Here is a 271,785-nt window from a genome sequence, read left to right as displayed (position 1 = left end):
AAGGCCGCGTAGCTTCGGCGCAAAGCCCCTGCTTTGCTTAACTATGCAGTTGAGCAGCGGAACTCCCTCCCACAGGAGGCGGCGATGGCCGCCAACTTAGAGGGTTAAAGAAATTCGTGGAGGAGGGGGCTGTCGAGGAATGCGTCTAAATACCAGTAGCTGGGAAACACAGGAAGGGAGAGTTGCTCTTGCCCTCATGACCTCTTTCCCTGGTTTCTCCCTCGTCCTGGTCTTTTTCCACAATAGCACACTGACTCCCTTTAAGATTCGTTGAGTTTCAGGCTCAATCAGTTCAATTCATTGAGTTTCAGGCTTCATCCCAGGAAACTGCTAAACCAGATGAGGGTCTCAAACTCTCAGTGAGTTAGGGACTTATCCTGCATGTGAAGACAGGCTCCAGTGGATGAGGCCAACAGTGGGGCCCAGGGTCAAGAAGGCTGTTTCTGCACATGCTGTAGGGAGAAGTGATGGGCAGATGGGGCTTGTCAACCTGGGAAGGTAGCCCATACAGGAGAAGGAAAACTCTGATCCTAAACTTCTGCTGCCTTGCGGGATGTCTTTGGGAGAAGAAAATTCTAAGGAGTAAACGCTACGCAAATCCAGAGTGGAGTCCCTAACACGGTTGGATGGCAGCTTCCGGCAACTCCTGTAGCCAAGCTGATGGCAAACGTATTGCGCTGCCTTCTTTTGGACTACACCAGAGAGTCCCAGAGTGGGGTCTGGGCAGCCCAGGACCTCCATACAAACAGCCCAGGCTTGTGCCCCAGGGAGGTCACTTCAGTGCTGTTAACGCAGCCGTTTAACTTCACTCCCCACCCAGAGGCACACTCCATTGTCTCTCAGGATAGATGCAAACAACAGCAGCAAGCGAGTCCCACCAAAAATGTCTACAATCAAACCTCGGTTGTCAAACAATTCCGTTCAGGAAGACAGTTTGACTTCCAAAACATTCAACAACTGAGACACAGCTTCCGATTGGTTGCAAGAGCTTCTTGCACTCAAGCAGAAGCCGCGTCAGACATTCAGGGTCAAAAAAACGGTTAAAAACCCGGAGCATTTACTTCCAGGTTTTCGGCATCCGGGAGCCGAAACTTTCAAAAATGGAGCTGTTTGAGAACTGAGGTTTGACTGTATTTGTTCAGCAAATGCATTAGCTCAGTTCCAAGTGAATTATTTGTAATTATTAAATTTATGTCCCCCCCCCCTCATCAAGAGCCCACGGGGCAGTTCACAGCATAAAACACAAAACACATAATAAGTGCCTTTTTTTAGGGGGTACTCAAGGGTACGCAGTACTGGCACCTCTTTTTGTTGTTATAATGTGGCACTTACTGTAACAACTTCATGATGTCTACTGGCACCTATCTTTGTAAACTTTCCAGAGGGTGATGCATTTCCCCCTTTTATCTTTCCGCCAAACCTATTCAAAGCAATAGACTTATCTGGAAATTCTTGCAGGGAATTGTGGCACAAAATTCTAGTGCTGATTACCACTTTCCTTGGCATGAAACATTTGAACAGAAGCAGCACCATCCTAGCCACAAATGCAAACAAGTGTTTGTAATGTAATTTCCCAGCTCAACAGAGAGAGAGAGAGATGATACTTCCACCTGCCATGTCCTTGGTGCCTGCCTGCCTGTCTACCTCAAGTAGCCGCATCTTCTAACAGTGCTCCAACTCTTTGTATTGCAAAGTTCGGTTCCAGCATTTGCCTAAGCAAATCAGAAACAAAAGAGAGGCTAAAAGGCCAGAACCTACAATGCTCTTTGCCTGTCTGTAGGCAATGTCCAAGCATCCAGCCTGTGTTTGATGTTTTGTGTAGGAAAAGGGCAAAAGTGGAGACTAAGAATAGCAACTGGTACAGAATTGTAGCCCAGTAGCCAGTAGAAAGGGCAAAAGGAAAGAAGGCGCAGGATACATCTGACACCTACTGGCTGTTGGCATTTCGTAACAGGAATTCAATCGAATTGCTGGGAATTTAGGGTTTTCTCGCTCATCCCAAGCTGCATCTATAGGAAACCTGTATGTCAAAGGTTTTAGAGCAGGGTGGGAAAGCTGTGGCTTTTCAGACACGGGGTGGACCACAGCTCCTGCCACCATCCCTGACCACTGGGGCAGGTGGGTTGGAGTCCAACAACACCTAGAGAGCTACAGGTTAGCCACCCCTGTTTTAGAGCATCTGAGGTTCAGGTGTTGCATAACCTGCTGTGGGTGGGCTCACATCAGATAAGGCACTACAGACAAAACCTGATAGGCGGGAAATGAACTAAAACCCACCGGAATCGGGGGCGGTGTGTCCCGTTTTGCCACTTGAGGTGAAACAGGAAGTGCTGCCTTATTGTTGCCCCCCACCTGCCCTCCCACCTCTACTGCCTGAGAAGAAGTGACACCAGCATCAGCGCTGATTTTGAGTGAGGCTGCATCAAGTTCTGAGGTTTTCTTCTCTAGACCACACCTACCTTTTAACTGGAAAAACTCTGGCATTTCCATAAGGACACAGTGCCCTCTAGTGGGTATATCGAGTTAATCAGTCAAGAAGCTGAAGGAATCTGTAGATTTCTGCTCACTATCAACCCCACTTGCAAGATCTTTAAAACAGGAAGGTGTCCATTCCGAGATTTTACTGTATCCAAGCCAAGCGGTTGAAGAACCACAGTAATGAATGGTCATGGTTGTGATATGTGAAAACTAAGGATGGGCATATCTGTCCATTCTGGTTTCTCTCAGTTTTCCAATATTAAATTTGGTTCTCCACATTTCTAAATCCATTTGCATTTTTTTAAAAAAAGTCTTCATGAAAATTCATCAACAGTTTCTCCCTAACATACATGTTCAAACACAATTTTGCCTAATATACACAATTTTGCAAAGCCAAAATGCATTGTCACCAATATATGCATTTTCATGCACACTTTACCCTAATCATATTCATTTCCGTACAACTTGCTTGGCTGGAGAACTGCACTGCAAAATGCAGAGAACTGAATTTCTTCCCTATTCGTCCTGAAAACTAAGAAGGTGTGGAATTCTACACACGTGCAGGAAAAGTGTAAAAGGTGATACTAGGTACAGAATCCAGCTTCCTGGCGATCTCTGTTTTTATTTTCATTTTTAAAATGCCCTGCAAGTTTCTAGTCCTTATGTTTGTGACAGCAATCATCAAACAGGGTTCTTCCTGGTGAAGTCTCCAAAGTCAGAAGGTTGGCTGAAGGTGCAGTCCCGTCCCCACATCTGCACCGCTTTCTTCCATGCAAGCAAAATAAGTATCAGTGAAATAAATAAAGCAAAAGCAAACAAGAGTCCACAATACATATTGCAGGATCCAGTTTTTCTTAATCAGTATTCATCTTGATGGAAGATGGTGGTATTTTCAGTGCCAAACAAGCATAGCCCAGACTCAGCCTTGCCACAGGTGAACTTTGGGATTTCTTGCAAGATGGTCCCATCAATCAGGCCAAGGCAAAGATCCTGGTTCTCCAAGTGAGAGTTCTACTCTTTTGTAAGCTGTTGCTTACATTTGGCAAACCCTCACCATGACCAACTCCCACCCAGAAACCTATGTCCCCACTGTGGAAGGACGTGTGGATCCTGACTTGGCCTCCACAGTCACTTACGGACTCACTGTTAATACCGTGCTCATGGAAGACAATTTTACTCGGCTACGAGTGGTCGCCAAAGAAGCAGAGGAAGCAGAAGCTGCTCATTTCTGGCCACGAGGATGAAGTATAATCATGCAGCTTCTGTTTCTCTTCAGAAGTTGCAGTACCTATGTGCTAGCCCAGAATCCTGCTCAGTTTCCTTCTTTTCCTTGGCCAGCAGCAAAACCATGCCTGGCAGGAGTCAGATTCCCTCCCTGCTGGTTAATCAAAAGAAGGCAAAATGCAGCCGTGGCTCTTCCTTCCTCAGCTTTTGTTCAACATCGCTGGGTATCTGATTGTGCCACAGACTAGAAAAGACAAAGAGAGAGAAAGTATGGAACTCCCTGACCATTGACAGGAGGCAGGCACCTTTGCTGGAATGCTGTTGGCACCTGATAAAAGCTTTTTTGTTTCAGCAAGCTGCCCTACCAACATGTAATTTTAGCATTTCCACTTAATTTTTTTTAAATGTAGTTGGTTTTTTAATGTTTGTTTTTATTTGTATTTTTAACAAATATTTTAGTGTTGTAAACTGCTTAGCGGTCTTTCTCTCCATAACACATAGATAGTAAAGGTAAAGGGACCCCTGACCATTAGGTCCAGTCGTGGCTGACTCTGGGGTTGCAGCGCTCATCTTGCTTTACTGGCCGAGGGAGCTTCCGGGTCATGTGGCCAGCATGACTAAGCTGCTTCTGGCGAACCAGAGCAGTGCATGGAAATGCCGTTTACCTTCCTGCCGGAGCAGTACCTATTTATCTACTTGCAATTTGGCGTGCTTTCGAACTGCTAGGTTGGCAGGAGCAGGGACCGAGCAACGGGAGCTCGCCAACCTTCTGATCGGCAAGCCCTAGGCTCTGTGGTTTAACCCACACCCACACGTAGATAAATCCTGTTAAATAAAAACGTTACTTAATAAAAAGTTGGACACTTCTCCAATTTCCAGCAGCTTTCCAGTGAGATAAATCATTGTCAGCTGCCCTAACACTAGTAATAATCTTAGAATCATAGAATCATAGAGTTGGAAGAGACCACAAGGGCCATCGAGTCCAACCCCCTGCCAAGCAGGAAACACCATCAGAGCACTCCTGACATATGGTTGTCAAGCCTTTGCTTAAAGACCTCCAAAGAAGGAGACTCCACCACACTCCTTAGCAGCAAATTCCACTGTCGAACAGCTCTTACTGTCAGGAAGTTCTTCCTAATGTTTAGGTGGAATCTTCTTTCTTGTAGTTTGGGTCCATTGCTCCGCGTCCGCTTCTCTGCTTCAATCTTGTTTGGACTAAAGGTGGGTCTCCAGTTCCAACTTTGGGCTTTAAGCAATTAACCCAGGGAGCCTACTAATCTGCTCACTATAAATAAATATGGCACCTCCTAGTGGTTAGGAAGCTGATGTAACTTTTGCAGAGGACTCACCGTATTATCTGGATTCCTCGACACTGTGCAAGTGCCTTTGTGAGCCTTCTGGCACCACAAGCAGTGATGTAGTTGTTGTCCAGACTGTTTAAAAGAAGCCAAAGAAAGGCAAAGATATAACTAGGCTAAGTATCATGGAAACTGATCGCTGCCTCTCCTCTCTTCAACAGAGCAAAAAAGTCAGAAATTATTTAGTGTTGCTTAAGGGCAGGGATGGAGAACCCCTCTGGCTCCAATGCCTGTATCCCTTCTTAGCCAGATATGGGGAACCTTTGGCTCTCCAGACATTGTTAGACTCCGCCAGCATTCCCAGCGGTCAGGGATGGTGGGAGCTGGAATCCAACAACATCCTGAGCACCACAGGTTAACCATTCTTACTCTTGGCCAATTCCTGGGATGGCCGAGACCAAAGTGGGCGTGATCAAAGTGGGTGTGCCACCCACTCAGAACCCCACACATGCTCACTCTCTCCATCTCCAGCAATTGGCTTGGAAAAAACATTCAAGCCATTGTCCTATACAAAGCACATACCTCAAGACGCATCCCCATCTTTCAGGACCAAAAGGGTGCTCTTTCTCTTTCCTCCTCCTCCTCCATAGGAAGAGGCCTGTAGCTGGATCAGGCCAAAAGTCCATCTGGTCCAGCACTCAGGTCAACCAGGTGCCCATTCTCAGAGCTTTATGAATCTGACAATGTTGGATTTTTGAGTGTTAACTATGAACCCTGGTAATACCCCAAAATCCAACATGTTAGATTTGTAAGTATCGATCACTCGAGGTTACAAAATGGAGGGTTTGCAGTACAAAATGGCACAAAATGAGTACAAAACTTTGACACCAGTTTGGAGAGGAGAGGATCCCAAATTTGGGGGTTGGTGGTTAATAAAGCTCATTCTCAGCTTACCAAGAAAACAGCAGGTCACTCTCATAGGGCGGAGTGAGGCAGCTGCACCAGGAAATAGATTTGGGGTGTCATGAAAAGGCAGCCAAGTGTGAGTTGTTTCATTTATTATTGTAGTATTTTTACTGCCAGGGAAGAGGACAAGTTTTTTTTAGGGGGGTGGGGGGTTGTGCCTTAGGTATCAAAGTATCTGGAATGTGCTTAGGCACTAAGTGGTGGAGGATTGGGCACCATTTATTTCCTTATTTAGCAATATTTATATACTGCTCAATTGAAAGAATCTCTGAGTGGTTTACAGAAAATATTCAATTTTTAAAAATAAAAAGCAATAAAAGTATTTCAAATGGCAGGCAATAAAAATGATCAGAATGTAGATAAAATCCACGAATTTTAAAAACAAATGCACATAATAAAAGAACACATCTGGATAGACCTGCACATACAAAAACATTTCCAGCAAATGTCAAAAACTATCCAAAGAACTATCAAGGGGCAGGGAGTTCCAGAGATTATTTACTGCTATGCTAAAAGATTTCTTGCATGTGCTGTTCTGCCTCTGGCAGGTAAGAGCAGAGCAACTGAGTTAAAGAAAAGCTTTTCAAAAGAAAGAAATAAAAATACTGCTGCTCTCCTGGAAACTGCTGCCACACCCAATATTTTCTTCCTGCCCCCTGGGAAAATCTCCCCTCCTAAATTTTCATCCCACTATCAACACCCCCCCCCCCAAAAAAAAGAAAGCTCAGCTAGGCTCTAATTGGTTTTTGGTGAAGGACTCTGGGTTGATGATTCCTTGTACTCACTCCAGTACTTTCAACTTTGCCATCCGAGGGAGAACCTTGGCCAGCTCCAAAGCACTTTCATCACCAAGTTTGTTCCAGGACAGGCTAAAGATGGGGAAAATGATTAATGGCTGAAAACCTAACTAGGAATGAATTCAATAGGTGCTTGAGTCAGTGGGGACCTGAAGATCAAGAACACAGAAGATGCTGCAGCAGCACATGAGCATACTGCAAGAGAAATAAAGTAAACACCGGCTCTCTGTGAGTCCACCGAATCACAGAGTTGCCTGCTGCTTCTCTGCATGATTCACTGCTCTGATCTTGCCTTCTTTCAGTCAGCTCCTGCTAGAAGTGGGTCATTCTGCCATGTGTCTGAATTGGGTGTGGCCAGATCATTCTACCACTCCCAAAGCATAGGAGAATAATCTACCCACATAGGTAGCTGCCTGTTTGTCTCTGCATGAGCCACTGCTCTGCCTGTGCCTCCTATCAATTTCTGATCCATTTCTAAATTGAAACATGTAATTTTAATCATTTGGTTGAATATTTTCTTCCCTAGACAAGGGCTGAATCAAGCATGTTTGTTTAATAAATTCTCTTATTGTTTTGGCAAGACTGTCAAACAAATGTTTTCTTTGTGATATTCCTGGTGAATATCAATTAGGCAATTAGGGGGCACAAAGAGAAGCAGTGAATGAAGTCCTCTGGAGGTGGATCTGTTTGGGTTTAATTCAGGCATGGCCTGGGGTTCTTCACGCCTGATCTAAATGCTACTGAACATGGAAAGGAGCATCCATGTCAGCAATGGGCAGATTAGCTCTGGGCCACGAGCCACAGCCACAAGTCTATTTATCTTTCTATATACAAAAAAATGTAAGGCTGTTGTCACACTGCAGTTTGCATGGTTGCAGATAGGTGGCCACAACAACTCCAGTATAACGACACTGTGGCAGATGGCCCACGTGAGCTGAGATGGAAGAGGGGAGATGCTAAATATCTTTTTAATGTGGCTGCAGGGAGATTTAACAAAGGGGGAGGCACTTCAGAAAACCATTATCTGAAGCACCTCCCCCCTCTTTTAAAAAGGGGGTGGTTGTGGCAAGCTGCAAGGGATGAAGAGGAGCTTGGGACAACCTGGGAGGGGATAGGCAAACAGGGTGAGGTGCAAAGGGAGGAGGGCTTGGCCAGGTGTGGGGGAAAGAGGGCTGGAAAAGGGATTGGAGGGCAGGAGTGGCTTGTAAGTGGAGGAAGCAGGGGCAGCAGCCCCTAGTACTCACATAATCTCTTCCAGAAGGGGGCACTGGCTGACACCAAGGATGAGACTCTTAGAAGTGCAGTCGATGAGGCCGCAGACCTTCAGTCTAGAAAGAACACATTGCAAAATGGAAACCAGTTCCCACACTAATTTTAGAGTTGTGGCTTTCCCAAGTGAAATGCTCAAAAGAGCAGATTTGTGAGAGGGGAAAACTTCTCTTAGGGTCCACCCTTATTATTTTAAAACAGATCAGCTTTGCTCCTCAGTTTGTATTCATGAACTTTGTTAACCGGGGCGGGGGGACCAGATCTTTGAGGGGAGTCAAACTGAAAAGTACTTTTGATGGTGCCCTCTCATAACTTTTGTGATCCACCTGCCTCTCAGAAATCTATGCGGCTGGATACGATCCCCAAGCATTGTTGGTTGCCGGCCTGAAAACTATAAACGCTGAGGCAAAAACAGCACATTAAACTTTGACAGTGCTACTAATTTTTATTTTGAGTCTCTAAAACGATGTCCAACTCTCTTCCTTTTGTTGTAATGCCAGAGTTTGTGGGGAGACGCCCAGTCTACATTTTGATTTGGCTTGGTGGAGTATGAGTGTTCTGATTGGTTTTTATATTTTATTTTTTGTATACTCGGCAACAAAAGTCAATAAAGATTTAGAAAGAAAGAAAAAACAGGACATATTAAAGATGGATTTGAAACCTGGATAGGAAACGGGACACTCTGGTTCAATCCCTGGTCTCTGGTTCAATCCCTGGCAGGATCTCCAATTAAAAGGCTTGGATGAGGGGCTTCTTAGAATATATACTACTCGGCTAGATGGATAAATGGCCTAACCTGATATGAAGTCAGCTTCCTTCACTATGGTGCTATTTATTTATCTGTTGCTTTTCAGCCAAAGACTCACAAAACTATAGTGTACAAAAAGCTTACACACACACACACACACACACACACAAACACGATGCAGATGACTTAGTTAGATTTAAGCCAAATGAAAACAGGTGTGGACCTACTCAATCTTCCTGAGTTGTGAGGAGGGCTGTGGCAGGTGTTCTGCGAGTGCCATGGCACCCTTGTGCCCAATGCTGTTTTCGGACAAACTGCAAGGTAAAAAACAGGAAAGGTGATCAGAATGAACTATTTTGTTATTTTTATTTTAAAATCATGCTGTTTGTTTTAAGAACATAATACTTGGAGGATAACATTCACAATTGCTTTTTGACTGGCAGATGACTTCCAAAACATGTCACGTGGGAGACAAAGCAAGCTTGTTTTCTGCTGCTTTGGAGGGCAGGATCCGAACCAATGGAGTCAAACGACAAAGAAGGAGATCCCAACCAAAAATTAGGACATGTTTTGTGATGGTAAGAGCTGTTTGACAGTGGAATGGACTCCCTTGGAAGGGAGTGGGCTCTCCATCGTTGGAAGTTTTTAAAACAGATGTTGGACAGCCATCTGTCAGGGATCCTTTAGCTCTGAGTCCTGCATTGGAGGAGGGTTGGACTAGACGATTCTTGGGAATCCCTTCCAATTCTATAGTTCAATGATTCCATGTCAAGAGCCCATGTGTTACTGGTTTCTCCTTCCTGTTTTCATTTCCTTCCCTACGAGCTGCACTCACCTGATCTCCTCTATTTGTGGACAATGGAAGAGGACTCTGGCCAAACAAACCACTCCCTCCGAGTCAAAGCCACAGGATGCCAGGCTGAGGAAAGAAGAGGATGGTTAAGTGGAGAGGGCCCTTGCCTAGCGTTTGTGCGAAAAGGGTGAACACATGTTGATTTGTACAGCTCAACTATTTGTGTACACAGGCTCACAGGTTGTACATTTGCTGAATGATGAGTGTGGAGAACATCCTGAATGGAGCAGACCAAATGAGGGAAGGCAGGAAAAAACTCCCCAAACTCTGACACAGGTGAAAATTGGACCGATCTGTCCATCCTGAACCAGGATACTTACTGAAGGACCTTCAGGCAATGCAAGTTGGGCAGAACCGGAGCCAGTTTTTCCAGCGTCTCGTTTCCAATATTGTTCCCAGATAGTCTGAAAGGAAGTGCAATGTGAAACATTACTGAGAAAACATTTTTTATATAAAAAAAAATTAGTTGTATAATGTATATGAAACAGAGAGAACAATGATAACAATGAGCAATGATATTAAAATTAAAAGTTGAAAAACTGAAACTGAACTATAAAATAGCCACGTAGCATGAGCAACAGTTGCACATGGATTTTTTTTAAAAAAACCCAAGTCCAATTAAAGAATATCAGCATTATCAGATTATCAAATTGAGGATTATCAGATTATCAGACTGAGGAAACATTTTGATATTGCGTTTCCTGGTCCTGCAGGCCCTTCTGCGCACCATCGCTGGGGTTCAGGCACTCTGGCCCAGAGGAAGACAGCACACATGAGCTGGGGATGTGTGGGAGGAGGAGGAGGGAGCCCACTGAGGGCTCCTTGCCCAAATCCATCCCACAAACCTGGAGCTGGCACCAGCTGCATTCGTAGGAGAAAGGAATGTGCCATTTCACAGAATATTCATGGGTGTGGACATGGATTCTTCAACAGCCAGCCCCCCATATGAACAGCCCGGGGAAACGCTTTTCTGAGGAACCTGGTTATTTTGAAAGGGAATTGATGAAAACCCCAGGAGAAGGTATGAGCTTACTTGAGCATCTCCAGGTTCTCGCTGTGCTTCAGAGCCTCCACGAAACACTGTCCACCGGCAGAGCCAATGCTGTTGCTAGACAGGCTGAAAGAGGAACAACAACAGAGGAAGCTGCTTCATATCACAGAACTGTAGCTAATCTGTGATAGCTGGATTTAGTGGGGTGGGCAGAGGACCAGGAATTCCTCCTCCACCCAGACTACAATCTGTAGTCCCTCACTGGGTTGATACAGACACAAGAAACTCACTCAATTTGCTTCACGCTCTGCATTTCTGGAATGGCCATAGCGATTTCTTTTATGCCAGCATCATCAATCTTGTTGTGGCTCAAACTTTGAAAGAAACCCGACAACTCATAAGATTAAAGAAAACATCCGCCGTGTTCATGACATTGTGTTCTGGCTCATGTATGTCGAGCTTCAGAGAACATTTCACTGTTTCAAAACCCAATTAAATCTATTTAGTATAGCTAATGCAACAAAGCTGAGTAACTTGATCTAGTGATACCTGCTTTTCAACATCGGATAGTCACTTACACCTCCAGTGCCCCATTGCCACCCCCTTGCCCCTTACAGCTGCCTAGGTAATCCCAGTGCCCCTCTACCACCCACTGCTTTGGAAAAAAGAGAGAAAATTAATTAAGACATGTTCTCCTTTCGTTATTAACTCTGACAATGAAGCTAGATGTTGGGAGGGGATGTGTTAAAGTGGCAGACATGAGTGGAAAGCATGAACTTACTCAATTTTTTCCATGTGAATGGCATTCTTCAAAACTTGTGCAAGGTGTGAACAGGACTCACCACCAAGACGGTTTTTATTCAAACTGGAAAACAGTCATAAAATATGAAACATGAGTCAATTATTCTGAATGGTCCCAGAAGGCGAAAGCTTCTCAGAACCCTTGTTTTATGCTGGGTAACAGTGGCCTTCCTAGCGGGAATGGACGGGTGCACATCAATGTCCTATCCACATCAATTTCTTCTGTGTTCATTCCTTAGCCCAACCCCATGCCTTCCAAAATTATTATTTTTTAATCTAAATAAATTCTAAAGCACCCTAAGAATGAGGCCGGTAAACAGAAGCCCATTTCACAGGGGAAGAAAACTTTTGAAAAATTGGACGATGGATTCTGGCCCAGCACTCGCTCCAACTTCAGGTAAGACGCTACCCGATTCCTTGGTCTGGGCAAATTAAAGTTCTCTTGCATATTGCCAGCCACTGAAACTGGCAGGTCTGAACAAAATAAATATCTTTTGTTGTTGCATCAAACCTCTACCCATAGACATACTTACATGAGTCTTTTCAGGAAAGGCATTGCTGAGAGTCTGGAGGTCAGATTGAGGATATCTGCATCGCTGAGATTCAGAGAGCCAAGGCTAAGAGGTAAATAAGAATATCATTGCCAGAACATTAGAACAGCCCCCTGAATCAGCCCAATGGCCCGTCTAGTTCAGCATCTAGTTCTCCCAGTGGCCAGCCAGGTACCTCTGCAAGGCCCACAAGCAGGACAGAAGTGCAACAGAACTCTGCCCACCTAAAGTTCCCAGCAACTGATATTGAATAATGCATCCGACTATGGAGGTGGAACATAGCCTTTGTGGCCAGTCCCTGTTGATACAAATGATGCAAATTATTTATTTGTATGCCACCTTTTCATAGTCAAACCATGCTCAAAAAACTTACATAATTACAAAAACTCTAGAAGTTACAAACAAGAAATGAAAACATCTCAATAAGCATACAATAAAAGAACCTCCACATAATTCCTAATAAAAATGCAAAAGCATAATACCACCAGCAGAAAAAACCGAGCATATCCACAGTTAAATCTTGACTGCAATATAAACTCCTAAACAAAGCCCCAGCCCAAGAGTCTCTAGGCATCCTGAGCAGAGGTCCTGCAAGGACCCACATCTAAGGTGACTTCTGGACCCTCTGGCAGCAGCTCTTGTGGCTACAGTCAGTCAGATCCTTGGATCCTCAATGCCAAGAAAAATCCATTGGCAGCAGAAAAGGAGTACTGGCTCTTTAACTGGTGCAGCACTCAGAGGGCAGAGATTCCATCTTGACTACCCACCCCAGGCTACAAAGTTGCTCCAAAGCACTGCTGTGAGATTTTCTGCCTCACCTGTGGGACCACTGTCCGTGGTCCTGAATCTACACCCTGGTCTTTGTTCAAGGTCCAGAACTTGCCTTCTATTCCAGTTTATGCCTGGACCTTTTACTCCATGAACATTAAGAATATAAGACGAGCCTGCTGGATCAGGCCAATGGCCCACATATTCCACAGTGGCAGAACAGGTGCCTCTGGGAAACCGGGAAGCAGGATTTGAGCACGAGAGCACTCTCCTTTCCCGTGGTTCCCAGCAACTGATCTTCAGAAGCATTACTGCCTCCAACCATGCAGGCAGAGTATAGCCATCATGGTTAGTAGCCATGGACAGCCCTCTCCTCCCTGAATTTGTCTAATCCTCTTTTAAAGTCATCAAGGTTGGTGGCCATCCTGCGGGAGTGAGTTCCATAATTTAACTCTCTACTGTGTGAAGAAGAACTTTCTTTTATCTGGCCTGATTCTTCCAATATTCAGCTTCACTGAATGTCCATGAGTTCCAGGTGTTATAAGAGAGGGAGAAAAACTTTTCTCTATCCACGTGGCATTATGCCGCACTGTAACTCACATGCAAGTAGGATACCCCAATGAAGTGGAGAATGTCCCACAGTCCCACCTGGGCAGCCTTCTGAGAGCCATGTGCAACTGGTGGGCTGAGCTATAGGCAAAAGTAGGCAAAGCCATTTTACCTTGGTAGAACAGGCTAGTTATACACACACCCCTCTCTATCCTTCAACCACAGTTCAAGAGCCCACTCCAGCTATGCAAAACTACTGAAGGTGGCTGGGTCTGGGAAGAGCTTCAGATCCCCAGAGAATACAGGATCGCATTACACATCACTTCTAGTCCTAACCGAAGGCCAACTGAAAGGCCACTTACTTTATGCTCTTCAGGTGAAGTTTTCCCTCCAGAGCGTTCATCAGAGCACTGATATCCATGCCAAGTTCACTTTTGGAAAAGCTAGAAAGGAGCAGATTTACATATTCAGTTTGTAGCTAACTGTGCAGGAGGGAGAGGAAATGGCAACCCAAAGTAATGCAATAAGAGCCTAGGGCCCAGATACCGGTCTTCTGGTGGGTCAATGGCTTCTGTAGAGGCCATTCTCCAAGCCCCTTTAGAAGCAGGGGCAGGTTAGTTTAGGCACCAAGGTGAGGGCCTTTTCTATGGTGGTGCCCTGACTTTGGCATGGTCTCTTTTAAGGAGCTGCATCTGACACTGACATTGCCATCTTTTTGGTATCAGGTTAAGATTTCCATGGTTGCCCAGGTGTTAGCCAAAACTGATTTTGTACCTTCATTTTATGGGTGTGGATGTGTTAGCCTGCTTGTTGACCTCTCTGCTGCCATCTTTCCAGAGACAGTTTTCAGAAGCCCTGTGATTTATTTTACCCAGGGGTAAAAAGAGATGCCCGTCACAGTCACTCACATACTGGATATCAAACTTACTCAATGTCTTCAATCGTGTGGCACTGATGCAATGCTTCAGCCAGGTGCTCCATTCCGGGGGGAAGGAAACTGCAACAGGTTAACCTGGAAATTCAAAACCATTGCAGGTTTAGGGTAGTCAGCAGCTTTCTGTCCACTGAAGGTAACCTGGCCCAGTCATTTGCAACCACAGGATAGCAAATGAGACATAAATGTAAGATGTCACCATGTGGCTATAAAATGTCAAGAGGCCATGGCATAAACAAACATAAACACTCAATCTTAATGCAGAGTACAGGCGGTGACCATTTTGTGCACGTCCAACTGACGTGTGGTCGCCAATGCATGGGTCGCTTTCGACCTGGAAGAGGGCGGAACAGGGGTGGGGCAGGGTGGGCTTATGCATGCTCTGTTGGCATGTGCAGGTGCGAGGAATGCAACCCCTGCACAAACTTGAGAGCTGTGTTTTGGTTCACATTATGTTTCAAGAAGTACAATTTTGACTGGTTTACATTAAAATACAATCTGAACAGATTTCTCTCCCCCATGCTTCTGAGTTGTAAGTTCCCAGCCCCCTCCTATATACTATTAGAAACTCATTCATTCTCTGAGCCTGGATTACACCAGTTTTATATCAGTTTAACTATCATGGCTTCACCAAAAGAATATTGGGAAATGTAGTTTGATGAGGGTGCTGATAAATCTGCTAAACTTTAAGATATGCTGCAAAGGTTAGCATGTGCATAGTAAATTACACCCACAGTTTTGGATTTGTGTCATTCCCCTCCCTTAGAGACACTGAACCATTTTTCATAAATAGGTTTCTCTTTAAATATATTATTTAGTGCCTACATGATAGTTTTAAAGTCACGATAATACATAACTCCACCCGTTTTAAATTGCCAAGCTGGAGAGACTTTGCAAAAATTACACTACTGGTATTTAACTCTAAAAACCTGTATTCAAGAGTTTCTGGATCACAGAAGAGAGTTGTGCATGAGAAGCCCAGCATGGAAAATGAAACCATTTCACAATAAAGAGGAGATGTGTGTGACGCTAGAGAGGTTCAAATCATGGAAGGTGCCACTCAGAGACACACAACAGGTACACAATCCAGAGCATGCAGCGATTCATACCTACCCAAGTTTCTTCAGTGATGGAAAATGTGGCAGTGTGTCAGAGATGGTTTCTGCTTCGGCATCAGTGAACTGTACCTGAGACCAGCTGTAATGACAAAAGGACAGGTGTGATACATTCACAAGTAGTCGCTGGGGAAAGCAGAAAGCTATATATCAATAAGGCAGCCTTGTTACATAAAGGCATGTGCCATTGGGGACCTATGTAAAACAAGATTTTTAAAGTGGGAAGCCATATAAAGGGAAGCCATACAACATCAAAATGGTCTCGTTTTGTCACCCCTTTAAAGCTCTCCTGTGAGGGGTTAGGTGCTAAGGCAAGGCCATGCCTCACACCCTCCCATGCCACCCATCCCTAGAGAGACCCCATGGAGATGTCCAGTGTCTGGTGATTTCATGCTTGGCTGCAGCCAGCAGCACAGCCAGCAGCTCTCTGTGATCAAAACAAAAAGCAAACAAACCCCACTGTGGGAGAGACACCCCCTCCCCTCCACGCACTCACTTTAACGCCCAGAGTTGTCTACATTTCTCAATGAGCTTGGGTAGAAAGCAGACTCCTTTGGCTTCCAGTTCACACTGATGCAACCTGCAGGCCTCACACACACATAACACACAAAGAGAACACAGAAGGGCAGCTTAAGCAGAAGTTGCCTATGCATGGACAAAGGGCGTGGAAACCGGGAGGACCCCTGATTTTCAAATTAAGCTGGAAATTGATTTCCACCACCGCCACCCTCGTGTAGGGTTTCTTTGTGGTCCTTTGGCCACTTTAGTGCATTGGAATGAATGAAAGTTTAACTATGTCATGAGCGCTGGGATCATGGTATAGTACAATGGACAACCATCACACCAGCCAAAGAACAATGACTTCCTCACCGGCTGACCACGGACTCCACTTTCTCCTCCTGACGAGGAAATTCCTGTTCCACTACGAAGAGGGCCTGGTCTCTCCTTAGCCTAGTCAAAAATGGAAGGAAAAATCAAGAAAGCTGAAACAAGTTTGCCCTGCCTTGTAGAGGCTGCCTAACAGAAACTGAAGAACAAAGTGCTATTCGTGCTTTACTTGTGGGTAGGGCAGAAGAAAGTGGAAATGTGTGGAGAAAGTGGAATGGGGCCTTTCACCCCACCTCCAACGTTGGATACCTAGGTTGCCCCTCCCTCTGACATCTTTGCATTGTGTGGGCTTGAATGCAAGGAATCATAGAACTGTATAGTTGGAAGGGGCTCCAAGGGCCATCTAGTAGAACCCCCTGCAATCCAGGAATCACTGGCAAAGACTGGAGGTAAGACAAGACGTATGACCCAGCTCCATCTTCTCCAGGGAGATCTTTTCAACACACTGTGTGGCCTTTTGATCTGGATTCATTTCCCACAGGACAGCCAGGCATCTCCAGAAGTTTTGAACTATAGAGCCCAGCCAGCACAACCACAACCACAACCACAGAAGAGCGTAGGCCACAGTGGCTGCACCTAGCAAAGTAACGGGGAGCCTGAGGACCCTCCAGATGTTGTTGGACTCTCGTCAGCCCCAGCTGACAAGTTTCCCACCTCAGCCTAACCTGTTTTGGGCCACAGCTCCCATCAGCCTCAGTCAACATGATCAGTGCTCAGGGATGCTGGGTGTTAAGAGTCCAGCCAGATCTGGGGAGCCACATGTTCCCCATCCCTGATCCAGACTTTGCTCTGAGATCCATGGCCAGCTCTGTTGAAATACAGAAATATGTTCTTAGGGAGAAAATTATCTCCCTTTAAGGCTTTCACAGAATTTGTTCACCATCTTTTTCTGCCAGCCATGTATTTTATTCCTAAAAGAACAACTCAAGAAGGCAGGCACACAGAGGAACTAATTACGTGATGGCTGTGATGTTTCCCTGGACTTCGGCAGCCAACTTCAGAAGGATAATGATGCTTTCATCTTTCACCCAAGGCTCTTCGATGCTGCAATGCAAAGGACACACATATGTTGCTTTGTTAGAAGATTGGCCCATGTGAGGCCTCACATGGTTTTGTTTGCTTGTTTTTTGTTTAAATACAGTGCAAAGTTCTATGAGAGCCAGTGTGGTGTAGTGGTTAAGAGCGGTAGTCTCGTAATCTGGGGAACCGGGTTCGCGTCTCCGCTCCTCCACATGCAGCTGCTGGGTGACCTTGGGCCAGTCACACTTCTCTGAAGTCTCTCAGCCCCACTCACCTCACAGAGTGTTTGTTGTGGGGGAGGAAGGGAAAGGAGAATGTTAGCCGCTTTGAGGCTCCTTCGGGTAGTGATAAAGCGGGATATCAAATCCAAACTCTTCTTCCAAACTCTTCTATGTACACTCACTCAGAAGTGAATCCTGGTGAGTTTGGTGGGGCTTATTCCCAAGCAGGGATGCCAGAGGGTTTTGTTTTATATGCATTTAGAAGCAAAACCAACTAGGTTTGCACTACCCAGACTAATAAATGGACCCAAAACAGCTTTCCTTCCATTTTCTGAATTTTGCAATATAGTTATTGGCCCCCAAAATGTACAACAATGCATATAAAATGGCATAATTAGGTTAAAATGCATATAAAAGTGTGTGTTTTGTGGGAAATATTCATACAAAAATAAGGTGAACGTTGAAGGCTGGAAAGAGATTGGCCTGACTATTCTTATTCCCAGGTAAGTACTGGGAAGTTTAGTCACAGATGTGACAATAGATGTGGAGAAAGGCAAAAGCTATCGGGTTTTGGTGGGTGCTTCATCCCCACCCATAATGTGGAATTTGGCCCCCAGCTAAGATTTGAGTTAGGTCTCCAAGACCCAGAGAAACACAAGATGCAATGACACCCACCAGCTTGGTGGCTTTAAAAGTGCATTAGAGAAATCCATGGAAGGAAAAAAAGCTATCAATGGCTACCAATGACTACAGCTACATTCCGTCTCCCTGCCAAAGGCAGTAGTGGTTCTAAATACCAGGTGGGCAGAATGCTGTTGTGCTCAGGCTTCCATTCATGGACTTCCTGGTTGGTCACTGTGAGAACAAGATGCTGGACCAGATGGGCCCTTGGCCTGATCCAGCAGGTTCTTCTGGTGTCCTTACAGTTGCATGGGAGCAAATCCCCCTGAATGGGAATTCTTTTAAGAATGCATGCAGAAGAATGGACTATGTCTGCTGATCTGCAGAGGAGAACCTGTGTTGGCTGAATTATGGGATGTAGCAGGACATTTTTGATGTTTTTATGACCCACATTTGCAAGAGCAACTTCCAAATACAACATCTTAGATCATGTTTTCAAGAGGTCACTAGGGAGACAAGGGGCTGCAGCGGCTGTGCACCCCATGTAACTGTTAGATACACCCTAAGCAAAAGACTAGAAGCAGAGTGGAATCTCTGACAGCTTGAATTCAACTGGATGACAGAAGAGAAATGCTTACCCTATTCTTAGCATCCCCTCCGATTTCCTCAAGGCTCTGAGTAGATCTTCTGCACTGCTGAGCATCATGCCATTATTAGCTGACCTAAGAGCAAAGAGAGCAAATCTTTTGAGGGTGTCTTATTATTACTCTGTTCTTAAAGGACCCAGAGTAGTGTTTCACGTCAATCAGAATGGGACTAGCGTTTATGACAGAAGTAGCAAAACTCACGTGAAGTCGCTCAGAGCAAGGCACTTGCCCAGAGAAGAGGACAGCACCGCCAGATGTTTTGCTTGGAAACAGCACTGCTTCATGCTGGAAGAAAAGAGGAATCATGTCAAGTGAGCTCCTTTGGGGTAGGTCAAGAACTTACAGTGATTTCTAAAGGCAGTCCATCTTTAGAAACACAATGTTTCTAAAGAGATCCTCTAGATGACTTGGAAGGAGGGCCAAAGCTCACTAAGAGTATCTGCTTTGCATACAGAAGGTCCTAGGCATGGGAAGGGGTGAAATCCAACTCACAGTTAAAAGCAAATTGATCTAATTTGCACTTTCTAAAACAATGTGAGAAGCAAAACACTGCCATGGTTGAAAATTTGCACTCGGCCTAATTTTGCTATGCACTTCTCCAATCAAACAATGTTTGCAAAAATGCATGGATCGGTGTGTGTGTGTGTGCATAAAAATGAATATATCGGTGGAAATATACAGATATGAACTTTATTGGGAGAAATTGCTTTGAGAAGTTGCATACAAAAAGGTGATTACAGTGGTACCTCTAGTAAGAAACTTAATTCGTTCCGGAGGTCCGTTCTTAACCTGAAACTGTTCTTAACTAGAGGTGTGCTTTCGCTAATGGGGCCTCTTGCTGCTGCTGCGCCGCCAGCACACGATTTCCATTCTCATCCTGGGGCAAAGTTCTCAACTAGAGGTAACTCTTCCAGGTTAGCGGAGTTTGTAACCTGAAGTGTTTATAACCTGAGGCGTTTGTAACTTGAAGTACCTCTGTATTAGGAAAAATTGCCCATAAATGCTGAAGAATTTTCATGATTTAAAATAATAATAATAATTTGCAGATTGCTTCATAAATTTGAAGAACTGAATTTAAGATTGGAAAAATGAGAAACAGAGAGAACCAAAATAGGCAGGTCCTCCCACCCTTAGTTCCAGGTTCTATATCTAGCATTAGCTAGCCCTTTCCCTTCTATGGTAGATTCTTTACTTCATAGCACAGCGCACCTGACAGGTGAGGGCAGCATTTATAAATAAAAATAAAATTGGATTCATGCTCTGTTATTATGTGTGTAAGAGTTAGCATGGTCTGCCTTCAGAGAAGCCTCCCCCACCCTTGTTTTTGCTGGTTTGTCTGTCAGTCATGTTTCTTTTCTGAGCACGACTGCTGCTAGTAAGGCAGAAAGCTGAGAGAAGCAACTCACAGAGGGTGGCAACAGGCAACCTCATCTGAGTTAACCTCCACTGTGTGTCTGCATCAGAAGTGACTGGGTTATTGAAAGACATCTGATGCAAGGATACAGTCAATTACTCAACCAAAGCAGAACTTCATTGGTAGGAAGGAAGGCAAAACAAGCAAACCACGCAGAGAAGCAGCATGCTCCCTCTTCCATGGATGCTTTGGGCTTACGGGAGTTCATTAACTTACTTTTCACTGCAGGCTAGCAGTTCAGTCATGCCTCTGGCCCCTGACCGCCACTGACATGTGGCCCCTGAAAAGCTCTCCATAGAATGTAGACTTTGGGCTGAGAAAGATTCTCCACACCCTTGCTGTAAAGACTGTCCTGCTCCATTTCGCAAGGGGAGTAGAATAATGTTCAAATAATTACCTCAGGATCTTTTGAGGTTTATCTTCTCTCACTAGGGTGATCAGCAGTGTTGCCTCAGAGAACAAACTGCAAAGAGAAAGACACACATTTTTAGAAAAACAAAAACAGGTGGGAGGCAGCTTTAAACGTTGTTCCACCAGTGTTTACTCTCTGGTATTTCAACATCCTTTTGAAACAATCTTACTCCCCTCTCTATTATTCCAACACTTCCCTTTCTGAAATACCTCTGAGTAGCTTTCCACACCAGTCTTTCTTGAGTCTTTCCTCCCATCAGATGTCAAAGAAATAAACAACTATCTGACGTTTAGAAGACATCTGAAGGCAGCCCTGCTTAGGGAAGTTTTTTATGACTGATGTTTTAATCTCTGACACTATTTACTGTAACCATGTTCATGCAGAACAGCAGAGGCATTTGCAACATAAATGTGCACTGGGACAACTATCGATAGTAAAGCTGACTGAATAAAATAGTACCTTAGACTGCATATTAGAAAACACATTTGAAGCCTACCCATTGCTTTTGATTAGAGAAAGGTGTGAGGCCACAGTCACACAATACATTTAAAACACTATGGCACCACTTTAAACAGTCATGGCTTCTTTCCCCAAAAGAATTCTGGGAACTGTAGTCTGTTATGAGTGCTGAGAGCTATCAGGAGGCCATCAGATTCCCATCACAGAACTACAATTCCCAGGGTTCCCTGAGAAGAGGGACTGGCCGTTAAACCACACTGGGAATTGTAGCTCTGTGAAGGGAATGGGGGTCTCCTAGCAAATCCCAGCACCCTTCACCAACTACATCTCCTTTAATTCTTTGAGGTGAGCCATGATTGCTTTAGGCGGTATCACAATGCTTTAAATGCATGGTATGAATGTGGCCTTTGAAGGGAGGAGCTTATGGTGGGAGCCCCAGCCCTCAAAGAGCCCAGTCTCTTCATTCCACACATGCACAGCAGTCAATCAAGCCACTCCCTCTATCTCCCACCCATTTCTTTATGCTTTCTGCTATGCTCCCATTAGGTGCAATTGTAAACTTTGCCTCTATATCTGAAAGTTCAGCCCTTTCTGAATCCACATTAAAAACCCTTTCGTATTAAGTTATCCCCCAACCATATATATGAGGTCCAGCGCCGAAGCCCTTCTGGCAGTTCCCTCACTGCGAGAAGCAAAGCTACAGGGAACCAGGCAGAGGGCCTTCTTGGTAGTGGCGCCCGCCCTGTGGAACACCCTCCCATCAGATGTCAGAGAGATAAACAACTACCTGACATTTAGAAGACATCTGAAGGCAGCCCTGTTCCGGGAAGTTTTTAATGTGTGACATTTTAATGTATTTTTAATCTTTGTTGGAAGCCGCCCAGAGTGGCTGGGGAAACCCAGCCAGATGGGTGGGGTAAAAATAAGAAATTATTTATATACTCCAGTTTAGTTCCAAGGGACAAGCTGTATGTGTTGGGCTTGGAGGAGAGAAATTACAAGCAATTATACCTCACGTGAACTTCAGCCACATTTTGGCACGTGGTAAAGACATGAGCGAGATGGAGAATGCCATCTTGTGAGACCCCGTTGTGGTTGATTCTATGCAGAAGGGGGAAGAGGAAAATGTTTCAGATTATTTTTCAGTGTGGTCTACAACAGTGTGTGCAGTTTTTTTCCATTCCATTCCCAAGACTGGTCAGATACCTGCTCAACAGCCTGGACCTCCCACCCAAGGCAAAAGCTGCTTTGTACATTGTCCATTGTAAAGCAGATCAAGAGGGATACCAGAAGGAAAGGGGGACAAGGTAGCAGAATGTAAACGGTCTTTCCATAACCTTTCTGGGATTATATCCACCATCCTAACCCCTGATCAGGCAATGGTCCTGTGACTCCTGGGTGCCAGTCATTAACCTAATGGTATTCAGGTACTCAGTCTTGACAGGAAGATGGAGGGTCTTTAATATACTTAGACCCTCTTCCTCACTGACACACAAACGCTGCTTATTTTCACCTTGCAAACAGTCAGTAAGTGTTCCAGGCTCTTGAACACACTGATTCCTCCTTAGGTTGTTTTGGGGGTTCCCTTGGGTTAGGGCTCCCCCTTAAATATTTCATATGCTTCTGAGAACCTTGTTATTCCTTCAAGCCTGCAGACACCTCCCCCTAAATGGCACAGCCATTTTGGCTGCATATGGAACGGCACTCACAGCCTGAACATTGGAATAATGTTCCACCGGGGATAGGATACCAGAAAATTGGGGTGTGGCTGACACATAGGAGGCGACTACATGTTACAGGGCAAGCCTTCACCTCACAGGCTGGATGTTCCTTAGAGATACAAACCTATGGAAAACAAGCGCAAAGCCTTCCAAGTACTGTGTTCTCTCTTGAAGGTGTTTCCCAAGATTTGTTAGCTCAAAGTTTGTTCCAGATGATGGAAAGCACTTTATGGGATGATTTGAGAATGTCAGTAGCTGTTATTGTGTATGTGCAAGTTAAAGAGCCAGAAGTGGGCTTAGGGCACCTCCCACCCCCAATCCCATAGCTATCTCTCTTGCACCCACTTACTTACTTCATCAGGCAGGGGATGTGGGTCCTGGGCAAATGTTCTAAGAGGCAACTTAGTCCTTCATTGCCAAGATGGTTTCCAGAAAGACTGAAAAGGAAATAAGCAGACAGAGCTCTCCTGGATTTGTATACAGAAGCCACGACAACAGTCCATTATACATTTCTATGGTGAGTCAAAGTTAGTGTCCCAGCAATGCCCGAATAACAGAATCATTGAATTGTAGAGTTGGAATGGACCCCAAGGGTTAACTAGTCCAACCTCTTGCAATACAGGAATCGCAGCTAAAGAATTCCTGACAGATGGCCACCCAACCTTGGTTCAAAAGCCTCCAGCAAAGGTGTGGCATGATCCTGGCTCATAATGGTTGATGCATTCATAGTCGCAATGGAGATGACACTTACTCCAGTTCTGCAAGACGGTCACACTTCTCAAAGATGGGGCACAGCTCTACGATCTCGCACTTGCCAAGGTCACAATCAGTTAGTCTGTTAGAGGGCAGACAAGTAAGAAAGTTAGAGGTTAGTCTTTTAAAAATTAATAATGATGATGATGATGATGATGATGATGATGATGATGATGAAAGATGTGATGGAAATGTAAAAGGAAAACAATAAAGGCTGGTGAAGTTTATCCCATCCTTCAAGAGCATGAGCATTTCTAAATTTATTTAGGTGGACTGAGAACAACATGCTCAAAGCCAACGATCCAAGAGGATTTCCAAAGGGCCAGGAGGGAAAACTCAGCATGTTTGAAAGAAGCAAAATTGTCATGAAATAAGGATTATCGGTTTGCACATACCTGCAGCATATTTCTTGGCTTTCTTTACTTTTCACAAAATGCAGAAAAGCATTTTCACTTGATCTATAAACACACAAGGAAATACCTTGACTAGGAACTGAGGCAGCCTTCAACCAGACGTTATTGCACTACAACCCACATCCTCCCAGATGACTGGCTATTGTGGCTGAGGCTAATTGGATTAAAGTTAAGGTTATTCCAGATCCCTGCCTCCCCCATCTCTGATTTCCACCCACTTCACTTTTGGGGGGGGGGCTAAAAAAGGAGGATGCACATCCAATTGCCCATCCCAAAGAAAGCACAGGAGAACATCTGCCGTTTTGTGTATTCTAGTCAACTCCACTGAATTTCTGCAGCTGTTGGGTGCAATGAAAAGGAAAACTGTAGAAATAAAGGGATGGAATTAAGAACATGATAACTTAAGAAGAGTCCTGCTGGAGGAGGCCAATGGCCTGTCTAGTTTAGCATCTTGTTCTCACAGTGGCCAATGAGATGTGTATGGGAAGCCTGGACCTGAGCACGACAGCAGTGCTCTCCTCTCTAGTATTCAGAGGCAGGCTGCTGCCGACACTGGAGGCAGAACATAGCCATTGTGGCTGGTAGCCATGGATGGTTTCACTGATCTAAGGATTAATATTATGGAGCTTCTTCACCTAGAATTGCAGCAGGAGTGAAGGCTCTGTTCTTTTGACTCTTGGGGATCAAGTTGGAAGGGGAGAGGAGGTCAGAAGTTCTCCATGTCCTGATATTCCTGGAGTCTTGACCCTCTTACCTGACTTCCACTCTGCAGATTCTCTTACACTGGTTAACTGAGTTGGCCAGCAAGCAAACACAATGTGATGAAAACTTGCTCTCTGTGATGCTGTAGGAGAGAGGTGGGAAGAAGCAGAAATGTCCAAATGCTGAGTTGAAAATCAGTCTGTGGATCCCAACTGTCAATAGATCAACTGTGCATATGGAGCCATTGCAAATATGGCAGTTAATCAGCAAGGTCAGTAATTCATTATTTCTATTACTATTTGTTACATTTATTTATTACTTACTACAAATAGGTCTCAAAGTGACTTATAATTCTGAAAGCATGCATGATACCAAATTCAAATTAAAAACATATTTACTTCTTGGTGTGTTTTGTGAGTGTGTCAAGAAGACACACCAAGGTGGCATCTCAACATCTTCAAGAAGCTTTTTTCAAATGTTGGCTGAGTTGCAGTGATTCTTTCTCAAAGAACTGAACACTCACTGAACGAGACAGTGTACCAAAAAAGGGGGTCAACATGTTAGGGTTGACCACGGAAAATTCCATGTAAAAATGGTTTGAGTGAATCAGCCCATACTTAAGTGTTTCCCAGTATTGAGAATATAATGTAGCAAACCTGGGCAATCTTGACCAATGTGGTGTCCTCCAAGTGGACTACAATTGGACCACAATTCCCATCAGTCCCAACCAAGTAGGGGTGGGTGAATCTGTCAACTTCAGTTTCCCTCAGTTTCTCATTGCCCCAATTCTCCCCCACCCCTCATTCCAAGGCACAGGTCCTCATGATATTTACCTAACATCCTTCCCCTAACCCACCATCTTAAAAGATAGAAGGGCCGGCCCTATCATTTGACAAAGTGCAGTGGCCTCCTCAGAAGCAAGCTGCATTTGCGTGTCGTGAAAGAGCAATGAATTGTGAATCTTCTCATGTATTTTTATTACCGATTTTATTTTTATTGCCAGGGAATAGGAAAGATGTTTGTGGGTTTATTTGCCTCTGGCAGCCTTGGACTGTGAGAGAGGGAAACAGAAATAATCATATTTGGGTCATCCCTGGGGATCTGGCACGTGAAGCTTCCTTGGGCTGAGTGAGACTGCTGGGCCACCTAGCAGTCCACTCTGACTGGTAGCAGTTCTCCAGCAGAGGCTCCCAGACTCACCTTAAGAGCTCCACACTGTTGAAGTAGGGCAGGAATTTCAGAAGTCGTTCAACACTTTGATCATTCAGCGAGTTGCCAGACAAGCTACACAGCCAGGGTGGAAAATTCAAAACATTATTATTACCAAAACATTTATATCCACCTTTCCTTTGCATAACGCATTGTGGAGTACATGGTTTTCCCCTTCTCCATTTGATCCTCACAACAACCATGTGAGGTAGGCCAGGCTGAGAGACTACAACTGACCAAATGTCCCTCAGTCAGCTACATGGGCTGAGTAGAGACTTGAGCCCTGGTCTCCCAGGTCCTATGCCAACACTCTAACCACTACGCCACATGTTCTACAAACTTGTTGGAAGAAGGAAGTCTACTATGAACAAGTATGATGGGGGAAAGCCATGCCCAACAGCTTCATAAAAGGGGCTAGGTGGGCCTTCCTAGGGAGGGAATTCAAAACTTTGGGTGCAGCCTTTGTGAAGGCCCTGCCTCATGTGCCTCCCAAATGAGCCTTAGAATTGACAGAGCTGCGAGAAGGACCTCTCCAGAAAATCTGAGGACTTAGGCAGGCTCATTCTATATTCACTTGCATTATTTTTTCCTACCAAAGAGCAGCCTATTCCCAAATTGCATTATGGGAGGATTATGCATTAAAACACTGGATACCAATAGGAATTTAGTTTTGCGTTCTTATTGTATTAATCTGGCTACATAAACTGAGCAGGTCTATAGGCTTTAAATGAATAAGATTGGTTCACTCACACAATGCCTACTTGACCTTGATCACTTACTTGATCTTGGTCAGTCCAGAACATGTACTTAGACGTTTAAACAATCGGTCAACATCCTTTAGGTCCATCATACTTTCCTTGAGACTGAAACACAGAGCCTGATTAGCACTTCGAATATTTAAATCAAAGTTTAGCACAGCTTTAGTTCTATTTGATGGGTCTATTGGAGAAAGAGATGAGTTAAACTGAGGGATTGTGCATGTCCTTTATTCAGGAACCTATAACATCAGTAAAATGTAATTATATTTTGTGGGGGGGGGAATGTTGAAACAAATTAATAATTATTGTTATTATTAGTAGTAGTAACAAAATGTTGAAGCAATATAAAATACTTATAATAAAGTAAAAATTAAAAAAAATGCTGAAACAATATCATTTTCACTAAGATCCAGGCTAACTTCTGAAGTCCAAGCATCATTTTTTTATTTTTGTTAAAAACACAAAAAGGTATTTTCTGTAAGTCTGTGCAGGATTCCAACAATGGAAGAAAAGGAATATTGTTTGTTTGCTTTATTTAGATGCTACTGCATCTAAATATTTATTTAGATGCTACTGCATCTAAATGATATTACAGTAATTGCAGTGTTGTGTTGTTGTTTTTTAAATGCTACTGTGATTATTGTGAGGCACTTTGAGCTCAGCATTTGTTCTTGAAAAAAGCAGAACACAAATATCAATATTTTTGAAAGTATAAAAGAACATTTGGGAGATCCTGTTATGGCCGCTAGCTGACTATTCCTTTGTCAGGTTCCTGGCAAGTAGTCCAGTGGGAACCAATGAGAACCAGTGGTTAGGAGATGGTCTTCTTGTAGCTGGGACTCCCCCTGTGTTTCCAAATGAGATATCCAGTTGAGCTTGGGGGAGGTGGCACCTTTACTGCTAATGTGCACCATGTTAACAGTTTTGCAATAGAGAAGGAAGAAGGGGAGGCAGCTGGCTAAATGCTGATTGCTGCAGAAGGGATATCTGGGGATCTGATCTGCTGCCTTGCAAGGATGCTCATTTGCACCCTTGAGCCCCTCCATCCAATGCTCAGGTTGTGTATATATGTAAATAAAGCCCTATATCCTAAAAATACTTCATTCCAAGGAAACAGAAGCCAGGATAAGCACTCGGATCCCCTGGAGTATCTCGCCTCTCAAAGATGGCATGCAATAGAAGTAATCCACTTTACCATCAAGCAGACACTACATTGCTGCTTTACTCCTAACACAGGGGCAGGGAGAGAGAGACACACAGACACACACACACACACACACACACAGAAGCACCTTACCAAAAGCAACGGTCATAGATTGAGTTAGGTACCGAATCCAGCAGCTCCCTCCTATGCTCACCAGTCACACGGAGCATTTGGGGACTGAAAAGAAAATCTACCAAGTTAGTCAACTTGAAGGGACATTTAGATTATGCTTCCAATATTTTCTTCACTTGGATTTCTACCCTGGGGAAGACTGGAAATCTGAGCGCCCTGGGCCTTTTTTTCTGGAGTGAAAAACCAGTGCATTATGAATCCTTCATTCTTCTCCATCGCTCCATTTTCAATCACTGTTTTTTGTAGAATATAATCTACCCGCAGAAAGTTCTTCCTAATGTTGATTAGGAATCTCATTCCTTGTAGTTTGAATTAATTTGGTGGGGTCCTGCTCTCTGGGGGAGCAGAAAACAAGCTTGCTCCATCTTCCATGTGACAGCCCTTCAGATATTTGAAAAATAACTCCCATATCACCAGGCTACACACCAGGCCCAGCTTCCTCAACTTTTCCTCGTAAGGCTTGGTTTCTAGACGCTTTATCATCTTGGTCATCCTCCTCTGCCCATGTTCCAGCTTGTCAATATCCTTCTTAAATTGTGGTGCCCAGAACTGAATGCAGGACTCCAAGTGGGGTCTGGCCAAAGCAAAATAGAGCAGTGCTATCTCTTCCCTTGATCAGGACACTATGCTTTCATTGATGCAGCCTAGAATACCATTAGCTTTTTTTGCTGCTGCATCACACTGTAGACTCACATTAAGTTCGTAGTCTGCTTAGTCCTTTGGATCATTTTCACAGGTATAGCTGCCAAGCCATGTGCCCCCCCCCAATCCTATATTTGTATACCTGATTATTCCTGCCTAAGTGCAGAACCTTTCATTTGTCCCAACTGAAATTCATTTTGTTAGTTTTGCCCCAGTTCTCCAATCTGTTAAGGTCATCTTGAATCCTGATTCCATCTTCTATGGTGTTAGCTACCCTTCCCAGTTTGGAGTCATCTGCAAATGTGATGAGCAGCCCCTCTATTCCTTCCTTCATCCAGATTATTTATAAAGATGGTGGACAGCGTTAGGCCCAGGACAGAATCCTGCGGCACCACACTGGTCAATGGTCTTCCACCCCAAAGTATACCAACAGGAAATACCTTTACCTTATTCTTTCCCCAAATGTTAAGTGAACTTTCTGGGTGCTTCCCAAACTGCAACGAGAAAGAGATTAGAATATCAATTTGAAATTCATGAATTTGATTGAATCTGTTTTAACTACATGCGTTAGAGTACCTTGGTAAATTAGATATACAGTTGCTGTTGTTTTTAATAAGTTACCTTTCCCCCAATATCTTTGCAAACAATATTTCCCTAGGAACCCCTGTATTGTAGTCTTCTTTTTTTAAGATGGATTCCATTTTACTGTTTTGTACCACAGATATAGTCATTTTTCATTTTAGTCAACAATTAGGTATATCCGATAGTGCCTTTTCCTAAAATGATATATAAATGTTTTAATGTTACTGGAGAGATTTCATAAGCTGTTGAGAAGATATGAAGGAAAAACGGGTACCGAGGGGAGGGGTAGTCCTACAATTGCTATGGTTGTTATTGCTTACGGTTCTTGCTTGTTCTGCTTATCTGCATTTGTATTTTTTACTACAAATTTAATAAAAATATTCTTTTTTTAAAAAAAGAAGGAGGGTCAAATGAGCAAAACTGTGACCAAATGCAGGAATGTTATTATTTTTCAGACTGCTCTGTCAGGAGAAACAGCTGCTGGACCCACCATAGCTCCATGGACGTCATATGTTCCAAGTCAGCGAAGCATTGCACCAAGTGAAAGGCCCCGTCCATAGACATGTTGTTATGGTCCAGCCTAGAAAGCATGAAGGAGACCCAAGTCTGCAGCAGAAGAAAATGGCTATATAGAAAGTTCTCAGATCAGAGGTTGGTAGTACTGCGACCCAAATGTTGTTACAAGGCCCCTGGTCTAGGCTAGCTGAGTTCTCCACAAAAGCACTCCTGTTAGTGGCTGGAGATTCACTCGGTGGTGGCATGTTCCCATTAGGACCAGCAGGGATGATGGGAGTGATAGTCCAAAAACATCTGGGGACCCATTAAGGTTGAGAAAGGTTGTTCTAAGGGATGCATTTCCAAAATGAGCTCCGGTTTCTCGTTTTCTTGGGATTGTTAAAGCAGGGTGCTGTTGGTTTTGTTACATAAGCTGTAGCTTGGATAAAGGCGGGGATTTATTTGATAAGCTCTTGCTTTCCCCAATAGGGATTTTGCGAGTATAAATGCAACATGTAAGCCACCTTGAGCTTCATGGAGAAAAAGATGGGATATAAATGCAAGAAACTAACTAACTAACTAACTTACTTTGCCCCGGCTACAACCCCAATCATAATCCCCCTATGCCTGCAATTCACAACAAGTGATGTCCAATTAATCATACTCAGCGCTCTAGAGCTATTCAGAGTGTGGCAAACCTGGGATATCACCCAATGGTAGGAGAGTTCCCATAGCCATCCTTATGAAAATCCTGCATGTACCCCTGGAGTCCTGATTCTCACTGAGGTGGCAATAATTTGGGCTATCCCACTTCAGCCTGGACGTTTGGGTTGCACACGACTGAAAGATCCTCCATACCAAATAAATAAATAAATAATACCCCACAGGGAGAAAAGTAGCAGTTCAGAGAGAAGGCTCACAGCCTTGCCTTCTCCCCTTGAAATGCTTCATTTCTATGTGCAGGGAGTTCTATGGGCACACACTGCCTCCACCAACCATTATGTCAGTAACAATACAGTAATATAATACAGTCCATCAAATATAAAATGTCAAAGAAAACAGACAGGCTCAGCAGATGAGACAGAATCATGAGACAGTAACATTATGTACTCAGAACAAAAGCCTACCAGGACTTTTTAAAAAGTCTTCACCATCTGCTGAAAAATAGCAAGAATGAGGGCCAGCTGAGCTTCCTGAGGACTCCTCCACAAAAGCTCTCCCCATCTGTGGGACGCTCTCCCCAGGAATACACCCTTGGCACCAGCTGGACTATAATTTCAGCACCAGGTAATAATGGCTTTATTATCCCAGAGATATGGGCAGCGTTGATTGAATGGTTACAGCTACTCAATCTAGACTTGACTGAAGGTCCTTTTACAAGTGTTATTGTACTGAAGTTGTGTGTTGTTTAATAAGTTGTTACTATTTAGTATTTTTATTGTCTTATAAACATTGGAAACTGATATCAGACTTCTTTTAGTATAAAGCAATATATGAATCTAATAAATCAGATCAAGGAGTTCCACAGTTTGGGGGCAGCCACCAAAAAGGCCCTTTTCCTCTTGCATCAATTTGTCTCCTGTCAGTCAATTAAATACAGAGAACCTGGACTTTCACTTACGTTAAAGAACGTAATGCGTTCAGATGAGGAAGGAGCTCAGCCACCTTCAAGACACCTGCGTCGCCCAGAGAATTACTGGACAAACTACAATTGAAAGGAAGGCAAAATTACTTTTCCACTTTGTATTTATACATTATCATATAGCTTTTCTGGCAGAATGAATTATATTAGGTACAATTTATTTTCATTTCGATTCTTCCTCATGGAAGATGGAATGATACACAGCAAGGGGAACATCAACGAACCCCAAAAGTAGGGGTGCCTGTACACCCTTTTCAGACATTCATGACATTTACATGGAATTGTTTGTGTTGGCGTGTGAATGTCAACGTTCACCAAAGCCTGGTTATTCAGTGCTAGGCATAAGTATGAAAATAAAAAAGGAACTTACTCTAACTCAGTTACACCAGTGCATCTCCTCAAGGCCAAGCACAAGTTCTTCAGATCTCCATCCTGAAAATTATTGTCCGTCAAGCTGGAAGAGAAGGCAAATCATTCTCCAGGTGCTCTAAAACCAGGTGTGTTTTCACCAGGGACACAGAAAGCTGCTCTAGACTCAGAGTCAGAGTATTTGGTCCTCCAGCTTAGTATTGTTGACACTGACCAGCAGCTGCTCTCCAGGATTTCAGGCAGGGGACATTCCCTGCCTAACTTGGTTTCCCTCCACAGGTTGTTAGAGATCAGCTCCCACCACACCTTAACTACTGGCCCTGCTTAGGGATGTGGGTGAAAAATGATTCCATTTAAAGCCAAACCTATCAAATTTACACTTTCCAAATCTCTACAAAGACCAAAACACAGCCTTCTTTCCAAATTCACAATTATCCACATTTTGCAATGCAGCTCTCCAACCAACCAGTGTTTACAAAAATGCAGGTATTATGAGGAAAGGGTGCATAGAAGCAAATAAGTTAGTGAAAAGCAACATACAAAATGCATTATATTAAGAGAAACTACTTGGAAAAATGTGTGCATAAGTCAAAACCATACACAAAAATATCCTCATTGGGAGAATTTCACACTAAATGCTGAATAATTTTCAAAGTTGGCTCTAGGCCTGGGGACAGAATCCCACAGATGTTCTGATGTATTAAGATAGGCTGTAAACAACAATTATTTGGAGAGGTAAAGTGGCACTGAAATTATTTAAATAAAAGAAATAAAGAAAAGAAACATGTGGACTTTAATATTGATTTTTTAAAAATTGCACATTAATGCAGAAATGAAACAGACCTACAAGTGAACACATGCAATATGGACATGGACCCAGAAATAACCTGATCTCTCCATCCCTACCGACAGACCAGCAGGCAGAGATGGGCAGTCTCAGGTGTTCTGTGCCTGAATTACCGAGGAGTTGGGTCACAGCCAAGAGTTTTATAAGGCCAGGTAAAACCACCATGGCCCTTTGCACCACCTGGCCTCTACTGAACCGAGAACTGCAAAACCACCTTCTGGCCATCCTCAGTGGTGGTGCTGAAGTCAGGAAAAGCTACCATGCTGAGGCAGAGGAAAAAGGCTTCTGGATCCCTCTGCCAGTGTCCCTGATATAAGACCCCCAGAGCCTGCCTTGCAACCATGTTAACATGCAGTGAGCCATTATACAACTAAGAGAAAAAAACTGTAAGCAGAAGTAACTGAGGTCACCGTACCATATTTTCCTCGCTGTTGCCGCCAAGAGATGTCCACCTGTGCTTGATAGGTCAGTGTTAAATGAGGAACTCCTGCAGCAAGGACAATATGGGAAAGCATTACTAAAGGGGGATAGGGAAGGGGAAGGAAGGAAATATATAGGTTTGTGATGGGTCATAACTGTTTAGCAGTAGCAATATGAAATGCACAACTGACCAAGTTTGCAAGTGTGGCTAAGCCAAACCTTGGTTTATTGCAAATGAGAGAGCAAGAGAAGAGATAATCAAGGCTTTGCCCTTCCTCCAGACCTTTTCCTGCTTTGCTGTGTGCAAAGCCTTGGCTTGGCTTACTGGACTACCTGAACTTGGGCTTGTGATCCTTCTCACTCTAGAAAAGCTACAAGCAAGGTTTATGATGACGTACCTGGGCTGAGCACCGCCAGCAATGTCTTTGCCAACGAGGGTTAAGATTGCAGCTTGGTGATGAACACTAAAGATAGGAAAGAGAGAGATTTCCATAATGCCACACCTGGTTTAATTGTCCACAAACCCAAAATCTGCTTGCTGAACAGGAGGCTGAAAAGACTGTAAAACCAGAGCTGTTGTTTCCTTTCCTAGCCCTGGGCAAAGTTTGGATCAGGGTGGGACGTCTGCATGGAATATAGTTTGGGATCATGCCTGCTGCTGCCCCTGTTCCCTTCAACAAGGGCAAGTCCCATGCTTTTATAGTGACATATGATTCTAGGATTAATTAATGTTGCAGTCCTAACGTCACTCATCTGGAAGTTTAACCCCATCAAATTCCATGAGAGTTACTTCTGAGGAGACATGGTAATGACTGCACTGTAATATATCAAATAACTAAAATGGATAAAATCAATCAGGATTGCTTTAAACTGAATGACAGCCCTAATTTCAACCATGTGGAAATGTCCCAATATCGTTCAGAATGAGCAGAGGGTATGGCCAGTGGATGTTGGTGGAAGGTGAGGGGCCAAACACAAACTCTGCCCCCCCTTCAAGCATTCCCTGTGTTTTCTTCTTAAGCAAACCAAGAATCCCTGGTCTTGGCAAGACTGTTAGGTAATTCCCCATCTCCCTAAAGATCTCTCCACCCCAGCAGTCAACTAGCCAGTAGGAGAGCCAGTGTGATGTAGTGGTTTATGCAAGGTTAAAGGCGACTATCTGTTTAAGGAGAAGGGCACTTTCCTTCCAGGCAAAAGTACACTCAGTGTGTGGGCCTGATCTTTAAATGGACAGACCCAGGCTGGCAGAATTTTACATATCATGTAGTGGAAAAGAGAGAAATGAAGAGAGCTGTTACACCCTGCCTCCTAAAAGTTCCTTCTACATGCCATGGAATATCACAGTGACTTGGTGCAGGGAAGAGGGAGAGAGATTGTGTTGTCAATAAGAGATGGGCACCTTTTCTTGATCGAATGTATGCTTACCTGGCGTTAAGCTTCACTATATTTGGACAAAGACTCATTGACTCCAGGAGACAGAAGATGCTGTTCAGAGACAGCTGGTTGTTGTTTAAACTGCAGGAAATAAAATCACCAAAAAAACAAACCAAAACAAAAAACCAGACACATTAGCTTCAGCAAAGTCCTGCAGCAATAAATACATTACTGGAGGTTTTAATAACATAAAGGTAGAATATGCTATATGTTCTTAGATTAAATCTCTTGAATTTCTACTTTAAAATAATTGCATGCAGCAGAGCTGCTGCTGCTGCTTCCTTTTTAAAGGACCTGGTGACCCTGGAAAGTTTCTCTCAATTGGAGTGGAAGACAGACCAATGGTTTGAGCCAATACAATGCAGCTTCATCTGCTCCAGGGAGTCTCCATAGCTTAGAGGCAGAGCACATGCTTTGAATGCAGAAGGTCTCAGTTGTGGTGAGTCCTGTGAAAACATCTTAGCAGGGCTGGTTAGAGGGAGAGCAGGATTGGGATAAGAATGTGGAACTGGAGGAATTGGATTCCAGGGAGGGGCCTAGTAGGCTGGGAGGGGCCAGAGGAGGCACTGAGTGGACTGTCAGAGGAATCCTCTCTCTCTCTCATATATAATTTTTATTAAATTTTCTGTTTTACAATTTAAAATACTCATTTTTACATCCTTAAAATACCAAGGACTTCCCTTCCTCTCTTTCCATGGTTCATTTTACATATAATAAATCCCTGCATATTTTACAAAAACTATACCATTCAGTATTCCATTATTGCATCCATCAAAACTTATTGACACTGTTGAATTTATCTTAATGCTGCCAGAATTTTCAGCTGTACACAATTATATCCCATATATTCAATAAACATTTTCCAATCTTCTCTAAACGCATGTTCTTCTTGTTCTCTTATTCTGTAAGTTAAGTCTGCAAGTTGTGCACATTCTGTCAACTTATGTTGCCATTCTTCTTTGGCTGGGACCTCACTTGTTTTCCATTTCTGGGCTAACAAAACATGGGCCACAAAAATAGCATGCATAAGTAACCTTTTTTGACACCTTGGAATTTCAGTCTGAATTATCCCCAACAGAAAGGACTCTGGGTTTTTTTTGGAAAAGTAATTTTAAACATTTTTTTCAATTCATTATAGATCATTTCCCAATACTCTTTTACCCTTTTACAAGTCCACCACATATGAAAGACCGTTCCCTCCACCTCTTTGCGTCTCCAGCACTTCTCTGAGCAGATATGAGGAATCCTCTCTTTCTCTGGGGGGGGGGGGTACCAGGGGGTAGACCAGACAATGGGCCAGTCATGTCACTTCCCTCACCAAGGACACAGAGATGGCATTCTTAGTGCAAGCAGACACAAGAGACCCAGCCTACTTGAAGGGTTAGAGGCAAACAATCTTACCTGCTTTAAGGCCGTTTGCTACATTCAATATTTCTCACAGGACACACACTTTGTATGCCGAAGGCAACCTTTCCCAACCTGGTGCAAGCAAACTCTCAGGAAACACTTACTTCAGAGGGCCAGAAATGCACATTCTGGGCACCATCTTCATCAGCTTCCTGCATCCTTCGTCACCAAGTCGGTTACCTGACAAACTGACATTTGTTTTCCACAGTTTAATAACATGGCTGATCCAAAGGTCTCACTCAGTTAGCAGGCAGTTGGGAGGAAGAGGGAACTTACTCAATTTCGGAAAGGTGGGAACACCTCTGGAGAACCTCAGCCAGCTCCTCTACCCACTGGGAATCGAACTGGCAATCCTGCAATCTGTATATATGGATATAAGACTTCCATTAAGATGGGTATGGGGTACCTTTGGCCCTCCAGACATTGCTGAACTCCCAAATCACATTGGCTGATGGGAGTTGTAGGGACTGCACCTGAAGACCACTTCTCCCCATATGAAATGAATGAGACCTTGCAGTCATTGTCTGAAGCCTTTCTTCGTGTGCCTCCTCCATGAGAGGTCCAGAGGGCAGCAACAGGAAAATGAGACTTTTCTGTGGTGGCTTCCCACTTGTTGGAATGCTCTCCCCAGGCCCCTTCGTTACATATTTGTAGGCGCCAGGCAAAAACATTCCTTTTCTCCCAAGCCTTCAGCTAATTAAGCAATCTATGGCTTTTTAAACTGGGGCGGAGTGTTGTTGTTTTCATTTGCTATTATGTCATGTATTGTTGTGTTTTTGTATTGCAAACGGCCCTGTGATCTTCGGATGAAGGGCAGAATAGAAATTTAATAAATAACAATAACAATAATTCAGCAACATCTGGAGGGCCACAGGCTCCCTTCCTCTACTTTGCAATGTATATTAGTTGCTCCTCACAAGCTTAAATTTATTTATTTACTTACTTACTTACCGTAATATTAAAGTACTAGGCTTAGGCACATCTTCCTCTTCTTTTATTCCCTCTTTTTTCAACCTGAAATTGAGAACACGTTTATAAATTTGTTTCCCTGGTCTTTCATGCACCAGAATGTCAAGGCAACAATGGTGGTGATTGATACAAGGTGGACTTGCCTTATCTGCCATCTTGAATTAGGTGAGCTGCACTGCTGGAAACCCCCCCCAGTGGTGTCAATTGGTTACTCCACGCCCCCCTCCAACCCCAACCCAAAGCAAATACCATCTTCAGAGGAACTATTTTTCATGAGGACCACAGCAGAGGAAGGAAGGGTTAAATCAGGCTTCCTCAACCTCGGCCCTTCATATGTTTTTTGGCCTACAACTTCCATGATCCCTAGCTAGCAGGGCCAGTGGTCAGGGATGATGGGAGTCTCAAAACATCTGGAGGGCCAAGGTTGAGGAAGCCTGGGTTAACTTCAAAGCATGTCTCTTTTTATGTTCTTGAGTTTCCCTGTGCCCCACATCTGCTCTGATCCCCATTAGTTGCCCCCCTCCCCCCGTGATGTGATTTGCATTGCAAAAAACCCAGAACTTTATGCAAAGGCATATTTAATGTCGTTTGGACTTTTCTGGGTCGTTTGCAACTTCTTTCAACCCGGTTTCAGTACTTTCTCTTCTTCCTTCTTCTGAGATTCCTGCCACTGACCCCACCCCACCTTGTTCCAGTCTCCAGAGCAACCCACACAGCAGTTCTTGTCTCCTCTTCATTTGTGCCTTTGCAATGTTCATTCCAGCCAAACTTTCCCTAAAACAAATTCCACTGCATGATTCAGAATGTTCTGGGAACACCTGAAAAGCCACTTCTCTCACCTCTGTCTTTTACTGGATTGGCCGGTGAAGGAGACTATCAAAACATCCTTCCTGTAAACAAATAAATGGAAAATTAATGCTTGAAACTCCCTCAAATAAAATAGATGAAAGCAGTAACGTTGTTATAGGGTTGGAGGAGAAAATCAGTTCAAAGCCAAACTATCAAATTCAGAATTTCTGGAAAAAAATATGCAAACCGAAATGGAGCCATCCTTTGAAATTTGCACTTATCTGAATTTTGTGATGCAGCTCTGAGGCCAAACAATGTTCACAAAAATGTATGTGTTAGGGGAAAGTGTGAATAAAATGGAAGGTATGACTGAAAATAACATACAGTAATATATTGGGAGAAATAGCTTGCAAAAATGTGCACATTAGTCAAGACTGCATAAGAAAACGTACTTGTTAAAGGTAACTTCACAATAAAACGCTGATGAATTTTCATGAGGACTTTAAAAAACAACCAACTGCTCCAAAATGTGGAGAGCTGAATTTAAAGCTGATAAAATGAGAAGCCAGGAAAACTGAAATGGACAGAGCCTTCCATCCCTAGTTAATACTGAGTTGACCACAATGCCAAAATGTGCAGTTTCTCTGCCAGTGACTCAAGCTCCCCTACAGCATCCTTCCCCAGTAGAACACAGCTCTGGACTGTGCAAGTTCTGACTGCAATCTTTGCTTTCATCAACTCCCTCCCCCTCTCCATCCCCTGAAAATATAGCCCCTGTGCCAAATCACTTGTCATTCTGGAGGAGCTTCTAACGCTCAGGAGTAGCAATGGGTGATTCTGTCAGTTTCAGTTCCTCACAGTTTCTCATTTTTACTGCTGTAACTGACTGCAAAGACCTCATGAAAAGTCATCAGTGTTTTAGTGGGAGTTTCTCCTAATATGACCATTTTTACAAAGCACATTTCCCCTAATATTTATATTTTCTGTCTGCTTTAGAATGCATATCAATTAGTTCTCACAAACCTACATTTTTTTCCAGTAATATATACATTTTTTCCAGTAATATATACATTTTTATGCACATTTTACCATCTACATTAGATTTAGTTGGATACAGATTTAGTTGGATGCAGAACTGCTTTGGAAAATTTGGAGAAATGTGAATTTTGAAGGATGGCTGTGTTTCAATCTTCATAATGTTTTGAAAAGTGCAAAACAGAATGCTATTCTAGGCTGCATCAACAGAAGTACAGTGTCCAGATCAAGAGAAGTAATAGTACCACTCTGTTCTGCCTAGTCAAACCACACTTGGAATACTGTGTCCAATTCTGAGCACCACAATATAAGGAGGATGTTGAAAGCTGGAACAGAGGAGGGCAACCAAAATGATCAAGGGTCTGGAAACTAAGCCTTATGACAGCGGTTCTCAACCTGTGTCCCCCCAGATGTTGTTGGACTACAAATCCCATCATCCCCGAGTTCGGGACTTGCTACCTAGGGATGATGGGAGTTGCAGTCCAACAACATCTGAGGAACCACAGGTTGAGAACCACTGCCTTATGAGGAGTGCTTGAAGGAGCTGGGTATGTTAACCTGGAAAAAAGGAGACTGAGAGGAGATACAATAGCCATCTTCAAATATCTTAAGGGCTGTCACATGGAGGAGGGAGAATGCTTGTTTTCTCCTGCTCTGGAGGGTAGAACTAGAACCAATGGCTTCAAGTTGCAAGAAAGGAGATTCCGATTAAACATTCGGAAAAAACTCTTTGACAGTAAGAGCTGTTCAGCAGTGGAAGAGGTGGTGGACTCTCCTTCCTTGGAGTTTTTTAAACAGAGGTTGGACGGCCACCTGTCATGGATGCTTTAGAAATTCCTGCATTGCAGGGGGTTGGACTAGATGACCCTTGGGGTCCCTTCCAACTCTAAGATTTTATGATTCTGTGAAATGCAAACTGAATTAGTCTTCCACCATTCCTACTGAGGAGCAGATTTGGGTGGCATGTGGAAGGAGGCGAGAGCAGGAAAAAATGGAAAGTAATATGATGGTTTATACTCCCCAATGCTTTCATGAGGTGGAAACCAGTTAGCATTTTAAATGCTACATGCTGAAAAATATTGCCAATATCTTTGTATTATACATTCTCTTCTCAGAAGTTGGTTCATGTGTTAGGTAGGAATGGAATCACCATTTCACTATGTCCCTCGTTCCCGCAACCCACTATACTGCTCCAGGAGAATACCCTAATCAGTGGTGTCCAAAATTGCTGAGACTAAGAGAAAACAGGAGGGTCACACTCTCCCTTCTCTCTCCCAAGTCCATCAACCAAGTCAGCTAAGTCTCTTGGGGGTCAAAACTGGACCTGAAGCCAGACTGAAACGGGCCCAGGTTATTCAGTTCTTAGTCATAGGTTCTACGGATTACAGCAGAGTATTAACAGATTAGCTTCAATGTTGCAGAAGTGAAAAGGAGCAACTGAAAAGGTGGAAATGAGAAAAATCTCTTCTGTAGCGCTTGGCAGCCAGTACCTGATATGGAGCTTTGTCACATTTGGACAAATGGCAGCAGCTCTGGAAAAAGCGAGGACGGTGCTCACCGAAAGCTCGTTGTAGCTTAAGCTGTTTGAGAGAAAACAAAATGTTGTTGTTGCTATGCCTCAGCAAGGTCTTTTATGCAGACATACAGGTTTCCTACTCTTCCTCCCTCCCTCCATCCCTGCCACAGAGATTAAAACCCAGATGGTCTGCAATGGGTGTGATGATTTTTCACATCCACTAAGCCTCTTACAGCATCAGTCTTTTAGACTGGCAGCTCCTGTGCTCTGGAACTCCCTGCCTATTGACATATGGCAGTTGTCTTCACTGTACTGGTTGGGATGCCCAGCCAGACGTGTAATTTTATGAGGTCTACTTGTTTTCTAGTTCTGTTGATCTAATCTGTTATCAGTATTACTATTACTTGAAACTTCCTTTTTAGAATCATTTCCCCCCTTTCCTTTTTTATTATATACTTACTCAAGCTTTTTGAGCTTATCCACAGTGGAAAAAATTTCTGTAGTTTTGATCATTTCCTGCCTCTTCAGTCTGTTGTCCTGCAAGCTAAAATGCAGCAACTGGTTAATATGCCTCCCAAATGCTCATTTGATTAATAAAACAGGCCACCAGGCCACCTTTCTTCTTGACAAAACAGGTGAAATTACTTTATGTCTTCCAGCTGATGGCAGTTTGGAAAAGCTCGCATCAGATCTTCAAGTCCTGGGGTTGAAATATTTCCACCGGCTAACCTGAAAAACCAAATGTGACATCACTATAGTAATGTCAACAAACAGTTTGAGAGATACCTAACAGAGCGCCTCCCCCAGTATCAACCCCCTCAGGCCCCATTATTGGAAGGGGAGGTCCTGTCATTGGTGGTCCCACCCAGGTACTGCCCAGTTGGCACTGAGCCATGACAAGGCCTTTTCAGTGGTGGTTCCCCATTTGTGGAGCACTCTCGCTAGTGAGGTACATCAATCTCCCTCACTTTGACTTTCATGAGAAATTTAGAAAGATTCCTGTTTGATGGCTGATAGGAATTGGCTGTGGCAACCAAGAAATTAACAACTGTGAGGGTGCATGAGTCCATTTAAATTTATTTATTTATTTACTTACTTACTTACTTACTTACTTACTTACTTACTTACTTACTGCATTTGTATTTCACCTCCCCCACCAGCCAAGGAACTTAAGGTGGCCTACACGGTTCCCCCCTCCCTCCTCAATTTAATCCCTACAACTTTGTGAGGTAGGTCCCGCTGAGAGCCTGTTACTGGCTTGCAAGGTCACGTAGCAGGGATGCCAACTCCTGGGGGCTGAACCCTTTCCCCCCCCCTTATTTGTTTGAAGGTGGCAGTCTTCCCCCCCCCCCCCATGTTAAACATGTCATGTCAAATCAGAGGAGTCAGGAATGCGGCAACAGTGTGGTTTCAATGACTAGTGTCTCCTTCTCTTCCTACCATAGAGGGGAAGGGGGGGAGCAGCCCCCAGTCGGTGGCAATATCACCCCCCCCATCTCCCTCACAAATGGGCGTCTGTCACCCAGTGAGCTTCATGGCTCAGCTGGGATTTGAACCCAGGTCTCCTAGGTCCTAGTCTGAAAACTTCATCATCCCTGGCTGTTCAAAATATTTTTATATGGTTTTTTAAATAGTTAAAGAAAAAAGTGCTGTTTTCATTGTGCTGCTTAAACATTTTCAAGTGCCCCTCTGAGAGGAATAATAATAATAATAATAATAATAATAATAATAATAATAATAATAATAGCTCTTCTGTGGGGAAGGAGCATAGGAAAAAATCAGAAATAGCCACCCCCTCTCATTTACAATTAGCTAATATGAAGATTCCTTGAGGAGCAACCATTTTTAGAGTCTATGCTGGCTTATGCAGGCTGGGGCTCTTTAAAATGGAGAGGCTCCTCCCACCAAAGGCGGAGCTGGCAACTGAAAGGAAGCTGTCACTCCTATATAAAGCTCAATCTAGAGCTGGCTGTTGCTGAAACAACACATGTTGGATGAGCCAATCTAAAGCTTACGGAGGGCCACTCAAGTTTCACTTCTACATTGCAGACGTTATTGCTCAAAATGTAGATGGTTTGAATTAAAAACTGCACTAAAAGATTCAAAACAGGGTATGTGACATTGGGGCAATGCTTACTGGAAAGTTGTCAGGCATTTGATCTTCGGCAGGGTCTTGGACAGGACAGCGGCAAACTCATTCCCACATCTCCTGCTCCTAAAGCTAAGAATAAAAGCAAAAAGCAACTGTGGTTAGTAAAACAGCAACCAGTCTTCCCTCCCAGCCTAGCTGGATAAGGAGCTCAGCACCTGATTCTTGCAGCAGGCGGCTAGCATCTTTCCCCATGGTTGCTCCATATTAATGACTCGCTTCAAATGACTTAACGAGTTGTATCCATAAGAACGTAAGAAGAGCCTGTTGGATCAGCCCAATGGCTCACCTTGTCCAGCATCCTGTTCAATCAGTGGCTGACCAGATGCACCAATGGGAAACCTGCTAGCAGGACATGAGTGCAAGAACACTTCGTCCTATTAAATTGTTTTTAACTGATTTTTAGCATTGCGTTTTTACACTGTTAAAACATAACTCACTCTGGGAGCTCGTGTTGGTGGGTGGGGAAGAAATCTTTGCTGTCTATTTTGTTTCTTCAGGCTGTAAACCACCATGTGTATAGTAATAGAGAAAGACAGTATACAAAGTAAAAGTGAGGTGAAGAAGAAGAAGAAGAAGGACTAGTGTGCACCTATTCATCTGTGCAAGGATGGAGAATCTGTTGGCCTCCGGATGCTGGACTTCAACTCCCAACAGCCCCAGCCAACGTGGCTGATGGTCAGGGATGCTGGGAACTGCCGTCCAGCAATATTTGGAGGGGCCCTGATCCCTCACCCTCTTTTGAGCCTGACGTGTCAGGGTGGCCTGTGCTTCTTACCTCAGGCTCTTTATATTTTCACAGCTGCCAAAGACATCCAGATAGTCCACTTCCATGGGGCATCCCACAAAGTCCAGGCATACCAAGTGAGGGTGGCTGCTGCTGATGACAAAAGCCAGGGCAGCCATGTCCAGCGGCATCAGCCGGAAGTTTCTGAACTGATACCTGAAGTTTAGCTGCTTCCCGACATGCCGGGCCAGTTCCTGGTCTTGTGTCTCGTGCACACAGTGGCACAGCTCTGCTATCCTAGGCCCTGTGAGAGAAGCATCCCCCAGTTTCTTCAGCATCTGCACAATGATGGCTTGACGTTCCTGGACCTGGGCATCGCACTGCCCGGCTAAAGAGCTGAGGAACTTCTGGCACCCGCGAGACAAGAGGCCAGACAGGAAGACGTGGCAGTTCTCTGTGAAGGGCACCCTTGCTTCCCTCTTCATCATCCACTTAGACCTCAGGAAGAAGTTCTGCTTCAGGAAGTTGCCATCAACTGCTTTGCTTGTCAGCAGGAAGAGGGCCGCAAAGAACTCTTGCAGGCTGAAGTGGACAAAAGTGTAGCCAGCCTGTGTGTGTCCATTGCTGGTCTTTACCTCAAAGGACACCAGGAGCCCATATAGGCAAGCAAAATCCTTCACGTCTTCTGGGACCTCATCAGCATAAAACAACATCTTATTTCCTTCCAGGCCCTTGAAGGCCAACTCAGAGAGGCCTGCGAGAGTCGCTTTGTGTTGACTCAAGTCAACTTCTTCGCTCAAAGCCCTTAGCTTCTGATCCTTTCCTATGAAGGTGAGGAGCATCTTCACGTAGAACTGGGTCATTGTTTGAGGGAGCTGGACTCTTCCTGCATCGTGGAGGAGCAGATACTCCAGGCAAATGCAGACAATGTTACACAAGGCGGGGATATAACACATGCTCAGGAGTTTGCAATTGCTTTTCAGGTGAGCGATGGCTTTCTCCTTGAGGGAATGCTGGTGGAAAAAATAGCCAACGTATTCCTCCACCTTTTCACGGTCAAAGCCCCAGATTTCTGCCAGAAGGGTGTCCGTTTTCAATAAAGCATCTGGGACTATCTTTGGACGGGTCGTGACCAGCACGGTCGAGCCTGGCAAGAATTGCCCAAGGCAAAGACTTGCAAAAAGGTCTGATATGGAGAGAGGGTTGAGAGGATCTGGGAAGATAGTGTGAGGAGGACCTGTGAGCTGGACGTTCTCCACAAACTCGTCCAGCCCATCAAATATAACCAGCGTGCGCTGGGCGTCTTCTAGGATGTGTTCAAACACAGCATCAGGACAATCTTCTGGCCTGAGGAAGAAGTCGAAGAGAAGTTCTTGGAGAGAAAGTTTTCTGCTGATCAGGTTCAGCTGTCGGAACTCAAAGAAGAATATCAGTTGGAATTGTGGGAGGCCTCCCTCTGCCCACTGCTGGCAGATCTGGTGCATGAGCCTTGTCTTCCCCATCCCTGGTTTTCCCAGGAGAAGGACAACCTTGGTGGTCCCCATGTGGACACTTTCAAAAAGCTCAGACAGTCTCAGGGTGGTGTTCCTGTGCTCCTCTCTATCGTGCAGAGCTATCTCCCCCCTTTCCCTCATCCGACCACCTTTGCTCTGACGAATCACCAGGTTGACGAAGGTTTGGCTGAAAGGCGACAGCTGAGCTTTGGGTTCAGTTGCTTCTGCTGATCTGCTCATTCCGTATCTCTGAAGCATCGAGGTGGTGATGAGCTGTCGATATCTTTCAGCAGAATCTGATAAAACATGGAGGAGGGAGAAAAGGAGCAAATATAGATCCACACTACATGAAAACTAATTTTGTTGCTATGGCTTCTGCCAAATAATGCTGGGAATTAGAACAAAACCCGCAAAGAGTTAAGGGTGGGCTGAGCAGCCAATTCCATCCTGTTTAAGCCTTGCTGGCATTCTGTCAAGAGTTCTGTTCTACCCCATTCTGCCTAAGAGTACACATTTTGTGCATACTTCTTTCATAAAATGCACAGTTCTTAATGCTTTCTTTCCATACCCCTCCCCTTTTAAAGTATGCATGTGGAGGGTTGGTTTGGTTGGTTGGGGTTTTTGTGTAAGTCACTTTGGGTTGCCCTAGCAAGAAAAAGTGACTTATAAATTTATTAAATAATGATGATGATGATGATGATGATGATGATGATGATAAATAACAACTTGCCTAGCCGCTGCTGTTTGGACTGTTTGCTGTTGTTGTTGTTGGCAGGGCTGCTCCATGGACGGCGTCTTTCAAGTCCTGTAGGGCAACAAAGGCAACAGTGACATTACGGCGGCATCACCTCTTTGCAGATGGCAGGGGCCCGAGACCAGCTCCCTTTCATAGGAATTGGGCTTCAGCAAGAAACTTTCTCTCTGGCTCATGCCCCCGATCACAATTTTAGCAAAACACATTGACATCATCATTGTGCAAAGGGACAGCACATGTATCCACAGCACACATTTAAAGCACACACACCCTCCCACAAAGAATCCTGGGAACTCTACTTTGTAAGAGTGTTGGGAATTATAGTGCTATAAATAAACTATAGTTCCCAGGATTCTTGGGGGTAGGGTGTGTATGCAGCCTTAGAAGCCAGATTGATTTGTAACTAAGTAATCATTGGGCATCCACACACACAATTTATTTATATTCTGCATTTTTCGTAGACCATAACTCAATGTGACTTACAGATAAAATAGAAACAGCTAAAAACATAGAAAAGACAATAATTTAAAAGCAATTAAACACACACACAAAAGATCTATTAAGAATACAGATAATTACAATAAAAACATCAGAGCACCAGTCCTTTCCTTAAAAACTGTCAGTTCCCAAAAGCCTTTTGGAACAGGGAAGTCTTTACCTGCTGGCCGAAGGACACAAAGGGAAGCCAGTCTAACTTCTCTAGGAAGGGAGTTTCAAAGTCTTGGATCAGCCCCTGAGAAGGCCCCTGTTTTCCCAAATTAATTACTGTCTCTGTCTCATTCCCTAATCTGTAGCAGGGGAGAAACCCTCAGTTGAGGGTTCCCCCCTCCATCAATGGAATAAATAAAATAAAATAAAATACACTGGGGTGCATTGTGTGGTTGTTTCTTGACCAGGAACAGTTGCTTTTCTCAAGGAACACAAAAATGAAAGGGTCCTTAGCAGGAGTCCAACACTGCCAGAGGAATGAAGTGGGCCTGGAGCCTCAATGGAAATTGAGTCAAAGCATTCTGCTCCAAGGTTGACTTGGGCCCTTCCCAAGATAGCTCTCCTAGCTCAAGCCACCAATTGCATTTCACCAAGAGCAATCTTACTTGTTGATGTCGACGGGAAGCAAGCTGAAGTTCCTTTCAAATCCTCTCGTCCTTGACCTGGAATCATCAATTTAAATCAGCGCAAGAGGAAGTATTTCATAACAAAGTGCATTCTATATATTTGTGCACATGTGTCTGTATGCATTAGTACCAGATTTATGTAGAGGCTGGCTCATTAGGGCAAAGGAAACGCTGCCCAACCAACCTCAGTCCTGCCCAATTATCTGCCCATCACTGGCTCTGACGCCACCTATGGTTGGGCTCCATGCCTTCCGCCCTGCCAGCACCAATGAACACCAGACACCGCTGGAGTCACCATACCAGCCCAACACCTGATGATGGATTGCTTATATAAAGGGTAGTCATTCCTTGTCTGGCACAGCTGGACTCTACCATGAGCCCAATGACCAGCATGAATTCTCTTTCAGTTGCAATTAAAAACAGCATATAGAAGTATAAGCATTTTGAGAGCTGATCGAAGGGACATGGGAGGTCTTCCAGCCAACTCTCTGCTCAGTGTAGGGCATGAACTAAAAGGCTTTTTCACTACTGTAGTACTTTTCAAGATCTGGGAACCCTGTGGTATTTTTAACTGAGAAAAGCACCTTGAGCAAGATCTACTATTTTTGGTGCAGGTCCCAGAGACAATGATTTGGAGCGCTTCAATATCTTGTGGCAGTTTTACTTATCGTATTTTTCGCTCCATAAGATGCACCTGACCATAAGACGCACCCAGTTTTTAGAGGAGGAAAACAAGAAAAAAAATATTCTGAATGAAACGGTGGGTGTATGATTTTTGTGGTTCATGCTGTAGCCACAGCCATGTGATCTGATGGTGAATTTGGGGTGACCCAATGCAAAAATCCTGAGGATCCATGTGGATCCGTGCTTTGTAACCACATTTTTGCACCATTGCAGCCCCAGGAAACAGTGGATGCGTGATTTTTTTGGTGCAGGCTGTAGCCATGGATGTGCTATGTGATCTGATGGTGAGTTTTAGGTGACCCAATGTAAAAATTCTGAGGATCCATGGGCTTTTACCTCCCCCTTCCCAGGCAGCCTCCACTAGTGTCCCTTATCTCTCTCCCAATCCCACCGATCAGCTGCTTCCTTTCAACACTCCCTTCCCTCTTGTTTGCCTTAGTGTCTTTTCCTTAGCTGGAGCAGTTTTTTTGCTCCTCCTTTTCTTCTAATTTCTCTCCTTATTGCTTTAGTCTTCCTTTACAAGTTTGCTGTCTTTACCTCCCCTCTCCCAGGCAGCCTGCTTTATCTCTAGCGTTCCTTATCTCTCTCCCCGATCGGCAAACGATCAGTGGCTTTGTTTCAACAACAACAAAAAGCATGATCTGCTTTTTGCCCCTGGGCAATTCAGCTCCAGGGACCACGCATTCGCTCCATAAGATGCACATACATTTCCCATACTTTTTAGGAAGAAAAAAGTGAGTCTTATGGAGCAAAAAATACAGTAACCTGCGTTTTCCATGAATTTGCATTGGATGTAACAGAACTTGCACCCCACTGACTTGAAACTGAAGCTCCTTGTGTCTTCCATGTCCCTAAATGCTTTGTTTTCCAGCATACAGGGGCTAAAAAGCTCCCCTTCTACACTGACTGGGTGGCACCAGGAAGCTGGAGACATAAACCTTGATGCAAAAAAAGTAATGGGGATTTGACTCTCCATGATCCCAGACCACTACCCCACTGGCCCAGACTTCTTCTCAGCTGCTTTAAATTTAAACTAAAAGCTGGGAGGAGAAACTCTGCACATCTCCTGCATCACATCTCATGTGGGGTGTGTGCACTGGCTTTAAAAACATATGGAAAAGAAACTGAATGAATGGGAATTCAGACACATTGGTTCTGAACGAAAATTCATTTGTTTTTCATTCATTTGTTTTTATGGGGATAAAAAAATGTCTGATTTGTTGGGTCTAATGCCCAGGGATAAAGTTTGAAAAGCTTGACCTGAAGGCACATGAGGCCACCAGGAATTGAACCCGGGGCTTACTGTAATACAAAGCATGCAAAGCATCACTGAGACACAACCCCTCCTCTGACCTTCTCCTGACACACTCATGAAGACTATTTCCAGATGCATGGGGAGGTTGCATTCCATGCAGACACTCTGTACGAAGGCTTTGAAGATGGGAGCATCAACATCTGCAGCCTTCAGAAACATGTCCAGGACCAGTGAGACCTTCTCATGGGAACTAGCTGTCCCCTCAATCTCATTCAAGGCCACCCCTGGGAGAAGCTGCTTGGCTTTTCTCAGGACCCACTCTGGATGGTGACTGAGGAAGTGCACCAGCTGCGGCCAAGCATTCCTGATGGCCTTCTGGACGTCTGCATCGTCCATCCAGAATGGAGGCTGGAAGGAAAAGAGAAGAAAGATGAAATGGTTGCAAATGGCTGAAGCAAATATTAGTACATAAGCCCTGCCAGGATTTTAAGGCCCAAAATGAAAGGCTTGTTCACACATTACACTGAACACAAGCTATCTCTACACAGAAATGAGTTGAGTGAAAGATTTGTGTGAAAACCACTTCTTGATTTGCACAGATCAACTAGTCTGAGTGTACACAGACTGTTCACTCACTGAATGTCAGAGAGCAGGCTGGGGCATATAGTTTTAGACTTGCTGAAGGCACCCTTCTCTGTTTTTGGTCAATGACTCAGCCATTCCTTATTATCTTTTAATAATCTTTTAATGGCTCCTCTGTCAGACGGTTTGCTGGAGAGGGAAGGCTGAGTCCAGCTATTTAAAGTCTAACTTTCAGTTTAACCCTCCAAGCACTGATTAATTCTAACTTTTATTAGACCCAGAAATTTATGAGGATCAGGGCCCCCACAAACTCATAACACCATAAATGTCAATCCCACCCTTCCTTCAAATGCACCCCAAGGCAATAAACAAAAGTGTTTGCTTTAACAAATAAAAATAAAATTGAAAGAACCTCTAGTTTATAAAAAAAAAACCTCTTGTGGAAATATATCACTTGTTAACACTGTGAATGTAGGTTTGAATAACTGTAATTAAATAATTGGATTTATGCTCATCTAAGGCAGCTAACAATTCATGCAAATACGTATATCAGAAAACTGATCTGACAGTAAGAGCTGTTTGGCCATGGAATGAACTCCCTCAGAGGGTGGTGGACTCTCCCTCACTGGAGGTTTTGAAGCAGAGGTTGGGTGGCCATCTGTCAGGGATTCTTCAGCTGTGATTCCTCCATTGCAGAGGGTTGGGCTAGATGGCCCCTGAGAACCCCTTCCAACTCTACAATTCTATGGTTCTATGAAGGGAATTTCAAAAATGCCCTTGTGGCCGCTTTTACACCTTCTTCCATTCTCTGTGATTCTCTTAACTACCACCCCTAAGAAGATCGCAGCAAGCTTGTCAGTGTTTGAAAAAGAAAAGGTTCTGACCTCCTTTTTACTCCTTTGCCTAGTCCTCAGACCTTAGCTGGCACAAAAAAGTCTTTGAGAAAGAGTATTCTTGCAGAGTATTGCTGCTTTTATTCTTAAAAAGTCTTCTTCTCCAAGCATGACCGACAGCTTTTACACACACCAAATTCAACCAGTTTTCTACCATGCAACCAACCCATACCAAACACTAACATTGACCACTCTATATACAGTCATACCTTGGGATAAATACGCTTCGGGTTGAGCGCGTTCAAGTTGCGCTCTGCGGCAACCCAGAAGTAACGGAGTGCGTTACTTCTGGGTTTCGCCGCTCGCGCATGCGCAGATGCTCAAAGTGACGTCACACGCATGCGCAGAAGCGGCAAAACGCGACCCATGCACACACAGACGCGCCATCGCGTATTACGTTGCGTTCAGGATGCGAACGGGGCTCCAGAACAAATCCCGTTCGCATCCTGAGGTACCATTGTATACAGGTACAATTTGGTGAAAGGTTGCATGAGTCATTGTAGGCCGCTGACTCATGTTGACTTAGTTCTTTTAGCATTAAAAGAACTGGCCCCTCCTACCGTCGTCATTCTGCAAAAGCGACTCTGTTGGAGTGGTCCTGCTTATTCCGGGCTCAGGGGGAATGTTACATCGTGGGCTTCATATTATCTGTGTCAGAGAGTGATGTTTGCCATTTGCAGAGAGATGTTTTGCCAGCTGAAACCTCCTGGGGATGAAAAGGAAGAGAGTCAGTTCCAAAAGACAAGAGGGAGATGGTTTGATACTTACTGGGTGCAGCCTGTATATCTATTGCTCATTACAGGGGGTGGGTAGGAATTGATTGCCAACATTAGATGACTGGCTGGTTAAAGTATTTGCTTGCATGTCCTCCCAAAAGTGGAGGATATACACACAGAATTGGGGAAAATGTTTAAAATATCTTTTAATAGGAAACCGGAAGCTTTCCTTTTGGGAATCACAGACTCAGATATTCCTAAAAATGCTAAAGAGATCTTCTTACACGATACGGTCACAGCAAGAGTTCTCATTGCGGCAAATTGGAAAAGCGATAAAGTCCTGTCAAGATTAGAATGGATTCAAAAGATGGCTGAATACGCGGAATTAGATAGCATGTCAGAAAAGATAAAAAAATAAACCAAAACAGGTATTTATCTCAAAATGGGAAGTTTTTAAAATATACATGAAAAATAATAATAGTAGTTTAAGGTCATACATAGTGTTCGAATAATTTCAGTAGCAGTGTTTAAAATGTGGTAAAACCAATGAACGGATTAAGGGATATTGAAATTGAACAAAACTCATTATGTAATGGCAGCGAACAATTAATACAGTCTGTAATAAGGAATAGATGGCAAGTATGGCGCATAGAAAAAGACCACTTTTATTTTATGTATTTTATGTTTTGAAGGTTATTAAAAGGTAAAGGGACCCCTGACCATTAGGTCCAGTCTCTGGGGTTGCGGCGCTCATCTCACTTTATTGGCCGAGGGAGTCGGCGTACAGCCACCATGACTAAGCCGCTTCTGGTGAACCAGAGCAGCGCCTTCCCACCAGAGCGGTACCTATTTATCTACTTGCACTTTGATGTGCTTTCGAACTGCTAGGTTGGCAGGAGCAAGGACCGAGTAACTGGAGCTCACCCCGTCATGGGGATTCGAACCACCGACCTTCTGATCGGCAAGTCCTAGGCTCTGTGGTTTAACCCACAGCGCCACCCGGGTCCCTGCTTTTGAAGGTTATTAGTTGATGTATTAATTCTCTTATTTTCTTTGGTGGTGATGGAATTTATTTTCTTTTTCTGTATGGTATGTTAATGTGAACGGTAACAATAATAATAATAATAATAAAACCTCTGCCTTAGTCCATAAAAAAAAAGTATTTGCATGTATGGGCAAACTGACCAATAGGATTTGAGTAAGAGATGATAGGCGGGATTATGATCAAACTGTTTAAAAATGGATCTTTTTTGTTGTGCACTAAGTGCAACACAATGCATGAAAATATAAATCCACATGCCTTGTTGGGACTACTCTTGGTCGCCACCCTCCACTCCAAAGTTTTGGGGATACTACCCAGCGCTTTTCTTCTCCGGGGACACAGTGGTATGCATACCCCTAAACATTTTGTGAATCTTTGTACTTTTGTCCATTTACTGTATTTATTTTTCCCGATTTGATATTCGTGAGTCAAAATGAGAGTATCCCTAAACAGTTCTTTTAGGGGGGGAAAGCACTGATATTACCTATTATTTAGTTTAATGTATAATGCATTCACCTCTGTAAATGATATAGTTCAGGGTGGTGCAATCCGCAGCCCACAGACCACATGTGGCCCATAAGGTCTTTTTTGGCAGCCCTCAGCAGCATTCAAGAAAAAACATCATAAACCCTTAAACAATTATTTTTTACATCATGCGTTGTTAACAAAAGTGCATTCATCTGTGCATTAAATTTGTTGAATAATTAAATATATTAAATCTATTAATTGTTTATTTAATTATACATACCTAATTAAATATATTAATTGAGCATTTTAAATAATATTAAATATATAGTGAGCACTTTAATTTGCGATATGGAAATTTTATTCAGTGTGTGGCATGTGGGTTCTGCATTGAAGTACTCTTGCAGCCCAGTCAGTATGAAAAGTTGGACTGCCTTGTTATAGTGGTTGTCGCTGAACATGCATCATAAACATTTTAAAACATATTTGGCAAGAAAAACAGCCTACAAGAGGGGAGACCCACCCAAAACACCCAATGAGGAAATTATATTATATCATATATATATATATATATATATATATATATATATATATATATATTTGTCCAGCAGCACCTTAGAGACCAACTAAGTTTGTTCTTGGCATAAGCTTTCGTGTGCATGCACACTGAAGGTATCTGAAGAAGTGTGCATGCACATGAAAGCTTATACCAAGAACAAACTGAGTCGGTCTCTAAGGTGCTACTGGACAATTTTTTTATATATTTCGACTTCGTCAGACCAACATGGCTACCTACCTGAATCTAGACCCAATGAGGACTGAGCGTGCTCAGTGGCTACACAATAGTGAGTGTCTCTTGTGGCTGGGTAGACAGAAAACCGGGGGCAGGTGGGGGGAGGCAGTTGAATGGAATATCCCAGAAGAAAACGTGACTGGCTGAGATCCTGAACAGGGGCACTGAACATTGCAACATGCCAGTGCTGCAGTTATGTAAAACCAGTAGAGCAGGGAAGTGATCAAAAGACTACAGTGGTACCTCGGGTTAAGAACTTAATTCGTTCTGGAGGTCCGTTCTTAACCTGAAACTGTTCTTAACCTGAGGTACCACTTTAGCTAATGGGGCCTCCCGCTGCCACCGCACTGCTGCCAAGCATTTCTGTTCTCATCCTGAAGCAAAGTTCTTAACCTGAGGTACTATTTCTGGGTTAGTGGAGTCTGTAACCTGAAGCGTCTGTAACCTGAGGTACCACTGTACTACAAAGGTCCAACTGGCAAAATTTCACTCATGTTCCTGCTGAGACGTATAGTGGAAGATTTCTGCTTTGTCATGTAGGACATAAAACCTTGTTAAACAAAGACAGCCAAAGAAACAAAGAACTGGGTACCTACCAGAAATCTGCAGACATTAAAGAGCAAAACCACGGAAACAAGAGGAAACGAGAGAAGGAGAGCTGATTCTTGCCTCTTTCATCTTTTTCTGTTTGAAGCTTCTGAAACATGGCAATGAAATGTTCCCCATGCCTGCCTGTGCCAAGGGACTGGCACTAAGTGAAAGTAAAAGTGCCCGGAATTCCCCAAACTCTACGGCACAAAGTTAGCAACTTTATCGGACTGAAATGGGTAACTGATGGGAGATTAAATAAAACTTTGTCCTGCTGCATTGCACCACAGCTAACTTGGCAATTTTAGGTAATTTCTAACCAGGGGAGCAATTTTTTTCAGCCAGGCAGTGTGTTAACTCCTTCCCCCCCACAGGAACACAAACGCCACATCCGATCTCATTACAGAAAGTTGTGCAAAGACCAACCGCCACAAACTGCAGGGAGACTAAAGCAATCGGGCAAAATGAGCTCACGAAGAAGCAGGCAATGCAAGGGTCAGTGCCAGCGATGCCCCAGGAACCTCTGAAGCCACCACCATCTTTGCCCAGGGGCATCATTTCGCCTTAAAATCCCACAACACAGAGCAATGGCCTCAGCTTTAAATGTGCTGAAAAGTTCAACACCTGTGTTACAGATCCAGCTACAATTCAAACCCTCTCCCTCCTGGGAGGGAGATTCCGGTTCCCCATCAAGGAAACAAACATCTTGCAAGATCAGATTAATGCAACTGATTGACTAACACAGAAGCTTCTTCAAATGCAGTTCAAGACTGATCCTTCCACCCTCCATTTTATCTCTTTGCTGAACAATATTCAAACATGTGCCCTTTTCGGCCCCTGCGAAAAACGTTCCTGTTTAGACAAGCCTACCCAGATTCTTAGAAAGCTGAGGTAATTTCAATCTAGTTTAGCATTTTTAATGTTTGTATGTTTTAGAGTAGGGTTGTAAATTTTCCCTGGTTTTATTGCTCCAGCTTTTATAAACTTGAGGGTATTTTTTTTAACAAAAAAGTGGTGTATAACATTCGTGAAACAAACAAACACATACCCTTCAGTACGTTCAAGGAGAGACCAGCTCCTGTCACCTTGAGTCCCATCTGACTGAAAACAATGCAAATGTCCTTTCTCCTTCCTCTTTTCCTATCACTGTTAACCCATATTTTGAAACTGGGCATGTTCCAGTATTGAAACTCTATACATTCAAATGTAAGGATGGCCCAATCTGTCAATTTTGGTTTCTCTCGGTTTCTCATTTTTCCAATGGATTCAGCTCTTCCCATTTCTATATCAGTTTTTGATTTATTTTTAAAGTCCTCGTGAAAACTCATCAGTGAATTTCTTCTAACATACAAGTTTTTGCATGCAAGCTTGCCAAATTTACACATTTTTGCAAAGCAGTTTTGTCTAATGTAATATAATGCATTCAGCATCTTATTTTCCTTAACATATATTGCATTTCTATGCACATCCCAGAACATGCATTTTAAAAGTGTGGCTGTGCTTCAAGTTGCGTATTGTTATGGAAAGTGTGGACTTGGTGGGATCGCCTTTAAATGTGAACTGAATTGAATTTCCCCCATCCCCATTCCAATGCATGCTACTCTCATTTTGATAGTATAGTAAGAAATATCCCATACTCGCAAATCTGAGGAATAATAAAACACTAAAGCCGGCTCTTCCTGAGACAGGTAGTTTTGTTCAACTCTTAATTAACCAAAACTGTCACTTTCATACATGTGCGTTCATGGGGCCTTTGCAATTGGTGAATTTATTTATGTTATTTAAGATAATTGTTAACTCAATAGTCAAAGAGATACTTTATGTTGCATTACATTTCTATTTATCCATTTGCTGCTTTTCAGCTAAACCCTCAAAGCAATGCAGAAAGGTTAAAAATCCCCCAAACACCCCCCCAAAATACAAAACAAAGCAATCTTGGAGGCTAGACTCTACAACTGGACTTTGTTTCCTACCTTTCAGGGAGAAAACCATATCACTGGTAAAGAAATCTGTGTCTTGCATTTGTACACTAGACTATATTCCAGTCACAGAGAAGTCCAAGGTTTCTATGCACCTTCTCATCACATCATGCACATATCTTCCTCTCCTCCATCCAGGCAGGCTGGAGGCATCAGAAGAGTTCTGGGACACATTCCAGCCAAAGGAAAGCATTGGAGGAGGGCGCACCAAAGAGCAGGTGACAGGTGTGACCTTAGTGAGAATCCTGAGGCCACGTAGAGAGATCTGGAAGGCCACCTCCCTCTCCGGGTTAAACCAGTTCGGACACACACTCCACTCCGTTTGACTACAAGATCACGATGCTGGGCAGGCCTAGCACTGATTCCAGCATTTTGAAAACAGTCTTATGACTTGCCCCAAGAATAGTTGTATGTGTTTAAGGAAGTTTTTAATGTCTGATGTTTTATTGTGTTTTTAATATTCTGTTGGGAGTTGCCCAGAGCGTCTGGAGAAACCCAGCCAGATGGGTGGGGTATAAATAAATTATTATTATTATTAATATTGTTATTAAGTACAGCAGAGAACTCTGATGGTTACGTTCCAAGGCATGTGCAAAGTGCTATAACAGCAGGGAGTCCCTGTGAGAGTGATGCAGCAGGTGCAGTAACCAAGGCACTGAGGCATCAGTTTTACTGAGGATGTCTGCCTTTGTTTGGAGACTATGTCACCTCAGACAGTGGTGGGTGTCTGTCACTTCCTGTCTAGTGTTCATACCAAGAGGGAAAAAATCCCTTCACCTAGAAAATAAAGAGAACTAGCTCGCTTTAGAGGATGACAGCCTATCATTGAATAGAATCATCTAGTCCAGCCCCCTGCAATGCAGGAAGCACCCATGGCAGATGGCAATCCAACCTCTGCTTAAAAACCTCCAAGGAAGGGAAGTCCACAGCCTCCTGAGGGAGCCCGTTCCACTGTCGAACAGCTCTTAGCTTTTGGAGCACACACAGTGGCTAAAAGCTCCTCTTCCCTGCTTCTTGGGTGGCCCTAGGACTGGAAAGCGAGAGACCTTGCAGGCAGCAGAAAAAGTAAGGGGCCTTCGTGCGCCCCCGCCATGGCTCCCGACCACCCCATCGCTGTTCTCCTCAGTCCCAGGCAGCACAGCTGTGCTTCCATCACCATCAGCCCTAGCAGGATACTGTACTTGGAAACACCTGGATGTTTGGGAAAGGCGATTTCAATAGCGTGTGCAGACCGCGTGCACGCTTCCCTCAGTACAAGACTTGCATAGCTAGGATTAGAGGTTTCAAGATTTCAAGGCACGCAACCACCTTTTGCTCTTTCTACAAATTAAAATCCTCATGCGTCGGTAGGACTTCCCAGTAAGTAGCCTTTGCACCGCTGCATTTCTCGCATTAAACTCCTCAGACAGGACTTTTCAGGTTTGAGCCCGCGCGCCTCCTTTCCTTTGCCATTTTCCAATACACTCTGAGGAGAAAAGGCAAAGCCGCCAGGGATCCCTGCGAGTGGAAATCAGGCAAAAGCGCCATCTCGTGGCCAGAGAAATCCCACCACTGCAGGAAAACCAGAAACTCAGTCCGCTTGTTTCGCTCTCTCCGAGGCTCCTACATACCTTCGGCAGTAAGAAGACAGTCATTCTCCTTCGGAGCGGCCAGCAACCCACTTTCTCTCCCCAGTCTACTCCATGCCTCGGCGCGGCAAGTGCAACGCAGCTGCCAAGCAGCCAGCCCCAGCAGCATGTCAGCCTGGCAGCAAGAGCAGCATTGAATCCGAAAGTGAAACTTCACTGGGGCTACTGTTGAAAGGCCTAGCCAGAAATAGGCAAGGCATTGCTAGGAAATCATGTGTTTGTAAGGCAGACCAGGCTGCCTGCAGCTCAGCATCTCTGAATGATTTAAGGCAAGCCCAGCCAATGCGCACCAACTTTGCCCAGCTGGATCAGTGCAGGCTTATCCAGGCATGCATCAGCACACCTTCCTGAGGTTGGGCATATATAACTTTTTTAAAAAGAAAAGATACAGGTTAAAGGAAACATGCAAAGGGTGAATATTAACATGACAGGCTTAAGACAGCATGGTATCTCTACTTACTGATAATCTTAACACTTTCTTTCTGCTTCAAATTTTCTTTTTGATATTTGTAGATGAAGAGAGAAAATAGCTAAAAAGTTCCATAATCAAGAGTTACATTGAGGCAGAAGGCAGACATCATCCTTTATACTTGTGTAAGCAATGAGCGCCTTCCATATTTTCTTGAATGGCTCCATTATCTTTTGCCCTTGGTTACCTCTTAGTATTTGTGTGGATTTCTCTAAAAGATCACATTGCCAAATCTTTTGGTACCTCTGGTCGATATTTATGTTCTGAAGCAACTTCCACTTCTGAGCTGCACCTGCTCATACAGTCAGAAGGAAATGACTCTGTTGAGACTCAATGTGGAGACTTAGATCTTTAGGAATGATATTTATATTTCTATCTAGAAACGTATTAAATAACACTAGTTCGGGTTTCTCAAATTGTAGGGGGATCTAGAAGTATTCCCTGGAGCAGGACCTTTTTAAGACCAAGGACTGAGGTATTTTTGATTTGTGGAGGAGAAATGTGAAAAAGGAAAGCTGATGATCTTTCTTTTCTGAAGCAGGATATATTGGTAGGGAAAGTCAGAACCACACAGGGTAGCGGGGTGCTTTTGTTTTGTTTTTGCAGTTAGCTTTCTCCTCTTGTATCTACAACCAGTTCCCATAAAAAAACTCCAAAGCTCTCCAAAACTGTAATTCCCTCTGCTGACCCTGCCCTCACCAAGATGAGTCAGGTAACCTCATAGAATCGCAGAACTGTAGAGTTGCAAGGGACCCAAAAGTTCACCTAGTCAACCCCCCCTGAAAATCAGGACTTTACTAACAGCCCTTTAGGCCTTTGGAGGTACCTAAATTTCCCTAGTAAGTATGACGGATTACAGAAGGTTTTAAGTATACAAGTAGGTTTAGACAACAACAGGCACAGCAATGCAGTAAAACAGAAAACCAGGTTTATTTTTAGGAAACGAAAGAAGCACATGGCATTCAAATGAAAAAAGAAATAAAGTTTTCCAGAATTTGGTGGAAAGGTGTCCTTTCTCTGACCCAGAGTGGTCTGAGAAGGCAAGACACTCAGGTGCATAGTGACAAGATTATCGAGGCCATTTCCTAAAGCTTGCTGTCATTGTGGCAGTTAAGCAATGCACATAAACTGACTCCCAAATGGGGTTTGGGGGCGTCATGAAAATGGAAGCCAGCAAGCCAGGCTCATGCTTTCCCCCTGTGGGAGCTGTTGTCCTGGTTGGAGTAAGCTGATCAAAGCCATCACACATCCAATATAGATGGGCTCAACACTGTAGGGAGGGTGTTGATCCCTTTTTGAAGCACTGTGCTCCAGCTGTGGAGACTCAGCTTCTTGTCACACTAAGAGCCAGGGATTCCCAGAGCTTTTCCAAGAGAGTTTATCCTGCAGGAGACAGTCAAGGAGAAAACTTGCAGACAGAGCCTCAGTCCTGGCAGGAAATCCATCTGGGATCACAGGGAAGGAGATGGATGTAAATGGATCACCAGCTCTCTTGGGCATCCAGATTGCTCATACACCTGGATCACCTTTATTTTTCTTTCTCCTCTTCCTTCTACAAAGTAGTCTTCAGAAACTCTGCAAGCAAATGGTGTGGGAAGCCAAAGTCCATCTGGAGAATTAAGTGTCCCTGGATGGGGGAAAAAGTGCAGCATGAAGTGGGTAAACTGAATTGCAATGGAAAATGCACAGGATGGTAGGACACACCTTTGCCTGCAGACAGGACAACAACTGATAGAGCAACAACAGACACATCCAGCCCAGTTTTTGGGCAGGGAATGCTGTGGAAGCTGTGGACATCAAAAGTGCAAGAGTGTCAAACTCAGTGTAGTGCAGAAGCACCAAAGAAACATTTCTAAACCAGTTGGCCAGGGCCAGCCACCCCATGAGGCAAGGTGAGGCAGCCCCCCCAGGGGGGCAGGCTTTGGATGGCTGGGAGGGGCAGCAGATCCGGTCTCCAAGAAGTGTGCTGCTTATCATCTGCTGTGCTTATCAGCCTCCTCCTCTTTCCTGTGCTGTGGGCCTGGCGGCATGTGTGCAAACAACAGTGGGTGTGGGGCAGCTGGGCACATGGCAATGGGTGTACAGCGGAGGAGGCAGGGGCAGCAATGTTTGTTCTGCCTCTAATGGCAAAACATCCAGGGCCAGCCTAGGGTTGACACACACAGCCTGGGACTAATAATAATAATAATAAATCATTTATACCCCATCCATCTGGCTGGGTTTCCCCAGCCACTCTGGGCAACTCCCAACAGAATATTAAACACATAAGAAAACATCAAACATTAAAAACTTCCCTAAACAGGGCTGTCTTCAGATGTCTTTTAAAAGTCAGATAGTTGTTTATTTCCTTGACATCTGATGGGAGGGTGTTCCACAAGGCAGGTCCCACTACCAAGAAGGCCCTCTGTCTGGTTCCCTGTAACCCCACTTCTCGCAGTGAGGGAACCGCCAGAAGGCCCTCGGAGCTGGACCTCAGTGTCCAGGCTGAACGATGGAGGTGGAGACGCTCCTTCAGGTATACTGGGCCAATGCACTTTTGACACACTTCAACTATGAATCTGGTACAGCCAGTGTGCTTGGTTCTGCACCCCGCTGTACTATTGGCTCAGGAATCTGTCTTCCAAATGAAATCAACCCTTTTATGGGTGCCCTGGATTTTCCACTGCTATGGAAGGGCCAAGCACAAAATATTTTTGCTGTTTCGTCACTGACATAGTGCTGGGTGATATATAAGCCCCAATACATCAAACTGTACTTGCCTTTTTGGTTACTATCTCAGGATCAATGATGTCGAAATGGTTGAGTCCTTTGCTGCTCAACAGGGAACTTATGTTCCTCTCAAATCCTGTGAAACCAAATTGAACCAGATTTGTCTGATGTCACAGTAATAACCGTGGTTTGCAGCAATGGGTAAGTAGTGGTGGTTGTTTTGGGCGGGGAAGTTTTCTGGGACTGATGCTAACATTTATTACATTGCACCTGCCTCCCATGAAGCCTGTGCAACATAATGAGGCAAAAAGTCATGCTCTGCTGAGATGTATATAATTTAGGCCCCACCCTGTCTTTTTATTGCAATTTGTTATAAAATAAATTAATTTTAAGATTGTATTTTTAAATTGCTGCCGTAGGATCTCATGGTGAAAGGTGGGCAAGAAATGGAATTACCACCACCATTTAGTTTTACTGAAGCAGGGTCCCTCTTGGGGAAGGCTGTAGCTCAGAGGTAGAGCCTCTGCTTGGCATGCAGAAGGCTCCGGGTTCAATCCCTGGCATCTCCTGGTAGGGCTGGGAAAGACTCTGTTCCTGAAACTGTGGAGAGCTGCTGCAAGTCATTGTGGACAGTTCTGAGCTAGATGGGCCAGTTGATCTGACACTGTATAAGGAAGCTTCGTCTGTTTTCGGGGTCATAACTGAGTGGAAGGCAGGGATCTACTATGAAACTAAGTAAACTTAATCTTCAGGGGCCCTAATCCTGGAGGGGCCCCAGAAGTGACTTTAGACCACATTGCTATATGGACGAGATGGTTGGACAGTGTTCTCGAAGCTACCAGCATGAGTTTGACCAAACTGCGGGAGGCAGTGGAAGACAGAAGTGCCTGGCGTGCTCTGGTCCATGGGGTCACGAAGAGTCGGACATGACTAAACGGCTAAACAACAAATAAAAAAATGGGTCTAGAAGACACAATTTGAGTCACATGACTCAAATGGATTGTTTTTGTTGTTGTATATATTTCAACAATCCCAAAGTTTGAGAGTCAGTAGCACAGATGTTGAAGAGGTTGTGGTAAACAACCCTACCAAAGAAGAGAAGAATAGTTTCCTAGACCTCACTGCTGGTAACAGCTCAAGCTTCAGGGACCCACAAATGTAGGTCTGTCACTGGGGGAAGGGCACATACCAGTACTTTGTGTGCACAAGGTTCTAGATTCAGTCCCTGACATCACCAGATAGGTCGTGAGAAGAGCCTGCCCCTCTTTCCCAGGGAAAACCTGCTCTTTAGTGTTAAATCAGAGCAAACATCCATCTGGAGAAAACCCGAATTTGCTCTGATTGAGCGCTAAAGAGCAGTTTCCCCCAGGGGAAAGCAGCAAGACAAGAAGTGTGGGGAAGCCATCTGTGTTCACTCAGGAGATCTCAGAAACCCAGCAACAGGGGTATGTTGTTGGCTGCAACTTGGGTTTTTTAAAAAGAGCCCTGGGAAGTCATTTCTGAGCCAAACTCCACTGAAGTGAATTTCCTCACCAACACACTTGTTTTGCCTTCCTGCCACTCAAGACTCAGAGCTACTACACTGACACTTAGCAAATAAACTCACTTGATACCACTTCTGGGATCCCGGCAACTGAGACGATTTTCTCCAAAATGTGCATTAGAGTTTCATCATTCTGAAATTAAAACATTGCAAGCAAAGTCATTAATTGCAGAAGTCTTTATTGTTATTACTAGTTCATTATTTCTACCCCTGCCGTTGATGTATGTGGCATTTTACAACATGCTGCCTGGGGCTGATAGAAGCTGTACCCCAAAATATTTGGGGTATAGACTGGGGAAGGGCGGACCAACAATTGATTGTAGATAGTGGACAGTGCAACCCTATGCTTTAAAAAATATAGGTATAAGCATATCCTTAATGAAGTTTTCTGTTAATTATACAAACAAAACATAATACAGTAACTGAAACAAAATATGATTTGTGCTTCTGCAAAAGGCTTTGTGTTATGGGGGATGCAAAAACCTCCCAATGCTTCAATCCCTGGACAAATTTGATTGTTAAAGCAGAAGACTGTTTTATGGTGCCAAGCTGGGCTTATCTTGAGTGAACCCCTGTCCAATTTTCCCAGCAGCACAAGGCAGAAGAATTGTGACACTTGGCATGTGCTTTGCTTTGAAATGCTAAAACCCTTCCCATATATTCATTCAGCGATTCTCACAACAACCCTGCCAGGTTGGACAGTGCTCTTTCGGTATTTATCTTAGTACTGATGCTACTGCAACATCTTTGGTTGATAGATTCACTGGTACATCCAGAGAATATTTGAGAGAGGAGGGAGATTAGTTTCAGCTCAACACTTTAAGCACAGAAGCATGAATGCTGGATACTCACCACAGCTATATGCGCGGCACGTTTAAGCTTTTTGATCTCTATCCTGTAGGGAAATAAGAAGCCAAGTGTGTAAGCAAGTGTGAGCAGGCACCTTTCCCAGCCCTTTTTGCATACCCAGGAACTCTAGTGACAAAGCCACACCCATTCATTTAAAGCACATGACTTTCCCAAAGAATCCAGAGAACTACAGTAGCCCTGGACCCACCGTTCCCAGTACCCTTAACAAACCACAGTTCGCAGGATTGGGGGGGGGGCGTCGCATGTTTTAAATGTGCATTGGGTATACTTGAAATGCATGGTGTGGATCTCCCTTAGATGCTTCCAGGTGGCTTGTTTATTCAGCTTTCTTTATTGTGAGGAAGTTATGCATCCTTATGCCAAGCAATTGTTATTCCAGGCTTCCCAGGGCATTTCCCTGGCACTTCTCTCATCACAAGAGGTCTGCTTTTGAGGGTGCCAAAACCAACTTTAATTGTGGCACCTGAGGTTGCCAGTATGTGATTGAATCCCACCTCAAAACAGTGACCACCTGGAAGCCCCAATCCTCTCTCTGCACAATGGAAGCGCGATACATACATGGCCTCGGAGTGATGTAGGTATAGGTTTTTTTGCATATACGAAGCTTGGACTGTGACGGTGACTTCCTGCAGGGAGGGAAAGGCGGAACGGAAAGGTTTGTGAGTGCATTTAAAGAAACATAGAATGCATTAGAAATCATGACTTTATTAGTTACTTTGGTTACATTAAAGAATTTTATAAGAGGACAGAGAAATGATGGTAAATTTTTAAATAGCTGCTCTTATGTTTATTAATAAGAACTGTGTGTGGGACAGGAAATAAATCACGTCTCTTGATGAATGAATGATTACAGATTTACAGGGGATATTTAAAAACTGACCTATTAAGTTAGAACACGTCAGACAATCCAAAAGCTGATTTATTGAAGAATTTAGGGTTTTTAATTACATGCTGGAGTAATAAAAGTTGAAAGCAGCTGAGAAATCAATGAGAATTCACAGGGACACCTTTCCCATTGTCCCTCTCCCAGGTGAGATGTTCTCTTTATGGCAGAGCTCCTGAGCTGACTGATCCAGCAGTGCTCTCTTCCTGATTCTCTGAGCCCACCTGCATCCTAACAGAATTGTAAGGCCATAGCTCCATGCAAGAGCATCTGCTTTGCACCCAGAAAGTCCCGGGTTCAATTTACAGCACCTCCAAGTAAGACTGAAGGAGATTTTTCCAGAAACCCCAAAGAGCCCCAGCTAACCAGTGTGGACAATACTGAGCTGGATAGACCAAGGCTTTGGATCTGGATAAGACAGTTTCCTATATTCCATGACGCCCGCTTTGTTCCACATCACATGCGCTTGCAAATGGTGGCTGATTTGTGACCAGTGGGCCTTTGGCTCCTGTCTCCAAAATGCAAACTGCAAATTCACTTACCTTTTCGAAATACAAAGCTACAGAGGGGGGACCTTCGCCTTGCAGAGGAACACTGAGTTCCACAGCCACAGATGACTTCACAATGGTTCCTTCGGGCTGGAGGATAATCTGAGGAGGGTCAAGGCTCCACACCTTAGCCAGGGAGTCGTTGTAGGAGGCACCCCGAAAAATCTGGGGGGCATAAAGACAGACATAGTGTGGCTGCTGATGCCAAGCAACAGAACTTGATTTTAAGAAGAAGAAGAATCAGACTTGAAAATAGTTCAGGCAACATCCAGGCAATACCATGTGCTACCTACTCGTCAAATGATAGGTTGGGATTTGGCCAAAAGTTACCTTTTGCACAATCTCCTGCTGAGTTTTCAGCTCTTCAATTTCAAACATTTCCTTTAAAAAAAGACACAAAAGATGAAGAAGTAAAATGTACTTGTATTTCCTAGCATCATAGAACTGTAGGGTTGGGAAGGGTGCAAAGGGCAATCTAGTTCAAGCCCTGCAGTGTGGGAATCACAGCAGTTCTGATGTACTAAGTTCTACTTCTAAGCATGGAATCATCATCATCACCACCACCACCAGGGTAGGTTACAGCAATGTATAAATATACAAGATTAAAATCAATATGCAATCACGAATTGGGTGGGTGTACACACACACGCATATGGAAAACTCAAGTGAAGAGGTGAATCTTCCATCATATAACAAAAACAATGAATGTATCCAATGCACATCCCTAAAAAAGGGAAATTCACAGCTTATGTGTCCCAAGCACAAGAAGAAATTGTATGTTGTCTTACACACGTGGAATATATAGAAGGTGGGGTGGGAAAAACATTTGTTTGTTTCCTTTGCCCTCCTTAAAAGGGAGCCCCTTTTGAGCACTTTTAAGTATCTTGATTTGAGCTGGCAAAAGGGACTAAATCAGCAACTTGGGTGATTAGAGGCTGCAACTGACCCCAAGCACCACCACCTGACCAAGAGGGGAACTACAGGGTGGTCATCCACACTAGCAAGAGAGACCCTGATAGGCCACAGTGGGTGAGGTGAGGTGCTGTGCCCTGAATCCCAACCCCCGCCCCCCTATAAGAAGCTCCCTGGCCCAACCAACTGGGTGAAACTGGTGCTTCTTGCTAGCAGGAGATGACCACGCCTTGCCATCCAAACCCCACAAGTGAAGCCAAGTCAAATGGCCACCTGCAAAAATTACCTTTAATTTTTCCCCTGCGAGTGTTAACTCCAGGCGCTTATCTAGAAAAGCTGCCAAGGCCACAGAATTGAGGACTTGGTCTGAAAACCAGAAATAGACCATTTTGGAATCAGTCAGCAGAGACGGTGTGAAGGCAGAGTCATGGAAGATGCCTGAATGGTTCTGGTACACGACGAGGCCCTTTCAAGAGAAGAAAATGTGAGTGGGCTTTATGAACTGAAAACCAACTACAGATGTTCCTTGTGTACCTCTGAGGATAGGGGGCTGCTTCTTGCAGAGAAGCAGGGCTCCTCCAGACTGGAGGTTCTCTGCAACATTTCACTGACACAACAGTAGTGCATTAGCAGTGGATTCATTCTGGACCCTCCACACATCATTTTGCTGTATTCGGTCTTCTGTGATACTTCCCCAGTGTAACAGCATCGTTGACATCTGGAGGGGTGACTCCAGTGCTATAGAGCAACAAAAATGGGACACACACACACAACCCACAACATTTGCAGTACGAAAAGTTTTGTGATTTCAGCAGAAAGTGATGGGACAGGCACTGAATTGGTATTCCCCCAAAAAACATTTGTAAGTGCGAAAGGGTTATTGAAATGTGGGAGTCACACATAAACACCTCAATGTCTAGAGGGACCGACAATCTCCTTGTAGGAAAATGCATCCAACACATTTGCTTGTGTTTAAAATTTTTTAAACAAGACACTTCAATACCACGCAAGAACAAAAATATAAAGAAAAACAGCAGAAGTAAACGCAAACTGAAATTAAGCATACAAAAAGTACAAACCCTCCCTTTCATCACAGCCTGTGGGCAATCTTGGCAACAACTGTTCCCTCTTCACCTGGTATTTAATTTAGAAAAATCACATAGCATGATCGCTAATCACCTCATTAACATCCCATGTAGTTAGAGGCCCCAGGGATGATGCCTCATGCAAGTGATGAAGTAGCAGACAATAGTCCGGAAAAGCTTGTGTCATAATAAGTATGTTTGTTTTAAAGAAACTTTGCTGTTGTTGTCATATTGGTTGGTGGCAGGACCAGCCCAATATATTTTGGCACCTGAGGCAAACCACAAAATGGTCTTCCCCCTGGCCAGGGAAGAAGGGGTGAGTTGAGTTGAGTATCAACACCAGGAACAAGAGGGAAAGAAATATCTAGATCAGGATCTGCTGCCCCTATGGACCCTGCCACCCGAGGCAATTGACTCACCTGGTCCCATGAGTGGGCCAGCCCTGGTTGGTAGAAACACCAAGACTTCTGCTGAATGGGACATTGTGCACAGAAGGGCACTGGGAGAATGATGAGTTCAGAATCGTAGGATGGAATCATCCACCTTCCACAGGAATTGCATGGAACTCCTGTATTTTTGTGACTGAGAAGAAGGCTATAGGCATATTAGACCACGGGTGGGTATCACAGTCCTAGAGGACAAATGTGGCCCTCTAGGCTTCTCTGTCTGGCCTGGTGGGGAGGTCTCTGCTAAGCCACACCCTCACTGGCTCTCCTCCAGGACTTCTGCCTCGCCAGGATGTGCCTTTCCGCTGCAATCCTCCCTCTTGCTTGCCTCGATGGAGGGCTGAGAGGTGTATGTGTAGAAACCTCTGATATACAGTGGTACCTCGGGTTAAGTGCTTAATTCGTTCCAGAGGTCTGTTCTTAACCTGAAACTGTTCTTAACCTGAAGCACCACTTTAGCTAATGGGGCCTCCTGCTGCTGCTGCTGCGCCACCGCTGCACAATTTCTGTTCTCATCCTAAAGCAAAGTTCTTAATCCGAGGTACTACTTCTGGGTTAGCGGAGTCTGTAACCTGAAGTGTATGTAACCTGAAGCGTTTGTAACCTGAGGTACCACTGTACATTGCTTCACCTACTTTTATGGGAACTGTCATTTTATCCCTCAGAACTACACTTCCCAGCACTCTTAACTACTGTTCTCGGGGTTCTGGAGGGAAGCCATTGTGTGGAGGTGATCTGGCTCTCACCTGCAGCAACTATAAAGAGGCAGGGTTTGCGTCATCAACAATTGTCCTTTCCTTCACACACGGAAGTTTATTTTGTGGGAATTGTCTTACCTTGTGGTACGATTCTATGTAATTTGCTTTGATTGCCAGAGATGCGGTCACAGAAATATCTACTCCGATATCCCCATCTTTAAGGAAGTTGGCTACCAGAAAATTAAAGAGTGTGCTTTTAGAACATGTTGAGGAGCCTACTAAGTTAGAGCCATGGCCCTTCTAGTCCAGCGTCCTGTTCTCACAGTGGCCAACCAGATGCCTGTTGGAAACCCGCAAGCAGGTCCCAAGCACAAGAGCCCTCTCCACTCCTCCTGTGGTTTCCAGCAACTGAAATCTGAAAGCTGTGGAGGCAGAGCACAGCCATCTTAACTAGAAGCCATTGATAGCCTCTTCCTCCATGAATTTATCTAATCCTCTTTTAAAGTCATCCAAGTTGGTTGCCATCACTGCCTCCTGAAGGAGCAAATTCCACAGTTTAACTATGCTGAGCTGCATGAAGAAGTCTTCCTTTTATCTGTCCTGAATCAGCTTCATTTGATGCCCCCAAATTCCAGTGTTAATGAGATAGGGAGAAAAACTTTTCCCTAGCCACTTTTCCCATGTCATACATAATTTCATAAACTTCTATCATGTTGCCTCTTCTCTAAATTAAAAAGTCCCAAATGCTGCAACATTCCTTCCTAGGGAAGTTGCTCCATCCCCTGGTCATTTTGACCTAAACGTCATGCTTTTGGCCATGTTTTGGAGCCATGGGGTTGTTTTTGGTGAGGGCATTTCCTCGTGTTCAAGCAAAGCATGACCCAAATGCATCTTATCCCCTGCAGGATACTCCCACAAGTCTTTTAGAATATAATACTCCATTCCTCACATGGCCAGTGGGCCTTAAAATTAGGACTCCAGGGAGATTCAGCAGGCAGCAGGATCTGTCCCAGCCAACCCTGCTACTTTACTTTTTTCTAGTTTCTAGCTAAGGACATTTGAAATCCAGTTGGGTGCAGATGCAAAGTGTGTGGACTGAAGTGTAGCCCTGAAGACTATAGCAGCAGACTATACATACCATGTGAGACTGTTATATAAATGGAGGAGTAAGAGCTTTTAATAATAACTTTTAGAAATGGAACAGCAACAAAAGTGAACAGAGATTTACCTGATGTCTCATGCACATAATCTGCCAGTAGCTGAGAAATATAGTTAATTTCTTTACACACCTGTAAAAGAGGAAAAGAGATGTTCATGTTTGGGGAAAGGCTGTAGCTCATTATTGGAGCAGCAAGCAGATGATCCCAGGTACAGTCTCTGGCATCTCTTGCTAGGGCTGGGAGAGACCCCTAGCTGAAATCCTGGAGAGCTGCTGCCAGTCAGTGTAAGCAGTACTAAGCTAGATACTAAACTAGATGGTCTAGCTCAGTATAAGGCAGTTTCCTAGATGACTCACAGATGGATGTGTGAAGCAGCACCATTGAATAGCATTGTGTGAATTGAGACAGAGGAGGAATTAAATTCAGTTCACATCTAAACACTAATTTATGAATTCACACTTTCCAAAAAAACATGCAAAATGAAACACAAACAGCCTCCAAAATTCACACTTCTCAAGACTTTGCAATGCAGTTCTCCAATCAATGTGTACAAAAAATGCAATGCTAGGGTAAAATGCATATTTTTGTAAAAATCATCTGGAAATACGTCCCTAGTTTAAAAGGAGATTGAGGCAGAGACTGCAGTCTGCAAGGAAACAGCACCTCTTTTGTTGTTTCCCAAGGACTTGAAAGCTAAATCCTGAGTCACTTTTTAAAAGGAAAGCCAGATAAAAGATTGTTTCATTAAGATCATGTAAATTAGGTCTTTCCATATCTTCATTTGCCATAGTGCAGCCTGATTAATCAATTGCCCAGCATGCATGACATTTAACAGACATCAGCCCTGTGTCAATTACCTTTCCATGTCTCTTACCTGGTTTTTGAGAACGAGCTTCAAGGTAAACGAGATGAAGTTTGTAAAAAGCTGTTTTAGCCATCCTGGGCTGCATGGAGAAAGACTGGATGTGAGCTCAAGAAGTTCATTATTACAACACATTTGGATTTGGATTTTTTTATCCTACACTATCTAATGGGCTATAAGTGAGCTACAACATAAAAAGAAAATCTAAACATAAAATCCAAATGCAAAGATGATCAAAGTCTAATTCACCCTGGAGATTGGAAGTCAGGGCAAGCAAGTAAGCCTTGCAGAGCACTGCCTGCTCTACCATTAGGCAAAGTGAGGCGCCTGCCTCAGATAACAGAAGCTGTGGGGCTGGGGTGGCAGACTCTTGACTGTTTCTCATAAGCCACCTCCCAACCATTCCGCTGCCCATCAGTCACAACCTGGCCTGCCCCACTTAACTAGCCTGCTGCCTCAGGTGTGGTGGTGAATGCGGACCCATCAGTAGTGTTGAGGTCAGATTCAGCTGTCAGTCTAGTGGACTTCTGGGTGTGGGATTGGGAGGGGCTGCCATCTTGTACTTTGCTCTGGGCAGAAAAATGTATTGGGCTGTCCTTCTTAATAAGGTTTATCTTAAAAGACGCTCAAGGCCAGACTTGAGGTACTGCTAAACACAAAAAATTAAGAATGTCTCTCTGTTTTAGTTTTCAAGCAGCAAATGTGGAACCCTCAATTCTGAGGCAGAATTTCAGTCAGGACCAGCCTGTAAGTGTGAAACCTCCCCTTCCCATGCAACAGGATCATGAAGAAAATGCCCTTCTTGTGGGATGTGGCATCACTGTAGCAGTCAAATACAACCTTTCCTGTTTGCCCAGAGATGACACACAGGGGGATGTTACTCCAGCCAGGAGGACTTCCTGTCACACCTGTCTGGAGCATTCCCCCCCCCCCCGTGTGTGACCAGGTACCCGGTAGATGGTCGTGACCCTGTAAAAGGGCCAGTCACGCAGCCACCTTCCTCTTTTGCTGCTCTCTTCTGCTACTGATGCTATTTTGCTCTGTGCTGGCTCTCAGCCAGCAGCGCATGGGTTCATTCCCATATGGGATGAACTCAAACTCTCTTCTGTAACTTCAAGCTAAAGTCTGCTTTCAGGGAACCTACTGTGAACTGAATGTAAGTAAACTTCTTATCATTACTTTTAAGAAAGGAGTGTTGTGTCTTTATTCTTTTTAAGTGGGAACAAAGGGGATTTACCAGGAATAAACCCAATCTGGACAAGCCAGACTGGACTGCTTAAGTAAAGAGATTCAAACGAATCTACCAACTAGCTTCCTGCAATATACAGAGGAATGTACTCTGCTACTGACTCACTAGCGTGAGTGAGAAAGGATAATATTTAATCAATATATCCTCTCCTACTGTCCACAACATCCCCACGCCTCTGCACAGGTTATTAATTGAAACTAACTGCCAATGGTGTGCTTAACCTTATGGGAAGTTTGGCTTTTAGGCTTCTGATTTCATGGTCAGCAAAATGGGAGGTTGATAGTGGCAAAGCAGCTACATAAGACTACACAAGGAAAGACTGTAGCTTGCTGATAGAGCACACCAGAAGGTCCCAGATTCAGTCCCCAGGGTAGGGCTGGGAGAGAACTCTGCTTGGAACCCTTGAGAGCTGCTGGTCAATGTGGACAGCACTGAGCTTGATGGACCAATGTTCTGGCTCAGTATAAGACAGTTTCTTATGTTTCTAGCCTGATGAATATGGGAGTCCTTCAAGTGAAAATCAGGCACTACTAAAACCTGGTGTGGATTTCAAATAATTAAGCATACTCTTTGTCTCCTTGTAGATGCAGGGTCAGCTTGTGGAAAGTCAGGTAACAGTCCGAGGTGTCCACTATCACACGCCCATCATCCGACACTGTCCAATAGAGAAGCAAATGCCTCAAGTTATTAGGAACCAGGAGTCAGTTGCGTACTCCCTTCCAATAGTTTCCCCCAGTTTTCCAGGAAGGGGGTAATAAACCAGAGATAATAAACCAGACTTTACATCACAGGAGAAACTGGCTTTCCTTAACCCCTCCCTCTGAATCTCATCTCAAGGAGACACCCACCTGCTGCCTCTTGCGTATATTAAGCCCTTGTTCTAACCAGTCTCAATAGCCCAGGATATTCCGCAACTACTTACACAATTTAACGTTTATCTGCAGATCAATGGATGACTCAATTTCGAAGTCAATAGAATGGATGAGCTTCACCCTGTGACAATATTTTTAACAATGATAATTACCAAACAACAACATCTGTTGCAGAGGTGCTCTCAGATAGAATGTCAGTGTGATATTTTGCGAACATGTGGAACACAGGTAGAATTAACCAGGCAGGATGGCGTTTTTGGAGCAGAGCACATGCGCTGCTGCACACATGTGCTGTTTGGATGTGATGCAGTCGGGGGTTGTGTGGTAAATGCAAAGCTGATGTTTCCATTTTCACACCTGCATCACCTCCCCTCCCCAAAGGACCAAACTGGCAGATGCGGACTTCTCTGGAAATACTCACAGCCAGCCACCCACGTAGCCATAGCTGAGGGTTCCTTGGAAGGAAGCAGAAACATTCTGAATTCCGATGTTGATGGCGTCGTCCTCCTTGAGGTCAACTGTGGTGTTTTCTATGGTCAGTTCTCCAATATGGATGCTGCAGAAGGGAAGCAAAGAATGGCTGGCTTAGTACAATTGAAGCAGGATGGGCTCTTTTGCTGGAAGAGGCACATAGACACCCCCAGGTCCCCTTGGAATGCACTCACAGACCACATCCAAGCCCTCCCATTGCTAGTGTAATCCTGCATGGTAGCTTTAGCTGTGGGTCACGCACAACAAATCATATACAGAAGTGACACAGTCGTGGTCTAGAGTCCTGCACATCTTATTATAGCCTTTGGCATCAGCTTTCCCTGAGCTTCCAGATGTTTTCGACTGCAGCTCCCATCAGCCCCAGCTGCATTTGGTGAGCTTTCTCTTCCCTAGAGGCAAACCCCCCCCCCATGTCACTCTTCCAGGACAGGCTGCTCTGCTCAATCCAGAAATTAATAATCAAATAAGTCAAAATGTGGATAGGTGGGGCTGAAGCTATTGCACCTTCTCTTCCCGCAAAGCAACCAGCTCACACTTGGCACATTTCTTTTCTCTCTCCCTTTTTAAAAAAAAAATATGTGTTGCATTGAATTTCAGTAAATATATATTAAAGGCAAACAAAATGTAGAGTACCATCCTTCAACCACATAATAGACGTATTTTCAGTATGCTGTACCAAAATAGATTAAGAGACAAAATCTCTCCATATGAGTAGTTGTCTTGCAGGTGGTTTAATTGGGAATGCAGATTTATTGGCATAGGAAATGAACAGAAACCAGGCAGTACCAAAGGGTTTTTGATTTGTTTTGTTGTAGCTTGATCTCTTACCACTATGCCATGCTGTGTTAAACATTCGGTTAAAGCTACCTCCCAAATCATAGCAAGCCAATTTTGTAAAGGCAGACCTGAACAGTTTTCCATTTGGCAGCAATTCCCATCCTTCAGCAGCTAGTAAAATGCTACCAAGTATCTGTGCATGAAGGAGATTGGGGACCCACTTCTTTCTCTTTTTTTACTATCCATTTGTATGAGGTGCTGCTGCTGTTGTGATTCAAACCATGGGCTCAAACCTAGTAGCTGAAGACCAACAAGGAGCAGATGGGATAGGCCTCTGCTTGAGGAACTGGAGGGCTGCTGCCAGTTGGAATATACAGCACTGTTATCTGGCAAATAGACTTTTTAAGAGCCCTATTTTAAGGCAAGGTAAAGAGAAATTTGACCTAGTTCATATTTAAAGGCAAATCTACCAAATGTGCACTTTCTGAAACAAGATGCAAACCAAAACCAGACCCATCCTTCAGAATTTGCAGTTTTACGAATTTTGCAATACAGTTCTCCAAACAGTGAAAGCAAAAATGCAAACACAAACACACACAATTAGCACATGTTAGTGAAAATAACGTACAAAAATGCATTTTAATATAAAAGTGCATGATAAAATGCATAAGAGCTGATTTCTGATTTTAACATTTTAAATGGTGTTCATGGTATTATTTTACATATACAGTGGTACCTCGGGTTACATACGCTTCAGGTTACATATGCTTCAGGTTACAGACTCCACTAACCGAGAAATATTACCTTGGGTTAAGAACTTTGCTTCAGGATGAGAACAGAAATCGTGCTCTGGCGGCACAGCAGCAGCGGGAGGCCCCATTAGCTAAAGTGGTGCTTCAGGTTAAGAACAGTTTCAGGTTAAGAACAGACCTCCAGAACGAATTAAGTACTTAACCTGAGGTACCACTGTAATTGCTATAAATAGCTCTGTCCCCACCCCCAAAATAGTGGTATCCTGTCTTGGTCACACCACACCTGGAGTACTGCGTTCCCATCTTGGCACCACAATTTAAGAAGGATATTAGAAGCTGGAACATGTGCAGAGGAGGTGACCAAGATGATGATGGGTCTGGAAACTTAGCCTCATGAGGAATGGTTGAGGGAGCTGGGCATGTTTAGCCTGAGAAAGAGGAGACTCAGAGGAGAAATGATAGCCATCTTCAAATACCTTAAGAGCTGTCACATGGAAGATGGAACAAGCTTGTTTTCGCCTGTTCTTGAAGGCAGGACACAAACCAATGGATTCAAGTCACAAGAAAAGTGATACTGACTAAACATCAGGAAGAACTTTTTGACAGTAAGAGCTGTTCGACAGTGGAACAGACTCTGATGAGAGATGGTGGACTCTTCTTCCTTGGATGTTTCTAAGCAGAGGCTGGGTAGCCATCTATATTGTATGATCTAGTTAAGATCCCTGCATTGCAGGGGGTTGGACTAGATGACCCCGGGGTCCCTTCCAACTCTACAATTCTATGGTTCTATTATTTAAATCATTTCTATAAATAAATTATATTTGGAAAAAATATTTGTAAAATATATATGCTAGGCAAAAGTGCGTATAAAATGTTTGTTTTAAAAGAATCCCACTAAAATGTTGACAAATAATCATAAGGACTTTTTTTGTTTAATGGCATACATATGCAGCTATGTGGAGAACCGAACTTGAGACTAGGAATATGAGAAACACAGCAAAACAGAGCTAAACAGGTTTGCGATGGGAGAGATATAAATAAGGGAGCTTAAGTAGAGCCACACTTACTTTTTCAATCCATAGGCAATCTTCCCAAGAAACCGGACAGACTTCTCCCCCTTGATGTCTGGGTAGTCTGCATGCTGGAAGGCTGTCTGTACGACATGAGCAGTTTTCTCATTGACTGCCAAGAGAGAATGTGATCACAGCTGTGAGGGACAACGGTGCTATCGGCAGAACTGAATTCACCCTACAATTCAGCGTCAGCATGCCAACACGGTGCCTCCAGAGATGGCTGGGGCCAGTGAGAGTCATCGGTCAAAACATCTGGACGGCACCAGATTGGGGACAGCAAGAGCAAAGGTAACTGATATTATAAACACACACGGGGAGAGAGTGAGAGAGCTGTGACGACTTACGCACTAGTACAGCTGGCTTCGTCATTCGGAAGACAACACTCGTGTCGCTGTAGGATGATGGCTCAGCACTGCAAACCAATGAGCTGCTGAGCAGACTCACTAACATAATCAGGATCCTTGCCATCCTTTTCTGATACTTGCCAAAGGCAGAATGCCCTCAAGCTGCAAATCCCGGGAGCAACCGCCTTCCACTGTCCCCACCAGAAAGGTAGCTGCCTCCCTTGTACTCCCCATGGCTCTCTACTCCTCCTCAGGCAGGACATGACCCACTTCCTTGCTTAAGACCAGCCTCTTTGTTTTCCTCACGTTCTTGCAGCCCACTTAACCCCTGCAGAACCATGACTTTGCCTGTCCAGGGACATCTGGAGCTGAATAGGAATTAACTAAAATCTGTGCACATCCAACACACACTGAGAGCATGTGACTTCCCCCAAAGAATCCTGGCAAGGTAGTTTGTTAAGGGTGCTAGGAATGATAGCTCTGTAGGAGGGAACTACAGCTCCCAGGATTCTTTGTACTTAAGTATTGTACTTAAATGGCGCGATATGGATCTTCTCCAAGTCTCTACAGCAGGCTCCAGATGTTTTGGATGTCAACTCCCCTCCGCCCAACATGCTGGCTGCTGCTGCTGCTGGGAGTTATAGTCCCAAACATCTGGAGAGTATCATGTTGGGGAAGCCAAACACTCTGTTCTTTCAGTGGCCAACCAGATCTCTCAATGGGAAGCCCCTAAAACAGGAACAAAGGTTGTCAATTTCCTTCTTAAATTGTGGTTCATGTAACATCCGTTTGTGCATGTTATGCTATGGTTTATTTATTTACTGCTTTCTGGTCCAAAGGCCCACAAAGTCATGGACAACATATTAAAACAAAAGTAAAATACACAAAAGTTCAATGTATAGAATAAATGAATCAAAATAACAAACAATGACAAAATCAGCAGATACCCAGCAATCATATTTCGTGAGCTGCAACTATGCTTTCATCATGAACACAGCTCTCCAAAAATTCACATCCCAATTCAACGTCAGGTGAATTGACTTTCCCACTCAGACAGTTTTTCCAGGTCATGTGGCCAGCATGACTAAGCCGCTTCTGGTGCAGCTGAACACCAAAACCAAAGCAGCGCACAGAAACGCCATTTACCTTCCCGCCGGAGTGGTACCTATTTATCTACTTGGACTTTTTTTGGTGGAACAGGACCTTCTCTGTGGCAGCACCCCAGTTGTGGGATTCCCTTGACTACAACACTAATGTTTATAATACTAACAGGCTTCCCTCAAAGGGTGAAGGCTCACCTGTTTCTCAAGTGTTGGAGGCAAAACCTAGTTCAGTTTCACCCTTCTTTACACCCTTATACAGATTGTTATTGTTTTCTTACTATTTTTAATTGCATTTTATGTATTTTGTTGGTGGTGTTTTATTGTTGTATGCAAACTGCTTTGGGGTCACTTCTGATGGAAAGCAGCACACTAAATAAATGACACACCATGTGGATTGTCTAGCATTTCTTTCTTGGAAAAAATCCAATTGGGAACTTCCAGGAATTTCAGCAACGTGATTTGAAAAAAGCACTTTCAGTTCCAGCAGAAAAAGGCCTGCACAAGAATAGCCTTATCTCTCTTCCTGCCATCAATGGCTTCTTGACTGCTAAATTGACTGAAAGTTTTAGATTGTCCCTGCTTGGTGTTTATAAATCTGCCACTATCTTCCTGCAAAGCCTTTCCATTGTCCGTGGAGTCCAGGCTGTACGAGCTCTCCATGCAGATCCAGCTCCAATTGTTGCTGTGTTCTGCTAAGATATCCTGAGCCAAAAGAGGTGAATGACTCCTGGCAACCTTTTACTGGAGAAACTGGCTCCCTCAGGCTTAGCAAAGGGTGGAGGAAAAGATGCCCAGAGCCTGGACTGAAATGGTAATATAACCTGGCCCTGAAAGTATCTGAATGAAATTGAAGTACAGTACAGTGAAACCTCAGGTTACATACCGTCCTTACCAATGCTTCGGGTTACAAGCTCCACTAACCCGGAAGTAGATGCTCCTGGTTGCGAACTTTGCCCCAGGATGCGAGCGAAGGTCGCGCGCCAGCAGCACGGTGGCAGCAGGAGACCCCATTAACGAAAGCGTACCTCATGTTAAGAACAGTTTTGGGTTAAGAACGGACCTCCGGAATGAATTAAGTTCATAACCCGAGGTACCACTGTATTTAACTGAATGATATCTCACTGTAGATATGCAGGTCTTTCCTGGGACAGAGTTTGGGGACTGATGCACTAATCCATGCTAACAAGCTAACCCTTGGGTCCAAGTCAAAGAAAAGTTAGGGCTCATCCACACTTGTTCTGGTTGTTCTGTGCTTTCTAGCTTTTTCATTTGTCCCGTCGCTTCCCCTCGGGAAACCTGAAATTTACCACTGAATCAGAACAAAGTCCATCGAGTTTTTGCAGATTGACATTTATTCCGATTCAGCGGTAAACAGTAAGTTTGCCTGGGGAAAGCGACAGGACAGAAGAGAAACCTCTCTGACCTATGCCGAGAAAGCATGGGACAAGGGCAATGAAACACGGACCAAATGGAAGTGTGGATGAGCCATCAGAGACACAACTAAAGGCACCTCGGACTCAATATTGACTTTTTGCAGTTAGAAAAGTTACAGGAACGTCACCAAAAAGTGTGTAATGAGTGAATGATTACTGAGAAGTCTCATAATCCCATCCCAATGCAAATTGGCATAAATCTGGGATGAGCACTCATTGCTGGACAAACTCTTTGCAAACAAATCTAAATGAATGCTCCATAAAGAGGAGGTTTCATCTAAACACCACATAAGCTTTGGGCAATGAAATCAGGATGAGTGCTCAGTAAAAAGACCATATAGAGGAAGCCAAAGTTTGGTTATGATAGACTTCTAAGTAAACATGCATAGGATTTTGCTACAGGTTCTGTAGAAGATGGTTGTAAGATGGTCACAGCAAGTGACTTCTCCCATTGATGTATCTTCACCTTGAGTAACTTTAGCTGGAATCCAGCCACTGGCTATAAAGTTTGCAGCTTTAAAAATAGCAATAATGCTTTCCAGCATTATCCTTTTTGTTCTGCTTCTGGAAGCAGACATCCTGAGTTGAAAGAGTGAACGGCCTCAGATACCCTTTTCAAGGGTTACTGCCGGACATTCACATCACTAAAGTAGGGACCTGATCTTTCACTGAATTTGGAGGTTTGAAGAACAGGGTTTACACATGGTTCTTATAATCCCAGGGCAGTTTATTTTATTCAATGCAGCAAATACTGTTACGGATTACATTTATTTCATACACACACACACACACACACACACACACACACATGTATATGTATATGCATAGTTACAGAAGAAAGGGCTGGAGGGTAAGATTTCTCATATTGTACACCCACATAGCCAAACATTTGGAGGTCCACTGATTTCAGTGGGCGACAAGCTACCCAACAATTGTGTGGGGTGAGTAACCACACCACGGGTTTTTTAATATAAATTAATATACTAGGTGCATCGGGAGGGTGACTGATTTTCATCAGGCCCACAAGGAGATGCTTCAGCCTGCCTTCTGCAGCTGTGCGCATTAGTACAGTGGCAAATTCTTAAGTGCAAGGTCCCTTCATGATCGTCACAACCGCACCCCCATCTAAGTTTATGAAACCTACTAATATTACTGTATGATCTTATAATTAAACATACTAATAACTGGGGATGCATTGCAACAATCAGTGCAGTTCCCCATGTGTTCCCTTTCAGGCAACACATACTAGTTTGCTGTGTACATACATGGGTGAATGATCTGGAGTGTGCCAATATCTCCTTTCAGAGTGACTTAAGTTGTGCTTTCCTTGTTGCACACCGTTCTCTTGAAATGAAAGCCTCTTGTGTTTCTAGCATTACCAAAAGCTTAGCTTTGGAGCATAGAGCAAATCCTCCTCCGTGGTTTCCCCACACATCTTCTCCAGAGTGACCCTAGGAGCCCAACGTCAGCAGCTGACTGTTTGATTGGCTTTAATCTGCATGAAGGGTAAGAAAGCATCTCAGTGCCTTCATGCTGACTGGGTGGCACTAGGACCCTGGTGCAAAAACAGTAGCAGGTTTTCAACTCCCTGTGACCCCAGACCACTATGCCTCTGCCCCTGCAACAATGACCCTTAGGAGAGGGGGAAATATCCCATTGGCTTAAATATCTCCTTTCAAAACCGTTGGGATTTCATATAGGGATAAGGGTGATGCTTTGGTTTGCTTTCTGATGCAAGTCCACCTAATTTGCACTTCCAAAAAACCTTACACAAACCAAAGCACAGCTATCATTCAGAATCTGCTTTTCTCCAAATTTTGCAATGCAGCTGTATAACCAAAACATGCATTCAAAAAATACATATAGTAGGGGAAAGTTTAGATAAAGGTGCCTATATTATTGAAAATGCCATACAAAGGTGCATCATCTCAGAGAAAACTCCTCGCAAGAATGTTTATACTGGGAATGCTGACAAATATTAATGAGTATTGACTTTAGATGGCTTGTGCCCTTTGGTACAAGTTGTAACAGGTACAACTTGTTCCACTATGTCAGGATGACTAGACACGGGTCACACAGACCTCCTTGTAGGTCCCCAACTGGGAGTTATCAATCCCTGGGTTTGTTTTTCTGCTCAAAGGCCAGCCATGCAGTTCCCCTCAATGACAATAAAAGCTTCTCCCTGTCCATTAATCTAAATCACTGGAAGTTAGACCAATAAGTCATTGTTGCTGAGCATCTGTTTCCTGAGATAGATTTTTTATTTATTTCCAGGTACTGCAGAATAAGCTCTATTGTATTTTGCAGTGGTACAAGAGGGAACACACAAATCAGGGCCAGCCCTGAGACACTTTGCCACACCAAATGACCCCAAAAGGTGCAGGCCAGGATCCCCGACCACATCTCAAAGGGTGCTGAGAAAGCCTTCCTCATGCATGTCACAATCCACTGCACTGTTGAAGGGATTTGAGGTACATACCCTCATTATGGCATCGCTTTATACAGCATATCCCAATGCCAGCTTCCTTGGGTTCCTACTTCAGTGAGCCCAGCGATGCCATACAACTACCCCGAATCTCAGAAGCCAGAACAGCAAGAGGGATTGCTACGCAGTGAAAGCAGCAACCCCTCTTGCTGTTCTGGCTTCTGTGATAGCTGCGCAGCCTGCATTCGCTCCATAAGACGCACACACATTTCCCCTTACTTTTTAGGAGGGAAAAAGTGAGTCTTATAGAGCAAAAAATACGGTATTTATTTCTGCCTCTCACTCCTATTTAGACTTCACCCTTCTACCATGAGCTCAGGGTAGTTTGCTTGTGGAGTGTTGTTTCGCACACTTTTATGCTCCCCACAATCCTGTGAGGTAGACTTCACACACACACACACACAGAGAGAGAGAGAGAGAGAGAGAGAGAGAGAGAGAGAGAGAGAGAGACTTTCTATTACATAGAAGAAAAATCAAAATCAAAGTAGCAGCAAAAAATGAAACATCTTGGGCTGGGATCCAGAAGACTGGTGGGAATGTAAGGAAGAGACCCATTGCAGAGGTGCTACAGGAGACCAGAGTGCCTGGGAGTAGGAAAATAGACTTCTTACCTTTTTCAATTGTGGTATAAGAGGTGACCATCTGGCCTTCCACCACCCCTCACCTCTGTTCATCAAATCTTTATGGAAAATAAATTGTTTCCATTATTAGTCCTTCTAGTAATCAATGTAGTAGCAAGAAATTACACATCCTGGGCTGGGATCCAGAAGGCCAGTGCTCATAGAAGCAAGGGAAGCAACCACCCTTGGGTGGTGATGCAGGAAGCCACTGGGCCTAAAAGTAAGTGAAGAAGCCTCCTGAGTAGGTGTGCAGAAGGCCATCCGGCTGGAAGCAAGAGAAGCAAGTCCCCTTGAGTGGGAATGTGGAAGCCGCATTGATATCTGTCCAAGATTTGGAGAGCCATGCCAGCAGGCCCAAAGGATGGCACATAAAATAAAGTCCTTTTATCCGAAGAAGGAAAGTGCCCTCTCTCTTCATGTGGCCTCCATCTGCCTTTCAGCCACCCCAACCACCATCCATGAACCCTTTTCTGAAAGTAAATTCAGACTGCAAAATGCCCCTGTCAAGCCCTCCCAGGGAGGTTCACTGTGCAACCTGATGAAGAGCTCGGAAGAACTCGAAAACGTGCTCACTGCTTGATGACTTTCTGGTTGGGCCCAATAGAGGAACTGCCCTATTTTTGGCATTTTTTTCTTATAAGCCAACACTTTTGCCCAGGTCCCCTAATCAGCTCCACGTGGAGGGCTTTGGGACAAGAGTAATTCCCTATTACCCAAACTATGTAATATCCTAACTGCTCACGGGGTAGGACCACAGCTCACCGGTAGAGTATCCAACTTTGCATGCAGAGGGTCTTGAGTTTAAGCGCTGGTGTCTCCTGCTAAGACTGGCTAAGAAGCCTGCCTGAACCCCTGGAGAGCCACTGTCAGTGTGGACAATACTGAGCTAAGTGGCCCAGTGTCTGAGGCCACATAAGGGAGCTTCCTTCATCCACAAAGCTCCCTTGGCAAGGCTGGTTGGAGAGGTCTCAACAAGGAGGTAAGTTTCAAACACTGGAACCAATTCCTTCAGAGGATGCTGGCAGCAGGAAGATCAAGGGTCTAACATATTCTATGCTTAAGACCAGGGGTCAGCAAACTTTTTCAGCAGGGGGCCAGTCCACTGTCCCTCAGACCTTGTGGGGGCCCGGACTATATTTTGAAAATAAAAATAAAAATGAACGAATTCTTATGCCCCACAAATAACCCAGAGATGCATTTTAAATAAAAGCACACATTCTACTCATGTAAAAACACTCTGTTTCTCAGACCGTCCATGGGCTGGATTTAGGTGATTGGGATGCATGGGGGCACTTAACCCTTTCTCTACCTGCTTGCTCCCACCAACACCATGGCTTTTCAGTTGCTGTGTGTTCCCTCTCACATTTTATTTCCCCATGGCTTTACTCTAAAATAGGTTTTTTTGGGGGGGGCAGGGTACCCATTACATACATTTTTTGGGTCCCTGGAAGGCCAAGCATGGTACAGTGATTAGATTTCTGGCATTGGGACAGGGAGACCTAGGAAATGCCAGTCCCTGCCCTGCCCTTAAAGCTCATTATTACGCCACTCAGCAGTTTCATGTAGCTGTTGAACAACATGGGGGAGGGGGATTAAACTCTGCACACTGCAGGCTTCACACGGCTGAGCAATGCACCCACCCCTGAGAACAATCATCCAAGTAGGACTGGAACCCCCTGCAGTGCTGTGCCACCCATCCCCAACTTGGACAGCCACTCCAGCAGAAGAGCATGGTCAATGGTATTGGAAGCTGCAGTGAAGTTCAAGAATTAATAAGGACATGCTTCCACTTTCTTTCTCCCAACAGAGCTCATCATAACAGTGCAACCAAGGCAGTTTCAGTGCCTAAACCCAGATGGAAAGGGATCCAGGAAATCAAGTTTTATCCAAGAGCCTGAATCTGGCCATGAGCACCCGTTCAAAGACCTTGCCCCAAAAGGGGAGGTAAAATGGTGAAACTTATCACAACCCTAAATTACTTGAAGGCAAGGAGAGCAGCAACTCAGCAAGGCTGCTTTCAGGTCTTTACTCAATCTGCCACCTTGTGGTCAGTCAATCACGAGTTTGAGAAGTTTTCAGAATAAATACCTGTGCTTTTGACTCAGACACAGCTACCCTGCCCAAGCTCCTTGCAGCCTGGAGTGTAATGAGCAAAGGCATCACCTCAACCAACCAAGTCCAGCTGCTAGGGTTGCCAAGGCTGGCCAAGTTATATTTATACCTGAGCAGAAAATCCCCACAAGAAATACACCAACAAAATTCAGGCCACCCCAAAAATCAGCAGCTGCCTTTTCATTTTGATAGTTTTCTTCAATTGCAAACTCAGGCTCTGTTTTGAAAATGAAATGCTCCATTATAATTATTTGTATATGTTTATTTCACAATTTTGATGCAAAACACTTTTGTTGCAAAGGGTCACCATCTGTTTACTGTGAGCAGCCCAGAAAGCAGCTGAAAACCCACCCCCTGCAGATTCCACCCTCCAGGGGCCTTCAGCTGCATATGCACCTACAGCTGCATAGACCGTACCAACTTGGGGAGGGGCAAAGGAGGAACAGTGGAAGATTTTGCCACATAGCTACTTGCCTGCATCTGCTACCTTCCCAAGGCAAGTAGCGAATTTCATGGCTGCATCCCACAAAATATCTCCAGCAGTTTGCCACTACTGATTGATGGTTTGTTTGTATATTCGACATGCACTTTATTTCCTCAATTGTTTCCCAGAGACTGGTGTTTTCTCTATCCTTACAAGTGAAGGACGGGAGCTTTTGTCGTCTTAGCAGCACAGTTCTCAACAGCCTTGCCGGCAGCACTGCCCAGAAAGTAATGCTAGAGTGTGATCCAGCAGGGCTCTTCTTGTCTTATTCATCTTATGATGAAGTACTGATTATATCCTTCAGCATTGCAGACCTGGAGTAAAGTTGGAAGAGACTGCCAGATAATGAGAAGTACAGGGAAAGGAGTTCAGATTCTCAGCCACTCAGTTATACCATTTGTCCTTAATGCCTGACTGGAGAGTGTTTCTTGTACAGTTTTACCTGTGCAGTGACCGACGAATGAATGGCTAGACAGCAATATCTAAGTTTAATAAAATTAAGTCATTGCGTGTTAAACTTTGTTCAACAGATATTATACAAGAGAAAGTGGTCAGCTGTACAGATGAAGTTGATATGAACTGAAGGCTTACAATCTGCAATAGTGAAAATATAAATTCAGCATCATTTGATATTCACAATGTATACGCAGGACAATGGCCCTGTGCGTTAAGATAATCTAAGAAAAATTATCCCTGAGCTGAAAAGATTCTCAATGCAAATTCATTAAGTTCTAGGAGATGCAAGCCAAAGATTAACAGAAATGGAGGTATCAGGAATGCCTCCTAAAGTATAAGGAGCAAAGGAAAAACATCTCCAGATCCCAAAGGCACAAAATATACTGCTCTTAAGCAATTTACCCTTTAAAAGCACAAGCTTTAAAATGTGAATATGACATTTTCAATACCTATTTCCCTTCCCAGGTCTTCTTCATACTTGCATAGTTGCATGCTTATTTTAAAATACAAACCACTAGAAATTAAGCTAGTAACATAATGCATGTTTTAGAGAACTTCTTCTGGAAGATTTTTTTTAAAAAACCCATTTAATACAATGCACAAAAAACAGAATGCAGAGAAATATTCCGCTGCTGAAATTCAGGAACAGACAGATGGGCCATCGTCTTTCTAAGCCTTGCTTGCAAAAGACTCTAGTTTGCAGATATCTTGAGTTTGTAAGGTGGTGGCAAAAAGAGCTGACAATATTTTTGATTAGATGCGTATCAGAAGTCCTAACAGAAAGCAGCCTGGAAGATTTTATCAAGGGAAAGAATCCTTGGATCTACATGATCACTCCAACTGATAAAACTGGGTGATAGTTCTTGACATGAACCTGTACATGTGGGTTTGGTTGCTCTTGCTATACTGTTTAGTATAAACGGCTCAACTGAATCTTCAGTAGGAAGCTATTTATGCAAACAGCTCTCTACATTTATTGAGCGCAAGCACAGCTTTTAATTATTTTGGCATAAATTTTCCCTGTAAAACTCTTATAATACATATCTAGCAATTCACTGGTTGCGCAAGATACTACACTCAGTGTAATTAAAGCATGAGATACATTCCAACAGGAATCAAGTTACACCAGCAGAAACAATGTGCTTCTCTCGCTCTTGGTCCATCAACAGCCTTACTTGCATTCAGTACAGAATTGCACACTGCTGTAGGCCTTCACTCAATTTTCCCATACAATTCACTGGCACTCTGTACTTTGGTCTTATGGCTGCTGCAATCTCTGTCTTTCGCTTCTGAAAGCAGAGTAATTCCTTTTCGTCCATTGGTACCAGGCCACTTCCAGCATTCAAACTGGTGTCCAGTCCAGTCCTTGCTCAGCCAAAGGTCTCACAGCAAACAGACAGCTGCAGTTTACTGGCTATTTGTGTGGCTAAGCAGCCAGCTAGTTGGCCACAGCTGGGGGTCCCTCAGGCAGGAGGGATGCAAAGAAAGTCTTGAAGAAAAGCCAGGCAGTGCTCATGAACGAAGACGGTGCTGGTTGACTCTCTGGTGTGGTGTCAGGTGCCTCCATTTCACCCTGACCCCCCGCATTTTCCTCCTGCTAAACCAAGGAAAGAGAAAGATGTAATAATTCCCTGACAGGATCATCAACTGACCTTCTCCTGCAGTGCTACGGCTTTCTTCCTGGGTAGCTTTAGATTCGACACTGGCAAATATTACCAGTTGTAGGTTTACTTTGTCATAAGTCACATAAACTAGATATATTTGGCTAGGCAGACTCTGTGAAGGGAGAGCACTTCATGCAAGGACCTCATTAGAAGCTGGGAGCAACCTGCTCTCCAAGCATGTATTAACAACATGCAGGATCCAAAAACCATTTCTGAGATAGCACACAGTTGCTGCATTAATTCAACACATTACACCTCATTTAACGTTAGCAGTGACATCTAGGGCCTGGGAGATGGACATTTTCCATCATCAGGTCTCCAAAGCCTTCAGTCAACAGGAAGAGCCAGGAGCTGGAGATGGTTTGGCTGCCTGAAAAAAGGAATACCCACCCCAGAAGGACCAAAACATTTGGTGCTGCCCAGCGCTGGGTCTCACATACAAAGCACAGGGCACATTATAGAACCAGCACCACCAAATCAGGAAAATGCCCAACAAATGATTCAACATCTTGATTCATCTCAAGTTCTACAACATAATTTTAGCACGTCGATTGTGCTAAGTGGAAGCCAATACCGAATGCACACTTTGCATCCTAAATTATTTTGTCGCACAGAACAATTTACAGTACATAAGCGCCAAGCCACTTAAGATATGTGGACAGAATATACAGAGGTGTTTTAGAAACAGTACTGAGGCAATGCTGAAACCCTAAACAAGCTTAATTATCCAGGAAGCAAGTCCCTATGAACGAGTGGCATTCATTCTGAGCTGCTTAGGTTTGGGCTGGAAAGTTCATCAGACCATTCAAAATTGTGCTTATGAATGAAATTATATCCTGTTAGGAACTTACCTGTAAATTATTGTTTTGGTCTTGGTTAACAGCTGCTTGGAGAGGAATATTGTTCTCAGCAGGCTGAGCTGGCCTCCGCCTGAAAGGAAACCATCCAACCTGGTGCCTGAGAAGACAAAACCAGTGAGGTATAAGACAGAATGCCAAAGGGAAGTCTGAAAAAACCCCCTGTCAGGATAACCCATCTGGCATGGGAGAGAGCCTCCATTCAATATTCAAGGACAGGAGGAGAGCAATTGACTTAGCTCCTGCTGTACAAGCCTTTCCAGTTATTTCATAAAAGACAGCTCAGAGTTCTGTGCACTGCATGACATCCGTAATGTAACTTTCAAGGTGGGAAATGTTATTTGCTGAATCACCCTACCCCATATATGCCCACTCAACTGCTTCCATCTGCATAACTGGCACAGGTGTTTTTAACGTTTGGATGGGAGCAGCCCAGAGTGGCTGAGGAAACCCAGCCAGATGGGTGGGGTATAAATAATAAATTATTATATTATTATGATAATGCTTGTGGCCACACTAAGATACCAATTCCGTACAAGTACACTTTGGAACTCCCTGCCTATTGATATCAGACCTATCCAGACATGTGGGAGTTACCAGTTTCATTTCTTTTTAGCATCTGATTGCAATCATCTTTTGAAAATGTTTAATAGGTTTTAATTGTTTTATCAGTAATTTTATTACTTTTTTATATTTTTGTAAACTGCTTAAGAGATTTTCCTTTTTTTTAAACAATCAAGCAGTTTATAAATTTTGCTAAATAAAAAAGACCAAAGACAGTTATTTTGTCCATTTAAAGGGCTGCCGACATAAACTGAATGGCTGTCTACCCAAGTTTACTAACAAACTGCAAAAGCTGAGGAGCTTTTACTGTTGCTAATGTATAAAAATTGCATTCAGTATAGTAAAGAGCTGTCTGTGCTACAGTCCCCCAGGTGGGAAATGGATACAAAGGAGAGGATAGTTTACTAGGACAAGTTCAGACGTCAGTGTGTAGCGTGCAGTTCTTGTATGTGCAACAGTGAAAATGAGCGACAGGTTGCAAAACAAGTTATTTTTGTTAGGAGAGGCTCAGAACTTACAGGGTTAAGAGTTCTGAGTGATGACGCCTCACATTCTGAGGGCGGGCTTAGAACACTGAAGGGAGTGGTTTACTGTGTTCTTTCAGTGTGCGTGTTAGCTCCGTTGAGAGAGCAAGCAACATGGGCGAACTGTCGCCAGGAGATTTATAGCTGTTGTGTTTTGCTAAGGAATAAAGACTTTAAGCTAAGGAGACTGCTGCGTTTCAGCCTGAGTTATTGCCTTCACACGAAGAACGTTCAAGCTTCTGTTCCGCTGTTTTACGCTCTGCTAAGTCAAAGGTCCCAGGGGGGAAGACCAGAGCTGCGCAAGAGAAGTGTGCCGGACCCCTGGACGTCATTGACCCCAACAGGTTATGGAGGTCAGCAATAAAGATAAGCAACGTTCGTGCGTGTGAGAGGCCAGCAGCCAAAGGCCAGCTAAGGAGTAGCTGGTGCCAGCCAGGAGTTCGCTGGGAAGGATCTGCCGGACTGGGAGGCGCTGCTGCTACCTGTAAGTAGGCCGGGCCCCGGGGGAGAGATGGCAGACAGCCAGAGGTCGTCAATCCCTCTTGATAAGGTTGACGGGAGCAAGCCCTGGGCCGGGAGAAGGCAGGCACTGAAGAAGACAGTGGGAGCCAGGCCAGAGGGGGCTGAGAATTGCTCTGAGGAGGCACCAAGCCCAGAGGGGGCTGGAAGTCCAGGAGGGGCTGAGGGACGCCCAGAAGGCCCAGAGGGGGCTGGGACTGTGTTGGAGGGCTGCCGGAATGCCCCAATACGTGAGCTGCGTGCTGGAGAACAGCTGAGAGAAGAGAAGAGCTTTGCACCAGAGAATGGGGGTGCAGGCCATTCCAAGGGTCTTGAGAGTGCCCAGGCTGTTTGGCAGGAGCTGGAGGGGGTTTGCAGAGAAACCACAGCAGAAGCCAAAAGCCATTTTCCCAACAGCAGAAAAGCCTCAAGGAGGAGTGCTGCTGGAAAGGTTGGGGGGGCAGAGAAGACCAAAGGCACGTTTGCAAAGTTTTCCACTAGGCGATGTTTTGTTTGTGCCTCGGCTGAACACCTGCGTCGCAACTGCCCACAGAGAGCAAGGGAGCCAGGGCAGGATGTTTCCAAGGTCGTTTCCCATGGGAACCAGCCGGGTTTCCATGGCAACAGAGGGAGCAGGCGTGGGAAGGCTTATCAGCTGACTGCTTCGATGGCTGTTTTGGACAACACCACCTGCAGCGAGAGCCCCAAGGTCGGGGGCAGCAGGATGTCAGTTGCTAAGGCAACAAAGAAGGACAACTCCGGAGGGGGGAGAGTCCTACGTTGGGTTGTTGACTCGGCTGCGAATGCCCATTTGGTAACAGCGCCACCTGATGGACAAATGTGGAACTGCAAGGCTGTTTCAACTGAGAAAACAGTTCAATTTGCTACAGGTTCACAGGGACGTATAACCCATGTTGGTAACATGTTTGTCTCTTTTTTACAGGCTGAACTGAAGGTTTATGTTCTCCCTGAGATAAAACATTGCCTGCTATCTGTACCGTGCCTTTTACAGGAGGGATATTCAGTGAGTTTTGAAAACAATGTCTGTACAATTTCCAGAGGGGGGAAGCAACTGGCACGTGTTGAGAAAAATCAGAACAACCTCTTTGTTCTGGAAACTCCACTGGAGGAAAAGGGAGTGGGGAACACTCATGTTTCATGTGCTTGCGTGTGGCACAAGAGAATGTCACATGGGTCCTGTGAGGACGTTCAGATGTTATCAGAATGCACCAAAGGGTGCAAGGTAAGAGAATGTGGTGCAACCCTAAATTGCAGGGCTTGTAGAAAAGCCAAGAGCAAGGGATGCAGTTATCCCAGAGTGGAGAGGGTAACCACAAAGCCTTTTGAGCTTGTGCACGCAGATCTGTTTGGGCCTATGCCTCAGCCAAGTCTGGGCAAAGCCAGGCATCTGCTGATTTTGATCGATGATTTTACTAGGAACTCCTGGGCTTTTGCTCTGACAACGCAGGAGGAAGCAACGCAACTGATCAAAGATTGGGTTGCGGCGGTGGAACAGAGGTTCTCCACCAAGGTGCAAGGTTTCCAGTTTGACCGTAGTTCTGAGGTCACTGGGTCTGCTCTAAAGAGTTTCTTTCGCCAGAGGGGGATACGTCACAAGGTGACTTCTCCTCAGGAGAGTGGCGTGGCAGAGCTTAGGAGTAAAGCTCTGGTTCGAGCATCCGAGATTCTACTGGATGACTCTGGTTTGCCTCAAAGTTTCTGGGGGGAGGCAGTAAAAACGGCCAATTTCACGATGAACAGGTGCTACAACGCAGTGGTAGGTGACACCCCGTATTTCCTGCTTCATCGGCAGAAGCCGCTTGTGCATTTCTTTCGCACTTTTGGTAGCAGAGCCATGGTGCCTGTACCAAAGTTTCTGCAGCAGGAGGGTGGCCCAAGGTACCAGGAAATGATCTTCTGTGGATATGAGCCTGCGACAAAAGGGTGGAGATTCGCATATCCAGAAGGTGATCAGACCAAGCTTCTGGTCAGTAAACAGGCTGAGTTCTTTGAGCAGGATGGTTGGGCAAGGCGCAAAGTGCGCTCTGATGTTCACTCAGATTGTCTGTCTGACTCTGAGGAGGAAGGAGAGCCAGAGCCTGAACCTGCTGGTGGAGACCAGGTCCCTGAACAGAGTAGGGCGTCTCCACAGGTTGTTAAGGGAATGTCCAAGAGTGAGCCCTCATCTCCTGTGCGCATAATGGAGAGAGCTCACAGACGTGTCAAGTCAGAGGGGGAGTCTTCTGATGAGGAAGACGCACATGCTGGCCCCAGTGGGTCAAAAGGAGCACCCCAGTTTGTGCCCAGGCGGTCTTCGCGGGCTACAAAGGGAATTCCACCTGAGAGGTTTCAGGTCACAAATGCGTGGGTTGGTTTCGCACAGTGCGAACCTGAGGTTTGTGAGGTTCAACAGGTGCCTAACAACGATGCCAGGAAGGGGCGGAAGGCAATGGGGAAGGTGTTGAACACTCAGAGGTCCTCTCAGAACGTGATTCGAGAGGGGGTGTTAGGAGAGGCTCAGAACTTACAGGGTTAAGAGTTCTGAGTGATGACGCCTCACATTCTGAGGGCGGGCTTAGAACACTGAAGGGAGTGGTTTACTGTGTTCTTTCAGTGTGCGTGTTAGCTCCGTTGAGAGAGCAAGCAACATGGGCGAACTGTCGCCAGGAGATTTATAGCTGTTGTGTTTTGCTAAGGAATAAAGACTTTAAGCTAAGGAGACTGCTGCGTTTCAGCCTGAGTTATTGCCTTCACACGAAGAACGTTCAAGCTTCTGTTCCGCTGTGTTTTACGCTCTGCTGAGTCAAAGGTCCCAGGGGGGAAGACCAGAGCTGCGCAAGAGAAGTGTGCCGGACCCCTGGACGTCATTGACCCCAACAATTTTTACCTGTGGTGCATGTTTCCTCTTAAGCCCTCACAAGTGGTATTTTAGTAGATGTAAATGTTTGAAGCACTAGCCTCCTTACAACTACTTAAAGGGAGCTGCAGAAATATGTCCAGCAGAGTTTGTGGGCCAGCTCAGATAAAACAGGAAACCACAGTTTAGCTTTATATACAGAGGCCCGCTCACATATGCTCCCTGCCAGCCATAATAGGAAATTTTCACTTCTTGTTGTAAACCACGGTTTTCTGTACCAAAGCCTACCAAGAAATAAGCTTAGTTGAGCAAATTAAATTGTGGTTTATGATCCCAACACGTTAACAAGTTGTGGTTAAAACTAAGCTGCCCTGCCCTCCACTTTGGATGTTAATGATATTTTGTCAACCAGCCATAGGTTGGAGGCTGTTGTAGGTCCCCAATGGCATCTCCTGGTAGGGCAGGCTTTCAGCCCTGCCTGAAATACTGGCAAATGACTGCCAGCCAAGGTAAGACAATACTGAGCTAGACCGACAGGGTCTGGCTCATATATAAGGCAGCTTCCTATGTTCTTAGGTGGTACGTTCTCACTATCTTCTCATGGCCTGGCTGAGTGACTGTGCAACCCCGAAGCCTTGATCACAGTTTGACAATATCCACACTTGGCCACTAGTCTCCCCCAGCAGACACTTATTTTAAAATAATGTGCACCAAGATTAGTGGTAAAAAGTGAGAGAGATAAGATGAGGCCGCAGAAACTTACAGGTACATCAGCAGGGTGCCCACCATCACCATGAGAAGCCTGCTCATACTGGAGTAGAAATACACAATGTTGATGAAGACGTAAAAGAGGGTTGCTGAGTAGAGCCAGTCCAGCCAATCCCGATTGCCGCCTTCTTCTTCTTCTTCCATCAAAGCCCCTCCCTGGGCATTCATGCGAAGGTTCTGGTTCACCCCTGGGTTTACCTGAGGGGGAACGTTTTGATTTCTGGCCTGGTTTTCAGCAGGAAAAGGACCAGAAAGAGGAGCTGGGGCCGCAACCGGGGCTGCAACTGGGATCTCCTGTGTACTTCGTGTAGAGGATACGTCACCAGAAACAGCACTGGCAGCCATGCTAGATGCAAGATAAAAGTCATGAGCTCAGTTAGAAAGCTGGTGAGAGCTTGCTCAACTACGATGTGCATGAAACAAATTGGCAGCCTCAAAATAGCAAGCCAACAACAGGTGCACTTCAAGGGTGTATTTGATTCAGTGAATCACCAAGGACCACCGTAGCTTATTTGTGCCAGGGGTTTGATATAAGCTAACACTGAATACATACAGGCGAGAGCCCTAGCTTTTCAGCCACATCACACCAGTATGCAAATTTGTCAAAATGCTTGGGATTTAGCTCCTTGTAGAAATAGATCACAACGAAGACAGCAACTTACTATTGCATGTAGTATTGTCTTGCATAAAACTGATGGAACCAGAACTGCAGCATGCGGTATGTTGTATAGGATGAATAGCCTTGAAAGCAGTGCTGCGCCGGTGCAGATCTGATGTAGAGGAGAAGAAAATATGCTTAATCAGGACAGGCATACTATTTTTTCTCCCTTGCCCTCACTGAAAATTATATGGCAAGGATTTTGTAATGCTGTACCCTCCAGGCCAAGGATGTTTTATCAGCATTTAATCTTCAGGCTATTGAACTGGAAAAGAGAATGGACTGGCAGGGTTTCTGCATCTCTGCTCTGGTAAAAGACTAACTATTTGTGGCTCCTCTCTCTAAGCTCTTTTCATTCCAGCTGTTGGTTACATAGTCCTTACAACAAGGAACTCGTCCCTGGGTGTCCTTCCTCGCCCTCCCTTCTTCCCCAATCCTTGTGTGTCAGGCCTTTTAGATTGTAACATTTTAAATGCATCACCAACGAATCAGAAGGAAGAATTAAACTGTGCTGCAGTCAAAGTTCCATTGGGGAAAACATGCTGACGTACTGGGCCTCATGTTGCTGAACCACAACTAGCATCACCCTCAAGAAGAATGACCAATGATCAGGGATGCATGAGCTGTAGTCCAACTTCTGGAGAGCCCCAAGTTGACTATCCCTATACTAGGGGCTCAGGAGTCTTTGGTTTGGCTTGCTAGCCAGCTGCTAGTTATGCTCACCACCAACTCTCTCTCTCTCCTCCCCAAGGCCTCTCACATGCCAAGCAGGCTTGCAAGGAGAAGGGAGGCATTTACTTATTTGTGCTGGGTGCTGGAGAAGGTCAAAGCCAAAGGCTTGAAGGAGAGACAGGTATTCTCTCATTTGCACAGTTGTTCTTTGCTTTCCCCAAAGTGGTACCTCACACGTGGAGTTAAGGTGCACTGCTAGGCACCCATTCCAGTAGCAGGCCAGGGGCACCAGCTGCTGCCAAGAGGATAAATAGATGCCATCTCAAGGGTACACAGATTCAAGAGCAAGTTGTCTGAACAAGCAGGCAACAGGCAGGTACCCAACAGGCAGAACCGAGTCACTCACACCACACTTACCTATTGCCAGCATTCTCTGCTGCAAGGGGCTGGTTGCCGAGGATGTCCGTCTGACTCAAAGAATGAACTGAAGGAAGCAAAGGCGGGTCTTGGCTAAAGGCTGCTGGCTGATGCTTGGCTTCAACAACCTGAGGAAAACATTGATCAGCTGAAACTTAAGAATGTGTCTGCATGGGAGCTTCTCCCTCCCTTTTGAGAGGATTTTCAGACAAATTGCGAGGAAGGGGAGGTATAACTTGTTCCCCCCATGGTTTCAACCCTGTTCCTTCCTCCCCCAAACACCACCACACAACCGCTCTTGGCTTGCCTTCACCTCATTTCTCCCTCCCCACACCACCTTCTGTGACAAGACTTTAGTAATTTACCTCACAATTTTTCAATAACAACTCTTTTTCTGGAAAAGTTCTGCTTGAATCTCTATTGCTCCCACCAAAGCACCTTATGAGGGCACTCTGCTACCTAAAGTTACTAAGTGCTACGCATAAGTTGCTCCTGTTTCGTTTGGTAAGTGTGCTGGTTTCTGGGACAGTTCTACCAGACTGACAACAGAATAGCAGAATACAGCTGGGGAGAAGTCCCCCTGGCATCCAAATGAAATCCCCTCGTCAGTCACGTTCCCAGAGGGCCTATTCCCCAAACAGAAAGAAGAAGGTTTCAGGTGTGCAAACACAAATGTGCATAGCAAGTATGGTAACAACTATTCAAGTAGAATCAACTGAGGGGTGCAATATACCACACATACGCACAGAGCTTATGTTTACACCCCAGCAACAGCTTTACTTCAACATTATGATAAATATAACCATCACACGGATAAAAGTGAAACCAGCAAGTTGAAATCATCACCCTTCTCTGTCCTTCCTATAAAGTTTATATCCAGAGCTAACCCATATCCCACTGGTTCTCTCCATTCCGCCAGGTAAGGGAGAAAACCATTACAGCTTAATTCTGAAGGCCAAAAGTTTCAGAGATGGCTACTAATTTAGATGGTTTTCAAACTGAAGCTCCAAAGTCTTTGAGGATGGGCGTGTCAATAGCATGACAGCTAAAAACAAAGCTGCACCAAAGGCACCAAACCTCTGGGAGTGGTTACCTCTCTTGTGGCCTAATAGTGAGCTTCCCAGGACTCTAACAGATGCAAGTGGTGGACCTGCTATGGTTTACAGAGCAATGCAATATTCATGCTCTTACAAGGCTGTAGTAACAGCTCCAAGGGGAACTATACCTAAATTGTGGATAAAGGTAAGGTAGGAATCTGAACAACTTATCAGTTTATAAATACCTTCACGTCTGTTTCTTGCAGTTTTGAGTTGCACACCAGGTGGAGAGCATGCACCATATCCTGCTGAAATATAAACCAAAATAAGTTTCAAACAAGAGTTCAGTTTATTGCATTTACTTGCTCATCCACTAGAGTTAACAAAAGCAATACTAGCAGCATGCAGCATCCAAGTACCTTGGCAAGCACATCTCGCAGGTAAAGATGGTCCTGTAACAACTTCCCAGAATAAATCAGTCTCTGAACGTCTTCAGGCTTTAAGAGGAAGAGAACACAATGGTCAGGACCCATTCTGTTGAATTATGCAGAACAGCCATGCAGAACTTAACATGTGCAATATTTATTGATTTATTCAACTTCCATCTTAACAAAGTACCTTTGCAAACAATGCAAAAACAAAAACACACAACTGTCTGATTTGGAGTATTTACATCCCATCCTTCTTGTAGCAAACTTATTTGTAATACAAAGCTACTGCATGAACAAGTTATGCATTTCAGAATTTCTGAGATCCTCAATTATAGTTATGCTTGGAAACTACTTTGGATTTGCTTGCTGGACTTCTAGGAGGCAGAACAGATGCATGCTGTCAGGTCAGAGAAGACCTTTTTGGGACACATATTACCAAAAAAAAGGGAAGATGTAGTTTCAGACGTACCTACATCTAAGAACTCCACACCTGCTTCATCAACCTGGTGACTGAGTGAGAGTGTAAAATAAGACTGCACTTACATTATGGGGCACAAAGTACAACCCTCTAATATAAGCCAAGATACTGATGTTGACAGACAAGGTGCCCTTTAATTCATTTTTTAGACCTAGCTTAGTGTTGTTGCTGTTGCTGTTGCTATTGCTGCTGCTAAGAAGTGGTTCCAGAGCCCAGATAATAATATCAGTTTCTGTTTATATCAGGCAGTTGTAGAAATTTCATCAACAAAACTCTGAATCCTTATTTTGTGTTTTTGACAAGTGCAATGGTCAGCCACTTGCAAAATGTCCACTTTGACCAAAGTTCTACCTCCAGTTAACTATGAGCAACCTTGGCCAAGTTGACAGAAGCCAGTATCAATCACTATCTCCAGTTAGGAACCTTTTTATAACTCTTTCTCTAATTGCAAATAGGGTTTCTGTAGGACTATTTCAATCTCAGAATTACCGGTAACCCCCTATTTTGCTCTTAAGTGAAATTAACTGTGCCACACTTCTTTGAAATTGCAGTTCTTGTGAAGAAGTCATCTGACACCGCAGCATTACTGGAAATTTCAAACTGGCCTGACTTAAGTGTTATGAGACAAATTTACTTGCTGGAGGGTCGAGTATGAATTCCACAGTAGGAACCCCCACCCCTGCAACCATGCTAGCAGAGGGAATGGATGTGAAGACAAATCCCTTTTCATTGTTAGAAAATAATAATTTAAGTTTTACTTATCTATAAGATAGAGGGGGGGCATCTTCTGGGGGTGGGTACTCAATGCACAGGAGCCTTTAATTTAATTTTGAGGTATGCTAGCATGTCCCAGTACCTAATCTAGGAATTAGCATATTTAAATTTTTATTTTAACATACCATATTTTAACTGCTGTGCCAAAATGTATCAGTCATGTTCAGTGTTAGAAACAGATATGAAAGCTACGAGCTAAATGGCACCTTAAACCTAGGCTATGGGCACAACAACGGAAAGTCTAGGCATACTTTTTTAATATAACAATACAAAGCTGAAAATGAATGAACTGCAGCTAAAGTCTTATGTTCATTTTTCATGGTCTAGTCCTCATCTGAAGACTGCAAAAAACAAAGCCATGCTTCCCCTAACATTCTTAAGAGGGTCTCTTCTCCAGTCTTCAGAGAGTGGCTGGAAGTGGGGAGACAGAAAAAGGTTCTCCTTTCCTTCCACTCTGTAGTTTTAATCTGAAATCTTAGGCGCAGTACCGCGTCCAGAAACTGCTCATGCTAATGAAATTCTTGTCGCAAAATGCGCCTAGCACAATGGGAGGATCAAACGCTGGTCATGTCATTCTTGTAAACTGAATGAAGAATAAAATAAACTAGACTTACTAGCTGGATCCATCTTTTCTTGTTGCTAACAAACTAAAACATTGTGAAGTAGTGTCAGTATGAGACCAAAAGGGAAGAGTTAGTTTCATAACGTTTACGTGGCTGCCCCAATCTGTTTTGAATTCAAGCACAGCATTTGCTAGTAGTTGTACTAGAGAAAAGCAGCACTTATAACCCTTTTTTGGTTTTTCAAACCATCCTTGCCAAAATAGCAAACTGGTCTACCAGCTGGGTCATTTGCATTGCAAAGAAAGTGACAAAGTACTGCTGCTTCTTAATTTGAAAAATAGAATGGAACAAAAATAACCCCATATGTTCATAAGGGGATTTTTGCTGCTTTAAGCTTCTTCAGACAGAGGATCTCTGATCATTTATTGTAAGCCACAAAATGATGAAGTCATTTGCCTTGGCCATGAATTCGGCAATTTCAGCATTTGACATCCAAATGTAATAAATCAAGAGCAACAAGTGAGTAAGACCTAAGCCCTATTGCACCATCTGTTTGGCAGAAGAGTGAAAAAAAAACCCTGTTCAAAGAAGCTTAAGCTCCCAGAACAGAATGACCAGCTGCCAAGAGGTGCCCAGACTGTTTGGTTATGTAACACTGCTTGATGATGTGGAGGGAGCCTTTTGCTCTGGGCATGGGTGATGAAAAAAAATCACATTTGGCAAAAGCAATACATCACCCCAGTAATAAGTGTATAAACAGCAAGGGGGGGGGGAAACAAAGGCCAAGATGATCACAATGATGACTTTAATCAAAATCACCACATTGCACTTGCAGGCATTCTATGCTCCAAAGTCTGTTAAAACACTACTGGCAGCTTCCTAGTCCTTGGTGAGAAATGTTAACATTCCAACTGCTGCTATATAAAGGCCTGTTTAGAGAGTAAGTACAGGCCAAGATGCCTGGAGAGAATATGAACAGGAAGAAGGCTGCAGAAACCGGAGATACCAGCCTAAGCAGAAAGAACAACTATGAAAGGAGGGGGAAAGTGGATGAGGAAAAAGAAATAAGGTGAGAGGTAGAACTGGGGGAAGAACAGCCAATGCAGCGAACGAACCCTGGACCACGGAGACAAACCTCTCCTTGGCCATGAAGGTCATAGAGGCACCTTGAGCCATTCTCCACCACACAACCTAACCTACCTGCAGGTAGAAAGAGCAGATATCACCATGTACTCAGATCACTGGAGAAAAGCCAAGGTACATAATGGATACATAAAAAAGCAAACAGAAAACAGAAAAAGGCCTTTGCGCGTAAGAGAGATAAAGGCTTCAAAAATCAGTGACTGGGGGAAGAGTTGAAAGAAAGGAACTATGGTGAATATGGTGGCAGGTACCATGCAAACCACTTTGAAGCGTTCTCCCGCAATCAAGTGTTGTATAAATTTCATGAAATAAATAAAAATGAGTAATACAAGAGCAAGCTTAATCTTTTCATAGTGTTAAGAGTGCTGCTACATCAGATTGAAGGCCCTTCAAGTCCACTCTCTTCTGACAGTAACCAGCCAGATGCCTATGGGAAATCTTTAAGTGGAATAAAAGCGCAACTCCATAAGTCTCCCCAGCAACTAATATTCCATGACAGAGGGAAGATCTTAGACAACAACCAGGTTTATCACCAGCCACTCCACAGCAACATAGAACCTCCAGGTGCAGAGGCAGTATGCCACTGAATACCAGTCTCAGGAGAGCAACTGCAGGAAAAAACTTCTGCCTTCATGCCCTCCATGAAACAACTTGTTGGCCACTGTAGGTGGCGGAAAGCTGGGGAAGAAGGGCCACAGATGTGATCCACGGAGGCTGTCATTCAAGGCCATATTTGGTTTCAGAGTCCTAAATTTTCAAAAAGGAGGGTTGTGGGAAGAGATTAAAAATCAATCTCCTGCTCTGCTTAATACAGTGTAGTGAACAGAGTGGGGCCTGGGAGTTCAGGGTTCAAATCGCCACTTGGCCATGAGGCTCTTACTGTGTGTGACCTTGGGAGCTAGTCACTCACTCGACCTACCTCACAGGGTTGTTATGTGGATTAAATGAGAGGGCGAATCATACCTTGAGATCTTTGGACAAGATGCTGGGGCATAAATGCAAATAAACAAACATGCAGCCCTCTAGATATTGTTGGACTACAGCTCCCAACAGCCACAGCCAGCGCTCCCGGGGGGCGTTAGGAGTTGTAGCCCCAAAATCTGGAAGGCTGGCTTAATGGTATTTTTTTACGTCCGTCCATGCCTTCAGCCTCTGGCCCCCGCCCAGTCACTATCAACATCCCTCAGACATTACTCTCGCCCCTTTAAAAGTTCACATCTCCCAATTTCAACCCCCAAGTCGCCAGCAATAGCCGAGCACAAAGGCAGAAAAACCCCAGCCTGTCCCACCCTGGCAGCTTCCGAATTAGGCTGCGTCTGAATTTGGAGGCTCCATAGGAGAGTTTTCTCAAACAGAGCCTCCCCGCTCAGGAGCAGTGTAGCCCGTAAGGAAGGAAGAGGTGGGGAAGTGCCGTATGAGGAGGACGGGAGCGAGTCTTCGCAGGCTCACCGGGGCATCCGGGTGGCGGCGGCAGAGCTCAGCCTTGAGGCGACGGACGGTCCACGAGCGCTGGGCGGTCAGGAGGAGGTCGGGGTGCCGCTGCGCGGGGCTCTTGACCACGAGCGAAACCTCCTCCCCTTCGGCCTCGCCTCCCGGAATCCGGCCGAGCCCTACCGGGGCTTCCGCCATCGCGTCTCCGCTTTCAATTCTCGCTTCCACCACTCCAACAGCTACGCTTCACTTCCTCATCCGCGGCCCCCTCCTTATATAGCCTCGCCCTCCTCGCGGCGCCGCTGTGGCCTCCACGGATTGGCCGCCGGCTCGAAACGTGGGCCTATCAGAAGCCGCCTGTCTGTCCGGAGGCAGATGGAGGGGTAGGAAAGAGAGCGAGGCCTATCTGGGCGTGGTCAAAGCGGGAGGCGTGGCCAAAAGGGGGAAGGAAACAAACTCGGCCGGGACCTGCAGTTTTCTATATTTACATGTCACGTGGTGCCTTGTTTTGCCGTGGGATCGTAAGAAGCTGCTTTCTACTGAGTCAGAGCCTTGCGTCCATCTAGTACTGTCTACACTGAGCGGCAGCGGCTCTCCAAGGTTTCAGTCAGGGTGTCTCTCCCAGGCCTGCCTGGAGATGTTGCCATTGGGCGTTGAACTAACGATCTTATTCATGCTCTACCTCTGAGCTATGGACTTGTACCTAAAAGTAAGTTTCTAGTCCTCATGATTCTAAAAAGAAGGGAGGTGAAATATACTCAGAGTCGCAAAGTGATTTCATGCTCTTTATTCAGCTCATAGTGGTGAGGAGGAATGAATGAAAGCCCCTCAAAGCATCTGCTTTATATACATTATTTACACAATGGGCTGCACATGATTGGCTAATTCCGGAATTCTACTGTAAGCCAATCAGGTTGTGGATTCACTTCTATCTGGAGCATGATTGGGTGGTTCCTGCCAACCAATCATACTGCTGCATTGTTCTAGGACCAATCAGACTGCAGCATTCTGAATCCTATTGTTCTAGGACCAATCAGACTGCTGCCTTTTGGATCCTATTCTAGGACCAATCAGACTGCTGCAGTTTGGATCCTATTCAACTCAGTACATAACAGGGGGCTGATTTTTAAATAAGCGTAGCAGAAGTTGCTTTTCTTCATTGGTCCATCAAGGTCAGTAGTGACTACACTGGCTAGTAATGGTCTCCAGGGTTTCAGACAGGGTGCATTTCCAACCATACCTGCAGGTGCTGGGGATCGAACCTGAGACCTTCTGCATGCAAAGCAGGTGCTCTGATGCTGTGCTACAGCCCTTCCCAAGAACATAGTAAGCTGCCTTATACTATTGGTCCATCTAGCTCAAGGAGTTGGGATCCAAGGGCGCAAGGCTGTTGCCTCCTTCTTACACTGCCCTCCCCAGCCTCTCAAAGTGGCGCAGGGCTGGCTCAGGGAGGATGGCATGAGTGGCCTCCTGGGATGATTGTCCTGGCAGCAGCACACCCCCCCCCCCAATGCTACATGCCTGGGGGAGAGGGCTCTTGTGCGCAAATCCTGTTTGCTGGTTTCCCACAGAAATCTGTTCAGCCACTGTGAGAGCAGGATGTTGGACTGGGTGGTCCATTGGCTTGATCCAGTGGGGTCTTCTTATATTCTTATGCATTGGAGCTTATGAGCAAGTAGGTTTTGAGAAGAGGGAAGAATGATTTCCTGGTTCAAAATGGTGTGAGCAAGAGGCATGGGCATAGATTAATTAAGTGCTATGAAATGGAAAGTCCAGTGGTGTAATGGGGAGCCATCATGCTGGCCGTAGCTCATGTTTTCCATGCAGAAGGTCCCAGGTTCAGTCCCCAGCATCTCCAGATAGGTGTCGTTCTGAATCCCTGGAAACCATGTCTGGAACCTTTCAGTGTGGAGAATGCTGAGCTGGATAGATTTAAGACAGATGCAGCAGAAGGCAGCTCCCTATCGCCTCAGAACTGCTGCTTTCACTTGCCAGCATTGACTGCACTTGTAGGGACAATGCTTGGACAGTGAGCATCCACTGTGTGCTGTTCCACTTTGTCTGAGAACACCCAGTGGACATTCAGGTGTGTCATACCTGTTAAATGGGTGCAGTTGGGAGGAAAGCTGACACCTGCTTATCTACATGCTGAGTGCAGCCCATTGCCAGCAATCTCCAAAGCGTGTGTCCTGGAAACCTGCACAGAACTTTGTGAGCAGCTGTTTGTTTCACACTGTTTAATAATGTATATTCTCCCCTACCCTCCACCACAGGTTAAAACGGCTGATGCAATCCTGAAACTATTTACAAAGATATAGGGACACACATAAATAGTACATGAGCACACACACACTCACTATGCTGACAAAGGGTGAAGATGTACAGTGTTCAGTGTTTGTGCATACACCCTAAAGGAAATCATAGTAACTGAAAAATAAAAGTCTGAATCTTGGCCAACAAATTGATGATTGTGACCAAGCATTAAAACATTTGTTTTCTGAGCAAAAAACATTTGAAATGTTTGATGGCCCTAATGAAACTCACAGGGTAGCCAGCATATTCAAGGGGAAGAAGCAATTGCACTATGTGAAAAGCTTACAAAATTGGGAGCTTTTCAGTTTACATAAATGTAAGAGGTGGCATGAAAGAAGTTTATGAAATTATGCATGGCATGGAGAATGTGGGTAGAGAATAAAATCTCCTCCTCCTCTCATAACATTAGAACTGGTGGACATCCAAGGAAGCTGAATGTTAGAGGATTCGGGACAGACCAAAGAAAGTCTTCTTTCCATGATGCATAATCTAAAATATGGAATTTGCTCCCACAGGAGGCAGTGATGTATTTTAATATTTTGTAAGTTGCTTGGAGATGTTTTGTAAAAAGCAAACAAATATAACAACAACAACTGATAATAATAAAGGGAGAGGGAATGGAGTGTCCTGCAAAAGGGCATGACAGGCTGGCTCTACACAACAACATTTTGTTGTAAATCTCAGGTCACATCCACACCACACATTTAAACTGCATGGCTTCCCCTCCCCCCACCCCCGAAAAAAAAATTTGTGGGAGCTATAGCTCACAGAGCTACAATTCCTAGCACCTTTAAGAACCTATAGCTCTCAGGATTTTTTTTGGCGGGAGAACCATGTGGTTCAGCTGTATGGTATGGATGTGATTTAACTGGTTGGGATTTTGCAAGTCAAGAGGGAAGACAGACAGGCACAGGTGGGCAGAATAAGGCAGAGAGAGTTGCCACTGTCAACACATGTGAAATGATGCAAGAGTACATTGGGACAACGATCATTTCCCCCCAGTGATCTGCCACTGGAAAATAGGGAGAAAAGCTACTGCTTGGTTGGGTCTAAGCCAGGATGTGATTAGAAAAAAAAAGAGACAGCTGTTTTATTTCCTTGAACCATGGCAATTGTTTCCCCCAGTGCCGTTTGGTCCTTGTGTTTTCTCTGGCAGGCCCCACATGTCACCCTGGGGCTGTACATGAATTCATTGCCAAAATGTCACACTGATCTCCTTGTGGGATTGTAGGTGTTGGCTCTAGGCCAAGGGGAATCTCTGCTTGCAGGAAGGCCTGCCCTTCTCATACCCAGAAGAGTCACAGGGGCTCTGTGGAGCTCACATCAGATATGAGGTGGACTGGTGGGCTGTGGGGTGTGAATAATCTTTTGCTCTTCTTCATCACAAAGACTTCCAAGTCACCTTCCAAACTGGTGTCCAGGATCTTATCGTCCTGAGCCCCATCCCAGAACTCTGTGCCCTTGAGATGCCTACTCTATTTAATACACACACACACACACCATTAAAAAAATAAATTCCTGGAGACTTTGCCCCATCAGGGCAGAGCTTTGGGACAACAGTTCCTGGCCCCACCCCACTCAGCAGAATGAGCAAGAAGGTCCCCAAATGCATCCCAGAGTCAAAACTGTAGCACCAGATAGCTAATAGTAATACCGGTAATAATTTAATAATTTTATTATTTATATCCCGCCCATCTGACTGGGTTTCCCCAGCCACTCTGGGCTAAACAGAGGACTAAAAACAGAATAAAACTTCAAACATTAAAAACTTCCCTAAACAGGGCTGCCTTCAGATGTCTTCTAAAGTTGTTTATTTCCTTGACATCTGATGGGACGGCGTTCCACAGGGCAGGTGCCACTACTAAGAAGGCCCTCTGCCTGTAACCTCACTTTTCACAGGGAGGGAATTGCCAGAAGACCCTTGGCGCTGGACCTCAGTGTCCGGGCAGAACGATGGGGGTGGAGACGCTCTTTCAAGTATACTGGGCCGAGGCTGTTTAGGGCTTTAAAGGTCAGCACCAACACTTTGAACTGTGCTCGGAAACGTACTGGGAACCAATGTAGGTCTTTCAGGACCGGTGTAATATGGCCTTGGCAGCCACTCCCAGTCACCAGTCTGGCTGCCGCATTTTGGATTAGCTGGATGTAACTACCATTTGCATTTCCCACAATGCTCTAGGATGATACAATGTGGAGGGTTATTGTGTGGAAGTAAAGTGGCAACAAGACCCAGCCCCCTGGCATTGCTCATTACCACTGCTGCTACCACTGCCACCCACTGTAGGCACCAGGTAAGCTGGTGGTGGGGAACCTTAAGCCTAGGCACTGGATAAGTCCCTCCAGGCCTCTCTGGTTGTGCCTCTTGCTCCTTTTAAGGGGGATTGAGGAGTGTGTGGGTGTAGAAAATAGCTCACCATACAAAAGGCAAAATTTTACATTCATTGCTTCTTGCCCCACCCATAGCTGCCCTGTGGAAGGTATCCCAGAAGAGAATGTGTCCCATGCGCTGAAGCAAGGTCCTCCCACCCAATCAGGTTTAAGCCAACCAGGGGTTGGAACAGGGGACTCCCACCAGACGGCCTTTTGCCTAGAGCCCCTCTCCATGATGAGTGCCCAGTGGGATAGTCAGGAGATGGACCTACTTGATGCAGGTTGGTTGCCTTGACGACTCTGAAGCTTTTTGAGGGAATGGGGGGGCAACCAATTATGCAACATTTTGAGGGCAGGCTCTTCCCTCCTGCTCATAGGGTGGTCACTAGTGCACTGGCAAAAAAGAGGACGCAGATTTGCGTGAACAGTGCATGTGATATTTTATAGGTATAGATGCAACTTTGGAAAGAATTGCTACAGTTTGAATAGAAATACAATCCATTTCACCATAGTGGGGAAGGTGTCAACCTCTATACTTGCTCAATCTGCCATCCAGGTTCTAATTAATGATGGACTACTGTGAGCCCTGCCCCCCTCCATAATTTTATTAGTCTTTAACTTTAGGCTTGCCATATGTCAGGAAAATTCCTGACACGTCCTGGTTTTCAGGTGTAAAAGTGGCGTCAGGGAAAATGTCATGGAAAACCTGGATGTATGTCAATGTGATGGAAAAAGCAGCAGGAACAGCTCCAGAAGCTTAAAATCACTATTCCCCCCCAAAAAAAACCCCCAACTTTGCAGATGTCAGGAATTTTACTTTTTGAAATATGGCAACCCTGTTTAACTTAGACTGAGCAACCATTCAACTAGAGCAGGTGCTGGGAAGTTTTGGCCCAACAGATGTTGCAGAACTACAACTCCCATCATCAGCCCCAGCAAACATGGCCAGGGGATGATGGTAGTTGTAATTCAGCAACATCTGGGGGGCAGGAAATACCACCACACCTGAAGTAGAGGATGCCTTCAACTCAAGGACTCTCCTCCGTACAGCAGGACACATGGCGAACCACATCCCCTCAGCAATCCATCAAAATCTACCAGAGACCATTGGTCAGATTATTCCCCTAACAACTTGTGGCAGGGCAGAATAGCCATCATTCACACCACAGCTCAGGAATATTCATCATTCACACCACAAGTCTTTTATTGTGGACCTTCCACCACCAGAAACAGACCCTCCAGAAGGCCCAAGTCCTAAGAGCAGGATCTGGCCTGGAACAACTTCATCTTGATTCAGCTGCCCAAGAATCACTGGCAATAAAAGGTCAAGACATTCTCCTGGTTGCCCCTGGTCAGGATGACGGGGGGTCTCAGGTCCTGCGAGAGGGTTTCCAGCCAAGCCATATAGAGGCTGCTGGGACATCTTCCCTTTCGGCCTATCGGCAGCGTTCTGGAAAAAAAAGGTGGAGAAAGCAGAGAACAGCTTGTGTTTGTTCATTGTAAATACAGCTGGTTTCTTATTTTTATGGCACGGCCAGAGATCTGTAGTAGCTGGGTGGCAAGAGCTGACGGAAGCTATAGTCCAGAACATCTAGAGGTTTACCAGGTTGGGGACACAGCTGCTCAGTCTAAATCTGGCCTGCACAACATCTGCTGTGCTGTGCGGAATGCAGCCCACCCTAGCCAAGCATGGCAACCCTCCAGGGACCTGAGAGGGGGCACCTGGAAATCCTGCCTGCCGGAACTGCAGTCCCAGGAGAGTTGTCAATGTAAAAAAAACCACTGGGGCCTAATTTGAATAGTATAGTGCTTGTTATCTGGTGGGTGGGGCTTGTGTGTTTTGCTTCAGAATCAGCCCATCTCTTCAGTGTCTGTTGCCTCCTGTTGTTGTATTTAGTTTCTCTCGTTATGTTATTTTGTTACAGTTTTCTTTATTATTAAGGATTGATTTTGTTAATCCTCCCCCCACCTCCACAACAGTCAAGGCCCTTGGAGGCCACCATGCATGGCTGCTTCAGCTTGCTGGGTTGTGCAGGCCTAGCCCATATCAATGCATTTCCAGCCATACTTCTTTGTAAGGTCAACATTTCACAAAGCACATGCAAAAACTCAGGTTGGTCAGTTGGTTGGTGGCTCGTCTTACATACATGAAGATGAGAGCTGCATCTCGCGAGTAATCCAGCAAGATTTCGTTCATCCTTACTTGTCGAAGTGACTGAAGGGCGGAAGAGAGAATAGACAGTAAACACAGAGATTAAGGCCACATTTACACCATGCATTTAAAGCTTTGATAGCACTGATAGAAACAGTCATGGTTTCCCTCAAAGGTTCCTGGAAGCTGTGGTTTGTTAAGCGTGCTGAGAGTTGTTCAGACACTCCTGTTACCTCTCACAGAGCTACATTTCCCAGTGTTCCTTGGGAAGAGGGTCTGGCTGTAAAACCACTCTGAGCAATGTGGTTTGTTAAGTGTTGCTGGGAATTGTAACTCTGAGGCGTAAACTACAGTGCCCAGAGTTTGTTGACGGAATGAATGTGCTACAAATGTGCTTTAAAGGCATCCTGTGCCCACAGCCCAGATGTTGCTGAACTTATACTTCCCCTGACTGTTGGCCATGCCAACTGGGGCTTATTATTGTTTCTTTTTATTTAAAAGCATTGTAAACCACTAAAAAAATCTCTCGGCGGTACAGTGGTCCCACAATTTACATGTAATTTACTTACATCATTGCAGCTTTGTGTGGGGAAAATAAGTAACTGGAAACTGGGAGTGAGGAGTCAGAAGGAGCCACCCAAGAGCTTGTGCAACCTTCCCAGAACCCAATAAGCAAGACGGGGGGCTTAAAAGTTATTTCCCACTGTGGAGCTTTTGGGCCCTCTACCTTGCTTACTGGGCACTGGGAAGGTCACACGACCTTACCAGAGCCTGGAAAGTGAGATGGAGGGCAATACCCACTCCAGACAGGTAAGGATGGTTGCACAGCTGGGAGGGAGATTCCAGGGGTTTGCTGACTCTACACAGTTTTGCCTTTGCTCGTGGACCGCCCCCCGCCCCATGTGATTTGCAGGCCCACTGTATTCAAAAATGCAACATAGAAACAATGAAAATATAAAAACAGAGATACAATTTGAAAACCAACAAAACAGTGTAATTAAAAAACAACAACAGGAATTCAGTAATAAGATAGTCCAGTCTTGTGGGTCAGGGAAAGTCAGGGCAAAAAGAGATGCCTTTATGAGTTGCCTGAAGCAATTGACGGGTGATGCTTCGTGAATGGGAGAGGGAAGAAGGGCATGCTACAACAATGTAGAAGTCCAGTGCCATCTCGAAGGCCACAGGTCAGCCACCCCTGCATTAAAGGCCTTGGGACCCATTGCGAGGAGACAGCAATTATTTTTCACTTTTTGTGGTGGCAAAGCCCACTCTCCACATGGCCAGTGAGACCCTCAGACCTTAGCTTTATTTTTCATGACTTCCTCATCGGAAATCTTCCATGGGCAGCCATGCCTCATCTCGTTCACCATTGCCTCGTCTTTGAAGCCATCGTTCAGTCTGAATGGGGCGATTAAGTCGTCAAATCTCTTCACACTGTCAACAAAGCCATGGAGATCTTGTAAGTGACCAGGTGGTATTGTTTCTGCCTGAATCAAAGAGACCATCTAGGACCTCTCTTCCCCAGAACATTCCAGCATGCAACATGAAACTGTCAGCTGTGGGGACCCATACAGGTCTGTAATACCAAGCTGGGGACAAATCTCAGTTGCAGTTTCTTGTTTTTCTAGCCTTGAGAACATTAGAAGAGCCCTGGTGGATCAAGCCAGTGGCACATCTAGACCAGCATCCTGTTCTCACGGTGGCTAACCTGATGCCTGAGGGAAGGCTACAAGCAGGACCTGAGCACGAGAGCCCCCTCCCCTCCCCTCTAGTTTCCAGCAACTGGGATTCAGAGGCAAACTGCCTCCAACAGTTTGGAGGGAGAAACCTAGTCATTGTGCCTAGTAACCACTGACAGCCCTATCCTCCATCAAAGCCTTAATTTCACCACATTTCCACATAGTTTAAAAAGTCATATTTATAGCTAATTTTTCTAATGTAAAATGTTAGGTGCTTCTGATACAAATTATTACACAATCTTTAATGTATATGCATAACCACTGCAAAAAACAGGAGGTCGTGTTATGCATTTAACACAGTCATCCTGTATTATTATTATTTATATAACAAACCTTAAAATTTAAGGAATAAGTAAAAAACAAACACCACCCATCAAAGTTTAAATAAACAAAATAACAATATAAAAGACAACTGCAGATTATTAAACTGGATGAGCATGAAGCTACAGTTAGTCTTGATTTACTGTTCAGGTCGGGGTTTCTGGTTGATGTCGGGAAGAATATGGACCTCGTGAAACCCAAGTCGGAACTTGCTTAACAAGGAGATGATCCTGCAAGAGGAGAAAGAGACCAGTAGTACCTTTTGCAGGGGGCAGCGGTTTCGTTTTTATGTTTTCCTATGCCCAGTGCACACATTGATTCTTTACATTCTGAGGATAACTAAAATGCGATAACCTCTCTTCATGTTAGGAATTTTGCTATGCATCTTGGACCAGCCTTCCTCAACCTGACACCCTCCTATCATTTCTCCCACAATCTGCATTTTAATAGATACTTTTTTTTTGCGCATTGTTTTAATTCTATAGATAGCCTAATTACTTTTGTAACCATAGCCTTTTAGATGCCCCAATCGGAAGCTAGCAAGAAGGGCCTGAGCACTACCACAGCCCTCTCCCAGAGCACAAGGGATACAAATCCAACCAAGGGCACAAGCAGTCCTAGACTTACGCCTTGCGTTCTTCATCCATCCTGTTGATCTGCCCTCCGACAAACACCCGGATCTTGCACTTCCCCCACCTCTTCTTGCGCCCAAGGAGGTAAGGGATGAGGAGTGTCAGGCCTGCCAAGTAAGAACACAGAATGGCTCTTCATCATATTTGATGAACCCTGGAGAAAATGGAGTCTGGGAATCCTTCGTTTATTTCAGTCTTTTTCAACTTGGTGCCCTAGAGATGTTTTGGACTACAACTCCCATCATCTCCAGGGCCCCAGGTTGGCAAATACTGATTTATATCACACTGTACTTCCAAGATGGAGCCTGTGGTGGCTATAGGCAAGGTTCTCAGGTGGCCTTTCATCCAAGGAGTGGCCAAACCCAAGCCAGCTTAGCTTTAGCAAGGTTGCTGCATCATGTGCCTCAGATCAGCCCCTGGGACCAAAGAATCGTAGAACTGTAGAGTGAGGAGGGACCTCAGGAGTCATCTGGTCCGCCCCTCTGCAATGCGACAATCACAGCTAAAGAATCCTTGACAGATGGCCATCCAACCTGTTTTAAAACCTCCAATGAAAGAGAGTCCACCGTCTTCTGAGGTTGTCTGTTCCACTGTTGAACTGCTATGACCATCAGAAAATTCATCTTAATGTTTAGTTGGAATCTCCTTTTTTGTTATTCGTACTTTGAATCCATTGGTTCAGGCCTTAGGGGGAGTAGGCTAGTCCCCTAAATGTTCCTGGTAAATTAGAGTATTAAAGTATTAAAGCGTGTTGCCTCCTTCCCAAAGCTTGGGAAGCTTCTACCCAGTTTATTGAGGGAGGCACAATGCTCACGTGTGCAATATTGGGACATTGCGCGTGTGATGTTTCCCCTTCCATCATCCTCATAAGCTGGCGCCTGTGGCCCTAACTGTTCCCTTATGAAAAAGGGACGCCACTGACCCAGAAGCCCCAAAGCAAAAATGGCAGTGATGGGTCCAAGCAGAGGTTTGGACCAGAAGGTGCAACGCTCCTTTGGTACCACAAATCCTTACCTATGTGGTAGAAGGATGCTGAAATTACCTCCATCATCGAAGAGCCAGTAGATGTCAATGGTTTTCTTGCCCTGCTCTATCTGGAAGGCAGTGCTTGCTTGCTGTTCTGCTACCAAGGCATCAGGGTCCACTAGGAATAATAATAAAAAGGATCCCCACTGCATGAGTAAGAGAGTGCCCAGGATTTCAAACGCCACTCACCAAGTGAATTTGCAAGCTTATGAAATCCCTCTTGAGATGCTCCACTTCCCATTCTGTTCATTAGGAAACTTTAAAAAAAAATACCATCTAATTATATGCAAAAATATGTAAATTATATATTGAGTTGTATCCAGCTACATTCTACTTAGAATAGACTCGTCAGAACTGATGTACCTAAGTTAGGCCATCAGTTTTGGTGGGTCTCCTCTGAGTGGGACTAACTATGTATAAAAGAGCCAAGTCCCATGCTGCCATGTATTTTTTTACAAGTATTAATATGTATGTATTTTTATATAGTTATATGTATTGCTGTATGCATCGGCTTATGTGCTGGTTAGTTTAGGAAACCTGGAAAATATATATATATATATATATATATATATATATATATATATATATATATATATATAAAATGCATATGTAATATAATTATACATACTATACTATGATGGTGCATATATAATCTGAGAATAGTTTATATTTTTAGTGTGACTGGTAAATAAACAACTCATTTCTTCTTGAAATCTAGGAGCCAGATGGGAACTGGGGGGGGGGGGGAAATATGTGCTGAGAAACAGAGCATGGAGGTTTTCAGAGAATGCCATCCCTAGTCTCACAGGCAGCTCTTATCACATGGTAAAATGTGTTTCAATAATTTTGGCATAGGCCTTGTAGGAGACAGTAGAACATGATGGCAACTTGGAGCTGATGTTTACATGGGGCTGATGTGGTCCTGACTCAGAGAGTAACCAAATTGGGCAAGGGGGGGGGATGAATGTGGAATTGTTTCTATTTGCATCTCATTTGCAAAGCTACGGCAGAAATCATAAATCCTAGGAGTAAGCATAACCAACAGAATTAAATATTCACTTTGTAATCCTCCAGATGTTGAACTCCAACTCCCATCAGCCCCAGTCAAAAGGGCCAATGGGCAGGAATGATGAGAGCTGTAGTTCAACAACATCTGGAAGGCACCATGTTGGCTAGTTTGGCTACTGTCCTAGATCCTTTTAAGGCCTATCCAGTCCAGCATCCTGTTCTCACAGTGGCCAAACCAGATCGATGAGGAAAGGTCACAAGCAGGACACGACAAGAGAATGGTCAAGACAGGGCCCAAGATGGCAGGTTTCTCTTCCTGTGCTATAGGAGAAGAAATCAAACCTCTGAGTCGGCACACTCTGATTTCAAAGGCCTTCCAGCTGTGGCCCAAGTCAATCACTTTCCCCACAGGTAAGACAGTCTTAACAGAAAGACGAGCACTAGAGGTCAAAGAAATGAACCTGCTGGGAACTGACATGTACTTATCACAGGAGGCTCTTCAATGTTCTTCTGTGGATCTTCTGCTGGGTCAAACACGGGGTTAACTAGAGGAAAGAGAATATGCAATGAACACAACGGAGCACTCTCCCTCAACCTGGTGTCCTCCAGCTGCCCAGGACTACATCTCCCTCCAGCCTTAGCTAACACAGCCATGGCTGGGGCTGATGGGAGTTGTAGTCCAAAACATCACGAGGGCATCAAGTTTGGAAAAGCTGCTCTGGAGGTTGGCTTGGAGCAAAAGAACACCCCCTCAGCAGTTGGATAGTAACAAGGATTGTGATTCATTTCCTCCTTACACTAGTGAGAAGGACCAAAAGAAGCAAGATCAGATTTATTTGATTTTTGTGTTTGTTTGCCTCGCCTCTTGGCCTGGTGCCTAACACTGAACAATGGCTTGTGATGAACCACTGTTTAACTTAATATGTTGAGTGCAGCATATCATCTGGGAAGGGCCTACCTTCCTCAGGAGTTAGGATGAAGGAACAGGTCATTGCTTTGCATCTGCTTTGCATGCAAAAGTCTCAGGTTCAATTCCCAGCAGTGTCTCTAATAGGTCTAGGAATCGTCCACTCTCTGAAATCTTACAGCGCTATTGCCAGTCATTGTAGACAACACTGAGCTAGATTGACCAATGGTCCAAATGCCAAAGGCAGCTTCCTGTGTTCTTTTCTGTGTCCCACAGTTCAGTGGTTACAGCATCTGTTTTGCATGCAGGTCCCAGGTTCTTGGCATTTCCTGGTAGGGCTGGGAGAAGCACCTGTCTCAAACCCTAGAGAGCTGGTGCCAGGCAATGTGCGGGTCACACAGAGCCAGAGGCTGCCTCCTCTGTTCCTAATTGCATCCTTTTAGGCAAATCAACTCAACTACGGGAAGCCTCTGGCCCAGACAGGATGTGGTGGAGGAACTCACTGTGAGACTGCACAAGCCTGGAGATGTTGAGCCCCTCCTTCATCCGCATCATGCACACGCCATAGTTGAAGTCAAAAGCATCACTGGAAGACAAAACCAAAGGGCTGCCAGAGTCAATGTAAGACAGATCTCAGAAGTCCTGGTTGGAATCAGCAGAGGCTGGTCTCCATAAAGGCAAATGGGGCACTGCCCACCAACCCACATCTGCCCTGCAGCCAGCCCCCCACCTGCCTTCTTACTTACAACCAGCTCACAGGATGGCCCTGCCTGTCAGCCTCCTCCTCTTCCTTAGCCTCAGGATTGGTCAAGACGGGAGCCGATTTATAAATGAACATATGAAAAATTTGCCCACGTCATAAACAGACACATCTGCCCATCCTTGGTGCTAATGGTGGCCACAGACAGCTGCAGCCACTGATTCATTTAAATGGATCCCATGCCATGACCCAACTTACTGCAGAATCCCAATGTATTCTTCCACCGTCTGTGGATGGGCAGCCTGCCAATTCTTCTTGTAACCAATCACAAGGACATTGGGCTTCATTCTCCCAAGACCGGAAGCCTTTATCAAAGCAGAGAACAAGGGGGTATCATTATAGTCCACACTGACACTCCCTCCTCATTCTTCAAGGGGCTGAACTAGGAACTTGGGTGGAAACAACTGGGCAGGGGGTGGGGATTTTCTAGCCAAGTTCTCCATGCCATGCGTAATTTTATAAATTTCGATCTTGTCACCTCCTACTCGCCTTTTCTCTAAACTTAACTCAGGGCTCATCCACACTTGTCCTTTTTCTAGAAACCACAGGGCTGAATGGTTCCCCCCTTCCCCCACTCTTTTCACAGGGATAACCTGCTCTTTAGTGCTAAATCAAAGGAAACGTCAAGCCAAAGAAAACTCAAATTGCCATTTGTTCTGATTGAGTGCTAAAGAGCAGTTTTCCTCAGGAGAAAGCAGCAGGACAATGCTCTCAGTAATGCCACCAGCATGCCGCATTCTGCCACAAAGTACGGCTGCTGAAAACAGACAGTAAGGAACAACAGTTTATTTGTCCAATGAATACTGAACTTTCACAATAATCGTTTTAAGGATTCTTCAGTGTAGCAGTTGTTGTAGACATGGGCTGCCTTCAGCATTTCAAGATTTTTTCCTTTTTGTTTGATTTTTACCTGCATAAGAATCTGAACTCCAGTTCTCAGGTCCTCAGCTAAGACATCAGTATAGAAAGACTTGATTTTGCGCTTGATCAGCCACTTGACGTGGCCTCTGGAAGCAAGACGGAACTCAGACAACATCTGTTTGCCTGGCCCCTGTGAGAAAGAAGAAGAAAACAGTGGGAGACCCAAGGATGGGTGGCTTAAGACAGGCACATCCTTCCTGACTCGTGTGACCATCAAGTTATCCAAATTACACTTCACTAATGTAGTGCCCTCCAGATGTTTAGGACTACAACTCCCACCATATCTAACTGTTGGTCATGCTGAATGGGGCTGATGGGAGTTAAAGTCCAAGCTGGACAGAGAGCCTATGATCAGATCCCATCCCTGGGCTTGTCTCATGGGTGCCACCTGCACCTAGGATCCTATTTCAGTCACAAAAGGTGTAAGCCATCCCTCTGAACATGCACAGAGGCTCCTTCTTATACTAGTGAGAAACCACATGCCACTTCCTCATGTCTGCAGTTTGAAGAAAGGCCTTCAGAGCCCAGGAAGTTTGAGCTAAGGGGTACCTCTGTGTTGTTGTTTTTAAATTTGGCACTTGGCCAGCTTAATAATGCAAAGGGGCCAATCATTTCCCTATTGATCAGCCACCACATCTGCAATTGCTGCACCTCAGGCAGAGAATAAGAGGTAATCTGGAAGCAGAATGCCATCCTGTGATTAATGTGCCCTGCTTTCAAAAAGCAGCTTCTGATCTTTGCCTTGGCAATTAAGCTGCAGCTGGAAGTGATTGCCTTCCATATCTTCCGAGCCTATCATTCAGTCCTGCTTAATTAGCTGACTATCCTTCCAGGGGGAACAAACAGAATCAAATGCAGCTTTCATCATGCTTTTCATGGGGAAACCAGATTTGCTGCGGCCACTCCAGTGTGAACACAGTTGTTTTCTGCTGCGAACACAATGTGTAAAAAAGGCAAGTGCTCCAGTCTCTCCTAAACATCTGGAGATGGGAGTTGAGGGGTGGGGGTTACTGCCAGCTTCCCATTGGGGGCCATTTGGGTGTTCTAGGCATCTGCCTGGTGGGGCTGGTTGTGCATAAGTAAGCAGCAGGTTCCACAGGTAGATTGTGTGGTCCAGCAGTAAGTAAATCAAACTGAGGAAACCAGAACCATCATTTTGACAGGCTCATGCTGGGATTCTATTGGCTTTTGGGGCCTCCTGATCCCTGCTGAGCCAGAATCTGCAGTACCACCTACAGTACTGTAGCACAGTTGAGATCAGCTCAACTAGCTTACAAACTGACCTGGAGGTCTGAAGTGGCCCAATCTTGTCACCAAGGTCCCTCCTTTGAGACCATGGGTTCTGTATGCTAGCCTTCACACCTCATGGGTTCACTGTAGGTGGTTGATTCATAGAGAATCAACTGTCTCCAAAAGAGCTCCTAGATGAAACCATTCCTAGCCTGGGGCCTTCAGAAGTATACAGTAGACAGGCAGGCAGGCAGATAGATGTCCACAACCTGCAAAATTGATTCTCCTATGGTGATAAATACTCACGATCAACACATTCCCACAAATCATCAGGCTCAAGTTTTTGGTGAAGGTGCCCACAAAGTCCACCAGGGCTGGGCGGAAATTGGGAGGGCCAGTCAGCACCAGGCATTGAGGTCTGAGGGAGAAACAATGAGAAGTCATAGGCTGCACTTGGGACCAGATTATCTCTCGGAAGGCCTATTCCCATCTAGTCCTCCAAAGTCGATGTGATTGGTTTGACTGTGCCAGCTGAGGCCTCCTCTGTTGCTCTTCCCACTGTGTGGAATGAGCTCCCTGTGGAGTTCAGACAAGAACCAACAGTGGGGCGCTTTCTCAGGCAGCTGAAGAGCTCCCTGTTTACCCAACTGCATTCCCTGACTGCTGACATCATTTATTTTGAATTGCTTCCCATAAAAAATCCCAAAATAATGTAACAATAAAAACATTACTAAAAAAGCACATTAAAAATAATTTCAAGTGCAATACAGAACATAAGTGTATCAGAAGAGCCTGCTGGTTTAACTCTGCACTGCATGAAGAAGCAGTCCTGAATTGCCTGACATTCAGCTTTACTGCATGCCCACAGACGAAGATAAAAAAATATTGACCTAAAAGGCTTCTTGGAAAACGAGGGTCTTCAATAAGCACCAAGAAGAAAGCACTGTACACTTCCTCACCTATAATTCTTAATGTGGTCATCCACCTCGTTGAGTCCCACAGAATAGTTCAGGGCCATGTTGTAGGAACCGGCTTGCACGGATGAGCCCCAGTTCACCCCTAGAGAGAAACAGCCAAGCAGGATCAGAGCATTTATTTTTGCTTAATGGTAGCTGGTGTTCACAGAATCACAGCAGAGTCAGAAGGAACCCTAAGCACCATCTAGTCCAACCTCCTGCATTGTACACATTCCCTTCTGGGCCACATTAGGGGGTTCACACGTCAGTGGTGGGTAGGGCCAGAAGCAAAAGTGGGCAGGACATTAAAAGAGAGAAAGGGGCTTTGGCTGGGAGGGGGCGTGTTGCAGGAAGAGTTCTGAGGGCCAGATGAAGAGACGTTTGCCCATCCCCGCCAGGCCTGAGGTTCCCCAGTTACATACCTGGCTTCTTATATAGAACATATCCGAGCAGGAAGACCACAATTCCAATGGCAATGAGGGCAGCCCACCAGGTCAGCAGGAACATGATGACCACGGACACAATGGCTCCAAAGAGAGCCACCCACTTGCTGTAATAATTGAAGGAGGGCCTCCAACCTGGGTGGATGTGACAATGAAAGAGAACCAGAATAACTGGCAATCAAATCACTGCGCACACACTATCTTCTTGTGCAACTGCCTTGCAGATAATACTGATCTGCCATCCCCAAAGATCAATGGATCTTATATTAGGGGAAACATGGGAACTATTTCTTTGCCGTTGGAGTAATTTTGTAAAATAGGGCAAAGAACCTAAATACCTGTCATGAGCCTAGATTACCCACACATTCACATTATTATTATCTCATCCAGGGCATCCAGCTGATTATTATATCGTTTTTCTCCATGAGGATCTTGGATCAGCTGGTGATAGCAAAGAATGGAAAGTTTCTAGTGACTGTCATTAAAAGAAAGGCCCAGAGATGCTCTCTTAGTTTTAAATTGCGTAATTTTTAATTTAGTTTGGCCATTTTACTTGCTCAGTTGTGTTAAGAACATAAGAAGATCCTGCTGGATCAGGCTAAAGAGGGCCCATTTAGTCCAGCATCCTGTTCTCACAATGGCAGGATATGAGTGCAACCTGATTTTTTATTATTGTACTTCATACACAAATTTCAATGGCGGGTAGCTGATGCAGATCAATCTCTCAATCTATCCATTCAGCCACATATATTTGATGCACAATACCTTGGGTTAAGAACTTAATTCGTTCTGGAGGTCCGTTCTTAACCTGAAACTGCTCTTAACCTGAGGTACCACTTTAGCTACTGGGGCCTCCCACTGCTGCCGTGCGATTTCTGTTCTCATCCCGAAGCAAAGTTCTTAACCTGAGGAACTATTTCTGGGTTAGCGGAATCTCTAACCTGAAGCGTCTGTAACCCGAGGTACCACTGTATCTACTATTTAGGACACTGCTGGATAAATTATGTTAGCTTAATGTAAACATGTAATAACATTTAAATGGGGAGGGGGAGAAACACCCCAATATGGAAAGGCAGCTGGGCTATAGGGATGAACCAAATCAGGCTTCCCAACGGTCAGATTTTGCAGCCCTGCTTGCTCATCACTACACCATCCTGGATGCTGTGGCTGACAATGAGGCCATATACCAACTGAAGGGCTCAGATCCTGCTTCCAGGTGCATGGCCCACAAACCTGTTTAGATCTGCTAGGAACAGCCTCCCAGCTTCAGGACAGTGAGGCTCTGGAAGTGGCCTAGGACCTGACCTGGTGCACTACTTTTGATGCTAAGCACCGTGAGCCAGTGGTGGTGTGGTGGTGAGAGTGTCCGACTAGGACCTGGGAGAGCTGGGTTCAAATCCCCACTCAGCCATGAAGCTCATTGGGTGATCTTGGGCCAGTCATTGCCTCTCAGCTGACCTACCTCACAGGGTTGTGATGAGGAGAACCATGTGTGTCACCTTGAACTCCTTGGAGAACATGATGGATATAGAGTCAATGAATAAATGAATAAATAGCATCCCTTACCTGGGGAGTTGGTAATGGACGCATGGAAGCAGCTGAAGTTTATGAGTGCATAGGAACACAAGAAGAAATTGGAGATGATGGGGGCAATGGCATTCAGTTCAGCTGCAGGGATAGGAGAGAGAAGGAGGGAGGTTCCGTTCATTTGTGCAAATTATTCAAAGTGCAGAATCAGGTGTTTGTAGGGTAGTTGTTATTTATTAAAACATAACATTGGGGACTTTCAACACAGAATTAAAGACCATCCTATTGCCATTGTTTGCTCCATCCTGAGTCAAATCAGACTCTGCCCCTCCCCCACTTCATGACGCCCTGAATTACTTACCAATAAGAATGAAGCAAATTGCAATGACGTACGTCAGCATGTAACCCCTGATAGGTTCGTTGTTTTTTCCATAACCCTTCCCAAAAAAGCCAATGGCGGGGTAGAGCTGGTCCTTACAAAGGCACTGTTGGGGAGATGCAAAATGGCTATTCATGACAAGGTTTTGAGCCATCAGGAACATGCCCAGAAATGTCAAGGTTTAAACTGGAGGCAGTTCTCCGTGTCCTTAACATCCTGAGGTTAGTGGGGCGATGACTGGATAAGGGAGCTTCTCAGTGGTGGCACTGGAATTATGGAATTCCATTCCTAAACACATGTACCTGGCACACTCATCAATGTCTTTTAGTTATCAGGTGAAATAATTGCTGTTCTCTCAGACTTTTCATGAAATTTAGCTTTCATTTTGTTTGAGTAGCTTCTGGTTTGGTATGTATCCATTTTTGGGGGCCCTGCTGCTGTTTTCTTTCTAATTAATTTTCTTCTCTAAATAAATTTTATTTGATACAAGTGTCAATAGTCCACATAAAATCTATCTTTGTAGAAGATAAAATACATTTACAACAGGCAGAATATCAACCTCTATATGGAGTTTAACTGTTCGAATGGATCATGACCCACTGCCTGTCATTTATAAAAGGACTGGGCTCTGTATTTCATTAACATGCTCAAACTCATCATCATTTTTAGACCAGTTTTACCCAATGAAATGCTTGATGTATCACAGCTTGACATATCACAATCTAATCTCGCAGTCAACTTCAGAGCATCCCAAGGAAGATGTGGAGTCATCTTCTTTTACTGATGGGGGAAATAAGGCTGGTGGTTTTTCACACTTTGTGGACAGTTGTGGTCATTTGTATTCAGATTCAGAGCACATTCCTGCAGGTTCAAGCTCAGCCCCAAAGCAATCAGATCCTAGCACTGTGGTCTAGCTTTTGGTTGGGAGGGGAATCCAAATTTCCTGGTTAGCTGCCCCGTCTCTCACCTGGAAGACTTTGGGGGCTGACACAAGGCAGGCCAGAGCAGAGGAGAGGGTGGCCCCAAAGATCCCAGCTGTGATTAGTGGTGCAAAGCCAGACACCATGCTCATACTCTGCAAGGAAACACAACGGATCACATATGCACTGTGCATGATGCAGAGCAGCAGACTGGACTTCAAAAACTCAGAGAGACCAGTCCAATCTATCTGTACAGCACCCAGGCTCCAGGGTTACAGCCAGCCCTGAGGCACAGTCCAAACCTAGGTCATGGGCTCTGGAGTCCAAGACACCCCAGAGCAGCCCCTGAAGCCCCTGAAGTCTGTCTCCTCTAAGCCTACACCTCCCCCCGAGGAACCAATCCCCTCCACACCAGTGACCCATGTTCCCAGCTCGCCATATCAGTGCATGTGATGCACACAAAAGGACTTATTAGAAAGGAGGATACTCCAGTCCAAAGACTAGCCTCTTTCCGGGTTGGCGCCTCCAGGCAATGGCGGAGTTCCTCCGATCGGGAGGAATTTGCTCCGTGGAAATCAGGGTCTGACCGCCACGGCGAAGGCGGAGACCCACAGAAATCACAGGTGGGAGAAGCTTGTGAACCTGGGATTTGGCTGGCACCTTTTGCGCCTCCCCTACTCGCGGGGAAACCCTGATTTGGGGATCCGGAGCGAAGTGGGGTAAGCGGCGCGGTGCTTCGAATTGACTGCTTCTTTCACGGAGTGAAGCCGCATCGCTGTTGCCGGAGAGCGCTGACTTTTTCCTGTGGACAATTGGACTTTAAACAACTACCCGTGAGTAGAACGGAAAATTGGATCTTTAAATTTATTAATTTGGCATCGAAACGGGAAGGTTTTAAACAGGAAGTCCGCCTTCCTTTTTTGTAAATAGATTGAAGCAAAGACGTCGCAAGTTAAAGCCTTGGAAAGTCTTTTGTAAAGGATTAAATCTCCATCGGTTAAAACTATTAAACCCCCCTTGGAAGCAGGAGAAGAGGGGGGGAATTTTGGACCTAGCGAGCCTGCAGGAGAGAGTAAAAAATCAAATTACCACTGCTCTGAACCTGGAAATGGGCTGCCAGTAAGATTGACGTCTTGGGAGAGTTCATTGACTGTGAACAGAAAGTATGTTGACAGATGGCTAAATAAGAGAAATATATTGTTTCCATTGTCCCCTTCTGCGTTTAAAAAGGAGGAAAAGTAACTGAAAATTGAAACTAACTTTATAGTTTAAATTGTGTTTGAAAGGATTGATACAAGTGGAGACTGTTTCCCTCTAGAGGGAGCTTTTGAAACTGTGAAAGAGTGGAGCTGGGGTTTTCCCAGTTGCAAGATAAGAACTGTGAGAATCAGAGATTGACCTTGGATCTTAAGAATGTCGACAGAAGGAGCCTTAGTGACTGTATTATGTAAGATAAGCTATTTGTTGGAACAGCTCCACAAGAAGATGGATGTTATGACTACTAAACTTGAGAGCTTGGGACAAAAAGTGATTAATTTGGGACAAAAAGTGATCACCAATACAGAAACTGTTCAGGATTTGACACAGGAACCTACTTTGACAGGACAAACTGGGGAGAAGATGAAGGAGAAAGTTGTTGTTGTTGAACCTAAAGTAATACAAGTGGGAGCCCCGGCCTTACAAAGGCAAATCGAGGACTATAAGTGGAGGCCTTTTATGAATGAATATAGAAAAAGTCAGAATCTGAAGATTGGAGCCCTGCTTGGACTGGAGAAGGAAGGTTGGATAGACTCTTTCATGCAGGGATTTGCTGACCTTTGGGTCCTGAATCTGGGTCAGGAGGTGATTGGAGTTGTGGAGGCCTTTGGATTTGGAGGAGCTTTGAAACATGGTTTGAGATATTGTATGGACCTTGGTTCTAGCTGTGGAGAGTTGGCTGGCCTGTCGAGAGGGAATGGGGGCATGGTTGGGTCGCCCCCCCCCCCAAGACCTGTTCTTCAGCATCTTCAGCATCAAAGAATATGAAGAAAAACTGCAGAAGGGACTTGGAAAAGATTTAAGAGCCTCGGACAGAAGATCTCCAGGTTGATGAACTATATGGAATGGACGGAAATGACTGGCAGAATCCGAGACCAGGGAGAAGAGATGGTGGAAGAAGATTGGGAAAGTTTAAAGTTTATATATAGAAATATTGTAAAATTAATGAGTGTTAGAAAATTGTTGGAATGAAACTTTATAGCTTTAGCAGAAATGTTATCAGGAGTTAAGTATAAATAAGTACTTTAGTATTAATGGAAAATAAGGCTAAAATATGTTAAGATATTCATAATGATAAAAATAGAGAAAGATGGAAAGGAATTGCTGAAACAAGTAACAGAAGTGGAATACAAAAAGGGAGGTGAGAGGAGGTCGTTGAAATAAGGGAATGAAAGATAGAGTAATGAAATGGTATGGTATATGTTTTTAAATTGTTGTTGTTTTGTTTTGTTTAGTTTAGTGTATTAAGGTTGTGTTTTGTATTGTTTATATATTGCATTGTATTGTTTCTTTTTTTCTTTTCTGCTCTATTTTGTCTTTTTCTCTTGCCTTTTTTCTTCTTTCTTCTTTCTTTGTAAGTCTTAAAAGTAATAAAGATTATTTAAAAAAACAAAAAAAACAAAACAAAGACTAGCCTCTTTCAAACCTTCAGATCCGGCCCCCAGAAACACAAAACCCACCACTGGTTCATTCGCCAATGTGATCAGAGCAAGGGCTCTCGCTTGGAACTGTCCTTGGTGCTGCAACTACCAACCTGTGTGGTCCCCCGTGGGCTCTGTCAAAACCAGGAGAGGACACCTTGGCTTCTTCTCACAGGCCAGCATGGGTGTGTGTGTGTGTGTGTGTGTGTGTGTGTGTGTGTGTACCACTTGACACTTGTCATGGCCCCCACCCAATCAGGGGTCCCGCTCTTGAGCCTCTTTGCTGTTGCTGCCTTGCCATTGGAAGTTATTAAACACAGTTCGGATGGCCATCTGTCAAGGATTCTCTGAATGTGGTTCCTGGATTGCAGAGGGTTGGACTAGATGCCCTTGGGGTCTCTTCCATCTCTGCAGTTCTGTGATTCTAGGGTTCTTCTCCCTACATGCGGGCCCTGATCAGAGCAAGGAGGAGAAGCATCCCCCACATTCCACAACCTCTCAGGAGTTCAGCCTGGACCCAGGGGAAGTGGGGAAAGGGATGGGCACTGGTGGAATGAGGAAGAGCCAATCAGAGAGGGCAACTTCCACAAGCCTCTTCCCAAATCTGAAGTTAGGGAGCTCAGCTGCTCATGGCCACTAGGTTATCGAATACTGAGCTTCATGGGCTAATATAAGGCAGAATGATGGACTATTCAGCGATTCCTGCTGGGTCTAGGCACTAAACCAGCCTCCCTGCATTGTGCCTCCCCATTTTTGAAGACAGCTGGCTTTGTCCCCAACCCAGTCTGGAGATCTATTCACAGCAGAGAAGCCATCAGTAGGCATGGAAGCATAAAACTGTAGAGTTGGAAGGGACCCAAACTATTCCTGCAATGCAGGAATCATAGCTAAGTGATGGACCCAGCCATCATGCCCATGGTTGATCAGAGATTGCAACCCATCTGGTAGGGTTGGATCCTGGGCTGCAATAGATTTAAATGGAAGAAGGCAGTGTCTTTGTCCCCCTTCCAAGTATCCCCAAGGCCCAGGTGTCAAATAAAAAACACCCTTCCCTACGGCAGTACGGCTGATAATACCTGGTAAAAATTGATAAGCCCAAAGTTACAGGTGTGGCTCTGAGCACACTCCGTGAAGTTCCAGCCCAAGTTGCAAGCGATCCCTTCACAGCCCACAGAGCCAACAGAGATGGTGTCGTTCACGTTTCCAGAGGCATCCCGGACCACACACGCCCCTAAGAAAAGGACCATGATAATTTAGCATCATTTCTTACAGCTTTTCTCCACAATGTGGGTTCTTAATTTCAAAGACCCATGAGCCACTCTAAGCAGAGAACAGCAAATTTCAGGCTGCTTGGATCGACTTTGTTTTTCTCACCAGAGCCTCAAACCAGTTAGAGACCTTGGCAAATTAAGCAATGTATAAATCCTGTTAAATAAACCATATAATATTCATTCCAAATTTGCAAGGATTCAATCCTTCGGGCCAGCTGTGCCTGCACTTTGGAATTCTCTGCCCTTTGGTACTGGGCATGTGCCTTTGCTGCTCTCTTTTTGACAATGGCTGAAATTTTTCTTTTTCTTTAACCAAGCCTACTCAGATATGTAAATTTGACATGCATTTTAATATACAATTTTATTTTATCATGTATATTTTTAAAGCTGCTGATTATATTTTGAAATGTTTTAAATATCTGATTTTATCAGTAATTTTCACGTATCCAGCTAAGTTCTATCCAGAGCAGACCCATTGAAATTAGTTAATTCTGTTTAATAATAATAATAATAATAATAATAATAATAATAATTTATTATTTATACCCCACCCATCTGGCTGGGTTTCCCCAGCCACTCTCGGAGGCTCCCAACAGAATATTAATAACACGATAAAAACCAAACATTAAAAACAACTTTAACTTTAGTAGGTTTACTCTGACTACCAGTACCCCTTGTAAACTGCTCACTGGTCTTGACAATTAAATGCTTTACGAATCCTACAGAATAAATAGGTAAAGCCCACCAACCAGAATCAAGTGGACAGCAGTAGCTCAGTAAATACACCTTGAATTAAGAAGTCATAATGCTCCTGAGCCCATACTCAGTCCAAAAACATCCAGGGGCAGCTTCTCTTGATTAATAATAATAATAATAATAATAATTTATTATTATACCCCACCCATCTGGCTGGGTTTCTCCAGCCACTCTGGGCGGCTTCCAACAAAATATTAAAATACAATAGTCTGTCAAACATTAAAAGCTTCCCTAAACAGGGCTGCCTTCAGATGTCTTCTAAAAGTCTGGTGGTTGTTTATCTCTTTGACATCTGGTAGGAGGGCATTCCACAGGGCGGGTTCCACTACCAAGAAGGCCCACTGCCTGATTCCCTGTAACTTCACTTCTCACAATGAGGGAACCACCAGAAGGCCCTCAGCACTGGACCTCAGTGTCGGGGCAGAACGATGGGGGTGGAGACACTCCTTCAGGTATACTGGGCCGAGGCCATTTAGGGCTTCAAAGGTCAGCACCAACACTTTGTATTGTGCTCAGAAACGTACTACATTTACCTTGCTGATTACGATTAATGCCTGACCATTACCTACCAATAGTCGCAGATATAATCAGATATGACACGGTTGTCCAGAAAATAGCCATGAGGGTCCCTTTAGGAATTGCCACGGCAGGATCCTACCCAAGGGGATAAATGAGATTTAGGAAAATGCCTTCCATAGGCATCACTGCATTAACCAGTAATTGTGATACTACTAGGGGCTCACCAACCTCGCTTGCCCCACCTTGTTGCCAACCCATTTACACCTCACCCAAACCTCCTTCAGCTTCTCCCTTTTGCTCACCTGTGCCTCTCCATCACTCACTCACCTGCCTGCCTGGGCCACTGGCTCACTCACTTAAGGCTTACCCACACCTTACCTTTCCTCTGTGCTTTCCAGGCAGGGCCCATGCTTCAAAGCTCCATTTTCCAAGCACTCGTTTTCTTCTTCTTTTGCTTTGGAGCTTTCCCGGTGAAAACCTGCTCTTTTAACACTGAACAGGAGCAAACGGCAGTCTGCAGAAAATCACTGTTTGTTGTGCTTCAGGGTGAAAAAAAGGGGGCGCTAGGACATGGAGCTTTAAAGTGCGGACCTGTGCCTGGAAAGTGCGAGGCAAAAGCTAAGTGTGGATGAGTCCCCACTCTACCTGCCTCCTCACTTGTTCCTCCTGCTTGCCTGTGGCTGCAGTGAGGTTTAATGGAGGTGGGAAGGCGCCCCAGAGACAGGTTTGCCAAACTGCTCCCTGAAGCAACTCCCCCTCCTTACTCACACTTGCTTGCCTGATGTTCTGTTGTCATGCTGGAGTTTGTGTTTGGTAAACTGAAGTGTTATGACACCTTACATTTCTATGTATATAGGAACACACACAAACACACACATAGCTTTGCATAGAACTGCATGGGCTTTGGCTTCTACCAAATGAAACATGGGGGGAAGGAAAAAAGATTCAACTTATATGCAACTTTTCATGCTTAGCTGTAATAAGTCACCCCTCACTGAAAGAGAGAGAGAGAGAGAAATATATTTATGTAATGAAAGACTTGTCCCTCTGCATCCCCAACAGGCTATATGTAGAAAGAGACTGGAATGGGACCCACCAAACCCTCTGTCCCAATACCCAGAATTTCTCGCACCAACTATTGCCCTGGGCCATGTTTCCAAAAGGAGGCTGCTGACTCCAGCACCCCACCTCCTGGCCCCCTGGGCTTCAGCAGCCAGACCCGCCTACCTTCAAATCACCTGAAATGTTGGCTCCTGCCAAGATGCCAGTGGCTGATGGGAAAAAGATGGAAAACAAACCAAAGAAACTGCCATCAGGCCCGCGCCAGTTTGGCACAAAGTTCTGCGCAAAGATGTCCGCTGGAAAAGAGAAGGTTTCGTCACGTGTGTGTTTGTGTATGCAAACTTTACACCTGATGATCAATCCAATGAGTTGGGAGAGGGCAATTTCCATCTCCCTCAGGGCACTGGACTGGGTGGAGAGATGTAAACCTGTCTGGTCACTTCCACACCATCCCAACTTATTTATTATTATTATTCTACCACAGCTACCAGAACTTTAATCTGACCCAGCTGGGCTCGTCTTATGTTTTGAGGATTGAATGCACTCCTTGAGCAAGAGAACCAAACTCAAATGTTCCTGTTGTTATTATTTAAAACAAATCTAGTTTAGCTTGTTGACTTGCTAGTCACAAACACAACTTCAGCCCATTTATTTATTTAGAGCTACTTTGCATGCTGTTTAAACACCAGAATAGGGAGCTGTCTTACACTGAGTTGGACCATTGGTCCATCTAGGTCAATGTTGTCTACACGGACTGGCTGGCAGGGTCTCTCCAGGATTTCAGGCAGGCAGTCTTTCCCAGGACCACCTGGAGATGCCACTGGGGATGGAACTCAGGACTTTCCACATGTAAAACAGATGCCCTCATGCTGGGTTATGGCCCTTCGGCATCATTTCCAACCGCCACTGCTTCCTTACACCAACTTAATTCTTCTGGAGTACTTCAGTTCATGAACAGTCCTCTCTTCCCTCAGCCACTCATGCCAGCATCTTACCCCTGTAACCGAAGAATCCTTTGGCTTGTTTCTCCTCACTGGCTGGAATGATGGTTCCCACAAGGTAGTTTACAAAGGAGATCATGATGACAAAGAAGAAAAGAACCTGTGCCTGCAAAGACCAAGCAAATCCAATGTGACAATGACAACCCTACTGGGAACTGAGTGTCCCTGTACTAGGTACCTTTCAACACAAGGAGCACCTCATGTTGGAGACCATCTTCAGGCCGTGTGTTTGGTCTTTTAAGAGACCCTGGTTCTCCAAAAGGGGAGGAGCCTAATAGAGGCAGGCTGGAAGCAGAAACCTCAGTCTACTCCCAGCCCCTTGGAGCTCTCTGTAGTGCTGGGATCACTGACCTGCCTTGCCCCATGGGTTGCTCCTCATGACCAGAATAGGGCTCTCTCCCCGTTAGCCGCACCTGCCCCTGCCCCAGGCCTTCTAAAAAAACAACAACACGTACATAACGAAGCTCTTACCTTGGCTTCCCACTCCATCCCAGCCAAAGAAATGCCAAGCAATATAGTCACTGTGATGACCCCAATGATGCGAATGTCATTTGTGGGATCGACCATGGTAGAGTTGTGCTCCTTGGGCAGAAAAAAACACCAACAGTCAGTGCCCACAGGGTGCATCAGAATGAGTGCACTGGGGACTCAAGGCACAATCTGGGAAAGGGGGTGATGCAGAGAAGTCCACAGGGTTGGAAAGGGGCCGTAGTTCAGCAGCAGAAAAGGTACTTTGTAGGCAGAAGGCTCTAGATTCAATCTCTGGCATCTCCATTTTGGGATGCCCTTCCCTCTGCCATACATGAAGCATCATCCATCACTTGCTTCAGATGTCTTGCAAAGACATACCTTTTTGCCCAGGCTTTCCTTGACCCATAAGATCAGAAACTGTTATTACTGGATTCCTGCCATTATATGAATTTATGCTACTGTTTCACTTGTACAGTGGTACCTCAGGTAAAGAACTTAATTCGTTCTGGAAGTCTGTTCTTAACCTGAAACTGTTCTTAACCTGAGGTACCACTTTAGCTAATGGGGCCTCCCGCTGCCGCTGCGCCGGTGCTGTGCGATTTCTGTTCTCATCCTGAAGCAAAGTTCTTAACCCCAGGTACTGCTTCTGGGTTAGCGGAGTCTGTAACCTGAAGCATCTGTAACCTGAGATACTACTGTATATTGCATCTCTGTTTTCGTGATCCTGTTTTCTTGATATTTACTTTAAACGATTTCTAAATGATTTAATAACTAAATGTCACCTAAAAGTTCCAGAAATCTGGAAGAGGCAATGCCAGAGCAGAAGGAACATGGCTCAATTATATGCTTATGCCTTCTTAGTGGTGGTGACTTGGTTGCGGAATGTCCGCCTGAGAGAGGCTAGCTTGGCACCTTCTTTATGGTATTTTCTGTGCCAAGTGAAGTGTAGACCTTTTCGTTCAACCAGTTATTATTATTTTTAAAATGTGTTTTTTAAAAAACACAAACTGCTGGACCCCAACTCCCATCAGCCCCAGTCAGCATAGGCAATGGTCGGAGATGAAAGGAGTCATGATATGACAGCTTCCCATCTGCAGAGAAAAGCTTGCATTTGGAATAGGAAGATCTTTGGTTAAAAGATCAGTGCCGACTAATCTACCCCCAAATGCAAGAGTGCTCAAGACTTCACACAGCTGTGTCATTTTGCCCCCAATAATTGGCTCAGAGTGGGATTTGAATCCTTGGCCTGAAAATCAATCCTTTTTAGCTTCAATGCCTGGACACAGTTAAAGAAGTTATTATTTGAGGACCATTTTAATTTAAAAATAGGTAGAATCTCCTGGGCTGTTCTGATTCAACCTATAAATTCTGCTGCCAACCTTTCATGGTCTGGGGAAACTCCTAGACTCTATCAGTGGTGCACAGTGCCTGTTTTCAGCTCTGGATGTTCCTGGGGCAGCCTGCTCACAGAGATCTATGGGCCAGGTAAAAGCCTCAGCGCCTAGGGCTTGCCGATTGAAAGGTCGGCGGTTCGAATCCCCGCGGCGGGGTGCGCTCCCGTTGCTCGGTCCCAGCGCCTGCCAACCTAGCAGTTCGAAAGCACCTCCGGGTGCAAGTAGATAAATAGGGACCGCTTTCTAGCGGGAAGGTAAACGGCGTTTCCGTGTGCGGCTCTGGCTTGCCAGAGCAGCGATGTCACGCTGGCCACGTGACCCGGAAGTGTCTCCGGACAGCGCTGGCCCCTGGCCTCTTAAGTGAGATGGGCGCACAACCCCAGAGTCTGTCAAGACTGGCCCGTACGGGCAGGGGTACCTTTACCTTTACCTTTAACCTATTGCTTAGAGCCTTAGACTATGGCATTGTGCTCTATGTGGAGCTATCCTTATTTATTTTATTATTGCATTTAAACTGTGCCTTTCCAACATGGTTATCCCCCTCCTCATTTTTAATCTTCACCACAACCCTGTGTGGTAAGTCACCCAGTGGGCTTCATGGCTGAGTGAGGATTCAAACTCTGGTGTCCCAGGTCCTGCTCCAGCTCTCTAACCACTGCACCAGGCTTCCTCTTGCTGTCCTTGATGATGGTTCAAAGATTGCAGAGATTCCCTCAAAGCCTGGTGGCAGCAGTTGCCCCGGCTTACCTGCATCAGGTCCCGCACAGTCTCTGCAAAGCCCACCGTGTGCATGGCCACAGCCACCGCGTTGGCAAAGGCAAAGATGAGGCCAATGGAGCCTCCCAGCTCAGGCCCAAGGCTTCGTGAAATAAGGAAGTAAGTCCCACCTGAGATATGGGAACACAAGAATCACCACAAAGGCTTGTATAGCTCACCTACTGCAAATTATATATTTGATCTTATTGCATTGATATCCCACTTTTCCCTCCAAGAATATCAAGGTGGCATGCAAGCTGGTTCTCCTCTTCCTCATATAAACCCCACAACAACCCTGTGAGGTAGGTGAGGCTGAATGGCTCAAGGTTACCCAGTGACCTTCATGGGCCAAGTGGGAATTTGAACCCTAGTCTCTCATGGCCTAGGTCCAGCATCCTAACTGCTGCACCACACTGGTACCCAGGAATTGGGCAGGCGTAGAATCATAGAATTGCAGAGTTGGAAGGGACCCAAATGGTCATCTAGTTCTGGGCCCCTGCTCAGATCCCTCCTTCTGGGAGCGGTTTGGTAGGATTTGAAGCTGGCAGGTGAGAAACATCAAAAAATTGTGGATCCCCTGGATCTGTCAGTCTCTTGAGTGGAGAACCTTCCTAGGTGGCAAAGTCATTTTGTCCACCTCTGCAAATGCCTCCCACCCGTCTTGAGCCTCAGCCATGCCAGCAATGGGTCCACCCGCCCCCCTCAAGGAAGTCTCATCTGGTTCTGATAGATGAAGCTGGTGGGACATTGTTTGTCTGTTTGTTTAAAAAAATGATGAGACTTGTCTATGTGAAGTAGAGGTTCAATGTGTACACACACACTTGCTAACCTAACCTGTGCAACTTTGTCAATATTTCTACAGGTGATGTGCAAAAAACACTACCTGATTTAACTTTGCCATTGGTGGAGATGGCTGAGATTGACAGTCCTGTGACGGTGGTCACTGTCACAGAAAGCAGGATGATCACCCAAGTCAGTGCTGTGAAGAAAAGCAGTTGGTTTGGATTATACTGCTTAGACATTAAGACCATGGTTGGATTCCCACAGAGGGGTTCCACAACTTGGGAGCTCTCAAAGAAAATGTCCTCTATTGGGCTGCCACCTCTCCAACTGCTGAGGCTGGAAGTGTGGATAAGCCGTCATGTATATACCAAGATATGTTTGCCTCAACCATGCAGTTAGATTCAACAGGACTTACCTATTCCGGCTTGTGCAGTGATCCAAGGCAGCCGCAGGTACAGAATCACACCCCAGATATTTAGCATGCAACGGATCTGGAAAGTTATGGGAGCAGCAATTGGTAACTGGGAAGAATAACTGAAGCATGTAGGCACCTCAGGGCCACTGAGGAGGACCAGAGACCTAGGATCTTCTATCTAGTCATTTAAAACCTGTGAGCCAGTGCCCTGACACCTCTGGGTCTGCTTATAGCATCGGAAGAACAATATGGTCAAGTCTTCCCTGGACTGTACCATTTTAGACTGAAGGGTGCGCATGTGTGGGTGAGTGCACGTGTTTAAATATTTCCTTCTTTTAAAAGATACCTAGTGCCTGAAGCGCACAAGTCAGAAAAGGAGCACTGGGACCCCTGGCATAAGCGACGAGATCTGTCTGGTGAAGGAAGATGTCACAAGGGGTGTCTGGAAGGAAGACAGTTCCCTGCACCTTGCCTTGTCTCTCCATCGCAGTTTGTGGCCTGGCAATTCAGCTGTGACTCCTCCATCGTAGGCGGTTGCTCTAGGTGACCCTTGGGGTCCCTTCCAACTCTACAGTTCTGTGATTCCATAAACCCCCTTTGCAATTCACCCAAGAGAACTCTTGAGTGATAGGTTTATACCATGATTTATAGCAAGGAGTAGCAAGACTTTTTTCAAACTGAGGGCCATACTCCTACCTGCGCAGCCTTCCAGGGGCCACCTGTCATTGGTGGGCGGGCCAGAGGCAAAAGCAGGCAGAGCAACAAATGCACTTTCTACCTTTGTACAATAGCCTAGCTTCTCCACACTCATATGTTTCTTTCTCTCCTCCATCCAGACAACTCAGGGGCATGATCACTCAGAAGCTGGCTGAAATAAAATGGGGTTCCCTTAAAAACCAGTAAAGAGGGGGCCATACATATCTCCCTGGGAAGAGAATTCCAAAGGGATGGAGCCACTACAGAAAAGGCCCTGGCCCAGGACATCCTTTAAGCCAGGAGTGGGGAACTAAGCAACGGTACTCACCATCACCCCCTTAACCCACCCAAAACGGACAGGTTCCTCCTGAGGCTTCGCATCCCCCTCACCAGCCTCCTCCTCAGTTCCTTCTTCGGGGAATATGATGTCCCTGTGGAGCTCGTATGCTGGCGGGTGGAGATGGCTACTTTCTTGCTGGAACAAAACAACAACAACTGATGGCAATCAGACTGCAAAATTGGGGGCAGGGGGAAAGTGAGAAAAGTTATGGGATAAGGAGACACCTGAGGTACAGAACATCCTGTCTCAGCCAGCAAGGACAATGCAGAGGTCATCAGAACTGGGTGGCTGAGGAGTATGGCTCTATTGGGACATAGTGGACAGTCTGGCCATGACCTGGTTGTGTCCAGAACCCAAATGGCTGCTGCATGAACTGGCTTTGCCCTGCTGGTGCAGAATGAGGCCCACTCCAGGGTTGAGGGGGACCTGGGAAAATGACCTTCTCTGGGTTCCCTCTCCTACATTAGGGCCGGGGAAACCTTTCAGCCTGAGGGCCATGTTCCTTCCTGGGTAACCTTCTGAGGGCCATTGGTGGGCAGGTTCAAAGTGGGCAGAACAACAAATGAAACTTTTCTCTTTGTGCCACAGGTTGGTTCTACAAACCTTTATCTATCCACCATCCAGACAAGTGAGAAGGCATTATTAGAGTCCAGCTTAGGATGTGATACAGGGCCAGTGAGGGACATGGCCTGGGAAGTGTTCCAAGGGCCAGGTAGAGAGGCCTGGAGGGCCACATTTGTCCCCTCAGCATGAAGTTCTCCAGCCCTGTCCTACATTAGTGAACCCTGGTAGGCTGTGGTGATGGTGTACAGCAGGGTTCCAAGCAGACCTTGGCAGCTGAATGTAGCCACCATTTTTATTTCCCACAATGCCCCTGATGTGGAACTTCTCCTGGCCATTGTGGGAAATTATTATTGTTGTTATTTTACTAGACCAGCCACCTGGTCCTGCTCAGAACACCAGGCTTAATGCTGACACTCACCCTGGTTCAGTTTCTTGCACCTGCCTGAAAGCATGTTAAAACCTCCCACAAGTCTCGGCCCTGCCTGGTGGCCCCAACTCTTCTTAGCTATGGCTCCTCTCAGCTCCTGCCAGAGCATCTGTGGTCCAAAACATATTAAGGGTGCCAGGCTGGAGAAGGCTGGCATAGAAAATATGATGCCACATTAAACCAGCTAGTCTTTTAAGGGGTCACAAGGCTCTGGGACATCCACTGCACCTCTAGAAGGTTAGCCATGAAAAATACATATTGGCACTGGGGGAGGAAAGTTCTCTGCACATGCTCAGAGGCATCATCTTCTTTCTCATGTGCACAGATTTAATCTGATATTGAAAACAGATGTCAAGGATTCTCCACAATCCTGCTCTTTTGAATTTATGGGATGATCAAAAAGCAATTTCCCAATCTATGGAAGGTCTTACATGAATACTTTGACCCAGAGCCAAAGACCTTTAGGACTTAAACCTCTTGTTGCGGCACAGGAATATGCATATTCTGGCTGCAGCAGAGAAAATAACACACACATTATGCATTTCTAAGGATAAGGAAGATGCAGAACATTTCTACACTGTTTGGCAGGATCTGATTGCTTATGTGTCAAATTCAGGTATACAAAACTCTCTTCCCCCACCAAATTGTGAAATCTGGCTTTCTTGATGCGTTTTTCTGCTTTTTTTTTCTAATTATCTGTTCTCTGTTTATTTGGGAAATGCAGCCTCCTGCTCCTCTGTTTTGTAACTGATTATTTTTTGTTTATGCTGTTGCTTTTATATTTTTAAAAAACTTTGTTTGAAGAAAAAGAAAATAGAAGTTGGATCTGTGCCCTGAGAACCCCCCTTTCCCACCTTCTCAAATGAATGTGTGATCAGACTGTCAGGTGGAAAACTCGATCCAAGCATGCAGATGTCAAAAGGGCACAAAGATGGGGCTATTTTCATCCCACTTCTCTATATGCATTTTTAAAAATGCAATGAGCAAAATAGCTCTATGATATTATTATTATTATTATTATTATTATTATTATTATTATTATTATTATTATTAAAAAATATTATCCATGGCTCTTGGCCAGTATTGCTTATTTCCATAAGAGCTTGTGGGGAAAGGCAGAAAAAAGAAATCAGAGTTGCTAAAGACCTCAAGAAAGAGTCCCCCAGAGAAAAAACATTCTGAGCTACCCATCCTCACCCACTGTTGAGGTTAGCTCAATTGGTTAGAGTGAGGAGCTGATAACAACATTGTGGGTTCTATCCCCATATGGGCCACCTGCATATTCCTACATGGCAGAGCTTGGACTAGATGAACCTTGGGATACTTCCCAACTCTACAATTCAATGATTCTGTGATCCAAGTAATGCAGATCAGGAAAAGTGCCCAAAGACCAATGAGGTTTTCTTCCAGCTGGGAAAGAATGTGGGGCAAGATTCAATGCTTTGTCCCCCTGGCTCAAGACCTAATGGAGATTGTGATCAGGCAGGGACAGACCTGTAAAGAACAGTAGTTAGAGCACCTGCTTTGCATGCAAAAGGTCCCAAGAGGAATCCCTGGTGGCAGGAGAGACCCCTGACTGAGCTGGATATACTAAGATAGATACACTAATGATTATAAGGCAGCTTCCTATGTTTGTGACTCTGTGCAACAGACATTCTGTGAACCAAACTGGCTTCAATTTACCTTGAGGAATGAGTGTAGATCGGACAAGGTAGGTCTGGTCTTCTTGGCTTCACCGGAGACTTTTGTGTTGGCATAGTTTTCGTAAGTGGGGACAACTTCGATGGTGTTGTAGCCAAAGGTCCGCATGTAGAAAGTGTTGTTGTGGGTGAGGTGGTTGGCTTGGGCAGCGTCGTAGGCAACCGTGTCCCCCTGGCCATAGTGAGGCCTGCCTCTGTCCTCGGTGCTGATCAGGGTGCTGATGGTGAACCTGCCGTTGGAGTTTGCCGGGTCGGCAGTCCGCTCCATCACCTGCGAGTCAGCCATTTCATGACCCTCTGCTCTTCGTTTTGCCTCTCCTTCAACTCACAGGCAAGGGATGGCGCAGATTTTGAGCATCTACTGCAACATCTAGGGGGGCATGGAAACTTTATACCCCGCGGAACCAGAAAAAACTGGCCGACCTCCTGCTCAGTTAATTCTTAACAGAGGGAAGTAATCGGCTCAAACCATCCTGAGCTGGTTGTTGAAAAGAGTAGCCTGGAGGGATTGCTAAAGACTTGCTCGCCAACTTGCGTTCTAGATCAAGTCTATGATAACAGATTTTGAATTAAGTCCTGAGGACATATCAGCTAAAAATACAGTATTGGTGGGACACTGGAATGGAGATACTTTTCTGATTCATTCTGTTTGGGTACATTGTGTTTCCTTTATAATTGGGTCAGGCAAGGCATGCCCTTGGAGGAAGGAGAAGAGGGTCTCTTCCAGTTGACCTCCTGGCTGAGTGTTCATCCTGATTTGCTTGCACAAAGCTTGGCATGGAGGCTTATAAAGCATTTGCCCTGATTTGTTTGCAGGGAAGTTATACAGCAATGGACACTTATCCTGATTTCTTTCCATGAAGGTTATATGTCTTCCTGTCAATTGACCTTTATCTCCCTTTTGGGTGGTGGGCATTTCCCCATCACTTTCCTAATCACAAACGTCCATTTTTAAAAGGGGTTGTTGTGGCAAAGCTCTTAAATTCACTTTATGCCACAGATAGAAGAGTCACGGACCCATTTCATTGCAAATTATTGGACTGCAGATGGAAAGGAAGTGTCATAAGGCAGATGAGATCAGAACAGCCATGCAATGATTCTTACCAAAGGAGATGCAGAAATCCTTAGATCTTGCAACACTAATATAAGAAAAGATTAATGGAAGGAAAGAAACAATGAACAACCAAATGATCTTTATTTGTTCGCTATTGAAATGTTTAATAAAAACACAATTAACATGAAAAGTTTCACCAACATTTTAATATTGTGATATGATTAACTCTAATAAAGAACAAGTGAGCTAGAAAAGTCAGTTTCATTGTTGCCTGGCGGATTGGGCCTAGAGTGGAGAGACCTGGGTTCAGATCCATACTCAGCCATGAAGTACGCTGGGTGACCTTGTACTGGCTACCGTTTCTCGGCCTAATTTACCTCGCAGGGCTGTTGTGAAGATACAAGGGATTAAATGCATACACATTGTGCTCAGCTCCTTCAAGAAAGGGTAGGAAAATATAATAAATAAAACAAATTACAATTTTCAAATGCCCCCTTTTACATCTAACAATGGATTTTAAAAAGAGAAATAAAATAAACAGCAGATATGAAAGGAAATATAACAAGTACATTTTCTGTGCTATAGTTTAAAAGCCAAACTGGATGCAATGTGAAACGTGCATCGCTTGTTTTTCCTCCCATGTTTATGTCATTGAGGGAACCAATCCTGAATGGGACCACACTTTGCGGGAAGAGGGATAAATCCTCCTTTGCCAAAAAAACCCAACATTCTTACCCAAAATCAGCTCTGAATTATTTCCCCCCGGAAAGTGCCATTTCCCATTGCAGGTCAGCTTTCAGATCTTAAAGGCCTAAGCACAGGCCAACTTGCCTAGTTTAAAATCAAGTACCCAGCAATTTCAAATCAAGATGTCAAACATTCAGCAAAATGTTCAGTATTTAGAGTACAGCTGGGAAATATTTTGCATCAAAATTTATGGTGGAGAATCCTAAGAATTTATGGGAGCAAAATTGTTTTGGCTCTAGATTCATTCCCTCCCTCATTCCATTCGAAGGCCAGTGTGGCGCTGCCATTAGTATCCGACCAGGAATGGGGAGGCCCAGACTCAAATCCTGCTCTCAGGCATGGGGTGAGCACAGGCCAGTCTCTCTCAGCCTAACCAGCCTCATAGGCCTCTTGTAAGGATGATATGGGGAAGGAGCAGACACAGTTTGCCTTCAGCTTCTTGGAGGAAAGGTGAGATATTAATGCAAATAATAATAATAATAATAATAATAATAATAATAATAATAATAATATCATCATCATCCTCTTCTTCTTTCTCCACCAATTCTCAACCACTTTCAGAAGTATAAACAGCAATGTTGAAAATGTTTCATTTCCAGAGCATACTGGATAGCCTATCATGAGCATTCCTAGTTAAGAAAATTTGCCAGGAAAATATGCAAAGCGAGATTGCTGTTGCCCATTGCACTGGGAGGCCTGAGTTCCAAAGCCACATGGCAATTTAAAAGCAGTGACAGATAAGGATCTCGAGAGACAGCCAGTCAAAGTCCAGCCATAAAGCTCAGTTCTGGCTCTGGAAAAGCCAATTGAAATTCAGCACTGTGATTCATTTCGTCAGGTTAATGGGAAAATGTTTTCTGTTGTTCCTCTGGGGTGTTTGTCGAATGCAGTAGGCTTTATGTTTATTTTATTTTTTAAAAAAAGGATATATTTTAGCTACTGTGTTCTGCAAGTTTTTACTAAGGAGTCCTGATTGTCGTGTTAGCAAGTTCCTACTTGGGGTTACTGATTGCATTGCTGTTTCACCCTTGCCTTATACCAGTCAGACCACCGGTCCAGCCCTACCTGAAGAGGCCATTGAGTATTGAACCTTGGACATTCTGCATACAAAGCAGGGGCTCTGCCACTGAACTACAGTACTTCCCATGACACCAAAGAACCAGCCCACAAACACAGCCTCTCCCCACTCCAGTCACCACCATCATGAGAACTGCTACAACTGCATGGCTCCATGGCTGAATTTTTCATGTCTCCAAGGGCACTTAGATAACCACTGAGAAGCCAAGGCTGTTCTCACAGATGGAAATTGTTATGTACTGAAGTTCTCACCCTGGGCCAGCAGGGGGATACTGTAGATTGTTATGCAAATGAAGGATTGAAAGTGACGTTCAGTGATTGGATAGTTTGTATGCAAATGAAGGATTGAAAGTGACGTTCAGTGATTGGATAGTTTTAGAAAATGGCAACAGTTACATTGTTCTGGAGCTCTATATAAGCAGGCCGACTGAGCTCCTCAGTCAGTTCTGTTCCAGCTTACAAATAAAGAGCAGCTTTGGAAGAATCGCTGTGTCGTCTGCTATGTCTACCCACAACTTAACAGAAATGGCCTTTGCAAATTACAGCTGGCTTCAGAGGGTGGGCCAATTCAGCTTTGGGACTCGGCTTTTAGATACCAATTGGAGAGGCAGGGGGAGAAATCCAAAGTAATGCCAGGCTGTTCTCATTTAGGGCTTTGGGGGAAACCACACTCACAATGTGAGAAGAGCCTGGCTGCTGGATCAGGCCAAAGCCCCATCTAGTCCAGCATTCTGTTTTCACAGTGGTCAGCCAGATGCCACTTGGAAGCCTGCAAGCTTCCAAGCTTCCAAGCTCTCTCCCCACTTGGGATTCCCAGCACACTGCTTCTGACACTGGAGGTAGAACATAGCTATGGAGGTGGTGCATAGCCAGGATGGCTAGTACTAACTCCTCCCACTGCAAAGGTTTCAGGCCAAGAGAAGTCTTCCCCATTACTTGTTGAATTGTCCTTTTTTTTAAGCAGAGATGCTAGAGATTGAACCTGGAGCCTCCTGTGTACAGTGTCTGGGCTCTGCCTCTGAGCTGTGGTCTATTCCCTGAAGAACTCTCTCTACTTTCTGGTGTGGCATGCGTCTCCCAGCTGAAAGGTGCTCACAGCACAGCGGGGAAACAGTGGAACAGCAAAGCCAGGGAGTCAGGAATTACTTGCACATCATCATAACCACTGCCACCACCTCCTCAAAATGGAGAAAGATGTGCCTAAAAGGTGTCTTTACTAATTTAAAGAGCATAGACACGCAATGGGCAATAATTACTCTAAACAGAGATACAGCCCATCTCCCCCTAGTGTTGAGGGCTTTGACCAGGTGATGCTAGTGCCAGCAGAGTTTGCAGCTGATGGTCCTGCTCTCTCTCCTTAGCGATATCTAAACCAGATGTTTATCAGGCAGCCCTTCATAGAGAGGACTACAACCACCCTTGCCCAGTGGCTCTCCAAAGGCTGGATATAGAGTAGTCCATGGTTTTCACACTCACAATATCATGGAAGCAACACACACATATAAATACACACACATTTGCTGTTGAAGCAGCTTTATTTTCAAAACTCACATCCCAGCTGCGTTGGGAAGAGAGTCTGCGGCAAAAGAGAAGAGGAACGGAAGAGAGTCAACGGAAACCACACTGGAGTGAATCTGCAGCCTCTCTGATGCTGGATGCGTAGGGAAGGCAAGTGGTATGATGCAACCCTGGTGTAGTGAAATAGCCGGATAGTAAGATGCGCTTTTTGTCGGCCTGATTCACAACACCAGCTGCAGCAACGATACCGTGACTCCAGGCTGGGGGCTGCCAGGCTCCTGATCCACCTTGGAAAACAGCTTGCCGATGTCTCGTTTCAAAAACAAATCACACTACTTTTTTTAAAAACAACAACAACAACACCACACTTGCATTTTTTTACTCTTCTCCTTAGACAATTTCATTCATTCAAACCCCAAGGCCCATCACAGGATCTAATGCAAGCAACAGGTCAATGATGACAACCAACAAGAAGCCAAATAGATTAATTCTACACCTAAGTAATTTAATTAATTTTAGTGGGCATGACCTGAATACAATTTAATTGGATACAGCTCACTGTCTTTAAACAGGAACAAAATCCATGTCATTCATCATAGTGGGGAAGACAGGCCAGATGTGGCCGATCAGTCTGTCAGGGATTAAACTGTTGATGGGCAGCTTCAAGGTTTCTCTAGCTTTCCTTTCTTATCTTTAAACTGAACTTGGAATGGGGAAGGCCCTTCAAGGAGAGGAATGTCCTTTAGGTCAGAAGTCATCAGCCCCATGAATATGGTTTTGGACACCACCATGAGATTTATGGATGCTAATGTTCTGTTGAATTACGTACCAATCCTTTGGAACGTGACAGAGGGACAATTTAGCTGGCTTCTAAGGGTACTCGTGGTGGCTAAACCACTAATACTTCAATACCGGAATCAGATGTCTACCCCCCCAATCATACAGTAGACAGAGGACATAACTGGCAGCAAATGAGAAGGTGACCATAACCACAAGAAAAATGGGAAATTCTCTGATATAGTACAGTTCTATTTGCTTGACTGTCTGGGCACTGGGCTGGACCTCCAGCTATTCTACTCCCTTACATCTACTATTATGATTTAATGTATATTGTTGTATTTGTTTTTGATTTCGGAAAAGTCAAGTTTAAAAAATGGTTAATAACAGCAGCAAAAGACTGTCCTTTGCAAAGTGAGCCACACAGCCGCATTATCATGTACAGAAGTTAGAAAAAACAGTGGCTGATAAAAACAACAATATGTTTAAAACTGTCAATTCCTTTTAAGATCACCCACCTTTTACCATTTATTCAGTGAATGTGTTTGTTTGTTTTTAACAGCACTACCAAATCTCCATACTTTTACCTTTTGAAGAAGGACGCAATCTTTAATATTTCCTTTTCCGAACCCACCAACTTTCCTTTGCAGGTGATTATACTGACCTCCATCAATATCCAGCCTAATTCTATGAACATTTATTTGAACCTATTGATATTTGTAGGGTTAATCCTAGGGAAAAGGGCACAACCCACTCAGAATTAAGCACTTTGGCACTGCATTGTTTTCAATGGGAGAGATTTATGCACACATTTAAGATTCCCACTGAAATCAACGGACCCGAAAAGGGCTTCAGTCATGAGTGGATTGTGCCCAGTCCACCAAATGCACAGGATTGTTACCTAAAGCAGGGATGTCTCTTAATTTCTCAGAATGAAGCAAGCTTTAGGGCTATTAGCCTCAATATGGTTAAAATAAACTTAGAATGGTTGAAATAAAGAAAATGGATGCTACATCATGCCTGCTTTAAGCTACCGTGGGATAAATGACCCTCCCAATTCCTTTTTGCCAAAGGGAGAACCAAATTCTTCCCAACTCCAATGAGAACAGCCAGGTGACACAAATCCGCTTCCAGCCACCGTGGAGATGTTGTGCCAAAATAAATTTACTAGAAGACCTTAGGAACATGGTGCCCATTCCCTAAAAAATGCACAAAAAACATTTTAGAGGAGAGACTGTGAATGGCCATTTCTTCTTTCAGCAGAACCTTTCATACATCTTTGAAATTAAAGAAGCATTATTCATTTGTTTGGCATCAGGAGGGAACTTGCTGTCGTGAGCATGCAGTGAAAGTGCCTGGTGGGGGATGATGGGAGTTCCAGTCTGACAACATCTGGAGAGTAGCAGGCTGTGCAAAGCTGAGCTGACTAGTTCAATCCACACTAACTGGTCCTGCCCTGTGATGTCTCAATGGACAGGGGCCACACCAGTGCTGCTTGCCAGTTTTTACTGAAATCAGGTGGTTGGGTGCTAGCTGTAGTTCCCACAGGGTTGAAAGGCACACATGTACATTATTGCTAAATTATTATTAGCTAAGAATTAGCTTCATGTGGGGGGTGGGGTTCTGGCTTAAACATGGAAGGTGCAAATAATAAGTTAACACCCTCCCTTTGTTCCCTTTATACTGGTACTGAGTTACTGGATGGAGTAATCCTAATATTTTCCAATCAATAGAGAAGAGTGGGCAGATTTGCAGACAGAGATTTGAGATACAGTAGTTGCTTGTTGATTGATTGGAAGCAAACATTTCTTTCTTTCCCTGAACAGTTTGCCATCGTATCTTTTAATTTTGGTTTGTATTTTAGCAGTGTTTTTTAAAAATATATATATAAAAAAATCTAAATTGTGCTTTTCTGTTTGCAGAAGGACCTATTAAAGAGCCTATTAGTCAAGTAACTTAAATCCATTGCTTTCAACAGGTCAATTTGACAATGATTTAGCCAGATGTCACCCTGGGAAACAAGTTATTATGAGATACCCAAAGTTGGTTATCTCTGTATTTAGCATCATTTTTATGGAACACAAGCAGCCATTATTTCAAAGCCTTTGCTAAAACCCAATGGGAGTTGGACTGCAATAAATTACTGGCTCAGAATATCCAGCTCCAACCCCAGGCTATTATGCTGCGCTTTTCCTGACAGTAGAAATGGCACGAATGTGAGTTTTCAACACACTGGGCTCATTGACAGATCCAACTCAATTTTATCAGGACTTAAATCATAGTTTAGGCCTGTCTTCTCCTACAAAAACCCATCATCTCACAAGTGAGAGCGTCATGGAAATTAATCCTCAACTGACCCCAGCTATGGGGTTTATTGATCCTTTGTGATTCAAGCTCTGAGCAGCTGATTGACTCACAGGTACTGCAGTCAGGTTTTCATCTCACCTTACCTGCACACCTTGACCTGTGTGGGTATCTATCTGTCCATCATCTTCACCACCCACCCCAGTGCACCTACGTAGGCTGTTGCCTAGTTCATGTCTCAATAAACTAGTCCACCTTTAAAGAATGGTGGTTTTACTGTAAAAATGTAATGTGGTTTGGGGTGTGCATGTGCAAGGCTGACCCAAGACACTTGACACTGCATGGGCCTGTATTGTATTATCCCAAGAGCTGTGCCCAAGCATCATCTGAAACATGGCGCTACTCCAGGCAACTTCTTGTGCACCTGGGTTCCCCATGCATGTATGTACGTACATGTGGATGGGGTTTAGCAACTTACTGTCACTTGCCACACAGCCATGACTTCATGGCCAAGGGTCACCAACATGGTGCCCATGGGCACCAATGTGCTCACCAGCAGCTCTTGGCATCTGCAAAAAGGTCTCAGTAAATATATCCTCCAAATTCCACACTGCCGAAGAGGCTGTTTGCCCTATCTCAACTTCTCCTCCATTGAACATGCCCCCTTAAACATGCTTTCATATCACTGGATGCCAGGGGTGCTCCCCGCCCCCCGCCTTCTGAAAAAAGGAAATTGTTTGTTTGTGAGAGTGACAGAGGCTGGCATTCACATCTCTCCCTCCCCCATTTATTCAGGTGGCACACTTGTCCCTTTTTCTGCTCTTTTAGGTGTGGTAGCCATTTTGTATTATGTCATTCCATACACAACTTTCTTTCTGTGACTGGCACCCACAGCACTCGCACAGATCTCCCTTCAGGAATTCCTATCATATTCTCTCCAGCTCTTACTCTCATGCTTCCCTCTCTTCTTTATGTTTTCTCAGTTATTGCCTTTAATAAAAAAAAACACTTTTGGAATAAGCCACGACAAAGCAGCCGATTAGCAAATCATGCTGTAGATTAGTGATGATTTTTGTTGGCCCTATTCCAATTGGATTTCTGTTTGCTTTTGTCTCGTTGCATTTTGTGAAGTTTGTTGGTTTTAAAATCTATTTGTATGTTCCAACTTGTGTTTTACCCTGGAATCATTTAATGAAGGTGGTTAAGATATATTTTAAATAAACAAAACCAACAAGAGAAATTGAGGCCGATTTGCTTAATCATATTCTGATTGTTGATTCTGGGTTTCCCATGAACACCCACAAAGAAGGGAGAAGCCAACTCTGTATGAAGTGGGGCTCCTGCTTTTTTTATGGCAGCCCCACCTCAAACTCCCTCCCTTCCCTCCATAATAGGTAGAACAGCCTTTGCTAATCTGGTGCCCTCTGGATGTTTCAGACTACAGTTTCCACCTACTAAACATTCAGGGGGCACTAAGTTGGTAACTTACCTTGTGTCCTAATGTCATGGCGATGAGCATTCCTCCCTGCTAAGGATCACTAGTCATCACTAGCAGAATTGGAGAAATGCTTGGCATGAAATGCTACCCAGACCAGTTGTACTGTGTCTTATGGAGGGGAAGAATGGAACCCCAGATGCTGATGTTTTCAATGGCAGTTCTTATAGTTTCACTCTACACCTTCCTGATCTACAGAAGCACTGAAGTCTAGACTATGAGGAGGCAGGGAGGATGCTGCCTCCCACACTGAAATTGGAGACGCTGACCTCACTGTTGGAGAATCATGGACCTAAACAGCCTCTAGAACAGGGGTCAGCAAACTTTTTCAGCAGGGGGCCAGTCCACTGTCCCTCAGACCTTGTGGGGGGCTGGACTATATTTTGAAAATAAAAATGAATGAATTCCTATGCCCCACAAATAACCCAGAGATGCATTTTAAATAAGAGGATACATTCTACTCATGTAAAAACATACTGATTCCTGGACCGTCCGCAGGCCAGATTTAGAAGGCGATTGGGCCGGATCCGGCCCCTGGGCCTTAGTTTGCCTACCCATGCTCTAGAAGTATTCAGCTGCACCTCCCTGCTTTCCAAAGGAGTGCATGCCATTGCATGTGAGGGAATGCTGCAGAACATAAGCAGCAGGATGGCTTGAACCCAAGGATGCATGAATGGGACTCTACTCATGCAACAAGGAGTCCCTGCCTGCCCCTCTCCACACTGCCATCCTCTGTACCCCCTGAAAAGCCACCCTTGAGGGCTGGAAGATCCACCAGAGATGCACAGGTTGGGGGGGGGGAGGAGTTGCTGCAAGAAGGGGGTGGGCTTCAGCTAGTGGATATGTCATTTGTGCAAGAGCACTTTGGGATTCAAATATCCTGCAGCCAGTGCAGGTAAGAGTTAATTATATGAGATAATTTAGGACCAACACATCTCTCGCATCCCATAGCAGTAGAAATCAAGCCTCATCCATTTCCTAGGAGAAGAGTTGCCAACATGGGGCCCCTAAGCGCAACAGTACCCTCGAGGTTTTCCCCTGACACCCACAAAATCTAAGATAAACCTTATCTTACTGCCCACCCCCTGTTCATGAGGTGGTGAGAATGGTAACCCGTTTCTCCGGGTTCAAACTTTTACCCAGATCACTTGGAAAAATGTGTGTGTGCGTGTGTGCGCGCGCACTTTCTCTTTTTCTGTCTTCCAGGGATTGGGCGGGGGGGAGGGGAGGTTGATGCAGGGAGAGAAATGTCCAGGGAGGGGGTATACCTATGGCACTTGCTTAAAAATCCAAAATGTGCCCATGGACTAAAAAACATTGGTGGCCCCTGCCTAAGGAATTAAAATAAAGGACACAGTGCCTGCCTCCATAGATCCTGCTCCTTCGTTAAAATGAGCTTCCCCCTTCCCCCACCTCTCGAAACAAAGAAATATTGTAAAAAGCAAAATAAATGAATAAGTGAACATAAATAATGGCAAAAATAAAGCAAAATGTCAAAACAAATATAAATCAAAAAAATTTATTGTGGTTGACAAAGTACATAATACAAAAAGCAAAAAAAAAACCAACTTAAACTGGGCCGCCCACTGAGGGTACCAACAGCATCTGGCAGGTTTCCCAAGGCGCCTAGTTCATGAGGACCTCCATCTGCACCAGCCGTGCGTTGGTGTCTCCTGAGGTTCGGTAGGGGATCATGCCGGCAAAGGTGATCAGCGCCCGAGCTTGAGATCGGAGTTTCTACAAAGCACAGAAACAGAACGCTTTGACTTATATTTTAACTGGAGATGGATATTGGGTGAGAGACTCTTCTTAGAATGAAAAGGATGGGTGGACAGATCTAAATACAAAGTATGTAAAAAAAAAAGAAAAAAGAAGGTGTAGACCACCAAGCAACATGACCATCCCAGAAATAGATGTGTGTGTTTAGTGCAACCAGGAGTAATCAGTGGGGGCTGGGTAATACTGCGCTTAGAGGAAGAGCAAAGGTCACAGAGCACAATTGTTGGCAGAGGACCTTCTATGCATGTAGAAAGTCTAGGTTCAACCCCTGATATCTTGAGTTAGGCTATAAATGCATCAAATAAATATGTGTTTGGCTCTGTTTCCATCAGAGTTGAAATATGTGGTTCGAGTGACCATATGCTTCAGACATAGGCAAACTCGGCCATCCAGATGTTTTGGGACTACAATTCCCATCATCCCTGACCACTGGTCCTGTTAGCTAGGGATAATGAGAGTTATCTGGGACTGAGTTGCCCTTGGTCGCCCTGGTGGATTAACTTTACACAGGGGGAGGGTGACCCTGCTCCTGCTTGTGTGTCTGCGGTTTTTCTGTAGAATGAAAATTTGGAGCACTGTGTCACTGTGGCTCTGGTCCTACCTAAGGAACCAGGTCCAGAGAGTAGCATTGGCAGAATTATTTTAGGCCCCTTGGCAGTTATGCTATAGAGTGCCGCAGGGCACTACTCTGTCCCCAGTGCTATTTAATATCTACATGATGCCACTGGGAGTTGCCATCAGGCATTTGAGTGCAAGGTGCCATCAGAATGCTGATGATCATCAGCACTATTTCTCTGTAATCTTTGACTCTGAAGGCTTTTTAAAATTTAAACCAAGTGGTATATAAATTTTATGAAATAAAATAATATGTTATGAGCAGCTTCTAGACAAATAAGCAGTAGAAGATTATGATGATGCAGCTCTGTTTGGAGACTGAAAATACCATTGCCCTCAAAGGCCTTCGGAGACAGATTGGCATGGCTAGTGTAGCCCCTTTCTTCCCGTCCTTGTTTGTGGAAAACAATTTAGAATTGAATTGCTGTTGCCCTCTCTACCGAGGTTAAAGGAGGCCTGGAGGTGCAGGTGTTCCATTTGTTATAAAATATTTAATCAAAAGCAGGAGCCACCCAAATACCTCTGCTGGTACCTCCCAAATGCCTTCAGTGCCAATTACTTTCCCTTTCCTTTCTCAAGGGGGCATGAGAATGCCCTTTGGCGCCAGTAAAAATCCCAAAGCAAATAAACACAGTTGTTATGACCTGCAATGACACTGAAATGGCTGGATTTGTATTCTCTTAGTACTACCTTTTACGGATTTCCATTTGATTCAAGACTTAACAGGCAGAAAAAGAGTCAAGTGTGGATGAGGTGGTGTTTCCAAACTTCGAAACTAGTAAGGTTTGGGCACAATGTGGGCATATGGGACAGGAAAACACCTCCTTCGGGTCCCCATCTCTAAATCAATTGAAATGGAGTTTCCAAAGAAAGAAAGGGAGTGAAGTTGTGTGAACACAAGGGTATGTCATGAAACAATAATCCACGTGCCCAGAGGAGGGGACCTTTCCATGGGCCCAAACCCTGCTGTGAATGGGAGTTTCCAAAGAGAGGACTCTTCCAGTGCTGCCAAAGGTGCAAACTTCAGATGCATTCATGGCATGACCTTTGCCAATTCACTTTTTTGGTCTGCCTTCCAGTAAAAGGAAAGCAGGCTTATCCTGGCCCCAAGAACAATAAGGTGGGCTTGCCTTTCAAGACAGGCATCTAAGCTCAGGAAGCTTTCTTAGCATTCACATGTGCCAGTGTGGTCCAAGGATAGGATTAGATTCGAAGCAGGGATCTTTTCGTGTGCCTCGCTAAGATAGTTGTAATTTCTCAGTTCTCTCTCCGTGAAGCAGTAATAAAATATTAATTATTACTGTTATTATAAATGCCATAACTAACACCCTGGGCCTGCAACATTGCCTACCATGATTAGTCTTGTTTTTACCTGCCTACAGCAAGAATGGGGATCATGTGGCTCTCCAGGTAAATGTTGCTGGACTATGGCTCCTATCGTCCTTGACCATTGGGTCAAACTGGCTGGGGCTGATGGGAGCCGGAGTCAAACAACATCAGGAGGAGCACAGGTTCTCCATCCCTGACCTACACAGCATCTTATGGGATTGAGGGAAGAGAAGCTTACCAAATCTCGGTCCTCCATGACACGAGGGGGCCTGGCAGGGGTGGCTGGGCTGGTGCCTTTCAACCTCTTGTACTGGGTAAACAAAATATTCATTGTTGCAAGGAGGACCTCTGACAGATTGTGTCTGATCTGTGAAAACAAGGGAAAATAAAATGCAAAAAGGAATGAAAGACAAGGCAGGGAGCCAAGGGTCAATTTGTGCCCCACAGGTAGTCAAACTGGGTATTGCACTTTCTTGATACACCACATTCAACCAACAAGGCTTGAGAAAACTAGACACACAGGAATATACTTATGTCATTAATGGACAGTTTCCCAGATTTCCCTTTGCAAATTGCAAAAGATCTGGGACATGCTGGGGTGCAGATGCAGTTTATGTTGGGTACTGGGTAGGTCTATTGCAGCTCACTTCTGCCCTCTGTAGATCCTTTCCAGTTAACACACCAAGGGTGAACTGAACATGCCCTTGTGGAGGCATCCAACACCCTCCTGCAGCTTCTTCTTGCATGGGGAGACTGGCAGGGAGGGGCAAGATGTCTTTTAGGGAATCTTATCTATCATCCCTGAACTTCACATCGGGGAACCCCAGACAAGCTTCTGGGAAATCCTGGGGTTCCCTGGAGCACAGTCTGAAGAATAGTTAAGATAAATGATAAACTAAGGAATAAGAATTTTAAAGCATTCTTGTAAACTAAGAATTGCTGCACAAGTAGATAGAAATCAAGTGCTGATACTATAATAAGGTTCCAGAATTAAACCCTGGATTAAATAAAGTTGGGGTAGAATTGGATGTGTTCATCTTTCTTTTTCTTTTTTAAAAAAGGTCAAGAAGAAAGCACACTTCATTCACTCACTAATCATCAAGGAATGAGAAGCAGGAAATTCATCTTTTCACTGAAGAGTTTTGAGCCAGGATTAGTGTACTGATCAAGAGCCGAGTTCCACAATGCCAAATTGCTGTGTTGGTTTTTGTGACCAAGCAGCCCAGAAGCAACTGATGAATGATAAGCAGCTTTTGGCTGAAAGCTGACAAAATGGATGACTCAGGAAATCAATATGTTCTGAGGCTAGAAGCCAAAAACAAAACAACCCCTCTCCACTTCCCCTGGCTGCCATTCATCCATCCAGTCTTTTGATTTCCAAGTTCACTTTGCAGCATGAACCAATTACCTTATCGACAAGCCCTCTTTAAGGTGTGTTTGAAAGATTGGAGGTAACTTTCGATTCCACCTCTTCAAGCAAGAGGAAGAGATTTGCCACCCACCCAACAATATTACTATTGACAGAAAGGCATCAGGATGTTATCAGTCCCCTTTAGGCTGTGTTTTGCAGGGGGCTCAACCTGACAACAAAACAAATATTTCCCTTTAAAAAAAAAGAATTCCATAATAAATTGACACAGGAACAGAATCAATATATGGGGATTGACCAGCTTCCCCAACCCAGTATCATGCTGGGATATCAGATTTTAAACATAAACGCAGAGTGCAAACAGAGCTTGTTCACATCTTTGACCCAAAACAAATGCTCCGGCGTAAAAATAAGTACACAAGTAAGGCAGCTCTTCCCCTTTCTCTCTTTGGTGCTGGGAAATGGGGATCAGCATGCAGAGCATTTCACGGCACTGAAGGGGAAAGGGGGAACCCATTCCCTGCTTGGGGACTCCACAACAGCAAGACCTCCTGCCACTCTGGAACACAGCAATTATGTTTTGGAGGGGAATGATGCGACCTCTCTCAAGGTGGCAGAAGAAGCTAAGTTACAGCATCTCCAGGAGAGTTTTTCCTACTTCCAGCTAAATACATCTGAGCTTCAATTTGGAATCATGTTTTGGGACCTGCAGCAGCTTCCTGTCAGGTGTGGCAGCACATAAGGAGGATCACAGAAAATGACACAGGCATGGGTGAAGCCCCCACCTGACATTCGCTGATCCTCAGTGCCAAGAACTATGCAGCGTCTGTTTGATTGCACACTTGTCCTTGTCAAGTGGCACTGGGGGAGCAAGTGCAGGCAGGTGCATCCTGAGAATAGGATCTGCAGGTCCCCATGGCAGAGGTGCCTGGATGTGTGCAACTCATGGAAGAAAAGGAGAAGGACCAAACAGCCGTGGCTTGCTTACTTCATCACTGAAATTCCTGAAGGCCGCTACTCTTTCCTCCACGTATTCTTGACTCAGGGGAACCAGTTTCAGCTGCTCCATGATCTGTAATGAAAGCACAGGAGTAACAATGGAATGTCGAGAAGGGAGATGACAATTTGCAGGCAGTTTGTGTGTGCAATATCTTCTTCTGTGTTCAGACACTTTTCCTAACACACACACACACACACACACACACACACTCCTTTTGCACTGCGTGCATACAGTTTAAGCTCTGAACCAAACTTCTGTATGTGCCCTAGTATATACCTTGTGAGCGCATACTAATTGGCAAGTTTTAGCATATAACAGGACTTTAAACTATGCAAATCTACCACCAGAAATACTGTGCTAAGGACCACTTAGTTGTCCTCTTTATTGGGCCTAAGATCAGGAAAATTCTCTCATTTAAGTTCCTGGTGGTCATCAGAAAAGCAGCATCTTTATAGTGCTTGCACTGTTGCCACATCAATGCATTGTTAATCTTTAAAAGGTGTTCAAGGAAATGCCTGAGGATTCCCCACCCCCCAAATGCATAACAAAGAGCATTCATAGCGCAAGGTGGAGTATTGAACAGTGATCATTTTATCCAGCGATAAAGCAGCCTTTCCCAATGGCCAGGCTGGCAAAAGCTGATAGGAGCTGCAGTCCAAAACACCTGAAAGGCACTAACAGTCTGAACCACTTCAGGGGAATCGGAAGACTGAAACACTCCATCATGAAAAACCATTTCCTGTAGCACAGAGCAAACTAGCACACTATGCAGAAAGGGGAAGAGATGGAATCCATCTTTTGCTCGGCTAGGAGTTTGATTCTTGTTTTCAATATAGAAAAAGCATTAAAATACGTGTCACCTTCAATTCCACCTGCTATCTGAAGTTGAACAGACCCAGATCTGCTTTACCTACTTGACTACTGTTTGTGATAACCAGATGGCTTTTTTTTTTTTTAAAGGATTAAACCAAATTCATGGAAGACTATGTCTTTAAAAGGAGCTAGATATGACAGCCAAAAACAGAACTTCCATATTCCAAGAAAGTATACCTTGGTATATAAAGCACCAGAGATTGTTAGGAGTGGAAAGGACTAGAACCAGGAGCATTCAGATCAGTGCTGACACCTGAGACTATAGTTCAGAAGGATCTGTGGGCTATGATGCCTCCTTAGACGCTGGAGAGAGTCCATCCATCCAGGTAGCTCATTGGTTACCTCTGACCTGGTAGCATTTTAACAACTTTCAGGTCAGGCTTCACAACCATCAGCCATAAGTACATTTGCCAGCATTGGCTCTATGCTTGTAAGGCATGGATGCGGACTCCAACTCCCACCAGCCCCAGCTGGCATGGCCAATGGTCAGGGCTGATGGGAGATGAAGTCCAGCAACAGATTCCCCACAACATGCTGTAAGGGCTTGCTCTCTTGCCTGCTTCATGCTCACTGGATTTTCCCAGAGGTCCCAGTCCTGGATTCTCATACCCCTTTATTTCTACTACACCAGCTTTCTTGGGCTACATAAGCACAGGACCACAAGAAAAGCAATCAGGAGGCAGTGCCATCTCCATCATGCCTTGTTTGTGAGTGTCCAAGGCTATTTACATGTTCCTTGTTGGGCTCGTCAAACTGCAGATCCCTGTAGGTTTATCTTCTCAAACAAAAAACTTGAAACTTACATCGAAGGCCCTGTCAATGTGACCGGCATGATATTCATCAAAGAAGGTGATGAGGTCTAACAGGAGGTAGAATGTGGAGTCAATTGGTTTCTTTGTACTTATTCCCTGTGCTTTATATCTGAAAAAAACCAAACCAAAACAAGTCACATTCCATCTGAGAAAAGGCTGCAGTACTGTATGTGTGCAACACTTGCTAATTGCAGGCAGCTGAGCTTTCAGGAAAGGACATTTCCCCTAGAATGAGTATATTTCGCATTTACATAGTGCTTTAAACTGCTTCCCACATATTCTCTCAGCAATTTTTCCAGCAACCCTGTAAGGACGATTAATCTTGTTCTCGCCATACTGCAGCCTGGAGGGAGGAACTGAGGTTGAAATAACAGAACTGCTCAAGGGCCAACCAGTGACTTCATGGCTTCAAGCTGACAGGAAGGTCAAGGAGTTCTATTCTCTCTGCTGCTAGATTCACTGGCCCTAGGCTGGAGCTGTGCCATGCACACACCCTTCTGCACCACCCTTGCTCAGTGAGTTACCTGCTTGGGGACTGCAACTCACAACCATGGTGAAGAAAACTAGAGTTGCCACCCTACCCTGCTGATCCAAGGGAGGGAGAAACACATGAAGTTACTTTATGCCAGGTCTATTTTGGTACTGACTCTTTCACATCACCTGCTTTCTGACTTTTTTTTAAAGCTGGAAATGTTAGAATTTGTGATCTACTGCATGCAACACGTGTGGAAGATAACTTTGGACTGCTGCTGCTCTGAGCTGATGGCAATGGAGTGGGCAAGGGGACAGAGGGGCACAGCAACTCTATGGGGAGCAGGCAGGATCAGAACTTGACAGGGAGCTCCTCTCACCAGAAGGGGTGAAACTTAGCTTGATTTGCATGTCTGTTGGTGAAATAAATGGGAGGAGCCAGGACACTGAAGGAGAATACAGGTTTCCGCAGCTTGTGTGGGAACCTCCTCCTCTGTGGGTAGGTTCTATGGACTGACAAAAGTCATTCATTCATTCCAGAATGGAGTTGGAGAATTACTGAATTAAATTAAATTAATTAAATTAAGTATAAAACTGTTCAGATTATATTTCTAGATTCACTCTCCTGTGGACTTTCTCCTCTCCAGTTTTGGTAATGGCATAAATTTACACACACACACATGGCAAGTGTGCAGGATTGAATGCTGAAAATGCACAGCAACAAAAAGCAGTGTGGGACACATCCAAGCCATGTGTCTTTTCAACAAACTCATCATTAAAGGTATTTCTCAAGCTACAGTGACCATGGTCATGAAACTCAGTTCCCCTCCTGGAGGCTGTTCTCTCACCTCTCAGCAATGGAATGTGCCATATTCTTCAGCCTCTCCTTGTTTGACTGAGGAGCACTGATCTGAGGGACCACGGGACTCAGCAACTTGTTCATCAACTCAAGCACTTTGTCTGGATTCTGAGGAAAATGCAAACAGGGAAGAGAAGAACTGCAGAGCCGAGACAAGAAAATGCATTTCAAAGATACACAACCAAGGGAGTCCAGGGTAGGGGGCAGGGGGAGACTTTTTCTGGTAAAATGTAGAAACTCCCAAGAAAAACTGAGATCTTCAGCAGCATAAGCAATGTATGAGAACATGGAAGAAGTCTTAAGAAATACATTTGGGTTGTGGTAGGGGTGGAACCTGTGGCCCTCCTGTGGTGGAGAGGAAGATGTATGTGTGTGTGCATGTGTGTGATAGAAATGGAAGAGAGAAATGAGGGCCCTCTATTTTGGATTCCAGTCCTCCCTCTGCCCCAATGACAGCATGTGACTCCCAATAGATTAGCCCTGACTATGCAACTTTCATTAGGAAAAAAGGGTTCTTGGCTCCTGGTCTATGGCATCATCCTTTGGAGGGAGTGGAGGAATAGGACAGGAGTAGTAGTACTGCTCTGCTCCCTGAGAGCCTCCACTTTCTCTAAAAAATAAACAAACAAATGTAGTTTCTTGTCCTTTTCTCATCCTAGGTCTGGTGAAGTCTCAGAAAACAGAGAAGCAGCTGAGTGGGAATTTCAGTGGCTGGGGCTTCAGTGCCCTTGTCCCTCTCATCTCAAGCAAAACCAAAAATAATTATGCCAAAACAGCATAGGAAAAATCTGAGAAATTACCCAGATGTGTTCAACCTGCACAACTGATACAGATCACAAACTCCAGCTCATGTTTGCACAGCATCTGGATTGTGCAAAATTTTGTTTTATTTTTAGCACACAGTTGAGGCTGGAGTCCGAAGAGCTGCTTTGGCTCACCCGAGGGACTTCTACTAACCCAGTGGCACTTTTGACCTTCTTTCCATTGAGCAGCTAATCCAGCTTCAAAGGCAATTTGGCATATGAAATTGGGAGGGGTGCCGATGTTGGAGGAAAAACAGATCTAAATAAAACCCCTTTGAGTTGACACTGTTCCAATAATTTTCCTGTAGTGCTCAGATAACTGTTGTGTGTTGCTCTGCTATTCTTCAATCTGACATGGCTAAACTGCTAATTAGTTGATAACTTACACATTGCCATTACTAACCAGATATTACTATCTGGTGGTCCAATCCTGTGAACCTTTCTACAAAGATTAACTATTCAGAGTGGTGCACAGAAGGAATCCTGAAAGGCCAGATAAAACAAAGGCCAGAAACATACAGGGCCAGATAACTAAAGAAAAAAAATAAGCATACTTTGATTCAGAGGCTGCAGCTGGCCCTAGTGTTGTAAATTCAGGTCACATTTCCAGAGACCACAATGCCTCCTAGCTAATCCCTACTGATCTAAAAATTAAACGAGCTTCTTGGCCAGCAGTGATGAAAACCTGCTTACCTTGGCAAGGTCATAAAGTTTGGCAGCTTCTTCAAAGAGACCTTTACTTTCTGCCACTGAAGCAACTTTATTAATAAGTGGCTTGGTGTCTCTAGTAAACTTATCAATCACTCCAGGCTGATGAAAGAATACAAATAAAGAAGGGAGATAAAATACTTGGACAACAGAAATACCATAAACTTTTAGACGAGACTTATCAACTGGCAACAACATTTTTGTATGCAAGATTATGGCTAATTTTATTTGTAAATTATCTCTGGGAAAATATAGAGATTCCTTCCTCACCCCTTGCCTTCCATGCTCCCCACCTTTTATTCTTATTTATGGGTTTTAAAGGTACATATAAATACACAATTTTGTGCCTAGATTCAGATTGTAATCTAAATCTGTTAACAATCTTGTGGCAGCGAGTTTCTCAGTATCAGAAAGCAAATGCCTTTCCTCCCTTTCTGATTCTAAAATCACTCTTTTGTCTCTGTCTGCTGGGGCTACAGGGCAAGGTGGAATTATGGGCATTGCAGGGACAGAATATGTTGGCACTATTTGATTTAAGTTACCGTCAGGCCCTTTGAGTAAGTCTCTAGGGTTAGGAGAACCATAGCTGGAAACCATAATATATATCCATACACATACATACAACTACCTACCTCACATCTTTCCCTGGTGGGATATCAGAAGAATGAGGAGGAAGGGGCTTTCTCTTGATCTGCCCCTTCATACTAGTTTTCTTTGCCCTTCACTAATAGGAGGTGGAGGGGTTGGATGAGGAATCTGAAAAGGCTGTAGGAACAACCTGTCCTTTTTCTAGGTTTAGTTCCCTAACCTGTGCTAATTGTTTCTTTCTATCATCCTGTAATGCTGAGCTGTCTGAATAATCCCCTGCGTGTTTATTTGAGGCACAAGAAGCTGCTTATTTGGGTGGCTAAAGACCAGCACAGACTGTAGGCCTTGGAAAGTTTGGGAATTATGACACCCACTGTAACTGCTGTTGAGGTTAACCAGGACAGATTTGAAACTGTAGTGGTAAACCAGGGTTAAGAAGAACCCTGGTTTACCATAACCGTGCTTAAGTTTGAGAAATTGATTTCAATATTGAAAAACCAACAGGGAACCTGCAAAATCAATAATTACAGCCAGCAATCAAATAGTAGTGGGGGGTGGGGTGGCGAAACATTATGTATGAACTTACTTTTCTACTGCCATCATTCTCCAGCTTTCCAAGAATCATATCAAACTACCCATGAAAAGAAAAAACAAAATAAAGTTAGGAGGTGTGACAAGACTCTGAGGAATGACTGCAATATTGTGATTTAAGGATTTAACACCCCTGGTGATGGGGTTCCACTGCTGCACTGGAAGCTCCTTTTGAAGAAGGGTGATTTCCACCCTAAACTAAGGAAGGAAAAGGTGCAACTGGAACCTGGCATACCTCTCTGCTCTCAATCACTAGTTCGCTCACACAGCGCAAGAACATGTTGTCCCCTTGGCTGTCCTTCTCATTCCTGCAAAAGAAGAGCAGAAAGAAAGAAAAGCACTGCAGTTTGACTGCTTCCTGCTTTGCTTTTAACACAGCAGCTGTTAAAAAAAACACCCCAGCCTTCAAGCTGCTACAGGAGCCCACCTGAGAAAGTAGAAGTACTGCAGGGCTTCTCGAGGGTCAGTGGACTCAAACTTGCGGGTGTAGAGCATCAGCAGGCGGACAAAATTCAAGCGCCTGATGGCCGGAGGGTCACCTGCCTCATGGCTTACTGAAAAATTAAGGGACAGGAAGATGAATCTCTCTTTTCCCCCAAGCAAGGCAGCATTCATATGAAAGATGTTCATTATGTCTGCAGGGATTAACCACAGGCAAGCACTTTGAATAAAGGAACTTTATCAAAGGGCTGGACCACCAACTGCAAGAATTGTAGAGCTGGAAAATGTTCTGAAGAGGACAACCAAAAATCACTGCAGGGTTGGAACAATAAGGTAAAGGATAAAAGTGAAGGACCCCTGGACGGCCGAGTCCAGTCAAACTTGACTATGGGGTGCAGCGCTCATCTTGCTTCAGGTCGAAGGAGCCAATGTTCGTTCGCAGACAGCTTTCCGGGTCATGTGGCCAGCATGACTAAATGGCTTCTGGTGCAACGGGACACTGTGAGAAGTGCCAGACAGCATGGAAACGCCGTTTACCTTGGAACAATACTCCTATGAGGAAAGGTTGCTGTATTTGGTGGGTTTTGGCATAGAAAAATGGTGAGGAGGGGCTGGGTAGGGGACATGATAGCGGAGTATAACATCATAAAGGGTGTAGAGAAAGTGGACAGATGATCCAATAAAGCTGAATATTGGAAGACTCGTTACAGGTAAAAGGAAGCATTTCTTCACCCAGAGCATTTGGAACTTGCTGCCATAAGACGTAGTGATGGCCAGCAACCTGGACAGTTTTAACAAAGGATTAGATAAATGCATGGAGAATAAAGCTACCAATGGCCAGTAGTCATGACTGCTGTGTTCTAATGCCAGTGCCAAAGGCAGTAAATGCCTCTGAATAATGGCTGCTGGGGATTACGTGTGGAAACTGCTGTTGCACACATATCCTGATTGTAGGTTTCCCTGAAGCATTTATCTGGTTGGTCACTGAGAGAACCGAGCTATGTCCCTTCTCTAACCAGGTTAGGTCCAAAAGATCTTCATTTCATTGATCTGGGCACAATTTCTCATTTGCAATCAAGCAATTAATCCATTTTTTTTAAGCTAACAATTTTTTTTACAAATTTCTGCCCTATTGCAGTTTCCTGCTCTGATGGTTTCTTTTATATTCTGTGCAGGATACGAATGAGATGGGGAAAGGACAGGATAAACACAATCCAGACTCACAAAGCTGTGCGCTCTGCCCAGAAGATTTCAGGAGCAGCTTTAGTTCAAAGAGGACCAAGGCAACATGAACGGCGTGGCAGCGCAGGCGCTCTGTGCGGAAGAGGAAAGCAATGGCAGCTTCAAACTGGGCCGTCAGAAACAACACTTGGAAGTAGAGAAATGGCTGCTGGTTCACTGCAAAATGCGACTCGCCTGAAGAAAGACACAAGAATGAAGGCTTAGGTATTTTCACAGCTAGCGTGGATGGTGCCTGACACAGCACACTGGCGTGCTTTAATCAGGGGGAGCTGAAGGAAACTATGGTAGTCACAAAATAAAACATTGTTTGCATTGCACCAAATCGACCTATGATTATTTAGAGAAAAGTTAAAATAAAAAGTAAAGTAGCAGAGGAAGCAATATTATGTATTGCTTAACCCCCGCCTGAAAATGTTCAAGGTGGTTGACCATTTATAAAATTATAAACATTTATTAAAACAATACAAGTAATGTCAGATTCACATGCCAGTAATTCAAGTCATGAATTACCAACTTCTCAGGCACCCTTAACTATTTAAGTTGGCTTGTCCACCTTTTAAATGGTTATAACTCAATGTTTCTCAAACTTGGGTCTCCAGCTTTTGTTGGACTACATCTCCCATCATCCTTAGCCAGCAGGACCAGTGGTCAGGGATGATGGGAGTTCTAACTCAAGGTCTCGACTTTTTACACTGCCTTTATTTTACAAAAACTACCAGGCATGCATACATATACAGAATTCCAAATATCACTCACTCACAGTCTCTGGGTTAACTTACCATAATCTTCAAGCAATTGCTTCTGGAACTGAGACAATGTCAGCCTGTCTTGGGGAGAGTTGGAGCCATCATCATCAAAGCACACCTGGTTCAGCTACACACAAGAGGGAGAAAGTGATGCTTGGGCTTTCCTTGTATGCAACAAAAAGCTTCTCTTCAAAAGTCAAACAAGTGAAAAGCAAACAAAGGTTGCCACCAATCAACATAAAATCAGGTAAACCATCTATGCGAACAAAATGTGCTCTTATAAACGGGCAAGTGATCCTGAATCTGAGAGGCACAGCCACATATTCTACCTCATCCATGGGTTTGCAAGATAGCTTTGGGCAAGTGACTTCTCTCTCAGCCTCAGTTTTCCACATCCTAACAAGATGACTAGACAGGCCAGCCTTTTTTAGGCTTCTGCTGAGACAACAGTGTGTTAAGCAGGGATGGGGAACCTGTGGCCATCCAAATGTTGCTGGACTACAATTCCCATAATCCCTGATTATTGGTCATGCTGGCTAAGGCTGATGGGAGTTGGAGTCCAACATCATCTTGGAGTGGGGAGGGGGGCACAGATTCCCCATCCCTGCTATACAGGGAAACGCTCCCAATAATCCTCTGTCCACATTCCTGATATGACTTTGCCTTTGCCTGATGAGACCCTAATTTGAAAGGTCCTGTGCTTCCTCCCTGAGTCTCATATCCAGCTGGAACAAGACACTTGGTCTGATGTTGAAAGCCTTTATTTTGAAAATGACAATGGAACCACTATTTTGCTCAGGAAGATTGTGTTAATACCTTACAGAACATATCTGGAAATACTTTAGCCCGGGACTGGATCTTCACCAGTTCTTTTATTTATAGATCTGCTTGTATCCTGATTCTTCCAGCGTAAATCAGACCCTCTGAACACCTAATACAGGCATTGTCAAACTTGGCCCTCCAGATGTTTTGAGACTACAACTCCCATAATCCCTGACCACTGGTCCTGTTAGCTAGGGATGATGGGAGTTGTAGTCCCAAAACATCTGGAGGGCTGAGTTTGCCTATGCCTGACCTAACACAACACATCTAAGTGGAAAGTAAAATCTAACACAATTTATCAACAAATAAACTTCAGTAGAAGGAAAGGAAAACCCTCAAAGTGAACAAAAAATATCAAAATTCGGAAAGAAGCACATCAGAAGTCAGAAAAAGCACACCTAAACAAGGCTGTTTTGACCTGCTGCCCAAATGCACAGAGTGATGAAGACTCCCCTAGAGACCTGGCAACACAGCAGGCCACAGTTCTCATAATCCTTTGCAACTCACTGGTGGGAGCTGGGATACATAAGAGGGTATTCTCCAGAGGAAGGCAGTGTTCAAATGAGGGGGGAATTGGAAGTATAGTGAGCAGTGCTATCTCTTAAACTTTGAAGGGAAGCCACCGTTACCTTTAGCCAAAGATAATCTTCTGTTTTATCAGCAACTTCACTGTGGTTATCGGCAATGTCGCAGCGTCCTATGATACAGTAAACCGCTCTTTTGTAAGGGTCAGTGTTGTTCCTCAGGGCTCGTCTGTAGTGGAGGCGAACTTTGTTCTCGGTGGCAGGAGACAATCTATAATAAAAGGAAGACAAGTTATTAAATGGAGCTGTGGCCCAGCTTACAGCCCACAATAAGACAGGCCCCTCCTACCAGTGCACCAGTTGATCGACCAACACTGGCCCTGCGTGTGTTGCTCACAACATCCAACACTGTGTGCATGCAGCAAGCAATGTAGGTGTAAGGAGCCTAGCAGAGCAACAAAAGCAACAGCTTTGTATCCACGAACTTAAAGCACTGAACTTGCCACGTGCAACTAAAAATGGGCAATGTTAACATCAGCCTTTCCAGCTGAGAAGACATGTGTCAATTCATAAGGGTTTACTAGTTCAAGCAAAAACCTTAGGAGGATAGATTGATAAGCTCCCAGCTCCCATGCAATTCTATGATGCACTTCAAAGTAGACTCCCTGACCCATCCCACACTTTCTTGGCCTCTTTTTGAGACATCCCAGTACCTTCTATCTTTGCTGTGCATGTATTCCTGGAACCAACTTTTAAATTCTCCCAACTGGTGCTGAGCTCGATTCACCACTTGCAAGGCTGCCATTAAGTCGCCACATCGCATGCAGTAGTAAATTATTGCCCAAACAGGGTGACCTTCTACTTCCCCATCCTAAAGAAAACAGATAAATGGTAAAAACAGAGAGGAAACCTTTCTTGATGTTGTGATTATGGTCCAGTTCCCATAGGTGAGAAACCTATGTTTGGGATGTCCTGCTTCAGGCTGCAGGTAATGACTGAATGCTCTTCCACACAAAACAATCCCCTGTGCATGGAGAACTGGGTAGCCTTGCTTCATTCCTGACATGCTACATTTCTACATGCAAGATATTCCTTTGTACATTCATGGAAGCATCTTTAATTTAACTGAGCCGTCCAGGAATGGCAGCGAGGGAGGGAATTTTAGCAGATTTCAGGTCCCTCTGTACACAAGGTGCAGCTGACATGGTGTCCTCCAGATATTCCGGGGCAACCCAGTCAGATGGGTGGGGAACAAATAAAATTATTATTATTATTATTATTATTATTATTATTATTATTCAGCTAGCAATGTCAATAGTGAGGGATGAGGGAATTTGGAATCCAAAATACCTGGAGGAAACCATGATGGCTACCCTTGCACATACACACACACCCGCCACAGCAGACATACAATCTTTCTGGAGGGCTAAGGGATGCTATGGAACAGTCTGGAAAGTGGTTAAGGGAGATGCAGAAGGAAGCAGTGAAAATTGCTTCTCCCACTCATTGAAACTTCTGCTAGATTCAGATATCCTTGCTGTTCACAGGAGAACACCACTGAATACTACCCGTAATATCTTCTTTTTTTAAAGATTAGTCTACCCACAGCCCTGCCCCATAAGCAACTGCAAAGAGATACCTTTCTCATGCCCTGTTCTTGGCATACATGACAACCCCCTACCCAACCCCCAAATTTATGCATGGGTTAAGAGATCCAGAATGATCTTAATGGGTGAATACAGTCATGACAGAACACCTTGACTGTGGAGATACCTACCTGGAGTCCTGGGACAGACACTGGGAGTTTGATGTTCAGGAAACTGCGGACTAGCTGGTAGGTTCCAGGTACCCCTCCCAGTTGGGCTTGGTGCAAGTTTCCAAAGACTGTCACTAACGTGTAGTTCTTGTAACTGCAAGGAACCATCCATTTCTGATTCATAATATGTCTCACACAGTTGCATGTTTACTTAACATAGTTTTAAAGAAGCATTTAAATATATGCTTACATTTTCCACCTTAATGAGCTACGCCAGGTGATGGATTCCACTCAGCTTTATGGTGAGTATATAACCCACAGGAATAGCATTTGAGAGGGGATTGTGCTGCACAACTTGGATGTCCCCAACCTGTTCCTTTAAGACTGTTCTCTCTCCCTAGCCCTCCATTTTCTGCAAATGAAACAGTCATGTCCCAGAGTTCAAATAATGTTGCTCTTTTCACCAGGGTGGCTTATTTCCAGTTTATGGCCATCTTGAGTGTTTCCCATCTCTGTCCTGGGACTGCATTGGGATCGCCTGGTTAATCCTGATGGTTAAACTCCTAAAAGCAGGCTGTTGTTACACAATCCTGTGACCCTAATCACACTAGCCCATCAATGAGATTATTCCATATTTGAGGTTTCCAGAAGCCTTTTTATAAGCAGCTAAAATAGGCTAGCTACAATTGGATTGAACTGTTTCTTTTGTTTCAATGTTCTGTTCTGAAAAGTATGTCACCCTGGTCTTGGGGAATAGAGAGGTACATGAGATGCTATCCCCTGCTCCCCGCTGTGGTTATTTCTTTGGGGTCTCCAGAGGTCACTCCTCTCTGGAGTCAGAGAGTGACAAAGGGGTGTGGTGACAGCTACGTGAGTGCATTGAGCACGGCTATAGTTTACCCAGCCTGGCTGTTGGGGGAAGGACATGAAAGGTTCATCCCTTCCACCTATTAAAGGGATCCCAGTTCCAGTCAGCCTCCTTGCATGCTGGAAGATTCCACCAGGATCAGATATTGCAACGATGTTCCAAGTCTGCTTTCTTTGGTACTGAGGTGGCAACGCTTATATAGAGGACACTTGGGTATGAAAGCACAACATGTGAAGGACAGATCAGAAAAAACAGTTACATCTTCCTTGCATTGCATTTTCAGTTAATATATGAAGGGGTGGTAGATCTTTCGGAAGCACTATTACATCTATAGGCATCTGTAACAACAAATGAAAGCTCCTGAGTTCTAACTATTTTGCTGCACTACCTTTGCTCGAGGTACTGGAGGGCCTGCTTGACAAACTCCATCTGCACTTCCATGCTTGTCCGGACCTTCAGCGCATCACTTGCAGGAACCAGCAAAACATCAGTCATTTGCTTCACCATAGCCCACAAGTCAGAAATGTTCTGCAAAACAACAACCAACCAACCAACCAAACAAACAGGTCAAATGACTAGAAGAAGCTACCACTAAAAGAAACTGCATCCTTATCTTCATGAGAATGGCATTTTAAATGGACAGGGTACATGGTAACGGTTCACAGGAACACTGTTGCTGACAGTACTAACTATCCTCTCTTTTCTAAGATAGTAGTCTTCAATGTTTTCACCACTAGCATCATATGTACAGACATGGCAACAATAAAGCAATATGTCCTCACATATTGCTTTATTGTTGCCATGTCTGTACATACGATGCTAGCGGTAGTGATGTGACCCACCTTAGATCAGGCCACAACCTGGTAGTGGGCCCTCACCCATGAGTTGAAGACCAATGCCCCAAGGCTACAACTGTATTATAAAGGCTTTAAAGCAGCTGAAATTAAGTTGTACTCTTATGGCCCATACCCCAGGGAATTCTCTCTCTCTCTCTATATATATATATATATATTGCTGGAAAAGGTTTCTCTACCATGGGATGGACATGCAGCTTCCAGAAAGCCAAGTATTATATGTAGTGTCCATCGTTTCATAAGTTACAGTGTGATTAGTAGACCATATGACACTAGAGTCTGTTCAGTGTCCCCCAAAACAAGGGATGGAGTTCAATGTTGTGCTGACATGATCATTCCATGAGTGCAAGCATTTCTGCTTGCCTGGATGAATGATCTCCCCCACCCCTTGTGCTGTTCTGGGGGTTCTCCTGAACCTCCAGAGAAGATTTTGGGAAGAGGCATGGCGGCGAGCACTGTGGTGCTGGGGGCAGTCCTTTGCTGGCTTCTGCTAGTATACCAGGTTACTTGAATTTGGACCAAGATGTCTACTGCCACCAACCACTGCTGTACGCAAAAATGCCTGTATGCAGCAATCTATGGGCATATGGAAGAAGCAGCCAGTGTTTCCTCCGTCAGCAGGCTGCTCAGTTCAGTTGAGCACAAGCAGAGCATCTCCTTATGCTCACTTCACAGGCAGTACCTTATCATCCAACTCTGCTACAGAAGCACAAAGGTCCACCAAGTTGGGTTGCAGGTATCCATTCACAATCTTCTCGTTATAAACATATATCTGAAAACAAACAGAGTAAGCAGCTTCCTAGCACAAGTACCCCTTCCCCCAGTGCTTTCTCCCTCCAACCCCTTCCCTCCCTGCTAACCACAGAAGAATCTGAAACAAGCCTCCACATCACATGGTCTTGGGGGAGTGCTCCTGCCAGCAAGTGCCCCCGTTTCATTGCCTCGCAGCAATGGTGCACCAGGGGATACAGAGGAATACAAAATGTTCTGCCACATTTATTCTAAAGCCCCAGGCAGGCCTCAGGGTTGGGAGCAAGGCAGGATTTCTCACTGTTCCACATGGCATATCTCTAAGGACAACATAGGAGGATCATATGCTGGCAGGTATGTCTGGGATTTTTAAGTACATGCTCACATGGTGACACAACGGCCATATCTGCATAAGTCCAGGTTGCTGACTCAGTGTGGTTCATGTGGAACAAGCTTTGTGCTGCTACATGATGCTCGATTGCTCCCACTACACTCCTCATGTGTGGAAGAATGCAAGGGCTGTAGCTCAGTGGCAGAGCGCTTGCCTTGCATGCAGACGTTCCCAGGTTCAATCCCTGGCACCTTCAGGGACGGCTGAGGAAAGTCTGAAGCCCTGGAGAGCCACTGCCAGTCAGTGGAGACAACACTGAGCTTCATGGACAGGTGTCCGATTCTGTTTCCTATAATTCTGTTTCTTATGTCCTGTACTTTCTGGTAAACCAATGTGTTGCAGCAGTCAGTATGTCTTTTGGTTCTCTTGGTCTGATCCACTCAAATCCGATCTGCTTCACACCACTGCTTTTATATCTGGTGTCAAATTCCATTTTTAAAATGTCTGTGTTTGTTTCATGCCGATGTCACTCAAGAGGATCAGCCTCTGAGGAGCTGTCCTCTAAGCCTGACTGTGGCAATTGGGAGTTTCAGGTAACACAGCTGAGATACTGAGGTTTCTAATTTACTCACTTGTCGAGCGTAGGCCATCTCAATGTTGTCCAAAGAACTACGAACTGGTGGTGGTAGCTCACTGATGTAACTGGGCTGTTGGAAGAAAATGAAAATGCCAGTCAGAGTATTTGACACAAATTCATTTAGCAATTGGGTGGCACTTTTGTGCCAATACCAAAACTTCGAGAATCCCACCAGAGCATGAAGCTGCTGGGCAAGAGGCTTTTGCTGTAGCAAATTCCCCACAGCTGTGCATCCATCTCTCTCTTCCTGTTCTTTATCTACCTGCAACACTTTAGAAGCAACCTGGGGACACATTTACAAGACCCACTTCTGGTCGCCCTGCGACAGTGAGGTATTTTATTGCAGTGCCATAAGCACCAACTGGCTAAGTGGCCTGTGGGCGTGAAAAAAACCCTTGGAAAGACGTATGTCCTTCAATATCAAAATCTTGACATATGCCACTACCAACCCCCTCCCCCAATGCTCTTCCCCCACCCTTGTCTCTTAACAAGAGAGCTTTCAAATTCATAACTGCCAGTCTTTATTGCTTTAAAATAATGGTACATACACAAAGAGAGATGGTATGACAATGAATAATGTCAAGTTTAGAGTCAGATTTAGGTTTTGTAATACTTAGAGGTGCTGGAAAATAAATCAATTAAGGGATAGCTGCCTCCTACTCAGCAAAGCGTTTTTGAACTCCACAAAGGCAGCTTCCTGCTATGTTGCTAAGAGAAATCCCTATCAGCATGACTTCCCTGGTTCAGTTTGCCTGTTTGGCAGTGCTGGGATCACCAAACTCAGTCAGGAGAACATTTTGTTTTGATGAGAAGACCCTGGTTTCTCTGGCATTCATTTCAGCATTCAAGACTATGCAACTTCAACCCTCGCAGGACCCAAAGAAGGAAAAATCAGCTTGGTGTGTGAAAAAACCTGTTTTGATTTTGTGTAATCAATAAGTATGAAAGCAGGCAACATCTGCAACTAGCCATTTGGTGTGATCAAAGCATTTAAAATAATTGTCTTCTGTTTGCATGAGTCCCAAAGAAATGTGCAACATGCTTGGAAAGCACAGTCAGGCTTTTTTGTCAAGTGTCATGGGCAGGCCCACTTTTTGGATTTCAATGCAGGAAAATAAAACATGCACTTCTAATTCCCAATTGACTTCTCCACCTTTACAAACAGCTCAGCAGCACAGAAAGCTACTACAGTGGTACCTCAAGTTACAGACGCTTCAGGTTACAGAGTCCGCTAACCCAGAAATAGTACCTCAGGTTAAGAACTTTACTTCGGGATGAGAATAGAAATTGTGCGGTGGCGGTGCAGCAGGCCCCATTAGCTAAAGTGGTACCTCAGGTTAAGAACAGTTTCAGGTTAAGAACGAACCTCCGGAACAAATTAAGTTCTTAACCTGAGGTACCACTGTGCTCAATTGTGCCTCTAGCCCTTCTGCATTTAGCTTCATTTGTTGCAAACTGCAGGCACCCAAAATCTGCATTATTCATACACGCATTCCTAAGCAAAAACCTTGGCAGCCATTTTGGCAAAGCTCCAAATGGCTTGGCCATCTGCTGCTGCAACATTGGGGGAGGGGAAGGGGGGATTGCAATGTTGCCAGCACACTTGCCATCTTGGCTCTATCTCGAATCCAGAAAACCTGAAGAGATATAGGAGTTTAAAGAGACCTGGGGATATCGGAACTCTGACAGAGCAGCCATGTACTTTAGATGGCATAGAAACAGGTTGTGCGACAGCTGCACTTTAAAATAAGAAGATGGGGGTGGGGAGATTCAGAAAAAACAGTAAGATGGCCAAAGGGTGTCGGGATGAGGGAGAGCAGAAGATCCCATTTGAACTGGAACCTTGGCCTGAGCACTCCTGGAATACACAGCTAAGCCAAACATGATCCATACTGTGTTTCCTTTGACCAGACACCATATGCCCTTCAGGGAACTGTGGAAACCTCTAAAAGAGAATGTGCGTTCAGCTTTCTTTGAACCGTAAAACATCACTGACTAATTGGTCTTCTTTCCAGAAGCAACATGTCTGTATTTTTCACAAGCCCAAAGCTTGAAATATAGCTCCCCAGCTGACCTGCTTCCTGCTGTGTGGGTCTGTGCCTTTCAGCTGATTCTGCATATCCAGAGGTATCAATTAACTCTCTATTATATTCTAAGGATGGGGATCTGCCTCTCGCTCGCTCACAATTTTTCTGAAATAGGATTTAAGTGCAGCATGAATTGGGAAAGTTAAGCAACTGGCTTTTAACACAGCAGATGCTTGGCAAACCTCCCAGGCCTTTGACTTCAAGGCTGGGGGCAAAACATCGCATCAAGGGTTTCAAATGCTCTCGCAGCGACACACCAGTATTATATAGGCTCTGCAGGAGAGAGAAGAGCATTACAGAGCGATAAATCACATCCTGTCTTTTAACTGATTTGTGAAGTGTATTAGATGGATTATTTTTTTCTTCCTTTGAGATTTCAACATTTGTGATAAGGGCAGTCTACCACTTAACTCTAAGCTAGTCATCCTTTGTACCCACTGTTACCTGCTCAAAAGATGTTCCCAATAAAGGTAAACTCAATTTCACATAAACCCCCAGAAGCTGTTGAATGCTTCCTGAACAACCTGCTAAGTCTGCAAGGCTCTGCTACTGAAGAGCAGTGAGTGATCACCCAGTTTCCAACATATTTTGTCTGCATCCCCCACAATTGAAAAAATTGGTAGCCCACTGAGTTTAATAAGTTGTCAGTAAAACATCTTCCACAGGGTATGCTTCTGTGATTAGCATAGGCTTAAGAAAAAGAGATCCCAGCATCATTTCCAGATCACAATATGAAGCATAGCCAATTAACATGAGCAATTTGGAAAATGAACTTCAGGGTTCCACACGTTTCTACAATGAAGAACACTTTTAGATGCAATTAGGAAGTGGAGAGTTCAAGGAGGATCAAAAACATTTTTTTTAAACTACAGACACTGAAGACTGCAATTATGTGAAAGCACCGGGGTGGTGGTGGTGGAGAGAGACGCAGGAGGTAGTAGTGAGAAAGCTTAGATTTCACTTTAAAAGCGAGTTCCTTGACATCATGACTGTGAAGATACGCTTGAGAGTGTACAGGAAGAGAGTGAAATCTCAAAAGCCAGAGAGAAATAAATAATAATAATAATAATAATAATAATAATAATAATGCAGCTGCAAGAGAGCCCAAGAGATACCTCATTCTCTTGAGTGAAGTCCAAGGCATCTTCTCCTGAAGCCAGGAGTGTGTGAAGGATCCTTTGCTTCACCTGCTCCCATTCGACCAGCATTGATTCTCGGTGATACTCCTCAGCCATAGCAAAGGTCTAGGAAAAGCAAGATTAATGCAGAAAACACCGACCCAAGAGGCAACCTGGTGCTTTCCAAATGCTCTGGACTCCAGCTCCCATCAGCGCCAGCTGCATGACTGTGCCCAGAGGGCACCAGGGTGGCAGAAGCTGCATCAAACCCACCCAGAACAGGACAAGCAACATTCATGTCAAGAACCAAGTACTACTACTTTTTTTTACTAGAACTGCCCCCCCCATCCTGGTGAAAATGATGCCTTATGACCAAGGGTCTACATATTCTACTCACTCATCCCCAATCTCTAAATTATTGCAACCAGAATTATGTAATTATTATTTTATTCAGCTTCCTAGAACTAGTTTCTAATTAATTTGAAATATTTGTTCTAAAAGTGGGGGAGCATTAAAACTGGGAACTGAAAGGCTTCAGGGACAAAGAAAGAGAAATGGAGCTGATGCCTTGGCAAGTAAATATTCTTGGGGAAATTAAGGTTTAAATGTCTGCACTGAGAAAAAAAATTATAGGAGAAAGAACTAGAACAAATGTATAGTGCTAAAATTTGGAGCTTTCAATCAACATTTTATGTGAACATTTAGCTTTATAAAAGTTGACTTCTGAGGACTGGGTGTGATCAGAAAGAAGACCCTTTCTAAAGGTATGCACTGAATCAGAACAAAGTTTTGAAGAACCAGATTAAATTCTATCACTCTGTCATTCTCTCCATTCTGGTACTATCAAAAAATGAAGTTGTTTCTAAATATCTTTCATTTTGGGATAAATCAAATGCAAAACAATATGGCTACTCTTGGTTTAAGTGTAGAATATTTGATTGTTCCGAGTGAATCAAAATTTAATCAAAAACAAAGACTTGCAGACATTACAAGCTACAGAATCACTTTGTGTCATCTTGTCTTGCACTCTCAAAATAGTTACCATAGATTTATTAAAATTATTTGTTATAATCTAAGCCACGTCTGCGTCCTGACCATCTTGTTAAGAACGACATTCTTGATGACTTGAAGTTTTAGCTGTGAATCAGTGTCCACATATACCACATACACCAGTTCACGGTGAATTATTTGCAGGCTCCAAACGGTTAGTGATTTACCAGATGTCTTGAAACTAAATATTTTGATTGCTTGCATTGCTTTTGTTCATTGTGTTACAGTAAACTATGACACTGTCAACTGCAATACAACATTAAATATGTCTTTCTAAACAGGCAGCCGTGTTTGACAAATACGTTTTGTCTGTATGCCCATATATAACTGAAGCATCATGTCCTCCTCTCTATTTTATTATTGCTACACTTTCATTGCAGGCTGCAGCTGTTTTCCCAGCAACCAAGTTGGGCATTCTTTATGTCTATAATAGGATAGTAGCTTGTAAAAAGGCTGATTCATACTGGCCACAAATTTATAAGGGCTGGTCAGCTGGACATTACTGTCCTTCCATTTTAAAAGAGCAAAACTCCATTCTAAGGCAGTCAGACCTGCATTTATGTGGCATTGCCTTAGTTTACTTTTGCCTCACTCACCAGGAGTGTGTCTATGTGTGGGGGTTGCATATCAACCTGACCTTACGCCATATAGGCTCTCTCGTGTTATCACTCTTCTTAAGTGATAAGAAGTTTGCTTCCCAGCAGAAGTGTGGTTACCTGGTGCTTCTTCTCTACAACAAGTGACCCTGGTACAAGTGTTTTCAAAAACACATAATATTTCCATCCACCTGTTACTCCGGAGACTGCCTGAATTGGTTTACATTCTCTCTAGAATGGGACATTACACGAAGATGAGCAAGACAGATGAGTAACCTTGGCTGGGACAAACAGGTGTATGTGTGTGCGTCCGTATCCCAGTACCAAAGTCAGCTTGTCCCCATGGTTTGGGTTTGTTTTGGGGTGTTTGGAGCACTGCATATCTGTAGTGGTGGTGATAGCTATGGAGAATCAGGGTTTGCTAAAAAGATTAAAATGCAGAATGGGTTTTGAGTATGTGTTTTACTCCCATACAAATGCAAAAACAGGAGGTCAAAGAACACATTTTTTGCTGTTCAGCTGACTTCTGATTTGTCTTAAAACAGAAATTACAGGAGGACAACACAGGGGTTTATTTTGCTGTCAAATTAATGCCCTAAATATAGCACTCAACTATAAGAGTGGAGCCAGTAATATTTTAAGACACCACCTCAACTAATATTTAAGACACATCTTTTCCTACAGGCATCTGGGGAAGATTTGAGATGAAGAAGTGGTTTTGTTCTGCTGTTATGTGGCTGTTTTATGATGTTTATTGGTTTTATGTAATGTCATATTTTATTTGTTTGTTTTTTAATTCATACTGACTTTGGCTGTATACCTCCCTTGGAACCTTCAGATTGAAGGGCGAGTTATAAATGGAATAAATAGATTAATAAATCTCTTATGGTCTGATGATACTTTATCATTTATTCATGGTTACAAACAATTACAAGGAAAGCTACAATTTCCAAGTGGTAGAACAGGAGCCCCCAGTTGGCCAAGAGAGCCTTGCTAAATTCCTGGCACTGTGATCTGCTTAGCATGCTGAGCAGGTAGAAGACCAAATGCCAGCATTAGCTGGGGCCTGATCTATTTTGGCTAATTACTACTAATGCTGGCAAAATCAGTTATGCAACTGATTTCATTTCATTTTTCGACAACAGAAACATCCTTTCACCTGCACCCTGCCCTTTCAGTAGATGATGCTCAGTGCTGGATGTCAGCCAACATTTTGTAGATAAAGTTCAGAGTGTGGTGTTGGAGGCAAAATGCAGCTGAGAATTCTCAGCTTTCTTTTTTAAAAAAGCTTCCAGTTCTTGGGACTGCAAAGTTATGCTTGGAAGTGTACACACAATGCTGGCTGAAATGTCTGAAGTTTGTGGGGCTCTACAATCCTCACTATTTTCTCATTTCTTCAGGCACAATTCAAGATCCTGATGCTCATTTCTAAAGCCCTGAATAAACTGATGCCCACATACTTGAAAAAAGAGCACCTCTTTCTATATGTGCCAACTTGGGCCTTACAAACAGGAGGGGAGGCTCTTGTGGTCTTACCCATCATGAGGTGATTCAAAATAGGGACTTTTCTGTGGTGTCACCCCATTTGCAGAAACAGCTCCCCCCTCCAATTTGGAGATGAATCAATCAGTCTAACCTAACCACCCAGATGTTTCAGTAATACTGATGTTTTGGCTGAACCACCGTTACTATTTTTCTCATACTGTACTGATATGGGAGTTGTTAACATTAGTTTAGTAGTTACTATTTTTATGTAAAACATTTTTATTGTTTTATTATTGCATTATGAACTGTCCTGTGATACTAAATGGATGAGGGTAGTCAACAAATGAATTAAATAACAAAAAAATGTAGAGCATTAGGAAAATGTATTAAAGTAGACACAGGCATTAAATTACACACAAATGAGAGAAGTTAGACAAATAAGCTTGATTAGTATTAGTCACACACGTCAAAGTTTTCTTAATATAGGCTTTGGTTTGCCTATGTGCCAAATTGATGCCAATGGCACCAGACTTAGGGGTAGGGTGGATATTGTACGTTACAGAAGCATGCTGCTGGCCAGTCCCGGAAATAAATTGAGAAAAACCAATGCTTCCACATCTTCAAGAAAAACATAGCATTAAAAATAATAATCAGAGGCCATTACACATAAACTTGAACTTAATCACAGTGATTTCAAATCTTCATTTTGTGGTTTCTCACTATTATTACAAGGGATTTCAGAGGCAAACCAGTAAAATAAGCAAGAGCCTAACTTATGTTCGCAGAGTACTAATGTATAACTCTCAGCTGAATGCATGTAATCTTAGCCCTACTCATGTAGCCAAATAAGGAATACTGTACACCATGGATGAGAGTGGGATACTGTGGCATTAGGGCCAGACACAAACTTTCCACTGACTCTTCTATGCACAGCCCATGCATACGGCACAAGAGCCAATCAACTCAGGAGCAGCAATCCCACTCCTCCACTCACTTTGGGTTTATTACAGAAAAGTATTTGTCTATACAGTTTATTAAATTCCAAGGTGTGAAGTCATTACTCTGAAAGGGTTTTAAAACTAGGCATGGGAGAGAGCTCTTGCACTTGTAGAGCAAAAGCAGGCAACAATGTCATTCTCTATTGAACTGATGGGATTTGGAGTCCAACAACCTCAGGAGGAACCACACTAGCTACTCATGCTATGAAGAATAGTATAACCACAAATCTGTCATGTTGCAATGCCAATTAGACTGCAGAATTCTGTGAGATTCAGCCTCTCTACTGAAGAGGTGTTTCAATTTCAGGACTTTTTCATATGCCCTTCTCCAACTTACCCGTTTCCTGGACTCTTCAATGGCAGACAGCAAAGCATTATCTTTTTCATTTTTTAAGAATCCCTGTTGAAAGAAAAAGTACAGATTCAGAAATTGGCTTGACATTTAAATTCAGACACATTTGGTACTACACCAACCTTTACCAACCTGGTGCCCTCCAGAGGTTTTGGTCTATAATTCCCACCAGCCCCAGCCAGCATGCACTACAGGAGTGATGGAAGGTTGCCTTACATACACAGCTGGCTTAAGTTTCGTTTTAAGCATGGGTCAACATTCAATGCAAATTGCTACAACAGCAAGATTATTCAACTTGAGAGGGGAAAGAGGAAGATGTTCATGAAGCTCCATGTTAAAATGAAAGAGGTTGAACACTTCCCTTTCAATATATATCTGCATTAACTCTTTACAAAGTGCCCTGCTTCTGTTCTCTCTCGGCTCCGCACTGCAGCACCTGCTGCCTCTCTTCCGGTTTGTGACAACCAGAACGAAAGCTCTGGATGCCAGTGAAGAGACATTAAGCTTTCCTGATCACAAGGAAGAGTTAAAAAGTGATGGTCTGGTTCCACAAGCTCCAGGCCAGTCCCTGAAAACATACAAATAACCCCAAAAAGGGCAAGTTGACTGAACGGCAGAAGCCAGAAATAATTGCTTATCCTTTCACTTATCCAGCTAAAGCATGAGAATAGCTGAACTCCAAAGCTATTCTATTTTTGTTAGTATTATTTATCTCTCACATTATTTTGGAAGAGTTTAGCATAGCCCAAGCCCTCAGCCAATTCTCTGGGCAAGGCTTAACAACCTGTCATTGATTTAACACACTTTGCTTTCCACTTTATTTATTCACAGGGGAACATACCCAAGCAGGCAGCCAGCCAGACCAACCATCAATCCAGAACAGCAAAAACAGCTACTCTTTTATTTGCTGTGTGCATCTATTTTGCTTTTTAAATCCTGGCTTTATACCCAGTCACATTCCCATCAAACATGAACAGACAACTTGGGGAAATGAGGCACCATCATAGGAATAGGTAAAAGGCAGAAGAAGAGGGGGTCAAGGAAGCAAACAGCAATTCCGAATAACAGAAACTGCAATGGGAAAAATGACAAAGATTTAAATGGAGCCTCAAATTTAGATTTATGTAATTTGCTTTTTAAAACATTTACCAACAAGCTTAACAAAGTTCAATAAGTAGCTTATACACCAGGTCTGTGGCTCTCCTGAAGACACTGGGATCGAACTTCCAGCAGGGCCAATGGTTGCTTAGGGATTATGGGAGTTAACAGTCCAACAGCGTTTGGAAGGCCAAAGATTCCCCATCCTCCCATAAATCAACACAGTGGGTTTCAACCTCTGTCCAGAGAATTCCAGCTTCTTGGAGATTTCTCAATTAGAAAAATCAGCAGCACAGTAATGGCAGAGTGCTCCTGAAAGACAGCTTGCCCATTGCAACTGGTCTTCCCCAGGAATGGGAAGCTTCTGGAAAGTGTCGGGTTGTAATTCAGTTTCTATGAGTGAACCAGGACACATTTGTCCTAGGGACACATGCAGTTAGGTTAAAAGCTATCTTCCACCCTTGACGTTGCATGGCCTGGCCCTCACCAACCAGGATCACACCCTAAAGTCCAACAAGTGCAAAGCATTCAGACATGCAACCCCCCCCCCCTTTAAATCTCTCCAATATTCATTACACAGCTTGCTGTTTTAAATGACTGTCCCTACCATTTAGCAACCGGCTTCATGAATTTCCAACTGCTTAAATTCAAAGCCTTTTGTATTCTCTAACTCCACACATGTAGACTGTGGCACCGAATGTAGTCTTTGATTTGACACCTATTACAGACTTCCAAGTAGATCAGCATTTTCAGAAGCCAATTTCTAGCCTGCACAGTTGCTCATGTATTCTAAAAAAGACCCAAGGAATGCCTACAACAGCTCTCAGGCTAAAGGGCAAACGCTCTCTTCCTTGCACAAGTACATCCCACATCAGCTTTGACCATTTTCTCCTTTTCATGTTATTCTCACAATTTAGGTACAAATAACAATTGGGAAAAAGATTAGGCTCCAATTTGCTTGAATTTTGAAAAAGAGAATCTGCAAAAAGTGCATGCATGAACACTTCACATCTGACTAGTGTCACATCCCAACTGAAAATGATTTGCGTGAAGTGATCCTGAAATAAAGTATTAAAGTGGGAGCGGGAAGAAATTGGCACATCACACAGAATGTGTATTTGATTAATAAAGACTATTACATGGAAGATGCAAGAGAGAAGATTAAGAACAAAATCAGAATGGTCAAGACCAGTTAAGAAACAGGCAGAGTTCAGTCCTTCCTATTTAATAAATTAAAACAAAGGTAGTTAGATACCTTATACAACTTTGATACAAAGTAAACAAGCAGGACCACTGAAAAGCCAAGTGACAATTATAGATTATTTGGCTGTGGCATAAACAGTTTATGACTACTTGGCTGCAGTTTTTAATTATGCCCAGTTTATCACTTTCTGGTTCCTTCCAGTGGCTATGATTAGGAGAAAGAGGCAGAATGCATGGGCAGAACACATGCTTTGCATACAAAAGGTCCCAGGTTACATCCTAGTCATCTTCAGGAATGACTAGGAGAGATCCTTTAATGAAACTCTGGTTTTCACTCCTTCCGACGTCACTTTTGCACACTTAGATGCATGTGTTTGAACAAGAACAAATGTAGTTTGAAAAGCTGCTTTTAAAAAGAGAACACGTAAAGACAGGGCACCACCAAAGAAGTGAGAGGCAGGGAAGATTGGTTTTTTCCCTCAGAAATGCTTTAGGAGCCCATCTAACATATACTACCTGCAAACAGGCCATGCCAGTCACTTAGGCGATGCTTGCAAAATAAGGACGTTACTGCTAGACGGCACAGTTCCTGCCAGCAGACGATGAACAGGGACAGTCCTTGTTAGCGAAGGTCAAGGAGCCAGAGCACAAACAGCTCCAATTTTGTTTAGCTCCAGTTTTGTTCTCCTTTTTTTGGCTTCATCAGAACTTCATGGAACATTACGGAAAATGTAGACAAATTGATGTCTCTTCTATGCCACGGAGAAATTGGGGAAAATATGTCTTTCTGGGGAATATTTAGTATCAGAGCTGTAGCATTTGAAATGTAAACAATACAATATGATAGGCAACCATATTCCAAATAAAAAATAGGAACCAATAATCAAGACACTTACATTGAAGAGAAGGCACCTACAGGGTATGCCAACTTAGCTTCAGGGCAGTTCTCGTTACATATGCAAAATCATAATTGGATTACAAAATCTGACAACATCATTCTGGTTCTTAAAGCATTCAGGTTAATTTGGCAATGGTGGGAAGAGACAATTCTGTATGAGGATTCTTTACAAGGAAAGTAGAACATGCTGATCATAGAGCAGAAAAGATGGTGAGCAGGAAGTCGTGGACAGGGCGTTAAACCAAGCAAAAAACCAGACGTTCTGTTAGAGACAGCCCATCTGCACTAACAACACAGTTGATTGGTATGGCATTATTTTCAGGGCCACCAAAAGAAGTAGAAGACAACTCAGAGGCAGGCCCAAGATTGTTTGCAGCATTGCAAGGGATCCTAGGCTGCAATTTGTGAATCATGCAGGGCAAAATGACTAGGGCCAGCCCTACATATCACCGAAGACCTTCTTCCAGAGTTTTCTTAAGGTAACAAAACTGTGAAGGGTTAGATGTTGAGCTTGTTCAGATATAACACCAAATTATGATTTGAGACTACAATAAACTGTGAAGGAGTCTTGGGTTTCTGAAACATGACCCCAATGTAGTAATCCATCTCCTAGTTTGAGGGAACTCACTTGCTGTTTGGTCTAAACTAGCAAATTGTGATTTGGTTGTGGATTGCAACCCTGGTTTGCAGGGCAAATGCAAATATTAGGTTTGTTGGGTTAGGGTGAACTATAGCTTGCCTCAAACTAGGAATAGAGAGAGGGAACTATGAGCAATATATTTATCACAATATTCAAACCAGATTAAGGGACATTGAAAAACAAAACATCGAGTCAGCTGTAAAAAAAAATGCACCCCCAAGTTCTATGGTTTAAATACAACAGATAACAGGGGCACTTATTTTTTTAAAATTAATAATTCTATTCCAACACAGGACCTTCATGTTAGCACGACTGAACGTTTTCCCCTCAGCTTTTGTCAAGGACAGATATTTAAACATCCCCATAAACAATAGACATTGAATGTACCAGACACTGTAGAACATATTATTTTCTACTGTCCATTCTACAATCAGTTACACAAACGTGTACTATCCCCTTTTTTGGGCAGTCTAACATCACCGCACAGATTCTATCTGTCTGACTCAGAAGTAACTGCAAGCGTAGCTGAGTTTTTGTCAATAGTATCTCTTAAGAGTAGTGAATGGTACTATTTAGCAGGAAGAAACTCCAACGAAAACCCTCGACATTACATATTTTACATGGCTGTTTCTGTATATATTTTAACATTTTATATATGGATGTTTTATGATGGCCTGTATTTGTAGTGCCTAATAAAGGCTTGGTGAAGTAGAGAAGGAACTACAGCATAGAGGGTGGGAGGAAAAGGCAGGGAGCATGGCCTCAACTTTCCTGAAGGCTTGCTCTTATCACACCAAACCATGGTTTGGCATTACACCTGAACCAGCTCACTATGAGTTATTGCACTGCGCTGCACTGCAGACTTGTGAGCATCTAGAATACCCTTAAATAAAAAAGCAGCTCTCTCTAACTTGACAACAAAATGATATACCACATGTGGTATCAAGGTTCGTAAATGTGTTTTAGCAACTATATATACAAGTGTGATCGTTTCTTTTGTTTGAAACTAAATGATGTGCAAAGTAGAAAGGGAATTTTAAATCAAGTTTAGAACAAGGCTGACAGGTGAGGAGGTCTTGGAATTTAGTACACCCCAGTAAAACTCCAACATGTGCATAGAGAAGGAATCACAGTCCTCACACAAGGCTTCAAATAGCTGCATTGCTGCAGACAATGGACGCAACCCATCAAACACGACTGCTGGGTCATCTCCATTCATTTCAGGAAAGCTCAGACTGAGATACATACAGCCCACAATGAAATTAAAGCTGCAGCCATGAAGGATGGATCAGAGCCAACACAGGGATGTTTAAAAGAGAAGTCCAATTACAACTGGAAATCTGACAAGGGCTCCGCATTTAATATTTGGGTGCTAGCTGAAGGGTTTGGATATCCAAAGCAAACTGAGCTAACCACCCTGAATAAGTTTGGTATATGAGTCAATGCCATTTGGAATGGCAGTATCGCCAGTAAGTATGCAGAAAGCATGCAAACATGAAGAAGAAAAGGGAGGCGGGACTAATCTTACTGTCATTGACCTCCATTTTTATGAGGGTGCTTCTGACAACAGCAGCAGCAATGGTGCCGGCAGCCATTTTAACCTTCAAATTCTGAAATAACTTCATCAGTTTGTTTGTTTTTTAAATTGAAATTTCTAACTCAAAGCATTGGGACGGGTACCATTAGTCGATCATGATTTAATCTAATTCTGCTTGTAATATTTTTCTGTTGAAATGTATATTAACGCTGACATCATATGAGTACATGGCAAGGTTCAGTTTTGAGCTGTCTCTAGGAGTCAATTCCACCTCCACCAGGCAGTAAATCTACGTTGATTTAATAATCTGTTAAAGAGAGTAATTATAAATCCATGTAATACTACTTCAAAGTTTGAGCTACATAAATACATAGAAAAAAATAAAAATAAAATTAGTGCATTTGTTTTTTCTTTCACCTAATATTTCACTACCAGCAGAGGGTCCTTACTGCTCCAAGGTTCCAACAATATTCTTCTCAGTTCTTGATGACCATTATTTTTGACAAAATAATTTAGTTAATAGCTGAGAATTTGCAGAAGGGACAGGAAAAGACCTCTTACCACCTATTGGAAGCTTATCATCATTTGAAGGTCTGTGTCCCAGTTGATAGCCTGGACCTAAATTTGAGGTCAGTGAATATTTGTTTACTATCAAACAAATAAATTAAACCCTGTCTTATTTGGTTTCACTACTACCAAGCTATGTCACAGATCTCCCGACAGTAATTCTGTCACAGTTGTTGTGTTTTTTTGGACCAGAGATTATTATAACTAATAATGGCGATGACAGAAAAATTAAACTAATTTTTACATTAAAAGTATACATTCTGCTTTCAGCTTTCCTCTGGGCTCAGCAATATACAGACTTCACAAAGTCAGTTCTGTAAGTAGTTCTGCAAGCTCTTGTAACTCCACATTCTATGTGCTGGCTGAACTATACCTAGTGAAATGCTGGGACCAGTGCTTCAAATGCTATGACAAGCCATCTTGAGCATTGGCACGCCATTATACTTATAGCTGGATATATGCTACTGTGTATGGCATCCCGATAGAACACCTGTTCTAAACCACAAATTGACCATTTCCACTGATGTCCTGTCCCCTCACATTAAGTTGCAGGAACTCGTATGATGCTTCTAAGGAGCCAAGCATGGTTATCTGAAAGAAAGGTTAATCTTCTGAGGCACACAGAGAGAGTCCTTTTAAATGATAGTTTATTCTTAGAATAGAGAAATGCCGTAATAAGAAAAAAGATAATTTCAAATATAATTTTCCATTAAAGAGGCTCCCATATACACTTGCTCAAAACTGGATGCAAAGGCATAGAAAAGGAAAAAGGAGCTATTTCTGGTTCTAGAATGGAAACTGAAAAATGATGGTCATAACTGGCAGCAACCAGAACTGAAAAGAATCATCTTCCTCAGAATGAGCAAGGGGAACGCCCTGAAATCAGGCTAGTTAACTAATTTTTCCTCGTGACGCCATTTTATTGCTTTTTGCTGCCATTTTAGTACTGAAGTTACACGTATGCCTTTTATTTTTCAAGGAAGCAACATTAATGCTTTCTTTCTCAAACAACCTCAAAATAATCTAGATGTGTCTTTTTACCCTTCCTTCTTTTATGTAGCTGTGGTTTCTGCTATTGCACTGTCCTCAGGTACAAGGGGCAGAAAAGCACAATTCTGCTACTCCAGGACCCCGCCTTAGCTCTCAGCATTCAATGCATTCAAGCAGGGTTAGGAAATTATGAAAAGTCAATGGAAAGAGGCTTTCTTTGGGAATACAAGAGGTAGGGGAGTCTGTTTCCCAATATAAAGACAAAGAGAACCTCCATGAGCCATAGGGACTTGGGCTACAATCCTATACTCTGGGAGTAAGCCCCAACTGTACTCAACAGGGCTTACTTCTGAGTAGCCATGCATAAACTTGTTACCCAAAGAGAAGTTTATTTTTTGAAAAAAAGAAAAAATAACACACACACATACCCCATCGATCTCCAGTGTCTACCTGGACACAACACTGCACTTTTGCCATTGCAAAGAAGCCTGATTTTAACATTCATCATATTAGAAACACTTTAAAAGCCATCATAAATTAGCTGATTAAAAACCTCACCATTGGTGTAGAATCATTGGCTTCAAATGAATTATATCAATGAACAGCTTCCCTGGAATGTCATCCAAAAATCAAAACCAAAACCAATAGCCCCTCTAAAATATATAAGAAAACCACCCAGAAATTAACACTGTCACTGATCCTCTGTCCTACTGAGTTTCTTAGGCTGAAAAGGCAACTCCTCTGTCTTCACCATGTTACTCCTGTTCACATGATATCTCTCCTTTTTTTCAACAGTCAGCCCTCTGGCTCCCTGTCAGAAATGCTTCATCTGCAGCTTTTCAGAAGCATTCCCATAGCTGGATTTTTACCGACACATATATTCTTGTACTATTGCAAATGGAGCTATACGCGTCACAACAACTACATTAAAATGTAGTGCATGTGCTCAAACACATTTTTTTTAAAGCTTCTTTGCTGCCCACATTTCACACTCTTTGGTTCATTTTAGCTTTGTTTCTTTAAGCTTGAAAGCTTCCCCAGACCTAAAATACAACTGATTTTAACTACTTCATTTTTCTTGCCCTGAGACAATCCCATGTACCTGCTTATGGTTCTTTTCCTTGGAAACACTAAAGATCTTGCAGTTTCTGTAAAAAAACCCAAGAGTTATAAGCTTCCCCACTACCCCACCTTCCGTCTACTAAGTGTTCAGCATCTGCACACACCAACGCCCACTTGCTGGGCAACGCCTGGTTCGAAAGAGCCTCCTCGGTATATTGCAAGCACTGAAATATGATAACCAAGTTAAATGGAGATGCAAAATGCAGAACCAGGAGATGGACACGCTCACTCACTGCGACACTTTTGAAAATGTCATTTAATAATTTTCTTTCTGAGCATTTGAAGGGTTGGAAGAACTTTGTCACAATCAAACTTTCAAAGCTACAACCTATTTTTCCCCAGACTGGTATGATCAATGCGTATAAGATTACAACAAAGGGGCAGCAAGCATAAAAATACCATACTTCATATTAATACATTAGGGTGGGGTGGGGTGAGGCAATTTGGAAGAATCAACAGATCTGAGACTTTAGGTGTCTACTTTAAATAGTTATCTCATACATTGCACCAAGACAGTCACCCATGAATCTTAAATTCAAATAAGACAAATTGCAACAATACCATTGGAAATTAATGAATCATTTGTTAAACAGATGATTAGACTGAGAAACAAATACTATTCCTCCTCTGACAGCGGGGGGGGGGGGGGGGAGAGAAGGAATCACTCTTGAGCAAAAAAAAAGTTTTAAATAGGTGGTGATAAGGCTGGAATTAATTTCATTTCTGTTAAAACATTTGGCCTTATAAAAATGGTACATAATTAAAAATGGATATCGTTCCTAAACACATTATACAAATTAAATGTGTATAGAAATGTGATGTATGAAACATTATTTAACACAATCTACAAAACTTATTTAATAATAACCATGTATTTTATCAATTCCTGCTATAATAAGTGATTTATGTCCATTAATTATTGTAGGCTTGATGAAGAAACACTGCTTCTACAATAAATTCCCCATTTTAAACTTTTTCACACTTATGACCATGAGACCAATGTGGTAAAGACACACAGAAGACAAAAGGTTTCCATTTTCCCTCATTCAACAGTATGCATATCCACACCCTCATTTTTAAAAATAAAAAATAAAATGCATACTCTCTTCTATAGAATGTATGTGATATGTTAAAAAGACATGAAAGCTAAACATTTTAATCACAAACACACAAGACAACTGCAACCCCAAAACACCCAGAGCATGGTTTTAAAAGAAGCAAGCTGGACCTAGGGATTCTAGATGGGGATTTAGGTGTCTCCCCCTCCCACCTCCCCATACGTTGATTTACAGAGCTCATATTTGAACTCTGGTTCCCACCCTCTTCAGACAAAGGAAAATAATTTGCTATAAGACAGTGCAAAACTGCAAGAATAACTGAGGCATCTCCCACTTAGGGACAGTGGCAAGCTCCATCTTTGCATGAACATCTCATTGTCTCTCCTCTCTCTCATTCATATATATATATATATGGGATTGCCAGGCTGTCTCTGTAGCAATGCTCCCTTTTAAACCAGGCTTAACACACAACTGTTTGGTCAAAGAATGTTGCCACACAGCAACATCTGTGTGCCAAGCTAGTTGTCGCATTTCTCATGGAACAAGGAAAAGGAACCAGGCAACCGTCCAGTCTACACCTTAATGATTTTAAAGTACAACCTCTAAACTGGTTGGATGAATCCTTAACTGCCTGTACCACATCAAGAGATGTATAAAATAGAAACCTTTCTTTAGCTTAGCTTCTCCAATAAAGGTACTATGTTACAGACAAAACCAAATCAGCCACTCCACAGAAATATGTGCGCGCTCTCTCTCTCTCTCTCTCTCTCTCTCTCTCTCCCCCCTTCGTTGTTTTACATGGCTAAGAAATTCTAAGTTCAGAGTACTGACTCATGCCCAAAACCTAACAAGGTAAAAAGTGACTGACTATCAATTATACTTAATTCAAACCACTTTCAGTGGGGGAGACAAGCAGGAAATAAATAATAACTCTTTTATTTATTGACACCCTCCCTTAAAATTAGGGCTTCATCTATATATTTCACAACTGAATTTCTAAGAATATAAAGCAAGTGTCTATACAAACTGGAACATATACAGATTTCCACCACAGTTATACCATAAATCCAATTTACAGATATTTCTCTTTGAAAAATCTACCACCCAAGGATGGTAATATCTTCAATGAAATCAGCAGGCTACACCTTAAAAATGTAGTACTCCTGACTTTTGCCTACATTTTAAGAAAATAAGCAGCAAAGGATTCTAAGGAGGTGAATAAATGGATATATTTTAAAAGCAGACAACAGACGCCCCTCCCTTACAACTGTTTCAAAGGGAGAAGGGGAATTAGCAAAGCAAAAATCTAATATTTTATTTTAAAATTATCACAGTTATTTTTCTAAATTAACTCCCAATTTCTACATATTTAAAAACAATCCACATTTGTATCTTTCATTACCACAGAAAAGAAACTGTTCAAGATTGAGTTCTTTGTGTGTTAAATATACACGCATTTAAACAAACAAACAATGTGTAAAATGCATTTCCTATCTTGTGGGATACAGAACGAGAAGTTACAAACCTTGTCGGGGTGAGTTGCAATACTTTAAATGCCTGGCATTTGGTTCCAGGCACCTCAAATCTTCCTGTATCAGAGCTCACAGTTTTTCTTCTCAAGGGTGGGAAACCCCCTGCAAGCTCTGCTATGGCTGAGACAGTGAAGAGTCCAGCAAGACAATGAGAAAGCAGCTGTTCCCACAGTGGAACACCACTGCCAGCAAAGCAGCGGTGGCATTTGCTCAGGGCTGTCCTTCACCAAGGATAGGCAGCACTGGTGTGAAACCAGTTACTGAAGGGAGCGTTTATAGGTTACAGAAGGATACTTTATTGTTAATGGAATGTACCATGTAAGATTTAAGAGCGGGGAGGAGAGAAGGGAAGGAAAAGATGAGATGCAAGCAGAGAAAGATCTAACAAGGGTTTATTTTTCCCACCCCCACCCCCAAGCCACTGCAATTACTCCAATGTGAATTTCTGATGACTTCCGACATCTTGCATGGTTAATAACCGTTTCAGCTGTCATGTTTGGTTAATGTGGAAAATGCATTTCCTGCACTGGAGGTGCAGGGCTGTGGCTACACATTGCAACACCAGCTTGTAAAGCTATTCTCTTCACAAGCCGCCATGAATTTGCACAAAACACGAGGCTGCAATAAGGGACAGCCAGATCATCATCATTATATAGAAATGTGATTCTGCCATCTTAAGACTCACAGAAGACTCTGGAACAATGTCTGCATTCTTATTTACACACTGATGGCTGGCGGTCTGATTGGCACCTTTGTTCACTAAAATATGTTGCTTGCATTCTTGACGAGGTTAGATCTGGGTGCTGCTGGGGTTCACTAAGAAGCCAAATAATATACACTGTCTGAGATGTACCTATGCATGTATTTTCTAATTCACACACTCACATGCATTGCAGTCACATGTAGTGCACAAATCCATACGCGATATAATAACATTATTATTCTGCAGCGTGTATTTAACCTCAAACTAGTGATTGTGGCTGGCTACAAAAGGGAGAAAATATGCCATGCAGAAAAAGGTTTCAAAAGCCAAACAAATGTTTCAGCAAGCGATAAGGCTGGGCGTGGTATGTTTAACATATGTCGGTCATCATCGGCATAGGAAATGCTATACGGCTGCAGCTACACAATTAAAATCAGGAACGTGGGGGATGCAACAGAACCAAGATTAAAGCATGCTGAAAGAGCCAGTCACCCCACAATTCAAGGCAGGCCAGCCTTTCCTGAGAGTCAGGTGATGGTGCCATCATTACAGTGCAGAAATCCAGAGAAGAATCGAGAAGTGGGTGTTTCCTCCTCCTCTCCATCTTGCCTCACCCAACCCTCATCATAAAGAAAAATAAGGAGCATTAACAGACGCAATTGCAAATGTGCAGGGTACAAGGCCACGATAAAGCATTTTACAAAGCACAGCTAATGGCCCAGAGCCCTCCATTAATGCACATGATATTCTTTATCAATGCAGCTAGTGAACTTCATAAGCTGAACTAAAGGGTTTTTAAAAAATAAAAAAATACAGCTGTACATTAAAATTGCATTCAATGGTGTATCAATTGTGCCAAACCACTACAAACTGGCAATACCTGATAAAATATTTTCTTTGTTTATTGGATTTAAAATCTGCCCCATCCATATGGGTTTAGGGAACGTACTTTATGAAATACAACAGTAAACCATAAAAGATCACAAAACAATACCCAAAACCATAGACATTTTAAAGATATATTCCTAATGTAGCCCTCACATATGTTCACCCACAGAAAACATCTCTATGTGGTTTTGAATTAGTCCAACATACTGTATTGCATATTTAATAAGGGCTCTATCAGATGAAGAAAATCAAGTCGGAGATAGGCAGGAAGCCACTCCTTGAAGGGTCCAAAACCATTTTGGACTTTGTGGGTCAAAGCTAGCATCTCAAATTGTGCCCTATTAATGAAATTAGTTAGTGTGGATGGGAGAAATAAGCCACTAGGGAGCAATCTCCATTGGAAGGCAGGTGTTAAGAGTCCTAAAGATTTGTTCTTTTTCCACAATCATGCTTTGTAAGACAAGAATAAATTATAGTATAGTTCAGCCGGAAGAATGGCAAACTTGGATAACCAAGTTCAAATTCCAGCTAGGTTGCAGGCTTGTGGTTTTGAGCGACCGATTCCCTCTCAGTTGCAGTTTTGTAGAAGTGAGTGTGTGTTTGAAGGAAAGGGGGAGAAATAGAATAACATACTATCACCTAAGCACACGCAGAGAGAGAGAGAGAGAGAGAGAGAGAGAGAGAGAGAGAGAGGAGAGAGAGAGAGAGAGAGAGGAGAGAGAGAGAGAGAGAGAGAGGAGAGAGAGAGAGAGAGAGAGAGAGAGAGAGCACACAAGCCAGAGACCAATTTAAAATCTGACTTTCAGACTGAGTGTCTGGCTTCCACTTTGGAACTGAATTATGAGATATTGGGGTGGGCTGCAACAACTGGCAAGGCTTCATGAGTGGCAAACAGTAGAAAAAGCCTTGTGAAGTTAAGTGAAATATAGAATTATAAATGTTATGTTTCCTGGTTGCCATAAAGTTACAATATGTGCTTAGTAATTCGGGCATTTCAATGTCAAAGGCCAAGTAGGGACTGCCTGCCTGAGACTGGTTCTCAGGCTACACAAGCATCCAAGTGGTCTCTTCATTGCTGCACTTTTGTCCTTTGAAATTAGCAACACCTGAGTGCTGGCTCACTTTGCTGCGACAAGGAACAATCCTAGGGGAGCAGTTCCTTTATCACTGCAAGAAGCCAAACCCTCCTTGTTTCAGATCAAACAGATGCTGTACTCAGAAGCTGGAACCTTGTACCAGCAGTCTCAGGGGTGAGAGTTGGGTATCTCTTACACAGAGATTCTCAAAAGGGGAATCCAACTAGAAGCCATTTCAGGAAAAGCTGTCTAGTTTCAGGTGAAACAGAGACAGGAAGAAGACCATCTCCTTTAAAAAGATCTAACTCAAGTGTTTATCTTTTTTATTCTAAGGGGTTCAGTTAGCGCACAAGTCTTCTACAATGGCAAATGTTTTTGCAATTCATACGCAGGACTGTAGATATCCTGAACAAAAGAGGGGTGATCTAGTTTCTATATGCAATAAACACAACACCAAATTCTGTAACCAAATCCACTATGCAAACAAAGCAAATCCGTATTTTCTGCATAATTTCTTCTGATTTTTCTCAAGGCCACCCACAAGACTGCTGGGGCCAGGAATAGAAAAGGAGAGGAGACCATGAGTGTTGCTCACAGGTCAGGTGCACAGGGTACTCTGGGCAGATGGGAAGTGGAGATGGGAAAGAGGCCCCTATGAAGAAGCACATAGACTAAAATTAAATGAACTCCATGGGATGAGCACTGCCTATTAGAGGCAGAGCACATGATTTGAATGCAGAAGGTCCCAAGTTCAAACCCTGGCCAATCCAGTTAAAAGATTTCATATATCAGGGCCAGGAATTTCCTCCTCCTGGGACCTTGGAGAGCCACTACCAATCAGAATAAACAGCAAACAACTTGACAGACCAACTGTTATTTCTATATGAAACCACTGGGAGAGATCATCAGGGAGACAGGGCTGAGTGTTCACCAGTATGCAGATGATACCCAACTCTACCTTTCATTTAAATCACAACTAGTGAAGACAGTGAACGCCCTGTGTGAGGGTCTGGATGCAGTTGGAGGTTGGATCGAGGTTGAATCTCGACAAGATAGAAGTACTGTTTCTGAGGGACAGGGGTCAGGCAGGTCTGGGGGACTTCCTGGTCCTGAATGGGGTAACTGTACCCCTAAAGAACCAAGTGCACAGTCTTGGGGTCTTTCTGGACTCTCAGCTGTCCATGGTGGTGCAGGTCAATACACTCTACATGGGGTTACCTTTGAAGGTGACTCAGAAACTACAATCAACCCAGAATGTGACCACCAGACTGATGACTGGGAGCAGCCACCAGAGACCATATAACACCAGTCCTAAAAGATCTACATTGTTTCCCAGTGCATTTCTGAGTACAATTCAAAGTGTTGGTGTTGACCTTCAAAGCACCAAACAGCTTCAGCCCTGTATACCTGAAGGAGCATCCCCACCCCCATCGTTCAGCCCAGGCACTAAGGTCCAGTTCTGAGGGCCTTCCGGTGGTTCCCTCATTGTGAGAAGAAGGTACGGGGAACCAAGCAGAAGGCCTTCTCGGGAGTGGTGCCCACCTTGTGGAATGCCCTCCCATCTAAGAGATAACAATTGTTATCTAAGAGATAACAATTATATATCTATATTCTATATCTATCTATTCTATAGATAACTAAAGGCATAGAGCTTGGTTTCATCATCATCATCATCATCATCATCATCATCATCATCATCATTTATTTATATCCCACCCTTCCCAGCCAAAGCCGGGCTCAGAGCGGCTAACAACAGTAAAAATAAGCTGTGAAAACATTCCCACCACACAAGTGGGTATTCCAACCATGATATCCTGGCTGTGAGTCCTGGAAGACCTGCTCCCTTTCTTGCAGGCCTTTTCCGTTCTAACCTGGGTGAGGCCCTGACTGACTCCAGCTACAAAAGGGCCGAAGGCCATGTTTGCAGACTCAGCTGACTGAGCTTCCACAGCTGCCACCTGCCATGAATCACCACTGGCAGCAACAGCAGTAGGTATGTTCTATGCTTAATATTTTATCCTCTTGCTAATTACATTTTAAATGTGCGTTATATATTTGACTTTGTTTAGTAATGTTTTCTTTTGAAATAAATATTTTCTTGTTAACTTTGCTGCGTTAAATATGCATTCTGGAACTGACTTCTTTTGCAATGTTTTATTTTGAAATTTTTCAGGTAATATTGATTTGAATGTATACTTTATATTTGACTTTCTTCTGCAGTGTTTTATTTTGGATTGTTTTTATTTGATGTTTTAGGGTAGGTTGTAAAGTGCTTTCTTAAAAATATAAATTAGTAGAGAAATGAAATGAATAATAAATAATTAATAAAACGAAGAGGTTCTTATGGTGTCCCAACCTAGATTCAGACATCATGCTTCTTTACCTGCTTGTGCAAATGGGGCCACAAAGTGAAAATATTTGAGCTATGAACACTAGCTTGCAACATATTTACAATATGGCTTACGAAACTTGCTTTATATATTAGCATTATTATGTACAAACACGGCTACTATAAAACACAACACATCTCAAGACAAGCAACTGTAAATACAATCAGAGTGGTACAAGCAGACTAAAACAAAAATAATGTTGTGAGATAGAAATTTTTATGCACTTGGTTTGCAGGGTTGTCCCAATCCTTAATCTAGCAGGCAGCAGAAAAACCAAACCAAACCAAAAAATATCAAGCAGCCACCAGCACTGATGCCTGAAGCCAGACTTTGCTGGCAAAGCTTAGCCCACTGCTGCATAAACAGAATGGAGCATTTTCCCTTTGAATTTGGCAGAAGTTACAAGGGATAATGATCAGGTCTAAAGGCGATGACAGTTCTGCAAACCACTGCCTTGCAAGCATGTGGCGCAGTGGACTGCAGTGTAGACATGTCTTATACAGCAGAGAGTGATACCCTTCCCACAGCAGTCTGGGAGGGAAGGTGAGGAGTTTCCTCCTTTAAGTGGCAGTAAAGACTGGCACTCAGACGGGCTGTGCTGATTCTGCCACGAAAATTCCACTCACCAATTAATGGTGTCTTTTGCCTGGCTGAATGGAGAGCTAACTCACAATTCAGCAGCCTGACAGAATGCTGGCTTTTATACACACACAAGGAAAAAGCAGGAATCGGTTTTAATTAGGAGTTTTTTAACAAACAACCTAGGGTATTAATTGTGCTCTTGCCATCAAGTGATAATTGAGATGTAATCAAACAAAGAGTAACAAGTGTCCATTATCCAAAGGACTGCGTTGTTGAAGGTTTGGTCTAAGAGGAATTTGTTGGCCTGTTTGTATGGGGAGGGGTTTTCTTCCCAAATAAAGAAGTGCGGTGAATATTCAAAACCTTTTCAGCCTCTGCACAGACAAAGAAAAACAATGATCATTTTAAAAACATCAGCTCAATGTTAAGGTGGCTGGCTTGGCAAAGTGCAACTATGGTGGCTTTGAAAGGGCCAAGGAGGACTAAGGGCTTGATCCCAGGCTCTGTTGCACATGAGGCACAGAAGGGTCAAGGGCTCTGGCTCCTTCTCTCATGCAAGCAGGCAGATCCACCCCTACCCCTTTCCCAGCTGAAGAAGTTGCTGCTTCTTTTATTTGAGGGAGGGGAAATTTCCTTGTGCCATAGAGGCTCAGAGCCGGCAAAAAGTGAAACAGGGAAAGTGGTGCTCGTCTGATTCCAGAAGGAAGCAAGGTAGGATAGTGCTGGTCTGCTCAGCTTTCCTTGCACAGGATGCTGCAGTAGAAGTCTCTGCTTGTGTTGCAACAGCTACAGGAGTGCGTACGATCAAGCAGCAAGTCTTATGTTTTGCACTGCGTATTAATCCTTCTGCAAATCATGTACAAAGACAAACACACAACTCTGGGTTTTTAATTCAGAACCCTGACCTGGCCAACATCTTTCCACCAGGCAACTGCAAGAGCAGAGGCAAGCCAAACTGAAATCCCTCATATTACAAGGCACTGCCCTGTAGAAGTCAAACGAAAGCTACATTAAAATGGCTCTCAGTCAGACTGTTTAAACAGAATACAAGGCTTTTGCCATGGTAAGCCAATGCTTTTTTAGCTCCCCCTCTCCCTCTCATTCACACACATATACCACTTTTGAGTTAACAGCATTTTTATTATCAACACCCTGTCGAGGAACAGAATCCCCAGAGATGTGAAATTCCCAAGATGCCCATCACCAAAGCATATAAGCAGCACCACCAACTGCTTCTGTTAGCCTAATCTTGGGGTCTTTAATAATGTCAAAAAGAACCCATTTATAACACCTGCACTTAAGGTGGGAAATGTGTGGCCCTCCAGATATTTAGATTACAACTCCCCTTTTCCCTGCCCACTGGACATCCTGGCTAAGGCTGATAGGAGTTGTAGTCCAACAATATTGAGAGAGCCACAGGGTCCCGACCACTGCTTTGAGCAAACATTTAGATCTATTGGGTTGAAAATAATAAACCCCAAACCAACCTAACCTCCCCATGCCTCCAATGTTTAGCTATGCTATCCCTTTCACATGGGCAACAAAGCGCCTTGCACACGGTCCCAGTTCTTAGTTAAAGCCCCTTAAAAGGTACATCAACTGTCTGCTTTAATAATGTCTCTTGAGTTCTCTTCCTAGAAAAAGAGAACGGATATACCACCACCCTCCAATTGTAGGACAAGTCAGCACAAATGAATATTACTCCACTTTAATATGAATTTAAATGACCGCACTGACCTTTAGACAGCTAATTTGATCTTGTCGGCTTTAAAACAAAATCTTAACAGCTGCATTCAGAGGACTGGTTAAAGTTTGTAACTGTTTTTCAGATCCTTCCCCCGCCTTCCTTCTGCTTTTAAAAGTCAGCTTTACCAAATCTAATAATTATAGGCAGCTGCAAGCGCATCTCACTGGCAGCCTGATTAACAAAGGGAAGCAGAGAGGAGAGCCTGACAAATGGGGTTAGAAAGAACTGCCTTGGTGCTGACCACAAATTATTTCCCAGGTAGAGCCAGCAAGAAAGCAGCAGGAGTCATTATGGGTGTGGGTAGGTGTGTACACCCCCCCCCCCACGGAACGGACAGGCACCCACCTTTCCATTTTACTGACTCATAGCAAGAGCCTGGTAATTAATGGTCTTAATCCACTACTAGAGATTGAGAAAAATCTCCTCAATACAGTCCAACAATGCATTCACTTCAGTGGAAATAAAGCTTCAAGCTACCAGTAATTGTAATCCTTCTGCACTAACCATGCAGAAAGCAATTAAATCCAGCTATTTCTCTTTCTCTTAGGGCCATTTCACCCCACAAATGGTCCCAAGAAAGGGCTGCTCCAAATTATTGAAATTTATACCCTACATTATAGAATGTAGGCCTGGAGGATAAATTTGGTTTAATTCACACTTCCCAAAACAATACATAAACTAAAACACAGCTGTCTTTTGAAATGCATCCTTCTAAGAATCTTACAATACAATTCTCCAATCAAACACTGTTCATGCAAAAAGGTGCATATTGGGGGGAATTGTTAAAATCCATACCTTGGTGGGTACATTAAGAGAAATGTGTACTACATTGTTGCAAAACTTCAAGATGATTTTTTTTTTAATTACAAAGTGATGCAGAAAGGTGGTGAATGGAACTTAAGACTGTAAAATGAAAAAACGAGACACAACAAAATCAATAGATTTGTCTGTCTATAGCAGAATGTGAATGCACCTGGTGAGTACATTGAGAAATGGTGTAAAATCGCTGTAAATGGTGTAAAATAGTTTTCCCCACCCAGGAAAAAACAGCCGTTTTTTTCTCATGGCTTCAACGTTTCTGGAAATTTTACATCTATAGTTTCCAAGATATTAACTGAAGTGAGTTTCAGCACTCTCAGAGCTTAGACCAACATCTAACACCACCTTTTGTTCTCAGATGCAAAGGCAACACTTTAGGTGCTAAGTACTTGTAGAAATATACTGCTTAAGTGACTACTGTTCCTTTTTCAATTGAGGAGGATGGGGACCTAGGCATCATCCATGTGACCTCCTAGGTGCCCCACCAGGTCTGGGTTCCACCACTTGACTATCAAGATCTCCAGTGTAACGATGGCACATGGCACCAGAACCTAAATCATTTCAGTGGATTGGGGCCTGGTACAAGCCATGTGCACCCTGGGATATATTCTCCTCCCTGTTACCTGACCCCAGCTCTGACCCTTTTGTCTCTATGAAATGCTACGTGGCATGAACACAGGGATCCTGGCTTTAATTGCAGCAGAACAACCAGGAAATAACATTGACAATGATTCTGAGCTGGAGAACGGTCATGCCAAAACTAGTTTTAGATACAACCGTACATCACTCAAGCCTGGCCCTGAAACTGTATGACTAATAGTTGGCATTTATTTTTTTCCATGCTAACCACTACATCCATGATGAAAATGTGAAAACTACCTGCTTAGAAACCTATGATTCACAACAGATATGGCCTGCACCAATTCAAATAAAAGGGAGGGGGAGAGGGTTACGCCCAAGGGTTAAGACAGAATGCCCACCTCTGTAATAGAAAATGTTTTTAATTAGAAAAAGGGTTTAAAGAATGCAATCAAATTCTTGCCCTTTCAGGTCTACCGAGACACCTATTAATTCACCCTCCTGCAGATAGTTTATTATCTCTTGCAGCAGCAAGTAACTAAAGAAGTAGAGCAGAGTGACCCAAATTGGCATTGTAATTATTTAAGCCTATAAATAGTCATTGTCATTGCATAAATTAAAATGCTATATGGTAATGCCCTCTTTCTGGCTGTGCTGAAGTATGTTGGCACATAATATGATACAATACGATCAATAGAGCAATTCAAATATGCAGACCTTATTAATCACACCTGCTTAGTAGCTGAAAAACCATGTGTTTACATGCCTTTTTTGTTAGCGTAAATACTGACTGCAATATATATAATTTTCTAATGTTCATACAAAATCAGCCTTAAACTATCCAATGTAACAAAGTATTCTATATCTTATACATATTGATACAACAAAATGAGAGCATTCTAGCTTACACATTGTGAGAGATTACCTATTTTTTATTTTTATTATCATTGATTATTATTGATTACTAACTAATAAAGTCAAAGATGCCAGAAACAATGTCTTTCAGTTACCCAGTACTGGCAAGGCAGCACACAACAGTGGTGTCACCACCAACAGGGCCTCCACTGCCAATCATAAAGCCCAATATTGTTGATACTGAAAATATGCCAACGTCACTCAAGAGTAGTGGGGAAGATAGGCCAAGACATTGTTGTTCTGGATTTCACTTTGCCCACAAGATCACCAGCACCTCCTCATCAGGGACAGCTTAAACATTACCCACATAAGATCACTCCCACTTGAGCCAGCAAGTCTTGCCTATATTGCGTTCTATGGGGTTGTCACTAGGCACCATGGGTGAACTCTGATCTGAACCTGCTGGCTGAAAACATCTGCAAAAATCCAGAGTGATGCTCCACACAGAAAGCAAGGGAACTTTTTTTTAACCACTATAAGGCAAAATACTTCCATATTTATTTCAGAGAAGAAATCAAAGTGCTGTTTCCGATCATATCATCACCAATAATACCCAAACCACCACCAACTCAAGAAGCTGAAGCATTTAGGCTTCTTACAAAAAATATATATCATTTATTTGTTTACATATTTACCGCACCCAAATGAACAATGCTTCTTCTAAAGGTAATCCCAAGATGTGATGTTACCAGACTGAAATGACAGTACAATACAATACACAAAACATAATGACGTTCATGTCTTTTCTATGCTATGCTTTTAAAAATAAGACAAACCTGAGTAATGTGCATTAAAGAGCCATCCTTCCTAGTATTGGCAAGATAATAAATATTAAAACAAAAGAAACTGCAGGCTTCATGTGCTTTTAAAATTAAACTCACATTAGTACTCTAAGGACAGATGGCCAACGTGCATTATAAACTGCAGAACTGCAACCTATTCTGGCCCAAAGCCAAAAGCTTAATGGACGTTCCAAGGCACCAAGTAAGGAAATAGTTCTGTATTAATGTCTACAAATAAGTCAACAATCAATGCTTCAATATTACCGTAAATATGTGATACACCCTTTGAAACTCACTCTCCAGTAAAAGCCTAACCTCAGCTGTAAGCACAACAGCTGAAATCTTAAGGTAGGAATGAAACCCAATTTGTTATCACAGCTATCAAAACAGATTTACCTTCCTGGCCCATGCAGTATTTTAGTACTGCAGAGTAATTTTTTATCCTATATCCTGTGGTCACCCTAGGGTATAAAATTTTATAAAATGCAGCACTTTAAACTGTAAATAAAAAAGGCAGATCAGCAGATAGACAAAAAAAGAGACAAACTGCTTAGGTATTTAGTTCAACCTTTACTATTCTGCTGCCCTCCAAATGTGTTGCACTACAACTCTCATCAGCCCGTCAACTATTAGTGAAGGCTGATTGAGGTTCAAACACAGCCCTGAGAGCATCTGATACTTTCATCAGCCCTACAACCTCCTCCAATTAAGATAGTGTGGAAATCAGGAGATAAAACATGGAGCTGTGAGTTGTAGCCAGCTACATTCTACTCAGAGTAGATCCACTGAAATTAGGAGGCCTAACTTAACCATGTATAGTAATTTCAACAGGTCTACTCTTAGTAAAACCTCTCTTTTTTCCAGGGGAGCAGTACAAAAACATTTTGCCACCCCAGCTGTTATGGTGTCTGGCAAACTGCAAGCCCAGATGGGATGCTGCTTGCACAAGACATGTGGTTGTGTTGCAACATCATGTCTCACACCCAAAGAGTGTTCACTAACAGTTCCTCTTTATCTTGGGGGAAAGTGATAAGGGGGGTGCCACAGGGTTCTGTCCTGGGCCTGTTGTTGTTCAGCATCTTTATAAACCACTTGGATAAAGGTATTGAGGGGATGCACATCAAATTTTCAGGTGACATGAAACTGGGAGGGGTAGCTAATGCTGCATAATACAGAATTGGGATTCACTATGACCTTAACAGATTGGAGAACTGAGCCCAAACTAACAAAATGAATTTTAATAGGGACAAATGTAATGCTCTGCACTTAGGTAGGAAGAACCAGCTGCACAAATATAATGGGGACATATAGCTTGCCAGTAGTACAAGCAGAAATGATTTAGGGGTCTTAGTAGACCCTCAAGCTCAACATGAGTCAATAGTGTGATGAAGCAGCAAAAAAGTGAATGCTACTCTAGGTTACATCAACAGAAGTCTAGTGTCCAGATCAAGGGAAGTAAAGTAGGGCAACGGGGAGTAATTACTCATTTATGTGTACAATGGGCACAGTGGCATAGTTTGGAGCTTAGCCAAAAGGAGGAGACTGGATTCTCTTGCTTCTGTTACAAACTAACCATCGTTTCATGTTATATCCAAACTTGGCCACAATGTATTTAGCTTTATCTACATTTTACAAAGGTGGTGCAGTGGTAGAAACTACTGAGGCTTGCTGATCAGTAGGTTGGTGGTTCAGATCCCCGTGATGGGGTCAGCTCCCGTTGCTCTGTCCCAGCTCCTGCCAACCTAGCAGTTCGAAAGCATGCCAAAATATGCAAGTAGATAAATAGGTACCGCTTTGGCGGGAAGGTAAACAGTGTTTCCGTGCGCTGCTCTGGTTTTGGTGTTCTGTTGCGCCAGAAGCGGCTTAGTCATGCTGGCCACATGACCCAGAAAAACTGTCTGCGGACAAATGTCGGCTCCCTCGGCCTGTAAAGCGAGATAAGCGCCACAACCCCAGAGTCATCTGCGACTGAACTGTCAGGGGCATGTACCTTTAAATTTTTTTTTTTTTTACAAAAACATGCCAACTTCATAAACCATATTCTATCCTAGTCAAAATGAATACAGCCATGCAACATTTCGTAAAAGGAATTAGGAAAAGAGATGTCTCATCTGTTTCTGAAATGATATAGCATTTGCTCTGACAGAGCACTCTTTAACCCACTGAGGTCTAGTAAGTAGTAATCTCATGATTATTTTACAGCATATGATGGACTCTAAAGAGCTGTTGCTGCAGAATGTTGAACATCTTCAGCTTAGAACTTATAAATTAGAGACATAAGCAACTGGCACTCATGTAGTATTCCTTCTGGCGCTGATACTCTGGAGCAGACTCTTCAGTCAGCATTGAAGGTATGAGGTTTCAGCCCTTAAGATTTGTCCATTTGTTTCTGGTGACGTAGAGCAGAACACAAGCATGCAAGCAAGCAAATAAACAAACAAACTACTGTCCAGCACATTCTGATTGCCACCAAATGGAAAGCTCTTATTCTTTGCAGAGGTTTCAGCACAACGAAACCCAGTACATCTCTCCAACAGCTTTCGGAAACAACAGGCTGCGTTCTGCACCAAGAATACCAAATGAAATATTCACGAAGTGCATTAGCGCACTAGAGCCTACATTTTGGACAGGCATGGAATCCAGGCACAATCCAGCACTTCAGAGACCACTAAAGACTGGCTGCATTTCAACAGTATTGGGGTGGGCAGAGTCTTCACAAAGAAGGAACACTTTCACTCTTGCTCAGCTCATCTCTGTTGCTCAGCCAATAAGGATTGCAGATATATGAGGCAACGAGAGACAGCATGGGACACACCTGCCATCTGCCCACTTTCTTCTGATTTTATTAGACCACTGGTAACTCTAATGCAGGGCTGTGGAGTCTTTTTCAGCTCAAGGGGAGCATTACCTTCTGGGTATTCTTCTTAAGTGGGGCACATGCCCGTTGAGGGTGGGGCCAGAGACAAAAGTAGCACAGCAACAAATGCAAAACAAATGCACATGCTATCTTTACACAATAGGTAGTTTTACACACACACCTGCAGTTTCTTTTGTTTTAATATTTCTTTACTGTAAATACAGCAGCACTCTTTGATGCCCCAACTCAATCAACTGGCATTTCTGCTAACCCTGGGACCAAATAAGAGTGGCATTTAAATAATGGCTAATGTATTAATACACACACCAGTTTGGACCATAACCGAACAAATCTGCCTTTGAATGAATCTGTCTGAACATTCAAGAGGTGAAAATTTAATTTATCCATTGAATGACTCAGTAAGTCAATAAGCAAACTAAGCAAACAATGTTGCTGTGTTTTAAGCAAAAGAGCAATATTCGGGTGGACCACATTTTTTAGGATGCACTGTCAATTCTTGCAAGGGAGAATTGTTGCTGAAAGTCCAAACCTCAGCCCCTATATTTCCAGACCACCACCTTCCCCACATAGAGCAAAGACTAAACCAAGAGTATGTCCTGCTGTGTGCATTGGACTGATGATCATTTGAAATAGCCCAATGGTTGCCATGAAGTCCATGAACTCCTGAGCTAGATCTGAGGCATCCCCACTGTGGATGCTGAAGTCACCCTAAAACACAGTTCTTGTTTCCTCTAACATCACACCCAATTCAACCTTGGCCAGCACAGTCAGGGAGGCTGATTAGCAGTAGGGTGGGCGGTAACAACTACAGAATCCCTAGCCAGTCTCTTTGGCCCAACACCAGATGCAAGCTTGAATACATGGGCAACCAGAGTGGAGTCAAAGTTAGCCCACCCACCTCCCACACCCAGGTCTCAGTAATGCACTAAGCCAACCTCCTCATCCACAACAGAATCGTGGATCAGCACGGTTCTGTTATGGAGTGACCTGGCATTCAGAAGCAGAACCACTAGACTGTTGGGGACAGTGGCAAAGCATCCATTGTTACCAGCAAGAGGATATCAGGCACAAGCACCTATCACAAGGTGAAGGGCTGCGAACCTGGCTTCAGAAAGGCAGCATGAGGGCTCTGGCAATGCCACTGTCACATTCTTAAAGCCTAAGTACTTGCTAAGCTTTGGGAAGGAGGCACAAGGGTTCCAGAGTCCTTGTGCTTCCTTCCCAATGTCGGCTAATCTCACAATCACATTTTTTGCACAGGTCTGGGAGGGGAGGAGGAACAAATAAATGGAGAGTTGGTTCCTTCCTTCCTTCCCCACCCACCTGTGAAAAGCTGTGACTGCATAAGTAAAGTAAGTTACCTATACTTGATATGATTTTTTAAAAAGGTACTTTTTGAACAGCTAAAAAGTAGAATGGATTCCTTGCAGATTTAACCACAGGGAAATAACCCAAAGCGTACAGCTCAGTATAACAGATTTTGCATAATGCCATTAAGCCTGTCATCTTACTGGCAATTCTGAAGCCAAAGATTTAAAAGCTGAAGAGATTGCGGATTCACCGTAACACTAAAGGAGCCCCAGTAAACATCACTGTGCCTATTATTACAAATGCATTTCACATTTATGGGATGTGTCATCCTTAATTCCAGGCAGATTAAGTGGGAATTGCACTGAGCACAGACTAATACCTGAAATGCAGCAGTGATGTCAATACAAAATCAAATGAAATATTGCATGAGAAAAAACAGCTGCTTGAGAACAGGACCTCTTTGTTCTGCACTTTGGGCTGCTTTTCCCACACTAGTTCTGAGGTATGCATCTTACATGTTTTAAAAGTACAGTTAAAGCATAATGTGCGAAGGCAACAGGCATGAGTTTGCACACGCCCATCCCTTAGGCTATGTTAGAATATAATGTTATAACTAGGGTTTAGTGTGATGAGGTGGAGCCATAGCCAGTCTTGGACTTATGCATTTCCTCTTCTTCCTCTGGCACAACCACATGCTTCTGCTTTCATTTTCAATTAACTACTGTCATACGACCCCCCAAACTGTAGTTAATTTTGACTATGATTTGCTGAAATGAGAAAATCTCGTTAAGCACGGTTTGAAGTTGATGTGCTTCAACAAACCATAGCTAAGTTTAACCATAGTCTATCCAGTTTGAACCATCACAACTACCTGTGGTTAATCGAAAATGAAAATTAAAGCTTCTAACCTCCTCCTGTACCCACAACCAGAGGAAGACAGAGGAGGATGTAAGACCAAGATCACTGTGACTTACATTCACTGGGAGGTAGGACCAGCTGCAGCTTTCTCCCAATTCTTCAACTGGTGGAAAGAGTCAATCACTCTTTATCATGTGAAAAGGCAATTAGGCTTCTTCCTCACCTTATGATGACATGCCTTTCAACAAACCCAACATCCAACCATTTTCTGTCATGGTGGAAGAATAAATTTAGGGGTATGGAATTTCTCTGAAGGCCTGGTCCTAATTTAATTACAACATCTGACTGCAAGTGGTCCTCTAGCTACTGCTCAGATTTAAGATTGTTGGGGTAGGCCAGCGATTTAAACAAGACCAGAAAACAATTTTATTTGTAAGGAAATTTATTCCCTAACAAAGGGTAAAGGTTAAGCAGTTACAGATCAACACTAAGCAAGCTGATGTGCCTTCCTGATTGATGGGACCCCACTCCAATCATGGAATGAAAATCCTATTTTGATCGAAACCTACTAAATTCTTGGTCAGCTCCTCCTCCGTGATCTACACAAATCATGACATAACCTTCAGTATCTGATTGGTTAGGGCCTTCAAATGGATTTAGTATTCTCATTTTAGTAATAAGGGCTCAGGCTCAGGTTGTTTGTTGCTGAAGCAACACCAGAACTTTGTGTTACTCTAGCACAGCCTGAATCCTGCCTTTCCTCAGAGCAGTGCAACAGGAAGGAAGCCATGTGTTCTCCCTTAAGGACTCTCCTGTTTTTTTTAACCATATTGGGAGGGTCCAAAGGAACCCCAGTGTTTCACTGGATGCTGCACCCCGTGAGCTCAAGAGTAACCTATGAAGGCATGCATACCTTCAGTGCTACACTGTCTGCCTTCAAAATGGATATGAAAATGAAGTCCCTCCAAAATACAAAGACTCATCCACCCAAGAAAAAACTCACCCCACTCTCAAGTGACAGGAATCTACTACAAGATTCCTCATCAATTACTCTAATGGGAGCCATTTCCGAAACTACCCTCTTTTTGTATCAGCCATCTAAGTTTATTACTGCTAAATAATTCACATAATTAACCAAGATGCAATTTGGCATGCCTCTCCCCAATCAACAGTAAAAAAAATATGGTTTAAGAAACAAGTTCAGATCAGCAAGACACTCAATTGATTAACAGAAGAGGGCAGGGAGGCTGATGGGCTAAGACCTTGGGCCAAATAATACTACTGAGCCATTCAAAGCACAAATTTTATAGACATCCATTCCGGCTAAAGCCTTGATTGAAAGGAAAACAGAAGTTTACAAGGATGTAGTAGCTGAAGTTCTGTCTGCCTTTATTTGAAAGTCTGGAATCCTAATGAATCTGCCAGTGCCATCCACTACAACACAATGGGGTGTGAGGTGGGGAGATGAAGAGGCAGCTGATTCAGTAAAGAAAGGAATAATGTTGAAAAGAGGACAGATTGTACTTACACTTCAAATTCAGTACAAGAAAACCCAAATTCTGTACTGAAAATAGATTGTGCATCAGTATTATCTACAATCACTTGAAGCTGCTCACCAGAGATTCAGATAAGAGTCTCCCCGCTCCCCAGCCTTACCTGGGGAATCTGGGGGCTGAACCTGAGACCTTACCCGCACAAAGCATGAGCTCTACCACTGAGCTACAGCTCTTTCCCTAAAGAGAAAACAGATGCAACAAGGGAGGCAAACACAGAATTCTGCCTTCTGGAACTGGTGGCTTTTTGCAAAGATGGGTCTTGAATGCAGCACATAGTTCATGCTGATGAAATCACAGCAACTTCAGGGAGGTTTAAGCAATCTATGTGCAGAATCATTTTTCCAACCTGACTGTCTCATACTAAAACTTTTGATCCTAATATTTAAAGCATGAATATTTGAAACATGTAGATAGTGAAGGAGGGGAGGTAAGAAAAGAACTCTGGGAAATTCACAATTAACTTCATAGAACATATCCCTGTTGATAGGAAAATGTGGGGAAACTATCCTAGTACTTAAAAGTGTTGCAATCAATGCAGCTCAAACACTTGCTTCCCCCAAAAGCTGGCAGTAACCCATTACTGTTCACTGCTGATACTGATACTGATTCTGATACTGTTCACACTTCATTACACAAAGACCCTTACCTGTATATCTGTGTCCTTTACAGGCTCTAGAGGCTCAAATGTTGTTACAGCACTAAGACTCTCCAACCGCTGGGAGATGTGGGAGATGTCAAGACCTCGGGACCCAAGGAGAACTGATCTATAAGAGACATGAAAAGGCAGGGGGATGAGACTACAAATACTTTCACAGTGACAGAGCGGGATCCAGAAGGACTCCAAAATTATGCACTTGATCCTTCAGGGAGAGTAGCAACGCCATCCAGGGCAGGCAACTTACTAACTTCCAGACACACTCACAGAGCCTCCATCTTCCCAGGATTCAGACTCAGTTTATTAGTCTTCACCCAGACCACCACTGCATCCAGACACTGGTTCAAGACCTTTTCAGCCACTCCCAGTTCAGATGTTACAAAGAAACAGAGTTGGGTATCATTGGTGTACTGATGAGACTTTGCTCAAAAACTCCTGGGGAAGAGATTCATTTCCTTCAAGGACACAAATCACTCCATGTATTGAATTGCTGGAGCAGCTTTGTATTTGTATCTGTATCTGCAAAGCCTACAAGCTGTATGTATTTATCAACTTCCAAAACTGCATCACTGAAGCTTTATTTTCCGCAGAAGTAAGCTAGTTTGGACCTTAAACTGCCTCTGTGTGGTGATTGGAACTGGGGGCAACTTCCACTACATGGGCATCTCACCTTAGACTCCCAACACTAATGACCACTCCCAACAACTTCATGTAAGTGTTAAATGGCATCAGAGACAATATAGTGCTCTGCAGCACCAGTAGATCAAAAGCAAAGGGCTGAGAAACAATAATCCAGTGCTACTTTTTGCCCCTGGAGATACAACTGGACCCACTGTGAAACAGTGCCCCTGATACCCATCTCCTGTAGACAGTCCAGGAGGATACCACTGTCAATAGGATTTACTAAGAGAAACAGGTTCACAATCTCCCCTCTCAATAGAGGTCATCCATGAATCAAGGAAGATTCATTCCTGAACCCAGGTTGGAATGGGTACAGATAATAATCCGCCCTTCCTCCCCAAATGGTGTCTAGGACAGCCCACAATAAAATTATATAAAAGCAATTTAAAAATACATCATAACACATTCCACAGAGAATATAAAAAGAATGACCTGCAGTGCAACCCTAAGCATATTGATCAGAATTCAGTCCCAAGGGGTTCATTGGGGTTTACTCCCTAGTTAGGTCTGCTGCTATAAGCATCTTACCAACAAGACCAAAAGCTTCAAGCAAACCAGGAACTTACGCCTTGACATCTGCCGTCTCCTGGGAAGTGCGGGTCAGTGTCCGGGAGCGCAGGCGCTCTCCTGCTTGCTGGATCTCTTGGAGGTTGCGTTCGACATGAGGAAGCTCAGCGATGCCCTCTGTTTCTGCTGCAAGCTGCTCTGCCTGCTGCAGGAGCTCCCCAAACCCTTCCCCATCCATTTGGGAGGCTGCTCACTGCGTGGACTGACCTGAGGGAAATGGGTATGAAAAGGCACGTCAGAAAGAATGGAATGTACAATCATGACAACCTGAAAAGGCTACTGACAACAACGTCAGCCTCCAATTAACCCGTGTGAAAAAATAATAGAATGAAGCTTGCTGTGGTCAGTTTTATGGATAAAAGCAAAATATTTGCCAGTCCATCACCTACACATCACTTGAGCATAAAGAGGTAACCCTAAAGACTGTAAAAATTCTAGTGACTGTCATTAAAAGAAAGGTCTCAGTGATGGTCTCAGAGTTTTAAATTGTATAATTTTTAATTTGATTCAGCAATTTATGGGCTTGTAATGGCTGGTGGCTTATAGAAATTTCTATCTATCACTGGAGAGGTGGTATGGTAAGCTCATCGCACAAATGGCATTGTTACTCAACTCCAACAAAGGGTTAACTGTAAGGCTAGCTTAGCATCCATACCACAAGAAATGTACAGAACAGGGGTAGCATAGGTAAGTCTTTCTTACCAAACCTGTCATGATTTGTTTTTTCCATGTAAAAATGAAATCTGAATGTAAGCTTATTAAAGCCTTCACTTATCATCTTAGGTAACTTTAAGAGGAACTAGAAAAAATGATGGCTGATAAGGCTATCTATGTCATGATGGCTGTATCCTACTTCCAGACCTGGAAGAAGAGCAGCATGGGAACAACAGCAGGAGAGCTAGAACCCTCCTGTACTGCTTGTGGGCTTTTCAAAGGGCCAGATAAAGGCCTCATTTGGGCCCCCAGGCCTGTGCTAAAGCAAGAAAGGGAGAGCCAAGAACCAACACTGCTCTACCACAGAGGCTTAGTTGCACAGCTATGTCACCTGAAAGACCTGGAAGCAATGGACGCCATGGCCATTGCCATAAAAGTGACACAGGCTGACTGCCACAGACCACAAAGATAACTATGAGCTGTGAGCCAAGCAGTCTCTGCTTCTAAATTTAAGCTCTGATCACTACCTCACAAAGTGGTCTCAGACAAGCTATATTATGGGGATATTGATTATGATTTTTATTATCTTAATACATGCCTATCTTACAGGGCTGTTATAAGGATGTGTCAGCTAAACATGAAGTTAGAGTATTTTGAATTAAGTGTTATATAAGTTATTTGTATTGTTATGACCAAAAGGCCCTGAAGCATCAGTGCTACTCCCCTTTCCTTGAAAGCTCCTCAAGTTCAAGTCTCTGAAAATTATTTATATGTTTGTTGACAATTTATATTCTGCTTAGTGACAATTATCTCTAAGCTGTGTACAGCAAGTTTAACAAATAAAATAGAAACAAACTCAGATAAAAACTAACAGATAAATAGAAATACCATGTGGTCTTTCAAATGAGCTAGTCTTAAAACAAATTACAGGAGTGGGATGTGATCGTTCAATTTAAGCTTTGATCCCAAGTGGTTGCTTTGCACTTTCTTCTATATATTTCAAGCTTAAGGTCCATGGAAAAGCTAGAAATCTAGAAAATATTGCTGTAGGGAAGGGCTGTGCTTTGGGCCCAGCTCCTGAAGTTCCAGACCTCCTATAGAAGCCAGCTCAGTGTTGTAGCTGAAACCCTTGCAGATTTCAGAGGAAAGACTTACCAGCAGCAGCTGGCAGGAATCTGATATCCTAATCACAGTTATCTTCCAAAAACCCACAAGGGGCTCCCATCCGACATTAACACTTTTCACATGTATTCCCGCGTAGGAGTCATTTCAAAGAACTCTCAGGGAGGAATAAGTTATGCCAAAACAGGCTGCAATCTGTTAAGTGCTTTAAAAGCCAGAATTTATAAAGCTTGATTTTCACTGTGCCAACCCCACTCCATAGTCTTACTTTTCACTTCTGTTTGCATTAATCTGCCTGTGGTAGTTTATTTCTCTTCTTATGTGAAATTTGTTGATCTGTCCGATCTAACCTTTTGTGGAATTCCCAAAGCATCTGAGTCAGCCCATCCTCCACTCTGTTTAAGGCAACATTTCACTATAAGGGTAGAAATAGAAGCAATACTTGATGGTTCAGACAAACTGCTAATAGGTATCAGTATAAGATGGGGTGGAAATCTTTCTTAGCCTAAGGGCTGCAATTCCCTCATGGGCAAATTTCTGGGTGTCACATGCCTCTGCTGGGCAGGGCCCTACAGAAAAGTAGGCACAGGAACATATATGATTATACCCTTTGCATAGTAGGCTATGTTCAGTTAGAGGTTTCTATGCACACTTCCATTTCTCCATCCAGGCAATCAAAAGTCATTATTACACTTCCAGAATGCAAAAAAAGAAAGAAAGAAAGAAAGAAAGAAAGAAAGAAAGAAAGAAGCATTTGAGGATGTATGGAACACGGCTGATCAGAGGAATGTAGCCTAGGGAGGGGTGTGTGGCCTGAGCAAAGCCCCAGTGCCCAGTGAAAGAGGCCTGGAGGGCTGCCTTTGGCTTCTGGGTCTAAGGTCCACCACCCCTGATACAAATAAAGCCACTTCCCCTCATGCCATGACACTTAAGGGTGATCAAGAAGCAGAATCCAGGATAGTGTTATGTAGGTAAGAACAGGCTTCAGTGGCTGGGGTCTAGAAGGGTCTAGAATATGCTTGTCCCTACAGGGAAGTGTGCAGTGTGCACCCTGGAACCCAAGGCACAGAGAGCATATATGCCCTTTCCCAAGATATGGCCTACCCATTCTGACAAGGCTTTGCTCCTGAAGAAGAAAAGTTAATCCCAGAATTCATGCAAATGCCAAAAAATGCAAATAATCAGGCTGGCCCAAACAATGGAGACCATGTGAACCTCCCCTATCGCCAGGCCCTGGGCTCTTTGCTAACGTAAATGGCCATCAGACTTCAATAATCCAATAAATAGCGCAGGCGGTGGCCATGGAAGCCAGGGAGAGAGCCAGGTTACAGAGAAAAGGCAATTTCATGCCCTGCAATGCAGTACAGGATGTCGCCTCAGCATCTCCTTGCAAGCTGCTTCCCCTTTGGCAGAGAATGACTGTGCACGCTGACAGAAAAGCCTCTGCTGGCAGACAGTGACCAAAGCAGTTGCCCTCCCACCCAGTTAAGGCTGCCACTGCCGGTTCCAGAAGGTGCAGCAGTGCGTCTGGTACTGACAGAAGGAACAGCACACGCTCCACTTTGATCCGGTTCACTTCCCTTTTTCATTAACTACATCATCGGTAAGACGACACCAAGAGCACCAGCAAACTTCTGCGACGACAATGAAGCCAATAAGTATGTAAAGCAAAGCACACTCCATGGGCTGCTTCCGATGATGCATTTCCCTGCTCTCGCTTTTGAACGGCACACAGGGAAGCAACCATAAATCAGTATAAAACACACATGCAAATCTGTAAAAATGCTGGAATGATCCTGAGAATATTGCTAGATTTAACCCACACCTGGCCTTTCTTCTATCCAAACAGCAAGAGTGGGGTGGGAAGGGCAGTAGGTGGAGAAAATTGGAGTGAGGATCAGGCATCTCTCAAACCAACCTCACTGAAAATTATTAGAAATGTAAAAAGGTACTGTTACGTTTATTTTAAAATAAAATAGTACTTTTATTTAGAAATAGTACTCTTAAACTGAACTGTGCAAAAAGCATTGGTAAGGCTAGCTGACAGCACTGGATCACAAAATGTGATTCAGAACCTGGGTTAGCCTCGACCAGCCATCCCCAAACTGATGCCGTCCTAATCTTTGGACTACAACTCCCATCAGCCCTAGCCAGCAGAGTTATGCTGGCCAAGACTGATGGGAACTCTAGTGCAAAATGTCAGCAGCGTACCTACAAAGGCTGGTATTTGTACCAAGAAAAGCTTGTCCCACAAATCTCCAGATAAAACTGCATTTGAATCAAAGCCTTGGCATTCTTTACATTTTCTAAAAGTGAAGGTTTTAATAAAAGGCTTAAAAACAATATAATAAACATCCCCGTAACTGGAGCCTCTTTATACATCTCTGTTCCACAGCACCAAATTATGAGTCAGGAACTAAACTACAGGTGTAGGAAGCCTATAGAAACCTAGCTTTCAGTACTACCCTTGCAGGGAAGCTTGAAAGGGTAAAAAGAAAACTCTGATATACTGTACATAGTTCCACACAATATAAATCTAGCTAGTGAGAGAGTCAGATTTGATGTTAAAATGGTATGTTTAAAAACAAATAGAAAGCTCAGTTTTCCTAGGTTAAAATGGTTAAGCAGTTTTGTATGTGAAAATTTCAGCTCTCAGTTCTTAAAAACAGCTAAAACTAGTCTCATTCATAAAAGCTAGAATTCAAGCTGCACCTTAAAACCTTGGCAAAAAAAAAGTACAAGCAGACAGTAATGGATGCTAAGAAAGAATTTTAAAAACACATTGCTAAATACTGGGGGAAGGACATCCTGTTTCATTGAAGCAAAATGGGAAAGTGCTGCCTCAGCTGAAGCCTCCCTTATATCCCTTGGATTTTGCAATCTGTGGGGAGTGAATTCAGGAGGCAGGGTCCAACAATAGAAGGCTATGTCTGATTATGGCGAATTTTGAATGAAGACAACAGCAGGGGCAGGAGTGGGGGCGAGATACTTAAGTGCTCTTGTTTTTCAATGGCTATTTAGCCCTGGACCAGCCAAGAAATAGGGGGCTTTCTTCCCAAATGACAGGATTCAATATTTTCCAGACCACTGGTGCACAGAAGTTATAGCCTTTACATGGATAGAATTTTACTGCATTCAAGGGACTGCAGTCAGACTCTTAATGTGGTTGCTCAGTATGGAAAGCAATAGCACAGTCATGAGCGGAATGATGCCAGAATCATCACATCTGGCTGAGGAAAAAGCAACAACTGAGACCCCAAAGAGGTGGATCTGGCAGAAGGTAGTAAACTAAGTTCTCTGAATCAAATAGTTGTCCAAAAGCCAGGTAGAGCAAAACTCATCAAAATCAAGATTGAAGATCTGTCAATAGTTCCTTCTGCATTAAGCCAATATTTGTGCTCTGAAACAACAACCTCCATTAAAATGAAACTATAACATTTGGAAAACAGAACAGAGAAATAGCCAACTTCTAACAGGAAAATAACCAGTCTACAGTTTATCACTTGGTGAAACTTAAGAACATAAGGGCCTACAGATTAGGCCAACATCCTGTTCTGACGGTGGTCAGAAATATCAAACAGTGCCTGAGGGCAACACCGCTCTCCCCTGTTGGGCTATCCAGCAACTGCACATGGTTGGATGGGTCAATTAAATGGAATGCTGGGCCATTCATTTTCCTCTAGTTGGTCAATGCAACTCTTGCCAATATACAATGTATGTGCATATGTGTGTGCGCACAGCTCATTCCCGTTGATTATGTATCCATTTATAAAGGGCTCTTGTTCCAGAATAGGAACTTTTTTCAACCTAAGGGCCACATTCCCTTCTGGGGGTCATTTGTCAGGGGGGAGTGGGGCCAGAGGCAAAAGTAGGCACAGCAATGAACATAAATTAAACCTTTGTACAGTACACTAGTTTCTGCACACACACTAACACCCCACTCTGTATCCTCCACACAAGTAAGCAAGAGGCATTATCCGAGTTCGATGACACATTCCAGTCCGGCAAAAACACTCAAGCTGGTGAGAGGTGTGGCCTGGGCAGAATCCTAAAGGAAGTCTGGAAGGTAGCAGCCTGGGGTTCTCCACTGCTGCTGCAGCACTTTTTCCAGTGACAGATTGAAAGTAGAAATTTCTGGCTTGACTGCAGGAGAGTAGGAGGTCCCCCAGGGCTGGCTAAGGCAGAGAATGAGGCCTGGGCTTGCTTCTCCAACACTGCTGTCTGCTTCTCAGCTATGCAGCCTACAACTATACCTGCATTGCAGATGGGGCTTCACTTGCTACTCCAGTTGGCCTCTCTCATACCTCTGATAAGTTGCAGCACACTGGACCGAAAGGTTAGTCTCTAATGCTCTAAACCATTTTTTAGACCCTCATCTCTTCCTTCTCCCTGATTCTCATCCACTTCAAATCAAGGTTGTTGCCACCAGCTGATCCTTCTTCAGCTTGATTCCTTATCCTGGAAGAGGCTTACACAGTCTCTCTCTCCTCCACCACCTTTTTTTAATAAAGCAACTGACAATCACTATGTTGGGGAATCATTACTCAAGCAAATACAAAATGGATTTGTGGACGCTAGGCAGGGAAACAGAGTTTCTTTCCTTTGCATCCACTAAGAACTAAAGGCAACAAAATTTAGTTCTCTCTCTCACACACAGAACTCCACATACATGCCAGATAGTCTCCTGTTACTCTGCCTGCATAGGAAGAGTAAAAGTGTGAGGTGGAAATTGTGCCTGGGTGTTACCTGTTCAGTGTTCATGCCACAGCCATACCAAAAGGTGTTGCGGACCCAAGCAAGAGACAAGACAATATATTTGTGTGCCATTCCCCAAGTCCCACTCATTTAAACAATGCTGAGGAGGAGGCATTCCTGGTGGATTGCATATTAAAAGGTAAGCTCCATCTTGAAGAAAATAAAACTGGAGCACAAAATTAGAGAAGATGCATGCTGATAGGCTGTCTTCAAGATTAACCACTCTAAAATGACTCAGAATGTATAATGAGAGATTCAGGAGAAGTCCTAAGAAACATTTCACAAAGCCCAGACAATTTAGGATTCATACAGAGACTCCATTCCATTACGATAGCTCTAGCCCTGCAATGCAGGTTCACTTGATAAAACACATACAACACCAATGGACAATGCACATTTGCAATGTAAAACAATCTTGTGTAGTAAAGAAAATGACATTGTGCTATTTCAATGCACAGCCCACTCTGCAGACAGGGACAAAACAAGTCACACTGCTTTGTACACAATTTCCAGTTAATAACTCTGTTGCTGAACATCAAGAACTTCCCATATTACGATAGCTGAGTTCACACCAATCCTATAGTCTGCTTTTAGTAGTGTATTTAAAATTCCTCCTCCTAAGTCCAAGAGAGTTCAGATACATCCAGCTCTAAAAAGAGTGCTAAAAGCATTCCAATTAATAGTGCAAGATTCAACACTACATCACACACACACACACACACACACACACACACACACTGGCATGCCTCTAGGGTGCTCCAGCTCAAGACTGCAAAATATTTTTTATGCCCATTAACTAGAGCAAGATTTCATAGCTGCAACATCACTTCTGTGTCAAGGACCTTTGTGAGATTCGTCGCAAGAAAGGAACAGGACTAATCATTTTGGCAAGGTAGTTTCCGTGCTGTTTTCATGCTATGTTAACTAGTTAGTAATGAAGAGTTAATGTAGCTTTACATAATCCTGGTGAAAAGCAGGATGTGCAGTGTTCAGCCTTTTCTAAAGAAAGTAGCAGACATCTTGAAAAATAAAGGTTTGGGACTTCTCCTGGGCCCAACCACCTTCTGAATACCAAGGAAGTAGCTGTGGCCAGAGGACGTTTGCCCAGTTTAGGCTGGTGCACCAACTATGATCATTTCTGTATCTAGCCACAGTAACACGTCTTGGTTACATAAAGACTGTACTACTGCTATGTACTACATGAGGCTACCTATGAAGAGAACCTCTGGAAGCTTTAACTGGTCCACAGTGTGGCTTGGGATGCTCATGAATGTGGGAAAATATTGTGATCACTTAAGGAGAACTGCTCTAGTTAGCAATACATTTCTAGGTGCAATTAAAGTTCTGGAGATTACCTTTATAAACCCCAAATGGCTTGGAGTTCAGGGAACCTAAAGGAATTCCTTCTCCCATACACAAGATGGAGAGGTCCTTCTCTATATCATGACGCAGGGTGATGATATGTTTGTTGGCACATGCAAGAGGGTCTTTTCTATGGCTGCATCCCAGCTGTGGAGATTTCCCTGTGTGGCATTCAACTGCCCCCTCACCTTTGAGTTTCCACCACTTTCTGCAGACTTGCTCAGAAGAAAGTCCCAGTATGCTCAATGGGCTTTATTCCTCCATTGTACACAGAGCTTTGACACTACCCAGCAACAACAACCAGAAGCCTGCTAAAGTGAGGCAAGGATCTAAATTGTATTATCTCAGAGAGCTAAAACAAAGCAGAGTCTTATGGCAGTTCAATGACTAACAAATTTATTATGATAAATAGCAGTGTAACAAAATAGCTAAGAGACTTGAGTTGTAAACTCTTCTAGATTCATTGAGCAGCTGTAGGCAACACATTCCCCCTCAGTCTCATCCTCATATATGTTCATATCCTTGTTTCTGAGAGTGCAAGTCTAGATGTTCGTATAAAGACTGTAAGTTCATATCCCTGTTTCCTGTCCTTATGGATTCTAGACTGCTAGCTCAATGACACATGTTTTTACATATGCTAACCAAAAATATGGGGGCCCCTTTTAGACAAGTTTGCTAGCTCTGCCTGCTGTCATTCTCCCAATTGTGCAGAGTGCAATTACAATTGTGGTGGGAAGCAGTGCTAACAGGACTGTCCCTGGAGCTCCTCCCCACCACACTTAATTAACATTAACTTTATTAACACACCTGAAGAAGGCTACAGTAGAGTTGGACAGATGCAGAAAAAGAAATACCTTTCCTCAAGAAAGCAAACAACCCCTCTATTATTTTGTTTAAGTGTTCTGGAAGAGTATGCTAGAGGTTGATAACGCTATGAGTGATGTGATATGGATGGATAGAAAATAAATATATTGCCTTCTCTTAATATTAGAACTTGGGGATCACCAACTGATCCACAGTAGATTTAAGAAAGACAAGACAAAGCACACTTCTGCTTTAAAGAATTTGTTGTATCTAACTATAGCCATGTGAACATACAAAATCTCACTCATACAGATTCAAGACCATTGGGCTTATCTAGCTTAGTGCTGGTAGTGGCTCATCCTGGTCTCAGGCGAGGCTTCTTCCATCATCTACTTTATCTGGAAGAACCATTGATTAAACACGGAACCTTTTACGGGCAGAACTGGCAGCTTTAGGAGAGGTTTAGAAAAATCCAAGGCGACGGTTACCGGTGGCTGCACAGTCCTTTGCATGTCTACTCAGAAGTAAGCTCAATGGGCCGTACTTCCAGTTAAAGGTGTGTAGGTCTGCAGCCCAAGTGGTTTGGGTGACAAACCCACAGAGCAGGAAGAGATCTGCTGCTGTTAGCCAATGATTTCAAAATAGAGCCCCCAGGTGCAGAGGCAGTCTGGCTCCGGACAGTTTCTCCATGGTGTTGGGGATAAGCAGGAAGGAGCAACCCTCACCCCCCGCTATCTAGTGAGCGACCGCTGTTTGGAAGCAGGACGCTGGGTCAAGCGGCCCCTTCTGCCCTGGCGTTAATGGTGTTCGGCACCTTAAAGCGGGGCGGGAAGGGTGGAAGGCGGCACATCCGGGTACTAGGGCCTACGGCTGAGGAAGGAAAAAAGGGGCTGTAAACGCGTGCCGGGCCCGAAACACGCGTGAGGGAGGCTAAGGTTGAAAGCTCCCCTCGGCTGCGTCCGCTCCCCGCCATCCCCCAGCCAAAGGGCTTCTTACCGTTCTCGCTTCGCTTCCTCGGTCCGCCGCGAGCCCGTCACGTCAACGCTGTTCTGCTCCGCGCCGCGCGCTCTGATTGGAGGAGAGTCCGGCTTCTCCCAGCAGCCACCGCGGCCGCCTTATTTCCACGCTAAATATAATAAGGCACTAAGAACAACGGACAAAAATTTTTTTTGTTAGATAAATAGCTCGGGGGCGTAAGACTTGTCCCACTGCTTAGAGTAGGTCCGGAAAGCACCCTCTTCATTTCACGACAGCGGGAGGTGGAGGGAGGGTCAGCGGCTGTCGAAAATACCCGGATGTGAGCGAAGGCGAGGCAGCCACGCTCCCTCCGGTTGCAATCACTACTACATGGCTTGGTTGCCATGGAGACAGGAGGCCCCAAGAGCTTCATATCTCTTACTACAACCCGGAGATTTGGGGAGGAGAGCAGTTATATTCCCTCCCCCACAAAGATGCTCCTGCTGCATTCATCAATCAAATAGGAGATTAAAACGGAAATGTTTTATTTTATAGATTTATGATAAGCCACCTTTCAAACAGGTGATAAAAGAGTAATAACAAATCAAGGAATGCCCTTAGCATTAAAATGTATAAAATAAACCAGAAGGATAAAGAAAAAGCAGTAAAATATGTTGAATTTTTTTTATCAGAAGGCTCAGCACCTCACCGCATAGAGCAAGGATTTATTGCATCTAGCCTTGCAGTGGCATCTCAAATATTAAGGCTGCAATCTTAAGCGCATATATTTTATCATTTTTTATATTAGGCTGGTCCTAAGAAAATGCCCAACTGTGGACTTTGGAATGTATCCTGTATACAGGCAAAGTAAAGTAACCTTACTGGGGCTTACTTCTGAGTACTGTAGACTCAGAATATAGGATTGCACTGAAACAAATTCATTATGGTTTCAAGGCCACCGTCCACTTCATCGTGGTAAAATCACCTCCATTTTTTGTTGAATAAATAGCGATGCACAAGATACCCTTTGAAGCTTTCTAGTGTGATAGGAATTTTTAGGTCTTAGATATATGTTAAATGTTCATAAGTGTACCTTTACAACACTAGCTATGAAATGCAACAAGTGCTTGGACCAGTCACAAGGTCTTGGGTCATTCTACACATTGTGGTATAGTATCTGGAGGAAACAAAATGATAGCAAAGTTGTGCGCTATGCTTTGTTACCGAAATTGCGTTTTACTGTGTGATGCTTTTAATGCAAGCTGCACTGGGAGGAAAGGTGGGATATAAATATGAGGACAACAACTGAAGCACTCCTCCAAAGTCCTTATAAATACGCAGCCGACGTGATTACTGTGACAGAGTTTGTGTCCCATGTGCAGATGAAGGAGGAGAAGCAGCAGCAACAACCACAACCCCACGTATCCAGGCGAGGGAAACATCCCCTGGCTTGCGGCGGATAGCCCACCAGAGCCACAGAGGAAAGCAGAGAGCAGCGACCACGAGGCAGCCGCCCAGGCCAGGTCATCCGGGTCGCTGGGGGGCGAGCAAGGAACTGTGAGCCGGCGCTGGGCGGCGCCTCTCCCAGGCAGGAGGCGCGGAGGAATTGTCCCCGCTCCTCCTCCAGGTCCTGGTGCTTCTGCCGGGCGGCCCCGCCATGCCTTACGCCAACCAGCCGACGGTGCGCATCACGGAGCTCAGCGACGAGAACGTCAAGTTCATCATCGAGAACACCGACCTGGCGTGAGGACAGGCGGGGGGCTACGGGCGTGGGGTCGGGGCCTCCGCAAGCCTCCCCCGGGCGGGTTCCTCTCGGGCCGCGCTACTACCGGCTCGCCGCGCGCCTTGAACCCCCCGCTCTCAACTCACTGCATGCACATCGAAGAGAGAAGAGCTTTGGGGGCTCAAAACGCAGGGGGGGCGCGCAGCTAGTCTAGCAGCCACATCCCCCATTGGGAAGCCCGAGTGCAGGGCCAGAGAGAGCACTCTTCTCTGCCTGGGGATGTTCAGGATTCAGGGGGCTCTGGCCTCCCACGGGAGGGGGGCAGCGCGTGGATGTTGTGGGTAGTAGCCGTGGATTCACAGTGCCGGATTTACGTATAAGCTAAACAAGCTATAGCTTAGGGCCCCACTCTCTTGGGGACCCCCCAAAAAATTAAAGGGGGAAAAACTGGGTGTACTTTGATAAAATACACATTTTGTTATGTGCAAATGGCTTTAGATACCTATTAGGTCCATAAATTACCATATAGCATGTATTCAACAACAAAAAAGTGACACTTTGTTGTTGACAAAGGACAGCTGGATTACCTTCAGTAGTTTAGGGCCTCATCAAACCTAAATCCGGCCCTAGTCATAGACCCCATGAATTTTAAAACCAGCTGGCCCTCACCACGTCTTGTGGGAGAGAATGCCACTGATTAACTGTGCTGTGTGAAAAAGTCATTTATCTGCCCTGAAGTCATCCCACATTCAACAGGTTACAGCACTATGGGGCTTTTTAGGTTAGAGAAAAGGTGAGGAAGGCCAGGACATGATGGAAGTTTATAAAGTTATATATGCCGTAGAGAGAGATCCCTCCTCCACATAACACTAGAACTTGTGGACATTCAGTGATGCTGAATGTTGGACGTTTCAGGACGGATGAAGGAAAGTCCTTCATGCAAGCGCATAGTTAAACTCCCACAGGAGGCAGCAATGGCCACCAACTTGGATGACTTTCAAAGAAGATAGATTTGTAGAGGATAGGGTTGTTGATGGCTGCTACCTGCAGTGGCTATGCTCTGCAGGAATGCTTCTGAATACCAGTTGCTGGAAACTACAGGAGGGGAGAGGGCTGTTGTGTTCTGGTCCTGTTTGCGGGTTTCTGTTTGGGGCATCTGGTTGGCCACTGAGAACAGGATGCTTGGCAATGCAAGTGCTTGTTCTTCTGGTTAAAGAGATGCTAACAATATCTGTAGGAACTATAACAACTCTAACTATAACTCTCTCTATGTAATCGTTCTATAGAATATTAAAAACAGTTCAGAATGAATCTGTCAGCAGCTGCTATGTGTAACATAGCAAAGTCTGTACTATTGGGCACATTAGTGATCATATGCATGCATAAGCCCTGGATGAGGAAGACTCTGGAGGGTAGCACTTTGGGCAGATAACACTTAGAAACACATGCACACATCCCTAAAATACCAAGCAGGAAAGGACTATTGGTTTCCTCTGAAATTGGCCCAGTCATTTCCCATTAAGTCTACACTGTGCCACTGACTCTTAAAAGACCTGTTTTCCTCAACACAACTTGTGGTTTTTCTCTTCAAACTGCCCCCACCCTCTGCTTCTCTGTTGCATTGAAATAATGAGTCTCTTGCAAGATCCCCTCCATGGCCTGGTTGTGGTTCCTTTGCCCTGGCTGCCTTGTCTCAGGGCTCTGATCCATAGCAGAGTTTTAGAGGGAGATTGCACCCAAGGGACTTCAGAAATAGTTCTCAAAGCACGAGCTGAGAAGGGGGCTCATAACTTCACACACGTGGTTCAGAAATACAATTCAGATTGTATAAAAACTGTTGTTTTTTTCTATTCTAGGGTAGCAAATTCCATCAGGAGAGTCTTCATTGCTGAAGTTCCCATCATAGGTATTTCCCCATTTTATATTTTGTCTCTTCTTGCAAGATAATTATATTGCTAGGCTGATCAAAGATGCTGGTGCGCATGCACATGCATCATACACACACAATATGTTTCTGTCCTATTTCAGATATTGTGGTCCACAAGCTGCACTCAGGTAGTCCTCAGAAAGGTTGAGATATCTGAACTGGGCCTTCCTTGCACTTGATTTCCCCCTTCCCTGACACTGGAGATTGAGGCAGTTTTTCCCAGGGTTGGATTTATCAAACAGGCTAGCAAAGTCCTGGCTTAGGGACCATGATTTTCACATGATGGCACTGGTGCAGTGTGCTAATTAACTCCCCCACCCCAAAGAATACAATTAAAAGGGGTTCTTTTCCAGAGCTTGGTCTGGGGCCTCTTAGTGGTCTTCAAAACACAGCACTGTTTTTGATTATGCTGGCTCTGAAGGGGGGATTTAAGTGGTCTACCAAGACCCCAATTTTCAAGCTCTCTTGCAAGGAAAGAAGAAAAAATATTATTCATCCTGGTCAGTAACCTAGATTTGAATGTATTACTTAGAAAAAGTTGTGCTTTTGCATGCTTCTCTAATAGCGTTGAAGTTTTCAGCTCCATACTAAAGTGGACTGCCAAGGCTTCTCTCAAGGCCCTCCAGAACTGTAGTCCTCTAAGAAAATTCCAGGTCTCTAGCAGAAAATTTTCAGCATCGCCCCAGTCTGCAGTTCTCAAAGGAACTTGGGGGCCACTCTTTACAACCAAACCAATTTAGGTTTGTCATAGACCACACAACTCCCATCAGCCCCAGCATCATGTAGCTGTACTGTCTGGAGCTGACAGAAATTGTAATCTGAAACATATGGAGAGCACCAGGGGAGAAGCCTAGTTTGAAGTGTAGATGTGCCTCAGAGCCCACATTCTCTTACCGTTGATGGGTGAAAAAGTATTTTCTCATTTTGGGTTCTTACTGTCTTGTTTGCAGCCATAGACTGGGTCCAGATAGACGCCAACTCCTCTGTACTCCATGATGAGTTCATTGCACACAGGCTGGGTGAGTACGTAGAAGATGGAATGAAGGAAAACAAAAAATACAACCCCTCATTACTCTTTAAAGAGGGGCAGCATTAGCCTGTGGTGCAGCAAGTCTTGTAGTGTCTTAAAGACTAGCAAGTGTATTATGGTAGAAGCTTTTGCGGTCCAGAGTCCACTTCATGAGATTCATGTACCTGTTGTTTTTTACTTATCACTTATAAAGCACCCAAACTTTTTAAACATTGTACAGCAGTTGCACAGTTCACCAACGTGATGCCCTCCAAATGTTGAACTGAACTCTCATCATCCCATTGCCTCTTTCTCTTGCATCTTTTTAAAAAAACTATTTTCCACATATAATCGATGAGATACAATAAGGTGCATAAAGAAACAAGGAAGAGAGGCACGATGTTTTGTTATTTAGAAATCATAACAATACTTCAGCAAAAGGAATTAAAAGTGTCCCTCCATAAATCCCTGTGCATTTTAATTGTTGCAAAAACAATACATTTAAACCAAACTGCATAAAAGTTATCAGATCGTTTTCCTTTTTAATAATAATAATAATAATAAATTTTATTTATATCCCGCCCTCCCCAGCCGAAGCTGGGCTCAGGGCAGCTAACAACAATCATGCATGACTCAATGACAACAATCTCTTGCATGACTTGAATTAGCTTTTTCATAAGTGCTCATTCCCAAAGTTGTTGATCAAATCTCCATAAAAGCAGTCCTTAGGGATCTCCAATATCTTGCTATACTGATTTGAGTGGCCGTTAGTCATCAAATTAAGGGTCAAGCAGCTTGCCTTCCCCAAGGTTTCAGATGGTATAAGAGTAAGACCTGACATATATTGATCAGGCTGTATGTAATTTCTGTAGATTTGCTTGTAGCTCATGCCCTGTTAATGGCTCATATTTTCATAGAAATCTTTCATCCATATAAGCCAACAGCTTCCCAATTTTAGAATACCAACCTGTCATTATTATACAATTAAGAGTGAAAAATGAGAGGAATGAGTGCAGGGTTTGGAAGGGCTGGTTTGGTGTGCCAGTTTTTCCATACAGCTAAATGGGCTCTTAAGTTTCTCCTGCATCTTTGTGGGGGGTTTTTTCTCTTCTATCCTCTCCCCGCCAACCCCCCCCTTTGGATACTGTGATATTTCCCCAAAAAGAGACAAGCCCCAAAGTTTAATAAAATAATGAGATGTATTGGACATTTCACTATTTTATTAAGTTCCATCTGATGTTTTTTCAGTACCTTGTTGAGGTTTGTTTCCCCACCCACTCCAGTCTTTGGGGCTATTTCTTTTTTTACCTCTGGGATACTGTGAGCCACAAAAGTTATTCTGGTGTCTGAAATTTGAACAGGGAACTCTGTTTGTTGATGCTGACTGGCTGACTGCCTTCCAACCCTCACATGGCTGTTTTCACTCATTTCCTTCTTAGGTTTGATCCCACTTACCAGTGATGATGTTGTTGATAAGCTGCAGTATTCTCGGGTGAGTCTTGACCCTAGTCAGCAAACTAGATTTCTTGGAGGATCACTGTGGAAAGGGAGTTGGAGACAGAGGGCCAAAGATCTCCCTCACCACTTCAAAGGGGCCTCTCATGGACCACTTCCTTCACATCTCTTTTCCTCCTTTGTTGTCCACCAGGGCATAGTATCCTTCAGGAAGCCAGAAAGGATCCAGGAGTGTCTTGTTTCTAATTCCTTGTTTACTTGCAGACAACTAGTATATCAAACAGTCATCCTGATTTGCTTGCACAAAATTTGCAGCAAAATTAGATGACCTCGGCCATTGGTTGCTTAGTTTGTGGCAAAATTAGACCATGTTGTGTCAAGCAAACATATCTGACAAGTTCATTTCCACACCATTTTTCTTATTATTAGTAGTACATTTATATCCCAACTTTCCTCCAAGGAAACTGGTGCACATGGTTCTGCCCATTTCCCATTTCGCTAAATGATCATTTTCTGGGAATCGTGAACAAGAGAGGTCTGTTGCCTTCTTGGGCAGCTTGCATCTTCCCATAAACATCTGGTCAGCCACAGTAGGGCCGTTGGCTCTGATCCACTTCAGGGTCCTGTGTTCTAGTTCTTGGGGTGGGAGAGCAGCAGCATCACTGATGGGAGATGTTTCGAGTTGCAGTTGGACCATCCTGTCCTGCTTTTCTTCCCCTCCCTTCAGGATTGCACCTGTGATGAATTTTGTCCTGAGTGCTCAGTGGAGTTCACGCTCGATGTCCGATGCAATGAAGACCAGACCCGCCACGTCACATCACGTGACCTCATCTCCAACAACCCCCGAGTTATACCGGTCAGTACAGAGTTCCTGCTCTATCTCTGCAAAGTCTCTTAATTGTCTTTTTTTGTACAAATAAAAGTGAAGAAATGTAGGAAAGCTCCAGTGCAGGAATAAGAGAGGACAATGCCTCAAAGGTACCCCCAAATACTGTACATGCTGTTTCCATTCATTTGGTGGCCATTTGCATAACTAGTCCGTGATTTCCATTATTTCCTATGTCAGTATTTCTAATCTGGATTTTTTCCAATCTCTCTCCATTTTTCAGTGGTTACTTCCTGAAATGGTTGTAGCCAACCAACAAAGGAAAAAAACTGATTTGTCCAATGTCTCCTGCTTTCTGATTCATTTGATCTTGCTTACTTCCTCCTTCCCTCCCTCCCTGCATGGTTTCTACCCCAAAAAGGCTGCCACCCACCAGCAAAGCACAAATATGCAAGGAAATAAGGAAGCAAGCAAACTCCCGATGTTCAGATATCTGAATCTGCTGTTTTTAGCAAGCTTTGGGCATAATTCTTTATGTGCAGATAAGTGAGTTTTCGCAGGTGGACAGCAGGACCTGCATGTATATGACTCCTGATGCCTAATACACCAGGGCTCTAACTCGGTGGTAGAGCACCTGCTTTGCTTGCAGAAGGCCCCTGGTTCAGCCCTCAGCGGTATCTCTAGGTAGGGCTAGGAAATAACCCTGGAGAGGTCTGAACGCCTGGAGAGCTTCTGCCAGTCAGTGTAGACAATATTGAGTTAGAGTGACCAATCGTCTCCCTCATTATAAGGAAGCTTCCTATGCTCTGAAGTCAGGGTGGGAGAAAAGCAGATTGGGATCTAGTGGCATTCTGATACAACTCTGCAGTCCTTGTATTTAAGTGAGGAACTCAGTTTTTAAATTCAGAAGATGCAGACTGTCTTCCTGTGACCTCCTCTCTCTTGGCTCCACACAGGTGACGTCCAGGAGCAGAGATAATGACCCTAATGACTACGTTGAACAGGATGGTAGGTACCCAAGCCAAAGGCAATCTACAGGCAGAGTTAGCAATGTGATGGTATTTTATCTCTATGGAGCCATCCTTTGATGCAACTGATGTGTAATATGTATGGATACCTATGAGAAGTCCACCACAATGCACCCATATTTTGGCTTCTGGTAAGAGTTGCCTTTAGATGGCAGGATTGAGCCCCTAGGCTCCCAATTGTTGCAGGTACAATTTAGTATGTTTTCTTTAGACATCTTCATCTGTTGTGTTTGTTTTCTTTAGACATATTCACCTGCTCATTATGGAAAACTCAGTTTAAGAGAAGGTCTGTTACATGAGAAGCAACTTGTGTAAGGTGTAGGTAGGGGGAGCTCCATTCCCAGCATCCATATGCACATATATGAGTAGGGAAACATGAAGATGGGATACCCCATCCAGGAATCATGCCTGAACGGAGCTGGATTCTCTGATCAAACTAGACTTCTTTGTTTAATTCTTCCTGAATTGTATCCAATAACATAGCCTTTGAGGCCCAAGGCATTAATACACATGTTACTCAATATGGGATGAGAGATGGTCCATGTAGCTCCCCGCCCACCTTTGTGTGATCAGCACAACTGTTGGTATTGAGGGAGTGTCCTTGAACTAGATGCCAAGATCCCTGCCCCAGCAGCCCCATGATAATACACCCCCGTTTGGGCTTCTGGTGAGAGGTGATTTTGAAGGTACAAAGCATCACAGCTGTTTTACACCTCTTCACCAGTGTATCTGTGTGTGTGTTCTTTTAGACATTCTCATTGTCAAGTTACGGAAAGGCCAGGAGCTGAGGCTGCGAGCGTATGCCAAGAAGGGGTTTGGCAAGGAGCACGCCAAGTGGAACCCCACAGCAGGAGTGGCCTTTGAGTACGACCCAGATAATGCCCTGCGACACACCGTCTACCCTAAACCAGAGGAATGGTGGGTTTCCATAAAGAGGTGGTTCAAGTGGGGAAGACACAAAGTTGTCAACTTCTATTTCTTGTTTTTCCACTCTTAAATTCAGTTGACCAGATTTCTACATTGTTTATAAAAAAAAAAAAAGTTCTGAATAATGTTTGCCCGCATTTTAATACCTAATGCGACGGTCTCCTCCAAACTTGACTTCTGTAATTCGCTCTACGCGGGGCTGCCCTTGAAGCTATCCCAGAAACTCCAGCGGGTGAAGAATGCTGCAGCGAGGCTCCTCACGGGGTCTCTGCCATGGAAGCATATTCACCTAGTGCTTTTCCAGCTGCACTGGCTCCCGGTGGAGTACAGGGTCAGATTTAAGGTGCTGGTTTTGACCTTTAAAGCCCTTCACGGCCTAGGACCCTCATACCTACGGGACCGCCTCTCCTGGTATGCCCCACGGAGGACCTTAAGGTCCATAAATAGCAACACCTAGAGGTCCCAGGCCCTAAGGAAGTTAGATTAGCCTCAACCAGAGCCAGGGCTTTTTCAACACTGGCTCCGGCCTGGTGGAACGCTCTGCCTCATGAGACCAGGGCCCTGCAAGAACTGATTTCTTTCCGCAGGGCCTGTAAGACAGAGTTGTTCCGCCTGGCCTTTGGCTTGGAGTCAATTTGATTCCCTCCCCCTCTTTCTTTTTTCCTTTCTCCTCCTGTGATGAGGCTACATTTTAATGTTTCAATGTTTTAATGTTGTATTTTAATCTTGTTTTTAAGTTGTATTCATTCAACTTGTTTTTATTATTGCTTGTTAGCCGCCCTGAGCCTGGCCTTGGCTGGGGAGGGCGGGGTATAAATAAAATTTATTATTATTATTAATTCACATCTTTTCCCAGGCAATGTGCCAGTTTCTCAAACTGGGACCACTTCATTCAGGTGGTTCATAACGTGTTTGTAAAAATACAATTAAATATCATACATTATCTGGCGCAGCACATTACAATTGCTAAAACAGGCAGGAAGATCATTTAGTGCTCTGCCAAGACCTTCAGCAGTTTTCAAGTTGTCTGTTAGGAGGTGGGGGAAGTTTAGGGACCACTGTACTAATGTGCAATGTTATGCACACTTTATGCTAATTATTGTACATGGATTTTGGTTCAAGAACTGCATCACAAAATTTGGAGAGGTGCCATTTTTTTGTGATTCAGTTCTCAAACTGTTGTAGGGAGCAACAAGTTCATGTTAAAACACAAATCAAACTCTTCCTCCCCATTTTATCTCTAGTTCAAATGATAGCAAACTGTTTAGGGTATATTATGAACTTTACATCTAACATTATGCGGAAGGAACAGAGATTGGCAAGCCCTGTGAATTAAATTTTTACACATCCACAGAAAGATGCCCCAAAATGAGGGTGGGGGGCTGTCCTGCTGGCTTCCCTGATCTGTCATTTTCTGTTTGCAATCAAGGTGAGAAATAAATGCAAGGTTAAATAAATAAAATGTGCTGAACAAATTTGGTATTGCATTTCCCCCTATTTTCCCCAATATTTATGGGATGAGGGGTAGTTTGTTTTCTCCCTATGAATTCAAAATTTCTAGAAATGTTATGTCTCTATTCTAGGCCAAAGAGCGAATACTCTGAAATTGATGAAGATGAAGCCCAGGCTCCATATGATCCCAATGGAAAGCCAGAGAGGTGAGGAGTTACCAGCGCCTGGATGTCTGTATGTGTGACATTATTTTGCCCCCTACATCTTGTAACAGCAAATTCCACAGTTTTAAGTATGCGCTGTGTGAAGAAGTTTTTTCTTTTATCCTGAATCTTCCAAAAATTTGGCTTCATTGGATGTCCCCAAGTTCTATTGTTACAAGAGAAGGAGTAAAGCTTTTCTCTATCCACCTTCTCTACATATATCTATGATCTGTATGTTGAATATTGTGTTATAGCTGTAGCTCAGTGGAGGAGAACCTAATTTGCATGCAAAAGGTCCCAGGTTTATCTCTAGATAGGACTTGGAATGTCCTTTATCTTAAATCCTGGAGAGCTGCTTCCAGTCTATTTTGGACTATGTTGAGCTGGGACTAGTGGTCTGTGTATACATTCCCAGCATAACCCAGAGCACCTCTTCTTCCCTGGTGAGTGAGTGTCATCAGCCTCCATGGAAAACTGAAGCACGTTTAGACATTCACAAACAACTGAGTTGCAGTGCATCCTTCTTTTAATAAGCAGTGTCATGAAGATAGTTCTCTTGAGTTTTCCTTACTGTGTGCTGGGGCTCGAGCAAAGAGCATCTCTCTCTGAAAACCTCTCTGGCCTCTTTATCCTCTCAGGTTTTACTACAACGTAGAGTCCTGTGGCTCCCTGCGTCCTGAGACCATCGTCCTCTCTGCGTTGTCTGGCTTGAAGAAGAAACTGAGCGATCTCCAAACCCAGCTGAGCCACGAGATCCAGAGCGACGTGCTGACCATAAACTGAGTCTTCTCCGTCCCCCAGAGTAGCACCAATTCCTGAGACTCTTGCAATGTTAGTCAGGAGACTGTTGGCATGGAGACAGCCTCTGAGGAAGATTATGTCTGTTGATGTGTCTCCTGTTGCTTTGGTCTGCAACTTCCATCAGCCCCAGCCAGCATAACTGATGGTCAGGGATGATGGGAGTTGTAGTCCAAAACAGCTGGAGGGCACCAAGCTGGGGGAAGGCTGATGCTTGCCATTTTCCCCACAAAGAACTAGGCCCTCCCCCACTCTCTTCCTCCCAACAGCACAGGTTGCCTTCTGTTCTTGCCCTGCCTGGGCTTTTGAAGCAAACTTCCCCTGCCTAGCAGATGTACAGGTTACGCAACTGTTGTTTGATAGCATTTGCATTTATTACTTTTTGGAATAAAAAAAAAAATCCTTTCCCTCCTGCTTAACCATGTGTGAAAGCTTGTCTGATGCCTTGGGAAGGAGATGTCAAAGCGCTGATTTCTTTCCAGCCAACATTAAATTAATGAAGGTTGCAGATTGTCGCTCTGACAATTTCCCTTTCAGCAGTTTTTATGACCAGGGAGGTCTGGAAAGCAAAGCTCAGAACATAAAACTGTAACTTCTAATTCAGGAATCTAGTAGCTTGAGCAAAAGTTTTAGAAAAACAACACAGTTCTAGCCCTGTTGCAGAACAAGAGGAAGCTGGGAAAATGATGAGCATTCTTGTTAAAACTTATCAAGAATTTACACGCCCTTCTCTTCCCCATTCCCTTTCTATTTGCGAAGTGGGAATGACTCTGCGGGTGCATAATAGACTTCCATTGCTTGCGCCATCTTTATCCTGCCCTTCCTCCTGAACACTAAAACACCCCTATGAAAATGTGTAATGAAATGTGAAGGTTGGGAATCTCAGGTGAGAAGCCCCCAGGCTTCAGAATGGTTGCAGTATGGTTTAAAGAACCCTAACCCTCAAACGAGGGTTGTGCACCAGGAGGGCAAGGGAGAGGAGGAACTTCCCCCTCCTCTCCCTTTACCCTCAAATTAGCTCTGCAGGGATGGGGGACCATCCTGATAAGAATTTGGGAGTGTGGAGGGGCAGGAGGGCTGCTGGTTGCTTTCAACTCCAGGAGTCTCTGATTCTCTTATTGATATTGTGAGTTATGCAAGGGTAGGTCACATCCATAAGTGTGTCCCGAATCGTCCCTTGGTTCTTTTAAGGATGCTACTGAGGTCTACCTACCTGATGAGTTGTGCTGTTGTAAATGCTCACTAGAGGGCATCCTTGCTTTGTTTGATGAATGCTGAAGCAAAGTAAAAATCCCTCCTTGAGCAGCAGTCCGGTACCCATTCTTTGTTGTCATAGAAGTGATTCTGTAAGTTGACGCGCTTTACCTCTTGCATGTAGCAGCAAGGGGGATCTGTTAATTTGGGGAGAATGATCGTTTTAATAATAGCCAAAATGTCCAATATAGTATAATTCTCTCATTTCCACCTATTTATTAATGTTTTGCCAAACATGTTTATTATTTCAAAATAAACTGTTCATATTTCTGAATATATATATGCCTAAATATTTTAATTTGCACTGAGTGACGCCCAATGAGTTTAAAACACACGATTTATTATTATTTTTTGTTACATTAACTGCCTGCCCAAAATCTGGAATTGAATACAGAGAAAATGAGAAGGGAAAGGAAATTTTAACTCAATTGCAAATGAGTTACTCAGTGAGTGCATTTTTTTATTTCATAAAATTTATATGCCGCTTGTAGAAAAAACCTCAAAGCGGTTCCATTAGTGCAAGGATTTACACTTCAGCAATAGAATTTCCCCCTTTCCTTCCTCACCCCTTTGCAGCATGCCTATCCTAGTTCTGTTCCAGAGGGTGGGGAGCCCTCAAACAGATTCAGGGGGGAGAGGGGGGAAAGTTCAGTTGCCTCAGAATAAATCCTTCCATTACTGAAACAAGCTACTTATTACTACAGTAGACACCTCCCATAGTTCTCTGCTTCACAGCAGCTGTGATTTTTCAGAGTTTAGTATGTGGATAGAATCTCTAATTTCATCATGGTTTGGGGGGGGGGAACATAAAAATCACATAAATTCACAAGGATCTATGACTTGGATTTTTGTTTTGCAGGGCAGTGAATCCCTAAATCTGTGCTGGGGTTTTGTGCTGCAATATTCTGATCTGGGTGTGTTAAGGAGTGGACAGTTGTTTTGTAGGATTTCCCTATAAAAATTCCAGAGGATCCATGACCTGGATTCACATTTCTGCACTATGGCAGCACCATGTAAAGGGTTTTATTACTCAGTTTGTGCACATGATGACTTCCAGGAGTATCCTGTATAAAATTTATAAACGTCCACGACACGTGACACATTGCAGGATCCATGGCTTCTGAGGTGCAATTCACTGTAAGGATGTGATCTGTGATTTGAGTCACTTTGGAGGGAACCCACCTTAAAAATCCATAGGTCCATAAAGATCAGTGGCAATTCCACATGTTGATAACTTAAAGGCACAGATATGCACTTTTGTTGCTGCTGCTGTTGCCGTTAATCATTCCTTCTATCTAAATACCCAGAGGGTCCTTGCCTTGCGGCATGATTCACGACTCCCACCCCAGTGTGCTATAGTAATATTTATTTATTTATGCCCCACTCCCCCCCCCAGCAGGGACTCGAAGCAGCTTACAGATAAAGCAAGAAGTGTTTAAAACGGGCGGGGGGGCGGGGACAAGCCCAATCACCACAAAAAAAGCAGGGCACCACCACCAGTCAGTTCCCCAAAGCTTGTCTTCACCTGCGGGCGGAAGGACTGTAAGGAGGAAACCCGTCTAACTTCCCTAGGGAGGGACTCGCAGACGCTCCCTTTCTGCCTGGCTGGAACCCCCTAGGGCGGAGCCCGCTTCGCCTGCCTGCCTTCGCCCCGCCTGGCCCCGATCGCGACTCCTCGGCTTCGAGGGCGAGCGAGCGCGGCTGCTTCCTCTCCGCCTTCGCGGCCCGCCCCTTCGTGCTGCTTCCGCGCCGCGCCCGATTCCAGGTGGGCGCTCGTCGGGGCCGCCGCCGGTGGTGGTGGACTGCTGCCCTGCCCGCCTCCTCCGGAGACACCTTCCGTCCAGCCTCGGAGCGCCCTCTGGGGGATCCCGCCAGCCTCGCGCCCTTCCTTCGCGACGGCAGCGGCGGTGGGCGATCAGACAGTCACGCCCCGGGCTTCTGCGAGAGGTGGAGGTGACTGCTTCCGACGGGGTCCCCGCGCCCTGCCGCGGCTCGCAGTTCCCGCAGCCCGGCGGCGCGCAGCCCTTGCGCTCTGGCCGCGGCGCGCCCTGCGAGCCCAGTGCCGAGCTGTGGTTTGGACGGGGCGGGCTTGGGGTTGGGCTGCGTAGGGCGAGGCTGCTGGCGGAGAGCCGGGGCTTCCCTGACGATACCCGCCTCTTCTTCCCTGTTCGGCAGGAGCAGGCTGCGGCGGGCGCGATGGAGCTGGAGAGGTTGCACGCCGAGGAGGAGCGGGCAGCCCGGTCCCAGGAGGAAGAGGAGGGCGAGGAGGAAGGCCGGAACCGTGCGGCCTGCCTGAGCTGCGACAGCCTCCACAACACGGTGTCCAAGTGGATGCTCCCGGAGGATTCCCGGGCCACCTATCTGGAGAGAGCCAACTGCATCCCGCCACCCATCTTCATCCTGGGCATCAGCGTGGCTGAGGTAGGGAGCTCTCCCAGGAAATGTTCAAAACTCTTCCTTGCTACGCTACCCCCCGCCTAAGATCCCAACATAGTTTTCACAATTTAGGATGACAGACAGTGTAATAGTCCAGGATGCCCTCTTCCCTGTGCCTGTGACAGTTTGAATCTGTGGTCTCATTTGCCTTCATGAGTAAAGTGTTCCTGTTCAGTTACTTGGGGCTCCACCTAGCTGTCAATTTACAAAAAAGCCCATGCCATGGTGCAGCCTTCATGATTTCAGAATGCAAGGGTGGAATGGCTGAAATGAATTCTCTGCCTTGTCAGGAACCTTGCGCAGGGAAAGCTAGTGTGTCAAGGAAAAGCAGTCCATCCTCCTCAATAAAAATGACTGCTACCTTTCTGTGTGCAGGGATTCTTACTTTCTTCCTATGTGCATATTTACATGCTCTTTTATGAGCATATAAAGTTCATTTCAAGTTAAGTGTCAGTTAATTGACAATAGAAATGCTACTGGGAGTAAGCATTTTGCTTTGCTGATCTTAGTTTACATGACTTCGGATGAATTGTGTGACCGTATTTAAACTAGAAATGGTCCAATGAGGGTCTGAAAAGACACATACCCATCCGAAAAGCTACTGCTGCTGAGGGATTGCAGGGTTCTTTCCAGTCTGCTTCAGAAAAGAGCTCAGAAATCATGACTGCCAGGGTTCCTCTGGTCCACAGAAAGTATTGTGTGTGTATAGAAAAGTTATATTGTCTAAGGCTGCTTAGCAAGGCTCCTTTGAAACACATACTCAGAGATTTCATAGGAGAACACTGGCAGCAGTTGCCTTATACCAAGTAATGATAGTCCCATCTAGCTCAGTAGTACCTGCACTGACTGGCAGCAGTGGCTCTCCAGGGGTTCAGACGGGGAGTTTTTCCCCAGCCCTCTCTGGGGATTGAACCAGGTTCCCTCTGCATGTGCAGCAAGTGCGCTGCTGCTGAGCCTGCCATAAAGGAAAACAAATATTGAGACATGTGGTCACACAGTGCCACTAGTCTATGCAAACATCTGGCTCCGTTAAGAAAAATAGAACATTTATTCCAAATAATAATGCAACTCACAGGTGAAGAATACTTTTATTTTTATAAACATTTAATATTTGCAAAGGGAATATTTGCATGAGTTAACACTTCCTTATGCCTTTGGAGCTGAGCTGGATGATCGGACTTTTGTCCTTACAGGCTGCGGTGCTTCATGGGTTACATTTTTTTATTCTTTGTTTTCTTTCTTTTTGTTAGGTTTGCACTTTTCTTTTTGTAACAAATCAATTAAAATAATTAAAGAGGCAAAATAAATAAAGGAAGACTCCTCTAGCCCTTTGCCCTCGGTGCAGACTTCCTGTGCTCCTAAACTTTCGGATGCACCAGGTTCTGGCGACTCTGAGATATGGACGAGAGATAGGTGGCAGCAATGGCTGCTCTGCCCTTTCGTTGTTTCCCTGAGCCAGTCTGAGTCCGACTGCAACTCTCTCTGTGTTTCTTTCTAGGTGGCCGTGTTCATTTATTACGCGGTTTCGAAGCCCCAGAGTCAGTGGCTCACCCTAGACTGGGAAAGCAACCAGAACAGTCCTTTCATTTACAGGCCTGACAAAAGGAAGGAAGCCTGGAGATTCTTGTCTTACATGCTGGTGCATGCTGGGTAAGCCACCCATTGCATTGATTAATGGGAAGAAGACTTGGCCTGTTTAAAATAAAACAAAAATCCTGGTCTATGGGATCAATGCCTGGGTTAACTTTGGAAAGCGCAACGGAATCTAACAGGCTTTTAACCTCCTGGAGTTAAGAAATGATTCCCATCTCAAAGAGTTTGGTTTGGAATGTGCATCCCAGACCTAATAAATAAAAAAATTAAAAATTACCCAGTAGCCCCTTAGAGACCATCTAAGTTTGTTCTGGGTACAGTGGTACCTCGGGTTACAGACGGTTCAGGTTACAGATGCTTCAGGTTACAGACTCCGCTAACCCAGAAATATTACCTCGAGTTAAGAACTTTGCTTCAGGATGAGAACAGAAATTGTGCTCCGGCGGCGCGGCGGCAGTGGAAGGCCCCATTAGCTAAAGTGGTGCTTCAGGTTAAGAACAGTTTCAGGTTAAGAACGGACCTCTGGAACGAATTAAGTTCTTAACCCAAGGTACCACTGTATAAGCTTTTGTGTGCATGCACACTTCTGAAGAGGTGTATCTGAAGAAGTGTGCATGCACACAAAAGCTTATACCCAGAACAAACTTAGATAGTCTCTAAGGTGCTACTGGACAATTTTTTTATTTAATTTTTTTATTTTGACTGCGTCAGACCAACATGGCTACCTACTTGAATCATCCCAGACCTGTTAAGCTATATGAGTGTCTCCCCTTCAATGAAGCTGGGATGAGTTATGGATTATTCTTCGGTGGTCACCCCCTTCTCCTAAAACGGTGATTCTCTGGCTAAGCCTCAAGACAGCAGTGCACCTTCTATGATGTGATTAAGATTTTCAGTTTCGTGAGGCTTGGCCTTTAGAGCAGCACCCATTTAATCACAGCCATGTTGGCCCTCTGGCACAAGTGACTGAGTGGGTGACTTGTTGAGTGCCCCACAAAGAAGGGCAGCAGGGCCCTCAAAGTCTTTCCTTTGCTGGAGACCTTGTCTCAGTTTCATCTGCATCTAAACTGTCTAATGGCCCAGGGCTAAGAGAGTAGTATGTGTGTCAGCACCTGTAGTTACTTAGCCTCTAGCACTTGAATGTAGATTTTGTTTTTGTCTTAATCAAGATAGACATAAGTGCTGATTCATCTTCTCCCTGTGCTTTTTTCCTTTGCAGCATTGAACATATCTTAGGAAACCTCTTCCTGCAGCTTCTCTTGGGGATCCCCCTAGAACTGGTTCACAAAGGACACAGAGTTGGGTTGGTCTATATTGCAGGAGTGCTTGCAGGTGAGTGGGAAGAGAAGAGATTGGAAAACAGGCAGCACAGTCATGCCTCTTTCTATGGGAAGCTTTACCGTATTGGTCTGAATATAAGCCTCACTTTTCCCCCAAATTCCGACAGTGAAAAGTTAAAATGCGGCTTAAATTTGCGACCTTATAAAAATTGGCTTTTACAATAGCGCTGCTGAAACAGACATACGGTAAAATGGAACAAAAAAAATGTTTTCTTGCCAATTTGCGAGCTTGAGACTGTTCATTTGCCATTTACAGGTGTGAATGCCTGCGGAATTGTAGCAATTGAATAGCGATTTGCCATTTTAGCGATTGTACGGTAACTTTTGAGGGCTTGCAAGATCAAAGGCTTAAATTGGCTGGAGTTACAATTCTACGAACCGCAGCAATTTTCAGCCTATAGCCCAATTTTAAGGGAGCAGCTTATATTCGGGTATTGTCTTTTTTTCTCTCCCCCCCCCTAAATTTTAAAGGTGTGGTTTATATTTGGGCCAATACAGTAATTAACCTGCCACAATCCTCTTTTCCCCACCACTGCTGCAGGTTCCTTGGCAAGCTCAGTCTGTGATCCTCTCCAGGGCCTGGTCGGAGCATCAGGAGGAGTCTATGCTCTCATAGGAGGATACTTCATGAATATTCTAGTGGTAAGGAGGTTGCTCAGGATTCAGGTGAAGTTGTTTGCAATTGGGGTTGGTATCAGTAAAGATATAACTACTCAAAGGTAGGCCATACCTGTATTGTTGTGGGTGCGAAGCCTAATCCTAACTCTCTTTGCTCTATGGGGAAACAATTATTTTAGGCACTTAGTTCCACAAACCAAAGCCCTGTGAGGAACAGTTGAAAGAGCTTGTTATGCCTATTGGGTGGTTGCTCGAGAGCGCAGAGGCAAGATCCCTCACTGGTCTTTCAAGGGCTTTATTATTGGTGCAAAGCATTTACAGTGCAGAACGTCTAAACTCCATGTCTTCCTCAGTCACTAGCAGAATCTGAGGGTGGGCGGTCCTTAAACTTTCCCCAGCAGAGTAGTTTCTTGACCCCCCAGCTGACGCCTCCCCTCTCTGCGGGAAAACCTACTGCACTAGGAAGGCTTGGGTAAAGGGAGACCTCCCTCCTCCCTGCTTTGCTCAGGCACAGTGTCTTGGCTCTTTCTTGCATCCTCCAAGCCACTAGAGGCGGGACTTCCCTCCTCCGCTGAGGAAGTGCTGCTTCCCACGATCTTTGGGGGGCTCTCTGTAATCCAACTGCCTTTCCACCTCTGAGCTTTTTGTTGTTCCCTGACAGAGCTGGACATGTTTAGCCTGGAAAAGGGAAGATTAAGGAGAGCAGCTCTGAAAAAATTTGAAGGTCCATCAAGTAGAAGGTGGAGCAGACTCTCATTCTCTTTTGCTCCATGAGGACGAGACTAGAACTTTGGGGGATAAAGATTGCAGGGGAGCAATCAGGAAAAATGCCTGAATGGCAACAGGTTGTCAACTGATGAAGAGGCTGTCCCAGGAGGTGATGGGCCATTTGTAGTTGCAGACCCTCCATTGCAGACTCTGCCCTGAGCAGAGGACTGGACTAAATCACCTTCAAAGTCCCTTCCAATAATATGATTGTATGAAAATGCAAGATACCTCCAGAACCCATCTCTCAGACTCACCCAAATGTTTCAAAGATAAAGGAGTCCCATACCTTCTCTCCCCTTTATAAAGTATGTGTTTTGGTGGTGGTGGTGAGGTAACATCTGAATCATAGAATCATAGAGTTGGAAGGGACCCAAGGGTCATCTAGTCCAACCCCCTGCAATGCAGGAATCTCAGCTAAAGCTGCGATGACAGATGGCCATCCAACAGCACCCTTAAGAGGTATGGGGTCGTTCAAAAGTTTCTTAATGTTTTTGTTCTTTACAGAACTTCCGAGAAATGATTCCGCTGTTTGGAGTTGTCAGATTACTCTTCATACTCAGCATAGGTATTTTTTAATGTCTCCCATTCTGATCTAATCTCTCTGTAAATCTGTAAGCCCATTTACTAAGCCAGCCTCCTTTTTCTGCCCCATGCTCACTTGGGCATACCTACAGTTCTTCTTTTATGTGGCAGTTTATTTACATAGCTCCTTATTTGTTTAGTATCATGCCTTTTATCCCGAAAAAGCAGAGTGTCTAACAGAAAACAATTTAATACAGTCATAAAATAATAGTAATAATTCAACGTTATCATCCACAGTTTGGAAGCAGAACAAAGTCTGGTGGACTGTTTTCTTTTCAAAGAAGGTGACCCTTGCTTAACTTGGTTGTAAAAATCATTTAAAGGCGTAGCAATTATGGCTGAGCCGTACAATTTAGGCTCTTCTTATATCTACAATGGTCTGCACTGCCACTACCAACTTCCCAAATTTGTCATTTATATATAAAAAGATTGCTCTTATGTGCTTCCTCACTTGTGATGCCATGATCACAAATTTATTTCCCCCCCATCTTCTCCCATCCATCCCCCCACCCTTGCTGTGATCGTGATAGCAAAGTATTTTTGTGGCCTCCCAAATGTGTCCCTTTTAACTTCTTTATAAATTTAGTTTTAGATTTACTTTCAATGTCTGCTTCTGTAGGTGATGCCAAAAGTTTGGGTTTTTTTATGCCCACAAATTTGTTTTTTTAAAAAAATTACTCATTTACTTACCATTCCTAGGGGGCCCCTGCTGTGATTCTGTGAGGCCAAAAGGTTGTTGTGACCTTCCCAGACTCCCAAAATATGTCTTTTTATATATATTTTTTAAAAATGGTGATGCCCACTTCTACATTTTGGCCGTTAAGGACTTGACCCAGTGGGTCAATGTAGCCCATTGTGCTCCACTGTCCTGTCAGTGGTTCCCAGGCAGGGAGGCTGCTCAGAAGTGTTTGAGGCCTTGCCCAGTTTCCTTCTGACCACTTGTCTTGTTTTCCTAGTTGGAACTGATGTGGGATTTGCTTTGTACAGAAGATTTATTCCCGATAATTCTGCGCCTCAGGTAAGCGTGTTTCCTGCAGCAGAATTTCATCGGGCTCTCTCAGCTTTCTGCTTTGGGAAACTAACTTGGCATTCTCTTATTTCCCTTCACCAGATGCTCCTCCTTCCTTCAAGGGCTGAATCCTTCCGCTCTTCCTGCTGTTGGCCTTTGGGACTGTATCATTTACCTGCGGCCTTCTTGCTCTCTCTTTTTCCTCTCTGGCACCTTACGCAGGGCTAGAATGAAGAAAGGCCTGTTCTGCGGGTCCAGCTCAGTGGCTGCCTTGGAGCTTCAAATAACACTGGAAGGAAGCTGAGGGGCACTTTGCATGCTGCAGGTTGCAGGGGAAAGTGGGTGGGTGAGGAAGCCTGAAGAGAAGTGGCTGCATGTGGAAAGAGAGTCCAGGAACGGTTCCTACATGAAGATAGGGCCGAATGCTCTGTGGGAATGCTCTCACCTGCATGTTCTGTGGGAAGGGACGATTGGTCTTGAGTCAGCCTAGCAATGCGTTGGAGGGAAATCAGCATGATCTCTTGGTCCATGCAGAGCAGAAAGGGGGTCCCCAACTGGCGTGGGGGGGTTTCTGTAGCTGGAGTCAGTCAAGCTGCCTAGGAAGGGAGACATGGCTTCCAGCAGCAACCAAGACAAAAGCAGTTTGCACTAGGGGGTGGGTGCGGGGCATGTGTGGCTCACTCTGAGGTGGGTGCCTCCCTCTAGCATTTGTTGTGGGGTCCTCTTGCCCCACCCTTGCAGTCTCCAGCCGGTTCCCCATTTTTGTGGATTCCCTGGGAGGAATTCAATATCCCCCTGTTGCATCAGTGCAAGCATTTCTCCTTGCCAGGTGGAACGGTTCCCCCATGATGTCTTGGGGTTTCTCCCAATCCTCCAGAATGGATTTGGGGAAGGGGGAAGAGAAGGTGGGAGCCCTATTACACTGGATAACGTGCTGGGTTAACCCCTTCTTTTTCCTGGCTGCTGCACATTGGCAGAGTTGTTAGAGCTCTTGGAAACTCTTCTTGCAAAGTCCTTGACTTGGAGCCATTGTTCCTGCTTGCAGCCCCTGCCTTCCACAGTACAGACTGCACTGAAGTCCTTCTGGACACTTGCTGCCAATTCTGCTCTGACTTTCCCTTGCGCTATACTCACAGCCTCTGTGTCATGACCGCTGCTTGAACCTCCATCCTAAAGTGGAACACTTGCTAAGTGTCTCTCTGTGTTTGTTTTTCCTCTTAAGGTTTCCTTTGTGGCCCACATTGCCGGAGGCCTTGCTGGGATGTCAATAGGCTATGTCATATTCAGCTGTTTTGATAAGAATTTCATTAAAGATCCTCGATTCTGGGTCTGCATAGTTGCTTACTTGGCATTTGTAGTGTTTGCTGTATTGTTCAATGTGTTTTTTTCACCAGCAAACCAATAGAACACGTCACCTGACAATGACTATGCAAAGCTTTAAAAGACAATATGAAGTGATTTTCTTTTCTGTGGGTGATATTTCATTGCAACAGTGGTTTTCATTGGTTTTTGTTTTTTTAATCACTATCTTGCCAAAGTCAAATGTTGCACTTCAGTGCTCTGAAAATATTTTTTTTTTGTATTTTAATATTAAACTGCAAGCATTTTCATTACATCTTATGTTTGGAATTATTTTGCTGTGCCATAGCATATGCACAATATGATGATATTTCGTTCATATATGAGCTTGTTGATCTCTGCACATGTGCTCCTGCATGTGATCATGTCTTTCCTCTTTGAGATCAAAGAGATCAGTTTTGCCTGATTCTGCCCAGATGGTCTGCCATGTTCTGACTACAGATACAAGAGAAATAAAATTTTTGAGGGAAGGCAGTGGGGTGGGGATGAAGCAGATTTTTTAGACCCATTTCAGTTTGGCTTTAGGCCTGCAACAGCTCCTGTTGCTCTCATTGGTTTTTGAGAGAGGGGTAGGTGAGTTTTTCCCTGTGGATTCTTCCCAGCCTTTCAGTGGTTTTCTATACCATTGACCGCAGAATCCTCCTGAAACAACTCTGTTGGGTTGGGGGTGGGGTTGCACTGTTATTACAGTGGCTTTGTTGCCACATTAAGGTTCCCACTAGAGAACAGCACTAGAGAACAACAAAATTCCCCTTCTTCACAACTGTTAATGTTACAGAATCTCTGATGTTGAATGAGGAAAGTCCCAGCTTTCAAATTATTCTAATAACTTGCCAAAACTTCCCAGCAACAGGAGAGGTGTCCTGTTCTTCGTTCTGGTTCAGTTGTTGTTCCCCTAAGTAGCAGGAGATTAGAGGTGACAAGTAGCTGGGTTCTTGAGGTAACTGAACCAATGTCAAGATTAATCCACTGGCTTTTACACTGTGTGTCCGTTGCAATGTTTAGACAGCCAGTTTAATATAAAAACACTGCAAGTTATGCCAACTTTAGGTAAGGAAAGCTTTTTTGCCGTTGGATCTTGCAACTAATGAATAAGCTAGGCTCTTTTAACCAGGCTTTCTTTGTGAATTGCAGGCACAAAATGGTAAACTTTGGAATATTTTGCTAACTCCTTGTGCATAAGTTGGTGCATATTTGGGAAGAAAACTGGGTGTGTTACAAAATGCACTCTGGAAGATTGGTTGCTTACAGGAATAGCCTCAGCGGTTGTGGCACTGTTTTTTCATGTGGGGAATGGATATGATAATTACAAGTTGTCTGTCGGGGGTCCTGGCCAGAGCAAGGATAAATGACTCATTTCCTTTTATAGAGTCAGGAGGGAAAGGGCAGCAGGCTCTAAGCAAACAGGGTTCCTGCGGGGCTATTCAGAAGGCACTCGAGGACTTTGGGAGTAACCCCTTTACCCCAGCCAGCCACTTTTGTGCAGCAACTACCCTGAGATTCTTTTTAAAATGCATTCAGCTCTGTCTCCTGAGCTGTTCTTGGCCAATAAGGTTAATCTCAGGCTGGAGGTATTGGGGATTGAACCTGGGCCCTCTGCATACCCCCGAGCTATAACTGTCCCTCACTGTACCTCAAAAAGTGGTTCCTGACTCTCTGCAAACAGATACTAAAACAGGGAACATCTGTTTTCTGGAATGGCAAGGAGAGGCCAGATCCAGTAGAATTATTCAGCAAACATAATAGAAGTAGGTATTTCAAGGAATAGGGTGGGGGAAGAGAGTCCTTCAATGGACCAACTTCAGTTGCATTTAAAAAACGGGAGAAATCAGCTGCTGAAAGGCCTGTGGTGAAGGAGAGGCTGGCACAGAGGATTTGACTGCGCTGGGGCCTCGTTTCATTTAACTATGAAATCGGACGTGACCGATTGATTGCTACTCAATGCCAGAACATGATATTGATCCACTGCTGGGAGCTCTCTCCATCTGGTTGTTTGCTTGTCCTCTGCAATATGTTCCTTAAATTGTGCAAATAAATAAGGCGGGAGGAATTACAGGTGCTCATGGCTTGCTAGTAATTGGAAACCAGCTAATTATTTTTGTATGCCATTATTGTGTGTGTGCCTGTCTAATTCTGATCGCCCAGGACTGCTCAATACCAGTGAAAAGAAGCAAGCTAGCAAACTGATTTAAATATTGGCAATGTGTTTAGTTATTGTTCTCTTCCAGAAAGCAACAGCCTTCTTGCTTGGACTTTGGGCCCTGCCCATTTAGAAGCTGCGTAGATGCATATTGCTTGCCTCCTGTTTCAAAGAAAAGAATGCACAGGCTCCAAGGAGAGGACTCCAGAGGGTGAAAGAAAAGACACTGCCTTAGTTATCTGCCATGTGAAGAAACAAGCAGTAAATGGTGGGATAAGTCTGCCAAGCTAGCCTAGCCTGTACAGTATAGGAGCCTACCCTCTGAGGAGGCTGCCAGGGTGTCAACTGGATTTTCTGTCGCCAGGACATCTCATGGGACTAGGCCCTTAACTCTATTGGCATGCTCTAAACCAGGCATCCCCAAACTCAGCCTCCAGCTGTTTTGGGGCTACAACTCCCATCATCCCTAGCTAACAGGACCAGTGGTCAGGGATGATGGGAATTGTAGTCCCAAAACAGCTGGAGGGCCGATGCCTGCTCTAAACAAAGTAAACTACTGGCAAGAACCCATTTCACTGAAGGCAAACCTTGCATAAGAACCAGGCAGGCTAGCCCACCTGAGACCCAACATAAAAAACACCCACTCCTTTGGTCCCAGAGTTTTCTGCTGTGAATTGAACATCAATTTCACAACTGCAATTGGTACTTCAATTAATTACCCTATTAATCAATAATTACTCCCAATTAAAACAAATGGGGTTTGTTGTTCCTTTCAGGTGATGGGCCTTTCTTCTGTGGAAGGTGAGTGGGGTACCTGATGGAGGCAGCCAAGGACAAATCAGCCAGCAGCTGATCTGCCTTTGCAGGCTACTCCTTGCTGTGCCTGCTGTGATGCAGCAAACACAAACTGTTCCCAGAGGCTGCAGGCAGGGCATGGGTGTATGTGTGTTTGAGACTGCATTTTATTCCCAGGTAACTTTGTGGGAACCTGCCTGGAAAGAAACAGAGACAGCATAATTTCCCTTCCTTTCCAGGGGCTCAGGGTAACACAGCTGCAGGCTTACAGCAGTATGTAGTGCCTTTTGGGCCTGGAACAAAGTTTTCTCCACCCCCCAATGCTCAGATCTTCTGAGAACTGGAAGGATTTGAAGCATGTGGAGTTTTTTAGACACTTTAAAGCACTATAGAAACATTATTATTCTACATTGTCCCTCGAAGTGCAGACTGCCTTGATGGCTAGGAGTGCTGGTTCCCATCTACAGCTGGTTCACCAGCTATGGCTCCTTTCGGACAGAGACGACTTCGCCACAATACTCCATGCTCTGGTTACCTCCAGATTGGATTACTGTAATGTATGGCTGCCCTTGAAGACAACTAGGAAACTTCAACTGGTCCAAAAGGGCTGCCAGTTCATTTTTGGGCTCAATTGAAGGTGCTCACACTACTTACTTAATTCATAAGATTTATATACTGTTTGATTGCAAAAAAACAACAAAAAACATAACCTGAAAGCAGTTTACAACAAAACTATGAAATTATCAGTAAAAGCAGTTAAACACCAACTATTTAAAGGTTCAAAAAACCTTGATGACTCCAAGATGCACCCCCACCTTGTTATTTGGAGAAGATAATATTTGAAACTGGTCTCCTTGGCCCACATTTGGTCCTGCCAGAATATCTTCCTCTCTATATAACATTCCAGCCATCATTATTCAACAGCTTTTGCTGCAGGGCACAGGGAAACTTTTTCCCTACAGCAAAGGCAACATGAACTCTGCAGAGCCTCATGCGAACATCTCTTTCCCCTGCCCACTTTCCACCCTGTGACAAAATGCAGGCTCCACCCCACGGTTTCAGTGCCTGCCAGCTGTTTCCCGCCTCTTGTTTTGTTCACCATCTCATGTGATGAAGAGTTCCGGAGAGCTCAATAGGATCGCACACAGTTTTGTGACATGCTGGTTGGCCTAATATATGGCCTTAACGTGGATTATGGGTTTCTTGCTACCTGTTTCTGGATATGGAATAAAAAGAAGAGCCATGGCTCACACCAACCTTGGTACCAATAAGGTGGTAAGAGATGCAGCCTGCCAGCCTGTTATCCAGAACTGGGAGGGGAGGTCAGTTATTTGAACATAGCCTGGATGATTATTTCCTTTTGCCTATGGCAATTGTGATGGACCAGAAAATCCAAGAAGAAAAATAAACTGCACAAAGGCACAAGGGTTGATCTCTTCAATTCTGGGGTTTTTGCTTTTACAGCTTGATTATCATTTTGCTTCTAATGAAATTTTGAAAAGCAACTGCGGCTGCAAAGGACTGATTGATTTATGTCCTTGCATTCCATTTTTTCCCAAGAAGAAAAAAAAACCCGTACCGTTTTGTAATGCCTATGGAATATACAGAAGGTGAACTAGTTGCAAGAATCCACTGGGCTTTCAGAATTTGTTTTCAACTGAAAAGGTATGTGCACTATTAAAATAGTGAAACAAAATACAAGAAGCCACCAGCTTCTTCCAGGGAGCAAAGCTTGCAAAATCTGAAAATCTGAATTGTGGTCAAGATGCAAATTAATGTATAGTGCATTATATGCAACTACCTCTTGCAAATGACTGAAGATATTGGTAGAGACTCATGTAGTTTTTGTACAAGTAGAGATATCTTTCAATCTTTGTTAGAAAGTTGGAGGCTCAAAGTATTCTACTTTTCAAAATGGAATTTTAAGGCTCCCAATGGAGGGATGTAGAAAGCATCCCGAAAGATCAGTATTGGGACCACAGTTTTTTAACTTGTTCCTAAATCACCTGGTGTTAGAGATGAACAGTGAGGTAGCAAAGTTTGTTGATGATACCCAATTATTCAGAATGGTTAGAAACAGTAATGGATGTAAAGAAGCTCCAAAAGAATTTTTCCAAACTGGGTGAATGGGCAGTAAAATGGCAAATGAAATTCAATGTAAACAAATGTAAAGTGATACACACCAGGGCAAAAAATTCCTAACTGCACATATGCCTGTGGGGCCCTGAACTGGCAGGGACTAACCAGGAACAAAGCCCTGGAGTCGTAGTCAATTAAAAAGATGTTGACTCAGTGTGCAGCAGCAGCGAAAAATTTAAATTTCATGTTTGGAATGATTAGGAAAGAATTGAAAATAAATTATCCATATCATGTTGTAATGCAAGTCTGTGGTGCAAACACGCTTGAAACTGTGTACAGTTCTGGTTACTCATCTCAAAAAAGATTCTATAGAGTTGGAAAGAGGCAACCAAAATTATCAAAGGGATCATTGCAACATTTGGGCCTTTTTCATTTTAAAGAAAAGGCAAGTAAGAAGAGACATGATAGTGGTGTATAAAAATATGCATGGTATAAGAAAATGGATGGGTATATGTATTTATCCTTTTTATAGACCCTATTTATTTAGAGCTGACTGGAGTATCAAGCATTCAGAGTAGACGGAAGAGGTTCATCTGGAGTTGGTTGATAAGGGACAACTTTGCCTTTGTCGTTTTCAACATGTGCCCACCAAACACGACCATTTTCCATTTCTTCTTCTGCTCTGGTTTCTAGGGTCAGAATGGCAGCATAGCCATGGGAGACTGGAATTTCCTGGGCGGGATTTTGGAGGAAGTCCACATCCACTCTACCACAATTGGCAAGATCTGGCTGACCATCCTCTTCATCTTCCGGATGCTGGTCCTTGGAGTGGCGGCCGAAGATGTGTGGGACGACGAGCAAGCAGACTTCATTTGCAACACGGAGCAGCCCGGCTGCAGGAACGTCTGCTACGACCAGGCCTTTCCCATCTCCCTCATCAGGTACTGGGTCCTGCAGGTGATCTTTGTCTCTTCACCCTCCTTGGTCTACATGGGCCACGCCTTGTACAGGCTGAGGACCCTGGAGAAGGAGCGGCAGAAGAAGAAGGCCCAAGTGAGGGCTGAGCTGGAGGCGACAGCCCCAGAGAAGGCGAAAGATCGGAGGAGGCTGGAGAAGGAGCTGCGGCAGCTGGAGCAGAAGCGCCTGAGCAAAGCGCCCTTGAGGGGCTCGCTGATGTGCACCTACCTGGCCCACATCCTGATGCGCTCTGCCCTGGAGGTGGCCTTCATGATGGGCCAGTACCTGCTCTACGGCTTCCAGCTGGAGCCGCTCTACCAGTGCCGCCGGCCGCCGTGCCCCAACATTGTCGACTGCTTCGTCTCCCGGCCCACCGAGAAGACCGTCTTCCTGCTCTTCATGCAAGCCATCGCCGTCGTGTCGCTCGCCCTCAACGGCCTGGAAGTCGCCCACCTGGCCTGCAAGCGCTGCCGGGCGGGCTCCTACGGCGATTCGCCCTCGGCCCTCGGGGACAGCCCGCGCTCCGCCCTGCTGAGCCAGCAGCCAAACCCCCCGCCCTGGGGACCCCGCCCGGACGACCGCCTCGCCCAGGGCCCACCCCCCGCCGCCGATGAAGCCCACCCGCCGCCCGGCCCTCGCAGCCCGACGCGGAGCAGCAGCAGCAGCACCACCACCAAGGAGAGCGGCCCCGGCGCCGCCGCAGCCCAAGCGACGGCCGGCTCCTCTTCCTCGTCCCGCTCGCCGCCGCCCGCCAACGGTGCCCGGCGCGGCTCCTGCAGCGGCGGGGACTTGGGCAGCGCCGTCTCCTCGGCCACGGCGGCGCCGAGCACGGCTGGCTCCCCGCCCTCCAGCACCGGCAGCGAGCGGGGACAGCAGAGCCCCCAGGAAGGGAGCTTCCAGCCCGGCCACAGCCGGACTCAAGCCGCCGCCGAGGGGAGCCAGTCGGGAGGCTCGGCTCCCTGCAAGGGCGGCGGCGGCAGGGCGAGGAGGAGCGGCAGAAGCGGCGGCCCAGGACTCCCCCCGCCCCGGAAGGAGGCCTCGGGCGGCGCGGGCAGCCACAGGCGGGCGCCCACGGACCTGCGCGTCTGAGCGCTGCTCCTGGAGGGCGGGGCCTTTGTCTTCCCCCTCCAGGGAAGGGCGGGATCTGCGGGGAGAGGCAGCACAGCCATAGAGGTAGGAAAAAATAGAGTGGCCTCTTGCTCTTTCTTCTGCCCTGTTGCCTCTGCGGGGAGAGGGGATCTCCTCGGCCGCTTTCGACCTTTGCCTCCACACACCCTTTTTCTCCCGTGGCGGGCGCCGCCTCCAGGACAACGTGCGAGAAGGGTGCCGCGGAGCCACAGTGAACGTGGAGCGTGTACGTCTACCCGTCTAAGTCTATGATGGCGTCGGCAAGAGGAGCGCCGGTCTCCATGGCGACGCGCGGACGCCGCGTCGCTTACAAAGGGTGCGAAGCGCAGGCGCAGTCTGACTTCCGGCTCAGGCGGCGGACCCCATGGCGAATTACAAGGTGGGGAGCCCGCGGAGGGGGAAGGAGGGAGGGAGAGATGGAAGGAGGGGCGGGCGGAGGAGCGCGGGAGCCCCCTCGAACCCCTGACTCCCTCATTCGCTCCCTTACAGCCCGCCGACTCCAAGAGGGAGCAGTTCCGCCGCTACCTGGAAAAGTCCGGCGTCATGGACAGCCTCACCAAAGGTAAGCCGGGCAGGAGGAAGACGAAGAGGAGGAGTGCAGGGACGGAGCTCAGTAGGCAGAGCGCCTGCCTGGCATGCAGAAGGTCCCAGCTCCAGTCTTGCCTGAAACGCTGGAGAGCTGCCACTGCCAGTCTGTGCTGACTATGCTGTGCTAGACGGACGAGTGGTCTAGCTCAGTATAAGGCAGCTGTTGCCTATGTTCCCACTCAGCCTCCTCTCTCCTTTCCTCCCTCTCTCTCTTTTCTCCTCCCGCAGTCCTGGTGGCCTTATACGAAGAACCGGAGAAACCCAGCTGTGCCTTGGAGTATCCTTCACTTGCCTGGCCTACTTGATGGGGATGAGAATAATGGGGGGAGATGGGAGCCCTGCCGAGCTAGGGAAATGGATTCCCACAGTAGCTGAGTACAGCCCTGAGCTAGCCCTGGTTCTCCTATAGGATAAAGTGCTGTGGCCCCAATTACGAGGCTCACTAAAGGGCTCCTTTCAGCTCAGCATGACTCACTATTTTCTTGAGTAAACCTGACTTTGGTGGGCTGTAATCCTAAAAACGAAAGTAGATGTGCCGACACCTGAGTTAACTGGCATAGTTTAAAATTTGGTGAGTAGCTCAGCCTGCAGCTCACTAGTTGCACAGTGAGGTATCATCCAAGCAAGCAAATAACTTAACTTTTGGTTAAAAGCTTTATGAAACATCACTTAGGAGCTACTGCTCCAGAAAATCCTGAAGTGGAAGCCCTTCGCTTGGAAGTGGCAGAGATGAAAGAGAAGTATGAAGCCATGTTGGAAGAAAATAAGAAACTAAAAGCAAAGGTAAAGTGTTCAGTGTTTGTGGAGTACAAAGCTCATCCAGGCAGTTTCCTGCTGCTGACCCAGGGCCACCTCACCCATGAGGCAAGGTGAAGTGACCACCTCAGGCAGCCGGATCCACAGGGGCAGATCCAGCCTCCAGGGAATGCATTGTTTGCTGCCGCCGCCACCACCATCACTGTGAGAGCATTAACAGCTGCTCCATGCTCCTTGGAGGCTGGATCTACTGTCTTCTTGGCAGCCCTCCCCAGTGCCACCTCTGCAGCAGCTTCTTGGCAAATAAGAGGTGCTGCTGGTCTCCTTCCACCCTTGTTCCCAATGTACATCTTTGTCCCCTTATTCACAATGTAATCTTTATTGTCTTGTTGAAGTTCTAGCAACTAACACATAAGTCAATCAGATCTATACTTTTAAAATCACAATTTCTTTATAAAGATAGCTTAGTAACTTGTTTGGCAAGCAAACCAAAGGGCTATTATGCACTGCTAATGTATTCACACTAACAAGAGTGTCAACCCATAGCATACTTTTTTTGACACAACAAAAATGATCTGAGACTTAATCAGGGTTTTTCTCTTTGCAGCTCGCTCAGTATGAACCACCTCAAGAAGAGAAGCGTGGGGAATAAAACCCTTTTGTATTACTTGAATAAAAGACCCTGAAGCACACAAATCTAGTGTTCCTGACTCTTTCAGTAATAAGTCTTCTTCATATGTTTTTGTAAACATGGTGACTATTATCTTTCAATACCTTGTCTTGAAAAAATAGAGAACATTAAATAGAAAAGCACTGTTTAAAATGGATCGATTGTACAGCAGGGCAATTTTTCTATTTTTTTCGTTGGAGGGCTGTAAGATTTTATGAAAGACAAATAAGGGCACAGACATTGGTGTGGCGAGTCATAGAACAGTCGGGTTGGAAGAGACCCCGAGGGTCATCTAGTCCAACCCTCTGCAATGCAGTAGTCTCAACAAACAACCATGACAAATGGTCATCCAACCTCTGTGGACTTGAATGCCACTTAATATTCCTAGGGGGAAGCTAACTTCCCTTAGAACAGTTGCAGCCAACCCAAGATCCTTCTGCGGTTCCCAATTAAGAGTGCTTAGAATTGTAACCTTAATTCTTTTTGGCCAGTGAAAGAATCAACATGTAGTAATTGTAGCCCAGTGCAAGGAGACCATGAGAGTAAGAATGGAGGAGTCGCTGGTGGGATGCTGGAAGTTTCAGCTATTCCTCCATAGAAAATTCCCGGTCATGCTGTTTTAGTGAGTCCGTGGAAAGAGGGAAGGAGCGGAGGGCTTGGGGGTGTCAGTTTATTGGCTTCCACGACCGTAGCGCACTTTTTCAGGAGAACTTTCGAATGGGTGGATGCCAACCCCCCCCCCCTGTCGCGCCGCTTCCCCGCGATTCCAGGGCGGTTCGCGACGCCGAAACAAGGACATCCTAAACGTTCAATGAATTTGCTGCTGCCGCCGCAGGTGACAACACTGAATGCAAGGCCGCTGCTGTTTCTGCTCCCTTGACAAAACCAGGAAGTCGCCCGGAAGGCGGATCCCAGGTGGGGGTGGGACTAGAAGAAGAAGAAGACGCGCCATTGGGCGAGGCGAGGCCTGCCATCGGATGTCATCAAAGGGCGCCCCTTCCTTACCGGACAGGTAGCTGAAAGCACGGCCCCCGCGCGCCCCCCTCCGGTCACGCACCGCGCTGCCGTTTCATTTTCGGCCAATGGGAATGCCTCTTGCTCCTGCAGGCCAATCGGTGCGCGAGGTGTTGGGAGGTGGGGGCGGGCTCAGGAGCTGTCGGAGTGGGGGGCGCCTTTGGCAGCTCGTGATGGCGGCCCTGCAATTCGGGGCGGCGGCGGGTCCTGGTGCGGTCGAGGAGCCAGCGTCGGGGGCTTTGCCCGGCGGGAGCCTCGGGGCGGCGGCGGCGGCAGCAGCGGCGGCGGCGGATTCCTTCCCGAAGGACTTCGGCTACGGCGCGGAGGACGACGACGACGAGGAGGATGACGAAGAGGACATCGATGGCGGGGCCGAGCTGGGCGGCGGCAGCGGAGGCGGCGGCGGAGGAATCATCGGGGGGCCTGGCGGGAGCGGCGGCGTAGGAGGCGGCGGGGGCAGCAACTGCGGGCTCGGCTCGGGCGGCGGAGACTCCTCCAAGCAGCCTCGGATCTTGCTTATGGGGCTGCGCCGCAGCGGGAAATCGTCGATCCAGAAGGTGCGTAGGGCCTCCCGCCCCCTTCTCCCTGGCGTGGGGTCGTGTCCGGAGCATCGCGGGGGCTTCGGGACAGCGACGAGGGAGGAGATCGAAGTTTAGGGTCGGACTAGGACCTGAGAGGAAACCAGGGTTCAAACTCCTTGAGTGATCTTGGGGGGCCAGTCATTGTCACTCAGCGCAACCTACTTCACAGGGTTGTTGTGGGGATAAAATGGGGAGGGGGAATCATATGTGCCACCTTGAAATCTTTAGAAGAATGGTGGGATATAGTTGGGTGTATTATTATTAACAATAATAATCACTCATGATCGGGGAGGGCAGGGGGACTAATCAGGTGGAGGGAGCCTGCAGGGTATAAGCAAGATCTCTCTTTTCTTCATGCCCAAGTGGAACAAGGTAAGTTCTTACCCTAATAGTCCACCTTTCAACCTGTCATTCCACATCAAGATGTCTACAGGCCTGACATTTCTTTACTGGCTTCTCCTCAAGGTAGCATCATAGTTGGCGGTTCAGGCAAGAGACTTGGGAGAAAGATGCAGCTTCAGGTTCTCAGTCCTGACCCTCACTGAGAAGGGGGGGAGTTGTGCCTCTTGTTATTTTGGAGATAAAATGGATGGGTGGAGGAGATAACAAGGATTCTTGAGTTCCTTAGTAGCAGGAAGGATAGAAATGTAAAACAGCAAAAAAGTAAATAATGGTTGTATGCTCTCTATTGCAAACAGGTGGTGTTCCACAAAATGTCTCCTAATGAAACCTTATTTTTGGAGAGTACCAACAAAATCTATAAAGATGATATTTCAAATAGCTCCTTTGTGAACTTCCAAATATGGGATTTTCCTGGACAAATGGATTTTTTTGATCCAACGTTTGATTATGAGATGATCTTCAGGGGAACTGGAGCCCTCATCTATGTTATTGATGCACAGGTCATTATGAAGCTTCACTTTGGGGAACAGAGTAGGTTGCTCTGTGAGCGGTGGGGAGGATGTATTGGGGATGTTGCAAGCAATGATCCTGAACATAAATTCCAAGTGTTGAAGTAGCTGTAGTCTGTCAGTTGTTCTCTTTTAAACAGTTCACAGCTCAGAGTAGATTACAACCTTTAAAATACTGGTAATGGCAGGAATGACATTGTGTAGGAGCATTACCATATCAGATAGGAATACTACTGAGTAATTTGGGCAGTGAGGTAGAACACAGCTCAAGCAAACAATCCAGCATTTAGAGACCAGTTTGTGGTTGAATTTATCGGTTTCTGTAACAGTATTTTTAGTCTTTGGGATGAGATCTGGTCAAGAATAGAACTATTTTGATTCTGAATTATCCTTGGGATTCTCACAAGGTCTGTTTCTATTATAGTAATTGTAAATTGTAAATATCAACAAGCAGACATCATTATGTTTCTTAGTAATGTATGGCCTGTACATTTAATTCTGACTGAAAAATGCATATTATATTTTGCTTACAGGATGACTACATGGAAGCATTAACCAGGTTGCACATTACAGTCTCAAAAGCTTACAAAATTAATCCAGAAATGAACTTTGAGGTTTTTATTCATAAAGTTGATGGTTTGTCAGATGATCATAAAATAGAAACTCAAAGAGATATTCATCAGAGAGCCAATGATGATCTTGGTGATGCTGGGCTAGAAAAACTTCACCTTAGGTAAGTGGACTTCATTTGGACACAATTTTCTCCCATTTGAGACCAAATCTGGAGAAGCTGCATTTTTGAGGGCTTGTTTAATGCTGGGACCATCACCTGAATAATCAGTTGTTGTTGTTGGCATTCGCTTGTCTCGAGACAATGAAGTGTGCCTACGGGGATGAAGTCAAATCACTGTGCAAGCTTGGGGAGTGTGTATGGAGGTGGTGGGCTGCACAGACGACAGGACCCCGACCCCCCCCCACCTTGCAGATGCTGTCCAAAGAAAAGCAGAACAGGATGTTTGGCACCAACTTGGGTGCAAGAGTTGCAAGGTGTCATCTAACTCCACTTTGGATTTATGTAGGGTTTATTCCTTAGACTTTTCTTCTCCCTCAAGGCATCGCAGGTTTAAGGTCAGAATTTTCCTTCTCCTAGATGGGCTACCTTCCCAGGTTGATGAGCCCCATCTGCCCCTCACTTCCCTCTACAGCACATGCAGGGTGTATGTGGTGTTAGGGGAGGGGTAGTACCTCTGGTGCGGTGCATGTCATGCTTCTTCTGGGGTAGTTTTACCTTTGGTCCTCACCCTGCACTCAGCTCTCACCTGTGTCTCCTAGAAGCTGTCAGCATGCAACAGCAGCCACATCCCAGGAACAACTTTTAACTGGTTGGCTAAACCAAGTGAGGGTAGCCTATGGGTCTCAAATCCTCAGTGAATTAGGGACTTCCCCTGCATGCAAATACTGGCTCTGAGCGGCTAAGACCAATAGTGAGTCTATTGGTCAAGAAGAAGTCAGTTGTTACTTAACTAATAATATGAGTCTTAATCTACACATGAATAAAGAGGTAGCTCTGATGGGGGGGGGGGCATTTGCATAATGTTAGAAGAGGTATTTTCTCTTCCATACAGAAAGGAGAAATATGTATTCCAAGATGGTACTAATCATTTGCAGGTTTTGTGAGTAGTTGTGTTTAAAAATCATTAGTCTCTGTTGATTATTGTTGGCGTCTTCTTAAAAAGTGTACATTCAATTTGACCAGACATTATGGAAATTACAATTTGTGCAAAACGTATTAGCTAGGGTGCTGATAGGGTAGTGGGTCAAGCACATCTAATTCCCATTTTACAACAGTTAACATTGTCTGCAGATGTTGTTCTGGGCCTAAATATGGTGCTCACACTTAGGTTTAAAGCCCTTGATGGCTTGGGCCCCAAATATCCAGGAGAACACCCACTCTCATGTGTAGACCTGTCCATGCCATGAGATCTGCAGATGAGGCCCTCCTACTGGTCCCTATGGGGGAAGGCTCTTTCCAGTAGTGGCCATGCAGCATTCCCTCCCCCCTGAGGTATGTCTGGCCCCTTGATTATATTCTGTATTTCAAGAGAAATGTTTACAAAAAGGGTTGCTCCTTATTGTGTGCAATAAGGAGAGATTGCAAACATATTTAAACTGCTTTTGCTCTTTGTTATCTCCCCCCTCACAGTTTCTTTGAGATGCAAATTAGTCTTGACCTTAAAAGGTATCTTTGGAAGCAATGATCTCATCTCTGAGGGGAACAAAGAGAAAAACAAGAATTTCCAGAGTATGTTAAATGTATTTGAAGCTGTTGAGTGTGGGCCTCCTTGATGCTTCAGTTTTGCTTTCAGTATGCCAAAGCAGCAAATTAAACCTGGAACTGTTCTGATAGCTAATAACAGTGTTCTGCTTTGTAGTTTTTATTTGACCAGCATCTATGATCATTCTATATTTGAAGCCTTCAGCAAGGTGGTACAGAAGCTCATTCCACAGTTGCCAACTTTGGAAAACCTGCTAAATATCTTTATATCAGTAAGTAGGTGTTGTACATGTACTTTAATTGTCATGTTTTTGTACCCTGCCCTGGGAACGTTTAGTGAAGATTAGGCAATGAATGCAATGACTTGTTTTTAAATGTTGCAGTAATGCTTTGTTGGGTTGGTAAGCGTATGAACTTGCTTAGAAGCTCTCATTTGGAAGACATATTGCTAAGAAATAATGAGTAACTGGCATACTTGGTTAGAACTTGGAACTACAGGCTTTTGCTTCAAAAACGTGTGTAGTTCTTTGCGGGCTCCAGCAGTTGGGGACCTCTCAAACCATGATCTATGCTAGACTTCTTCATTACAGCACCTGCAATAGCAGCTTGTGCTCAGTCGAGGCTCTTGAGAGCAAATAGCCTGTTTCTTCAGCTCTAGCCAGTGGCCAGATGTTCAATGGCATCTTAGAGGATGAGATGCTCTCTGCAAAGGGAAGATTTTGAAGGTGGGTTGGAACTCTATAGGCTTATATCCTCCAATGACAGAATAATTGTGTTTATTTATAACAAGACATTTTAATCAGCAAGAAAAAGATTTACGTCCCCTTAAGATTTAAGCTTCTACCTTTGCACTTTATATTTTTTAAAACAAGAGTCTAGTACAGGCTTCATCAGACTTGGCCCTCCAGATGTTTTTGGCCTACAACTCCCAGGATCCCTATCTAGCAGGACCAGTGGTCAGGGATGATGGGAATTGTAGTCTCAAAACATCTGGAGGGCTGTGTAAAAGGGTAAGTTTTTATCCAACCTATTTACATCCCCTCCCCCCAATGTGTATAATAAAACACCAGTGAGATAAAGCAAGTGCTTGTGCAGCATAATAGACTTGGGATTTAGTAGGCCTCCTAAAGGGCACAGCCAATATTTTCCTAAATAGTCGACTGATATCTTCGGAGATGGCAGCAAATGTGGACAAGACATTCCTCAAAGCAGAATCCACTATTAGAGAGTCTTGCTTGTCGCTTTATAAAAAGATAGCCAGTTATTTCTTACCTTCTGAGCATGTTTAGTTGATTCAGGTTCCTAGATTTGAGACTGCAAAATGGACAACAGATGCCCCATCACTACCACTAGTTTGAAAACCAAACTGGTGGTATGGCTGTCAGTTTTGCAACTGGCACAGTGTGCTATTTGAAACACTGGGGGTGGTGTCTTTGAGGTAGGTTTGGTTAATGTGAGGCCACCATCTTCATTTCCTGCAAGAGATAGTGGTGGCTGCTTGGGTGGCTTTGAAAGGAGATCAGACAAATTTCTGGATGTCTGTACTCTGCCTCCACCATTGGAGGTAGTTTGCCTCTGGAAGCCAGTTGCTGAGAGTCTCAAGTGGGAAGAGTATTGCTGCTCTTGAACTCGGGTCCTACCTTTGGGCTTCCCATTGGGGTATCTAGTTAATCACTGTGGAGAACAGGATGCTGGGCCACATGGGATTTGGGCCTGATCCAGCAGCTGTGCTCTTCTTCCTTGCGTTCTTAGAGTGGGGATGAAAGGCCCTATCCTGTCTGACCATCTGCCTTTAGTGAAAAATTAAAACAAGAGTCGCCAGTAAGCTGAGAAATAGTTCAGTATGTGAGACAACCATTTTAACTTGTTTTTTCTTCTTTAAGAATTCTGGTATTGAAAAAGCTTTTCTCTTCGATGTCGTCAGCAAGATCTATATTGCAACGGATAGTTCGCCTGTTGATATGCAGTCATACGAGCTCTGTTGCGACATGATAGATGTAGTCATTGATGTTTCTTGTATATATGGGTAAGTACCATGTGGTGCTTCTGTGGCATTTCAGAGAATCTTAAAGTAGCTTAGAGGGAAATCCGTTGTCAAATGTCATGAGAAAATGAAAACCTAGCATTGAGGAAGCTCTGGCTTTTGGAATATTGGATGTGAAACTAAAACACATTTTCTGTATGATTTTGTTGCTAGTAAGGAGGGGTACTAGAAATTGCAGTGTCTGTTTTGAGTGAGTGATGAAAAGTAGGAAGGTGTTTTGGATGGCTTCATGTGTAAATATTTTTCTGTATTTATGATACTGAGACATTTTAATATATTCATTTGTAATGAATAATGAGGAAAACCTTTTGTATGCTGCCCATTCACATTATGCATCTTACAATCAGCTCCAACTCTTTTCCGTACTATTGCTAAACCTACTATTCCACACCCACACCCACCCCAGTCCCATACTTATGCATCTTATATGCCTAAATTTAGAACCCCCCCCCCCAATTGAACTTCATTTTGTTTTGGCCCTTTTATCAAGGTTGCTTTGAATTTTCTTCTGGCCTTTGGAGGTGTTAGCTGTCCTCCCAGTCTTGCATAGTTTGCAAATCTGATCAGAATTCCTTTCACCCTCCATCTAATTCAGTGGAGAGGACCAGACCCAGAGTAGGGGCCTGCACTACCCCATTCCAAAACTTCTCTCCAGTTTGATGAGGAGCTGTTGGTGAGCATTTTCCTTTTGGCTAGTTTTACAACCAGCTGTGAATCCCTCAGCTGTGAATCTTCAGTCCTGCATTTAGCTAGCTTCTTCATCAGAATATCCTGGTACATTGTTAAATGCTTTGCTGAACTCAAGAGAAACGGTGTCCACAAGATTCTCACAATCCTCATTGCTGCTTAATGCCTCAGTCCAGTATTCAATTACTGTTAAAATGCTGCCTCAAAGTCCTTAGCTAATTGTGTGCCCTGAACAGTCCCTTCTGTCTCAAACAACCGTAGGCTCAAGGAGGATGGGAGCGGCAGTGCCTACGACAAGGAGTCCATGGCCATCATCAAGCTCAACAACACAACTGTGCTGTATTTAAAAGAAGTGACCAAGTTTCTGGCCTTGGTGTGCATCCTTAGAGAAGAAAGCTTTGAACGCAAAGGTGAGGAAGAAGATTGGTGTGTCCCGCGATTGAGTGCCAGGGCTCCAGCTTCTATGGGGTTGCACAAATCTGGTAATTGCAATTTGTGAAGAGTTGATCCTTGTGAGCTGCACTCACCAAAATCCCCTTGGGGCAAGTTTTCAAGTCTTCTCATTAGTCTTCTGCAACCTTGTTTATTTACAGTATTTATAGCCTAGAGTGGGGTAAAAAAGGTAAAGGGACCCCTGACTGTTAGGTCCAGTCGTGGACGACTCTGGGGTTGCAGCTCGCTTTACTGGCCGAGGGAGCCGGCGTATAGCTTCCGGGTTATGTGGCCAGCATGACTAAGCCGCTTTTGGTGAACCAGAGCAGCACACAGAAACGCTGTTTACCTTCCCGCCGGAGCGGTACCTATTTATCTACTTGCACTTTGATGTGCTTTTGAACTGCTAGGTTGGCAGGAGCTGGGACGGAGCAACAGGAGCCCACCCCATCGTGGGGATTCGAACCACCGACCTTCCAATCGGCAAGCCCAAGAGGCTCAGTGGTTTAGACCACTGCGCCACCTGCGTCCCTCAGAGTGGTGTACAAGGAAATAAAAATAAAGAGAAACAATATACAAAATTATATAAGCAGAATCAATAAACAACTAAACAATCTATCATAAGGTACACAGGCAAAAGTTTTATGGTGCCAGTCCTCAAGTGGGAGCTGAGTAGTTTGTGCATGGGCTTGTGGTGCCAGTCTGGAAGAAGGGGAAAAGGGCTGCAAAGATTCAAGCAAAGGGCAGCAAGCCTAGGAGGGTGCTAAGAGCCTCCTTATGGTAGCATTCCGGAAAAGTTCCTTCTGCATGATGTGTTTTCAGTGCAATGTAAAACTTGGTTGGAGGCTGTTGTTTTTTTGTGTCCCTTGCATCAACTAGCTTGTGCTATTTGATGCCCTCCTTAGTGCTGCCCTCCTCATCTCTGCCTAGTGCTCCAGGGCCTCTGGAGTCACATACTCTGCCATAGACTCAACCTATATTCATTTTTCCAGGCTGGCTAACTCCAAAATCCATTTTGGATGACTTCCCCGCTTCTAAAACCATGTTGCAGATCAAGGGCCCGTTTCTACATTTATCCTGCCCCAGTTATTCTTACTAAAGAAGCTCAGGTTTGGGCTTCCATCCAACTGAATCTTTATTTGCCATGCAATCTTTGCTGCTTGGATCCAAACCCTGAAGCAGCACGAGTGTCTGCCTGAGCATGTAAAGTTGCTCATCCTCCTGGGTTGTTGAGTTGTGTTTTGTGTTGTTGTAGCTATTTGTGTCTTGACCAGATAGGCAGCCTGAGATGCTGGAAGAGCAGGGCCCCTTTCTAACATGCCTGGATACTGTCAGGCATGTTAAAACAAGAATAAGCATGTTTAGTCAACTGTGTTTTGGAATGCATTTGGCAGAAATTGTGATGCAGCTGTAGAGCTTCTGTCTGCTGCTGTGCAGAACAGCTGGGTCAAGGGTTTACACCCAGAATGAATGGCAGAGGGTGCTGAGGGTCTTCTGGTAAGTCAGGCTCCCAGATGAGGTTGTGCTTTGCCTTCTCTCGATTGTCACCTGTGGTTTGTTTCTCTTGCTCTCCCAGGTTTAATAGACTACAATTTCCACTGCTTCCGCAAGGCCATCCACGAGGTCTTTGAAGTGGGCATTTCCTCCCACCGATCCTGCAACCATCAAGCAAACATCCCTGGTCTAAAAGCAGTGACTCATAACGGCACTCCTAGAAATGTCGTCTAGCGGAGGGGACCCAAGGCGGGTGGCCAAGTGTTCCCTGCTCCATGTCCGTGTGTTGGGGATGGACAGCACAGAGAACTGGCTCCATACATTCCTGTGTGCGCATTCTGGAAGAGACGGGACTTTGCCTTGTGGAGCTGCAATCGTGGCAGGCGTGGCACAACTGAAATGGCCTGGAAGTGGGGATGCTTCCTCCCCCGCTTCGACATCTCCCTCGATACAAAACAGGGCGTGGATGATTCCGGAACTGAGCTGTTTTGACACTCGGCATTCCTTGTGTTTTTTTAAACATGCGTAGTGTTAGTGCATTTGCGTTTCAAAGAAATTGGCGTTCGTAAACTCAAACATGACAGCTTGTAGTTTAGTTTAGCGCCATTTCAAACATTCCATCCTTTGAGTTTTATCATATCCTATTGCGGTTAACCCCTTTAAAAAATTCCATCTTCTGTGAAATGAATGTGATGCCAAGTGGTGCCATTTCCCTCTGCAGACCCACTGAGCGCAAAGCTCTCTTTTTATTGGAGAACAGGATAAAAGACAAGAATTGGCAACCTTAACTTTGTCGCTCGAAACTGGTTTAGAATATGCTCGTCTTGCATTCTCAAGCTTGTTGGCAGGCCACTTAACAATTTGCTGCAGCAGTTCCTGTACTTGTCCTTGAAGATGCTTTTTGTAGTAAATGATTCAAATTCTGCCCAGTTGTGGCTAATGTGTTTGGATTTAAGTGCGTTTTCCATTTTTTGAAGCTATGCTTCAATTGCATAACAGGTTAGTTTTTGTAAAATATGGTGTGCAACTGAACTCTGGTTGCTAGAATTCTCTGTAGCTGCTCACCAGGCAAGGAAGTGCCTTTACCTCAAGGTCAGGAAGAAAGAAAGGCCTCCCTGAACTCCATATTCTGCACATATTCCATTGGATGGAAGCTCCCTTCCAACTCGTGTGTGGACCTTCCCTTGTGGCCTCGTGCACATCAGACAACGCTTGTATATTCCCAAGCCATGGAACCTTTTCTCTCCTCAGATGTCAATGTGGACGCGCCAAAGTTTTAACGGTGGCTGGTGTTGACAGCAGCCGACTGTGTCCTTGCACTGTTCGGGAGGCGGGTGGCTCTTGTGGGATTCACTTCTCAGTAGTCCGCATTAATAAAATGCATTTTATCTTGACAGCTGTTTTCTCAGTTAAGTGCATGTGTGAATTGTTGGTTTTGGTGCCCATGCATGGACAGGGCGTTGCAGGTTCGTACGTTATTCCTGATGAATTAATTGGATAGTTGTAGCTGCTGACAGATGCCCTGCAGAAGCTATGCCTTCTGCTTTGCAACACTTGTAAGTGTGCTCCATGCCAAAAAATGGTGGCAATTGCTTTTTCCCTCATTAATACTGTGTCACTTCAACTACACTCTGGATGTTTTGAAATTTGAAAATCTATGGAGAGTACAGTGATTTTCTGAACAGTTTTTGGCACTTTCAGAGCTTGGAAGTCTTTCCTCAAAGAACTCAGCAGAAAGGCAGGAGGTGTGGTGCTGATCAGGAAAAAGTGAATTTAGAGGCCTTGAGCAGCTGCATAATGATCTTTGCTTGGTCAGACCCAGGTCCGTCTGCTTTACTACTGAAGTGTAAGCTATCCCCTGAGCTTTGCGTCCATTGTGCTTGGTACTCGCAAGCATGAAGCTTCCCTTTTGGCCAGTAGGATTAATAGCACTCTCCTTCATGATCCTTCCTGAGAAAAAACCCAGTAAGCTGGCAACAAGTGAATTAGGTGGCAAGGAAGAAAGGATTGTGTGGTTCACGTGATAGATTATCTCCATAGCACACTACTTTATACAGACGTGTTTAAAGCCAAGCAAGTATTTTTTTTTTAATGAATAGAAAACACTTAAGTATTTCTGCAAGCTCTGTTTTCCTAAAGATTCTCTGCATCACATCACATTAGATTAGCCTCTAATTTGTATGCACCTTTCCACAAAATAAAATGTGCTCAAAGTAGCTTGTGGTACACAGAAAGTAAAAACTAGATCTTTGAGGACTGGCCTAAGCGGAATTAGGTGAATTCATTGTACTGAAATAGCTAATAGCCATGGTATGTTGCTGGAACTGCCAAATACTGTAGTGATAGCCCTTGGATGAAGAGCAGTATAGCTATATTGTGAAGAGCTGTTTGACAGTGGAACTGTCTCCCTTGGAAGATGGTGGCCTCTCCTTCCTTGGAGGGTTTTAAGCAGAGGTTGGATGGCCATCCGTCAGGGATTATTGAGCAGGGATTCCTGCATTGCAGGGGATTGGACTAGATGACCCTTGGGATCTCTTCCAACTCTACAGTTCTATGATGGGAATATGCCCTCCAGTCCCAGGTGCTTGGGTTAAACAGGAAATGGTTATCCATCCCAGCTTGTGAGCTTTCCATTTACCCCAAGCAGGGACCTTGATGGCACACATCTGTTCTGCAGGTGGGCCTCCAACTCAAGCAGCCCCTACCGCTTCCATGCTTGCAGGAGGGGAAGAGCACCTGTCTCTCCTGCAAGCACCTGACACCTTCCTTGCACTACACAGTGTAAGGGAAGGGCATCATTTAGGCAAGCAGAAGAATCCACTTCCTGTGGAAGAGCACAACCTTGTTACTGGATGCTTCTTGCCCACCACCTTTCTCTGGGGACAGGGATGGTGGATGGGAAGCATTCTGCCAAATGTCTGCAACCTCTCTGAGTGAGGTTATTGCATTATTGCAGGCCTTAGAGGCTGACCTTTGGGCGAACTTAGGCAGCTTAGCAAAAAGAGACTTGGCCACCTGTCGGACAGGTATGTGCAGGGTGTGTTTAGGTCCCAGAGACTCAGGTGATATAAGGCTGGAAGGTAAGCGTGTTGGGAAATGGATTTCCCCATTCAAGGAAACTGGGTGTAGGGTTTGCTGCAAGGTCGTTGTGGGAAGAGGCATGTATGTGGCATCCCATGATTAGGAAGAAGGCAGAGCCCAGCAAGCACGTATTCTCTTCCCCTGACTTGGCACTTGTAAGATTGGCTGCCCTCCTAAATACAGTGGTACCTCAGCTTAAGAACTTACTTCGTTCTGGAGGTCTGTTCTTAACCTGAAACTGTTCTCAACCTGAAGCGCCACTTTAGCTAATGGGGCCTCCTGCTGCTGCTGTGCTGCCGCTGCACAATTTCTGTTCTCATCCTGAAGCAAAGTTCTTAACCCGAGGTAATATTTCTGGGTTAGCAGAGTCTGTAACCTGAAGCGTATGTAACCTGAAGTGTATGTAACCCGAGGTACCACTGTATTTTTATGTTTGTAAACTCAGTAATTGAGGATTTTACCTTAATGCTCCCATGAAATGCCACAGGGCTCGAAAAGAAGCACACAGTAGTACCTCGGGTTACAGACGCTTCAGGTTACAGACTCCGCTAACCCAGAAATAGTACCTCGGGTTAAGAACTTTGCTTCAGGATGAGAACAGAAATCATGCAGTAGCGGTGTGGCGGCAGCAGGCGGCCCCATTAGTTAAAGTGGTGCTTCAGTTAAGAACAGTTTCAGGTTAAGAACAGACCTCCAGAACGAATTAAGTACTTAACCTGAGGTACCACTGTAAAACTTTAGTGTTCCATAAGATGAAATACACACTACAGAAAAATAGTAAGAATGCTGTCCTACATTCAGCTTATGGTATGGTTTATATGAGTTTTTATTGCTCTAAACCATTTGGTATATTTTTATGATAATAGTGGTATTCAAATATTTTAATAAATAGATAATTGCACTCACCATATGCAGACACTCCATAGAAACTCATGCATATCTCCCCCTCCCCATATCCTTCACATATACACAACTACACACATACATCTCACCTTCTCTCACACCACATTTTCTCTTCTTTCTTTCTTTCTTTCTTTCTTTCTTTCTTTCACACACAGCACAGATGTGTGGGTCTTCCTAAGTGCATCTCTTCTTCCCCACCCTCATATATATCTACATTTCTCTCACATGCAGAGACAGATCTCTCTCTGTGTGTCTCACACAAACCACCCATACAAACATCACTCAATCACTCAAGTCTCAATCAATCAATGGCCTGGATTCTGCTTCAGCCAAGAGTTGGACAAGAGTGGTTCCTTTGCAGCAGCAGCAGCTGGGACTGATCTTGATAGAGCCCCCTTGGCTCTCTGGGCTGCAGAGTGGTCTGGCGAGGTCGGCACAAGGCAGTTTCCGAACCAGAGATTGCTCTGGGGCTCGCCCCAATAATCAACTCCTTCCCCAATAACTTTTGCAGGCAGTTGGTTAGATCTAGCACTTGGGCCCCACACTTCCAATGCGACCTTTCTAGTCACCCAGGCCTTTTTAAACAACTTCGGTTTCCATTTCCATCTGGGCCTTTCAAACACTGTTTTGTGTGTTAATTGGTGGTTTTATTTTATATCGTATTTTTTGTTTCTTTTTGTAAGCATCTCTGAGAAAATCTATGGGTTGGCTCTGGCTATAGCTCAGTGAGCAGAGCATGAGACTCTTAATTCTCAAGGTTGTGGGTTCAAGCTCCACATTGTGCAAAAGATGGCTGCATTTCAGGGGGTTGGACTAGATTACCCTTGTTGTCCCTTCCAACTCTACAATTCTATGATTCTTCTGTATGCAGTAAATAAATGTGACCAGCTTAGTCCGGTATATTTCGGGAACCACCTAAATCTGGGTGGCTGCCAGGGTGAGGAAGAAATCTTGTTTCTGCTACTCACCCACAAGGTGGCAATGCTGCTCCATGTCTGTGTCTTGAGCCGACAGGCTCATTCCAAGGCAGAAAGGAGCGTTTCCTGGCTGATACCCTGGTCGTCCTTTGCTCAGCTGCTGATGATCAAAGCCTTGATTGGAGGGTTACACCAGAGGCTGCTCTGCTTGCTGCGCTGGGAGAGGTGCTTGCCTGCCCCCTCACTTTTGGCACCTGTTTGGGGGACCCCTTCCGACTTGTGTCTGGAACTCCTGTGGGCCTGACAACATCCCACATGGGGTGGGTTCCCGTTTGCGTGAGACCTGACTCGCTCCGGTGGCATAAAAAGGCTGAGGGACAGCTGGAAAGGGTTCCACAACAGTCCAGGGATGGGTAACAAAGCCAATTGACGGGTGTGAGTGGCTCTTTTGACGAGTTGATGTGAAGTGTTAGGTTTCAACCTTTCTGGAAGCACAAGCAGAGGTGGGGTTTTCCTTCAGAACAAAAGTGCTCAGGCCTGGCTAAGTTGGTTCTGCAGGCAGAGAGAGTCCAGAGCTTTCACCCTCCCACCATCCCAGAAATTGCCCAAGGGGTTGCCCACATGTCAACAAGGCTTTCTTTTAGCTGCACTCAGCAGAAATCTTCTAGGGTCACTTTGGCCCAGGCAAATGCTTCACATTTTACATACATTGTTGGCATCAGCTTAGTAAGATAAACGCTGGTGGCTGAGGCAAAGGGCAGCTTTGCAAAGCTACATGGTCCCTTCATGGGGAGATTATTTAGATAGCAAAGCCCAATGCAGCAGGACCAGTTTGGCACTTGGCCTGAATTCTCCAGTGTTTTGCTCTCTACTGCAGTGTTGGGGGCTCTTGGGGTCCCCCCACAATAGAATCTACTGCAGGAGCCCTTTGGGCTTCTTGACCTCCCTTAATCATTGAGGCAGACTGTGGGTGCCCTGGTGTGTTACCGGAGTGATTCTCTAGCCGCTCCCAGCTTCCTTCTGGCCGGGGCTCCTGGCTCAGTGCTAGAACTCTTCCTCAACATCCTTGACCTTGGCTCTTGTTTTGCAGGAGAGGTCCTTGGCTTGCCTCTTCTACTTGGAAGGCATTTGAGCAGCAAGACTCATTGGCATGTTTGAAATGTGTGGGTCTTCCCAGAGTCGGGTAAAGATCACAAGTTGTTGAAAATATTGCTTTTGGGAGTGTGTTTATTTTTAAACACCTCTTGTTTTGATTGCCTCCTGTTGAGGGTTTCTCTTGCTTAGGGTGCTGCTCTTCCAAACTTAGGTGGGATTGTGTGACAGTCTGCTTCAGTCCTTCTCTGTCGCGTTGCAGTTTGGCTGCAAATCCAAGCCTAGCCGGATGGTAGCTTTCTGGTATGTCTCTGCATGCTGAGTCGGTTCTGCCCATTGGCCTCTGTCGTGGTGCCAACAGTTAGTTGAGATGTACTTTTTTTAAACACCCCAATTTCATCATTTCACAGAAGGAGCGATCGATAATTCTCAAGTTAACAGTTCTTGTTTAAAGCTCTGCCCCTGCTGTGCAATGAAAGCAGGCAACTTCCCTTGGCTCAAAACGGCTGTGATGTTAATGCCCTGGTTTTGTGTCAGTTGAGGGCAAATTACCCTTCCATTTCTCGCCATGAGTCATCCTGTCATTACGTGTTAGGCACTTACTGTACCTCCACTACAATGCAATTTAGATCCAATAAAAATTGTGACAGAGTTTTTATCCACTTCATTAAGCTACTAATTTCTTGTAAAAATGTACATTAATCTTTTTTTATAGCTTCATGCAGAGTGGCACATTTCAAGTCCATAACATTGATTAGGTCCTGCCTTGGAATAATTTTCATGGTGCTTTAAAAAATGTAAATGAAGTTGCTATAATTTAATTTTCCAATATAGTTATGACAGTATTGATCTTGGAGAGGAAATATTGGTTCCATTAAAAAGCCAAACAAATGAATTATTGCTAAATATGTTTAGAAATGCAGACTGCTGGAAGGGGCTTCCTTAGGGTTTATTACAGTTATGGTGGACCATCTCTGTAGAGCGCATGCCATCAGTGGCCGGGCACCTTCTGAAGCTGACTGCTGCTGCTTTAACTCCCAAGTTATTTTAAGTGTGCTAAGTTTTAAATCCAAGTGAGAGCAAACTGGATTTCTGCCTCGCCCTCTGCTTCCTGCACTCAGTTCTGGGATTCAGGTAGGGCATCAGGCTAGCTGTAGCCAAGGCAGGCTGGGAATCCAAAGGAGGGGCCTGATCCTGCTTGCGCCATAGAGATTTTACATGGTTCTACCTTAGGACGGCGAAACCGAGGACTGCCTCAACAGCAAAACCAATTAAATGAAATGTGTGGTGACTGTCAGATTTCCATTAACCCGCATGCTGGAGCTTCATCCCTCTTGCTCGCTGGGTGTCTCTGCTCACTTGTGCTGCTGCTACTTCCCTTCCCTTGACACCCCTGCCTCCACCCCATGCAAATGGCTCAGAGGACCCAAGGGATGGCGCCACTGAACAGCAGAAGAGGACAAAGGGGTTGGATCTACTTGCCTAAGGAGAATGCCAAAGAACCATGGACTTGCCCTTCTCGTTGATAGGTTTTTCATCCGTTCTCCGAATCCCGGCAGCCTGATTTGTGTTCACTTTAAATTGTTTGCCAGTCTTGCAAATATTACTTAAGACTGTGTGTGCTTTATGAGTTTTTAAACAGTCAATACTGCACTTTGCCTTCCTGCGGGGCCATGGAGCAGGCGCCTCTTTTTAATGCAGCTGAGGGGCCCTGGGAAGAAGACTGATGTTTGCTGTGATCCTGAGGGGTGTTCTGTGTCCTGGGCTGGAAATCCAAACCAGCCATGGACAGAAACCAGGGGGAAATGGCTCTCTTCTTTTAAAGCATTGCTTAAGAAGAAGAAGAGGAGTTTGGATTTGATATCCCGCTTTATCACTACCCTAAGGAGTCTCAAAGCAGCTAACATTCTCTTTTCCCTTCCTCCCCCACAACAAACACTCTGTGAGGTGAGTGGGGCTGAGAGACTTCAAAGAAGTGTGACTGGCCCAGGGTCACCCAGCAGCTGCATGTGGAGGAGCAGAGACGCGAACCCGGTTCCCCAGATTACGAGTCTACCGCTCTTAACCACTACTCCACACTGGCTCTCTACACCACTTAACACTCCTGAGTTTAAAATTACACATGGGGGGTGAGGGGTGGGGGAGACTGTGAAGGTGATTCCAACAGTGGGAGAGGGGTGGTTGAATGCTTTCCCTTTGGGTTGCTTTTTGTGGTTAAAATGGTACCCCCCACTCACAAGACTCTCCGTAATTTATTTTCCTGGAGAGGTGTGAAAAGAAGTAATGATTTGTTCCCTCTAGCACTCCTCTCGGGATCGCCTTTGCTTCTCCCTGTCCCCCACCCCCTGTGCCCCCCCACCTCCCACCATCTTGGATCACAGAGGATGGGCTGTGCCTTCCTCCAGGCTCAGCACGCATGATTCTCTGTCCCACCCTCAGACAACCAGGACTGACTTGGCAGGGCTGATGAGGGAAGCTACAGAAACACACACACACAGAGGGAATATGATGGACTTTGCCTTGAGTGACAGGGCGTTTTAAAAGTAAATGAGCCCCTAAGTTAGAAAGAGCATGGACCCTTGTCTCCTCTCTTTTGTTTCTGGATCAGCAGGGGCCCAGTCGCAGCTGCATTAACATCCTGGGAGATTCCCTTGTTTTTTACTGGCAGCGGCTGCTGCCACAGAAAAAGCCCCAAGCAAGAGCTGCCTCTTTAAGCCAAGGGGGGAGTCAGATGCTGCCTTGAGGCCTCCTGTGCACAGAGAAGATATGGTGTGGCAGCCACTTGACCTCATGGCTCAGTCCTTAGGAAGCAGCAGTAGCAGCTTGGAGCAAATGGGCATGACTCACGAGAGAGCCCAGCAGTTTGTTTTAGGACTTAATTTGCTCATAAGTGATCTGGGGTTGGGGGTGAGCAGGCCTCAGTAGAGGCGAAACCTGAGCTCCTCAAGGAGCTCTAGTGTAGGTGAAATGGTAGCAAAATGACAGCAGGGCAAAAACTCTTGGCTCCGGGAAGGACCATTGCAGCTCAGTGGCAGAGCACCTGCTTTGCATGCAAAAGGGCTCAGGTGCCTCTAGGTAGGGCTGAAACCTTGGGGAGCTGCCGCTGCAGCCGCCACCAGTCAATGCAGACAGTACCAATTAGTCTCATTCAGTATAAGGCAACTTCTGCATTCCTAGCATTGCATAGACAGTGATAGGGACTCGTCGGTTATTTGCCAGGAAAAAGAACTTATCAAAACATCACTGCAGTATGCAGCAGTGCGTAAGAGTCAAGTTCCATTAAAAAAACCCACATTTATAATAAATACATGGAATCTGAGTGTTATAATAAATACAACACCCTTCAACAATGCTTCTGGGACAGTTTCCAAGAACCTTGATAACATTTTGCTTTGATTTTTCTTTTTTTAAAAAAAGCTACATCATGCTGCATTAAAAAGCCTGAGGCCACTTTTGCCTGTTGCTGAAAGTACAGTGTTGGTGCCAGGCGGGTCTCCTTAGGAAGGGAATTTCACAAATGGGAAGACTGGCCAACACTGCCTGCCTTCCTTATCTCTGATGGCTGGAGCACTTGGAGGGAGGTCCTCTGGAGATCACCTCACTGTGCAGGCAGGTTGGTTGGTGCTCCTTCAGGTAAATAATCAATGACACAGACCGGCCATTTCCCCTTGTTGGATGAGCAGAATCACTCTAGTGAATTGTATTTGCCATTTCACCACCCATTAATTCAGTTTGGAGAGGTCCTTCTGGAGCTCCTCCGTATTATTATTATTATTGTTTTATTTTAACAACCCTGAACAATTCAGTATCATCAGCAATCTTGACCACCTCACTGTTCACCCCCTGCTCTAGATCATTGACAAACAACTTAAAAAGCATGAGTCCCATTACCGATCCTTGGAGGACTGTCAATTTATTCTTGTTTCCTGTTTCTTAATCAGTAACTGATCCATAAAACGACTTATCCTCTTTTCCCATGACTGCCAACATGGGTGTAGTCAGGATTTTTGTTAGCGGGATTGGGGTGGGGGGCAGGACCTACATGATTGGTCAGTTAGTTAAGTATTTCTATTGTTTTATTTGATGGGGGGGCAGCTGCTTGTTTTGTGCAGGTGGCCCTCTAGGGGTCAGTATCCTCCGTGTGCCAGAGAGCATCGCTCAAAATCCCAGAGCACCACGTCCTCATTTTATCAAGCCAAGAAGACCAGGTAATGGGAGAAGCACTTGAGTCAGGAGGCTTCCTTCTTAATTTTTCTCTCTCTCAAGCTTCTCTTTCCCTCGTTTTCTCTCTCTGCATGTCCCTCAGCATCTTCTCCATCTGCCCCCATTTCCCCCTCCCAGAAAAACCCTTTCGGAGTTGAGGACCAAACTGCAATAATAACCACCCTCACCTGCTCTTCTGCTCTTGGACTTGCAAGAAATGCACCCAAGAACAACCAAAGCACATCACATTAAATCAGTAGTCAGAAGCCCCTGGGATATGAAGTGCTAATCACTGGGAACCTTAAGACAGACAGCAGCTGAAAGAAACAGCCCCCAAGCCCCCACTGTACTAGGCCGGTTCTCAGCCACAAGAGGAAGTGTTGGAGGAAGGGTGGCATAAAAATTTAGCAGGCTGGCATTTGGAAATGGAACTGTTTCCCCATGAGGACTAGGGACTTGTCCCCAGGGAGTGCTTGCAAAGTGTAGCCTGGCTTGTGCTGATCCACCAAAGGCGCCATGAAGAAATGCCTGGCACATCCTTGCCTTTCAGCGCAGCCGTAATCCTTGAACATCTGTGTGTCACCATGCCTTCCTTTTGCCTGGAGGCTAAAGGCTGGATTCTTTTCTTTTTTCACCATGGGGCCTCAATGGAGGGAGCAACCACTGTGGTGGTGATGATGATGTGGTGGGGCACCTGCCCTAGTGGCTTGACTAAATACTCTACTTCAGATGCTCTGAGGGAGGATGGTGTTCCAGAAAAGCAAATGGTCACATGGGAGGCTGCCATCTCTCTCTGTGAGCAGCTCCTAGGAGCAGGAGCAGCAGCACAGCCTCCTCCTCTGCCATCGCAGTGCTGTGTGACTCACAAGGACCACTCTTTGCATTAAAAGGCAGGAGAGGCATAGCACTGGGACCTCTCATGCAGGCTGAGAGCTCACTGGAGTGACTAGGTGGCTAATTGGCCAGCCACAGCTGGAGCGACTGAAGCAGGCCTCCACTTCCTCCTGGGCAGAATGATGGAACAATGTTGAGGATCAGGCCTTTGGGGTTGGCTGTACCACATCCATGGTTCATTTCTCTGAGTGACATTTCCCTCTTCCAAGGGTGGGATTGAGGGCATGCCTAGCTCCCATCCACTGAGACAGAAGCTCCTCCTTTGCAGCTGGAACCCCCATCTGGTGCGTTGAAGTGGGAGTTGCAAACAGCAAGTGGGAGTGGCTTCTCCTGGCGGTCCATCTGTGGCCAAAAGTGGCTCTGTGAGGAATTGCTGCCTTTTCAGATTTGGCCACCTTGTTCCACGTGGAGCTTATCTATTGAATTTTGAAAGTACCTTTGGAGGCCCAGGCACTCAGGAGAATCTAAAGTGAGGATCATATAACAACAAAATAAACAGCAGTAAGGCACATTTCAGCCCTGTTGGCAAATGAAGAGAGGGAGAGGCAAAAGCGTTTGCAAACAGAAGTGTTTTCATTTCCAGGCAGAAACAGTAGATGCCAAAATTTAGTTTAGTAGACTAATTTACCACTTCACACAACAGTGCTATTTTTCTAGAAAAAGAGGTGCCGAAGCTCATGATGAACTTCTCCCTTGTTCTCTTAGAATGGCAATGGCACCCACCTGAGAGGTGCCAGAGCTGAGCTCCTGTGTGAGCTCTGGCTGAAAAAAAACCCTGGTTGTGATTGTCCCTTCAGATTCTCTAAATAGACTGGTTCCATCCTCTGTTTATTGTGGGAGGCACCCGTGCTCAAGTGCAGTAGAGAAATGCTTACAAACCTAAGCTTCAATTTTCTTTTTACATATGTGAAGACGGCCGAGCGGTAGAATTCCTCTGCATGTTAAAATGCCAAATTGGTCCTTGTGTAGTTGATGAAGAAATCCCAGAGAGATACATCTGGCAAGGTGAAATCCATTCCTTCACGTTGGCCAAGTTTCCTTAATCTCGCTGCTCAAACTTTTCAGTGAGCCATCACGCTTCATTTCACACTGCCAGATAATCCCTTTCGCTCTGAGTTCTGGGGGTACGGCATGCGCACAGTCTTTTTGGGAGTCATCACCGATGACATTGATGTGTCCGGGCAGCTGATGTAATGAAGAAGTATTGCGTTTTCCACTGTGTTGAACCCAGAGGTTCAAGTGTCTTAATGCAATTGAATTGATTGCAATATTTTATAAAAGTTTCTCCAGCAAAAATATACGGCTAGGGATTCTATTTGCCAAAGGCTATTAAAAACACAACAGCCTGGATCTTGCTGGAATGACGCAGGATGTCAAGCGCTGAATAGAGGCAGCACTGGAGAGAGGCTGTCTTCTTGCTCATGCACTGCCCAGGTTTTCCTCCCTCATAGAAAAGCTCCCTTGCAGTTGCAACTCCTTCTTGAGCTTAAGTGTGAAAGCTGAAGGTATGAGGTGTGGAGGACATTGTAAGTTGGCAGCTGCCTTTTCTTCATCTGCTCATCCTCTCTCTCTTTCACTAAAGGCCAGGCAAGTCTGCTATGGGTGACGGCTGCCATGGATTGCTGTACCGTTGGGGGTAATGTTACCACAGCCATACATTCTTCAAGGAGCAAAGGTTATACAACAAAGCAATGCCCCTTTCAACAAGCGTTAATGCAGGCTCCCGCACTGATCATGGCCAGCATAAATCATGCGGCCCTTTCCTACAGACCCAAACCTACATATTCCACCGTAGTGCGTTGAGCAGGCTTCTAGGAGAAGACAAAATGTTCCTTTGGGCTCTCTGGCCAGCAACAACATTGATGATATCAGGTATGCAGAACTCTCTCTCTCTCTCTCTCTCTCTCTCTCTCTCTCTCTCTCTCTCTCTCTCTCTGCAAAGCCACTTCTTAACGAGTTGGTTGGACAGTGTTCTCAAAGCTACTAACATGAGTTTGACCAAACTGCAGGAGGCAGTGGAAGACAGGAGTGCCTGACTCTTGTCCATTGGGTCACGAACAGTCAGACACGACTAAACGACAACAACATGGGCAGCTCTGCCCATGAATCCTGCAGTGTGGACAGTTGCCAGCTCCCCTAGATCTACAAATATTGCTGAAAAGTATTGAAAGTACTCAATTATCTGAGGTTCTGCCCTCCCAGCAATGTCCTATTCACGGGGTGTTTTTACCCGTGATTTCCCAAAAGAAGCTCTACAACTTTAGCTGCCCCCCTCCACCGTTTCCAGATGAGAATGGTACCTCAGAGGCAGCTGCTTGTTCTTTCTCTTTTTTGTTGCAAGTCACTTTGAGGCACTGTCGTATAAAAAATTGACAAATGGCAAATGACTAAGTAGTAGGGAGAGCAGCCCCACAACCTCTTCCAATTTGGCCTTGAGCTTGAAAGCAATCCAGGGACTTGGCGCATGCCAGATTTCTTGATCTCCTACGCAAGCTATAAGGCAGAGGAGTGATTGGCAGGGGCCTCCTTCTTCCTGCATCCTTCTGCCAGGTTCTGCCACATCCTCGTCCATCAAGCCGCTTTCACAGAAACAGGAGGCAAGCAGAGGGCAGGACCTGTTGAATCCATCCTGGTCAGCCCTGGCCTTGCTGACGGCCTCCTCAGCTACAGTCTGCAGGGCATTGCACAAGAGAACCTTCTTTCCTCCGCACCTTTTGGGGAGCTGCCAAGTTATGCACGGAGAACCCAAGCCTGTGTGCTTGCCAACAGCTGTCTTAAGTGTTCACCAGGAGAGGGGGATGAGAATTTGCCACCACCTCCGTGCTCTTGGGAAACTTGGAAGCTGCACTGAGTCAGACCATTGCTTCATCTAGCTCAACATTGTCTACATGGGCTGGCAATGGATCTCCAGTATCCCAGTGTCTTTTCCATGCAAATACATTTTCCCATACAAAACACCAGCTCCCCATGGAGCTAGAACCCTCCTTCTTCCAGGACCCTGGGCTGAGCCCCTCTCCCACACTAGGGATACCCACTGCCTGGTACCCGCATTTGGAGAGTCAACCACTGGGTTATGTAATATACCCAGAAATACTTATATGTTGGGGTTGCAAAACATCTCCTTTTTGCAGGGCATATTTACTTGCATTGTTTTCCCCACCCCAACATTGCTGCTCTCTGATATGGGTGCTGTGGTTGCTGTGATGGGGTTATATAGTGGCCACATGTTAGAATAGGTTCCAGAATCAATCATTATCCTGTTCCCCACCATAGCTGTGGGAGCAGAACTGGAGGTCAGGCCAGGGCTGGATTAACACCCTTAGGGGCTCTAAGCACTTAAAAGATTTTGGTGCCTCCATATATATCTAATTCAAAATATAAACAATTTTTGTTGTTGTTGTTGTTTAGTCGTTTAGTCGTGTCCGACTCTTCGTGACCCCATGGACCAGAGCACGCCAGGCACTTCTGTCCTCCACTGCCTCCCACAGTTTGATCAAACTCATGCTGGTAGCTTCAAGAAGAATAAACAATAATAAACCATAAAATAAAATTTTAGTTTTCAAAATGAAACAAAACCTACAGTAAGATGGGAAATAATGTTTATTTTTGTATACTTTATTTATATTTGGGGAAAAAATTCTCCTACTTTTTCTAACTGCAAACTCTTTGATCAGTTCCTCAAAACTAATCTTACATAACGCATCTGCTTCTACACTTAGTAGACATAAGGCATCCTGCCTGCCTTCTTGAACAGTTGTTCTGTTGGGATTTTTTAAATATACTTCAACTGAGAAAATGAATGCTCAGCTGAGCAACTTGTGACCATTAATGTTGAAAATCTGGCAATGAAAAATCTGGCTGAGTGGAAAAAGGTAACACTGGTTTGGTGAAGACCTCAGAAGCAGCATCCAATGTGTGGGCTCTGGTGCACCCAAAGGATTCTGGGATGGGGAACTCTTTAAGTGCCATGTTTGGTCTTGGTGCCTCCCTGCTGGCCTCTGTCACTGGAGCTCCTCTCTGGGGCCAGGGGACCTCCCTCTTTCAAGGGAAATGCTCTTTCCTTTCAGCTTGTGCTTGGATGGACCTGAATTGGATGAAGGAGGAGAAACCATAACTGTTTTGGAAACAGGAACTGGGCAGATACGGAAGGAGGAGGTGGAGACAGCCATGGATGCTGCCCTCAGCACCTCAGTGACAGGGGTGAGAAATGCTGTCGCTGCCCAGAAACAGCCCTGTGAGCGAGTTCCTTGCTCTTCTCTCTGAGTGGCTGTCATGTCTGTGTCCTTGGGCCACATAAGATGGTCAGGAGCCGCTACAGACCATGGACTGATGCTGCTTTTTGACTAGAGAGTGCCTAGTCCTCCTTCTATTGATCGATCTCTGTATTTCACCTCAGGACTTCTTCCTCAAGATGGTCAAGGTGGCTGTGTGTCAGTGAATCTCCGCTCGCTTTTGCCATCAGGCAGCCCCCCCCATGCCTCTCTTTTGCCAAATGCTTCTGGAGCCCAGCAGTGACTGACCACTGCTGCTTTTGATCACCGGAGAGGACAGAGCCTCCTACTCCTCCATCGCCTCTCAAGCCGGCCTCCTCCCTGCAACATCCTGTGGCGAAGGCAAACTTCAGTCTGCTGCGCATGGAGTTTCAGGGGCTGACCCTGCCAAGCGCTGAGCGTGTGACATGGAATGAAAGGTTGCGCTGCCTCCCTGAAAGGCGGTGGAGCAGATCAAATCACAGAGGATCAGGCAGAAAGATGTTGCCTTGCTCTGAGTGACAGAAGTTAATAATTAGTGACAATGATTGACAGATACACTCCATCTGCTGCTCTGATGCCTGGAAGCATTTCTCCCACGACTGTCTGTGGGCACAATGAAATCCTGTGGGAGAGGAAGATGGCCCATGATTGACAGCTGCCTCGGAGAGAGACGGGCCGCTGACAGCGCATTCACTGTCAGGAAAAGCACTGAAGTCTCCGGGTGTTTCATGGAAATCTGGCTGGCTGTATACATTTATTCCATTTCATTTATCATGTCAGGAATGGGTTTAAATATATTACTGGGTAGCCTGTATTTTAACTGCAGGCTTTTTCGCATGCTAAATTAGGCACATTCATATCCTAACGGGGTGGCTGCCTCGCCACTTTCTGGCCACAGACAGGGCAGAAGATGTCAGCCCACCTGGACTGGGCTAATTAGTCCTTCTCTCAGGAGGGGGAGAACCCAACGCAACTGGCCCTGTGAACTGCCATCCTGAAGGGCACCCTACGGATCGAGTCCCTTGGCACGACACGCACACACAGAGCAGCCTCCCGAGCAGAGGCTGAAGGAGAAACATGGAGAGCATCTCCGTCCACTTGTGCAACTGAGCCTGGCCAGCCACACAGTCTGGCTTAAGCACTGGCTGAGGAGCTTTGCCTCCGTGGCTGAGGCATAGCATCATCCGCCCAGTTTTCTGTACGGAAAGATGCAGAACTGCAGCCAGCAGAAGCCCATGGACCGACCCAAGGAGAGGAAAGATACACATTCCTGTTTGTTAGTCAGTTGCAAGATGAAACACTATTCTGTTTTGTTTTTGTATTCTTTATATATAGTGACTATTTTTAAAAAGCAAAAAATAAAGCACTCGGTCTATTTTGGAATAGCTGCACAGCCTGACCCAGTTCAAGGTGCTCACTTTGGTGTTTTAAGCCCTGAATGATTTTTGGTCCCAAATGGATTCTCAGTGAGGGTTGGTGTGTGTGAAGAAGGGCCTTGGTCTCCTGCCTCCCCTGCCCCCAATTTCTCTAAGCCAGGCTTTCCTGTATTTCCCTCCAGTTTCTTCAAATGCAAATGGATCCCTGAGATAAGGGCCAAACTGGCTTAGCCAAACTGAGCTGTCCTTGCAGCTTTGGTTCCCTCCTATCGTTAGGGGGTCCAGGCTGGGTCTTACCAAAAAATATTTCCTTTAATTCAGATTGTAATGCTGTGTCACATTAACTAAATTGTGCTTGAGACTACAGATAAACACAGACCCTCCAGGTTTCCCTATTTTCCAGGGATAGTCCTAGTTTCTGATTTGATCCCAGAATGTCCTCCTTTTGCTTAGGACATCTCTATTTTCATTGGAGAAATGTTGGGGAGTATGGAGTTATGTGACCCCTGAGCCAAGGAGTTAAGTAACTTTACATCCTTAAAAGACATCTGAAGGCAGTTTCGTTTAATGTTTGATTATGTTGGAAGCTGAAGAGTGGATGGGGCAATCAAGCCAGATGGGCTGGGTATTATTATTATTGTTACTGTAATAATACCGTATTTTTCGCCCTATAGGATGCACTTTTCCCCCTCCAAAAATGAAGGGGCGAATGCAGGCTTTCGCTGAAGCCTGGAGAGTGAGAGGGGCCAGAAGCTATCCGCAAGCCTTGGGAGCTCCACGGGAGTTCCCGTCGGGCTCCCAAGGCTTGCGGATAGCAGCCTGCATCCCGAAGCCAGGGGCGCGCTGCACAGTGCGCCCCGGGCTTCGTGCAGATATCGGGCAGCCCCACAAGCTCGGGGGACAGCGGGGAGGTGGAGCGCCGCCATCCCGCTATTCCCCGACCTGGTTTGGAGGCCGGCCAGCCCCACAAGCTGAAGGGACAGCGGGGAGGCGGAGCGCCGCCATCCCGCTGTTCCCCGACCTAGTTTGGAGGCTGGCGCTGCCCCACCGCCAGCCCCACAACCTTGGGGGACAGATATCCGCAAGCCTGGGGAGACCGGTGCGACTTCCCGCTGGGCTCCCTAGGCTTGCGGATAGCAGCCTGTTCTGGGGGCTGGGGTCAGGGGAAGCTCGGGCATCCCCCGCCCCAGCCCCGTACCTGGGGGAAAAATAATTTTTCCCCCCTTTATTCTCCCCCCCAAAAAACTAGGTGCGTCCTATGGGCTGGTGCGCCCTATGGGGCGAAAAATACGGTAATAATAGTTACAGGTAGGTAGCTGTGTTGGTTTGCCGTAGTTGAAACAAAATAAAAAATTTCCTTCCAGTAGCATCTTAGAGACCAACTAAGTTTGTTATTGGTATGAGCTTTCGTGTACATGCATCTGAAGAAGTGTGCATGCACACGAAAGCTCATACCAATAACAAACTTAGTTGGTCTCTAAGGTGCCACTGGAAGGAATTTTTAAATAATAATAATAATAATAATAATAATAATAATAATAATAATAATAATAATTTATACCCTTCCCATCTGGCTGGGTTTCCCCAGCCACTCTGGGCGGCTCCCAACCGAATATTAAAAACACAGTACAGCATTAAACATTAAAAAAACTTCCCTAAACAGTGCTACCCTCAGATGTCTTTTAAAAGTAAGATAGTTGCTTATTGCCTTGACATCTGGTGGGAGGGCGTTCCACAAGGCAGGTGCTGCTACCAAGAAGGCCCTCTGCCTGGTTATTGTTATTATTATTATTGAATAGGATGTCCCTATTTTCATTGGAAAAATGTTGGAGGGTATGCTTTAATGCTGCGTCACATTAACCAAATTGTGCCAATACTACAGATGAGCATAGAGTGGGTCACTGAAGAATTCTGAGCTTTGGGGAAGGTTGTAGGTTCCCAAACTAGAACCGACTGTGGCAGATGCAAGGCTGAGGGGCCAGGGTTTCCCCACACCTTTGCAGCAGGTCCTGTTCCTGAGATTGCTTGGGGCTGCTCGGCCTTCCAATGGTGACAAGGAGGCAATACTTCATTGGCTCGAAGTCCAGTGTCAGTTTTCCTGCATGCCCAGGAAAGGAAAGAGAGAGAAGTTTGCTGAGCAATTTCCTTGCATTGGCTGCACAAGCTCCTCCAGGATATGTAAATACGTTACCTTCCCCAATGTCATTCCAGAGGAAAGCCGGGCAGTCAATCTGCAGAGAAATAAAAAAATGAAAATAAAACCCATCAGTGTCTGAATGCTTTAAAAATACGCAGGACTTTCTTGTACAGAACTGCGTAGATTCTTCCTGTCACAGATAATATCGCTTATCTCGTTCCTGATTTCTTTTCAGTTGCTGTTTTTTTTGTAAAAAAACTGTATTTTAATTACATTAAATTCAAGTGCAGATTTTCAGATGGCATTGAAACTTTTATCGCCCTTTCTGAGTACTTGAGAGGAAAGCACAATGTATACTTCAAGATTTCATTGAATTAGTAACTTAAATTCTTGAAAAGACTGGTTCTTTAAATACTTAAATAATTACAGAATAGATTTAAGATTGGAATCTGGGTGCTACAAGGATCCAGGTGAAGAAGGGAAAGAATATTTGTGAAAAGTCTGCCCTCCTCATCCGCCTTGCGCTGGGCTGCAGGCAAAGCCCTACTGGGCCTCTGAGGGTGATGGTGGGCACCAAATGTTGAACATGCATGGAAGTTGTCTAAACTACTTCTGCAATATAGGGTAAAGGCTTGGGGTGTGTGATTTGGTAATGTTTAAAATTAGCTAGAAAACCCATGCTTGAAAATATTCAATGAGGAATGTGAATGAGATATTTACTGATTTGAACAAGCTAGATGCATGTACAGATTTTAAGAAAGCTTTGGGGAAATGGATATCACTGACCACAGCAAAAGATCTGCAGTGGTTTATAAAATTACCAGGTTTCCCTTTCTCTCTTGGCAGGGCCTTAAATAACTCTAAAATCTGATAGCAGGTCAGTGTTCTTATGAAAGTCCTCACTGAAAAAGGTTCATCTGTAGCTACAACCTGCAAAGTAAAAAGATTTATGGGGCTGAGGGTTATTTACTGCCATCAGTCACCATTGAGGAGATGTTATACAGGCCCTGAGGCTTTCCGGGTCCCACGAAGGAATCTGATGTGGCAGAAGGGGCAGTGCCAAATTCCAGAGGTAGCCAAGCCTGGCTCTCCTTGCAGCATAAAATACCCTTGTAGCCTCATCAAGAGGGAAAGGGCAGAAAAGGGGAGGACCTTTTCCTGCTGGAAGACCCATTCCCTTGGGAAGTAGTCCATTGGGGCCCACATGCCAGCACTGGTGGCCTTCTCCTCTTCCACTTGCCTGCTTTATCCTTGCCCAGAGGCACCCTGTGCAATGCCCAAATTCAGTGCCCCTGCCTCTCTCATTCCTTTCTATATCGTAGTTATGGTGTTCCCGAAGCTCAGTGCTCAGTGCGACAAACCCATCACATACCCCTAGATCTGCCTCTGCCCCTTCCCTCATTCTGCTGATTTCAATGCCCCTCGGCACCATTTCCCCTTCTCCCCAGCTCTCCCCACCTGGTTTAAATTTGGCTGTTCCTTGAGCAGCAAATCCATCTCACCCACCCCCTGCAAATAGAAAGGAAGAACATCTGGCTTGGGAATCCCTCTCTGGAAGGAGGAGCCTTTTTGATGGTGTTCCAAAAAGTTGCCCCTCCATTTCTCTTTTTTTATGAATGTCTGGAAAGTCGGTGGCTAGCAGAAGCCATCCTCCCTGGCAGTTTGAAGTCTGAGGGGCCTTTCAGTCTGAGGCCACCCCTCTCTCCCTCCCTTCCTACAGACACAGGATCCCATGTCTGTTCCTGTTAGCAGGGAAAGTCAAGTCTTGTTGAGTGTCTGTTTGCTCACACAGCAGGAACCACATCAGCTGTCTTTGAGTGGAGCTCCTGTCGGCTTGGCTGACATGTACAAGAGGCAGCGTGCCTCGCAGAAATGAGTGTGTGATAACCATACACTGAACACAATATTCTTAAGGCATTAGAAAGCCGAACAGATCTCGCCACGTTAGGCTTTATCCTGGCAATTCAAAGTGACAGGTTTTTATAGGTTCCGCGGAGCTGAATGTGCCTTTCTGCCCCTGCAAGAACAGCGAGAGGATTGGAAGGGGAAGCCTCGCAGAGCCCACGAATGGGGCAGGCTGCTTCTATCTCCGCGGCAAACAGTGGGGCTCTGTCCACAGCCAGGAGAAGGTCAAGCTCCTGGCAAGTGTCAAGAGGTGGATATGAACTCTGCACACCCCACACAACCAGCCCTGATGCATATTCACAGGGCGGCTGCTTGGCT

At 44.6% G+C, this 271,785-nt stretch overlaps 10 protein-coding genes across 18 annotated transcripts; 5 read left to right on the top strand and 5 right to left on the bottom strand.

The window, feature by feature from the left end:
• Positions 1 to 2,483: 2,483 nt before the first annotated feature.
• NLRC5 (NLR family CARD domain containing 5) lies at positions 2,484 to 50,637 on the bottom strand. The gene is made up of 48 exons (XM_053399213.1): positions 50,276 to 50,637; positions 48,339 to 48,648; positions 46,281 to 46,337; positions 45,163 to 45,237; positions 42,991 to 44,728; positions 42,201 to 42,284; positions 40,709 to 40,792; positions 40,524 to 40,607; positions 40,038 to 40,127; positions 37,563 to 37,613; positions 36,706 to 36,768; positions 36,031 to 36,114; positions 35,859 to 35,942; positions 34,339 to 34,428; positions 33,312 to 33,377; positions 32,909 to 32,980; positions 31,648 to 31,731; positions 31,257 to 31,340; positions 29,631 to 29,720; positions 29,005 to 29,052; positions 27,878 to 27,961; positions 26,602 to 26,685; positions 25,814 to 25,897; positions 24,666 to 24,755; positions 23,894 to 23,956; positions 23,497 to 23,580; positions 23,099 to 23,182; positions 22,036 to 22,125; positions 20,551 to 20,616; positions 18,941 to 19,024; positions 18,731 to 18,814; positions 17,188 to 17,274; positions 16,213 to 16,293; positions 15,839 to 15,922; positions 15,341 to 15,424; positions 14,222 to 14,305; positions 13,656 to 13,736; positions 11,959 to 12,042; positions 11,406 to 11,489; positions 10,915 to 10,998; positions 10,667 to 10,750; positions 9,954 to 10,037; positions 9,616 to 9,699; positions 9,008 to 9,094; positions 8,008 to 8,091; positions 6,752 to 6,835; positions 5,052 to 5,135; positions 2,484 to 3,946 (listed from the first exon to the last, which is right to left on the bottom strand). Exons 1-48 carry the CDS (start codon positions 50,282 to 50,284, stop codon positions 3,865 to 3,867), a joined length of 5,670 nt encoding a protein of 1,889 aa, XP_053255188.1. The 5' UTR covers positions 50,285 to 50,637; the 3' UTR covers positions 2,484 to 3,864.
• A 7,664-nt stretch (positions 50,638 to 58,301) lies between these two features.
• CETP (cholesteryl ester transfer protein) lies at positions 58,302 to 80,387 on the bottom strand. 4 transcript variants are annotated; one of them, XM_053399210.1, is made up of 16 exons: positions 74,671 to 75,071; positions 74,321 to 74,435; positions 71,654 to 71,788; positions 71,283 to 71,353; positions 70,928 to 71,015; positions 69,124 to 69,193; positions 68,318 to 68,378; positions 67,228 to 67,319; positions 65,147 to 65,326; positions 64,279 to 64,329; positions 63,943 to 64,113; positions 63,076 to 63,143; positions 62,500 to 62,542; positions 61,711 to 61,780; positions 60,155 to 60,240; positions 58,302 to 59,022 (listed from the first exon to the last, which is right to left on the bottom strand). In XM_053399210.1, exons 1-16 carry the CDS (start codon positions 74,792 to 74,794, stop codon positions 58,948 to 58,950), a joined length of 1,500 nt encoding a protein of 499 aa, XP_053255185.1. In that variant the 5' UTR covers positions 74,795 to 75,071; the 3' UTR covers positions 58,302 to 58,947. The 4 variants fall into 4 exon arrangements, with proteins under 4 accessions (XP_053255185.1, XP_053255186.1, XP_053255184.1 ...); XM_053399211.1 differs by lacking the exons at positions 60,155 to 60,240; positions 74,671 to 75,071 and adding an exon at positions 80,303 to 80,387; XM_053399209.1 differs by lacking the exon at positions 60,155 to 60,240 and having other exon boundaries at positions 74,671 to 75,085.
• A 2,989-nt stretch (positions 80,388 to 83,376) lies between these two features.
• Positions 83,377 to 98,972, bottom strand: HERPUD1 (homocysteine inducible ER protein with ubiquitin like domain 1). Of its 2 annotated transcripts, none has more exons than XM_053399206.1 (8): positions 98,718 to 98,972; positions 94,299 to 94,376; positions 94,125 to 94,187; positions 92,843 to 92,970; positions 91,758 to 91,865; positions 91,091 to 91,441; positions 85,879 to 85,984; positions 83,377 to 84,957 (listed from the first exon to the last, which is right to left on the bottom strand). In XM_053399206.1, exons 1-8 carry the CDS (start codon positions 98,895 to 98,897, stop codon positions 84,802 to 84,804), a joined length of 1,170 nt encoding a protein of 389 aa, XP_053255181.1. In that variant the 5' UTR covers positions 98,898 to 98,972; the 3' UTR covers positions 83,377 to 84,801. The 2 variants fall into 2 exon arrangements, with proteins under 2 accessions (XP_053255181.1, XP_053255180.1); XM_053399205.1 differs by having other exon boundaries at positions 83,377 to 84,960; positions 98,718 to 98,971.
• A 4,833-nt stretch (positions 98,973 to 103,805) lies between these two features.
• On the bottom strand, positions 103,806 to 133,509 carry SLC12A3 (solute carrier family 12 member 3). Of its 2 annotated transcripts, none has more exons than XM_053399203.1 (26): positions 133,120 to 133,509; positions 130,434 to 130,580; positions 129,410 to 129,485; positions 129,095 to 129,190; positions 128,203 to 128,342; positions 126,062 to 126,172; positions 125,585 to 125,696; positions 124,755 to 124,885; positions 123,578 to 123,662; positions 122,058 to 122,212; positions 118,351 to 118,458; positions 117,366 to 117,489; positions 117,044 to 117,145; positions 115,457 to 115,612; positions 115,038 to 115,137; positions 114,385 to 114,496; positions 112,838 to 112,978; positions 112,126 to 112,232; positions 111,671 to 111,753; positions 110,737 to 110,805; positions 109,269 to 109,370; positions 108,222 to 108,333; positions 107,738 to 107,824; positions 106,833 to 106,968; positions 105,530 to 105,597; positions 103,806 to 104,832 (listed from the first exon to the last, which is right to left on the bottom strand). In XM_053399203.1, exons 1-26 carry the CDS (start codon positions 133,420 to 133,422, stop codon positions 104,691 to 104,693), a joined length of 3,105 nt encoding a protein of 1,034 aa, XP_053255178.1. In that variant the 5' UTR covers positions 133,423 to 133,509; the 3' UTR covers positions 103,806 to 104,690. The 2 variants fall into 2 exon arrangements, with proteins under 2 accessions (XP_053255178.1, XP_053255179.1); XM_053399204.1 differs by having other exon boundaries at positions 110,743 to 110,805.
• A 10,092-nt stretch (positions 133,510 to 143,601) lies between these two features.
• On the bottom strand, positions 143,602 to 209,979 carry NUP93 (nucleoporin 93). Of its 2 annotated transcripts, XM_053399198.1 has the most exons (22): positions 209,888 to 209,979; positions 200,194 to 200,401; positions 198,938 to 199,055; positions 170,548 to 170,610; positions 166,079 to 166,207; positions 162,872 to 162,946; positions 161,841 to 161,930; positions 160,693 to 160,832; positions 159,458 to 159,590; positions 158,394 to 158,551; positions 157,786 to 157,951; positions 156,368 to 156,461; positions 155,571 to 155,762; positions 154,333 to 154,459; positions 154,141 to 154,213; positions 153,901 to 153,945; positions 152,712 to 152,828; positions 151,205 to 151,323; positions 149,877 to 149,994; positions 148,189 to 148,272; positions 146,070 to 146,198; positions 143,602 to 143,845 (listed from the first exon to the last, which is right to left on the bottom strand). In XM_053399198.1, exons 2-22 carry the CDS (start codon positions 200,370 to 200,372, stop codon positions 143,735 to 143,737), a joined length of 2,460 nt encoding a protein of 819 aa, XP_053255173.1. In that variant the 5' UTR covers positions 200,373 to 200,401; positions 209,888 to 209,979; the 3' UTR covers positions 143,602 to 143,734. The 2 variants fall into 2 exon arrangements, with proteins under 2 accessions (XP_053255173.1, XP_053255174.1); XM_053399199.1 differs by lacking the exons at positions 198,938 to 199,055; positions 200,194 to 200,401; positions 209,888 to 209,979 and adding an exon at positions 181,201 to 181,287.
• Positions 209,980 to 211,343: 1,364 nt separating this feature from the next.
• POLR2C (RNA polymerase II subunit C) lies at positions 211,344 to 222,728 on the top strand. Its single transcript, XM_053399201.1, has 9 exons — positions 211,344 to 211,591; positions 213,428 to 213,477; positions 214,449 to 214,517; positions 215,947 to 215,999; positions 216,690 to 216,818; positions 217,745 to 217,796; positions 218,566 to 218,734; positions 220,327 to 220,401; positions 221,037 to 222,728. Exons 1-9 carry the CDS (start codon positions 211,506 to 211,508, stop codon positions 221,179 to 221,181), a joined length of 828 nt encoding a protein of 275 aa, XP_053255176.1. The 5' UTR covers positions 211,344 to 211,505; the 3' UTR covers positions 221,182 to 222,728.
• A 1,394-nt stretch (positions 222,729 to 224,122) lies between these two features.
• On the top strand, positions 224,123 to 232,409 carry RHBDL2 (rhomboid like 2). The gene is made up of 8 exons (XM_053399200.1): positions 224,123 to 224,215; positions 224,626 to 224,871; positions 226,385 to 226,536; positions 227,699 to 227,811; positions 228,361 to 228,461; positions 229,710 to 229,770; positions 230,744 to 230,805; positions 232,019 to 232,409. Exons 2-8 carry the CDS (start codon positions 224,647 to 224,649, stop codon positions 232,199 to 232,201), a joined length of 897 nt encoding a protein of 298 aa, XP_053255175.1. The 5' UTR covers positions 224,123 to 224,215; positions 224,626 to 224,646; the 3' UTR covers positions 232,202 to 232,409.
• A 4,623-nt stretch (positions 232,410 to 237,032) lies between these two features.
• Positions 237,033 to 239,232, top strand: GJA9 (gap junction protein alpha 9). The gene has a single exon (XM_053399195.1). It carries the CDS (start codon positions 237,884 to 237,886, stop codon positions 239,213 to 239,215), a length of 1,332 nt encoding a protein of 443 aa, XP_053255170.1. The 5' UTR covers positions 237,033 to 237,883; the 3' UTR covers positions 239,216 to 239,232.
• Positions 239,233 to 239,511: 279 nt separating this feature from the next.
• MYCBP (MYC binding protein) lies at positions 239,512 to 241,347 on the top strand. Its single transcript, XM_053399197.1, has 5 exons — positions 239,512 to 239,633; positions 239,744 to 239,816; positions 240,071 to 240,119; positions 240,496 to 240,625; positions 241,206 to 241,347. The coding sequence occupies exons 1-5, from the start codon at positions 239,619 to 239,621 to the stop codon at positions 241,248 to 241,250; spliced, it is 312 nt and encodes a 103-aa protein (XP_053255172.1). The 5' UTR covers positions 239,512 to 239,618; the 3' UTR covers positions 241,251 to 241,347.
• Positions 241,348 to 242,411: 1,064 nt separating this feature from the next.
• RRAGC (Ras related GTP binding C) lies at positions 242,412 to 252,100 on the top strand. 3 transcript variants are annotated; one of them, XM_053399192.1, is made up of 7 exons: positions 242,413 to 242,839; positions 243,562 to 243,765; positions 244,308 to 244,507; positions 246,207 to 246,321; positions 247,933 to 248,075; positions 249,042 to 249,262; positions 250,789 to 252,100. In XM_053399192.1, exons 1-7 carry the CDS (start codon positions 242,456 to 242,458, stop codon positions 250,938 to 250,940), a joined length of 1,419 nt encoding a protein of 472 aa, XP_053255167.1. In that variant the 5' UTR covers positions 242,413 to 242,455; the 3' UTR covers positions 250,941 to 252,100. The 3 variants fall into 3 exon arrangements, with proteins under 3 accessions (XP_053255169.1, XP_053255167.1, XP_053255168.1); XM_053399193.1 differs by having other exon boundaries at positions 242,415 to 242,839; positions 249,042 to 249,190; XM_053399194.1 differs by lacking the exon at positions 243,562 to 243,765 and having other exon boundaries at positions 242,412 to 242,839.
• The last annotated feature ends 19,685 nt before the right edge of the window (positions 252,101 to 271,785 follow it).

This window comes from Podarcis raffonei, chromosome 8 (assembly GCF_027172205.1).
Source record: "Podarcis raffonei isolate rPodRaf1 chromosome 8, rPodRaf1.pri, whole genome shotgun sequence".
Taxonomy (NCBI): Eukaryota; Metazoa; Chordata; class Lepidosauria; order Squamata; family Lacertidae; genus Podarcis; species Podarcis raffonei.
The sequence above is the reverse complement of the archived record's forward strand: the minus strand, read 5'-3'. Positions and strand labels throughout refer to the sequence as shown.

Coding starts and splice junctions, on each gene's coding strand:
- NLRC5 (XM_053399213.1), bottom strand. Junction 42,285..42,990: donor GAAAATATAAAGAGCCTGAG/GTAAGAAGCACA, acceptor TTTTATTCTTAG/CTTTAGGAGCAGGAGATGTG. Junction 34,429..35,858: donor TGCATTTCTGGCCCTCTGAA/GTAAGTGTTTCC, acceptor TATTTCCTGCAG/TTTAAACAACAACCAGCTGT.
- CETP (XM_053399209.1), bottom strand. CDS start 74,794: ATGGCAAGGATCCTGATTATGTTAGTGAGTCTGCTCAGCAGCTCATTG. Junction 71,789..74,320: donor ATTGCCTATGGATTGAAAAA/GTAAGTGTGGCT, acceptor TCCCTTCTGCAG/CATCCATATTGGAGAACTGA. Junction 69,194..70,927: donor CATCTACAAGGAGACAAAGA/GTATGCTTAATT, acceptor TTCTCCATGCAG/CCCAGGATGGCTAAAACAGC.
- HERPUD1 (XM_053399205.1), bottom strand. CDS start 98,897: ATGGCGGAAGCCCCGGTAGGGCTCGGCCGGATTCCGGGAGGCGAGGCC. Junction 94,377..98,717: donor GCCGCCACCCGGATGCCCCG/GTGAGCCTGCGA, acceptor TTCCTCTTAAAG/CCTGAAGACGTTCAGAGACT. Junction 91,442..91,757: donor AGACAATACTACATGCAATA/GTAAGTTGCTGT, acceptor TCTTGCATCTAG/CATGGCTGCCAGTGCTGTTT.
- SLC12A3 (XM_053399203.1), bottom strand. CDS start 133,422: ATGGCTGACTCGCAGGTGATGGAGCGGACTGCCGACCCGGCAAACTCC. Junction 122,213..123,577: donor GATTATATCTGCGACTATTG/GTAGGTAATGGT, acceptor TCCTTTTCTTAG/GGGCGTGTGTGGTCCGGGAT. Junction 112,979..114,384: donor TTTGTGGGAATGTGTTGATC/GTGAGTATTTAT, acceptor TCTTTCTCACAG/GGGCCAGGCAAACAGATGTT.
- NUP93 (XM_053399198.1), bottom strand. CDS start 200,372: ATGGATGGGGAAGGGTTTGGGGAGCTCCTGCAGCAGGCAGAGCAGCTT. Junction 199,056..200,193: donor GAGACGGCAGATGTCAAGGC/GTAAGTTCCTGG, acceptor TGTCTCTTATAG/ATCAGTTCTCCTTGGGTCCC. Junction 159,591..160,692: donor CTCCAGTACCTCGAGCAAAG/GTAGTGCAGCAA, acceptor GGTTCCTTGCAG/TTACAAGAACTACACGTTAG.
- POLR2C (XM_053399201.1), top strand. CDS start 211,506: ATGCCTTACGCCAACCAGCCGACGGTGCGCATCACGGAGCTCAGCGAC. Junction 213,478..214,448: donor TGCTGAAGTTCCCATCATAG/GTATTTCCCCAT, acceptor TCTTGTTTGCAG/CCATAGACTGGGTCCAGATA. Junction 216,000..216,689: donor ATAAGCTGCAGTATTCTCGG/GTGAGTCTTGAC, acceptor CCCTCCCTTCAG/GATTGCACCTGTGATGAATT.
- RHBDL2 (XM_053399200.1), top strand. CDS start 224,647: ATGGAGCTGGAGAGGTTGCACGCCGAGGAGGAGCGGGCAGCCCGGTCC. Junction 227,812..228,360: donor TATTGCAGGAGTGCTTGCAG/GTGAGTGGGAAG, acceptor CCACTGCTGCAG/GTTCCTTGGCAAGCTCAGTC. Junction 229,771..230,743: donor ACTCTTCATACTCAGCATAG/GTATTTTTTAAT, acceptor TTGTTTTCCTAG/TTGGAACTGATGTGGGATTT.
- GJA9 (XM_053399195.1), top strand. CDS start 237,884: ATGGGAGACTGGAATTTCCTGGGCGGGATTTTGGAGGAAGTCCACATC.
- MYCBP (XM_053399197.1), top strand. Junction 240,120..240,495: donor AAACCCAGCTGTGCCTTGGA/GTATCCTTCACT, acceptor TTTGGTTAAAAG/CTTTATGAAACATCACTTAG. Junction 240,626..241,205: donor ATAAGAAACTAAAAGCAAAG/GTAAAGTGTTCA, acceptor TTCTCTTTGCAG/CTCGCTCAGTATGAACCACC.
- RRAGC (XM_053399192.1), top strand. CDS start 242,456: ATGGCGGCCCTGCAATTCGGGGCGGCGGCGGGTCCTGGTGCGGTCGAG. Junction 243,766..244,307: donor TCTATGTTATTGATGCACAG/GTCATTATGAAG, acceptor TTTTGCTTACAG/GATGACTACATGGAAGCATT. Junction 248,076..249,041: donor GATGTTTCTTGTATATATGG/GTAAGTACCATG, acceptor AAACAACCGTAG/GCTCAAGGAGGATGGGAGCG.